Source organism: Cupressus sempervirens, chromosome 7, assembly GCF_028749045.1.
Source record: "Cupressus sempervirens isolate cs-2001-9-10 chromosome 7, ASM2874904v1, whole genome shotgun sequence".
NCBI lineage: Eukaryota > Viridiplantae > Streptophyta > Pinopsida > Cupressales > Cupressaceae > Cupressus > Cupressus sempervirens.
Window position 1 is genome coordinate 832,812,944 of NC_143124.1, and position 288,358 is coordinate 833,101,301.

Sequence of the window (288,358 nt, forward strand, 5' to 3'; positions counted from 1 at the left end):
GGTGGGAAGAGGGTTGCAAACCCTTAATGACTCCTCATTGGACCAAATCCCCCATATATCTCCCCAAAAAATCAGTCATAATAACAAAAGGAATGGGGATAAAGGATCACCTTGTCTCAAACCTTGGGAAGGATTAAAAAAATGAGAAGAGCTACCACTAACCAAAACTGCAATAGAGGGAGTTGAAATCAATTGAAGGATGATACTAACAACCTTTTGGTCAAAGCCAAAAGCATATAAATTTTTTGAGAGGAAAGCCCAATCAACTCTATCATAGGCCTTGGCTATGTCAACTTTCATAATGAAGCCCTGATTATTAGAACACGACAAGGAATCGATATTATCATGAGTAGAGATAACAAGAATTTGTCTACCTGGGATGAAGCCATTTTTCTTATCAGCAATGATCAAAGGAGTCACCAGGAGCAATCTAGAAGTGAGCACTTTAGAGATAATTTTATAGAAAGAGTTACAAAGACTGATTGGTCTGAACTGATCAGGAGGGTCAGCTCTAGTTTTCTTAGGAATCAAGCAAAGGAAGGAGGAATTTATTTCCTTCAGCATCTGTTTTGCTCCATAGAATTCCTTCACAGCATCACAAACATCTTTTCCAACAAGTTTCCAAAGTCTCTAGAAGAAAAACATAGGAAACCCATCTGGACTAGGTGCTTTATCTCCTCCAACAGAGAAAATAGCTTTAAAGATTTCTTTGTCCTTTGGAATTGAGCTTAACAATTTATTTTGTTCCTTTGTAACCAGTGGAGGAATCACTCTTAGGAAATCAGCCTGGTTATCCAAATTAATATTAGGTTCAGAAATCATTAGAGAAGAGAAGAAACTCACCATTTCACTTATAATGTCCTTATCCTCAGTAATTTTTAAGTCTCCCTTTTTAAGATGTGAAATGTGAGTTTTGGCTCTGTGTTTAAGGGTGGAAAGATGAAAAAATGTGGTATTTTGATCCCCTTCACTCGACCATATCAACCTAGACCTCTGTCTCCAATAGATTTCTTCTTTAGTAATGATGTCATAATATTGGGCCAACTTTTCATTTTCTTCTAAAAGAAGGTCAGGAGTATATCCTTCTTTCTGAATTTTGTCTTGAATTTTTTGGATTTCCTCCTTCATAGCATTTTTATTCTAAAAAATATTCCCAAAACAGTTTTTATTCCAAATTTTAACTTCCTTTTTGACATTTTTAAGCTTAGAGGAAACTCTAAAGAGAGTCATACCTTCAATATCAATACTCCACCATTCTTCCATCTTACTTTCAAATAGTGGGTGTTGCATCCACATCTTTTCAAATCTAAAAGGAAAATTCTTCTTCAAATTAATCTTTGCAATAGTGAAAATGAGAGGAAAATGATCCGGACCAATTCTCTGACAAGCTTCGAGCTTGTAATTAAAGTCTTTAGTCCAGTTAGAAGAAATAAGAGCACAGTCTAACCTCGCTTGGATACAATCATTACCCACTCTTTTATTACTCTAGGTAAACTGGATTCCTTGAAGATCCATATCCATCAAACCCTCTTTGTTAATAAACTCCTTAAGGTCCAATCTCCCCTCCAATTGGGTAGCATTATCTCCCATTTTTCCATGATCATAGAGAGGAACATTAAAATCTCCCATAATTATCCATCGTCCAGAATAATCATTACTTTTAATATTGGAGATAGCATCCCAAACCTTTTTCCTTAGGTTCTTGATGCTGGGAGCATATATATTAACAATATACCAACCCTCCTTTTGGTCAACATTGGTAAAATTGGCTATCATAAGATATTTACTGGCAAACATAATTGTTCCAGAGTAACAATTCTTCTTCCATAACACCAAGGTTCCCCTTGAAGCACCCTTTGAACTACTAGCATTTATTGAATAATTTTTAAAAGCTTTAATATGCTCAACTTTCTCTTTATCCATCTTAGTTTCTTGCAAAAGAAAGAAATTTGGCTTCTGTTCTCTAACAAAATCCCTAACTACATCTAGCTTATGGACACTATTCAACCCCCTAATGTTCCAGGAAATAATTTTCATTTCTATCTTTTAGGGGTAAAATCCCGAATAGTTTCTTGCCTACCATTGACAATATTTTGCATACTCTCTAACTCTCTAGTTTTCTTAGAGGTTCTTCTGCCAGGATAGCCTAGGGTCCCAACATCCAGTTTCACCTTGAGTTGTTGATCCGCTCTATTTCTAGATTTTTCTAGGGTAGATGTCTGAGGTTTTGCTTTGGTTTGCTGATATGTTTTACTACTTCTAGTCTCTACCCCCTTCACAACTGTATTGCTCTTTTTTTTAGCCATTTTCATTTGATTTGGTTTAAGCTTTGAGTTTACTCCCTTTTCCTTTGAAACTTCTAAGATCAGAGGATCATCTCTAGAAGTATCAAAATCATCTTGATAGCTTAATGAATCAAACCCCTGAATCTCCCTAGATAAAGAGCAATGTAAATCTCCCTCCTCAGGTTGGATTCCAGATTCAACCAAGATTTCACCCTCCTCAAGCAAGATCTTCTCATCTACATCTTCCCACTAATCTTCCATCTTTTGGTAAATAACAATTTTTTTTGTTAAATCAGCCAAATCATCTATACTTTGTTCAGGCACCATGGATTTAAACCGAGATCCATTCCCTTCTTTTTCAGTATTAACTCCCTCAATATCCAGCTTAGAAACATTTCCTTTCTCATGAATTTTCTCAATAACCTCTTCTGCCTCAACATGTTGAGCTATTAAGTCCACAGTTTTCTTTTGTTCTTTTGGATGAGAAACTTTGGGTTTCCAAACTTTCTTTTGCTGGATTTTAGCCTTTTTCACCTCCTTTTCAATGCTTGGGAAATTTTTACTTTTGGTAGGACAATTTTTAACCAAATGTCCCTATTTTTTATTCGCATAGCAAGAGTTTGGGAGATCTTCAAAAATAATTTCTTGGATATTTTTACCAAGCTTGGAAATTAGTTCCACCTTATCAAGAATATGGTTCAAATCAGCCACTTTAACATAAAGTCTAGCACTTTGAAGTTTAGTTCTATCAGTCGTAGCATGATCTAGAGCCACTAGTTCACCAAAAGAACTGGCAATACCTTTAAAGATGTCCTCATGCCAAAATTCCAAAGGGAGGCTAGGGAGATGAGCCTAGATCGAAGTTGTTAAGAAAAAAGAATCTGAAAGAACCATATTAGGCTCCCATCTTTTAATGGTGAGTGAACATTTTCCAAAAGACCACGATCCTCCACAAAGAACTATAAGGAAACTTAGGTGTGGAAACAACTTCCTACACTAATCTCTTAAGAGAAGTATGGTGCAAATCCTATTAAAATCTTTTACACTTACAGATTCAATATTATGTAAACAACAATATTTCAGCGAAGCAAGCATAAAGAAAATAGACAAAGAAAGAAACACATAACACAAAGATTTTTCGGTGGGGAAAAATCTTTCGGTAAAAAAACCCCACCCCTCCAGAATTTGCACAATGTATTATCTTCAACACAAGGTTACAATACACTTGCAATGCAAGTTCAATAGTGACAACAGTAGACCCTAGTAGCAATTCATAGTACCAACAATACACTTTCTCACATCCTCCTCTTTGCAACCCTAAAAATGCTTATAACATGCACTTCACTTTTTGGGCTACTCCCAAAGGTAGCCGTATTAGGGTTTTACCATTCTCCAAGAAAATAGGAACCCTAAAAAAAATTTTGAGATGATGCCCCGAACCCCACTATTGGGGTAGAGTGTACAGTACTCAAATTTATCAATTGCCACATGTCTTTTCCTATCATTTAAATCTTCCTAACATAGCTCTTACATGTCATAGGAATGCGTCATAATTTTTTTAGCTATGATCTCCTTATACACAATTCAAGATGCCGACACATCAACATTATTTGTAAGAAATACATTTTACAAAACAAATAATAAGAATAGGAATTATTCAAGGTTGAAACACCTTATTCCTAACATTCTCCCACTTGTCGAACACCTTGTAAGAGAAACAACAACATAACAGGAACTAACTGTTATAAGCCAAAAGGCCCATAGACTCCGAACACCATCTGAACTTCTCAGTGCCCACTGGTTTCATTAATGCATCTGCAACATTCTTCACAGTATCTACCTTCTCCAAATTTACCTTTCCATCTTCCACCATATCTCTCACAAAGTGAAACTTCGCATCAATGTGCTTCGTTCTGGCATGGAAAGTTGGATTCTTCGCAAGGCAAATAGCACTCTGACTGTCACACCAAATAGTAATCTATTCTACACAAACACCAACATCAAAACACAATCTCTTAAGCCAAATGGCTTCCTTACAAGCATGAGTAGTAGCCATGTACTCAGCTTCTATAGTGAACAAAGCAACCATAGGTTGTTGCTTTCTCATCCAACTAATGGCACCACCAAACATAGTGAACACATAAGCATTGGTGGATCTCTTGCGGTCAATATCACCTGCCCAATCTGAATCCACAAACCCATGAATACAAACTAAATGTGGAGATCCAAAAGTGTTACCATGATAACATATGGAGTAATTTGATGTACCCCTCAAAAATTTGAATACTCACTTAACTACATCCCAATGTACCATCCAAGATTAGCCATAAACTAACTTAGGACTCCCACTACTTGAGAAATGTCTGGTCTAGTATAGACTATAGCATATATAAGACTGCCAATTGCACTAGTATAAGGTACTCTACTCATGTCCTCCATCTCACTAGGAGATTTTGGACAATCATCTACAAATAACTTTGTTCCCACAGGAATAGGAACACATAGTGGTCTACAATCTGCCATGCTGAACCTGTCCAACACAGACTTCACATACTTACTCTGACTCAACTAAAGTTTTATATTAGGCCTATCTCTACTGATTTCCATACCCAAGATGTACCTAGCTGCCCCAAGATCTTTCATCTCAAACTATGCTGACAACTGAGATTTAAAATCAGAAATCATACACTTACCCTTCCCAAACAGCAACATATCATCAACATATAATGCAACAATAAGAAGGCGATCATTTTCAACTTTGAAATAAACACAATGATCTAATTTTGATCTTACAAATCCAATTGACAACAGAAAGACATCAAACTTAAGGTACCACATCCTAGGAGATTTCTTCAAACCATATAGAGATTTCTTTAATCTGCAAACTAAGGATTATTTACCTTTAACAATGTAGTGCTCAGGTTATGACATATAAATCTCTTCCTCCAAATCACCATGAAGGAAAGCTGTCTTCACATCCATCTATTCTATCTCTAAATCATATGATGCAGCAAGAGATAACATAAATCTAATGGATGTCAACTTTGCAATAGGAGAGAATATTTCACCATAATCTATTCCCTCTACTTGTGAATACCCCTTTGTAACCAATCTAGCTTTGTACCTTTCAACACTGCCATCTGCACAAAATTTCTTCTTGAACACCCATTTATAGCCAACAGATTTTCTCCCTTTAGGCAAAGGTGCAAGGTCCCAAGTTTTGTTTTCCTCTAATGAATCCATCTCATCATCCATAGCCTCAATCTAGGAACCTACATCTTCCATGCCCAAAGCCTCTTTCATAGATCTAGGCTCATTAGTGTTAGTAATCAAAGCAAAAGCACAACTGGAATCTAACATAGAATAAACAAACCTTTTTGGTTGCTTTCTTTCTCTCATGGATCTCCTCAAGGGTTGTGGTTGAGGTTGTTCTTCCTCTTCTTCTGAACTATCAGAGCTACTAGAGCTGTCCTCATCATTAGACCCAACATGGTCTCTTTATTCAGTCTTCTCAAGGGTAGGAGGCAACTGAACAACATATTTTTCCTTTTCTTTTTCATCTGGTTGTAGCACAATAGGAGAAGATGTTAGCTCTCTAAAAATAACATTTCTGCTATACAACACCTTACTAGTCATAGGATCCCAAATCTTTTATCCTTTCACACCAGCATTGTACCCGATGAAAATACATTTAACAACTTTATTTTCCAACTTAGATCTTTTCTCCTTTGGAACATGTGCATAAGCTTCACAACCAAAAAAATGAAGATGTCTAATTGAAGGCTTCTTACCAGACCACACCTCCATGGGTGTCTTACCAACAAGGGCTGATGTAGAAGATCTGTTAACCAGATAGCAAGTAGTGGCCACAGCTTTAGCCCAAAACCTTTTTTCTAAACCAGCTCCACTAAGCATACTCCTAACCTTCTCCATCAGTGTCCTATTCATTCTCTCTGCAACTCCATTTTGCTCTAGGGTATAAGGAGTTGTGTTATGCCTCTCGATACCTTGTTCTTTACAAAATTGTTCAAACTCTACTGAGCAAAACTCACCACCATTGTCAGTTCTCACACACTTAATCTTCTTACTAGTCTGATTCTCTACAAGGGCTTTAAATTCCTTAAATCGACTAAAGACTTGTGTCTTACTTTTAAGGAAATAAATCCATGTCCTTCTACTGTAATCATCTATGAAAGATACAAAAAATATAGACTTGGAAATTGAAAGAACTTTTATAGGACCAAATGCACCAGAATGAATAAGATCCAAAACATCAGAAGATTTATGAGAACTAGAGTAAAAATGAACATGATTTTGTTTAGCATAGACACAGTGTTCACAGAAGTCGAACTCAAGATTGCAATCATTTAACCCCTCAATAAGATTTTTATTTTCAGGGTTTTGAGACCCTTTTCACCAATGTGACCAAATCTCAAATGCCATAACATTGTCTTTTCTGCAGGAAGCTTACCTTCCAAAGTGTTTGCATTGCCATCAGAACCAATAACCATAGTACTCTTCACTGCTCATTCAGATGGTGAGGATGAAGAACTATTACATAGAGGAATACATGCATCTAGCTGAAATAAGGTACCTCTCCTAGTACCCCTTGCAAGCACTATCGATCCTCTCATCATCTTGCATCCTTCTTTTGAAAAAACAACTTGCACACCTACATCATTCAACATACTTACAGATAATAGGTTTCGTGCCAAACCTTGAATGTGCACAACTCCATTGATTCCCTTTACTCATCCATCAAGAAATTTGATAGCGACCCTTCCGTGTCCAACTATCTTTAGGTGAGAATCATCACCCAAGTACACCTTTCGACCATCGAATTCTTCATATTTTGAGAATCAATTTCGATGAGAGGTCATGTGAAAAGATGCACTTGAGTTAACCAACCGCACATCATCAGATGCATGGGCTGCCAAAGCTACGATGAATGCATCGCTATCTTCTTGAGATCTTTCTGAAGCTGAATCTGAACCTTTCTTCTTCTTCTTCGGCTCTTTGCAATCTTTATGGAAGTCCCCAGGTTTATCATAGTTCCAACATTTTTCCTTAGACTTATTGGAAGTCTTTGACTTCTCACAGGATTTGGATCTACCCTTATTGTCAAACTTATTGTCATTTTTCTTTCCTCTTTCCATGGATCTCCCACGAACAGCAAGGGCTTCTTTTTTTGAAACATAAGCCTTTCTCTACATCTCCTCTGATAGCAACAAAGACACCACATCATCCATTTTGAAGGTGACTAACGTGCTTCCGAGAGCCATCACAAGATGGTCCCATGAATTCGATAAAGAACACAAAAGTGTGTAGCAATGATCCTCCTCCTCTAACTTGACACCAACTAATGTCAACTATGCAGCCAGCAGATTAAATGCATTTAAATGATCCATTAAGGATCCACCTTCCTCCATTCACAGAGAGTACAACTTCTTCCTCAAGAACAACTTGTTCAGCAAAGATTTGGCCTGATACACGGCCCCAAGTCTTTTCCACAAACTATATGCGGTTTTCTCATCTAGAACATTCAGAAGGACTGCATCAGTTAAATAGAGTCTGATGAGACCCTTAGCTTTACGATCTTTGATATCCCAATTTTCTTGAGCTACAGTTGCTGGTTTTGTAGCATTTGAAGTTGCTTCCCATAGGTCACGATCTTCCAACATGTCTTCCATCTTGAGTTTCCACAACTCAAAATTAGTGCCATTAAATTTCTCCACCTCCATTCTTCCATATGATGAACTCACCATCTTAATATGCAAATAAGATTTAGGATGCTCTACACAAGACTCCCACTCAACTTGAGATTAGCTCAAAAAACCCTACCCAACAATTAGGATCAAAAGTTGATCAGGCTCTAATACCACTTGTAAGGAAACTCAGGTGCGAAAACAACTTCCTACACTAATCTCTTCAGAGAAGTATGGTGCAAATTCTATTAAAATCTTTTACACTTACAGATTCAATATTATGTAAATAATAATATTTCAGCGAAGCAAGCATAAAGAAAATAGACAAAGAAAGAAACACATAACACAAAGATTTTTCGGTGAGGAAAAACCTTTCAGTAAAACAACCCCACCCCTCCAGAACCTGCACAATGTATTATCTTCAACACAAGGTTACAATACACTTGCAATGCAAGTTCAACAGCGACAACAGAAGACCCCAGTAGTAACTCACAGTACCAACAATACACTTTCTCGCATCCTCCTCATCACAACCCTAAAAATGCTTATAACATGCGCTTCACTTGTTGGGCTACTCCCAAAGGTAACCGTATTAGGGTTTTACCATTCTCCGAGAAAATAGGAACCCTAAAAAATTTTTCAGGTGGATGCCCCAAACCCCACTATTGGGGTAGAGTGTACAGTACTCAAATTTATCAATTGCCTCATGTCTTCACTTGTCATTTAAATCTTCCTAACCTAGCTCTTACGTGTCATAGGAATCCATCATAACTGTTTTAGCTATGATCTCCTTATACACAATTCAAGATGTCAACACATCAACATTATTTGCAAGAAATACATTTTACAAAACAAATAATAAGAATGGGAATTATCCAAGGTTGAGACACCTTATTCCTAACAAGAACCAGATTCAAATCTTCCTTACAATTGAAGATAAATGAGAAGAAACCATTCGACATGGGTGCTATATCTACCTCTCCTCGAATAACCCATTTTTGTTTGACCATTTTCCTTGGTGACTCTAAATATGGTCTTGCCCCTAAAAATTTCCCAACATGACTTATTATGTGGTGTTGGTATTGGTATGAGTGTCATTTTGATTTTGATTATCTCTTTTTCTTGAGTAGTTTATGTTACCCTTGAGGTAGTTTTGGCTATTAGGATTCCTTTCATAGCAATATTTTATGATTGATTATTCATTTGTAGATCATTCATTATCTTCCCTACAAGATGTGAGTGGAAGCTTGACTAAGTGACCATGTGATTAGGAGGTAGTAACTTCTTACCATTTGGTTCCTACTCAGATTTATGGATGTTGGATGCTCATTGGTGTAGTTGTATCCTTTATAATTTTTACTCTTCTCTCAAAGACTTCTATTAAGTTGATGTATCATGTATTCTGATCTATTTGTATCTATTCTCACATAGCCTATGACATGTGCAGTGGATTTTATTCATTGGATGTATTTTCATTATATCAGTTATACTTATGCATTTTATTATGAGATAATGTATATGTTATTTCTCATGATTCATGAACATGTATTGAAGACTTAAATAATTATTTTATAAAGTTCTTAAATGTGAGTCAACTTGAAAGAATCCTCGAAGAATGGAAAACTATATTTGTAATTTCTTTTGTGTAAATGTTGTGTTTGTGTATATTGCTTCTACATTGTTACTTTGATGTTGTTTAAACATTAAAAAAAATAGTTAAGTAAATGTTGTAACATATTAGGTTTATTTCTCTTCAATTCTTAAGCAAGGCATTACATATGGTATTAGAGTTTGAGTTTTAACATTGGAAACTATGGACATATTATGTGCCATCAGTTCACAAGTAGTTGAACTTGGAACATGATTAAAATAACAATACCTATCAATAGAAAATACAAATAAAAAAATTTGAAACAATAGAACTATGAAAATAAAACTTGGATTAATAACACTTGGTGTTTCAAACGTTATTTTGTGATTGTATATTTCATCTTTGTTATCTTAGCAGTGATAGTTGGCTTCTAGGAATGAGCCTATTTTAAAGGGAGGAGGATGTAATACCCCTCCTTTGCTATCATTTTAGACTTAATTGTTAAAGTTCTATATTACTCTTCTATAGATGTGTTAGCCTGCCCTTGATATTTCAAATGCAATACTATGATATGTTGAGAGATTGATTATGTCAAGTTGTAACAATTTTCTACTTGTAATGATGATGTTTTAATTGCTCTTAGTTAGTCAATGAAATTAATTTTACAATGATTTTATATGGTGTGTCTTAGAAAGATGTCTAATATGTCCTCACGAAGATGAGATATTGATGTTAGAATATGATGTTATTTATATTTATGATTTACTATTATACTTACACCATACTTGAATGTGTATGGTGTCTGTGTCTATTTTATATTTATGTTTGGCCTACCTAATATGGTTGAGGGAGGGAGTCATAGTCACCTGTTGGTTGAGATCTATATGATGTACCACTCCCCACCATTTTCTATTTAGCTTAGATATATATGCACATGTACATGCTTGTGTTTTATATAGATGTACATGTACTAAACGTCAACTTCCCTCAATTACCAAGATGAGTGTGCCCTATCACAATAACTCAATGATAAGAATGGGGAGACAATATTTAGGTCAAATCCTAACCATAGTCTAATTACTTGTCCTGAGAAGGAGGACATGTATCTGACTTTTCACCCTTTTTAAATCCATGAGTTTATCTTTGCCTGTGTTGTTTGATTTTGAATTTTGGTAATTTTTGGTAATGTTGCTTTTATGTGGATTTGACTATGTGATTTATTTGGTACATAATTTAACTATATTATTTGGGTTAATCAGAAAATATTGAAAATTATTAAATATTATTTGATTAGGATGAAAATACTAAAATATGAGAATATTCAATTGATTAAATATGTGCTTTAATTTAAAATACTAAATTTGGAAGTCTAAAATAGAAAATTAGTTAAAGAGAAATTAAAATATGATAATATTTAATTAGTTAGAAATTAATTAAATGTGTGCTTTAGTTTAAAAGATTTAATTTAAAAGTCTAATTTAAGAAGTTGCATTAAAAGAGAATTTAAATAATTAAAGATTAAATATTTGATATTATTTTATTATAACTATTTAACTAATAATAGTTAAATAAGAGTTGCATTTAATAATGAGCTTTAATTATTATTAATTTAAATAATAAACTACTTATTAAATAGTGCTTGCACTAATTAATAAAATGGAGAAAAATAAAATAAAATTTTGTGTACATGAAAGGATTAAATAATAAAAGTAATTATTATTTAATAAAATTAGTGGCTTTTGAAATATTGGAGAATAGAAACCCTAGTTAGGGTTATGGTTCTTTATAAGGGGGTTGGTAGTTCATTTGAGGGACACACATCTTTTGGAGAGAAAAAATTGGAATTAGATCAAAAGAATTGTTGAAAGTTTTAGAGGGTTTGGACATGTATGCATTCATAGATTGTCTCAGATTTTAGTTGCGATTTTGAGGTAGGGTTTGAAAACCCATTGTAGAATTTTATTGAAAGATTTGTCTACTTTATGTCTTCCTAGATGCTTGCATAATGCTTATTAATTTATTATACTAATTTTTGGATAAAGAATTATGTCATAGATATTGAAAAGAAAAACTTATTGATGAAATTTAATCATACGACTGAAAACTATGTGTTTTCTTATATTCTATTTATAGTCTTGTGATATTTATTTTTGTGATAGTTTTCTTTGTGGGTTGTTTAGTTGGCCAAGTTAGGATGTGCATTAGAGGCATTTTTAAGATTTATTTTATGATTATTTGATTGGATGTCATGATGTACTTTATGATTCAAATTAAGATTTATTTTATAAGATTTATTTTGATGAGCATTTATGAGAACTTGAGTTTTGAGAACCAAGGTTATTTTGGGTTGGTTGTTAAGGAACCAAATTTGACCAGTATTAATTTTGTGGCATGATATACAATTATGTCTTGTGAGTTTTGGGAAGGTAGTCTATTACATGTCTATGGGAGTGGCTTGTAATGGGGTTGGGACCTAAAGTGGCTGCTAGGGTAACTCATTGTAAGTTGTGTAATAAGTGATAACATAGTAATTAAAATGTTCAGAAAACATTAAAAGGATAAGTTAGAAATTTTTTCTTATTCATGCCTTGAGTGCTTGTATATGCTAAGGATGAGAACGAGATGATACCTAGTGAGAGGTATGACTAGTTTTTTTCATCTTCTTGAGAGGGTATTCGAGTTCTGCATGTGTCATTTCCTTATAAGGGGGTTGGTAGTTCATTTGAGGGACACACAAATTTTGGGGATTGGAATTGGATAAAAATAAATTGTTGAAAGTTTAAGAGGGTTTGGGTTTGTATGCATTCATAAATTGTCTCAAATTTTAGCTATGGTTTTGAAGTAGGGTTTGAAAATCTATTGTAAAATTTTATTGAAAGATCTATCCACTTTGTGTCTTCCTGGGTGCTTGCATAATGCTTATTAATTTATTGTATTAATTTTTAAATAAAGAATTATGTTGTGAATTTTGAAAAGAAAAAAATATTGATGGAATTAAATTATATGACTAAAAACTATGTATTTTCTTATATTCTATTAATAGTCTTGTCATGTTTATTTTTGTGATGGTTTTTTTGTGTGCATTGTTTAGTTGCCCAAGTTAGGATGTGCACTAGTGACATTTTTGAGATTTCTTTTATGATTATTTGACTAAATTTTATGATGTATTTTATGATTCAAATTGAGAATTTTTTTATAAGATTTCTTTTGACGAGAATTTATGAGAATTTGAGTTTTAAGAACCAAGGTTATTTTTGGGTTGCTTGTTAAGGAACTTAATTCGATCAATATTACTTTTGTGGCATGACACAATTGTGGTTTGTGAGTTTTGAGAGGTAGTCTATGTGCATGACTATGGGAGTGGCTTCTAATGGGGGTCAAGACCCAAAGCGACTGCTAGGGTGACTCATTATAAGTTGTGTAATAAGTGATAACATAGTAATTAAAATATTTAGAAAATATTAAAGAGATAAGTTATGGATTTTGCCTTGTCCATGCCTTGAGTGCTTGTATAGGCTAAGGATGGGAATGGGATGATACCTGGTGATAGGTATGACTATTTCTCCCCATCTTCTTGAGAGGATATTCGAGTTCCATACATGTCACGTTGAGGGTTCGGGGTCCAAAGTGACTAGTCCAAGGTAGCTGAAGTAGTTCAACCATGTGATAACACTCCCTAGTATGTATCTTGAGTCGCCTTCACATTTTCTTTATATTTTCTTTTGGTGGTGCATTTATTGATGCTGTACTTGTTGGTTGTTACTTTTTTTGGTGTATTTATTATAATTTATTACTTATTGATTAGATGTTAGTTATTGTTGACAGTTAACTTTTATTGATGAATGCTAGTTATTCATTGGTGGTTTTTTTATTGTTGGAGTTAATGAGCATACTTTGACTTGGTATGTGGTGTTGTTATTGGTATGAGTGTCCTTTTGATTTTGATTATCTCTTCTTCTTGAGTAGTTTGTGTTACCCTTGAGGTAGTTTTGTCTATTAAGATTCCTTTCTTAGGAATGTTTTATGATTGATTAGTCATTTGTAGATTGTTTATTATCTTCCCTACATGATGGGAGTGGAAACTTGACTAGATAACCACATAGTTGGGAAGTAGTATCTTCTTACCATTTGGTTCCCCCTTGTAGTTTTGGATGTTAGATGCTCGCTGGTGTAGTTGTATCCTTTATCATTCTTATTCTTATCTCAGAGACTTCTATTCAATTGATGTATCATGTATTCTGATGTATTTGTATGTATTCTCATATACCCTGCGACATGTGTAGTGGATGTTATTCAGTGGATGTATTTTCATTATATTAGTCAAGTACTTATGCATTTTCTTATGAGATAATGTATCTTCTATTTCTTATGATTCATGAACATGTACTAAAGACTTAAACTAATTATTGTAAACTTCTTGAATGTGACTCAACATGAAGGAATCCTTGAGGAATAGAAAACTATATTTGTAATTGCATTTGTGTAATTATTGTGTTTGTGTATATTGCTTTTGCATTGTTACTTTGATGTTGTTTAAACTTTTTTTTTAAAAATAGTTAAGTAAACTTTGTAACATATTAGGTTTATTTCTCTTGGGTTCTCGAGCGAGGTGTTACATGTAACTTAATTTTTTGTGTGGAACAAATATTGTAAAGAAAAACTTAATATAAGATTAATTAAGTTATATATCTGCTTCCCCCTTACATTCATATATGCCTACCAATTTTTCCCCTTTTAAACCTTTTTCCTATTACTTTCTTATAAAAATACATGCAAACATCTAATATTAAAAAAATATTTATTAGTAAACAAGAGAGGAGTTTACAACAACGAGGTAGAATAACATATATGCCATAAAATTAAGTGTAGCTCAAGGAAAATTTAATTATTCCTTTAGATTTAGATGTATTGATAGCAATCTCTTTCATTTGAGAGTAGTATTCAAGCTCCAAATGCTAGAATCTACAAGATCTACCAGTGTTACTAAGGGAGAAATTGTTACAATTTTTTATAGTAAATGGAAGGAAAATGAGAATCAAAGTAGAATATTGGATTTAATTTTGGTGAGTGGAGTTATAAATCCATACTCCAATCAAGTAAATGAAGGCAATAATATTTTGTTCTAGTTTTAGAAGTCTAAATAATCCTACAAACATTAATACAATATGCAAAAAAATTGTAAATCAAATTTATTTTACAAGATTAAAATGAGATGATGGTAATTATAATTGTTAATGTAATCAAATGATATAAAAGTTATTAAACATTATAGATATTTTTATAATGTAAAATGTTAACTACAAAAATATCTTTTAACAATGTATAAATAAACTAGAATAGATAAAAATTTATCTAAAGAAATGTTGATAGATATCTTTTTAAAAATGATTAAAAATTAATTTACTACATCTAAAAATATTTATATTTCTGTTAATTTATTTTGCACCTAATTTTTTATTTTAATTTTTCAAAAAAAAATTGAAATATACATCATTAATAATAAATATTATGATTTTGAAATATAAATGGTTGTCAAATTTAACCTAAAAAGGATAAATTTTAACATTAACACTCCCATGCCTTTTATTAATTCTATCATTTTCTTAAAATATTTCTTATTAGGAAAAACAACAGAATGGCTAATAACATTCACAAGTTCAAAATATTTGTAAAAAATATTAAAAACTCAAATAAATTATTAATATTATTTCAAGATTATATTAAAACAAATTTTTTTTTTTATGGTAGATCAATACCGGTGTTGGATCTTGAGGATTTGGATTCAAAAGGAAAATCTATTAGCATTGGAAAACCCATGTGCACCAGCATGCAAAAGAAGAAAAATGAAATCCTTGTGCTTAACAAGAACGAGATCAAGAAAGTGACATAGGTAATGAAAGAGATTTAGAAGGAGCTAAAGGAGAAGGCTTTGAACCTTGTTTAAGCTCTAGTTTGGGTTGCCCTATTCTTCTAGTTTTTTTCTTTGTTTCATTTATGTTTTGGTTGTTGGTTGTAAGTTTTTTGTGCTAGATTTGTTTGTAGATGTGATAGGTCTTTCGATCACTATTGATTTTTGGGACTTCAATGTTTAAATTTGATTGTAAAAATTTTGGGGTTTTAGGTTACCTATACATATGTAATGAAAGAGATTCAGAAGGAGCTAAAGGAGAAGGCTTTGAAGCTTGTTTAAGCTCTAGTTTGGGTTGCCCTATTCTTCTAGTTTTTTTATTTGTTTCATTTATGTTTTGGTTATTGGTTGTAAGTTTTTTGTGCTAGATTTTTTTGTAGGTGTGCTAGGTCTTTGGATCATTATTATTTTTTGGGACTTCAATATTTAAATTTGATTGTAAAACTTTTGGGGTTTTGGGTTACCTATTAAAAACCTATTTTAGCCTATAATGAAAAACAAAACAACATATATTTTTTTTAAAAAAAGCTCTACCACAATTATAAAATTCTTTAGGGAAAGTAAATGTGTGCATATTTATGTTTTACAAGTCCCCTCTATAACAAAATCTCATCGTCTTAATATCTACATAACAATACTAAGAATAGAAAACTCTGTGTACAATCATTCAGACACAAACCTACTATACAATCTTTCAACCTTGCTAATTCTAAGTCAAGAAAACAATTACAATTTTTGACCATCAATTACATTCCTCCTTCAATATGAAACTTAGTAGAGGTCCAATAAAAGAAGCATGTAATTCCTACCACAACCTCTATGAGATCTTTGAATGTTCAGTGAAATTAACTTGGACTTGTATTCTTTTCAATTTTCTACTCTATATCCACTTTCATTCTTGTCATGATTATCATGTTTTATACTAGATTTTCTTTTTATGATGATTTGTTGCCCTCCAAACACCATTCATAGATTTCCACTTTGTTCTCCAAGCGTATAAATGATTGACTAGAATATTTGCAAGGAGAGAAATATGCTCAAAGATATGCTAAAATAGTTCATGTAATCAAATGATAGAGGAAGTTAATAAAATGTTATAGATGTTTCCTATAATGTAGTATGTTAACAATAAAAATTTATTTTAACAATGTATAAATAAAAAATATCTATTAATTTTATCATTTTCTTCAAATCTATGTTACTTTAAAAAAGAACAACAAAAGGGTTTGAGATTAAGTGTAATAATGTAATTTTTAATATTCCAACAATATGGATGTCCCTCCATGTTTTGTAAGCTTTATTATAGAAGGGTATCTTCCCCTTGAATCATAAGATGATCACATAATAAGGAATTCATCTCTCATCAACCAATTTGAGAAAGAATTCAATCATTTTAAAGAAAGTGGAGGAGATCTAGCATTGATGATGACATGTATAATTATATTCATTCATTTCTCTCATGAATGAAGACATGCATGATCTCCCTTCCTAACGACATCAATCTTTCATGAATGCTTCAATACAAGGATAATTCACAATAAAGTATAATATTGTTGATTCAACATTCTTTACTTAAGATTCAATGTTTTTTCATACATCAATGTTGTATAAAAGTTTGAATCCTCTTAGGGCTTGACTGAGGCAAGTTGATATACAACCCAACACTATTTTCCATCCTTATTGTATGTTAGTATTGAGATCCTATTTAGTAGTAAAATGGAAGCACTTCAATAGGATGTAAGCATCCACTTTACAGGGCATCAAGTCATTCAATTATGTATATGTGAGGGAAAGAGATGGATTTCCAAGTATGATTCCACTTATGATCCAAATAAGATTAGCTAGGTCCCAAAGGGAGAGGGTGCTAATACTAAATCTAGGTTTTAAAGAGGAATGCAATACAAAGAAATACACTCTTGTGTAGGCCCTTTGGTAGGATAATGTGAATGTGAATGTGAAATTGAATTAATTGCTTAGGAAATATGAATTTAGATGCTATGTGAACACAATAAGCCCAATCTAGGGTAAATATATGAAATGAAATGAAATATAAAAGACTCACCTTGAAATGCATAGAGGAAGATGTATTTATGCTCAATAATGTTTGGCTCTCAAACTTTTCTAAATTTTCATTTGCAAATCTTGAAATGAAATGATGAAAGGAACAAAACTAAGAAATCTCCTTGGAATTTGAGACTGAAGGAATATGCTGACATGAAAAGGCTTCCTACAACCAAGTTGATCTAGTTTATAACTCTAAAACTAATGGATCTAGAAACCTTACAAACTATAGGTTTCTAGATCCACAATTATTTTTTCTTGCAACCTACAAATCAACACAAAAAAGAAAGGTTTGTGGTTGACGTTTGATGAGGAATTGCCTTGGTCAAGCCCTAGGTTAAGGAATTAATCATAAACAAGAAATGTAAATATTAAGGACTATAAGGAACAAGTTAAATATTAGGATTCACCTTGTCCGTGTGTATGTGGTTTTTATATAACGTAGATATTGAATTAGGAATGTAAGATATCTCCACACTTTGCAATGGATATATCATAAATCTGTCATGGTGCCATGGATATGGATATGCATCAATGAAGAGAATGAATGCTTCAATGTAGATCTCCTCCTTTTATGGTCAAAAATATGCTAGATCTTGAAGATGAAATGCTTACAAAGGATTCACCAATGCTTTATAAAATCTCCTTGCTTGAATGCTTGATAATGCTTAAGCTCCTTGAGTGCAAAAGGCTAAAAATATTCACTAGAGAGAAGATATTGGATGAGTGAATGATCTTGAATGTGAATGATATGAAATTGAAGCCTCAAAGTCACTTTATATATGATTTTTCTAGGCAAGAAAATAATATAGGTCGACTGGGTGATGATTAAAAAGTAATTAAACCCCCAAGGACTCTTAGGCCCCAAGATCTAGAAGTATCAAGGACTAGGTCAACTTGGTTCTATTAGCATGAATGCTAATGATATTACTTTGAGAGAGTATCCTAAGAATTTTTAGAATTGTTGAGGAGATTGTTAGCATGATTGATATATTTTATTCATGACTATGTTTGTCATTAATGTCAACATAGTATTGTTTTTGTGAAGATTGACAGAGTAACAGATAGAGAACGAGGTCATACGGGCCATGTGTTGATGATGGGATAAAGTGCATTTGAGGACATGTTATACAAATGTCCTAACAATGTGGAAAAGTGTGCATGTAGTAAGTTGAATACATGTGGAATTTTTTCATGATTTACAAAAGATAGTCTGTAGAAAAAGTATCTGAGAAGTAGTTTCTAGTGCTTGGATTGTATCTCTTAACAAGGACATAATCATGATGAGAGAATTTAGATAGTGATAGTAGATATCTTGATGATGATGTCAGCGGGTGTGTAAGGTCACATGTGTGAAAATTTGCAATTACTGTGAGTCGATAATTCTTTCTAATTATGAAAAGATGTAATGAGTTAATGAGGTCCTATTATAATTAATTAGGAAAGCCTCAAGGTCAACTTAGAATTATTTTGAGGAAATGGTATAAAGGAATATTAGTTTCCTTATGATGAAGTGTGTAATTGTGTATTGATCAAGTGATATGAAAATTTTATAAATTTGAGTAAGCGATCAAAGGGATCAGTGTGATACAAATTTGAAGATATGGTATTGAGATCTAAAAAGGTATTTGGTATGATATTGACAAAATAAAAGGACAAAGAAAGACTCTGAGTTGCAAAGATCAATTTTATTTCTATTATTCTAAAAAGAATAATATAGAGGCCAGTTGGATAGTGAGTTTGGTGGTCATTCCTCTAAAGCTATTTGGACAGTGGGTCCTTCTACCTTTGACAAATCCTAATAGGGTTGTCATAACTCCTAACAGGGTTGGCACAACTCCTAGTAGGGTTGGAATCTCCTAACAAGGATTCAAAGTCTCCTAATAGAGATTAATATGTATTTAATGTAATTTATTAGCTCCTAATAGAGTCCATCCTTTTATAAGGAACTTATATATTAGTACATCATTTTGTGGGTATCATCCCCACTAGGGTTTTCCCTTTGATCAAGGGTTTCCCTAGTTAACATATCTGGTGTTATTGTGTATGTGTATCTTTTTATGGTTGATGATTATATTGTTCACATGTTTAAGGTTTAATAAGGTTGATAAAAGTTGTATTAATCTGATAACTGATTCATAGCCCCCACCCCGCACATACTGCCAATTATCTTTGTGGACTTTTATTTCTAACAATTGGTATGAGAGCATAAAGTCCTTGAAGGAAAAACTTAACAACTTAAGGAGATCAATGGTAGATCATTTGAGAAAAGAAAGTCTTAAGTTTGATGGGGTTAACTATGATAGCTAGGAAGAGAAGATGAAGATACGTCTATTATGCATGGTTTTAGGATATTGGTTGATGAAAAAGAATGGAAAGAAGATTGTGGAAGAAAGAAAAGTTAAAGAATTCAGTGAAGCTAAAAGAGATCTATTTATGTGTAACATTCTTTCCAAACAAGCACTTTTTTTAGCCCTTCCTAAAAATGAATATAGTCAACTAAAATCCTTAGATTTATCTCATGAAATTTTGAAAGCTTTGGAATCTACTTTAGAATGTGATAAGCATGCTAAAAGAATCTACAAAATTAGATATGTTTGTTTCAAGAGGCTAAGATGACACAAGATAAATATGTAAGAATTTATATTGGTAGAATATCAAAAATTGTTGTAGGAATCAAGTCTTGTAATGGATCTAAAGATGAAGATGAGATTATATGGAAAATTTTGAAAACTTTGATACCACCATTCAAGAAGACAACACAAATGATTGAGCAAGTGATACCTTGTACTAAGAAATTTATGAGAGAGACTCTTCTTGGAAGATTGGAAGAAACACGAGTGAGCTTGAAATAGGTTGGAGATTTTCCTAAACTTCTTTTAGTGCATTAAGTAATAAGTGTCCATGCTTCCTTGTCAACAATGCAAGCACCAATGGATATTATTCTAGTAGCAGTAGATCAAGATCTAAGGAATATAGAAGGATTGAAGAAGGAACTTCCTTTCTTGTAAAGAAAATCTTGAAATATTAGACTTGTGATGAATTTGGCCATTATGCTTCTAAATATGCTAAAAGAGTGAAAAGGTACAAAAATAATTTCAAGTCTAAAAGTCCTAGAGATTTTTTGTATACAAATGAAGATGATGAGTCTAATCAAAGAGTTTAGAGTGAAAGTGATGATCAGTTAGGATTTGTAGCTATAAAAGAATAAAATCCTAAAATAGAAGTCAGAGAAGAGAAAAGAGAAAGCTCTATTGTCACATGTCGGAAAGAAATCTGATTGGATCATAGACAATGGTTTATCACATCATATAACTAGAGACATGAATAATTTTTTTAAGTTTAATAGTCATGATGGAGTAATTGTCAGTCTTGGTAAGAATGCAACTTGTCATATAAAGGGAATATGATCTATTACTCTTGATGGGAAAACTAACACAGATGATGTTTACTTTATTGGTGGATTAAAGCATAACCTAATGAGTGTTAGATAGTTGGTTGATAAGGGATATCTATTAGAATTCATAGAAAAGAAATACATCATTAATGACAAAGATGGTAAGTTGATTGGCATTGGTAATATCTAGTGGTAATGTTTTTCAGCTATACCCTACAGATATGACATGTTTGGTTTTACAAGTTGTTAATAGTTGGTTGTGGCATAGATTTATTTGTCATCTAATTTTCTATAATGTTGTGAATGTAAGTGTTGGAATTCTTTAGAAATAACTAAGAGGGGGGAGTGAATCAGTTATCCAAGGTCCAAATGTGCGATTAAAACTTTCCACATCTTAGTGAACCCATATCCATAAAACATTTTCATCATGCATGCATCCATTAGATTGTGCAATCACTTAAACTTGTAGGTTACTATCAAATCAGTTTGTAGAAATATAAATATGAAACATAATAGATTCAATAACACATTTGACACAATGATTTAATTTGGAAACCCAATTTGGGAAAAATCACTAGTAACATGTTACTCATTCTCACTCTTCTGAAGTGATGACTTGTGAAAGGCCAACCCTATTAAAGGTTACAATACACATTGTTAAATGTGACCCAGTTAATGGATTTTAATTGCCTTGTTAGGAGTGAGCCTTGTTAGAGGACTGTAGATCATTCACTTGAAATGTCACCTAGTTAAAGGATTTACAAATGGCTGCTAGGTCAATCTTAATCCAAAGGATTTACCCTAGAATGATGCAATGATTAGAGAGTAATAGTAATTCTTGATTTGATAACAACTTACAACTTCATTTGTAGATTACATATCTCTATTTTAGTCCTCCATTTTGCTTGGCTTTTAAACTCTTTAGCTCTGAGAGCTTGTTCACCCTTTAAGCATCCATAACCTTAAGCCTTGTTGCTTTGCTATCCAATGTAGTCTCTTCTCTTAGGTCATTAAATGAAGCAATACCCTAGACTCCTTGTCTTCCTTAAGTTCTCACACATGACAACCCTTGCTTCTGACTAGTTATCTCTATAAATAGAGAATTAAGATCTTTTTTCATTCATCTTCCATCATTTGTTTTAGGGTTAGGCCATATTAGATAGGAATCAATGAATCTACCCCTCATTTCATTTCAATCCCTTCTAGAAACTTCTCCTTCAATTCTCTTTGAATTCACCCTAAAAATGGTTCACCATGAATTTTGTGCCACTAGCTCATCAACCTTATCTTCTACATAGTTCATATAATCCAAGAAATCAAACTTGTCAACTCAAATTCATCAAATTCAAGATCTTTTTCAGAGTATTGACACTTGACATTAACTAGCTTTTGATGCTCGACACATACTGCATTGCTCAAAATCTGCAGTCAAAATGCTCAACAAGAACTAAGTTTACTAGTGCTTGGTATTAACTAAACTTTACTCAGCATACATTGTTTCACTCGGCTTACACTAAAATTGACTTTGCTTGGTTCCAACTAATTTTCTTCTTAGCTTGCACTAACTTTTCTATGCACCTACTGTCCACTTGATCAAGCTTGGTAGACAAACTTCATTTAAATTTTTCTTCTAAACTTACTTAGTGTAACCAACCTTAAGAATATTATCAATGCAACCTTAAGTATATTATCAATGCACTATAATATCACTGTCTTAATTGATTCTTGTACTCCTTTTCATATCATAACTCAACCTTTTCTCTAGGTGCTATTGTTACCTCATTTGATCAAATCCTCTTGATAAATCAAATAAATAATAGTACTTAAATCATATAAGCAATTGTCTTACCACCAAGTAGCAGGTTTGACGTCAATGACAAAATAATGATTGAAAGACATTTATCATACTTATATCAATCTATTTTCAATAGTAAGTAGTACATTTTTTTTTAGATATTTACCAAAAATTATGAAGTGTACTAATGTTGTGTGCAAGGAATGTGTTATGGCTAAGCATAAGAAAAGCTCCTTTCCTAGCAAGAAGTTCACTACAATTATGAAATTGGAGATTGTTCATATAGATATAAGTAATCCAACTAAGACAAGAGGATTCTATGGTGAAAGATACTTATGATTATTGTTGATGACTTTAATAGGATGATGTGGGTAGCATTCCTTCAAGAAAATTTTGAAGCATTTGAGAAGTTTAAGTTATTTATCAATAGATTTGAGAATGAGTCTAGAGTGAAGATTAAATGTTTAAGACTAGATAGAGGTGGAGGATTTACTGTGAATGAGTTTAACAACTTTGTAAAGTGAATGGCATTAAGAGACAACTATCAACTCTAAAGACTCCTAAGCATAATGAAAATTTTGAGAGAAGAAATAGGTCTATGATAGAAGTAGCAAGAGCTATGATGTCCGAGAATGGTGTTTGAAGACATTTTGGAGAGAACTAGTCAATACATCAGTATATACAATGAACAGAGTACATATTAGAGGAGATACGAACATGACACCTTAGGAATTATGGGTTGGACATGCACCATCAGTGAAATATTTTAGAATTTTTGGAAGTAAATGTTATATCAAGAGAGATGATGACATTGATAAGTTTGATGCAAGAAGTTATGAAGGTATGTTCCTTGCTTATTTATTAAAAAGAAAAGATTATAGATTATAGACTATTGTTAAGAGCACAAATATGAAAGTGGATGAGAAGTTTAGAGTTAAAGAGAGAATGCTTGATTATAATTCTGATGATGAAGAAGCCACTTCTAATCCTATTCAAGAAAATGTTGACACTTTCTTTGAGACTAACAATGATTTGCAGAATGATTGAGAAGAAGTAAGAATTGAGACAGTAACACCTAACAAGAATTTGACAAAGAATCACCCTACGAATTAGATTATTGGAAGAAAAAAAAAAGGAATTATGAAAAGAAACAAACTTCATGAAGAATTATGTTTGATTTCTTAAGTTGAACCAAAGAATGTAGATGAAGTATGCAAGCATGATCATTGGATTCAAGAAATGAAGGAAGAACTAGATCAAATTGTAAAGAATGAGACATGGGAATTTGTCCCTAGACCAAAAGATAAGGATGTTATAGGAACTAAATGGGTTTTTATAAACAAGATGAATGAACAAGGTGAGGTTGTAAACAACAAAGCTATATTGTTATGTAAAGGATATTCATAGAAAGAAGGTATATACTATGAAGAGACATTTGCACCTATTACAAGAATTGAACTAGTAAGGAGATGTTCTTGGCTTATGCAACAAGTAAGTGTTGAAAATAGATTGATAGAAGTATGAATATGTGTTTCAATCATTGTTTTGTCACTGATGTCAAACCTGCTACTTGTTGGTAAGACAATTTCTTAGATGATTTGAGTACTATCATTTATTTGATTGATGAAAAGGATTTGATCAAATGAGGTAACAATAGTACCTAGAAGAAAGGTTGAGTTATGATATGGAAATGAAGTACAAGGATCAATTAAGACAATGATGTTATAATGCATTGAAAATCTACTTAAGGTTGAAAAGGATGGATCCACTAATTAAGTTAAAAAGAACAAGTTAAATGAAGTATGTATGCCAAGATTAACAATATGCATAGTAGGTACCAAGAAAAGTTAGTGTAAGTTGATAAGAAAATTAGTTAGAGCCAAGCAAAGCCAATTTCAGTGTAAACCAAGTGAAATAGTGTAAGCTGAGTAAATTTTAGTTGATGTCAAGCACCAATAAACTTTAGTTCATGCTGAGTGTTTGGATAGTGGATGTTGAGGAACATAGGATGTGTCAAGCATTAGAAGTAAGTTAATGCCAAGTGTTAACATTATGAGAAAGATCCTAAATTTGACGAATCTAAGTCAACAAGTTTGATTTCTTGGATTGTGTGAACCATGTGGAAGATAAGCTTGATGAGCTAGTGGTGCAAAATTCATGGTGAACTATTTTGAGAAAAATTCAAAGAGGATAAAAGAAGAAGTTTCTAGAAAGAAATGAAATGAAATGATGGTTAGATTCATTGAATCCTACCTAATCCAACCTAACCTTGAAATGGACGAAGGAGGATGAATGGAAAAAATCTTAATTCTCTATTTATAGAGATGGTTGGTATGAAGAAAAGGTTTTCATGTGCGAGAACCTAAGGAAGACAAGAAGTCTAGGGTATTACTTCATTTAGTGACCTAAGAGAAGAGACTGCATTGGCAAGAAAAGAAAGAAGGCTTAAGGGTATGGATTCTTGAAGGGTGAACAAGTTGTCAAAGATAAAGTGTGTGAAAGCCAAGCAAAATGGAGGACTGAAAATAGAGATCTATAATCTACAAGTGTGTTGTAAGTTGTTATTAGATCAAACCTTACTGCTACTTTCTAATAATTGTACCAATCTAGGGTAAATCCTTTGGATTAAGGTTGACCTAAAAATCATTTAAAATCCTTTAATCAGGTGACATTCCAAGTGAATGGTCTAAATTTCTCTAATAAGGCTCACTCATAATAGGGTGATTGAAATTCTTTAACTAGGTCACATTTAATAGTGTGCATTGTAACCTTTAACAAGGTTGGCCTTTCACAAGGCATCACTTTAGAAGAGTGAGAATGAGTAGCATGTTATTGGTGGTTTTTCCCAAATTGGGTTTCCACATTAAGTCATTGTGTCAAATGTGTTGTTGAATCTATTATGTTTCATGTTTACTTTTTTGAAATATTGATTTGACAGTAGCCCATAAGTTTAAGTGATTGTATGATCTAATGGATGCATGCATGATGAAAATGTTTTATGGATATGGGTTTTTTAAATTGTGAAAAGTTTTAATTGTACATAAAGAACTTGGATAACTGATTTACCCCCCATCTCAATTACTCTAAAAAATTCCAATAATTGGTATTAGAGCTATCTTCTTAAGAGGACTAGTTTGAAGGTACTAGAAGGAAAAAGATCAAGATGTCAAAAAGAGAGGTACCCAAGCTTAATAGAGATAAATTTCTTGCATGGAAAATTCTGATGAAGCTACACATAGGAGATCTTAGTGATCATGCATAATCTACCATCACCATAGAGCATGTTCATTCTATTAGAGCCCTAATTGCTGAAGATTTGAAAAAGAAGAAAGAACACAACCACACAATGTTAGAGATTGTCTCTGCCCTAAGTTATATCGAGTTTGATGATATAAGGGTTATGATAGTGCAAAGAAAATGTGGGATGCTCTACACACTATCTATGGAGGTGAAAAAAAATGTTCTAAGAACCAAATCTAAAAGTCTTAGAGGTAAGTTTGATGATATGAGAATGCAAAAAGGTGAGAATATTGCTCAATATTGCTCTAGGATAAAAGATTTTGTTAATGCAATAAGAGGAGCTATTGGTAAGATAGGTGATGCAACTGTACTAAGAAAAGTTTTGAGAACACTTTTTCCTATTTATGCTATTAGAGTTTCTACAATACAAGAACCTAGATGTATACTAGGCATTGATTTGACTCTTGAAGGTCTAGTAGGTAGGCTCACTACTTTTGAGCTATCTAATATTGATAATTACAAAATTGAAAATGCTGAATCTTCTTTCAAAGCTAAGTTGTCATTAAAGGAACCTAACACGAAGAAGAAGAGAAAGATAAAATATGTTGCTAGTGATAGTGATATAGACGAGGAAGATATAGATCAACTTGAAGCACTACTAGCAATGAGATTCCATAGAGGTAAAGCTATCATGTGTTTCAATTGCAATGAGGTTGGTCATATTGTTGCTAGATGTCTAGAGAAGAAGAATTATAGAGATGGAGACAAGTACAAAAGTAGAAGAGATGAAGAAATCAAAGATTACAAAGAAGAAGGCAATAAATCTTGCTACATTGTTGAAGAGAAAACAAAAGATGGATTTGACAATCATGATGATGAAATAGAGTATGTTGCAATGAAGGATAAATCTAATGAGGATGAGGCAAGTCCACTGATGTCTTGTGTGAACAAGAATGATAGATATATCATTGACAGTGGGTGTTCACATCACATGACTGGAGATAAAAGTAAGTTCATTACCTTGAATTATTATGGTGGAAATACTGCAAGGTTTGGTAATGATGCACCCTATCTAATAAAAGGAAAAGGTTCTATCAAACTCATAGAAAAGATTTTATGTGATAATGCTTGTTATGTTGAAGGACTTAACTATAATTTTTTGAGTTTGTCACAACTAAACAATTTGGGTTTTAAGGTTGAGTTTGAGAACAAGATTACTAAGATATATGATACTAATGGAAAACTAATTGGAAAAGGTGATCAAACTAAAGGTAATATATTCTACCTTGATATAGAGGATGCCACTTGCTTAATTGTAGAATTTGATGATGTTTGGCTATGGCACAAGAGGTTATGTCATGTTAATTTTGACAACTTGGTTAGTATCAGTAACATGAGAAGAGTCAAAGGTTTGCCTAAGTTGAAGAAACCTGACAATATAATTTGCAAACAATGTCAGTTAGGCAAAATGACAAAGTCAAGTTTTAAAAGTAAGACTCATACCTTTAAAGGAATATTAGAGATTGCTCATAGTGACTTGTGTGGACCAATTGAAGTGTAAAGCTACAAAGGAGATAAGTACATTATGCTACTTGTCAACGATTATTCTAGAATGATGACAATTATGTTTCTGAAATAGAAGTTTGATGCTCTCCAAATGTTTAAATGGTAGTTAGCAAGAGTTGAGAAAGGAAATAGGTAAAAGTATTAAATGTTTGAGATCTGATAAAGGAGGAGAATTTACATCAAATGAGTTTGAGATATTTTGTAATGACAAAGGAATCAAAAGACAAACATCAGCTCCTAGAACCCCTCCAAAAAATGGAATTATTGAAAGGAGGAATAGGTCTATAATGGACTATGCTAGGACACTCATGTTGGAGAAAAATGTTTTTTTGAAATACTGGGGAGAAGCTATAAGTACAAATGGCTATACAATGAACTATATGCAAGTCAAGAAAGGTACTCATTCCACACCTTTTGAGCTATGGTATGAATACTCAACCAATGTAAAATATTTTAAGGTAATTTGAAGCAAGTGTTATATTCTTAAAGATTTCAAGAATGGTAAACTAGATGCAAAAAGTGAAGAATGCATATTCCTTGGTTATTCCACAAGAAGTAAAGCTTATAAGTATTTAAATACTATCACTAATAAAGTTGTGGAAAGTGAAAATGTGAAATTTCATGAATATACCAAAGTACATGTGGCTAACCCTGTGAGGGAACCAAAAGAATACAAATCATTTTTATACTTTTATGAAGGTATACCCACTGATGAAGATGTTGTAAATCAAGTTACAAATCAATAGCAAGTTTCACTGACTGTCGAGTCACATACTATGAATGTTGAGTTGTATTGAGGAACCAACCTACATTTAAGTGTCGAGTTATAGAGTAAAGTTGAAACACATTCTAATTCTAAGATTAGTGTACATGAAAGAGATGTTGAGCTTCCTGACAAAGATGTGCATAGTGATTCAGAAGTTGAGAGAACAAGTGAAGAAAACATAGGAGAACTAAGATTGTCTAAGTATGTCAAGAGACATCAACCTGCTACAAAAATCATTGGAGACAAAGATGCTAGAATAATGACAAGGAAAAAGTTGAGATATGATACTTGTTTGCTAAGCATGCAAGAACCTAAAATAGTGAAAGATGCCTTAGAAGATGTGGACTAGAGTGAAGCCATGAAAGAAGAGATTGAACAAATTGAGAAAAATAAGACATGGATGCACCAAGTGGGTGTATAGAAACAAGGTAGATGAAAATGGTGAAGTCACAAGGAACAAGGAAAGATTAGTTTGTACAAGATATGTAAAAAAAGAAGGGATAGAATATGGAGAAACATCCACCCTTGTTGCAAGACTGGAATGAGTAAGAACTTTGCTTGTTTACTCTACATACAAAGGTTTAAAATTTTACCAAATGGATGTTAAGTTTACATTTCTAAATGTTGTATTGGAGGAAGATGTTTACATAGAACAACCAGAAAGATTTGTTAATAATAAAAACAAAAATATGGTATGTGGACTACACAAAGATTTATATGGTTTGAAGTAAGCACCAAGAGCATGGTATGAAAGGCTTCATAATTATCTTGTGAAGATTGAATTTGAGAGGACTGATGATAACAACAATTTGTACTTGAAGATAGAGAAAGGTAAAGATATTTTACTATCTAAAATTTTTGTTGATGATATCATATTTCGAGGTCAAGATACTTTATGTAAGGCTTTTGCAAATGAAATGAAGAAAGAATTTAGATATCTATGTTTGGAGAGATTGAGTTCTTTGTGGATTTGTAAGTACATCAGATGAAGTATGGTATATACATCACTCAGTCAAATATGTAAAGGAGATACTAAATTTTTTTGGATTGGAAGATTCCAAGATAGTAAGCACACCTATGGTGATAAGGCATAGATTGTCAAAGAATGATGATTCAGTTGAGGTGAATCATATATTATATAGGTCTATGATTGGAAAATTACAATATGTGGTACATATTAGACCTAATATTGCATTATCTATTGGGATAGTTGCAAGATTCTCTACTAATCTTATGGAGAATCATTTGATGGAAATTAAGAGAATAATGAGATATCTGAAAGGAAAAGAAGACTATGGTCTATACTATAAGAAAAATGAGAAAGTTGAATTGAGAGCCTACAATAATGTAGATTGGACTGGAAATATTGATGACAGAAAGAGCACTCATGGAGGAGCATTTTTCTTAGGCAAAAGGCTAGTTAAATGAATAGCAAGAAATGAAACTTCATCTCTCAATCTACTATTGAAGCTAAATATGTTGTTGCTACAGTAAATTGTACAAACATTGTATGGATAAAACAACTACTCAAAGGTATGAAGGAGGAAATCACTGAACATACAATACTTTATTGTGATTATACAAGTGTTATAAATATATCAAAGAATCATGTGATGCATACAAAGACTATGAATATTGCAATCAAGTATCATTACTTGAGAGAGTTAGTTCAAGATAAAGAGGTGAAGATGGAATATGTTAACATAAAAGAGAAAATAGTTAATATCTTTACAAAAGTATTAGCTAAGGATGCTCATGAGTATCTAAGAGGTAAACTAAGGGTGATAACCCTATCAAAAGATATCTAAGAAGCATGAGAAGTGCCCTACATAAAACAAGTTGATTGAGATATGTTACAAATTGATGTAGTGGATCTTACTTTAGGAGCTGCTTGAAGTAATCAAAGAGATGAAGTTACAAATCAATCACAAGCTAGGTGACTGAGGAAGAAACTAAAAATGTTCATACCTTCATATTAAGATGACACGTCTTTGGCATTGTTTTAAAAAGGGAAAATCTTGCTAAGGGAGAAATGAGGGAGAAATCCTGATCTGCTTGATCCTACTGAGGGAGAAATCCTGACTGTTGAGTTTAGATGAATGTAAACACAAAAGAAACATGAATACCTAGTAAGAGGGAGTTAATGTAAAAGGTGATATAAGAAGTGATCCAAAGGGAGTCATAAGGATGAGTTGATTGATTATTTGTTGATCAGAATAAAATTTTGTAACCTATTCAAAAGATGAAAGTTGTTGATAGAGGGAGAGATTTCAATACAAGGAATTATTTTCTTTTTGGTATTTTTTTGGCTCTACTGATTAAGTTTGGTTATTTTGGTTTTCCATCAATCCTAAAGAGGGATATTTTTGAAAAAAAAATTGATACAAGTATGGATATGTGTTTCAATCATTGTTTTGTCACTAATGTCAAACATGTTACTTGCTGCTAAGATAATTGCTTAGATGATTTGAGTACTATCATTTGCTTGATTGATGAAGAGGATTTGATCAAATGAGGTAACAATAGCACCTAGAGAAAAGGTTAAGTTATGATATGGAAATGAAGTACAAGGACCAGTTAAGACAATGATTTTATAGTGCATTGATAATCTACTAAAGGTTGCAAAGGATGGATACATTGATTAAATTTAGAAGAACAAGCTAAATGAAGTATGTCTACCAAGCTTAGCAATCTACATAGTAGGTGTTGAGAAAATTTAGTGTAAGCCAACTGAAATAGTGATATCCAAGTAAAGTTTAGTTAATGCTAAGCACCAATAAACTTTAGTTCGTGCTGAGTGTTTTGATAGTGGATGTCAAGAAATGCAGTATGTGTCAAGCATTAGAAGAAAGTTAATGTCAAGTTTCAACATTATGAGAAAGATCCTGAATTTGATGAATCTAAGTCAACAAGTTTAATTTCTTGGATTGTGTGAATCATGTGGAAGATAAGCTTGATGAGCTAGTGGCACAAAATTTATGGGGAACTATTTTGAGGAAAATTCAAAGAGGATTGAAGGAGAAGTTTCTAGAAGGGAATGAAATGAAATGATGGGTAGATTCATTGAATCCCACCTAATCCAACCTAACCCTAAAATGGATAAAGGAGGATGAAAGAAAAAAGATCTTAATTCTCTATTTATAGAGATGGTTGGTCAAAACAAAAGGTTATCATGTGAGAGAACCTAATCAAGACAAGAAGTCTAGGGTATTGCTTCATTCAGTGACCTAAGAGAAGAGACTACATTGGAAAGAAAAGTAAGAAGGCTTAAGGGTATGGATGCTTGAAGGGTGAACAAGCTATTAGAGATGAAGTGTGTGAAATCCAAGCAAAATGGAGGACTAAAAATAGAGATCTATAATTTGCAAGTGTGTTGTAAGTTATTATCAAATCAAAACTTACTACTACTTTCTAATCATTTTACCAGTCTAGGGTAAATACTTTGGATTAAGGTTGACCTAAAAATCATTTGTAAATCCTTCAATTAGGTGACATTCCAAGTGAATGATCTAAATTTCTCTAAAAAGGCTCACTCCTAATAGGATGATTGAAATCTTTTAAATAGGTCACATTTAATAGTGTGCATTGTAATCGTTAATAGGGTTGGCCTTTCATAGGGCATCACTTTAGAAGAGTGAGAATGAGTAGCATGTTACTAATGGTTTTTCTCAAATTGAGTTTCCACATTAAATCATTGTGTCAAATGTGTTGTTGAATCTGTTATGTTTCATGTTTACATTTCTGCAAAGTTCATTTGATAGTAACCTAAAAGCTTAAGTGATTGTATGATCCAATGGATGCATGCATGACGAAAATGTTTTATGGATATGGGTTCACTAAATTGTGAAAAGTTTAAATTGTACATTTGGACCTTGGATAACTAATTCACCCACCCTTCCTCAGTTATTCTAAAGAATTCCAAGAGTAAGAAGTTCAAGGTGTATCAGATAGATGTGAAATCGATATTTCTAAATGGAGAACTTGAAGAAGAAGTCTACATTGAGCAACCTAAAGGATTTTCCTTGACAAAATATGGAGACATGGTATGAAAGTTTAAGAAAGCATTTTATGGACTAAAGCAATCACCTACAACATAGTATGCGAGGTTGACATTTTTTTTTGGCAAAATTGTGATTTTCTAAAAATACAATAGATAATAACTTATATTTGAAGGAAATTGAGAATGACTTGTTGATTATTGTGATATTTGTGGACACCATAATATTTGGAGGTAATAACAAAACAAATAACAAATTTTTTGATGAAATGAAGAATGAATTTGAGATGAGTATGATTGGTGAGATGATATACTTTTTAGGTTTATAGATTATGCAGGATAGTGGTGGTATTTTCCTATCATAGACTAAGCATTTGAAGGAATAGTTGAAGAGATATGGCTTGGAAAGTTATAAGCCTATTAGTACACCTATGATAACTAGTCTCAAGTTATCTAGCGAAGATTAGACACCTATAGTTGAGCAGAAAAAGTAAAAATCCATGACTAGAGGTTTGCATATATGACTCACACCAGACCAGATATAGAAAATACATTTGGTATAGTAGCAAGATTTCAAGCAAAACCTAAGGAATCACACTATGTATCAATAAAAAGAATATTCAAATATTTGAAGGGTACACCTAATTTTGGTTTATGGTATGAGAAATAAAATGACTTTATTCTATGTACATATATTGATGTAGATTGGGAAGGTAGTATGGATGAAAGAAAGAGTACAATTGGTGGAAATTTTTTCCTTGGAGGAAGATTGGTTTCTTGGATAAGAAAGAAACAAGGTTTCATTTCATAGAGTATAGTAGAAGAAGAGTATGTAGAAAAAACAAACAATTGTAATAAGATCATGTGGATGAAATAGATATTGAATGATATTGGAATGGGGTTTTTAGAACCTGCTATTATACATTGTGATAACACAAGTACAATGAGTATGTATAATAATCTTTTGTTACATTCTAAGACTAAGAATATATCTATTAAGTATCATTTTTGAAGAGAGAAAGTTGTAGAGAAAGGAATCAAATTAGAGTATGTTAATATAAAAGAGCCAATTACATATATTTTTATGAAGTATTTTCCTAAGGATACATTTGAATATTTGTGAGGTATGCTTGGGGTTATGCCCCTACCTACTTCAAAGTAGATGATGCAGATAATGTATCAATTTAGTGGTACATAACACTATTATTTATCTAGATTGAATTTTGATGGTTCCATATGGGGGAGTGTTGAGCTATCATTTTACATGATGTTTAATGACATGAATCCTTTTGAACTCCTTTCTTGAAAAGCTAATCTAGGATCAACTCAAAGGTTCTTTGCAATCTTGTGACCTGCTAGAATCCACGTAATTGAATATAAATGTGTTTGTTCAAAGGAGGCCTTTTTTGGTTCCAACCAATTTTGGATAAGATGTTTGATCTACTTGTTGTCTCAAAAAGTAACTATAAAAGAGATGTTTTTGATATTTTCTATTTTATGATTAATGCAATTTATCAATGCAACTATATGAATTCCTATTTTAACCAAGTGTTTGAAAAGAAAATAACAAGGATAGGGTAATGAAATTTTAAAGAAAATAACTTAAAAGGGGAATTCCTAATGGACATAAACCATGGTAACAACACATCTACGATTTAAATAATCGAAAAGATTGGGCAAGAAACCAATGAAAATAAGAGTAGCACTTCCTCAATTCCACTGATACAATCATTGATGGGAACTTAGTTAACCAAAAGATGTTTCACTTCTCATCAAATTGCAAGGTCACAAAAAGTGAGCACATGCAAGACAAGAAGCTATGTAGGGATAATAGGTGATCTCTTCTCCAACTCGATACATCAGTGGAATTTGTTAACATGTAGCAAACACCAAAAATAAAAGATCGCACAATCATAACAACACAATAAAACCATTGGATCCATTATTATTCATGAACACAAATTCAAAAAATAACACACTCTAGAAAGAATAACTACACTCAGAATGAGAGCACCAAAAACATATATTATTGCATTAAAATAACAACCTGTATTACATATTACATCCTTGTATTTATAAGAAATAATTTCCTTAATCTGTGTTGAGAGTGAGAGACCTCTCCATGAAAACATATGCTAAAAACTAATAGAACTAATATTTTTATATACAAACTGACTCTCTAAATGGTGTTAAGTAGGTTTTCACCCTTGTTTATATCAATTAATGGGTGCATGAGCATTTTTTGGTAATTTTATATTTTTTTTGGAAAATGTTCAAATTAACCTTATAACCAATCAAACGAACTAGTAATCAGTTGGAATGGATGTCAAATGATGAAAATGACCTCTACAAAGTTAGAGGAGGCATAAAGTGTTGGCGATTATTAAGTTCATTTTATATGGAAAAGAATTATTGTTGATGTTAAACTTATATATAGGATCATTAAGTTATTGTTAAATATCATTACTCCCTATTTTAAAATAGTGAACTTGTACTTTGTCAAATGAAACACCACTTTAGCTACATGTTATCACTGAATGAAATTAGTGGAAGATGCTAAGGATCTTATTGGTTGTCTTAATAGCCATTTCATGGGTTTGAAATATAATCACTTCCCTTTGTGAAGAGTTGGCTGAAAATCAACAAATTACATATTGTTGCAAAGAAAGTACAATCATAGGACGTTGGAAGGTTGTTTTCACTCATAGGATGTTGAAGAATCTCTTGGAAGGATGGAATAGATGATAGAATGAAGTTTGTGAGATAGATATTAGGTGTTCCTTGAAGTGTTTAAGGTGTTAGTTTGAAGCAAGAAGTTGATTATGATCCATTTCTCAAATTTGCTAATTTTTCCCTTATTGCTTCCCAAGTCTTGAATAGGGAAAATGATCAAGTAGTTTTGTGAACTTGGGTAGAAGTTTTTTTAGTGTTTTAACCAAGTTCGTAATAATATTTCAAGAGACTTAGGAAGGTGGGAGAGGTAGTTTTCCTTAAAAGTGTTCTTGTTGGGAATCCACTAGCTTTTGGTGTGAGCATTGTGCATCATTTTAGATGTAAAAAATACATGAAATGTACTTAAAAATGTAAACAAGAAAAACAAGATATATATTATGATAACCAATAATGCCATAATTCTATTAATTTCATGCATCAAATATATGTCATACATCAAATTTAAAATGTTATATATACATCAAATGTATCTTGAATATGTTCACTAACATAAAATCCAAGATATATCTCCACTAATTCATATACATGTGTGTCTATCCCTATATCTTATCCTTCCCATGAGGGGAAGGAAAAAAATCTATAGGTCTTTAGTCGTTGCATGGAGGCAGATGATGTGGTCTTCTTCACATGCTCACTCGTCCTCTTGTTTAGGCTCCTCTCTAACTAGAGATGATACAAACAAAGTAGATATGAATCAATAATTATTATACATTAAGATCAAATATATGTACACACAAAATTAATTATTTTCTTTCCAACATCAAATAGTCACTCTGTACATCTACCTCAAATGCTCGCAGATGATCAGGAGTAACAAGGCCCTACAACAATTCAATCAATATAATCACTCAATCATACTTATAAATACCATTTGAAATTTCAATACTAACTATTATAAATAACAACTAAAACTATGAAAAATAATTCATACCTTAGTTAATGGCTCTGAACTAGCCATCATGATAGCAACTCCACGATCGATGGACTAGTAAAGATGAGGAGGAGTTTCAGATGTCACCAACATAAAATCATATAATATAATTTACATGTAACATGAAACATGAAACAAATGTACCTCTACAAAGCTCGTATCATGCCTAGGCTCAGAGTCCCTTGTGAATGTCAATGGTCTAGTAGAGAACTGATGCACATGGATAATTTTTTTTGTCAATCCTCCATATGATTCCTTAACAAATATATGTATTAATTTAAATGATTAAATTGATACATACCTCTTGACTCATCAATAGGATGTAAAATGGGGTCAAGAGATCTATACTAGGGCCATCAACACTCTTACCCTAAATTTTAAACAATGTCAAGACATGCTAATTAATCAATCATTCACATGTGCATATGAAATGTGATCAAATTAGTTTATTATAATTGTAATTTACCTATTTTTCAATGCCAAATGTGTCACTTAGGAACTCATTAGTGACTAGCCCATCATCTACAATGTCTCCAACATGATTTTCAAATGTGCATAAGGATCCACATGATGTGCACATGTGACCACGATGCAAAGAAGGCTCCTCCTCAACTAATGGACTAGCACAATGAATGAGGGTCTATGTCAAAGCATTGATAATCCCTAAACTATTGGTCTCTATATGTTCCTTCATCATTGAAGGAATAATCACATGCTCACCTTGTGCCTTGACAATAGGTGTCCTATTTACATTAGGGACACAACATGTTCCCAGACTCTCAAATGATGACTCCACACCTCTACCCTGAGAATCTAACATATCAAAATAATTGGAGATCTCTCCAAGGACAAGTTCACAATACAATTTCCTTAAGAAATACATTAAAAACTCATGATTATTGTAGGGAGGGGCATTGAAGACCATCCACCATCTATCCCAAAATTTATTTCTAATATCATGTATGCACCAATGGATGGGGAACCTTTTAGTTGCATGCTTAACAATATCTTGTTCTCCAAGTTTTTTAAACAATGCACATATGCTACCTTTTGCTATTTCCTTTTTTCTTACATCTTTATAGGATAATTTTTTTGTATAATATCTTCTTTTTTCTTCTCTCTTAACATGCCAAATATCCAATTGACCACTAATAGAAGATACATGGCTCACAATGGACTCAAGAGAGGATGCCAACTGTTCTCTCATAGGATTAGTATTCCTATGAGATTTCAACCTACCAATGATTGCTTCTAATTCATTTTTCTCTCTTTTTGTTCCATTCATTATATTTTCTTGAGTTCCAAGAGGACATCTTTGAATTGGCAGAGGTTGCAAAAGTTCACTTTGATCTTATGGAGGGTTTTGATTTTTATCTTGTAGAGGGTTTTGATCTTGATCTTGTGGAGGATTTTTATTTTGATTTTGTTGATCAGGATGGGAATTTGGTGGTTGATTATTCACATTTCCTAAAACAAAACCAATTACATTTTAAATAAATAAACAAATTTGAAGCAAAATTTAAAAAACATACAAAATAATAGAAAAACATGCAAAAAATGCAAAAACAAGAGTAGAAAACATACTACATGATCCTAATCTTGATCTTGAATGATGAGGAGGCATTTTGAAGAGGATATTGAGAAAATTCTTCAGCTTTTACAAACTCTATGTCCACTGTTGAGAGGAAAGAAGGCAGGAGAAAAAACAACTAACATGAAATGGGTCGTGGGTTTTCAACCTATATATAAAAACTAATAAGTTTTTAAAGTGTGCACACGCTTCAACTTGGGCTCTACAAGCCTAAGGCTTGTGGAGCCCAAGCCAAAGTGTGTGCATGCTATAGTGAGTATACACTTTTAGAATTGTAAAAATCTAAGTTGGGTGTCATCTTTTGGACACTAGAACTTGGTGCATTCGTCTAGAAGATGCTTTATTTATACAGAATTTGGACATCTTTCCAAGAACCATATGAACATTGCAAGGATTGAAGAAGAAAATAAATCCAAAGTTGAAAATATCAAAAAGTAGAGGGGGCAGCAATAGATTCCAAAATCTTCTAAGAATGCAAGTCTGAGTCATGAATCACATGTCACTCAAGAATAGGGTGACTCAAGCATTTCAACTTGATCTCCCACAAGAATGACTAGAACTAAGAATCTAAAGCAAAAATCTTACATTAGTTCCAACTAGTAAGAAGGAAAGATCATAACAACATTAAAGATGTAAAGGGATCACCGAATGACTACAAAAAAATTAAGACCTTACCAAGCTAGGTCGGGTAGCAAGACCCTACCGAGCAAGGTCGGGATTCATTGAAACATTGTGTGGACACTGAGCTATGAATGAATTGAGTGGAAGATAGTCTGTCACCAAATGAGTGATTTTACTAAGCATTTATAGTGACTAAAAAGTGAAAATTTGTTAAAAGGAAAGAAATTGAATTCATTTATCACCGTGAATTTTTGAAGAGCTATTTGCAAAGGGCAATTTTTGTGCTTCCAAGAAATCTGTGTGCTTGTTGTTGAAGATTTTCATTTTTTCTTAAACCTTACAAAGCATGGTGTCTTTTGACAAAAAAACTAGGAAAGGATCCAAGATGTTGGTTCAAGAAGTCAATTGGAAGGCACCAGACTTCAAGTTGAGTTTGAAAATTGCAAAAATGCTTGACCCAACTGGAGCTCAGTCACAGACTCCACACAAGGTATTACTCATTAATGATATTTATTCACATTTTCAGTATTTGATACATGAAATTGAAACCCTAGAGATGGATGAGACTCTGAAAAAGTTATGTGTGAATGGTGTGTTGAAACCTAAGCATCAACATTTGGAGACCAAGGGTTAAACACACATTCCACATATGCCCTGAGACTTTCAGATAAAATGGATAAGATTTATCCTCAATCATGTACATAATGGATAATTATGGTTAGAGTAGATTATTTAAATCATAAATAAAATGATTCATTGAATCACATGGCTCCCAATGTTGAACAAAGCAAAGACTAGAAAAACCTTAAGTTGGGTAGAACTAGAAAGAAAGACTCTTACTAAATGGGATGGAAGAGAAATAAAGATTAGTAGTATGATTGATATGGAGCTGAAATTTGGAATTCATGTGGTTACAGATGAGATCTAAAGCTCCAGTCATCTCAATAATGTGTCATGTGAGATAGTTGATATGGTTTCAAGGTAGGAAAGAACAACATGTCCTTTGACCTTGCCGAGATAATGCTGAATCAATTTAACAAAACATGGAGAGAATCAAGACTTCAAAGAACAATTTGTGTAAGTTTGGTTCACTCTTGACTTTTTTATTCTTCTTTGTGCAAAATTTTTTCCCTTCTAAAGGTTCAGATGTATGGAGAAAAGATGTATTAGTGTTATATTAGATTAATGAATATATAGCAAAGATGGGTGAGAACTTTGTCAGTATCATGGAAAAATATTTTGATTCATTCAAGGAAAAGATGAATAGCAGATAGAATTCCAAAGAAACTTGTAGAAGATTACAAGGACAATGTTTATTTTTATGGTATACTATGACAACGTGTACATTCAAGCAGTCAAACCTAGAGTGGTGTGGTTTAAGACTATAAGCTATGAGGTTAACATTCATGATACCAAGGATATCATTGAGGCACTATTGAATGAACCTATGAATCCCAAGGCCACATATTTTGGTACTTGTGATGAAGCCAAAGCTAGAATAGAACTTGGAATCAAGCTTCCTTGAGTAGTTAGTAAAGGAAAGAAAAGCATAGTAAAATTGAGGCAAGAAAGTTCTACTCTCTTGTTGATTGAAGGAAAAGGAGATGATATGGAAGGAGATGATGAAGTAGAAGAAACAAAGTTTGAACAAGAAGAGCCTATACGGAAGAAGGGTAAGGTTATCATTACCCAACCCACGAAGCCATCTACTATAGTATTCATAACAAGAGCATCAAGAACAAGAGAGAAATTGAAATTAGGTGAGGAGGATGCTAAGGAACTTATTTTCAAGAAGTCTCCACCTGCATTTCAAGAAAAATAAAAGGAAATTGGAGGAGTTGGAATGGAAAATTTCAAATCTCTTTGGTATGAAACTAGGAATGTAAATGAAAAGAAGTACGTTGGAGAAATGATGATGTCAAAATTAGGTAAATGGAAATATTCTCCTAATCAACTTGTACAACAAGTTCCTAATGAGCTTATGCAAGCAATCAAGCCAAGATGGGAAAATGCTAAGAAAATTGGAAAAGATATATTTGAGCAGACTCTAGGGAAGTTCATGCTGAGTCTTAGTGACAAAGAGGTGAAAGAATCCATGAAGAAAAATAAGGGAAATATTACTCTGAAATTAAATGCATGTATGCTATTGGTGAATGGCATTAAACATGTGGTGAAGAAAGCTAGAACTATGTGGAAGAATGTTTACAAACTTCATCAATGGGTGATTTTGTTGTTCATGTTCATGACATGGGTAATGAAGATGAAAAGGAAGATAATGGAAATAATGATGAAGAAGACATAGAAACAAATGATGTAAATTTAGATGATGAGGAGCAAGAATAGGAAGCTATAGAAGAGAATCTCCCTAAGATTCAGAGTATTGTGGAAACTGATGAGAGAATATTGTAGCAATAGTAATGGCCTCATTTTGTCACTCTCTAAGAAAAGCTTTAATTCCATCAAGCTCAGAGAAAGCTTCTACCAAGTTTTTTGTGGCAACCACTAAAACACCATACACCCAACCAATCTTTGCACCTATTTAGCTAAGTACCATATTGACTGAAGTGTCAACACTTCATCTACCGAGCAACTAGTTCCTCCACCATCATCAAAGTTGGCTACATAACAATAAGGTATTTCTACTATTAGTGCAATATCTACTTTTTTTTCTAGCCCTTATATTTATACTATTGTTACAATTCCAAGTGTGAAAATAACAAGTACAAGGATAGTTGAGGACAAGTCTCAACCAAGTACTAAAGTTTTAAGAAAGGATAAGGGTAAAGAAGAAGATATTGATCTAGATGAGGATATAGTTATCCTAAATTGGGATATCCCTACTTTCAATCTTGATAAAATGAACATCATGGGAGAACAATTGCAAAAGAGAGCTAAGCAATAGAAGCTTAGAAAAGAGAAGAGCAGAGATAACCAAGTGCTTGAAGATGTAAAGAACATCCTTATAGATGCACTATGCATTGAGGTTGATAGTACACAACCTTTTTTGGTTTAGTTAGTAGAAATTGTTTAGAAACTCAATGAAGATCTGAATGGACAAGAAAAGTTGCTACAGAGGGTGGGGAGGAAATTTGAGAACAAAGTATTGGAGAAAGCTGCATAGAAAATTGCAATAAATCAAGTAGAATTTTCTACTATTCTCAACTCATTGGAAACCTCTACAAATAATGTTACTTCATTATTCAAAAAGTTATGTGATACATCTACCTTCACTTAGGAAATCAAAGATAAACTATCTAAGATAGATGAAGCCTTGAAGGCAAGTGCACACTATTTGTCACTTGAACCAAGCTACAGTTCTGCTCACTACTCAAAGATAAGATTTCTGACTAATTTGCAAGCAAAATTATTAAGAGAAGAAGCCAAGATTAGGGCCAAACTTGTAGACATCCAAGGCATGATTCTTCCAAACATGGATACATTGTAAAAACACATTGCACATGCCAAAACTCTCATCCATGACAATAACTTCTCCATAGTTGATCATATGATGGAGTTATTAGCAAAAGTGCAGATTGCATGTCATGCAATCAAGGTGTTACAAGAAAATTGGGACAAGACAATGACATTAATTTTGAAGGTACATTCTGACTTTTTGTCACATTTCAGGATTAACATGTACCATACACCTATGGCATTTATGTCAAAAATGGGGAGAAGATGTGATATATATATATATATATATATATATAAGGGGAGATAGATGTATATATTGAAGAGATGTATAATATGTGATATATGTATGGGGGAGCAACATAATATTATACAAATACATGTACAGATAATCAAAAAATATTTTTTGTTGGAATTACTTTAGAATAACTAAGAGGGCAGGTGAATCAATTATTCAAGGCCTAGATGTATAAATAAAACCATTTCACATTTCATTGAACCCATAAAATATTCATACCCATGCATGCATCCATTGTGTATTTACTAAAACTTTTATGTTACTGTCAAATTAATTTGCAAAAATGTAAAATATGAAACACAACACATTCATCAGCACACTTGACAAAAATATTTATGTCGAAACCCAAATTGAGAAAAACCACTAGTAACATGCTACTCCTTTTTCATTCTTCTAAAGTGATTCCCTATGAATGGCCAACCTTGTTAAAGGTTACAATGCACACTATTAAATGTGACCTAGTTAAGGGATTTCAATCACCCTGTTAAAAGTGAGCCTTGGAATGCCACCCTATTAAAGGATTTTCCAATGACTATTAGGTCAACCTTAATCCAAAGGATTTACCCTAGATTGATACAATTATTAGAGAGTAACAATAGGGCTTTGATCTGATACAACTTACAACTTCACTTGTAGATTACATATCTTTATTTAGTCCTCAATTCTACTTGGTTTTCATACATTGTAGCTCTGAAATCTTGTTAAAACTTCAAGCATTCATCCTCTTAAGCCTTCTTTCTTAATATGACATTATAGACTCTTCTCTTGGGTCACTTGATGAAGCAAAACTCTTAATTCCTTCTCCTCCTTAGGTTTTCACACATGATACCAACCTGTCTAACCTCTTTGCTTCATGACCAGACATTCCTATAAATAGGAAATTAAACTATTTTCCTGCTCATTATCCATCATCTAAATTAGGGGTTTGGATGGATTAGGTAGGATACAATGTATCTACCCCATATCTTGTCTATTCTAGAAACTTCTCCTAGAATCCATTTGAATTCACCTAAAAATAGTTTACATCAAATTTTGTATCACCAGCTCATCAATATTATCTTCCTCTTGGTTCACAAGCTCCAAGAAAAAAAACTTTTTTACTTAGATTCGAGTGAATCTTTGATCTTCATCATAATGCAAAAGCTCAACATTATCAACCTTCTAATGCTTGACACATACTACATTACTCAGCATTAACTAAATTTTAGTGGTGCTCGACATCAACTAAATATTATTGGTGCTTCACATCAACTAAACTTTACTCGGTATCAACTATCTTGCTCAACATCCACTAGAATTTTCTTTTACTTGGCTCAAACTAACTTTTTTCTTGGCTTGAACTAACTTTGCTCAACACTTGCTATCCACTCAGTCAAGCTTGGTAGACAAACTTTGTTTAACTTATTCTTCTAAACTTTCTAAGTGTAGCTAGCCCTTTTTCTAACCTTAAGTAAATCATCAATTTATCATGTCATCACTATCTTATCTAATCCTTGTACTTCATTACATAATCATAAATCAACCTTTCCTCTAGGTACTTTTGTTACATCTTATTTATCAAATCCTCCTCATCAATCAACTAAGTGATAGTACTTGAATCTTATAAGCATTTTCCTTACCAAAAAATAGTAAGTTTTACATTAGTGACAAAACAATGATTGAAACACATAATTTTCTTCAACAATCTCCCTCTTTTCCAATTAGATTTCAACATTTTTTACAAAAGCAATTTTAAAAAATCTCAAAAATAAAGTATGTTACCAAGTTGAAGACACCAGATGGAGACAAAAGAATGGTTTGGACTTGAAATTTTGAGAATTCAATTTTGGATTGATAAGTGTTTTTGTCACTAATGCCAAAGGGGGAGATTGTTGACATTATGGTTAAAGTTTGTTTATTAGTGATTTAAGCTTAGTCAATTGGTTAAGACGCTATTGAGCTTATCTTTCAATTTATAGTATTAAATGAGTGCTACATTTACTACAAAGAAATATAATTGTTTCCGAATTCTACAGTTGCTATCAAATTCCAAAATCAGTATTTAGTTCATGCAGAGTAGTATTTACTAAGTTGATCAGTGACAATGCTAACCAAGCTTCATAGTGTTAACCGTAACTATGGTCTCGAGTGTCTACCAAGCTTATAGTGTCAATGATGTGAATCTAGTGTTGACCAAGCCAAGGAGGGTCAACTGAGTGATTTATTTTATACTAAGTTCATAGTGTTAGTGTTGATTGAGACATACAGTATCAACCAAGTGATTCAATTTATATGTCAAGTTTCATAGTGTTCATCGAGTCACTAGTGTTGGCTGAGTTTAGACTACTTGGAAGTGATTAGTATAAGTCAAGCTTCTACATCTACTAAGTGCATGATGATGCCAAGTGTTGAAAATGGTTGCCAAGTATCAAAACCTCATCGAGTTTCTCTTTAGGACCCAAGTGCTAGTTGTTAAGCCAACTTTTTGATCTTTATTGAAAATATATGTTATATCTCAATTTGATGAATTGTGTTTTGGATTGGTATATATGTAATATATTTTATCACATGCAAATATGATAAAAAGAAAGTATGAAGAGTAGAAGTGTGAATTAAGAAGGCTACAAGTAGTATAAGGAGTAGAAAAGATTTATCTATCACAACAAGGTGATCATTACATTTCAAAGGAATCTCAACCAACAAATCAGAGTTGTAGATCAAAGAGCAGCCACTAAGTCATCCTAATAGGTGTATAAGTTAAATCTTTTAATAGAGTACACTTAACATTCTTTTGAAAATCTCTTTACCGAGTGCATACTTCATTGTATGTTTTGTAAATCCTTTAACAAGGTGGACCTAGTAGTCCTTATTGCCTCTAACAAGGTAGATCATCAAAAGTGATCAATTGTAAGCCTTAACTAGCCAACTTTATACTATAGTACTAAAGCTTGTGGGTATCATCCCCACCCCAGTTTTACTTTCTATTTGGAAGCTTTCTCAGTCACCATATCTCATGTCAATATGTTATCAATGTTTTACTACTTTTAGTCTTTCATGCATGCAATTGGATCATAATATATATGAAGGATTACTTGGTGAAATAAGATTAAGTTTTATTAGTTCTTGATTCACCCCTCCCCTCTTAGTAACCTATCCTATCCTATATTCCCAACACCATTAACCTAAAATCCTGGTTCACTATAGAGACCAATTTATCTGCACTAGACTCAATATGATGTAACAGGTTCAAATTGCCCTATATTATTTGAACACCTTTATCCTCAAAATTGTCATTCCATTTCTGACATGCACCCAAAAATGAATCTACCTATATGGTACCTTTTACTTTCCTCTCTAGTGTTGTAGCAAGAGTAATCTCTAGATGATCCAGGTCTATAGTACCCACTACTCCATGCAGATAGCCTCTCAAAAGATTGTTTTTCTTTCACAACAATATCAACTCAAACTCATCTTGGTCCATATGTTTGAACACCTCCTTTATGCCCCTAGTGATTAACACTTTAGTGGTATCTACCATGGCCCTTCCTAGTAGGACCTCCTTGATTTGATAGTCTTTAGGAGTCAAATCATTAGTGTCAACATGTGGAGGAGGGATGACAATGTGCACAAGCAAGTCTTGATCTTGGTTCCTCATAATGTAGGTCAATGATCACACATTACTTGTAGGTGGCTTAGGATTCTTTATGGATTTTACTAGTTCATCCATTCCCTCATCTACATTTAGGTCTGGCTATCTTTTCTATTGAACCATAACCTCTCTCTTCAGCCAAGTAGGTGTAGAGCCTATGGGAGACATGTACTTGGTTGTAGAGGGAGTTAGTACTATAGGCCCCTTTCCCTTATCACTCCTTTCTGGAGTCTTCTCCTTTTGAGAAAGATCTATATTCGGAGTCTTGGTATATATTGTGACCATGGTCCTAGCCTCTATATCACATGGATTTTGCTAAGATTCCTCCAATTTTTGACCCTCCTTTGATACTTCATAGGCTTGCATTGTTTTGGAATCTTCCTCCTCTATTGCATGTTCTTCTATTTGTGTGGCAGAAGGAAGTGGGGTGACTGAGCCTTTGTCCAAAAATTACAAATCTTGAGATGCTAGTGCTGGTAGGTCAAGGAGTCCTTAAGGTAAAGGTGGCAATTCATTCCAATCCTCTCTTAAGGTTTGTCTCTATCCCATATTTTATCACCCACCATCTTAGTTCCTACTGACATAAAGTCAAAATTAGAAATGTCAAAGACATCCATTTCTTGCCCCTCCTGGTCTGTAATCCACTATTGTTGCTCATCTTTCAAAGTTGTAGCCTAAATAGGTTCTTTGGGAATGGATGGAAAAATCATGGTGGAGCTTCTTCTTCTCTCTTCTTCCATAGTCATAGTTGAGTGAGTCCTCTGACTCAAGGGAACATAATCCATTTATTCATCCTCTTCTTCTTCTACATTAGCTTCTGGGATGGTCTTCAGAACCTGTGGGGGAGGACTATTCTTTTTCTTTATTTTCCTCCTACATGCCCCTCCCATAGTGGACTTAATTATATCCTTCTTAGGAGCAAAAGGGGAGGGTTCTTCCTCTCCTTTTTCCTATTCCTCTCTTGGTGGAGGCACTTGTTCAGTTTCTTGGACTTGAGTTGCCTCTCATCGTGAGGCTCTTCTTGTGGTGGATCTTGTCATGGCTATGGGGGTTGTTGAGCTTGTGCTATTTTATCTTTAGGCTTTCTCTTCCTCTTTATTCTTCTATCCACCTCAAAATACTCAGCTTCTTGTTCCTGTTGATGAACCATTTCTAGCCTTACTAGGGACTGAGCTAGGAAAGTTGGTACTATGACCTTTACACCTTTTCCTTTGATAGGTTGTGATGTGGCTTGTAGAGTAACAACCTATGGATCTAGATCATGTTTGAATGGTTTCTTGATCCATTCCCTCATTAGTTGTACTATATTGTAGGATTTGTTGTTGATGTCCATATTCTCATCCCTATCAATCTCTACATTCATTATTGGCCTATCATATATCTTTTCCTTGTTGTATAGTGGATCTAAGACATTTTTTTGTATCTTTCTTGATAGCCTTGAGTAGGATATTCATTTAAAGAACTTTCTCCACTAAATATATTCATCATTCAATAGTCCCTAATTTGGACATCGTAGTCATCTATGAAATTCATCCAATGATCCTCTAGTGCATCTTCATGCATGAACTACTTCCTTACTAGATATTGGACCCTCCCTATGTTTTCAAAATATGGAGGAGGGAAGTCATAGTCTTCTAAGGGATATTGATCCCATTCTAAATCAAAGGTCATGATATCTTCTTTCTGCTTGACCTCAAATGCACCTATGGTGATTGACCACACTCATGTCTTCTAATGTTGTTACTTTACTCTGTCATATGCAAATGTGAGTTGCCTTGCAATCTACAAAGATGAGTCTATCCGATTAATACCTTGGGAGTTTCTTTAGATTCACTTCAGTGTTAGATACCCTTAGGTAAGTGAATGTCTTGAATTGGATATAGTAGGTGCCAGTCTATATGATCCTTACTACTACCTCTAATAACATCCTTTTAGCATAGCCACCCTCTATGAATTAGATGATTGCAAATATGAAACAATCATTCACTATTTGGTATTGATTTCTCTAATCTGAGAGCTTCTTCTTCAACAACTAAGGATATACCACATAGGGCTAGGAACTTGCATCTTGCATGCTTCCTCTTTTGAAAATCCTTGGATAATTTGTTGTCCTAGCTACCAACAAGTACACCAAATACAATGTCATGTAGAATTTGGGGTCAGTCTTAATAGCTACTAGTTGCTTGTCCAAGTTATCACTCAGCATTATATCCCAATTAATTGGTATCTTAGTCATTCTAATAGTTTAAATGAAATGGACCATCTAGATATGAAGATGTCTAGCTATTGGTAGGCCCATGATTTTGCTTAAAAGTACAATGGTGTATCACATGTCATCCTTTTTGTATTCTTGGGTCATGTTTGCCTTGCTGACTCTACAAACCACTGGTGTTCTATCAATCAAAAATGATGATTGTATTTATCTCTTTGTCTTCCTTTTCATTGTCTCAATACCATTTTTCTACTCCCTCATAGGATATCTACAAATATTGATTAGCTCTGGGGAGATGAAAGAATTTCTCAATGTTTTGAGGTCGGAGGTAAAGGACTATCTCACCTATGACACTCTTAACAACCTTTTTCTTCCATAACATTTTTCTCAGTGAGGGCCATGATGAGTCTTGAAGATTGCACTAATGTAAGATAGGTTGTCACATTAACTAACCCTAATCTGATAAGTTTTGACACCATTACGAATCTCTCTTTGGGTTTGTTGAAAATAGTGAGGAACATGTTCCAGTCAACATAAAAATAAGTTTGATATCTCTAATTTTTGCATGTCCATCCTAAAAGTGAGATTTCTTTGGTGTACCTTGAAATTTGAATCCTACAAGCTTTGGAGCAATATTTTTCATGAGTGAGGATAATGAGGATGTCATTTTATTTGCACAAAAAGAATAGTCATTAGTTTGAAAAGCTAAAAATCTAACCCATAACAAACCCTAATTGTCTAAAAACCTAGCTTAGAACAACAAAATAGTGAAAAATTAGTTCAGTCCTTCCCACAAGCCCTAGAATGCACAAAAGTACACCTTCTGCACCTTGATAGGTACACTAGGTGTGCTAAATAGCCATAATCAGACTATTTTAGTGTAGTTGCACACTTCTGCACCTGCACACCTTAGTGAGGTGTACACATGCACTTAGTGCAAGTGCAAGTGTGAAAGGGTGTGAGGACTTAGTTTTATTCAATGTTTGGAATGCACAAAAGTGTACACACATACACACCTTGGTGGGGTTCACATGTGTACATCCTTATTTATGCCTTAAGGTTGCTTTTGAAGAAAGGTGTACATGTGCACACCTTGGGGAGTTTCCTTAGCTTTTAGTTTAGGAATGAGAGGTGTCAAAAGGAAAAGGTGTGCACATGTGCATCTTTAATAGGTGCACATGTCCGCACCTTTTCTAGTCTTGATGCCTTATTTTTTAAGGTTTTTTTTACGTTTTTTAATGAGTGGACAAAGGTGCACACATGCACACCTTGAATAGGTGTGCATGTGTGCACCTTTGATGGCTTACATTTAAGTATTTTGTTGTCTTGGAGAGTCAGTGCACACCTTTAGAGGTGCAAAGGTGCAAGATTGGAGAAACATTGAGAACAAGTGAGGATAAGGGAGGGGGGTTCCCAAGCTTATATAGGCTTGAGCCTAGTGTGCACACCCTTTGGAGATGTGCACATGTGTAGGTGCACATGTGTGCATCTCTAAAGGGGAAAGAGTGTGCACTTGCACATTTAGTGCATTTGCACACCTAGGATAGGTGTGCATGTGTGCTAAGTGCACTAGTGTGCTTTGCATGCACAAAACATTCTTTCCTCTCAAAATTTCCTAGTTCTGACACTAAGGGGCCTCTTAGTTAGAGACAAGGGCTAGACCTAAACTCCAGGGGGAGTTCCAAAATGACTTAGGCTCTAGACTAGGGGTCTAGGAGACAAAAATTTACTAGAGGGTACCCATTTCCAAGAAAAATGGGGTGTGTGTTGCGAAACCACAATAGGGAGTATCTATGGTTGAGAAGAGTCATGAAGGACTCTTGGTAATTGGTATGAAATGCTATCTTTGGAAACTTGAGTTCATTTAAGACCTTGAGTAGTTTATTGACACAATGATGACTTTTTCATTGATGTCAATGGGGGTGAGAATGTAGGAAAAACATTTCTTGTGAATGAGGGAAAGTGTTCAATGGGGGAAAGACATATTGAAGGAAGATGACCACATAGAGATATTTTGAAGGGGGCGAAGTGTGAACAATTGATGCCATCAATGTAAGAATGAGGAAGCATAGATGAAGAGTTATTCTTGTGAGTTTCAAATTTCATTGATGAAGAGGATTTGTAAATAAGAGAGCAGTAGAGCTGGATTTGGTATTCTTGGAACTTAGAATTCTTTCATCCATGCTTCCATCAATGCCAAAGGGAGGTATTATTAGTGTTGGTCTGATTTTTCATAGTATAGAAAAATTCTGAAAATTTGGGTGAAAAATCATTTAGGAGACCTTTGAATTAAGCAGGTTAGGGTCTTCATTCCTCATTTGTTTTTAAATTTTTAGGTTACCCTAGTCATGTCCTATTTCATGTGCTATAAAACTCTATTAAATTCTCAAGGTTTATCCCTTAACGTAGCCATGAAAATGCCCTAAGTATGAAAAACCCTAGGTTTCCTTTCAATTTTTTGAAAAGGGTTTGTAAAGTGCTTAAATTTCATCCATTATGGTCTTACGGTGTAGGGTTTCATGTAAGAGTAGAGTACCATTTTCCTTTTTTTTCTGTGGTCGCATCTCATAATGTCACATAACAATGTAAAAGATTTCATGTTCTATGGGGATATGCTTTTGTTTTTCATAATAGAAAAATGGTGTGTCAAGAGGCTTCTTGATCATACGAATAGTCTTTAAGCGAAGAAGCATAAAGGTCTGTTGCACTTTGAAAGATCTTATTACGAGGTTACGAGTAAGCAATTTGAGGGAAAGGGCAAGGAGGTTTTGTTTATGATTTATGCATATACATTTCAATGGATAGCATAAGGGCATGATACCCCAACATGCATAAAGCTTGATCTAAAAGGGTGCTTGAATTATTTTTTACAATTCTATGAGTAAAAGGATTCAATAAGAATGAAAGTAAGGTTTAAATGTGTTTACATGCATACATTTTTAAGCTCACGGATAACTGTAAAGCCTTGTTCTAGCAGTAAAAGTATCGAGTGGGACCTGTTAAAGTGTCATATGGGCCCTAGTGCAAGAAAATTAGATGAAGACATGACATCTATGTCAGATGGGCCTAGCCCGCATGGCATACAACTTAAGTTTTGAATTTTGCATGTGCAGAAAATCCACGGTGATGTTATTTTTTCATTTTATTGGATTAGATCTGAGTCATTGATAAGTGGAAAAAGAAGTTTTGTCATTATGCCATTACGCTTGAATGATGAGCATATGAGCGAAAGGCTGTTTTATCCTTTCTCTGTGGTTACGAGTTCAGTCTTAGCGTATAAGCATAAAATGGTAAATAAAGGAAATAAAGGAAAGGGTTCTTTATGCTTCTATGAGAAAGGGCAAACAGAGGAGTGGGCTATCATTTGAGAAGGATCTTCAATCATACGAGGTGAAGGTAACTCGTAAAGGCGTAAAGAATTAATAAAAGAAAGCTAAAAGATATTTTGATGCTACGGGTGAAGTTAACAGTGTATGATCAGAAGATAAATTTTGAAGTCTTACGGTGTCTCGAGTAATGAAGTAAGGGGAGCAACGTAGAAGAATTTTTTAGGGTTTTCGTTGATACATGTATGTGTGAGTGAAAAGGGTAAAGAGAAACTCTTAACAAGGGTTTTTTATGCTCATACGAGGAGTGGTTAAATTGTAATAGTGAAGGTGTTAGTTGAGAAGGTTTGAGATCTTACAGTGTACAGGGTTGCATATAGGTGTAAAAGGTGAAGAAGTCTAAGATAAGGGTTTTACAGTTATACAATGAAAGCTTAAATCATAAAAATGGAAGTATCAAGTGAAAGGGTTTAAGGTCATATGGGTTAAAGGGAATTGTAAGAACATAAAAGGGATTTTCAATATAGTGCCAAGACATCATTACGTTTTTACTATTAGGGTATGCTGAAGCATCTCTGAGTGATCATAGAGATTGATCAAGGGAATTTTTGGTGTCACAAAGATTGAAGGTTTGACTCAGCATAAGAATGGGAGACCAAATTTTGAGAGAAAAGCTACTCATGTGTCATACCAAGTAATCAAAAAGGACAAAATCACCATAGCCAAGTAAAATAAAGCATTGAAAAGTACACCCAGATCAGAATTTGTGATTGATATACCTTGCTGAAAACTTGCATTAACAGTTTTAAAGCTCGTGCATGCTGAATTTAGTAAAAAGGCTGGTAGTTGTATGATTAAAGTATCAAAAATTTGATTGAATGTCAGTGTATTTGCCACTGTGAAGAGCTTGTTTTCTAGTCCATTCTAAAATTTGAAAATTGTAGAGCTTTGTGTGTTCTATGTTACTATGGAAGAAGTCAAAATATAATTTGAAGAGAACATGGCTGACAAAGAAGTTGAAGAGATGCATGAAGAAGAAGTCAAAGTCAAAGAGGAGGGTGATGATGTTGTAGAGGTCACACCTGAAGGAAAAAGGAAGAAATATGCTACTAAGACTGATAAGAAGACAAGAATTAGGAAACCAAATAAGCATGCTGAGGATTGGTTGAAAATTCTCCCAAGATCATCAAACACAATTTCTCCAAATGAACATATTTTTTGAGACCCATATGTTTTTGTTCAAGATGTTGAATGCCTTAGAGTGACTGGCTATGATCTATTTATGTAGTTTTATCAGAATAGAATAGAAAATGTGCCAGTGTGTAACCCATAGAATAGAAACATGGAAAATTTGATATTTCCAAAAGTATTCATTGATGTTGATTTGTTGAAGGCCCTAATGAATTCCTACAATCCAATAACCAGAACCTTCCATAGCAATAATGGGAGTGTATTATGAACATTGGACAAAATTTCTTTTGTTGAAGCCTTTGGATTAATCGGACAAATGGATGTACCTATTGACATTGCAAATTTGCAGGGAAAGTTTGACAGGACTAAAACCTATTTTTTGAACAATTTTATGCTGCCACATATTCCTTAGATGGTAAAAAAGGCAGGGTTACTTCCAAAAAAGTGGGAGATTTTTTGCCTTTGAGTAGGTTTAAGAATTATTTCAAAAACATAGTGTATGGGTTGCATAATGTGTTGGGAAGTGATGGTGCAGAAGATCGTGTGTATGGTTCTCTTTTCCTAACGACATGTGATATATAGGACCCTTTCCACCATAAGGAGTACAATTATGTGGCCTTCATCATTGACAGTATACACATGCATATTTGTGATGCAAAGAAGGGAGAGTTGAAAGACTTTGAGTTCCACCATTATTCACTGGTGATGCACCTTATCCTATATAAAAAAATTGGATACATCAGTGTGGATTTCATTGATCAAACTTCTAATTAATTTTATTGAGTTACCTATGCAACTCTGGACTCGTATTTTGCATAAGGATTTCTATTATTCAAATGCTCTTGTGTTCTTTAATTTGTTTAGTTTGGCTATTATGAGGAAATTAGATCATACTTTCTTTAGGGCACCAAATGTTTTAAATCCTTTTCTTAGGCCCTCATTCTTAGATGAAAAAAACAAATTAGATGATAACTGGGGGAGTATCTTTTTGTTTAAGGAGTGCATTTTAATCAAAGTGTTTGCGTGCCCACAACCTCCTCATCTTTTGCCTAAATATTTACATCCTAGATTGGCTATTATTGAATTCTTTCGGTAATTTTTATTGATGAATAAAGAAATGATCCCTCCCTCTTTGCACAAGCCTACTTTTGTATGTAGAACCTTTAAAGTAGGAGATTTTGAAATAGGAAAAAATGCATTTGAGGAATTAAGTGAGTATTTAGGCCAGTACAAATTTGCTACTGGGCCCTATAGGATGTATGACCCTGATAATTACATTACCAATAAGGTCAAGGCCATTAGGGGATACATTCTACCTCCAAGCAAGCCAATCCTTGCAGAGGACCTAATTTCCAACATCATAGCAATAGGAGAGGCAAATGAGTTATTAAGAAAATATGAAGAGACAAGGAGGGTAGAGGAGGCTTTAAAGAGGACCAACCCTAATTTTAAGGGTTTTTATATAGAGATTCCATATCCTAATAACTTAAGGAGAATGGAGGATAATTTTGACCACATTATATCACAAATGCCACATGAGCCAGAGGGAGAGGAAGCCATTGTAAATAGAGAATCCCCTAAGCCAGATACATAATTGGAGATTGAGTTAGAAGAAGAGTGACCATCAACTTCAACTTGGGTGCCAAAAGGAAATAAGAGACAAAAGATAATGCACATCCCAGAAAAGGTGGTAAGTAGAGCCCTACAAGTAATGCCAGGGAGTAGTGAGTATTTTGTTGATATTAGGAAAAATTATTTACACCAAAGGGCTACAGAAGTAGGGAAGGCCTCTACTAATCTTCAAGTTGCAGCATCAAGATTGGATGATAGGCTCATTCAAACTTAAAAGTTCATGGAGGATGATGATTTCATTAAATCATCAAAGTTTAAATTTTTTCTTTATAAAATCAAACAAAATGAGATCACATTGAGTCTCATGCCAGGAGAGGATCCAGAGAAGAATAAGGAATTGGTTGAAAAACTATTGACTTATGATCCTAAGAGTAAAACAATGATTGCTATAGAAGCCAGAGAGTTGGTACATAGGAGTGGTATGATTCTAATACCACATTGGGATATTGAGAAGGCCTTTATTTTGGATCAAATGAGAAGACAAGACAAGGCCATTAGTTATGAAGCCACTAGCAATGAAGGTTTTAAAAGAGGGTTAGGTTTTAATGTAGACACAAAAACCCTAGCAGTATGGAGTGTAGCCCCTAACACTAAGAAGCCCAAAATGATGGATATAGAGGAGACTGCGTAGGTCAATATGATTGTGTGGACATTGGAGAGGACTACTGGGAAAGATATTTCCAATTTGGTTAAACACTTTGCTCTCACGAATGAGGAAAAGGTTGATGAAATTGAGGATAATCTAGCTGTAATGTGCAATGAATGCCTTGACATTAGAAAGATGTATGAAGAAGAGCTCAAAATGATCCATGTAAAGAAGAAAAGAATAGAAGAGTTGGAGGAGAAAATTAAAAATCTAGAAATAAAAATAATATCCCTCAAAGAACAACTGAATTCAGCAGCAAAGGAAGAACATGCACCAAGGCAAGAGGAAGAAAGAAGGCAGAATGTAGAAGCAAAGGCCCAAATAGAAGAAATACTTTTAGGGGTAATAGTGCCAGTGCCTGTGATTAGTGTGGAAATAGAAGTTTCCCAATCTGATAGTGCCACCAAGAAAAATGCTTTGATGAATGTATTAAATCATAGAATAAGCATTCTGAAAAGAATATATCAAGATGCTTATAATGCATTCATCAATCTATAATTTGTAAAATAGGTACACAAGGATGCAATTAGATGGCTTGAGCCTATTTTTCAACAATGCGGGCCATATATGCAATTCTTTGACAGGTTGATACCCTTGTTAGCCATGAAGCCAGATCTCCCAAATAAAGTTATTACTATGAAGGAAGGTATGGATAAAGTGAAAAACTTATTGAAAATCTTCATAGGGAAGCTGGCAGTAATTCAAAGCAAATTGAAAGTGTTGACAAATGGTTTCTATTCTTTAATTCTTTCTATTTTTAATTTTGATGAGAAAATAAATGATTTTAGTGAGCGGTCTAGTTCTTTTGATCACATTATAGACTTGCCACAAGTGGTATCCATTTTCCAAGATGGTATTGATGAGTGTCTTTTCAATGAATTAATTGATACCCTATTCAAGGTTGAAATTGAAATGAATAGGTTTACCATAGAAGGAAGGATGGTTATAATGCCAGGTGGCAGAAAACTATTGATGAACTAACAACAGTCAAGGAATGTGAATGGCCCACCAAAAGAGAAGTATTTGTTTGGGAAGTGATCGCAGATATCAAAGCTTTACCAATAGGGAGCAGTTAGAGAAGAAGACAAAGTTAAACATTTTATGCTCCAACTATCATCTGTGGTTGTTTCTATTGTTTCTTTTTGAGTTAAGGTGTTTGGATATTTTTGTAAAGGGGTAGTATATTCATTTTTGTAAAAGGACACTTGTCAATCATATTTTCCCTTTGCTTGTTACAACTCATGCCTATATAAGTGAGTTTTCAAGGCAATGTGATGGTCCAAATTTTGTATAATTTTGAGTCTTTTGAGAAAATACAGTCGGTCCAATAGTGTGTAGCTATTTTGAGTTTATTTTCCAATTTTACTTTTTGATGGTATGTTGTAATGATAGAATTAGTAAGCTATTCTGGGCTTTCATTTCTATTGGTCATTGTATTAGTCATCTGAAAGGATAATACAAAAGGGTATTTGCATTATATCTATGTCATCAATTTCTATCTCCATTTTATGTGTTTATCTACTTTGAAGTCATTTAAATAAGGTTTAAATTGACTGAATGCAATTTGGATGGTTTGTATACTAATTTCATTGTTGCTTTTAATTCAAGGAATTATAGAAATGCTTCAGTAAATCAGTAGGGTTTATGAATTTATGAAAAGGATATTTCATAAGAATGGGAATGGGTGATTACAATTGATTAATCCATTTACAAGTTATTTGAATTAGATCTCCCGCCAATAGTCAATTTTATGCCCAATGGATAAAGCACTGGTCTCATAAGTCAGAGGTGAACAAGGATAAATTTTCCTGCTGCATATCAAAACAATTATAAAATCAAAATCATTTTTCATTCAATTTTTTTCAAAGTTAGAAATTCTGGTCAATACTCATTTATATCTATTCTCTGAGTCTTAGATAGTTTCGATTATCAGGAATATTTGTAAATTTAAGGAGAATGATGACTAGATCTGCTGATAAGGGATGCATACAAGTATTAGAACATTAAAAGAAGTGAAGTAAACTACTCATGTGTTAGTAGGTGATAGATGAAAATCATAATGAAATGAAAAAAATATCTACATGGCAGTTTGCATTAGAATCATCCTTAGGTATACCCACCTTGGTTTAGCAAACCCAAAGGAGTAGGAAACCAACCAGTGGTTTTGTTGAAGTTGGGTCCAAATGGTTTACTCATGTAGTTGATAATAGGAATTGGCTGATCCTTAGGTTATATGAGTGTTATCATTTTGGTATTGAATATTTTGTTGTTTGGTAGTTTTCAAACACCAAGAAAATGACAACTCTCATGGGGAATTGCACTTAGTATTGTCATAAAAAGTATATTATTAGAGATCTGTGTCCCCTTGGGTAGAGTTGCAGATTTTTATACTAAAGTTTCCTATGGATTTGGAATTTGTATAAATTTTTCCTGAGATTGTCACTAAAGGGTTTATCATTTGTTTAGTTCTTTTTCCCATTCTGATAGAGTGGGTGGTGACTCAAAAGGTTTTAACTAGTGTCAAGATTAAGAAAGTTGTTGTCCCAAATTATGGAGAATAAAAGAAATACATAGGAAAATGTGAGGAAAACTCGGCCATCAAACTACAAACTAATCTCCCTCCTAGAGGAAGACAAAATTGGGCTATGAAGGGAAACCAGAGGAAAAAGGGGAGCAATTCACAAGAGCAAGTAGTAGGTAAAGATAGTGCTCACCATTCTACTATTGAAATAGTGCCTTTCTCCAAAGGTCTGAGATCTCATCCAATTTTGTTTGATGACGATTTCTATAATACCCCTGAAATGATATGCTAGCAGAAGATTGTGCAACCACATGTATTTACTCTAGAGGCTAGGACTAGTAACAATCCTTTCCAGCATAGTACAAACCCTTTCATGTCAGATTATTCTCCTAAAAAGGTTAGAGCTAGACACTTAGAACCTAAAATTTTTAATGATTAGAAAACATCTGGGTTTGAGTTCACTATCCCTGATCTTGATGAGAATGAAATTTTGAAAGCACAACTTGTTGAACAAGAAGCTATCAAGAGGAGATTTCAAAAGGAAAGGGAAGAAGTAATTACCAGGAACTATGAAGAAAAACAAGAAGTACTAAGGCAAATTGCTGCTCTAAAGAAGAAAAATGAGATAGCAGCTAGTGCATGGTAGCCTGAGATTGTGGGACAAGTTGAACAACTTAGGAGGCAAGAGTAGAAGTTACTGGAAACTCAAAAAATGAATCTAGAGGGACCTGTGATACAAAAAGTCAAGAACTGTACTACTCTAGAAGTTGATAACAATAGAGAAAAGAATGTGGAACCTATTATAGGGGCTAAGGAAAAAGGAAAACAAAAGGAGATTGGTGTTAAGATCAATGAGCCAGTAAAGACAATTCATACCCATGATTCTATGTCATTCTCTGATATTGAATTGGAAAAGAGAAGGAAAGAAAGGGATGCTTTAGCCAAGAGATTGGAGATTGCAGAAAATGAGGCTTCTATAGCTGAAATAAACAATAAGATCAAATTCCTAGAAAATACCAAGAAGCAATCTACAGTTATGACTAAAGATAATGATGGATCTAATGATGCAAATTAGAATACTACTAAAGTCAACTTTCCTTTCTTGTCTTCATCTTCACAGAAAGTAGATCTCAACAAATATGTTGGTGATGCTAGCACTAGTAACACCATGAATAATAATAAGAAACATAGTGCTAATTAGCTTAAGATTGATGTACAAAGGAGACCTGTCCACTTAGAAGGTTATAGGAAAATATGTTTTGATGGGATCCCTAGTTTTCCTAATTCTATACCACAAGAAATGAGGAAAATATTGCCTAAATTTGATGGAAATAATGCTATTTCTTGTGAGGACCATTTGAAGAGTTTTCTTGATATGATGAGTGATTATGAGGTTGAGGCTGAAGATGTCATTATGAAGTTGTTTGTTCAGTCACTAACTGAAGATGCTAGAGAATGGTTCAATAGACTTCATGAATTTTCTATTGTTGATTCGAAAGATATTGAATATTTTTTCAAAGAGCAATATGGTGACAAGAAAAATCAAAGTTATATTTTGAGTGAATTCAATAATATTAAGAGGTTGCCTAATGAATCTATCATTGAATTTAACACCAGATTCCAAAAAAGGATGTACAAACTAATGCAAGCCATGTGAATTGATGACAAGGTATGCCTGATTACTTATCTAAATGCTTTTGATGGTAAAATGGTACACCAGCTTAGGGATAAGGAACCTAGGACTTTAAGAGATGCTTTTAGAATCGCTATTAATATACACCAGCTTAGGGATAAGGAACCTAGGACTTTAAGAGATGCTTTTAGAATTGCTATTAATATAGAAAATAACTTAAGGATTTCAGGGAGGTTAGAAAGAAAAAGAGATGATCCTAGGTTATTTAGGAATAAGGGAAATAAAAGGGAAGAACATAAAGTTATAGGAGGGAAAAAGCAAGAGCCTAGTGAAATGAGTCAAATTCTAAATGCTATAAAAGGTTTGAATCTTCCTTAGGTAAAGAATTATAGGAACCCCACTGAAAATAGGGTCCCTTACAAATCAAATTTTAGTAGACAAAATAGATTTCCAGATTTCCCTTATAGTACTACTTGGAAGGATGGTCAGCCTAATGTTACTCCCTCCAAGAACACCAATAACAAAGTGACCCCTGATCCTTTATCCAAAAACTTTGTAAATTTGGTAGATGATCCTAAATCCACTGCTAAACCTACATGATGTTCTTCTTATCAACTACCTCATGCCCCTAAATATTGTGTAGTAGCTTTGTCATTTTCTAGAAATCAGAATATAGTTGAAAAATGTCAAGAATAGGAAGAAACCAATGATGATGTAGGATGTAACATGTTTGATTCACATTTTTCTGACAATGAAGGTTGTGACAGAGATGTAAATGATCAAAGATTTTTTCATAGTGTTAATCAATAGCAAGTATTTTCTAATGAAAGTGATATTGAGGATAATGTGTGTAACATGGTAGGTTTAAAAGAAGAAGTGACACTGAGAAAACCCTCTAGAGAAGAAATTGACCAAATCACTACTAATATGGTGGCTTAGGTTCAAACTAGAAGTATGGTTTAAGGAAATGAGGGGAATAAGGTAGCTAGTATTTTCATAAAGGGGACAGATTATAAGAAAGGGGAAATTGTAAAATCTAAAGAGTCCCCTGCTATGAAGGGTAAATTTGCAAATAAAAAATGGGAACCAAGGAAAGGGGGCAACCTTGAGAATATAGAGTGCTCAAATAATATCTCCAAGAAAAGAGATGGGAAGATATCACAAAATGTCATTGAGAAAAACAAGAGTCATCATAATCCCTTGAACACTTTGAGTAAGCCTGATGAGAAAGGGAAAGTGAGTAATGATAACCTTTCTAATTCTTCTATAGATATGTTTGTTGGTTTTTCTCAAATTAATATTAAGGTTCATCTTTCTAAGTTACTGAGAATCCTAGAGCACAGAGATAAAGCCATAGCATGGTTGGGGAATAATAATGTAAAGGTAAGTCAAGAATGTAATGAAAATCATGTTCCCAAAAGAGTGAAAAAGGAAAAGATGAAGGAACAAGACACTGAAGTGGTTGTGTCTCAGATTCCTTAGATGTTTTTGGATAACTTTGTCAATGAATGTTTTGGAAATGTTGAGCCATTTTTCTTAAGCATCTTAGTGAATGGTAAGACATTAAAGAATTGTATGATTGATTCTGGTGCTTCTAGTACTGTTATGCCTTTTGACATAATGAAAGAATTAGGTTTACAGGTTAAAACTACTCAAGGAAGATGTTGTGCCATGGATAAGAGGGAAGTTATAGTCATAGGCACTATTAGTGCCCTGCCTTATAGATTGATAGCCTATCCAAATAAGGAACTCACTATGAGTGTATTGGTTGTTGATATACCACCTCAATATGGCATGTTATTATCTAGAAAATGGAGTTCTGCCATAGGAGGAAGTTTACAATGTGACCTATCATTTGCTACTTTTAATATTGATGAAATTTTTTTAAAGATCAATAGAGAACCAAAAAGCATATATATGATAGTAGAGGAAGTTGAGGATGATATGACAAATTTTGTGGATACAGATGTTAATGCATTCAGAGCTGAGGTCCTAACTCTGAAGAAAAGCAAGCAAAAATCTCAGATAGAAATGGAAGTTGATACAAAGTCAGCTAACGGTGACTTATGGGCTATGTTCTTTGATGGTGCTTATTGCAAAGATGGAGCAGGTGCAGGTATTTTATTAATTTCTCCTGCTAGGGTAACTTACAAATTTTCTTTCGCATTGAATTTCCCCTCTACAAATAACATAGTAGAATATGAGGCTCTGTTGTTAGAATTTAGACTAGCTCATAAGCATGGGATAAAATGTATACATGTAATAGGGGATTCTAAGTTAATTATATCCTAGGAGAGAAATGTTTATGTGTCAAAGAATAAAAGATTAAAGTAGTATAGAAATGTAGTATGGGACATGATTGAGTGCTTTGATGCATTTGGGATAATTTGGAAGGACAGTTCTAACAATAAGATGGTGGATTTGCTGGCAAATATAGCAATAAAACATGATGATATTACATTTGCTAGTATATCTAAAATTGAAACTCAGATCAGGCCTTTTGTTCTTGACAATGTCCAAAATTGGCAAGTATTTGAGGATCATAAAGATATTTTAAGGTTTTTGAATTTTGAGTGTATGTTATCAGGGCAAGAAATTGATTGTGGAGCATATGTAGAAAACATAGATGGAAAAGATATTTTTTTTGGACAAGAGGTTGTACAATTGAAAACAAACAAAATACCAAAAGGTTTAGTTGTCCTAGAAAATATTTTTGACAATCATGATAGATCTCAAATGGATACTAGTGAATATAATGCTAAGGTTTTTGGAAGAGATAAATTTGGGAACTAAAGAAACCCTTAAGAAGGTGTATATTGGTAAAAAATTGTCCCCTAAGATAAGACAGGGTTTGATAGATCTGCTAAGGAAATATAGACATGTGTTTGCATGGTCATATGATGATCTAAAGGCCTATAGGGAAGATTTATTTCAACATGAAATCCCTTTGAAACCAGATGCTAAGCCTTTCAGACAAAAACAAAGGCTAATAAATTCAACCTTGGCTCCCAAAATACAAGAAGAGTTGATCAAGTTAAGAGATGTTAGGATTATAAAGCCTATTAGACATTCTTCTTGGGTATCCAATCTAGTACCAGTAAGAAAGAAAAATGGAGGTATAAGGTTATCTGTTGATTTTAGGAATCTCAACATATCTTCATTAAAAGATAATTATGCTTTACTCAATATGGAAGCCATGCTGCAAAGGGTCACTGGTTTAGAATTGATGTCCATGATGGATGGGTTTTCAGGATATAATCGAGTGGTTTTTAAATAATCAGAATAGTTTAAGACTACTTTCACCACTCCATGGGGTACATATGTTTATGTCAGGATGCCTTTTGGGCTTACTAATGCTAGAGCTACTTTCCAAAGGTCCATGGATGTGGCTTTTGCTGATATTATTGACAAATTTTTGGTTGTGTATTAGGATGACCTTACTGCTTACTCCAAGGATGAAAATGATCATTGCATGCACCTAGAAAAGTTATTTATCAGAGCCCTTAAATATGTAATATCTTTAAATCCAAGAAAATGTAACTTTGATGTCACTGAAGGAAAATTGTTAGGACATCTAGTTGGCAAGCATGGAGTGAGGATTGACCCTGAAAGAGTAGAAGCAATAGATAAGATTCAAAAACCCAAGAGTGTCAAAGGCATCCAGTCATTTTTTGGACAGATCAATTTTCTTAGGAGATTTGTGACCAATTTTGCAGAGATTAGTAGGCTGATATAAAAAATGCTAAAGAAAGGATCTAAGATAAAATGAGATGGTGAACCTAGTTTTGCATTTCAAAAAATTAAGCAAGCTATTAAAGATGCCCCTATTCTCAGAGCTCCTGATTATGACAAACCAATGCATATATTTTCTTTTGCTTCATTTCACACTGTTGCTGCAGTATTGTTATAGAAAAATGAAGAAGGTTATGAACAACCAATTGCATTCTTTAGTAAGTTATTGCAAGCAGCTGAGCTAAAGTATGATATTAATGAAAAACATGCATATGCATTGGTCAAAGCATTGAAGGCTTTCAGATGTTATTTGATGGGGGCTACAGTTATTGCTTTTGTCCCTACTATTGTTGTGAAAGACATTTTCTCACAATAAGAGGTATCTGGTAGGAGGTGTAGGTGGATCAATAGAATACAAGAATTCAACATTGCCATCCAAATTACTAAATTAGTCAAAGGTCAAGGTTTGGCCAAGTTGATGACAGGAGAAAATCTAGAGGCAAACCAAATTAATCAATTAGATGATAATTACAGAGAAGACCTCTATGATATGGACAATTCTGATTGGTACAAGGATGTGATTTATTATTTGTAGAATATGAAGTCCCCACCAGAGTTAACAGATAATAAAAAAAGAGCTTTGAAGTTGTAGGCTATAAGGTATATTATAGTGCAAGGACAGTTATGGTGGAGAGACATGGAAGGAGTACTTTTGAAATTTGTAGATGAAACTGAGGCTACAAGAATTTTGAAAGATATGCATGAAGGTGTGTGTGGAGGTCATTACATGGCTAAAACCATAGCCCACAAAGTCCTTAGATCTAGTTTTTGGTGGCCAACACTTTTCAAGAATTCTCATGAATTGGTTAAGACCTGTGATAGTTGTCAAAGATTCAGTGGAAAGTTGAATTTTTTTGGGAATTTACCATTAAGACCTGTAGAAGTACAGGCACCATTTTAGCAGTGGGGAATTGATTTCATAGGTGAAATCTCAAAAAAATCTAATGGTGGACATTCTCGGATTCTGATGGCAACTGATTACTTCACTAAATGGGTTGAAGCCATCCCTACCAAGAATGCAACAAGAAAAGTCGTGATCAATTTCATCTTAAACAATATTGTAACTAGATTTGGTTGCCCATAGAAAATAATAATTGATAATGCTATGTGTTTCAGATCTGATGAATATAAAGAGTTTTGCAAAAAAATGGCATTACAGAATATACATGTTCACCTTATCATCCTCAAGGGAATGGTCAAGAAGAATCCAACAATAAGAGTATACTAAAGATTATCAAGAGGATTTTGGGGGAAAACAAGAAGTCATGGGATTCAAAATTGCCATTAGCCCTATGCGCTGATAGGGTTACTGTAAAAAAGGCCATTGGTTGTGCCCCATTTGACTTGGTTTATGGTATACAATCTAGACTTCCCTAGAATAATCTAATGGAGATGTATAAATTCATTCAGCTATATGAAGATGATATCACTGATGAGATGCAACTCAGAATGGATGACATTAAATAGTTAGAAGAGACAAGAAGAGATTCCTCTGTTCAAAATGCTAAGCTCCAATCACAGATGAAGCACTTATATGATAAAAAGGCCATTGAGAGAAAGTTTGAAATAGGAGACATGGTACTGATGTGGAATGCTAGATTGGAAGATAAAGGAAAGCATGGTAAATTTGACCCAATCTAGCTTGGTTCATATAACATTTATGATAGAAATGGAGAAGATTCATATTTTATAAAGGATTTAACTGGAGGTATTCTTGAATTTCCAATTAATGAACAATTCTTGAAGAGGTATTTTTTTTGAAGTACCTATTTTTCATGAATAGTAGTTTTAGGGTTTCTTGTTGTTTTTGTACATTTTTGCATATTTTGTAAATCCTTGTAAATAGCCCTGTGTAGTCTGGTTTCTTATTTCTGTGAGTTGCTCTGTGCTCTCTGAAGAAGTTGTCATTTTTGCACCAAGTATGTGGTCTACTCTCCCATAGATTCTAAATTCTTGCATAGACTCAAGTAGTCTCTCATCCCCAAACAGAGTTACTGTTGATTTGATTTTTCATAGTGTAGAAAAATTCTGAAAATTTGGGTGAAAAATCATTTAAGTCTTTGAATTAAGCAGGTTAGGGTCTTCATTCCTCATTTGTTTTTAAATTTTTAGGTTGCCCTAGTCGTGCCTTGTTTCATGTGATGTCAAACTCTATTAAATTCTCAAGGTTTGTCCCTTAATGTAGCCATAAAAATGCCCTAAGTATGAAAAACCCTAGGTTTTCTTTTAATTTTTCAAAAAAGGTTTGTAAAGTGCTTAAATTTCATCCTTTACGATCTTACGGTGTAGGGTTTCACGTAAGAGCAGAGTACCATTTTCTTTTTTTTTCTGTGGTCGCGTCTCATAATGTAGTGTAACAGCGTAAAGGATTTCATGTTCTATGGGGATACACTTTTGTTTTTCCTAATAGTGGAATGGTGTGTCAAGAGGCTTCCCGATCATACAAATAGTCTTTAAGCAAAAAAGAGTAAAGGTTTGTTGCACTTTGAAAGATCTTATTACGGGGTTACGAGTAAGCAGTTTGAGCGAAAGAGTAGAGAGGTTTCAAGTTATGATTTATGCATATATGTTTCAATGGATGCCGTAAGGGCGTGATACCCTAGCATGGCATAAAGCTTGATCTAAAAGGGTGCTTGAATATTTTTTTACTATTCTACAGGTAAAAGGATTTTGTAAGAACGAAATTAAGGTTTAAATGTGTTTATGTGCATAGGTTTTTGAGCTCATGGATAACCGTAAAGCCTTGTTCTAGTAGTAAAAGTGCCAAGTGGGACCTATTAAAGTGTTAGATGGGCCCTGGTGCAAGAAAATTAGATGAAGACATGACATCTATGTCAGATGGGCCCAACTCATGTGGCATAGAACTTAAGTTTTGAATTCTACATGTGCAAAAAATTAACAGCGATGTTATTTTTTTCATTTTATTACATCAGATCTGGGTTGTTGATAAGTGGAAAAAGAAGTTTTGTCATTATGCCCTTATGCTTGCAAGATGAACATATGAGCGAAAGGCTATTTTATCCTTTCTTAGTGGTTACGAGTTCAGTATCAATGTATAAGCATAAAATGGTAAATAAACGAAATAAAGGAAAGAGTTATTTACGCTTCTATGAGAAAGGGAAAATGGAGGAGTGGGCTATCATTTGAGAAGGCTCTCTGATCATACGAGGTGAAGCTAACCCGTAAAGGCATAAAGGATTAATAAAAGAAAGCTAAAAGATATTTTGATGCTATGGGTTAAGCTAAGAGTGTATGATCGAAAGATAAATTTTGAAGTCTTTTGGTGTCTATAATAATGAAGTAAGCAGAGCAACATAGAAGAATTTTTCAAGGTTTTTGCTGATACATGTATGTGTGACCATAAAGGGTAAAGAGAAAGTCTTAGCAAGGGTTTTTTATGCTCATACGAGGAGTGGTTAAATTGTAATAGCGAAGGTGTCAGTTGAGAAGGTTTGAGATCTTACGGTGTATAGGTTTGCATATAGGCGTAAACGGTGAAGAAGTCTAAGATAGGGTTTTACGCTTATATGATGAAAGCCTAAATTGTAAAAATGGAAGTATCAAGTGAAAGGGTTTAAGGTCATATGGGGTAAAGGGCATCGTAAGAATGTAAAAGGGATTTTCAATATAGTGCCAAGATATCATTACGTATGATTAGAGTATGTTGAAGCATCTCTAAGTGATCGTAGAGATTCATCAAGGGCATTTTCGGTGTTATGAAGATTGAAGGTTTGACTTAGTGTAAGAACGGGAGACCAAATTTTGAGAGAAAAGCTATTGATGTGTTATACCAAGTAAGCAAAAAGGACAGAATCGCCATAGCCAAGTAAAATAAAGCATTGAAAAGTACACCCAGATCAAAATTTGCAATTGTAATACCTTGCTGACAACTTGCATTAACAGTTTTAAAGATCATGCATGCTGAATTTATTAAAAAAGATGGTAGTTGTATGATTAAATTATCAAACATTTTATTGAATGTCAGCCTATTTGCCACTGTGAAGAGCTTTTTTTCTAGTCTAGTCTGAAATTTGAAAATTGTAGAGCTTTGTGTGTTCTGTGTTACTGTGGAAGAAGTCAAATTATAATTTGAAGAGAACATGGCTGACAAAGAAGTTGAAGAGATGCATGAAGAAGAAGTCAAAGTCAAAGATGAGGGTGACGATGTTGTAGAGGTCACACCTGAAGGAAAAAGAAAGAAATCTGTTGCTAAGACCAAGAAGAAGACAAGAATCAAGAAACCAAATAAGCATGTTGAGGATTGGTTGAAAATTCATCTAGGATTGTCGAATGCAATTTCTATAAATGATCATATTTTCTGAGACCCATATGTTTGTGTTTGAGATTTTGAATGCCCTAGAGTGACTAGTTATGATCTTTTCATGTACTTTGATCATAATAGAACAAAAAATATGCCAGTGTGTAACCCATGGAACAGAAACATGGCAAAATTGATATTTCTAGAAGTATTTATTGATGTTGATTTGTTGAAGGCCCTAATGAATTCCTACAATCCAATAACCAGAACATTCCATAGGCATAATGGGAGTGTATTATGCACATTGGAAAAAACTTCTTTTGTTGAAGCCTTTGGATTAATCGAACAAATGGATGTATTATTGACATCGCAGATTTACAAGGAAAGTTTGATAGGAATAAAACATATTTTGTGAACAATGTTATGCTGCCACATATTCCTTATAGGGTAAAAAAGGCAGAGTTACTTCCAAAAAAGGTGGGAGATTTTCTGCCTTTGAGTAGGTTTAAGAATTATTTCAAAAACATAGTGTATGGGTTGCATAAGCTGTTGGGAAGTGATGGTGCAGAAGATTGTGTGTATGGTTCTCTTTTTCTGATGGCATGTGATATATAGGACCCTTTCCACAATAATGAGTATTATTATGTGGGCTTCATCATTGACAGTATACACATGTAGATTTGTGATGCGAAGAAGGGAGAGATAAAAGACTTCATGTTCCACCATTATTCACTGCTGATGCACCTTATCTTATATAACAACATTGGATACATCAGTGGGGACTTCATTGATCAAACTTCTGATGAATTTTGTGAGTTACCTCTACAACTCTAGACTCATATTTTGCATAAGGATTTCTATTATTCAAATGCCCTTGTGTTCTTTAATTTGTTTAGTTCGGCTATTATGAGGAAATTAGATCATACTTTCTTTAGGGCACCAAATGTTTTAAATCCTTTGCTTAGGCCGTCATTCTTAGATGAAAAAAACAAATTAGATCATGACTAGGGGAGTATCTTTTTGTTTAAGGAGTGCACTTTAATCAAAGTGTTTGCATGCCCACAACCTCTTCATCTTTGGCTAAATATTTACATCCTAGATTTGCTATTATTGAATTCTTTTGGTAATTTTTATTGATGAATAAAGAAATGATCCCTCCCTCTTTGCACAAGCCTACTTTTGTATGTAGAACCTTTAAAGTAGGAGATTTTGAAATAGGAAAAAATGCATTTGAGGAATTAAGTGAGTATTTAGGCCAGTACAAATTTGCTACTAGGCCCTATAGGATGTTAGTGTAGTTTTTTATTTTTCCTATTTTGCTAGGTTTTTTCTACACTTTTAATAATCTTGTTTAGGTTAATAAAGCATGTCTTATTAGGTGAATGGTTGTGAGGTGTCACCTTCCTACATGTGAGCATCCATTAGCTATCTTGGGAAGATAATTTGCTATCTTTAATCTGATAGATGGTTGCTCCTCATTGGTTGGTGTTGTCACCTCCTCCCTCTTCCTAGCCTATATAAGCATGCTACCTGGCTTGTATTTATATCTCTTGTTTTTTCATCCTCTTAATGCTATTTTTGCTTCCAGCATTTGCATTACTCTCTTGGAGACTAACTCTATGATGCTATTTTGATTTTGTATCATTTGCATTCATAGTTTAGATATCTACTCTTTGCACTAGTTTTCTGGGTTATTAATCTTTTTAGATTCTAACATGGAATCAGAGCTGTTTGGCAGTCTTAACTTCCACTACTTGCATTAGCTTAACCAGCAGAGCATGGTCACAGGGTTTCCTTCTACCTTGACATTGGAGTCACTTGGAATACATGATAGATCTTCTAATGGGTCAGATCTAACATGGTATTAGAGCTTTTCTATGTGCAAGAGTAGATTTTAGTTTCCTTATTTGAGAGATTCGGGGGGGGCAAATAAACTTTATTGTAGTTTTTTGAAAAATGAAGTATGCTCTTCTCTTGCATCTTTGGATGATCCTGAGAATCAAAAAAGTTTTGACAAAAACAATTTTTCTCTGGGGTTTCAATCTCAAATCTGACAACCAACTTGCATATTTGGAGTTTTCAATCAGTTTTGCAGGTTCCAGCATGCCATTGATGGACTTAAGAAGCTGATCCAGCATTTGCATGTCATATTTTGGTTGCTAGGGTCATTTTTTGATTTTTGGAGCCGTTTTTTTACTATTAAAGGCGTTTGATTTACACTACAACAACATCTTTTGTACATCAGCAAGAAAAACGCTTTCTGGGTTTTGTTTGCAGCCCCAAAAAACCATCTGGGTATCTTTTAAATTTTGCATGCAAGCTGTATATTTTTTAGAATCAAGCATGCAAAGCTACAGCCATACCCCTCTCCGTTGGCAGTCGCAGATTTGAATGCAGTTTCCAAATGTCTCGTTCTTGCTCATACGGAATCCAATTTTGATGATTCTTATTATGAACTTGGCTATTTTTTTGTGCTCTATCCACTAGTGGAGTTGTTTTTTGATTTTCATGCATGAATTCTTCAAAAATTGCAGATTCTCAGCCGTGACTGTGCACAATTCTCATTTTGGAAACTTCGAAGGATCATAACTTTCTCATACGACCTCGTATCGAGGCAATTCTTTTTTTGAAAGTGCATGATTTTTCGAGTAGATCGTAGTGATGCTATTTGTTTTTTTGATTATTGTGCCCAAGTTTCACTTTTAGCATATGCTCTTCATGAGGGTTTGTAATGCATTGAAATCAAGACCACTAAGTATCTCTTTCTAGTGGTAGTTGTAAATGCACTAAAATAAAGTGCCAAATCATATTTCTTTGGGGGGGGGGTTCTTTGATTGAGTAAAAAAGAGGGGGCATTTTTGTGGCTGGGTTCTCTTTTTTCTAGCATTTCTTCATCATGGATCAAAAAAAATGCCCATCCTAACTCCATACAATTACTTTGAGTGGAAATCACACATGACAATTCACTTAAGGAAAGCTGGATTAAATAGGATAACTATGGGACTTGAAACTGAACCTGCTAAAGATGAAGATAAGCCTAAGTGGTTTAACAAATGTGATGAGGCATTTGGAACATTGTGTTTGTCTGTTTCTCCTGACTTACTATTTCACATTGAGTCTTTGGATACACCAAATGAAGTATGGACAAAGCTAGAAACACTATTTGGCACACAAGATTCAATGAGGGGTCATATGTTGGAAAATGAATTAATTAGTTTGAGTCCAGGCAATTTCAACACAATCCAAGATTTCTTCACCAAATTGAAATCACTAAGGCTGCAGTTAAAACAATGTGGAATTGAAAAGAAAGATGAACAACTGATTATTACTATTCTTTCTAAGCTAAGTTCAGAATATTCTGTGTTTGTCTCTACCTTCTATGCTACTAAGGGTGCACTTGGTACTCAATTCACCATGCCATCTTTAGATAATTTTTCTGTCAATCTCACTCGAGAACAGGACAAGCTAATCCAGATGGGCATTCTTAAGTCTTCTAAGTCACATGCCTTGGCTGCCAACCAAGGCACAAAAGAACAACAAGGAAAAAGTAGTAACAACAATAGTAAGGACAAGAAACAAAAGAATAGCGAGGAGAAGAAGGATCAGATGCTGGTTTCTTCAAAAGAAACTATTGATACACCATCTTCCAAGGGTGATAAGCCTAAGAAAGAAAAGGTCAAATGTGCCTATTGTAAAAGACCTGGTCATGATGAACATAAATGTTTGTAGAAACAACTTGATCACTTGACATACATTCTTGAGAAGAATAATATCAGTGTTCCTAAGTCTATCAAACAAAGTTCTACTGACGGGTCTAACAAAGAAAAAGAAAATAGCATGGGGAAAGGAAAGGGTAAGGCCCTTTTTGTAGTTGCTTCCTCACCATCCACTTGGGTTCTTGATTCGGGTGCTTCACACCACATAGCTTCATCTAAGGAAGAACTTGCATCCTTGGAGCTATGTACTATGCCTTCTATTTTGATGGGTGATAACACTCTTGTTGAGATGTGTGGGAGAGGGTCTGTTGATGTGGGGGATGGCACATTCCATGATGTTCCTTATGTACCCTCATTGTCAACTAATCTCCTATCGATACACCAGATCACTCACACAGGTTTAGGCAAACGGGTTGAGTTCACTCCTGATTCAGTGGAGATACGTGAGTTGCACAATGATTCTACAGTTGCGGTTGGGAGAGCAAATCATCAGTCACGACTCTCTATGTTTTCTCACTTTGTTCCTGATCCTCCTTTGACTGTTTTGCTCACTCACTTTAATGATGTGAGTAGATTATGGCATGAGCGGTTTGGCAGTCTTAACTTCCACTACTTGCATCAGCTTAACCAACAGAGCATGGTCATAGGGTTGCCTTCTACCTTGACATTGGAGTCACTTGGAATACATGATAGATCTTCTAATGGGTCAGATTCACTTGAGCAGTCTTCTACCTCCACTTTTGATGCAGAGAGTGATTCAGAGGACTCACCTCCTTCCTCTCCTAGTCATCATTCACAGGTTGATGATTCTCCTCTAGATTCTCCATCTTTTGGTCCACTTTGGGCTAGACAAACCTTGCAGTTTGCAGGTAATTGGGTTGGGGATCCATCAGACACCAAGCAGACTCGTTCACAATTCTAGGATGCTCTACATATCTTCATTGCTACTGTCTCAAATCCACAGTCCTTTCATGAGGCTTCTGGTATTTCTGAGTGGGATACAACTATGCAGGAAGAGTATAGTTCCTTGATGAGGAACCACACTTGGGATCTTTTCCCTTTTCCTAAGGGAAGAAAACTTGTTCAATGTAAGTGGATCTACCAGACAAAATTTGCAAGCTTTGCTGGAGGTGCGGGATGCTTCATCTTTTGGGGGGGCTCTTCCTCTCACTTGGAGTCCTAATTTTCTTTGGGGAGTCTCTTTTCTCTCTCTTTTGGAGGAATTTTATGTACATGGGTACCTCATCAGGCTTGACTTGCTGGGACCCATTTCTACATCCACCTAAGCTTCGCTTATGGGGGGGTGTTAGTGTAGTTTTTTATTTTTCCTATTTTGCTAGGTTTTTCCTACACTTTTAATAATCTTTCTTAGGTTAATAAAGCATGTCTTATTAGGTGAATGGTTCTGAGGTGTCACCTTCCTACATGTGAGCATCCATTAGCTATCTTGGGATGATACTTTGCTATCTTTAGTCTGATAGATGGTTGCTCCTCATTGGTTGGTGTTGCCACCTCCTCCCTCTTCCTAGCCTATATAAGCATGCTACCTGGCTTGTATTTATATCTCTTGTTTTTTCATCCTCTTAATGCAATTTTTGCTTCCAGCATTTGCATTACTCTCTTGGAGACTGACTCTATGATGCTATTTTGATTTTGTATCATTTGCATTCATAGTTTAGATATCTACTCTTTGCACTAGTTTTTTGGGTTATTAATCTTTTCAGATTCTAACATGTATGACCCTGATAATTACATTACCAATGAGGTCAAGGCCATTAGGGGATACATTCTACCTCCAAGCAAGCCAATCCTTGTAGAGGACCTAATTTCCAACATCGTAGCAATAGGGGAGGCAAATGAGTTATTAAGAAAATATGAAGAGACAAGGAGGGTAGAGGAGTCTTTGAAGAGGACCAACCCTAATTTTAAGGGTTTTTATATAGAGATTCAATATCCTAATAACTTAAGGAGAATGGTGGATAATTTTGACCACATTATGTCACAAATGCCACATGAGCCAGAGGGAGAGGAAGCCATTGTAAATAGAGAATCCACTAAGCCAGATACATAATTGGAGATTGAGTTAGAAGAAGAGAAACCATCAGCTTCAACTTGGGTGCCAAAAGGAAATAAGAGACAAAAGATAATGCACATCCTAGAAAAGGTGGTAAGTAGAGCCCTACAAGTAATGTCATGGAGTAGTGAGTATTTTGTTGATATTAGGAAAAATTATTTACAGCAAAGGGCTATAGAAGTAGGGAAGGCCTCTACTAATCTTCAGGTTGTAGCATCAAGATTGGATGATAGGCTCATTCAATCTGAAAAGTTCATGGAGGATGATGATTTCATTAAATCATCAAAGTTTAAAAATTTTCTTTATAAAATCAAACAAAATGAGCTCACATTGAGTCTCATGCCAGGAGAGGATCCAGAGAAGAATAAGGAATTAGTTGAAAAACTATTGGCTTATGATCCTGAGAGTGAAACAATGATTGCTGTAGAAGCCAGGGAGTTGGTACATAGGAGTGGTATGATTCTAATACCACATTGGGATATTGAGAAGGCCTTTATTTTGGATCAAATGAGAAGACAAGACAAGGCCATTAGTTATGAAGCCACTAGCAATGAAGGTTTTAAAAGAGGGTTAGGTTTTAATGTAGACACAAAAACCCTAGCAGTATGGAGTGTAGCCCCTGACACTAAGAAGCCCAAAATGATGGATATAGAGGAGACTACGTAGGGCAATATGATTGTGTGGACATTGGAGAGCACTACTGGGAAAGATATTTCCAATTTGGTTAAACACTTTGCTCTCACGAATGAGGAAAAGGTTGATGAAATTGAGGATAAGCTAGCCGTAATGTGCAATGAATGCCTTGACATTAGAAAGACATATGAAGAAGAGCTCAAAATGATCCATGTAAAGAAGCAAAGAATAGAAGAGTTGGAGGAGAAAATTAAAAATCTAGAAATAAAAATAATATCCCTCAAAGAACAACTGAATTCAGCAGCAAAGGCAGAACATGCACCAAGGCAAGAGGAAGAAAGAAGGCAGAATGTAGAAGCAAAGGCCCAAATAGAAGAAATACTTTTAGGGGTAATAGTGCTAGTGCCTGTGATTAGTGTGGAAATAGAAGTTTCCCAATCTGATAGTGCCACCAAGAAAAATGCTTTGATGAATGTATTAAATCATAGAATAAGCATTCTGCAAAAGAATATCTCAAGATGCTTATAATGCATTCATCAATCTAAAATTTGTAGAATAGGTATGGAAGGATGCAATTAGATGGCTTGAGCCTATTTTTCAACAATGTGGGCCATATATGCAATTCTTTGACAGGTTGATACCCTTGTTAGCCAAGAAGCCAGATCTCCCAGATAAAGTTATTACTATGAAGGAAGGTATGGATAAAGTGAAAGACTTATTGAAAATCTTCACAGGGAAGCTGGTAGTAATTCAAAGCAAATTGAAAGTGCTGACAAATGGTTTCTATTCTTTAATTCTTTCTATTATTAATTCTAATGACAAAATAAATGATTTTAGTGAGTGGTCTAGTTCTTTTGATCACATTATAGACTTGCCACAAGTGGTATCCATTTTCCAAGATGGTATTGATGAGTGTCTTTTCAATGAACTAATTGATACCCTATTCAAGGTTGAAACTGAAATGAATAGGTTGACCATAGAAGGAAGGGTGGTTACTGATGCCAGGTGGTAGAAAACTATTAATGAACTAACAACAGTTAAGGAATGTGAATGGCCCTCCAAAAGAGAAGTATTCGTTTGGGAAGTGATCACAGAAATCAAAGCTTTACCAATAGGGAGTAGTTAGAGAAGAAGAAAAAGTTAAAGATTTTATGCTCCAACATTCATCTATGGTTGTTTCTATTGTTTCTTTTTGAGTTAAGGTGTCCAGATATTTTTGTAAAGGGGTAGTATATTCATTTTTGTAAAAGGACACTTGTCAATCACATTTGCCATTTGCTTTTTGCAACTCATGCCTATATAAGTGAGTTTTCAAGGCAATCTGACGGTCCAAATTTTGTATAATTTTAAATCTTTTGAGAAAATACAGTCGGTACAATAGTGTGTAGCTATTTTGAGTTTATTTTCTAGTTGTACTTTTTGATGATATGTTGTAATGATAGAATCAGTAAGCTATTCTGGGCTTTCATTTCTATTGGTCATTGTATTAGTCATTTGAAAGGATAATACAAAAGGGTATTTGCATTATATCTATGTCATCAATTTTTTTCTCCATTTTATGTGTTTATCTACTTTGAAGTCATTTAAATAAGGTTTAAATTGACTGAATGCAATCTGGATGGGTTGTATACTAATTTCATTGTTTCTTTTAATTAAAGGAATTATAGAAATGCTTCAATAAATCAATAGGGTTTATGAATTTATGAAAAGGATATTTCATAAGAATGGGAATGGGTGATTACAATTGATTAATCCATTTACAAGTTATCTGAATTAGATCTCCTACCAATAGTCAATTTTATGCCCAATGGATAAGGCACTGGTCTCATAAGTCTGAGATGAACAAGGATAAATTCTTTTACTGCATATCAAAACAATTATAAAATCAAAATCATTTTTCATTCAATTTTTTTCAAAGTTATAAATGCTGGTCAATACTCATTTATATCTATTATCATCCAAAATATTTATAAATTTAAAGAGAATGATGGCCAGATCTGCTAATAAGGGATGCATAAAAGTCTAAGAACATTAAATGAAGTGAAGTAAACTGCTCATGTGTTAGTAGGTGATAGATGAGAATCAGAATGAAACTAAATAAATCTCTACATGAAAGTTTTCATTAGAATCATTGTTAGGTATACCCGCCTTGGTTTAGCAGAGCCAAAAGAGTAGGAAACCAACTAATGATTTTGTTGAAGTTGGGTCCAAATGGTTTACTCATGTAGTTGATAATAGGAATTGGCTGATCCTTAGGTTATATGAGTGATATCATTCTGGTATTGAACATTTTGTTGTTCAGTATTTTTCAAACACCAACAATAGGCATGAATGTTGATGGTATTACTTTGGTGGAGTATCCTAAAAATTTCTACAATAGTTAGGGATCAAATTGTTAGCATGATTGACATGTTGCATTCATGACTGTGTTCGTCATTAATGTCAAAATATTATTGTTTCTGCAAAGATTAGCATAGTAGGAAAAAAATAATGAGGTTTTATAGATTGTATTGATGATGAGGTCAAGCACAATTGAGGTTATATTCTATAGTATGTCTTGATGATGTGGACAAGTGTGTGTGCAGTAAGTCGAATTCATGTGGAATTTATTCATTATTTACCAAAGATAGTGTGTAGATAGAGTACCTAAGAAGTGGCTTATAGTGTTTAGATTGTATCTCTTAACAAGGATATAATCATGATGAGAGAAGTTAGAAATTGATAGTAGAGAAACTAGTGATGATGTCAGCAAGTGTTCAAGGTCCAAGGTCATACATGTGAAACATTTTAGTTACTATGAGTCGATAATGCTTTGTAATTATGAAAGATGTGATGAATTAATGAGGTCCTATTATAATTAATTAAAAAATCCTCAAGGCCGATTCAAAGAAATATTCTGAGGAAATTGTATACAAGAAGGTTATTTTCCTTGTGATGACATGTGTAGTTGTGTATTGACCAAGTGATATACGAAGTTTGTAAATGCAAGTAAGAGATAAAAGGGATTAGTGCGATTGGAATTTTAAGATCTAGTATTAAGATCTAAAAAGGTATTTGGTGTGGTATTGGCATAGTATGAGGAGAGAGAAAGAGCTTGGGTTGCAAACATCAATTCTTTATTTCTATTATTATGAAAGGAACAATATAGATGCCAATTGGATAGTGAGTTTGGTGGTCTTGCCCCTAAATTTGTTTGGACAGTGGGTTCTTCTTCCTTCTACAACTAATAACATAGTTGGCACAACTCCTGATAGGGTTGGAATCTCCTAACAAGGATTCTAAGTCTCCTAATATGGATTAATATGTACTAAATGTAATTTGTTGGCTCCTAAAAAAGTTCATCCTCTTAAAAGGATCTTATATATTAGTACAACATTTTTTGGGTACCATCCCCACATGGGTTTTCCCTCTGATCAAGGGTTTTCCTAGTTAACATATCTAGTGTTATTATGTATCTGTATCTTCTTATGGTTTCTGATATAGTGTTCACATATTTAAGGTTTAATAAGGTTGATACAATTTTTATTGATCTTCTACCTAATTCATTCTCCCCTCTCGATTCTCTTGGTGGAATTTACTTTCTAATAGGGTCAACTTGGTCTAGGAGGATAGATCCTAGGTGCCATAGAGAGCTAAGATAGATATTAGAGAGATAAGGTGGAAATATGGAAGAGAGAAGAGGAAAAGTAGGAAAAGAAGATCAGGCATGAGCATATCAATGGTCTGAAGAGAGAATCATGAAGAGTAGGGAGCTTAGTGGTCTTAAAAGGTAAGTGCATCCATTTTAAGATAGTACAGATCCATCAAAGAAGAATTATACATATAGGAAGAGTAGAAAAAGAAAAAGAGAATTAGATTATAAAGAAGCAAAAGACATGGATGTTGTGTCTTAGTCGCATAGTCTTAACACTTTTTCTTTGATTTTCTAAAAATTGATCAAAATGATATCTGATGATAAAATCCATTCATGATATCTATATCAACCACACTAGGTTTATGTTTCCTAGCCATCCCATCCCACACTTTTAAGATTGAATTTATGTGAGAAGATCCTCTCTAATCTTTTTTCCCTACAATTTTTAATCAAACTCATGCTTGTTATGTACATATCATTTTTAAGTCCACATATTTAGATCTAATTCTTTCTTGATCGCATCCAATCACATCAAAGTACTATAATAAATCATAGTTTAATACATACAATTTAATTTTCCCCAATGCTTACTAACTCATTTGATTTGAAGTTGAAATAATTGAGTTATTCTTTAACTAGAAGAGTTGATAGGAGTGCGTTTGATCCCTAGTTTACATGTTTAGACTAGAAGGATCCTATTTCAATTATTTTTTGCGAGATAGAGAAGAAAATAAATAAATAAACGTAAAGTTCATGAGAGAAGTAAAAAAGGAGAGGGATGGATAGAGCTAGGGAGAGGTATGGAAAGATAGAGGGAAATTAAGGGGAGAGAGAGAGAGAGAGAGAGAGAGAGAGAGAGAGAGAGAGAGAGAGAGAGAGAGAGAGAGAGAGAGAGAGAGAGAGAGAGAGAGAGAGAGAGAGAGAGAGAGATGGTAATGGAGTGTGGTTTTGTTCTTCATCTAAATTGATTTAGTCTATTATTTTTATTTGTAGAAAGATCCTTTAATTCTCAAGAGTTTTCTGCTTTAGATTTGCATATTATCTTTAAATTTGAGTTTTAAAAAATAGCACAATAATGCCAAACTCTCTCTTCACTTTCTATTCCTATATAGTTTTATACATTTTAATTATGGTACTTGGTTTGAGGTTTAATTTATTTTTTTAGTGTCTTTCTTTTTATTAAAAACCTATCTATAGTATTTTTGGTTGCATTTTTATCCATTCATCGAATTTGAAAACAAATTAACTTTTGAAAACCTATACCCTATTCTATAAACTTAGTTTTCAATTATTTCTTGAAAATACTAGTAGTATCATGATCAATTTTTGGTTTTTTGGTATATGTCCACTTTGAAAATTAGTAAAAATTTAGCAAAAAAATTGCATAAAATGCACATTCTTAGGTAATTGAAGTTATTTTTGAAATAGTAAAAAATGAAATTTAAGAGAACAATAGATGATATGGAATATCTTCTTGACAAAGATAGAAGTACTTTTTGTGATCCCCCTACTTGAACCCTTAATTTCCACCATTTTAAAAACTAAATAGTAGGAAAGTAAATTTAGAGCACTTTGATTCTTGTCTTGGTCATACCTTCAAATTTTAAGAATAATTATCTTCAATTTTATATCCAACGTCAATATTTTCTAGTTTAAAAAATGGTGGCCCCTTAAAACAATCTTTTGAACCCACATTTCCATATGCATACCTAATGTTAAAATCATAGTTGTGAATACAAATACAACTATGAAGAACAATCAATAAGACTCTTGGTTTGAATGATCTAGCCATTTTTTCTTACACACATTATTGGATCATATTAGCTAGAGGCTCTATAAGCCTTATTGGCAATCACCATTAGTTGTCCATTACCCATAATAGTTTGACCATCTCTTTTAACTACTAGAGTTAACACTTTTCACTTCTAGCTTCATAGTTGATCTTGTTAATGTTTTGTAGATTTAGTCTAATAAACCTATGAATAATTATATATGAGATATAATTTGTTTATTATATATAAGGTTATCATACATACATACATGTGTATATATGTATGTGTATGTGTATGTGTATGTGTATGTTCATGTGTATGTGTATATATATGTATGTATATATATGAGATATAATTTATTCATTATATATAAGGTTATTATATATATGCTATTATATTAATTATGTAATAAATGAATAGACATGTCCCTTGAAGGGACAAGTCTCTTCATAATCTTATTCCCAATAAATGTGAGAGATATTGCTACATTTGAAAGATACACAAATCATAGGTAGTATTATTTCATTTGCAACAATTATTTGATTTTAATAGATCTCAACATAAGCAAACAACTCATAATCTTATGATTAGTGCTTTGGTTTTAAAAGCACATGCTTGGTTGGTTAGTGACTGCCATTTTTTCTTAAAGGGTGATTTTTTTGTTGAAAGTGATCAATATTGTTATTTTTGCTGAAAAGATGACAGCATTGAAGAATTCATGACATTGTCCATGTTTGTTGTTTTTTTATGGTTTTCATTAATGGAAACATGTTCCTTTAGTTGTTGGTGTTATGCTTAATATTCTTGATATATTGTAGATATAATTTTTTAGGTTTAGTTGGTCCACATGTTGGTGCTTCAGATGATTGGTGCTTTGAAAAATGTGTTTAGACAAGGTCTTCAATGATATTTGTATTTGACAGCAATGATGAAAATCTCCCTATAAATATGATAATGGAGCCAAGGAAAGAAGAATTTATTGAGCTGCTAAAAATGTAATAATTGACATAGTGGATAATGTTTTTTGAAGTGTTATGCACTGGGCCTATTTAGAAGACTTGAAAGTTTCATATTTATAGGGTTTTTGAGGTAGAGTGATCTTTAAGAGCTTAAAACCTAGGGTTTAATGAGATTACTCTAAAATCATCTTTAATATTAATCAATTATTAGACTTCTTAAGAATCATGGGTCACTAAAAGTAAATACACAGTTCCTTTCTAGTTACATTCCTTACGTTAATGAGTTGAATGCCATGAGAATTTTAAGAATTCTTAACACAAACAATGTGTTGAAAATAGATTGACACAAGTATGATAAATGTGTTTCAATCATTGTTTTGTCATTGATATCAAACCTGCTATTTTGTTGGTAAGACAACTACTTATATAATTTAAGTATTATTACCTATTTGATTGATGAAGAGGATTTGATGAAAAGATGTAACAATAGCACCTAGAGGAAAGGTTAAGTTATGATATGAAAAGGGAGTACAAGAATCAACTAAGATAGTGGTATCACAATACATTGATAATCTACTTAAGGTTACAAAGGTTTGTTACACTAAATAAGTTTAGAAGAACAAGTTAAACAAAGTTTGTCTACCAAGCCTGACTAAATGGATAGTAGGTACCAAGAAAAGTTAATGCAAGTAGAGTAGAAAATTAGTTTGAGCTGAGTAAAAGTTAATTTTACTGTATGTTGAGCAAAAAAATGGATGTTAAGTTTAGTTGATGCCAAGCACTAGTGAACTTTAGGTCATGTTGAGTGATTTTACAAAGGATGTTGAGCAATGTAGTATATGGTGAGCATCAGAAGTATGCTAATGCTAAGTACCAACATTATTAGAAAGATCATGAATTTGATGAATCTGGCCCAACAAGTTTATTTTCTTGGATTGTGTGAACTAGGTGGAAGATAAGGTTGATGAGTTGGTGGCATAGAATCCATAGTAAACCATTTTGAGGTAATTCATATAGGATTGAAGGAGAAGTTACTAGAAGTGATATGGAATGAGAGGTAGATTCATTGAATCCTACGTGATTTTTCCTAACCCTAAATTGGATGATACATAATGAAGAAAAAAATATCTTAATTCTCTATTTATAGGGATGGCTAGTCAGAAGCAAGGGTTGTCATGTGTGAGAACCTAAGAAAGAAAAGGAGTCAAGGGTATTGCTTCATCAAGTGACCTAGTTGAGAGTTTGCATTGGCATGTTAAGCAAGAAGGCTTAAGGGTATGAATGCTTGAAGGGTGAACAAGCTATTAGAGTTGAAATATGTGAAGGCCAAGTAGAATGGAGGAATGAAACAAAGATCAGTAATCTACAAATGGAGTCGTAAGTTGTTATCAAATCAAGCCTTACTATTATTCTCTAATAATTGTATCAGTCTAAGGTAAATCCTTTGGATTAAGCTTGACCTAACAATCATTTGTAAATCCTTTAACCGGTTGACATTAAAAGTGAATGGTCTAAAGTCCTCTAACAAGGCTCACTCCTAATAGGGTGATTAAAATCCTTTAATAGGGTTGGCTTTTCATAGAGCATTACTTTAGAAGAGTGAAAAAGAGTAGTATGTTACTAGTGGTTTTTCCCAAATTGGATTTCCACATGAATCATTGTGTCAAATGTGTTATTGAATTTGTTATGTTTCATGTTTACATTTTTGCAAATTGACTTGATAGTAACCTACAAGTTTTGAGTGATTGCATAATCTTATGGATGCATACATGGTGATAAATGTTTTATGGGTTCACTAAGCTATGAAAAGTTTTATTTGTACATCTAGACCTTGGATAATTGATTCATCCCCCCCCCCCCCCCCCCCCCCCCCTCTTAGTTAGTTTAAAGAATTTCAACAATTAGTATTAGAGCTATCTGCTTAAGAGGACTACTGTGAAGGTACTAGAAGCACAAATACCAAGATGTCAAAAAAATTTGTATCTAAACTTAATAGAGATAAATTTCTTGAATGGAAAAGCTTGATGAAGCTACACCTTAGAAAACTTGGAGATCATGTAGAATCTACCATTACTATGAAGCATGTTGATCCTACTAGAGCCCTAACTACTAAGGATATGAAAAAGAAGAAAGAACATAACTAGGAAATGTTGGAGATTGTCTCTGCCCTAAGCTATGCTGAACTTGATGATATCAAAATTCTTGACAATGCAAAAAAAAGTGGGATGCTTTAACCACCATCTATGGAGGAGACACTAATGTTCTAAGAGCCAAAGCTGAAAGTCTTAGAGGTAAGTTTTATGATATGAGAATGCAAGAAGGTGAAAATATTGCTCAATATTGCTCAAGGATAAAAGATGTTGTTAATGCAATAATAGGAGCTACTAGTACAATAGATGATGATATTGTACTAAGAAAAGTTTTAAGAACACTGTTGCCTATATATACTATTAGAGTTTCTACAATACAAGAACTGTGATGTATACTAGGGAATACTCCATCTCTTGAAGGTCTGGTAGATAGGTTCACTACTTTTGAGCTATCTAACTTTGATAATTATAGACCTGAAAATATTGAATCTACTTTCAAAGCTAAGATGTCATTGAAGGAACTTGATGAGAACAAGAAGAAGAAAAAGAAAAAATGTGTCCAGTAATAGTGATACAGATGAGAAAAATGTAGAACAACTTGAAGCACTAGTAGCAAGGAGATTTCACAGAGGTAAAGGAAATTTTAAAGGTAAACTACCTATCATTTGTTTCAATTGCAATGAAGTTGGTCATATTGTTGCTAGATGTTTAGAGAAGGAGAACTACAAAGTTGGTGATGAATACAAAAGTAGAAGAGATGAAGACAACAAGGATTACAAAGACAAAGGAAAGAAGTATTGCTACATTATTGAAGAGGGAAAAAAAGATGAATTTGATTAGCATGATGATGAAATGGTGTATGTTTCAATGAAGGATGAATCTGATGAAGATGAGGCAACTACACTTGTTTCTTGTGTGAACAAGAATGATAGATGGACCATTGATAGTGGGTGTTCACATCACATAGCTAGAGAAAAAGGTAAGTTCATTACCTTGAATTATGATGGATATAGTGTAAGATTTGGTAATGATGCACCATGCTTGATAAAAGGAAAAGTTTCTACCAAACTCACAGAAAAGATTTTATGTGACAATGCGTACTATGTTGAAGGACTTAACTATAATTTGTTTAGTGTGTCACAACTAAATAATTCAGGATGTAAGTTTGAGTTTGAAAACAAAATTTCTAAGATATATGATACTGATGAAAAATTGAGTGGAAAGGGTGATCAAACTAGAAGTAATCTATTCTATCTTGATATAGAGGATACTACTTGTCTAATTGTAAAATTTGATGATGTGTGGCTATGGAAAAAAAGTTTATGTCATGTTAATTCTGATAGCTTGGTTAGTATCAGTAACATGAGAAGAATTAGAGGTTTTCCTAAGTTAAAAAACTTGATAATATAATGTGCAAACAATGTCAGTTAGGTAAAATGACAAAGTCAAGTTTTAAGAGTAAAACTCATACCTCTAAATGAATAATAGAGATTGTTCATACTAACTTGCATGGACCAATTCAAGTGCAAAGCTACAAAGGAGATAAGTACATTATGTTGCTTTTGGGTGATTATTTTAGAATGATGACAATTATGTTTCTGAAATATAAATCATATTCTTTCCAAATGTTTAAGTGGTACTTAGCAAGAGTTGGGAAGGAAACAGGTAAAAGTTTGAAATGTTCAAGATTTGATAGAGGAGGAGAATTTATATCCATTGATTTTGAGATGTTTTTTAATGACAAAGGAATCAAAAGACATACATTTTTTTCTAAAACCCCTCCACGAAATGGAATTGCTAAAAGGAGGAACATGTCTATAATGGACTATGTTAGGACACACATGATGGAGAAAAATATTGCTTTGAAATGCTAGAGAAGCTATAAGTACAACTGTCTATACCTTGAATTGTGTGCAAGTCAAAAAAGGTACTCATTCAATACCTTTTGAACTATGGTATGGACACTCACCCAATGTAAAATATTTTAAGGTATTTGGAAGTAAAGGCTTTATTATTAGAGATTTAAGGAATGGTAAACTAGATTGAAAAAGTGAAGAAGGTATATTCCTATGTTATTCCATAAGAGTAAAGCTTATAAGTGCTTAAATACTAACGTTAACAAAGTTATGGAAAGTGCAAATGTGTAATCTGATGAATATACAAAAGTATATGAGGATGAACCTATGAAAGAACCAAAAGAATAGAAATCATTCGTATACTTTTATAAAGGAATGCTTATTCAAGAAGATGTTACAAATCAAGCTACAAATCAACAACAAGTTTTAGTGATTGCCGAGTCACATACTATCAATTTTGAGTTGTATTTAGGAATTGAGCGAGATTAAGATGTTGAGTTACATAATGAAGTTGAGGTGCATTCTGACTCTAAAATTAGTGTGCATGAGTTAGAGATGCTAAAATACCTGACAAAGATGTACATAGTGACTCTAAAGTAGATAGACCAAATAAAGAGACTACGACTAAACCAAGATTGTCTAAATATGTCAAGAGACATCATCCTGCTAGACAAATCATTGGAGATAAAGACGCTAGACCAATGACAAGGAACAAATTGAGAAATGATACATGCTTTCTAAGCATGAAAGAACCTAAAATAGTGAAAGATGCCTTAGAAGATGTGGACTAGAGTAAAGCCATGGAAGAAGAGATTGAACAAATTGAGAGAAACAAAACATGGACTCTAGTTTCTAGACCAAAAGATAAAAATGTGATTGGCACCAAGTGGGTATTCAAAAATAAGCTAGATGAAAATGGTAAAGTCACAAGGAATAAGACAACATTAGTCTGCAAAGGATATGCACAAGAAGAAGGTATTGACAATGGAGAAATATTTGATCATGTTGCTAGATTGGAAGGAGTAAGAACTTTGCTTGTTTATTTTGCATACAAAGGTTTCAAAATTTATCAAATGGATGTTAAATTTTCATTTTTGAATGGCATATTAGAGAAAGAAATTACATAGAATAGCCAGATGGATTTATTAATATTGACAATAAGAATATGGTATATAGATTACACAAAGCTCTATATGGTTTGAAACAAGCACCAAGAGCATGGTATGAGAGACATCATAACTATCTTGTGAAGATTGGATTTGAAAGGAATAATGATAATAGCAATCTATACATGAAGACAGAGAAAGGAAAAGATATTTTGCTATCTAAATTTTTTGTTGATGATATCATATTTGGAGGTGAAGATGCTTTATGTAAGACTTTTACAAATGAATGAAGCAAGAATTTGAGATGTCTATGTTTGGAGAGATCAAGTTCTTTGTGGTTTTGCAAGTACATTAGATGAAATATGGTATATACATCACTCAGTCAAAGTATGTCAAAGAGATATTGAAAACTTTTGGATTAGAGGATTCTAAACTAGTAAGTACACCTATGGTGTTAGAACATAAATTGTCAAAGAATGATGATTTAGCTGAGATGAATCAAAGATTATATAGGTCTATGCTTGGTAAATTACAATATGTAGTACATAGCATATGTGATATTGCATTATATGTAGAGATAGTTGCAAGATTCTATGCTAATCCTAAGGAGAATCATTTGATGGTTGTAAAGAGAATAATGAGATATCTAAAAAGAATAGAGGAATATGGTCTATACTATAAGAAAAAAGAAAATTTTGAAATAAGAGTTAGCTTATACTGATGTTGATTGGGCTAGAAATATTGATGAAAGAAAGAGCACTAGTGGAGGAGCATTTTTCTTAGGCAAGAGGCTAGTCACATGGACTAGTAAGAAACAAACTGTACTTCACAATCTACTATTGAAGCTAAATGTGTAGCTGCTACTGTAAAGTGCACAAACATTGTATGGATCAAATAACTATTCAAAGGTATGAAAGAAGACATCACTGAACTAGTGATACTTTATTGTGATAATACAAGTGCTATAAATATATTAAAAAATCTTGTGATGCACACAAAGACTAAGCACATTACAATCAAGTATCATCACTTGAGAGAATTAGTTCAAGATAAAGAGGTGAAGATGGAATATGTTAACACAAAAGAGAAAACCATTGATATCTTTACCAAAGCATTACCCAAGGATGCTCATGAGTATCTAAGTGTTGGAATTATAATAGGAAAGGTAAACTTCTAAGGGGTTAGGGGGGTGAATCAATAGTTCAAACTTTTAACCCATAAAATATTCACCACATATTCAATAAGTAAATTGAAATATCATGTTAAAAATTTATATCTAAAGAATGTAAACAAGTAATCATTCACACATATATGACACTGGATATGATTTCCTAGAAACCCTCCAATAAGAAAGTAAAACTGGGGTGGGGATGACACCCACAAATCTTCACTACTATAGTCATAAATTGTATCTAATGAAAGTTACAATGTTTGATCATGAAACATGATCTACCTTGTGAAAGCTTTTTCTTTTTAAAGGCTTACAAAGACTATTAGGTCTTACCCTATTAAAGGATTTAAAAACCCTATTAAAAGTGTGCCTTCTTATAGGACTTTAACTCACAATAAAGGAGGATTTCAATACAGCCTATTAGGACTACTCTGTTAAGAGATTTAACTGATTCACCTATTAGAATGTCTCAGCATTGATCCTATAGTTAGCACTTTGTTTCTTGATGAAAAATTACCTCTAAACTAATGTATTTGTGATCCTTCTTGATTAGATATCTCTTTTCTATTCACTATTCCTTCCTTTGTTCTCCTTTAACTAATTCTGCAATACAATTTCAAATCATAATACTTTGGTCACCATGAATGTCCTGGTTTATGCATGTGAAAATCTCCTTGATCATTCATTCATTCCCTTTCACACTTATAAAAATTTTAGGGTTTTTCATCCTTAAGAAGACCTAGGTGACTTAGGGTTAGGTATGAATCAATGGCCATGATTCACCGATTTCGTAGCTTAAACCTTCTCTTTACCTGATTAGTTGCATGTAATTCATAGGGATTCCAACTTAAGATTCATCTTTATCACCAAAATATTATAATTCAATCTATAAGTTGGCTCAAAAATAGTTTACATAGTAGTTTGTGCAATACAAATAACTATGAAAAAATTGTGTTACTCGGCATCTGAAGTCTCTGATACTCAGCATATACTAATTTCTATACTGTGACTTAGCATCTGAATGACTCGACATGCACTTCTTACTTGAATCCTAAATCACTCAACACATACTATTTGCTCAGCACTTGAATAACTGAGCACATGAGTGACTCGACACTCATTGTTGACTTGACATGCTCTAACTTATACATTTTGTGTTTGATATATAGTTCAACATGAACTGAGTAAATGACTTAAGTGTATAGACACTCACTAGTGAAAACTAGTCTGAGATCAACAATCTCCCCCTATGACATGAGTGTAGAAAATGCTTGGTCATGCATTAATACTTTTATTTTCACAAGCATAGCATAACTCTTATTCAAAATATCAAAATTTTGCAACAACTTATACCTCAAAATCTAATAACTCCACCTAAGTTGTTTGATCTAATTCTATACTCAAAATCTTGCTCTTGCTGATAGATGTGCTTCAACTAATACTCTTTCATTTGTTGTTATTTGCTTGATTTCCCATGCTTTCTCCCCAATGTTCTTACTCCCCCTTAGCTCTTTCTCTATCTCCCCCTTTTTGTCATTGATGTCAATGGGTCATACACTAATAGTGTCTATCCAAAAAGGATTTATGGACCTCAAGAATAATTTTAAGCACACCATTCCAATTGTCATAAGCTACCTCCAAAGACTTAATTTGGATGGCCAACTCGGTAGCAAGGTGAACTAGGCCATCTAGTGTGGAAATATCAGGATCTTTCTTCATAAGAGTTTCTACATAGCCTAAATCCTTGTGAAAAATCTCCATGTGAGGAGTTAATGTAGTTTGGATGCTTATCAATTTAACCCTTATATTGGCTTCTTCTACAAAGAGTGTTGCTAACTAACTCTAGGTTTGCAATAGGTCCTGAAATGCTTCTCACTTTGAGCTAGAGTCATGGACAATTTTGCACCTAATGAATCCATTTGACTTTCCAAGTTTGGGATGTGACTCCTTATCTCTTGTGTGGAGAGTGTAGGATTACACAATTTGGTGTACAAAGAGAAAATGTTCTCAAGTACCTTATCCACACTATCTAACTTAGTTGCCAATGCAACTTGTGTAAGTGCTATATCATTGGATATCTTCTCATTCACTTTACTTTGAAATTTATTTTTAGACCATTCTAATAATTTTGCATTAGTATCAAGGTTTGCATCACTTACCTTTTTCACTATGTTAGTCAATTGTTCAATAAGTGGCTTTGTTTCATCTAGAGTAGGCATACTGAACACATCTAAGAAGATGTCTTTAATATCAAGAAAAGCTTGCTTCTACCTATACTCCCTTCCAAACAGTTCTTTATGTTTCTTTCTAGCCAAGGCTTCTTGAAGTATACCCATATTCTCAATTTTTACTGTTGTAAGATCAAATTTAGGCAATATAATTTCTTCATCTAGGCTTACATCTCCATATGTTATTACCTCTTTTGCCTTTGACGAACTTGGAATCCAAATTTAGAATTGCAAAGGTGTTGCATTTGTGCTCAGCCTTTGAAGAGTGTGACTAGAAGGAGTGCTAGATGCTGGTAAAGTTACTAGTTCTTGAATGGCTGCTTGCTCCTTCAACTTGGGTGTCAACTCAGTCTCTTCAGGCTTTTCCTTCTCTACCTCATTTCTTTGAATTGCACCTTGAACTTGTGTTAGAGGTTCAGATGATTCTATCTAACATGTTTGACTTTGTCGTTCATTAGTGACTTGTGTTTCCACTTTATCCTCTCTAATTTTCTCAACCTTTTCTAGTGCAACTTCTAGTACATTATTTGAAGATTGTACACTAGTGACTTGAGGTGTGGTGGTAGGTGGTTCTTATTTTTTCACCTCCTCCCTTGTAGTTTTAGTCACTAATTTCTAAATTTCATCTACACTCACCAATATAGGGTTATTACATAATTTAGCCTCTAGTGTAGATTGATCAAGTATCTTTTTCAAGTCTTACATTCATTTCAATACCTCTCTCAACTGTGCCTTCATTATTCTCATCATCTTCATCATCTTTAACCTCAATAAGCTCTTGTTCTCTTGCTTTGACTGTAGCTAGCCCATATGTAATTTTCTACATTTATGTAGTCTTCTTTACAAAATCTTCTATGTTATTTTGTAATATGTTGAATGCTCTATATTTAGGAACAAATCTAACATCATATGTCTTTATGGCTTTGGCTATTTTTGCCTTGCTAAGTTTAGGAATAACTTGAGTAAGGGTAGTTTCTCTAATTTTTCTTTTAGTATCTAAACAATAGTGCCACTTTTGATCAACTCTTTCATATAGGCTTTTAGGTATGGAGTTGACAATCTCTAGAGGAGCTTTCTTCAAAGTAGCCATCATGGCATATATTGCCTCCTCTACTTGATTCCTTTCAACTTTTCCAAGATTTCCAAAATCAATGTAAGAAAATCCTGATAAATATGCATTATTTCTAAAATTCTTACATAGGTTTCCTAGATCTGAAGATGGATTATGACTCACCACTTGGAATTGGATATTGTCATCAAATTCAATTCTTTCCTCATCAGTTTTTGTTTGAGAAATATATTTTCTCCTTGGTCTTTTCTATGCTCCACCTTCTTTCTCTGTAGGCTTGGCTTTCTCTTTAGCCTTTTGTGCAATGACATGTGTGCTAGCTCTTGTGGTAGGTGTTGTAGGTTTTGGTTGGCTTGGTTTAGCAACCTTCTGAGGTCTTCTCACTACTTGTTCCTTAGCCTTTCTTTTCTTCTAATTAGTAGGAATAGTTGCTTCCTTAGCTTCTTCTTCCTCAGTACCTTCTACAATCTTTGTTTCTTTTTCTTGTTGATCTTCACCTTTTTCTTGTGTCAATGCAAGTGGTGCTTCTTCCTCTTCATCCTCTTCTTCTTCATCTTCCTGCTTGAAACCTTCACCAAATTTTTCTTTTATTTTCTTTACTAGTTTATCCTTCCTTTTGATGATAGAGGAAATCTTTAACTCCATAGTAATCTTAGACTTAGCCATCTCATAGTTACCAAATGCTTTGGCATCTTCATCTATTTATTCTACAAGTAATGATGTTATTGTTGTAGAGGCCTCATCAACATTAGTTTCATACCCTAATGGCTTCAACCATCTTACTCTTGGAATTACTGCTTGGACAAATGTGTATTCAACATCAACTAGGAAAAAAAATCATCATAATGTTTTTCCACTAATGAAACTAGAATCCTTAATCTCTTTTTCATGGATTTCTTGAAGTCCTAAAAATAACTAGTCATTACTGACTCAAAATTTTCAACTAATTGTTCAATGAACTCTCCTATTTGAACTACAATAGACCTATTTGTCTTCCACACAATAGTATGAAATCTAGGAAATCTGCTCTGAACATAAAAGAAGATACATATCAAAATAGTTTCAAATTTACATTGAGCACTCTTTGTTTTTCTTATTGCTCCTAGGTTTTTAATCAATTGTTGTAACTGCATCTCGGCAAGATCAAATGTATCATCCCTCTTCACAATCTTGTAACCCATATCTACTACAATGTAGGGTACATTGTTCAATCTTCTTGATTGATAAAACTTATGTGCAATTACCTTTACTGAAAAATCTATTAGAAGATCTATGATGGTGTCTATGGTCATTCCTCTCTTGTTCCACATAACTCTCATGTTCTTTTCAGTGACTTCTTTTGACTCACTTCTCAAAGTCTTTGACCAATCTAGGGTTGGATACCCTGTTACCCTATGGATTAAATTCTCTTTGAGATTTTGATTGTCCCATTATCTAACCATACCAAACTAGCATGAATTCTACTTAAAACAATCTTGATCCATTCAATTTTGAAAATGTTAGGGAAATCTAGGGTATGAGTTAACCCTTTCTTTGCCACAATCTTGAATTCTTCTTCTTCCCTTAATACACCATTTTCACATAGTTTTCCATATGCTTCTCTTATTTCCATGTCACCAATACTACCAATCTTACAATTATAACATTTTTTGACATCTTGAATCATTAGGACTTTTGGTGTTATGATAGATAGTGCACCAGAGGGATCTTGTTTGCATGCTATATCTAGAATGGCCTTGAAAATAGGTTTTTTTTGCCTCATTTCTAACCAACTGAACATTTAAAACTTCTTTTCCCTCTACACCTTTTGAATTGGATGTCATTTTAGAAAACTAGGGTTTAAAAAATTTGAAACAGTGTAGCTTGGCACACGATAAATACCTTACAAAATTAGATGAAATGATGTCAAATAGTTGTTCAAATCTCTTGCAAATGCTTTGGATGAAATTTTGAGATCACCTTTAGCTCTCCTTTCTATCTCTCTCAATTTTGAATGATTTTAAATGAGTAGAAATCGATCAAATACCTCTTTGAAATGCTATAATTAATGTTAAGTACTTACATAGTTATAAGGTTGGCATCAACTAATTTTTGGCTCACTCAACATACACTGGTCTTTTCATTCATTTGGAAACCATTATGAACTTAACTACAACTATCCATTCTATTGGCTTAGCATCCTCTAGCATTTCAATCGGCAATCATAGGAAGCTTTTCATGCTCAGTAGTAACATGAAAAACTTAAAGATTTTTCTTTGATTCCTAGTAACACCTTGCATCTTTATCCATGCTTATGTAAAATTTTTAGAACTAAATCCTTTGGAACTGATGTATGATATAAGTTTTGAATATCAGTCCTATATACCTCTAATTTCTTAGTTTGATGAGGTGTGATCACCTGACCTATTAGGTGAAGTGATCCCTTCTCCGCTTGATGTGTTGCACTCCTTTTTCTTCCATGTCTTTTTCATTTTATTTCTGACATTTTCAATATCTTCCTTGTCTTTTCCTTTATTGAACTCACAATTTGGTGCCTTTTACCTTATTGGATAATATCGACTAATGTTACCAATCTTCAAATAGTTGAAATATGTGGTTTGACTCAACCACCTTTTGTAGTCACTTCTGAAGTGGCTTCAAACAAGCATTGCTCTACCTTAGCCCTTGTCTTGTTTGCATATTCGACTGTCCACAATTTTTCCATAAAGCCATATCTTTTTGGAAATTTACTTAGTAATTTAGGTGAAATAAAACATTTTGTTGCTCCAGTATCAATAAGAATAGTTATGGGGTTACCATAAATCTTACTCGGTGTTTCAATGGGGCCTATTTGTTGCTCTACTTGTTGATTATCCAGGGCTGCATGAATTCTTTGTTGAAAAACCTGTTGTTGTTGCGGCAAAGATGGACATTGTTGCTGATGGAGGTTAGGGCATTGTCTTTTAAAATGATTTCCTTTACAAATGAAACAACCACCTGGTGGTCCTCTTTTTTCATTGTTCCTATAATTTTTGTTTATATGAATGTCTCCCGAATTATCTCTGGTTCTACAACTTCTATTATCAAGTTTGTTATTCTTAAAATCCTTAAATTATTTCCTTGGTGGTCCAGATTCAACACCTTCTAAATTCCAATTGGTTTTTCTCTTGTTGTCCCTAATAGAATCATCCTTCTTGACTTTATGCTCTTGACGCACAGCTTTTTCCAATGCCTCTTCCATGGTTCGTGGTGCTAAAACATCTACAGCTCCCCCTATTCTATTATTCAATCCCATGATAAACTTTCTTACTTTTAGATTGGTATCCTGTTGGTAAGGGGGTACATACTCAAGTAGTCTAGTAAATTTCTCCCAATATTTATGAACTGTCATTTCCCCTTGTTTCAGATTTTGAAACTCCATGAGTTTCTAGTCATAGAAGGTTTGAGGTAGCCACCGTGTTCTAAATATATTGACGAACTTTTCCCAAGTTATGTCGGTAGATCTAACGTTCAATTCTACCTTAGTGTTTCCCCACCAAGTTGTTGCTTCCCCAGTGAATTGGTATATACCCCAAACAGCCTTAGAAGTCTCTGAAAAATTCTGAATCTCAAAGTATTGTTCCGTTTCTGTCAGCCATGCCTCGGCTTCTTCCCCAAATTTAGTACCACAAAACTTTGGAGGCTTAATTTTCTTAATATCAGCTGATAAATCAGCTACAATTTCCTTTTTCTTTTGTTTATAAGTTTTCTTAGGGGAGGGAGTTCTATTGTGTTCTGAGACTTCAGTCTCTACTCTGGGTGTCTCTTGCATTTCCTCGCGTTGTTGCCCCATCTGGGCTACCATCTCACTCATTCTTTTATCCATTGCTTCTAGTTTTAATTGTGTTTCTTGAAGAATTTGAAGTAATAATTTGTTAGAGGCTAGTTGATTCTCTCGAACTATTTCTCGATTTTCCACATCCTCATTGTTATTCATGTTGTATTTTCAGGAGTTGTACCTGCTAATTTACAGAATTAAGTTTAAATTTTTAGTTTTTTTGCTCAAAAGTTTAATCCCCATTGTTTGCCAAGATATTTTTTTATTTTATTTTATTGCAAATCTTTAATTACAAATCATATCCGTTGCTTGACAAAGCATAATTGCAAAACATATCTATTGCTCGACAAAGCATATTTGCAAAACATATCTATTTCTCGACAAAGCATATTTGCAAAACATATCTATTGCTCGATAAAGAAAAATTTTCCTTTAACATTGTTCAACAAGGCCAAATAAATAAATAAATTTTTTTAAAAAATCTTATTTAACATTGCTCGTTAAAGCAATCCTTTATTACAAAAATTCCTCTAATGAGGTTACCTACATTCATAGAATAGGTTTATTTTTGTTTTACAACTTCTGGCTTAATTTGGTACATGTCTCGTATCATCCAAGATCTATGAAAATGAAGGAGGGGATTGTTTTGCTGAGCATTCCAATTCTGAATCAATTTGTTTCTGTACGCTACTTTCTTGGCCAGGGTCCATCAAATCCTCTCCTTCTTTATTCATTGTATGGCTTGATACAATGTTTCATCATCTCGAGGCTCAGAGCAGCTAGAATAGTCATACTTAGTCATATTTTTTATAAGATAAGGAAATAAAGGATGTCAGTTTTTCTTGCGGGGTGTTCTACGTACTAGCATCTTGTATTTGTATTCATATTTATTTTATTTTATGGACGTGATGAGCCTCAGGTTCAGTGTTGAACCCAGCGCTTCGATACCATATGTAACATACAGGATTCTAAACATCTACAAAATCAACTAAATTTTAATATTCTAATTATCTGGTGAAAATACATCTAAACTAATACCGAAGTTAATCTATTCAAATTCAAAAATTAAAATTGCAAATTATCATATTAAAAGATTGAATTCTTGATACATCTGTTTATAGAGAAAGAATATTTTAGTTATATATATATATATATATATATATATATATATATATATATATATATATATATTGCATATAAGAAATAAAGAAAAATAAAACAAGATACATACTATTTAACTTGGGAGACTTATCCAATTAATTGGCCAAGCTCTGACTTTGGTGAGAGAAGAAGCATTAGCATAGGCTTAACCTCCCAACTGCGGACCTTTTTACTTATCCCCACAAGTTCTAAATAAATAGAATGGCCCTCCCTACCCTGAGGTCAGGCTCGGGATGTTCATCGATCCAGTCATCGGAGTACTCAGGTGGGTTGAGGTCCCAACAACTATTCAATATGAGTAGCTGAAGTATCAGGACATCAACGCGATCATTTTTTTGTGGCATGTTTTCCCTTTTTATCACCCTGGCCAGGGATTTTAAAGGTGGGTTTTTATAACCCGATCTCCACCGCTTAGCTTGACAATTAATTATCAAAGTGGATTTACATGAGCTTTTCATATCATTTTGTATAATATCAATTACTGATGTCTCTCTCATTTTTCTTTTTCTTTTTGTCAGATTCTTCTACACCTCACACCAACAACAGATCTTTTGATTAGTGCTTCCTCGATGCCTGAATCTGTTACATCTTATACTTTTCATAAGATTATAACTCTGCATGCTCAGAATTGTCTTTAGTATTCAAGTTGATCATTATTAATGATTCTGAATGATTCAGACAGAACATTTCATGACACAGATCAACAGATTTATGACATGGATGACAATGGTAAAGAACAAATAGAAATAAGATGAAAAAAAAGTCTTACTACTTCCTAATTGACACCATCATAAGTATCGACCACTTTTATTATTATTTCTAGGTACAAGTTCTCTATTGGTTTTTTTTATATGATGTGCACAAGACAACAGCAGGACCCTACTCAATGCACCCAACTCTTACATTTAATAGCAATTCGATTCAGAAATGACTGAGAAAAACATGAATGAATGAGTTATGAAGATTTAATATATCTTTACTTGAGTATGGATTGGATGTGCTTTGTTTTTGAAGATTTCTCAATCAACCCGCAACTATCACTACTCAGAAATATGCTAGCAAGATCTCGCTTCTGCTCAGCAATTGCGCTAGGAAGAAATGAAGGTTGCAGGTATTACATTTTCTAGAAAAGACTAAGGTTCTTGACTAGATTAAATGCATATGACATTGAGGAAATTTTGGCTGGATAGAACAAGATTCAAGCAGAAATAAAGAACAACTCGGGTTGCATGAAGAAGAGGAACAACTCAGGTTGCAGGAAGAAGAGGCTTTGAGACTGTGGCAGAAATGATTACAGACGAAAATTGTTGTTCCCCGAAAATGACAAAGACCACATATAAATTGATGTTACATGGATTTACAACTTTTGTCGTTACAAATTACAAGATGATTTGAATTTCCATTGATAAGAATATGAATCGTTGGAACGAAAGGTGGAAGAAAGAAAAAGGTTTTATTAATATAATTTAATGTTATATTATTATTTTGGTTAAATTATAATTAAGTAAATACAAGGGAACATTATTGAATTAAAGATCTAATATAATAGTGCCACTTTGTAAATATTTAATTATGATTTTAATCAAAATAATGATATATTATTAAATGATATTACTATTAAATAAAGGTAAGAAATTTCTTATTTAGTTTTTTTTTTTTTTTTTTTAAATCTTCTATTATTTTTAGCTCATGTAACTTCCTACTTTGATATTTGTTGTCAAGCTTTAACAATCCTGCCATGGTGACTTTTGATCAAACCTGATATTCCTAACAACAAGGTCATATAATCATTCCATTTTCGTATGACCTCATTTCGTAATGCTTCCCCTCCTTCTCAAGTCTTTATCCTGCAACCTTCATTAAACAATCATTCTTGCCAAAACATCAATTTCATAATATATAATTTGTTAAATAATATTGTTAGAAATTTCATCATGAATTATAATTGACTGAACAACGGCTAAAATATTTTCATGATCACAATGGCTATAAACTATATTCACTTCACATGAACACAACGGCTATAAACTATATATTCATTTAGTTCTTTAAATCGATACAACACCTTAAGATAAATGCTAATTTCACATGAACATGAATAAATAAAACAATGGCTATAACTACCATGATGGAACAACAACTAACTTCACTTGAACTTGAAAATTTATTCTGGTTCAACGGCTAATTTTTATCTAAAAGAAATTAGGGTAAAAATTGGGATGTAATAGATTTGCACTCAAAGGCTCTATGTCCATACTTTTGATAGTTGTAACAATGTCCTTCAAATCTTTGCATGTGCATGGTCTTGGTTCTACGTTCATGTGCTTGATGAACTTGTTGGTCGCAATTATGATAGTGACCTATGCTCTTTTGCTTAACATTATGATTCACAGTCTTGCTCTTGCATACATTTGTAGTATGTCCTTTCAAAGTAGGTTAGGAATTCTTACCTTTGTTACTCCTTTCTTCAACACTTTTGGATGACTCTCCTTCTTCAATACTTGTCTATCCTAGACCAGATGTATCATTGTTGGATCTAGGAGATCTCATCAATTACTCAAAGTATTTGATGGCTTCACTAGGTTTATTAAAACTTTCACCAAATTATTTTCCCCTTTTTAGTTCATTATTCAGTTGCTCATTCTAAAACTTCAATGCTTTTATCTCAATGTCCATGGCATTCAATGCATGGTTGGCATTCATCATTTGACCCAAAGTTTCCAATTGCATGTTAGCAATCCTAGTTACCTTTGATGATTTATCTTCTTGTCTATTGGTCAAAACTATTTTTTCATCTTCAATCATGGCTTTGTCTTCCATAGCTTTCTTTTTCTATTCAGTTACCTCACATAGTAGTATGGCTTGTGATTCTTGCTATAACTTGAGATTTCTGATTTCTTCAACTTGGGCTCTATTCTTTTCCATTACATCTGCAATTGTTGCATCAAATTCATTGGAGCCTCCATTTGCAAATAGCTTAGTAGTGTCCATCTCTCTATATTTTGTGGCATTCTCCTCAATGGAAATTTCCTTCCTTCTCTTCAATGATTTCTCTAAATCATCTCTTGCTTCATTCAGTTGATGTAGAATGAGTTATATTTCAATTCCCTGATTCTCAATGATCTTTCCCAACTTGTAGACTTCCATTTCCAAGATCTTTCCTCAAAGTTGCAAAGCTTATATTTTAGAGAACTTATCTCTGATACCAATTGTTGGAATTACAAATAGGAAAGGTAAACTTCTAAGAGTGGGGGGGGGGGGGGGGGGGGGGGTGTGGTGCATCAGTAGTTCAAACTTTTAACCCATAAAATATTCACCACACATCCATCTCACATGTTTAATAAGTAAATTGAAATATCATGTAAAGCATGTAAACAAGAAATCATTCACACATATATGACACCATATATGATTACCCATAAACCCTCCAATGAGAAGGTAAAACTAGGGTGGGGATGACACCCACAATGTTGGAATTAACAAGTGGGAAGATCTACTTATGAGAGAGGGGGGGTGGTGAATCGGAAGTAACTAACTTTAACCTTTAATCCTTTTAACTAAAACCATTTACATGCATCTAATTCATCTAATAAACATGAAAGTAAAGACATGCATGAAAATAGATAACACACAAATTTGATAACCCAAAAACCCTCCAAAATGAGATGGTAAAACTGGGGTGGAGATGACACCTAAAAAATATCACTACAACAATGTGTAACTATTCAAGGTTACAATGTTTGACCACTTCCAATGGTTTTCCCTGTGAAAGGTATGTCCTATTAAAGACTTTACACCCTGTTAAAAGTGACCTGGTTAAAGGATTTCACTACCCTACTAAAAGTAGGCCTAGTTAAAGGACTTTAGTACATTCACTTGGAATGCCACCTTGTTAAAGGACTGGGCCAATATAAGTCCATAGGATTTCCATATCTAATACAATTGCTAGAATTAATTAGAAAGCCTTGACCTAATTACTTGTAATCCTCAATTGTTGATTATAGATCCCTGTTTTGCTCTGATTGATCTGATATGTCACTCTTTAAGGTTCTGATACTCTATTCTTCAACAACTGGATTCTATTATGCTTCTATGTTCTTCACTAAGTCTTTTTACCCTTCTACACTTCTCTATAATTCACATATACATTTCTATCTTGCATATCCCCTCTCTTTCATAATGAGGCTTTGTTCTCCTTTTAAAGATTTAGAAGACTTAGGGTTAGGTATGAATCTACGATCAATATTAAATCTTAATTTCTTGCACTTTTCCTATTGGTTGCATGCCTTTTTCATTTTTCTCATTGGTTGCATGTTGATTACATAGGTAATGCAAAAGATTTGATCTTATCTTCAAGATCCTTCGAGATTCATCCCATGTCGGCTCCAAAAACTGTTTACATCTAAGTTTGTGAAAGAAAAAACTCATATGTTGGTTCTATTTTACATGGCACATACTAATTGTTGATGTTCAACAAATATAGGAAAATTGGCTCACTCGGCTCCTACAGAAATTCTGTTTCACTTGACATCTATAGTGACTGATCATCTATACTTTGCTTGGCACTTGAACTTTTCTTGGCACCTAAAGATTGCTCAACACCTAAAGTTTACTTAGCATCTATTGAATTTTTTGGCTCAACATACATTGTAGCTTAGCTTATGTATTATACTCGACATCAACTGAAGAATTGGTTAAGTGTTTTGACACTCAAATTTCAAAACCAATCTGAGATAAAAAATCTCTTCCTTTGACATGAGTTGCAAAAACACTTAACTAAACATTGTAAATCAGATCTCTATGAGTATACTACACATTTTGTTCAAAACTTCAAAAACTTGTTCAAAATTTTGTATACCTCAAAATCTTGTAACTCCCCCTAAGCTGATGTGCCATTTCCATTCTTGTGTTGAATGTGTCTCATGCTGATGTATCTAATACTTTTTGCCTTGTCTACACTCTATATCTATTTGTACCCTTTTTATGCTCCCTGTACTCTATATATGTTCCTTTTTCACATCTACTTGCAATTATGCATCCTTTTGGATTTATTACTTCCTTAAAATGTGAATTTGAATATCTCCCCCTTTGGATATTCTTTATTACCTCCATCACAGAATGTATTATAAAACCATTCTTATTCACATCTCCCCCAAAACATTATATCTGCCCATTCTTATTAGATGTAATAATGAATTATATCCCCCATGAATATATTTCTCCCCCTTTTTGACACTTATGTCAAAGGGTCCTAAGGATAAATTGGATATTTTGCCAAAAATGTTTTATTTACCTCCATAATCATCTTGAGAGAAGCATCACAATTATCTAAAGCTATCTCCAATGACTTGTGTTGGATGGTTGTCTTTGCTGCAAGATGCACAAGGCCATCTAAAGTAGAAAGATTAGGATCTTTCTTTAGAAAATTTTTTGCATAGGCTTGTTCCTTATGGAGTACTTCCAGATGTGGGGTAATGGAAGATTGAATCTGCATCAATTTGGCCTTAATATTGGCCTCTTCTACTATTAACACAACTAATTATTTTTGTGTGTGAAGTGTAGCTGCAAAATTCTTCTCATTCTGAGCTGGACCTTTGGGTAGCTGAGTGCTAGAAATATTTAGATTTCGTTCCAAGCTCAATATCCTTTGGCTAGTTTCCTATGTGAAATACGAGGAATCACACAACTTCTTGTACAATGAGAATACATTCTCAAGTACTTTCTTCACTTTTTCAATCTTCTTTGCCAATTCAACTTGTGAAAGCACTATTTCACTTGATATTTTCTCATTTAATTTCATCTAAAACTTATTTTCTGAACACTCTAATAATTTGACATTAGTTTCTAGGTCCTCATTCTATACCTAGTCTACAATGTTGGACAGTTGCTCCATTATGGGTTGAGTTTAATTAGGTACTTGCAAGCTAAATGCATCAAGAAATATGTCCTTGATTTCCACTAGTGCTTACTTTTACCTAAACTCATTTATGAGTATTTCTTGTTTCTTCCTCCTCTCTAGTGCCTCTTGTACTTCATTTATCTATTATAGGTTCATGGTTCTTGAGTCATAACTAGAATTACTATTTCTTCATCAAGTGTAGGGTCTCCATAGTGAAGTACCCTTGCAACCTTGGTAGAGCTTGAGCCTAGTGTTGAAATCTGCAATAGTATTGCATCAGTGCTCAACTTCTTATTAGGAGACCTTGAGGTAGGCAAGTTCACCAATGTTTGTATTGCCTCCTACTCCTTAGGGGTTTTCTCTTTTTCTTTCTCCTCTTCTCTACTGCCTTGATCAATAATGATAATTTGAGGAGGTGCACCTTGACTTTGTGCAGTAGGAACATCTTTCCTTGTTTGTTCCTTTGCTTGCTCCTCGACACTTGTTGTCACTTTTATTATAAAATCAACTTTAACAATTTTGTCTTGTTCTTCTTGCTCTTTGGGTTGATCTACTATAGTTGTGGGAGGTTGTGAAGATTTTTCTTGTGTGCTTTATTTCTCCCTAATTATTTCTACTACAGCTTTCTATAACTCATCAACACTCACCAAAATTGGATTTGTACAAAGTTGTGCTTGCAATGTAGATTGGTGAAGGATCTTTTTGAGATCCTCTGCAGTTAAAGGATTGATGTTCTAACTAGAGGTGTTAGGAACATCCTTTGCAATTAATGTTTCTATAGGTGTTGTATGTGGAGGACTTGGTGGGGGTAGTTGGGTGTCTTGGATACTCTATTCAGTCTACTGCACTTCAGCTATTGCCTCTTCACCATGTGTCTTCTCCACTATCTCTTCTTCTATCTCTTTCTCCCCTTCATCTTTTTCTTTCTCTCTTTCTTCCTCTTTCCCATTCTCTTCTTCTTCTTCATCATTTATACCCTCAAATGGGTCTTACTACCCTTCTTTCATAGTTTTCAAACCATATATTAATTTTCACATTTGTGTGGACTTTTGGACAATAGCTTATATTTGGTTCTGCAAAATTTTGAAGGCTCTGTATTTGGGTGCAAATTTACTCCCATGCTTCTTGCTAGCCTTTTTTATTTGACCTTTAGTAAGGTGTAGCATTAAATGACCCAATGTAGACTCTCTTATTTCCTTCTCCATTTTGAGATAGTAATGCCATTTATTCTCAACTAATGAGCTTAGATCCTTAGGCATTGAATTATCTAGTTCAAGTGGGGTGGTCTTGAACTTAGCCATCATAGTGTAGATGGACTCTTCCACTATGTTCTATTGTTCTTTTGACAACTTATTGCAATATATGGTCTTTAGACTAGTTAAATTAGCATTGTCTCTAATATTACTACAAATACTTTCCAATTTAGATGTGGTAGAATGGCTTGCCAATCTGAATTGATCTTCATTAGACTCTATTCTTTCTTCATCTAATTCAGAAGGTGAAACATATCTTCTTCTTTTCTTTTTCTCTATAGGCCCTCCTTATTTTGTTTCCTTTTTCTTCTCTAGTTCCTTTTCCCCTTGTGTTGTAGCCCTAGTGTCAACCCTTGTAGTTGGCTTGGCTAGACTTGGCTTTGTAGCCTTCTTCTTTCCCTTGGGCTGTGTAGCTGGCTATTTTTGAGCCTTTCACTTCTTTGGCTCTACCTTCAGTGCTTCCTACTCTGCATCTTCCTCCTCATCTACATCTTCTCCCATTCCTTGGGTTAAGCCAACTGGCCCTTGATCTTATTCTCCTTCATCACCCTCGGCATCTTCACCTTCTTCTGCTTCTTCTATAGTAGCTTCCCCAAATTTAGCTTTCAGCTTCTTAACAAGCTTGTCCTTCTTTTTTAGAGTGGAGAAAATCTTCAACTCCATATCCACTTTTGATCTCACCACATCATAGGTTCCAAAATTTGGTGCATCCTTGTCAATTTCTTCTGTTAATAATGCAGTTATTGTTACTGATGCTTCATCTATGTTTATTTCATACCCAAGAGATCTTAACCATCTCACTCTTGGTATGGAAGCTTGTATGTATGTATAGTCTATATCTACAAGAAAACATACATCATTTACATGTTTCTCTACTAAGGAAATTGGAATTATGAGCCTTTGCTTCATTGTCTTCTTAAAATCCTCAAAATAACTAGTCATCAATGTCTCAAAATTAGCTCTCATCTGCTCTATGTATTCATTGACTTCAGCTATGATTGACCTATTAGTTTTCCATGCAACTTTTCCAAAAGAAGGAAATTCATTCTGAACATAAAAGAAAATACATATCCAAATAGCACCAAACTTGCATTGGGCTCCCTTGGTTCTCTTGATTACTGCTATATTTTCATTGATCTGTTGTAGTTATAGCTCTGCAAGATCATATGTATGATCCTTCTTCACCAGTTTGTATCCTACATCTACTACAATACAAGGCACATTGTTGAGTCTGCTAGATTGGTGGAATTCGTGTGCAATTACCCTAACAACAAAGTCAACTAGGGGGTCTTAGATAGTGTCAATTTTCATCCCTCTCTTATTCCATTTTACACCTATTCAATTTTCATCCCTCTCTTATTCCATTTTACTCGTAAGGGTCTTCGACCAATCTAGGGTTGGGTACCCTATCACTCTATGTACAATTCTCTTTGTGATTTTTATAGGCTCATCCTCCAACCATAAGCTACCATCATGTATTTTTCTCAGCACGAGCCTAATCCATTCTGTCTTAAATACTATAGGGAATTCTAGGGCACACATTCAACCCTTGTTTTCAACAATTTTGTACTCTTCTTTCAACACTCCATTTTCACACAATTTCTCATATGCCTCCCTCATCTCCATGTCACCTATGGCTCCAATTTTGTAATTATAGTATTTCATTACATCTTGAACCATTACAACCTTAGGAGGTATGATGGAAAGGGCTCTAGTTCGGTTGTTCTTGTATGCAACTTCAGATATTGGATATAAATCGGGTTGTCTGACCTCTTTGGACACTAATTGGACTTTAAATGATTCATTCTCCTAAGTTTTTCTAGAGCTAGAAGCCATTTTACACAATCTAAAGTTTTAACATGAAGAAAACATGAAACTATGTAGCTCGACACAGTCATAAATATCTTGAAATCAATGGAATTGTGCTAGAATGCTATTGAAATCTTCTTATACACTAGACTCTCTACTTTGGATTTGATCTGCTCTCTTTCTTGTCTTTTCTCTTCATTTGTAATGAAGAAAAATGATTGAAAATATGATAATATACACTATTTTTATTTCATTTAATGCTTAGTACATTTACAGTTGTCCACTCAGCTTTTGAAGTATTCTACATTACTCAGCTTCCATTGTCTTTTCACCACTCGGCTTCCACAAGAGTATTACTTACTTGGCTTCAACTGAGATTTCTTCTTTACTTGGCTTCCTCTACCAACTTGGCTCTGACTAATCATTCATCTCCTATAGTCTTGACAATCAACTTGGCTTGTACTAGATTTTTACTCGACAACACTTGTGAAATCTTGAATTTTTAACTCTGCATCTTTGTTCATGCTGATCTTTTTTTTTTTAGTACTTTATTTTCTAGGAATTGATGTATGATAAAACTTTGTAAATCAGTCCCTTATGCCTTCTCTTGTTTAGTTTGATGAAGTGTGACCACTTGACCTATTAGGTGAGTGATCCCTTCATTAGATGTGCTACTCCTAGCTTTCTTCTTCCATGTCTTGTTCATTTCTCCTTTGACATATTCAACATCTACCTTCTCTTTACCTTTGTCATTCTTTGAATTGGGTGCCTTTGACTTTGTTGGGTAATTCCTAATGATATGATCAATCTTCAAGAAACTAAAACATGTGGTTTGGCTCAACCATCTTCTGTAGTTTCCTCTTAAATGTGTCCTTATGAAATTTTTAGGAATGTGTTCAAATTCCTGATAGTAATGATAGCTATACCTAGTGTTGTAGTCCCAATTGTAGTGATGTCCATGGTTACCTTCCCTTGTTATTCGATTTGATCTCCACATAGGCTTTGATCTACACTCAAAAGCTCTATGTCCATACTTCTTGCGATTGTAGCAGTGACCTTCAAATCTTGGTGTTCTAATAATCCTAGTCCTACAGTTGTGTGCTTGATGTCCTTGCTTCTTGCACTTATGACAATAACTTGTATTCTTAGGCTTGTCATGCTGATGGGCATTTTCGCTCCTACATACATTAGAGGTATGCCCCTTTTTACCATAAAAATGACAAGTAGGTTTAGTGTTCTTACCTTTGTTACTCCTTTCTTTTGTAGTCTTGGATGATTCTCCTTGTTCAGTGCTAATATAACCTAGTCCTGAAGTATCATTACTTGCCCTTGGTGATTTTAGTAGGTGCTCAAAGTACTTGATGGCCTCATTAGGTTTGTTCGAGCTCTCTACAATCTCCTTTTCTCTTTTTAAGTCATTTTGCAATTGTTCATTTTGCATCTTTAGTGTAGAGATCTCAATGTCCTTGACATTTAGTTCATGATGTGCATTCATCATCTGACTCAGGGTGTCCAACTGCATGTTTGAGATTCTTGCCAGCTCAATTTACTTTTCTTCCAATTTATTGGCAAGGTTTCTCTTGTCTTCTTCTAGCATAGCCTTGTCTTCAATGGCTCTTTTCTTTTGTTCAGTCACCTCACAAAGCATCATGGCTTGTGATTCTTGTTCAAGCTTGAGTGTTCTGATTTCTTCTGCTTGAGCTCTATTCTTCTCCATTAGGTCTACTATTTCTGCATCAAACTCTTTGGAATCTCCATTTGAAAATAGATTTGAGGTGTCAATCTCCTTGTATTGTGTGTCATTCTCAGCTATGGAAATCTCTCTTCTTCTTTTTAAGGATTTCTTCAGTTCTCCTCTAGCTTCTTCCAAACCATGTAAAGCAAGTTGTATGTCAATTGCCTGATTATCTATGATCTCCCCAAGTGTGTAGACCTCCATTTTCAGATCTTTTCTCCAAGTTGTAAGACTCCTTCTTGTGAGAACTAGGCTCTGATACCAATTTTTGGAATTAACAAGTGGGAAGATTTATTGCTGAGAGGGAGGGTGAATCAGGAGTAACTAACTTTAACCTTTTCAAATCTTTTTAACTAAAACCATTTACATGCATCTAATTAATCTAATAAACATGAAAGTAAAGACATGCATGAACATAGATAACACACAAATTTGGTAAACTAGAAACCCTCCAAAATGAGAAGGTAAAACTGGGGTGGGGAGGACACCCACAAAATATCATTACAGAAATGTGTAACTATTCAAGGTTACAATGTTTGACCACTTCCAATGGTCTACCCTGTGAAAGGCTTGTCCTGTTAAAGACTTTACACCCTGTAAAAAGTGACCTGGTTAAAGAATTTCACTACCCTACTAAAAGTAGGCCTAGTTAAAGGACTTTAGAACATTCACTTGGAATGCCACCTTATTAAAGGATTTACAAATGGTTTCTAGGCCAACCTAAGTCCATAGGATTTCCATATCTAATACAATTGCTAGAATTAATTAGAAAGCCTTGACCTAATTACTTGCAATCCTCAATTGCTGATTACAGATCACTATTCTGCTCTGACTGATTTGATCCTTGCTTGATTTGATATGTCACTCTTCGAGGTTCTAATACTCTGTTCTTCAACAACTAGATTCTACTATGTTGCTTTGTTCTTCACTAAGTCTTTTTACCCTTCTGCACTTTACTATAATTCACCCATACATTTATATCTTGCATATCCTCTCTTTCATAATGAAGCTTTGTTCTCCTTTTAAAGATTTTGAAGACTTAGGGTTAGGTATGAATCTATGATCAATATTAAATCTTCATTTCCCACTCATTTCTTGCACTTTTCCTATTGGTTGCATACCTTCTCCATTTTTCTCATTGGTTGTATGTTGATTACATAGGTAATACAAAAGATTTGATCTTATCTTCAAGATCCTTCGAGATTCATCCCATGTCAGCTCCAAGAATAGTTTACATCTAATTTTGTGAAAGAAAAACTCATATGTTGATTCTATGTTACTCAACACATACTAATTGTTGATGCTCGGCACATATAGAAAAATTGGCTCACTCGACTCCTATAGCAATTCTATTTCACTCGGCATCTATAGTGACTCAACATCTATACTTTTCTTGGCACCTAAAGATTACTCGGCACCTTAATTTCACTCGACACCTATTGAATTTTTTGGCTCGGCATACATTGTAGCTCAACTTCTATATTATACTTAGCATCAACTAAAGAATTGGTTAAGTGTGTTGACACTCAAATATCAAAACCAATCTGAGATCAACACACAAATCTTCACTACTGTAGTAATAAAGTGTATCCAATGAAGGCTACAATGTTTGATCATGAAACATGATCTACCCTATGAAAGGTCTACCCTATTAAAGGCTTACAAAGACTGTTAGGTCTTACCCTATTAAAGGATTTCAACACCTTGTTAAAGGACTTCAACTCACAATAAAGTAAGCATCTTGTTAGAGAATATCAATACAACATGTTAGGACTACTCTATTAAGAGATTTAACTAATTCACTTGTTAGAATGTCTCAACATTGATCCTGCGATTAGCACTTTGTTGCTTGATGACATATCACCCCTAAATTGATATATTCTTGATCCTTCTTGTTCTAATGTCCCTCTATTGTTCACTATTTCCTTCCTTTATTCTCCTTTAACTAATTCTATAATACAATTTCAGATCATAATACCTTGGTCACCATGAATGTCCTAGTTTGTGCATGCAAAACTCTCCTTGATCATTCACTCATTCCCTTTCATGCTTATAGAAAGTTTAGGGTTTTTCCTCCCTAAGAAGACCAAGGTGACTTAGGGTTAGGTATGAGTCAACGACTGTGATTCACCTTTTTTTTTCTTAAACCTTCCCTTTAGCTGATTGGATGCATTTAATTCATTGGGATTCCAACTTAAGATTCCTCCTTATCACCAAAATATCGCAATTGAACTTGTAAGTCAACTAAAAAATGGTTTACATTGCAGTTTGTGCCAATACAAACAACAATGACAAAACTATGTTACTTAGCATTTGAAGTCTCTGATGCTCGACATATACTAATTTCTATACTATGACTCAACATCTAAATGACTTGGCATGTGTTGCTTACTCAACTTCTAAATCACTTGGCATATATTTTCTGCTCAGCACTTGAATAACTCGGCACATGAGTGACTCAACACTCACTATTGACTTGACATGCTCTAACTTATATATGTTGTGCTCGACATATACTACTTGTTCAGCATGAACTGAGTAAATGAATTAAGTGTATAGACACTCACTAGTCAAAACAGATCTGAGATCAGCATCTAAGAGGTAAACTAGGGTTGATACCCCTATCAAAGGCTATCTAAGTAGCAAAAGAGATGTCCTACATCAAACAAGTTGATTTTCATATATTGTTACAAATTGATGCAGTGGATCTTGCTTTAGGATATGCCTAAAGTAATCAAAGAGCTGAAACTTCAAATCAATCACAAGCAAGTGATAGAGGGAGAAACTGAAGAAGTTCATATCTGCATATTAAGATGACAAGTCATTGGCATTATTGTCAAAGAGGAAGATATTATAGAAAGAGGGAGATATATAAAGAATGGGAGATATATAGCTAAGAGGGAGATATATAATACAGGAAAAGAAAAAAATGATGGAGAAATCCTAACACATAGTATGAGGGAGAAATTTTGACTGCTAAGAAAGAAAGTGTATCTACTAATAACATTTTCCTAGTAAGAGGGAGACAACTGTAAAAGGGAGATATAAGAAATAATTTAGAGGGAGTCATAAGGATGAAGATGAATTGATTGTTGATTGTCTGTTAAATCAAAACATAGAACATAAATTTGTAACCTATTTAGAAGATGGAAATTGTTGATAGAGGGAGAGATTTCAATACAAGGAATTATTTTCTTTTTGGTATTCTTTTGGTCTTACTGTTTTAATCTATTTAGTTTGGTTGATCAATTTGGTTTGTCATCAATGCCAAAGAGGGAGATTGTTGAAAACTGATTGATACAATTATGATAAATGTGTTTCAATCATTTTTTTTCATTGATGTCAAACATGTTATTTTTTTGCTAAGACCACTACTTATATGATTTAATTACTATTACCTATATGATTAATGAATATGATTTGATCAAAAGATGTAACAATAGCACCTAGAGGAAAGGTTGAGTTATGATATGAAAAGGGAGTACAAGAATCAGCTGAGACAATGATATCATAGTATATTGATAATCTACTTAAGGTTGCAAAGGTTGGTTACACTAAACAAGTTTAGAAGAACAAGTTAAACAAAGTTTGTCTGCCAAGCTTGACCGAATGGATAGTAGGTACCGAGAAAAGTTAATGCAAGTTGAGTAGAAAATTAGTTGGAGCTGAGTAAAAGCTTATTTTATTTTATTTTGAGAAAAATAGTGGATGTTGAGTAAAGTTTAGTTAATGTTGAGCATCAGTAAACTTTAGTTTGTACCAAGTGATTTTACAGAGGATGTCGAGCAATGAGTATGTGTCACACATCAAAAGCAAGTTAATGCCGAGTGCTAGTATTATTAGAAAGATGGTGAATTTGATGAATCTGAGCCAACAAGTTTGTTTTCTTGGATTGTGTGAACCAGGTGGAATATAAGGTTGATGAGATGGTTGCATAGAATTCATGCTAAACCATTTTGAGGTGAATTCAAAGAGGATTGAAGGAGAGCTTTCTAGAAGTGATATGGAATGAGGGGTAGATTAATTGAATCCTACCTAATCAGTGCTAACTCTAAATTGGATGATGGAGAATGAATGATAAAAGATCTTAATTCTTTATTTATAGGAATGGTTGGTCAGAAGCAAGGGTTTTCACGTGCAAGAACCTAAGAATGAAAAGGATTCAAGGGTACTGCTTCATCAAGTGACCTAGTTGAGAGTTTGCATTAGCATGTTAAGCAAGAAGGCTTAAGGGTATGAATGCTTGAAGGGTGAATAAACTATTAGAGCTGAAATGTGTGAAGGCAAAGAAGAATGGAGGATTAAAACAAAGATCAATCATTTGCAAATGAAGTTATAAGTTGTTATCACATCAAGGCTTATTGTTACTCTCTAATAATTGTATTAGACTATGGTAAATCCTTTGGATTAAGGTTGACCTAACATTCATTTGTAAATCCTTTAACCAAGTGATATTCCAAGTGAATGGTCTAAAGTCTTCTAACAAGGCTCACTCCTAATAGGGTGATTGAAATCCTTTAACAAGGTCACATTTAACAGTGTGTATTGTAACCTTTAACAGGGTTGGCCTTTCATAGGGCATCACTTTAGAAGAGTGAAAAAGACTAGCATGTTACTGGTGGTTTTTTCCAAATTGGGTTTCCACATAAATGATTGTGTCAAATATGTTGTTGAATCTGTTATGTTTCATATTTACATTTCTGTAAATTGATTTGACAGTAACCTACAAGTTTTAAGTGATTGCATAATCTTATGGATGCATACATGATGATAAATGTTTTATGGGTTCACTAAGCTATGAAAAGTTTTATTTATACATTTGGACCTTGGATAACTGATTCAACACCCCCCCACTCCTCTCTTAGTTATTCTAAAGAATTCCAACACAAAGAAGATTTATTCAAAGGGAATATGATCAACACAATATTAAACATGACACTAATATTCATACTAATTGTAAGCACTTTAAACTACATCATGAAATAGAAAGACATTGTGTTATGAGAAATTGCCTTCTTGTAAACCTTTGGAAGAAACTCGTAAATGCAATTAGAAGCCATCCTCAATTCCACTAACAACAAATAGTTATAAAAATGAACAAATATCATATTTAAAACTCAAGATAACTTTCTAAGATGATTCTAAAGGATAAACAAAATAAAGAAAATGCAAGATCTACAAAGTTGGTGTGAAGATATAAGGACCGAGCAATAAACCCCAAACCATAATCCCCCTTAGTTCTCCCTTTATTACTTTAATCATTGTCTTGTACTTTCCATTGAAAGGTCATTTGATTATAACTTCTCATAAAGAAAAAATGCTGAAATTTGTTGCTAGCAAATTGGATTCTATTTTCATTAGAATAATTAAGTATCTGAATTGACCTATTAGACGACCAATTTTTGGTCTTGCCTATTCTATAGGTGGGAACTAATGCTTTTAATTAAACTACTTTGCATTAGTCTACAGTTTATAATTTTTTCTCAAATGATTACTAATGTTTATGTGATAATTTATTTTTATTTTGAATTCTTTGAGAAATTTTCTATTTTTTGATTGGATCTAAGTTACAATTTTGCTAGGCTTTTTATTATTTCCTCTCTTCAAAAATTAAATTAAATTGTAAAAAATCAAAGAAACTTCTAGAACTGTTCCAATCTTATCCACCCATACAAGCCTTGGTATAAACATTTGAACTTTACACCATTGCACCAACCACATATCGAAACACAATTCACTGACAGAATTGTCTGCGCATTAAACTGATGTAGACTACAAGCACAACTTTAGCAAAACCAATAGCAAATGTTGCAGCCAACATTGCAATAGAGGGTATTTGATCCAAATAAATAGAAGCTCTTTGTGTTGAACATTTAGGGCAAGTTGACTGCCAAAATTAGGGCAAGGAAAAAATAATGATCTAATAAAAAAATCCATAGAACACATGTGACCTAAATAAAGATTAATATTAGCTTGAAGAACTGCCAGTTAAGCTTTTCTTATACTCTACATATCCTCCTATAAATCTCCACCTAACTTTACATTTCTTAATTTGTTAAAAATTGCAACCCTTAAAAAAGAAAAAAGAAGTGGGATAAAACAATAAACTCAAGTTTAAAGCTTTTGGAAAGTGGGTTTAGATTGTTCTAATTGAAGGAGATGATAAAATAAGTAAAATAATATTAAATATATTTTAATTAAAAATATTTTAGGTTTTAATTCCATGGCTTTCTTGGTAAGCATTATGATGATATATAATATCTTTATGAATAAAAGATTTTTAGATAAGATGTTAAAATATTTTCTAAATTTCTTTATTAAAAGAAAATAAATTAATTTAATGAATGAAAGAATAATGTAGGGATATATGAATTAGTCTTGAAATATCCTTTGTTAAATCAATAATGATTTTTGGATAAATTTAAATTGTAGAAATGTTAATTAAATTTAGAAAAGATTACAATGACAATAAAAAGCTTAGTATCATATGATGTTTTGAACTATTATTGATGTAGTACAAGGTAGGTGTACCTCTAAAGTAGATGATCAAGTCCCCAAAAAATATAGCACAATGGAATATAACAAGATACAATTGTAAATAACATACTTATAAATAAGAGATCTTCATATACAACACTGAATACTAATTGATAAAACAACTCACATTACAAGATGATAAGCAACATGTTAGGCTGTAAGGCCTTTCCAATTAGGGCCAATTACATTCAAAATTATAGACCAAACTCACTATTTCAAGATTCCTCAAGTATCTCCTTGATCACTAATAAATGATGATATCTCAAACACTTAAGAACACTACATTTATGGGTAAAAGTACAAAGTTGTGTCACCTTTCAAGCTGACTTATTAGAATGACAGAATTTGAGTATTTCTATCTTTTTTTTCCTTTTTTAAAAATCTATGACCTAGATAAATTTATTCTAGCTAAGTTATATATGGTCTCACACTTTTCCAATTGGAAATATCTACTAAATGCATGTTTTATACTAGTTTGTATCCAATTAGTAAATAAATGAAATTATTTCAGAAAAGTGGTGTTTTAATAACTCTTACTATTTTTTATGATATATTTTTTTAATAACATATAAATATCATTTTATAGAGCTTAGAGTCAAGAATATTCTCATGTAGAGTTTATAGTGTTTTAATTAGATATAGTATATTATAATTTAAAAACTCCACAACCACATATTTTAACACCCAAAAAGATGTCAATTTTGAGAAAGAAAAATATATTAAATCATATCAAAAAAATCTAAAAATTATATAATGTTCTAGAGGAGAGAGTCCTCTTCTAGAATGTATAATTCTTTTCTTGGTTAGAATAATTTCTTTTTGAAAAATGTGGTGGGAGATGAAAACTATCGATTTCAGGTGAGTTAAAATTTCAATCCATATAAAAGAGAAAATATTGGTCTAAAGCCAATTTTTATTTTTGATTGTTCTATATATATATGGTATCTATAACATCGTCTAAGATCAAATGGAAATAAGCTTTTGTCCATATAGATTTGTGGTGGGAACTAGACCCCTAATTTTTAGCAACTAAAATATTATGTATAAAAATTAGGAAAATATATCAATTCTTATTCCAAATAATTATTAAAAATTATAATCCTAAAATTCATTGATTTCTATGTGCATTTCATTAGTTTACTTCATTTCCAATTTCAAAATAATAATACCAATTTTATGTCATTGAAGGTGAAAAATATACTTTTGTTAGCGTTTTCCTTTACAAAAGGGTGACATAGGTTTGTGATTTTACCCATATAACCATTACAACACATAGGCTAGCTTTGAGTTCATAATCTTCAATAATAGGAAATGTGCATTACAATAGAGGATTGACAATCAAATAATTAATGACTAAATACATAATACATGAGATAAAATTATGAAGCCTCAAGTATAGGTCCACACATCAACCATTTTCCTAGATCCAAGTGTGTGTAAGCTAACTCTTAAATATAGAAACTCACAAAATTGAATATCAGTCATCATATAAAGAAAAACATAGGAAATCAACACTTAAGAAGATGAATCACAACTTACACCACTTGTCACATTGAATTTTGTGCACTTAGGGCAATGATCCATGATATTCCACATTATGGAGCCAATCTCACAGAATCTAGAAAAGACAAACAAGAGTTAGCCAAATCAAATTGTCAAGCAGGTAATTGAAAACTAGAAACAATAAATATCTTTTTTTGGTGATGAAATATTTCAAACAATCCAAGGATGTTCTTGCACCAAACACCCAAGGTGAAAAAAATGTGTTCCATAAGGAATTATGAACATTTGAAGGAACTCAACACATAAATCCCATGCTCGTTCTTAATCCTCAAATCATCTTCATCAATCAACATACAAGCTTGTCAGAACTTGCTATTGCAACCAATTGTATCATTAGAAACCTCAGATATACTACTTCTGCTATAACTATTAGGATCAAATGAATCTTACCTCCTTCATGCCTTAATCTGATTAGAATATCCCTTTCTTTCACCTTTGTATTGATCACAAGATCAAATAACTTCAAGTTAGACTATCCTTCGTCAACAAGAACCTTAACCAAAGGTTCTATTGGCTTAGCTTCAAAATTAAAGTCTTGAAAACAATTAGGTTCTTGGCTTTGAAAACTTCTTCATCCTTCAAATGAATCAAAAAAAATTTTTACCATCCTTTTGAACTAAAGATAATTCCTTCTGTAATCATATGTAGCTCCTCTATCAAATTTCCAAGGTCTTCCAAGTAAACCATGACAAGAACTCATGTCTACTACATCACATAAGACTTCTCTAACCTATAGCAAATGATCATCTTGGAACCAACTAATACTATAAGGAGTGGGATATTTCAATCTTTTTAAACAAATTTTCCTAATTATCTCTTAAGAAACAAGATTATTAGTACCACCTTCATCCATAATAACTTTACAATATTCATCTCTAGACTTACAAATAGTTCGGAATAAGTTCCTTCTTTGCACTAGTTCTACCTCATGCTTAGCTAACATGATTCTCCAACTTTTTGTGAAGCCAAATAAACATCAAAAGATTTCACTTTTTGCTCTTCCTGTACTACCAAGTTCTATTTGTCAACTTTCACATTAGGACATTCAAAATCTTAGTGTCCATCCTTACCATATTTAAAACAAGCACCTCTAAAAATAAATTTCTTATCGGAAACAACTTGTTTACTTTTATCAACCTTAGTCATAGGTTGACCTCACTTTCTTCCCAACCTTTATTCAGTCTTCAATGCATATTGATAAGCATCTTCAACTAAACTAAGTTTCAACATACTCAATTCAACCTAAGCATTTAATTTCAAACTACTAACAAACCTTGCAACCTTTTCCTTAGAAGATTCATGATGTCCAAATCTAATTTGTATTTTGTAAAGTTCTTTAGTATAAGCCTTCACATACACATCTTTCCACTTCAAGTTTTGCAATTTCTTAAATAATTCATGTTCATAGCCTTTAGGGATGAATTTAGCCTTCAATTTAGAAATCATCAACATCCATCTACTAATCTTAGGTTCATCTTTATCATCTCTATCCTTCTACAATTCTTTCCACAACAAGGTAGCATGACCTTTGAACTTAGATTGTGCTAACCTAACTCTCTATGGATCTACAATATTTTTAATCTCAAAGTAATCCTCAAGTTCATTAATCCAATCTGCCAATTCTTTAGGATCTAAAGAGCTAGGATAATTTTAAACTTTCATTTTACGACTCTTACCATCTTGCACTAGAGTCTTCAATGATATTTTTTCTTGTGCAAGGATCTCTACTTTAGATACTTCAAGATCTCCAACAACTTCAAAATATTCTTCTTTAGTTTTAGGATTCTTTCTCAAGCCATTCAAGACATTTTGGATCTCATTCCTCATCTCAACCTTGAATTATTCAAACATATTCTCCAACCTCCTAGGATTCATTCTTCTAGGTGTCACACTGACTTACAACAAGGTGTAACTACCTCAAAATTTGGAAATTTTCCCACAACAAGGAACAATTGGTTTGTAATAGGATTCTAAAAAAAACTTACACAACTCCTCCACAATTGCAAGCTAGAACTCCAATTTTCCACCTCGCAACTAAGGATTTAATTCTTCACAAACTCTCCAAGCTTAACTAAGATCAAATCAACAATAATCATATCCAACCACCTCTAATAAGTTACCAACAAGATCAATTATAGTAAACAACCATCAACTCAACAACCAAATGAGCAACTAACTCTAATAAGTCCAATAAGATCAAACCACACTTTGATACCATCTAATGCAATACAATACATGTGTACCTTCAAAAGAGATGAGCAAGCCCTTAATAAATACAACACAGTGGAATATAACAAGATACATTATAAATAACACAATTATAAACAAGAGATCTTCATATACAACATTGATTATTGATTGATAAGAAAACTCACATTACAAGATGATAAAAAACATGTCGAGTTGTATGGCCTTCTGGGTAAGGGCCAATCACATTTCAGATTATAGATCAAACTCACTATTCCAAGCTTCCTCAAGTATCTCCTTGATCCCTATTGAATGATGATACCTCAAAGACTCAAGAACACTACATATATAGCCATTAGGATGCACATGTCGACTTTGAGTTCACAATCTCCAATAATAGGAAACATGCATTACAATATAGGATTAATCGTCAAATAATTAATGACTAAATATATAATACATGAGATAACATTACGTGGCCTCAGGTATAGGTCCACATGTTAACCAACTACCTAGATCCAAGAGCACATAAGCTAAATCTTAAATATTGAACCTCATCAAATTAAATACCATACATTGAATGAAGAACAACATAAGAAATCAACACCCGAGAAGATGAAGCTTAACTACCACCAGTTGTCACATTGAATGATGTTCACTTAGGACAACGAGTCATGATATGTCCACCTTATTAAGCCAAACTCGCAGAATTCGGAAAAGACAAACAAGTATTCACTAAATTAAATTGTTAGACAAGTAACTGATAAACAAAAACAAACCAAAAAATCTTTTCTGGGTGATGCAAGATTGCCAAAAACCCAAGGATGCTCTTGTATCAATTATTGTGTGATTTTAGAAAGAAAACAAAAATGTTGAGAAGTTTGGTGAATGGTAATATCCTATTTTCAATGTACACACGTGTCAATGTATTATGCATTTGCATATAAGTACAATATATGCATAGGCATAACACCCACTCTTGAATGCCAAACTTAGGTTAGTGCATTTTGCAATTTTATTAGGTGTCTTGACATGTTCAATTATTACACTATTTTTTAGGTGTAGTGTGACAAACATTGTTCTTTAGGTGCACTGCACTTTTCTTTTAAAAAAAAGATTGTGTTCCATTAGGTTGTATTGAGTATCATTACTGATTGTTAGGTTGCCTCCAACAAATGCGAAATGTACCAACGAAACCAATATAGCAGATCTATTGTTAAGATTAATGATATTTGATTTTTGGTAAACACTCAATAACATTATCAACTTAACTCTTCTCTAAGTGGGAGAAATTCTTAATGTATCAGTCACTAAATAATATTTGAACTCCTTGAACATAAAGGATACGACAGAACTCCATTCCATTGTCTACTGTCAATATATTAAATTTAAAATAAATTTCACCTTAAAATCTATGAATTCTATCCCTTCCTGCATAAGACAGAACTAAAGCTCTAGAGCTCTCATTGATTTAGGTGTTTTGATCCCACATTTTGAAAAGTCTATCTAGCTTAAAAATCTTAAATAATGCTACAATTTATTAAAACTTATTACTCTACATTGAAATGAATTTCATCCATGAGGATTTGCAATGTCATCTTTCCGGCCATATGCAATTGCCAAACACCAAGTTTAACTATGGAGAACATGATCAATTCGAGAGCTTTTGCGCAAAAACTAAGAGAGATATTTAGCCTTGGCACAGAATACCCTAAATTAGTGGTTTATAGTTTCAATGTCCGCATAAGATTTTAGCATTAGATGGCATCAAATTACTGATTCAAATGAATTATGCAGAAATTTAGTACTCCCAGAAGCTGCCAGCTATATCTCTGGCTTGACAAATATGCGTCTTTTTCCACATCTAAGTGAGTGAATTGAGAAAAATGAGTATTTGAAATTGCAGCTAGAAATCAATATTGGTGCGCCAGATAATCAATCACATGAGCATTTCTAGAAAGAAACAAGATTTCTTTTGTCCGGTCCTTAGAAGTTTGCCTTTAAATGAATCCCAAAGGGTAATGCTATGACAAGTGTGCCTTCCAGAGCTTAGAATTTGCCATGGACAGAGATGATGACAGCGAATACAGAATTCATGTCAACATGAGTGAAGATTTGGATGGGTGCTCCTACTTTCTCAAAGTCATGCTTGGAGATTTTTCTCAAAGACTGGTAACACCCATGATCCTGCCAATTTCATTTTTCTTTGTGAGATATGCATATTGTACTCTTATTCTGTTTTCTTTTCTGCAGAGAATTCCAGCTGCATTTTCTCATAAACTCAGAAAGGAGACCGGCAAAGATATGGTTTTGCAAGGACCAAGTGCTCAGCAATGGGTTGTGAAATTATGGGAAGCTAATTCACAACTGGAGTTTAGGCAGGGTTGGGGTAACTTTGTGGGTGACCATGCCATCGAGTCAGGGGATTTTGTGATTTTCAAGTATGTTTGTAGGTCTTATTTCAAGGTCAGAGTATTTGGGAAAAATGGGTGTGAGAAAAAAACTATTATCAGCTCTGAGAGTGAGGATTCCGACAAGAGATGCAGTGATAGTGATACTGCCACAGCCACTGCTACCCAATTACCCACTTCTTCAGATTTTGATGACGAACTGAGTGACCAAAGAGAGGCAAAAGTTCTTCGTACGAGAAAAAAATTCAGACTCTCTTCTCATGGTGAGTAAAATCCCGACCTTCATGAAAAAGGTGATGTATCCATAGAGATCATAGATTGAATTCTAGTTATCCACAGTCCATGATAATATGTTTGAAGACTTAATGAATTTAACCTAAGTTTATCATTGATTTTGGGTTTTAACAGAGTTTATCTTATTAGTCAGCGTTTCCGTAGAGTTCATGATCTATTATGAGGATAGGATAGTGATCTCGGATCCCTGCTCACATTTACTATTCTTAGAGTGTATTATGAAGTACAAATCCAAAAAAATGTTTAAAAAAAGACAAAAACAGTCAAAAATCATAAGTACTCAAGAATCGGAATACATGTTTTACTAAAATGTGTGACACCCCATATATGAATGCAGGCTTGGGCGCAGCTCGTGAACGCCATAAACCATCTCTTGCTGAACGGAAGAAGGAGACAATAAAATCTGAGGAGACTGAAAGAAAGAGCTGTCAAGAATTAAAATCTAGTCATCTTCCTCGCAGGCGTCATAATGTAGGAGAAAGAAACAAGGCCGTCCAGGCTGCTTATTCCTTCACATCGACCAAACCCTTCTGTTTGATAAATATGGCGGCATCTCACGTCTGCAAAAGATTTTGGCTTGTAAGACCTCTTTCTCTTGAAAAGACTGTGATTTATTAATGGTGATATTTAGATATTGAAGAATCTTACTGTGCATTGTCTTAACTATTTTGTTAGCAATACGAGGGTTTGTGGGGGGCAAGCTTAAATTGGGGTTTAACAAGACAAAATGTTAAGAGGGTTTTAACAATCTAGTGCAATGCAGCTTATTCAACAAAATGGGTTTATATTATTGTATCTCTATGTGCTCAGCATTGTTTGCAATTCAGAAACGATGTATGTTGTCTACATTGTACAATGCATTGGGTTGCTATATCTTTCTTAGTGGGGTTTAAGAGGGTTTCAAGAAAATTGAATGTAATTTGCATAATGGTTTCCGTGTGCAGAATTTTCCCAATTTTACTGAAGAACGTCTGCAACTACCAAAAGAAATGAGGGTGGTGTTCCTTGTGAATTCCGACTGTGATGAATGGCCTGTGCGGTACAATTGGAGTGACATTAAAAACGTAGGTGCTTTTGGTGCGGGATGGAAGCAATTTTCTGTTGAAAACAACATCCAGAAAGGGGACATTTGCATCTTTGAGAGGGTAGACAACGGCAATACCATTATTAAGCTGAGAGTACATATTTTCAGGGCTGCAGAGGAGAATAACAATTCGGAAGGTGGAACGAGCAATGATGGACTTGGAAAACCCACATCTCATTCCAACAAGAAGATGAAATTCTCAAGGGAAGATCTGAGCAACAATTTGCCTGCAAAACGTGGCCGTCCTAAAAAGGGGAAACAAGGAGCAAAATGTGGGCGCCCCAAACAGGGGAAACAAGGAGCAAAACATGGAGCCAAGCAAATGGAAGAGAAGAAAAAGAAGATTTACAGTACATGCACTCATTTGAAACAGAGAGGATCAAAATACATCCCTTCCATTTCAGATGGCAAAGCTGGCTATAGGCGTAGTCTAAGGTTTACAGAAGGATGCAATTTGATAAACCCTAGAAAGAAAGGAGTTCTTGGTCTACCATCACCATTTGCAAGGAGCACAGTGGTGCTGTCAGATGAGACCACTCCTCTAGATGATGATGATTTGAATGGAGAAGAAGAAAGCACTTCTGTAGATGATATGAATGTGGAAGAAGAAGATAATATAATGATTGTTTTGGACAACAATGGTGAGCCACATGAAATGGCTTAAATCCATCTCAAGAACTTTTCATGAGAATTCCCTCATCTTCCAAAATGAAGTCAAAAGGGGAGGCATCAGATTTGGTGGTGGAGCCTTTCTTATTGGTTTAACTTTCAAGATTCTAAAATTTGAATCAACTTCTTCGAAGTAGACATTTGAATTAGGGATCTTGTGCCGGGTGACACTGTCAGCAGAACCTCTACTTCTCGACTGTTTACCCTACACAAGCGTCTAGAATAGTTGAATGTATTTCTGCAATTCTGCAACGCATGATACATGTTATGTTCTCCTTATAAGGTAGCGTGTTTCTTATGATACAAATCACAAGTTTGGTTGTGAAGGACATTTAGTAATCGCTTGGTAGAAATTGTACTTCTCAGATGTATTGCTGGTTCTAGATTGATAAGGGTTAAGGTCGCCATTTGAGAAATATGTTTTTTTTGAAAAAGATTTGTAAATTTATTTCTAAGGACTATGTTTATTTAAATTTTATGTAAACATTTATATAAATGTTTAATATTGCGAAAAGAATGGAAGGTGGTAGAAAGGTATATCTAAAAAGATTAGATGGGTTTAAGTTTTTATCTAAGATAACAATTTAATGCATTAATATTATTTTTTGTGGAAACACCACCAAATGTACGATTATCATCCATTTACTCTTCATCCATTTGCTCTTACTTAATGAGTTGGTCTTCTTCCTTTCAAGAGAATCTTTCAAAGGTTATTAGGTATGTACTAGAGTAATACTCTACCCCAATCAAGGGATCTTGCCACTATCATGGCAATCAAGAGCACCACGCTTGTACGAAGATGTAGGAGGAGATTGTTAGGGTTGGGACCAACCACAAATAGCATTACCTCAAGCTCTTGGGGTTTGAGATTTACCAAACAATGAATTTGGATTACAATATTAGACAAAAATCATAGCTTTAATATATATAGAGAAGCGAACATCAAATATCATCTAAAAACAATATCAACATTTGTATATTTTTGAATGTTAAAGAGAATCTTCACTCTAAGAGCATGTCAAATCTATAAGTAGAAGATTAAGTTTGACTCGAAAACTACACATTTAAACTCTGATAGCAATATCACAAAATCAAATCTAGTTATACTTGAAGCGAGATAAGGCAATCTCCTTAACAAAATCGTATTCCATGTAAAAAGGCCTAAAAAAATCCAATCCCAAGCATACTAAGCTCTAATATGGAATAACAAGTTTGCATGTCTCCAATCATCCATGAAATAGATAATGACGATTATAAATTCCTTACTGCATTAATTGAGAATCAAACAAAAGGCCTTGATGAAGGCTATCTAAGGCAAAATGAGTTGATTTGAGCTGAAGAATAGGAGATTAGATAGCCTAGACTTTGTGATGCCAAGTTCCTAATGAAGACATGAAGTTGTCATAAATGGTTTAGCTGACCAATAATAGGACATTAAAGACTAACGTACCAATATCCTTTGCAAGGCATATGATTATGTACTAATGCACCAAATTACCATTTCTAATCCTTCTACCAAGGCTAGAATGAGTTGACCTCAATATTGTGAATCATTTTGGGGAAAATGACACCAATAACAATTTGAAATGTCTTTTTATCTCAATGAGAGTAGAAGATAAAGATTCCTTTAGTCTATGGAAAAGAAAAGAAAAGAAAATTCTTGGTGGCTATGTAAATGAGACTATGTAGAATTTTAATATCCCACTTGAAAATTTTTGAAGCACACATGTTACTTTGGCCAATGGATGGTCTTAACAAGAAATAATAGGGGGTGATGGAATAAATTATCCTTGATTAATAGGCCATTTCAAAAATCATTTCTAACCTAGAGAAGCTAAGTTTTAAAGGCATCTTATTCTTTCCAAATGCCTCTAGTGACGACTTCGTTGGAAATGAATTAGCTCACTCGCAAGATATATTTCTTTTGACACTAGTTGCACAAAATCTATACTTTAAGCAAAATAACGTGTAATAACAATTTTCTAGGAATCATTTCTCTCAAGAGCCCTAAGAACTCATTTGACACATTACCAATACCTTATATAGATTCAAAGAAAACCCAAACTAACAATATTATGAGCATGCTAATAACATTGCCAATACATATAATGAAATCCTTGGTGGGCATTAGTGAAGGTCCTCGGAGCCTCAAACATCATAAGACTTTAAGTAGCTTAGATGGTTCATAGGATGAGTTTTAGAGGTAATAATTTCTTTTTTATGATTTGTTGTTGGTTATTTTTAGATGTTTTTGATATTTAGAGTTTGTCGCTAATGTGTTGTTATAATCTATCATGCTTTCTTTATGCCTTCTAGTCTATTGTGTAAAGGGACAATTCCTTATTTTTGTTGCTTTAAATATAAGAAATGTGAAGCTTACTAGGAAGATACAAAATTACTATTGTAATGCACCTTAGATTAATACTATCTAATTCAACACTTTCCATACATAACATATCTTAGGACCTATAATTAAGAAAGCTTAGTTGTCAATACAAACTCCCATACCTATGCATAGTTCATTCAAAGTTTCATTTGGTAATGAACAACTTAATATTAGTGCAATGAAGCTTCTTGCAACAAAAAATACACTAATTAAGATGATACAATATTTGAATGAAATGTACAAGATTTTATGGAACCTATTTATCAAATAACAACTCATAATTTTCAACATTCATTATTACATACTTGTTGAATGTTAGCTTATAAAACTTTATACTAACAAACATGAATACCGTAAGACACAACATTAGAAATTTTAATACTATTTTAAAATATCTGAAACTGTAAAGATTGCAAATTGCAGGGCTGAAGGAAATATTCTTAATTGATACAAGATTAACACCTTAAATATTGTTAGATCAAATTGTTTTTGTGTTTATTAAAAAAAAGCGTAAAACCTTAAATGTCTTACATCAATGGATGCGATTGTTACTTTTTGGGACAGATGATAAGCGTGCTGACGGTTTACATCTGGGCTTGATTTCTTGTGAGAGTTTAAAAAAAAACATAAATTGATTATACTCAGTACAGAAGAAATCCATCAGAGTGTACTTATTGCAAACATATCAGGGAGTCTGTAGAGAAATCTTGTAGAAGAAAATTTTCAAGATTTGCAGGTATTTTTTCAAAATCATTCCATATATAATATACTTCCGAAGAATGCCCAAATAAGAAAAACGCAGCAGCTGTTTCTCATTACTAATTCATGGTTGAATACAAGATTTTTGCTGGTTCTCTTTAAGTTATATCTGATTCGAAACATCACTGTTAGGTTGAATTGTAAGCTAGATAAAATTGCTCGTTTCAGGTGGATAAGTTTGCTATCTCATTGGTAATACATCTCTTACATTTGTAGAAATAAAACCCGTCTAGCTTAAGAAATGAAACCCATTTACATCACTTAATGTTTTTTTTGCTTTCTAACTTTAAAGTGCTGTTTTAGATATCTCTGTCAACAGGGTTAGGTTCTATAATAATCATGAGAAATTGGTTTTAAATAATGGGCAAGGCTAAAATGAGGCTAGCATGAGTTCAGATGCACAAACTACCCAAGTTTATATATATATTTTTTGATTTTTTACAGCTTTTTGAATCTTGGTTTTCCATGGAGGATGAAGAAACAGGGGAGCTTTTTATACCATGCAAAGAATGCAGTCTCAAGTGTTTTCAGAAACATGGCAAATTCCATGAAAACCAGTGCTTTGATGGGTCCGCCTCTTTCTTCAAAGTTATGCTCGGAGATTTTGGAGAAAAACTGGTAACATTTAAATACATCTTTTTCATTATTTTATGCCTTGTACTTTGTTCAAAATTTGTAAAAATAAATAGTCTATTGTGTTTGCTGCAGTGCATTCCACCAGCATTTGTGTCACATTTTTTAAAGGACCCAGATGAACATATGCTGTTGCAAGGCCCAGGTGGGCAAGAGTGTGATGTACAGATATTGTGCTCCATGAATAAACTGGTGTTTCAGCAGGGATGGGAAAAGTTTGTCACCATTAATGGGGTGGAGATGGGAGATTTTCTAGTGTTTAAGTACATATCAAGGTCACGTTTCAAGGTTAAGATATTTAAAAGAACAGGGTGTGTGAAAAATCTTACTGCTTGTGAATATATAAATACAAATGTTGATACAAGATGCCCTTCTAACAAATTAGGCAGTAAATTGCTGATTGATTTTGTTTCTGATGAGAAAAATAGCAATGCCATGGATGCAATGGAAAACAATCAAAATCGTAAGTATAATTGTATTTACTTCGATTTTCAGACCATACATTTCATTTGTATACGTACAAGGAGGAATGGCAAATTTCAAAATAGACAAATAATTTTTAATGTTTGTTGCAGGCCACTCTGGCAAGAACCATGAAGATTATGTATCCTCTGTTCTAGTGAATCCGGCCATTACTTTCGAATCAGATAAACCATTTTGGTCAGTGGAAATGCGGTCACGGAATGTAGGGTTGCCGAATATGCTAGTAAGATCATATTCTCTGCTTTCTCATGTTCTAATCAAGTTAACATGACCAAAAAAAAGTACTTCAATTACATTTTGCTGAAGGATATATGATAATGGTCTAGCATAGTTTGCTGTCTTCTGTTAAAAAAATTTGCATTTTGTACAAGTGATAAGTTTCAACAGGAGTGTATGGATTAAAGATACCAAATTTCTATAATTCATAGATAATATTTGACAATTTTTTTCATAGATTGTGTAAAAGTTTATCATCAGTGTTTCCTTCACACTCCACAATCTATCATATGATAAAGAGAGCATAGAAAAGGCATAGAATCAATGGTAAACATAAATGCATTTGTTTCGAATGTTAACTGTTAGATTAGATCATATAGAATTTTTAGAATTTTGTTGTTCATTACTGAAACCAAATTGTATGATTTATATCACCACAGATAACAGATCATATAATTTGATCTAAAATATTGACGACAAATCTATCTGATTGATCCATAGTCACCATTTTGATGGTTCTAAATTGTAAAATTTTCAGACATATCAATAATCTATCTGATTTATCCATAGTTACCATTTTGATGGTTCTAAATTGTAAAAATTTCATACATATTTATGGCTAATATGTTTGGTTATAATAACTTAGTTTTGTCTAATATGTTTGGTTATAATAACTTAGTTTTGTGTAATGTGGTTTGAAATTGCAGGAGTTCCCAAAAGAATGTCCTCTCCACTTGCCGAAAGAAAGAGGCATGGTAGTTCTTGTGGATAAAGAGAGTAAGGAATGGGAAGTGCAATGCATTCGTAGGTACGGTGCAGCTATCTTCGCTGGCGGGTGGGTATATTTTAAACGCCATCATAATATCAAGAAAGGAGACGTATGCATGTTTGAACAAATGGATAACAAAGACCGTAGATTTATGTTGAGAGTTCATATGCATTCTAACATGCATCAAAATGTGGAGGAGAAGACAGGCCAGAGATTAAGGATAAAATAATAGAAGAAAAGGTCTTCAATATACATAATACCATACTTTTTTGTGTTAAAAAATCGTGTAATTACTGTCTAAGAAGTACTGTGTTATGGGAGTATTACTTGTTTTTTGGTTAAAAATTCGTGTAAATACTTTGTCTAAGAAGTACTACGGTATGGGAGTATTGTTATGGGAGTATTGTTTTTAAGTTTAGAAATTAATTGCAATTATATAGTGCAGATTTAACGAATGTCAATATTATTTCATTTGATGTAAGGAATGTATCATAAATATAATTTTTTCATTTTTTAAAATTAAATGTCTTTGATGTAAAATTGTACTAAGGAATAGAGAATGTGTTTTACTAGGGTTTGTATGACTTCTACATGAATCCTCATTGGTTTGCTGCCTGTCATACCACATTTATTGCGGGACTTGATTTCATTTATAATGGTCTCAGCCTTCTCCGACCCACAAGTTGGTGCTAGTTTTGGTGTTAGGGTTGCAACTATTGGGAAGAATGGCTCTGTCAAGCAAACGCCCATGCAAGTTTGTCCCCAAGGTGTTTCACGAGGTAATTCCTCTCTTAATATTGTTTTGAACGTCAAGGAATTTGATAGTGCATGCACTTGGCTAGAACAACAAACCCCGATTGGGTATTTTGTGGGCCGCACTCCTTCTGATAGCATGTTGCGGGAACGGTTTTCCAAGGTTTGGATAGCCTTGAAGGCATTCAAAACCTTACCAAAGACTTTTTCCTTTTTCATTTGGGCACTCCTGGCCCTGGATTGTTAGGTCCTCTCTTCTAGTTTTTCGTTGTTTTTGATGACCACAAGCTTAAGGTACTAGTATGGGTGGAGTTTCGAAGGCTTCCTATCCCATGATGGTCTTGTTGGTGTTTTGAAACACTATAGGTTTCAAATTACCCCAATGAGAACAAGATACATCTAGGGGCAGCTACTTCCCATCCTTAACATATCATTTCAAACACCAGGCCAACTATAAGGCTAGACCCTTCTTCTACTTTAGGCTCTGCAAAACCTAGACAGGTGGACCTCAGATTCAATTTATATGGTACTAGTCCTAAACATATTCTTGAATCTATTAACAACAGATTTAACCCTTATTTCTCGTAATGACTCATGCAATAACATAGCTCTACAATAGCTAAATGTAAGACAATGCAATTCATAAGCTGAGTGAGGGTTAGACTTTGAATAACTTTCAACATAAAAGGAAAAAATGATTTAATATGTTGATAATAGCAAGACCTAGGCAACAATCCTACAGTTGATTAGTGTGTTATCTATTGGGTAATTACATGAATTACAACCATACATCTTTTAAAAATTTCACATAACTCCTACATCAAGATCTCTAATCTATCTTTCACCTTGTGAATAGACATATGCATCAAAATGAATCTCATGCTCGACCTATCCCACCATGAAGTCTGTAAACCCTGTGATAAATATCAAGCAATTACATGGCTCTTTGTTTCACAAGAAAAATACTTCAATTGCATGTATTTTTTAAGCAAAATGCAACCTAATTTATGCTCTTTGTTCACAAATAAGAAGAAATTACAAACCCATGAATAGGAGACAAGATTCAAAATGAATGTAAACCCTTTGCTGTGTTTTATTTATTTTCCTTGAAAACAAATACATGAAAGATGTATTGAAATGACTCACAAATCACCTAACAAATGTGAATTATCTATATAAAACTTAATATTGCTCATTACAAAAGAAATTGCTGAAGAAAATGGTATCACGACAGTGAGTAGTTTTTCTCAAAAACAGGAACCCCCACTGAAAGAGAGAAAGATACATATATAAGATGAAAGAATTCAATCCTAACCAAGAAATATTTTCATTTCCTCTTTCATTTCACAAAAAGATCTAATTCTTCAATCATGACTTCAACTTCAATCTTGAAATTCAGCGCAACTGGAAAAACAAATATACATCATAACTGAAAATTGGAGCCAAATTATACCAGAATGGCATAATATTCTCAAAATTAACCCAACATATCTTTTACCTTACTTGTAACTATATTTTCAATTTTCACCAATTTCACTAAGAAGGCCCAAAATTTACATTTCTGCCTATAACTTGAACCAATGACTTCCTGTGCAAACACAAACTCCAAAATCAGAAAGTTCATCTTCTCCCAGTTTCAATGATATAATACTCCTATATTCACTTATCGGGAACTACCAAAATCTTGGTTTAAAGAATCAGCTCCTACTATGGCTCTGAAATTGCACCTTCACAAATATTTAACCTTTTCAAAAGTTAAAACTATAGCTTTAAATAAAATTTATTTAAAAATCTGACCATGCACATGATTTCTAGAGAAAAACATAAAAAATTAATTATATGACTTTTGATTTTTCCTCTTTTTTTTCATTTGGGTCAAACTAGTTTGACTGCCTTGCCACATGTTGAGTCCTGATTGGCCGAATTCTACATAGCTATTTGACATTCACCACATGGCCACCACATGTCTACCACATCACTGGTCGTATGTCGCATGATGAGTCAACATCATGCCATGTCATCGCAACATAGTGATCACATGACATGTGTCACCTTCTGCCACCTCAACCTCTAGTCATCGGTCCACCTTAGCATGACACATTAGCTCCAACTCATTGCCACATGTCACTTGCTGGTTGGATCTTAGGTCCACTTCATCATTGAGTCAACTTGCTAAGTAGGTCCCACAATCTTGTTGATTTTTGAAGTTTCCAAGAGGTCACCATGTCGCTTGCTGGAAAACCTCCCATTTTCCAATAGTGACATGGTGAGCACTGGATTCTTCAACTTTTTCGACGACTTTTCTCCTCAGGGTACTTGGTCAAAATTTTATCGATCTTTACACCAGCTGGCTGTCCATAGGTTCCACAATGTAGGCCATGGCTTCCAAAAGCTGTGTGTCTTTAAGATAATTAGTGATGTGTGTGTTGGCATATTTAAACACCTAAGAAAAACCCCACCCACTCAATGTGGGACTAAACTTTTTTATGGTTTTCCTCTTCTTTTACGTGGACTTCCCTTCTCTTATAGATGCAACTTCCTCTTTTGCGTTGGGATTCCTCCTGTTTAATGCTACCTTGGACTCTCACTTGTCGTAAATTTATCTCTATGGAGGCCTCCCCTAGTGCCACTTTTGTCCTTACTTATCTAGTAGTTCAACACATTCTTTCCTGCCTTATATACCATGCAAGCCTTGGACATTATACTCTTAAATGGAAATGTTCTTCTCACTGTGAATGGCACAATTTCCTACAATGGAAATTTCGTCTACCTTCACATATCTACGATTTTTCCTCAGTGTGGAGATCTTCCTGCTTCCACTGCTAGACATTCATTTGGAGACTTTTTCTTTTCACTGGCTACTTCTTTGTCATAGCCGCCCCTGCCGAGGGCTTCCTTGCCCCTTTCATGCTACTACGGTGGACTTCCCTAGTCGCTAGTTTCTTGTAGATTTCCTTTGGCACTAACATCTTCCTCTACATGCCTCCAATTGGCCCCCTCTTCAGAATTGTTGCCCTCCTCTTGACTACCTCTCTTTACATGCTCTTGGTGGCTTGCCCCCATCTTAGGTTCATGTTTAGGTTAATAAGGTGAGGACATAATTAAACCTCGATTCAAAATATTGCAGTTCATAGGCTTTCCTTAGATTCAATCAATGCCCCATCTGGTTGAGTCTCTCAAACTTATATGTCCATACAATTGCCAAGCCAACTAGATTCCAATCAACCAATGCCAAAATAAGAAGACGGGGAAAACTATTGCTCAATTGATGGAGGAGAATCATATATTACTATTTTCCCAACTACTGCTCCTTAGTTGGAAACCATAATACGAAGGCTATGGCAACTACACTGTACCAATGTAACTACATCTTGTATTGCACAATTAACTCGAACTTGGCTACTAAAGTATTCTGGAGAGTCAAAAAGCAACCTATACTAAACTTCCCATTGAGTTGCTTGTTTTCCCATAACCAAAAGTTGGAAGCATAGTTCCAAAAATTTTCAAACTCTAACAAATGCCATTTGAACATTTTTTTATGAATGACCTCCTATACATAGAATAAGAAAGGAAGATTGAATCCATATCACCAAAGCAACCTTAACGTAGCTTTGTATTATTTGTTGTTCTGCAAACCAAAGGAAGATTACTAATTGATGGATTTGGTGATGACAAATATTTCAAGAATCTTAAGACTATGACTTTGATTCTTGCTTGAACCTCTTCAGATGTTGCCATATACTGCCGTTTCCAAAATTTACTTCCTTTTTTAGATCCAAAGTCTTTGATGCTCCTACTACATGATCAACTCTTTGCAAATTTAGGGTTTCTTGTGTCTTATCCTAGTGACATACAATTTCATAATTTCCTTCCTTAGGAAATTCTAAAACTCGATTATGGCCTCCTTCTCATTTTAGTTTTCCATATTTGAGATGAGAATCAAAACAATATCTCTCCCTAGGTGCTTAATTTATTTCATGTTAATCTGCCACTTGTGTAACCTTCAGTAATCAGGTAACATTAGTTGGACCCCATAGCAGGCCCGAGTAATTTTTTTTCATTTTCATACAACTGAACTACCAAATTGATCAAACAATCATCTGGAACAATTTTAATTCAAAATCGAACACTGAATCAAACTTTAAAACTTGTTTAGCCTGTTCTTTGCAAACTATGACTTTTTGCTAATAGGGCCTTCGGCTGGCTTTAAAAACTGACCTAAACAAATAATCAGGTTCTGAAATTGAAGGTACTAATTTTATGCTTTGCATACTCTTATCTTGTATAATCTTGTCTCATGATGAATTCTCAATCAAAAGATATTGACTGTCAAAGTTGCCCTCTCAAATTGTCAGCAAGAAATCATGTCAGAAAACTATAAATCACGTTTAGAATTGGCTTTGAAAACAAGGAAGACTAACACTTGGGGGAACAAAAATTGGGGAATTAGTTCACTGTCATGAGGACAACATAAATCTAGGATTGGGGCTCATGAAAAATAATTGGGTGCAAATGGAAAGCGGTCAATGTAGGCCACTCAAAATTTGTAGATTGGAAATAATGTCAGAAAAGCAGTTTTCACAAATGAAATGGAGCTTGGAAGGTGTGCAAATAGATTCGTCAAGATTTGAAAATTCGCACACTTAGAAGTATTTTTAGAGTACAAAATAGTGATACAATCCATTCAATCTCATCTACCACAAATTCAAAGTTATGACATCACGAACATGGGTACTAATAAATTTGCATGTGCTAATACTAGTAAAACATCACAAATTGCATTTGGAATCACATTTGGAAATTGATCAGATGGATTCTTCATAAGCTCAAACTTGAAACATAGAAAGTCCCTAACCTCTACAATGCAATGCAAAAGGAAATTTCTCATTTTGGTCAACTGGGTCAAAGTTATGACAAGTCAAATAGGGCCTCCTAGAATTCTGAACAATTCACATCAGCATGACAATAGCAAATGACCAGCTTTGAGGGATTCAAAACCTAGTCAAATGGATTTGAAATGACTCAAAATATGAAACATAGGTTCTCTATTATGACACTAAATACTCCCAAAGCAACGAGTCATGAAATGTTACCGGGTGCGAGATGTTCAGATGCAAACAAGGCCTCCTATTGCTATTTGACACTTAGGCAAAAATAGATTTGAACATTGCTCAAAATGGGACTTCATGAAATAGCTCGGTATGAAAATTTATCTCCATGAAACACATAGGTATACTGAATACAAGGTGTTAGAAACATTAAACACCTCTTAGGCCTCAAATAGACAGCCAAGTACACATGCATCAAAAAGTACTTATAGGGCTTAATTTTTCAATGGTACTCAAAATCGGGGCTTCAATTTTGAGTCCCAATAGTGGCTCTATCTGGGGATGCATGTCCCTTGTGGGCATGGCAAGGATTCAAATCTCTGGAAGAAGCAGACCACACACCTAACAACAAAAACTTCTCTCAAACAACTTGAAACAACTACCTCTACTATGTACAAACGATGGCCCCAAGCCACCGAACTTCAACAAAAACTTTTCCCTCTATCATAAATCTGATTTTTATTTGAACTTTCACAAGGTAATTTTCTATTAGTTTTACCAATCAAATTAGCATCATGAATCAACTTACTTGGCAAAACTGAATCTATATCTTCACTTTCATAATGCGTATAAAAACCATGATTACTTTCTACAAAAACTTTCTCATTATGAAAGTTCTAATCAGTATGCTAAAAAATATTAGACTCAAACTAAAACTCTTCTTCATTTAATGAATCATGCATACTATCAGTCTTGAATGTGAAAGCTTCATACTCAACTTGGGGAAAGAGGTCAGACATACCTTAAAATTATGTATCCTTATGTATAGCCGGATGGTATTTAAATGAGAAATCATATTTGTACACACAAATGTCATCAATGTTAGCATCTGAAACTAATCTAGAATCTTCAAATGGTCCTTTGAAATTAGCAAATGGATTAGTCATCATGTTAGAGTTTTCATCATAAAACTCATCTCATGAGCTGCAACATTATTATCATTTTCATTGTCATACTTGGAAGAAGAATAATTTGATCTCCTATAGTAGTAGGAAAATGTGTCATAATTAAAATCATCCTCAACTAAATCTGAACATTCTATGTAATCTTCAAAAAATGGGTTGATAACTCCATGGAAAGCTCCTTTGTAGACATTATAACAAGTGATGTGTTGATCAACATTAAACTCTTCACCATACAACGGATTAGTGGAAACCTTGAAACCATTTCTAACATCATTATCATGGACACTTTTATCATGTGAAGAAGAAAAAATAGAATCATCACCCGAAGACACACCGTTAACTCCATCAACGAAGCATGTAGAATGTGAGTCAATATTACTTGCATTGTCTTCATTAAGGTGATTCAAATGTCTTGCAAACCAATCATCTTTAGATGCTCATGCATTGACCTTAGAATCATTTGTATACTACTGGTTACTACTGCACATATCTTCAATACATTCATTTACACAATTAGGTACTCCATCCTTATAGATAACTTCTTTGTCTTCATATTGTATAGACAAATCTTCTTCACAAATTTCAACATCAAGCTGACTTGTATGACTCTGGAATGGAGCTTCACTTTCAAATTTAGGAAAAGAACTCATACCTCTACTAGCATAAGAGTGCTTACCTCTATCATTGCTTTCTTATTCCCAATTTGCATCAAATTCACATGAAGATGAACATATACTACCATTGTCCTCTTCTTGACTTGACCAACAACTCTCATCATTGTCTTCACATAATGCTTCTTCATTATACATTAGATCAACAACTTTAATTTCATCACTTGAAAGATCACTTCTAGCTAAGATGAATACCTTTCCTCTTCATGATTCGTTATGTTTTCAACATAAAGAAAATCATCAATAGGAGAAGAAACCACTATATTTATATCTTGCATATCTAACTGATTAAGTGAACTAACTCTATCATCTGTAGTTATGATATCACAAATATGTGCATTCAATTCAGCAAGAACAGATTCAACTCCTTTTTGCAACAAAGAGACTTCATGTTCACATGTTTTTACTTCTAAAATTTCAACAAAATGACTTACAATGATTTGAAATCAAACGCTCTTTATGACATTGATTCTTCCTTTGAACCTCATCTTATTGGCAAACACTTCTAGAGAAATGACTCCTAGTTATTTCATACTTTATGTTGTTTTCAATCTCTATTGCTATTATGAATGCCTAATGCAAAGTCTTAGGTTCTTTATTCTCAATAGGAAACTCATCTTTTTATCAAATACATCAAGATAAACTACTAAACACACTTGATCATCCAGCTTATAACTTTTAGGAATATCATTTAAAACCTTTACAAACTAATTCATCATTCTTGATTTGAACCTTCAAGAGCTTATCAAAATAATCAGAGATGCTTACTCTTTCCCCAAACTACTTCATGAAGGCTGAAAGTAATTCATCCCAAGATGAAATAGAATATGTTGATAGGAAGGAAAACCAATCTTTAGCATCACCTTGTAAAGTTTGAATAAACAACTTCATATGAACATCTTCATGAGCTATTTCATAGTCACCCATTAAGTCACTAAAAACTTGAACATGATGACTAGTTGAATTTTCATGGTTCCCACTAAACTTGGGCAAATAATTTCTGAGATTATACAGTACAGAGTTTGGGAAACCATGAATTTCATCAAAATTTAATGAAATGTATCTCTTGGTAGAAACATATCTATAATTCTTATACACGGGTTGCATCCTAGGTGAGAACAAATTTTTCATTTCTTACAAACTTAGAAGTCATTCACCATTATTAATTCCAAATATTTTTACTTGCAGTAGATCTAAAATTCTTTTTGCCACTTTAAACTTTGAACATACTTCAAAATATAAAATATTTTTAGTGAATCTATTTCTCACAAAGTATGTTGAGATGTACCAAACCAATCTCCTACATAGTGCTAAAATTACCACTTGACAGAGAATCTTTTGTAAAGCTTACTTTCATGGAAATGAAATTGCATGAAAGTGGAAAATACCTTTAGTATTGCTGCATGAAACTTTAATCTACTGATTGGCATAGGTGCAAACTTCAATTCTTCACACCACCAATCAAATCCTTGTAGAGCCACCATCTCCTTAAGGAGAAACATATGAAAACACTACTGCGATTCATTTTAACATTCAAATTTCTTCTGACAGTAGATCACATACAACACTTTAAAACTTCATCAGTCAAGAACTCCTATATTCTCCCTTCATGCCTAAAACTTATCATAACTTTCAAATCTACACAATTTAGTTGAAAGGTCCTAAAAACATTTATATATAACCAATCTACACAGGTACAAAGATCTTTTAGAGAGTCACCACTCACAATTGTGAGAAAGATTTAAAACATGATTCATAATGTGACAAATCTAAATTGAACTTTCAACTTAGAACTTTGCAAATCGTCAAACACTTAGAAATTGACAAACCATTTTAAAACAATTCTGACTTTGAATTTACAACAACACTTTGAAAACCAAACCAACTGTATTGATTGCAAATAAAACTTAGTAGCAACACAATCTGCATTCAATCCTTCAAAGCTACTGTTGTCCTGAACAAAGCATCATTGCGGTGCATGATTTTTTGAGTAAGAAAATTGGAAAACACTTTAGAGAACTTACTACTATAACTTTTTCCATGCAATTCTCCTACTATATTGAATCTCCTTTTTCAAATTCTCAAGGTTTGTCTACCATTTAGATTCAATATAGTCCCCAACAGAGTCACCACTTTGTTGAAATTTTGAAATGCTATAGGTTTCAAATTATCCTGATGAGAACACGATACATCTAGGGGTAGCTACTTCCCATCCTTAACATGCCATTTTAGACATCGGGAAAACTATAAGGCTAGACCCTTCTTCTACTCCAGGCTCTACAAAACCTAGGTGGGTGGACCTCAAATTCAATTTATATGGTGCTGGTGCTAAACATATTCTTGAATCTATTAACAACAGATGTAACCCTTATTTCTCCTAATGACTCATTCAATAACATAGCTCTGCAAAAGCTAAATGCAAGACAATGCAATTCATAAGCTGAGTGAGGGTTGGACTTTGAGTAACTTTCAACATAAAGGGAAAAGATGATTTACTATGTTGATAAATGCAAGACCTAGATATGAGCAAAAAAACTGAATGATCCTGTAGCTGATCAATGCCTTATATATTGGGTAATTACATGAATTACAACCATACATATTTTAAAAATCTTTGATATAACTCCTACATCAAGATCCCTGATCTATCTTTCACCTTGTGAATAGACATTTGCATCAAAATGAATCTCATACTCGACCTATCCTACCATGAAGTCTGCAAACCCTATGATAAATATCAAACAATTACATGGCTCTTTCTTTCTTAAGCAAAATACTTCAACCACATGCATTTTTTAAACAAAATGCAACTTAATTTATGTTGTCTGTTCACAAATAGAAGAAATTACAAACCCACGAATAGGAGACAAGATTCAAAATGAATATAAACCCTTTGCTATGTTTTATTTATTTTCCTTGAAAACAAATACATAAAAGATATACAGAAATGACTCACAAATCACCTAAAAAAAGAGAATTATCTCTATAAAACTTAATGCTGCTCATTACAAGAGAAATTGTTGAAAAAAATTGGTATCATAGTAGTGAGCAGTTTTTCTCAAAAATTGGAACCCCTACTCTGAGAGAGAGAGAGAGAGAGAGAGAGAGAGAGAGAGAGAGAGAGAGAGAGAGAGAGAGAGATACATATATAGGATGAAAGAATTCAATCCTAACCTAGAAATGTTTTCATTTCCTCTTTTATTTCACAAAAGATCTGATTCTTCAATCATGATTTCAACTTCAATCCCAAAATTCAGCCCAAATGGAAAAGCAAATATCCATCATCACTAAAAATTGGAGCCAAATTATATCAGAATGACATAACATTCTCAAAATTAACCCAAAAGATATTTTACCATGCCTGTAACTATATTTTCAATTTTCACCAACTTCACTGAGAAGGCACAAAATTTACATTCTGCCTATAACTTAAACCAGTGACTTCCTGTGCAAAAAAAAAAAAACTCCAAAATGAGAAAGTCTGTCTTCTCCTAGTTTTGATGATTATAATACTCCTATATTCGCTTATCACGAACTTGCAAAATCTTGGTTTGAAGGATCAACTCCTACTATGGCTTTGAAATTGCACTTGTACAAATATTTAACTTTTTCAAAAGTTAGAACTATAGCTTTAAATGAAATTTATTTAAAAAATTGATCATGTACATGATTTCCAAAGAAAAACGTAAAAAAATAATTTTATGACTTTTCATTTTTCCTCTATTTTTTCATCTGGGTCAAACTTGGTTTGCCCACCTTGCTACTTGTTGAGTCCTGATTGGTTGAATCCTACACAACTGTCTGACATTCGCCACATGGCTGCCACATGTCTTCCATGTCATTGGTTACCATGTCACATGATGAGTCAGAGTCATGCCACATCATCATGATGTAATGACCACGTGACATGTGTCACCTTTTTCCACCTCAGCCTCTAGTCAATGTCCACCCTAGCTCAACACATTAGTGCCAACTCATTACCACGTGTCACTTGTTGGTTGGGTCTCAGGTCCACATCATCATTGAGTCATCCTACTAAGAAGGCCCCACAATCTTGAGGGTTTTCAAGTTTTTTGGGAGGTTGCCATGTTGCTTGCCAAAAAACCTCCCATTTTTTAGTGGAACCATGGCGAGCACCAGATTCTTCTACTTTTTTGGTGACTTTTCTCCTCAGGGCACTTGGTCAAAATTTTATCAATCTTCTTGCTAGGTGATTGTCCACAAGCTCCACAATGTAGGCCACGGCTTCCAAAAGTCATGTGTCTTTAAGACAATTAGTGATGTGTGTGTTGGCATATTTAAACACCTAAGGAAATCCCTACCCACTCAATGTGGGACTAAACTTTTTTTTATGGTTTTCCTCTTCTTTTACATGGATTGCCCTTCTATTATAGCTATGACTTCCTCTTTTGTGTGGGGATTCCTCTTGTTTAATGCTGCCTTGGACTCTCACTTGCCGTGGATATACCTCTATGGAGGCTCCCCTGGTGCTACTTTTGTTCTTACTTGTTTGATAGGTCAACACACTCTTTCCTACCTTGTATATCCTACAAGCCTTGGACATGATACTTTTAAAGGGAAATGTTCTTCTCATCACAAATGACACAATTTCCTACAATGGAAATCTACTCTACCTTGACATATTTGCAATTTTTGCTTAGTGTGGAGATCTTCCTGCTTCCATTGCCAAACATTCATTTGGAGACTTTTTCTTTTCACTGGCTGCTTCTTTTTCATAGCCGCCCCTGCCAGGGGCTTCCTTGCCCCTTTCATGCTACTATGGTGGTCTTCCCCAGTTGTTGGTTGCTTGTAGATTTCCTTTGGCACTAACATCTTCCTTTACATGCCTCTAATTGGATCCCTCTCTAGTATTGATGTCCCTCCTCTTGATTGCCTCTCTTTACATGCTCTTGGTATCTTGCCCCCATCTCAGGTTCACATTCAATTTAATAAGGTGAGGACGTAATTAAGCCTCAATTCAAAATATTGTAGTCCACAATCTTTTCTCAGATTCAATCCATGCCCCATCTGGCTGACTTTCAAACTTATATGTGCATACAATTGCCAAACCAGTTGGATTCCAATCAACTAGTGTCAAAATAAGAAGATGAGGAAAACTTCTGCTCAATCAATGGAAGAGAATCATATATTACTATTTTCCCAACTATTGCTCCTCAGTTGGAAACCATAACTCCAAGGCGGTGGTGACTACATTGTACCAATGAAACTACATCTTGTATTGCACAATTAACTTGAACTTGGCTATTGAAGTATTTTGGAGAGTCAAAAAGTAACCTATCGAAAACTTCTCATTGAGTTGCTTGTTTTCCCATAACCAAAAGTTGGAAGCATAGTTCCAAAACTTTCCAAACTCTAACAAATGCCATTTGAACATTGTTTTTATGAATAACCTCCTAGACATAGAATAAGAAAGGAAGATTGAATCCACATTGCCAAAGTAGCCTTGACATAGTTTTGTATTATATGTTGTTCTAAAAACCAAAGGAAGATTACTAATTGATGGATATGGTGATGATAAACATTTGAAGAATCTTAAGACTATGACTTTGATTCTTGTTTGTACCTCTTCAGACACTGCCATATACTTTCGTTTCCAAAATTTACTTCCTTTTTTAGATCCAGTCTTTGATGCTCCTACTACATGATCAACTCTTTGAAAATTTAGGGTTTTTGGTGTCTTATCTCAGTGACATACAATTTCATAATTTCCTTAGGAAATTCTAAAACTCAATTATGGCCTCCTCCCTATTTTAGTTTTCCATCTTTGAGACGAGAATCAAAATAATATCTCTCCCTGGGTGCTTAATTTATTTTATGTTAATCTACCACTTGTGTAACCTTCAATAGTCAAGTAACATTAGTTGGACACCATAGTGGGCCTAGCTATTTTTTTTTCATTTTCATATAATTGAAATACCAAATTGTTCCAACAATCATCTTGAACAATCTAAATTCAGAATTGGACATTGAATCAAAATTTAAAACTTGTTTAGCGTATTCTTTACAAACTATAATTTTCTACTAATAGGGCCTATTAGCTGGCTTTAAAAACTAACCCAAACAAATAACTGGGCTCTAAAATTGAACATACTGATTCTATGCTACACATACTCCTACCCTGTCAAATCCTGTCTCATGAAGAATTCTTAGTCAAAAGATATTGATTGTCGAAGTTACCCTCTCAGAATTGCCTACAAGAAATCATTTCAAAAACTATAAATCGTGCTTCGAATCAGCTTTGAAAATAGGGAAGACTACATCTTGGGGGAACAAAAATTGGGAAATTGGTTCACTGTCATGAGGAAAAAATAAATCTAAGATTGGAGCTCTTGATGAATAATTGGCCAAAAATGGAAAGCAGTCAAACTAGGCTACTCAAAATTTGCAAATTGAAAACAATGTCAAAAAAGTGGTTTTTGCAAATGGAGTGGACCTAGGAAGGTGTGCAAACAGATTCATCAAGATTTGAAAATTGGCACACTTGAAGTAGTTTTAGAGTACAACATAGTGGTACAATCCATTCAGTCTCACCTACCATATATTCATAGTTATGACATCACGAATAGGGGTACTGATAAATTTGCATGTGCTAACACTAGTAAAACATCACAAATTGCATTTGAAATCATGTTTGGAAATTGATCAAATGGATTCATCATAATCTCAAACTTGAAACATAGAAAGTCTCTAACCTCTATAATGCAACACAAAAGTAAATTTCTCATTTAGGTCAACTGGGTCAAATTTATGACAAGTCAAACAGGGCCTCCTAGAATTTTGAACAATTCACATCAGCATGACAACAACAAATGACCAACTTTGAGGGATTCAAAACCTAGTCAAATGGATTTGAAATGACTTGAAATTTGAAACATAGGTTCTCTAGTATAGAAACTAAATACTCCCAAAGTAGCGAGTTGTGAAACATTACTCAGTCTGAGATTTTTAGATGCAAGCAAGGCCTTTTGTCATTGTTTGAAACTTAGGCAAAAATGCAAATTTGGACATTGCTCAAAATGGGACTTCACGAAATAGCTCAAAATGGCTATTTATCTTCATGGAATGCATAGGTGTATTGAATGCAAGGTGTTAGAAACATTAAACACCTCTTAGGCCTCAAATGGGTAGTTAGGTACACATGCATGAACAAGCACTTATAGGGCTTAATTTTTCAATGGTACTCAAAATTGGGACTTCAATTTTGAGTCCCAACAGCTATTTTTTGCTGGCCATTGCACAAACTATTAGCAAGGTTGTTTTCCTTGAGCTAGACAAGTTTTTCAATGCTTGACCCTAATATAGGGTATGTGTTGAGGTCGACCTCTCCATGGATGTCAAAGAATCAATGGAAATTCAGATAGATGGTACCACCTTCACTTAGAAGGTGCTTTACCTAAACCTCCCAAATACTTGCTACCAATGTTAGCCTGTGGAATACAAGATTAAGGATTGTCCTTTGCTGGAACAAAATTGTCCACCAAATCCAGAAGCCAAGTCAACTTTGGCCACTAAAAAGGATGAATGGACTACTATTGTGAAAAAGGGCAAGGGCTCCACTATGACTAAGGCATGCTCTTTGCCCTTGGATAATGGTTGACCTAGCTCAAGTCTGGTGCTATTAGAGCCCTCAGTCCCCTTCCTTCCACTACAACCTATTTCAAACCCTAGTGTTCAGTGGACATCGAGCGTTTATACCCCTGACCATTGCCCATTATGGGTTCAAGCATCACAAGTGGTGTCAATGATTTGTCACAAACCCTCTCTCATTCTCACAACCTTGAAGGTCACAATGAGGTTCATGATAATGGGGAGAAGATATGGCAAGTCATCTCTCTTGGAGAACCTTCATTTGTGTTGGAATACTTTAGAATAACTGAGAGGGGGGTGAATCAGTTATCCAAGGTCTAGATGTATAAATAAAACTTTTCATAGCTTAGTGAACCCATAAAACATTTATATTCATGCATGCATCCATAAGATTATGCAATCACTTAAAACTTGTAGAGTACTATCAAATCAACTTGTAGAAATGTAAACATGAAACATAATAGATTCATTGACACACTTGACATAATGATTTACATGGAAACCCAATTTGGGAAAAACCACTAGTAACATGCTACTCTTTTCACTCTTCTAAAGTGATGCCCTGTGAAAGGCCAACTCTATTAAAGGTTACAATACACACTATGAAATGTGACCCTACTAAAGGATTTCAATCACCTTGTTAGGAGTGAGCCTTGTTAGAGGACTTTAGACCATTCACTTGGAATGTCACTCGATTAAAGGATTTACAAATGACTGTTAGGTCAACCTTAATCGAAAGGATTTACCCTAGACTGCTACAATTGTTAAAGAGTAACAGTAAGGCTTTGATCTGATACAACTTATAACTTCATTTGCATATTACAGATCACTTTTTCATCCTCAATTCTACTAGGCCTTCATACTTTGCAGCTCTGATAGTTTGTTCACACTTCAAGCCTTCATCTCCTTAAGCCTTTTTGCTTAACATGTCATTGTAGACTCTTCTCTTAGGTCACATGATGAAGCAAAACCCTTGATTCCTCGTCTCCCTTAGGTTCTTGCACATGAAAACCTTACTTCATAACCAACCATTCCTATAAATAGGAAATTAGGATCTTTTTGCCACTCATTCTTCATCGTCCAACTTAGGGTTTGGATGGATTAGGTAGGGTACAATGTATTTACCCCATATCTCATATCTCTTCTAGAAAATTCTCTTAGAATCTACTTTGAATTTTCCTAAAAACGATTTACCTTGAATTTTGTGCCACCAAATCATCAACCATATCTTCCACTTGGTTCACATAATCCAAGAAAACAAACTTATTAGCTCAAATTCATCAAATTTATAATATTTTAAATAATGTAGTAGCTCGACATTATCAAGCTTCTAATGCTCAGTACATACTTTATTTCTTAGCATCCACTATGAAATTACTCAAAACGAACTAAACTTTACTAGTCCTTGGAATTAACTAAACTTTACTTGGCATCCACTGTTCTACTCGGCATACACTAGAATGAACTTTTACTTGACTCCAACTAATTTTCTCCTCAACTTGCTTTTTCTTTTCTCGGCACCTACTATCCACTCGATCAAGCTTGGCAGACAAACTTTGTGTAACTTTTTCTTCTAAACTTTCTTGTATTGTAACCAACCTTTGTATCCTTAAGTAGATTATCAATATATCATGTCATCACTATCTTAATTTATTCTTATACTTCATTTCATAATCATAACTTAACCTTTCCTTTAGGTACTATTGTTACATCTTTTGATCAAATCCTCTTCACCAATCAAATAAGTGATAGTACTTAAATCTTATAAGCAGTTGTCTTACCAACAAATAGCAGGTTTGACATTGGTGAAAAACAATGATTGAAACATATAGTCTTCTTTAACAATTTCCCTCTTTCAATTTAGTTTCAAAAATCTCCCTCAATAATAATATTTTAAATCTAATCTCAACAATTTGATGCTCCCACATTTTTGCACAACTTCTCCTCTCTTGGGGATGTGGAAGACATGCAAGATGGATTACTATGAATTATCTTTCATGGAATGTGCGGGGGTTGACATACCTCCCTAGAAAATATTTTGTTCATGATACCAAGCATAGACTTGGTCATCTTGATGTTCTTTGTCTTCAAGAAGTTAAAGTTGTTGGGTTTCTTCTCACCTCTGCTTGCCAATTTGGTTGGCCGGACAATGCCTTATTTACTTCCCAACATGAGATTGGATGAGGTGGCATTGTTATTCTTCTCTCTCCTTGTTTACTTTCTTTTGTGGCTCTAACCCTATGCAAATGATTTTTTGAATTTTGTCATCTTTTCAAAATCATTCTTTTGACATTGTTAACATTTATGCCCCCAATGATGTTGTCAAGTGTTCACACCTATGGCATTGGTTGGTGGATCACTTGTCACCTACAACCTAAGTTCTTTCTAGAGATTTCAATATGGTTGAGCTGGCTACTGACAAGGAAGGGCTTCTTCCTCTTTGATGGGAAATTGGAGAGAGGGAGGTTTGGTGGTGTAGGAGCACACTGTAAAACATCTCCACCCAAGGAATAGGACATCTCAAACTCTCCTTTTGATTTATGCAATAAGCCCAATTTGTGAGACCAAGGGACACAAGGTGTAAATATAAACCTTTCCATCTACCTTGGTTTAAAAGGGAATTTTATTGCATTTTCATCCTAGGAATAGGAGAATAGGTGTTAGGAGACCTTAATAAGGTCTTAAACATGTTTTATTATTCTAGAATCAATTCTTGATTGACATTTTCCTCTTGATAGATTTTGGAAAAAATTGTCAAAAATTTGTCAAGTTGCAAATTTGCAAGTCTTTGTGAGAAACCAATCCAAACCACTTTGTGGTTGTAGGAACTACTAGGATCTATCTTATGGTGATAGAAATGAAGTCCCAAGACAAAGGGGAGAAGAGATTGTATGAAGAAAACATAGTTGCAATAAAAAAAATTGAATTTTTGAAGCAATTTGACTAGTTTTTGGCATTGTACAGATCTGTGCCATCTAGAAATTATAAAAGTCTAACATGGATGGATAGAGGGTTGAATATCCTCTCTAATGCTTTTGGTTTGAAGGCCTCATCAATCATATCAAGCAAGTTATTATCATTTTTGTGCTAGTTGCTGCATTATAGGCTGCACCTAGGGTTTTAATGGAAAATTGGTCATATCTTGCAAATTCACTATGGGGAAAATATAAGCCTTGGTAATTTTCAAGGTACGTGGATGTATTTTAAGATTCTTTTGGTTTCATGCTATAGCAATGCAGGCCGTGGGAGAAATCCACAAAATTGTAGGACATGCATCTCTATGTGACTGTCCTAACATGTGCATTTGAGTGCATGAAATGAGTTTGGGGTGGAGTCTAGTGTTGAAAACAAAGACTTAAGGCTTTTTCATGATCCTTGACACATTCCAAGTGTTGATGGTGTCTGTAGTGCCTCTCGTGTTTATAGTCTGTACCTTGTTCATTTCGATTCGAGAGATACTTGATACTCTTATTATTTGTACTTTGAGATGACCTCAGGTTTGGATGTTATTCTTTGATTTTAGTATCATAGATGTTATAATGCTATGATGTTCAATTTATCATATTTTTACATTGATGCTATTTTGAGATGACAATATGTCTATGATGATATCTAGTTATCTGGTATTTTGGACATATCTCTGATTCTGTTATGTGATGGATTTTATGCAATGGTGATTTACTTTATTATGGGTTCATTATGTTCTATGTGAATATGAGTGATGTAAATGGATTATTTAGTAATAAATTGAAAAAATGGTTAAATTAGTCATTTAATGCATTTATTTCTTTGACTATGATATTATATGCAATTGCACTTGCTCTTGCATTTTAGTGTGTAGGATTTATATTCGTGGTAGTGGCACATGAAGTTAGTGATTCAACTATTCATATTTCACCAATTTTGTCCTTGTATGGTCAACATATCCTTATTTTAATTGTTTAAATTAAACCTTTTTGTGATTATTAAATTTGAATTTATTTGCATTATGTGACTAGACCAGTGAGTGTGTTTATGCATTTAGAGGTTCGCATTGTCACAAAAGTTGATAAGGAAACTTTTGTGATTTTGGGTTTTTTGGCTTCAAATTTTATTGAAATTAATTTTTGGTAGCTTTTCCACAGATGAATTTGTATTTCTAGGAATAGTCTATTTTTGTTTGGGTCAATTCGGAGCCTAGCTAGTTTAACTGGCTATTTTCCCTAATCAATTATTCACTTGAAAAGTGAATAAGTATCGAAAGGGGAATTTAATGCTTCACTTCCCACTTTTGAAAAATAAAAAGTTGAGAGCTTTTTCTAATCATTCTCTAAAGGATTGCGTTTCTGTTCATTGTGAGAGCCTTAGGCATTGGGTTTTTGAGAGGTTAGTCTTGTTGGATTCGACTCGAGGAGAGCTTGCTTTTCCATAGTTCTCGATAGCTTTCATGGGATTATTATTTTATTAGGTTGATTCCCATTTCAACCCCTTTTTCTATTAGGTAGGGTTCTCTCATTTTTTTTTTGTTTCAACTCAGTTTTTGTATTTGTTTTTGGTAGTTGTTTGTCTAGAGGCTAAGAACTAGTGTTTCCCTCCATTTTTGTTTGCTAGTTTTGCCCATTGGTCGAGTATGAATATTCTCCCTATTTTTGGGATGAGGGTTTGGGATTTTATGCCATTATGCTGATCATTTTTGCATACGATGTCCAATTCCAAATTTTATTAGATTTTCGAGGCTTTTGTGCCCAAAGACAAAATTGGTTTTAATTTTTTAATTTTTCAGTTTTGAGGTTTTCACCTCATTTTGCATGCCACCCTATTTTCTCATATTTTCTTGGCATGATGTTGGTCATGGAGCTAGAGCATCCATTTGGATGTCAGTCAAACCATTGTTGCACTTTTATATTGCATTGGCATGTGTGTCATATCCATTCTCTCAAGTTGTTTCAATTGAGTGTTATTTTTCCCATGTTCTCATCCAATCATTGTGTGTGATCTTCGTGATGATGGTGCGCCACATACAATTATGTGTACATACATTTTTTAGGGACTTGTGAGGCCTAATATTCCATGGTACTTCTAGGAGTTATGATCATTAGGGTTAGATTGGGAATATGCATGCCCACAGGCACTCATTGTTGGATGAGCATGGGTAGGGTACAGTAGCATATGAAGGGGGGGGCTTCTATCTTGTAGCCTAGTGATCATGGCATCATAGGTTGATAGAGGGAGCTTTAATCAAGTGATAAAAAAATAAAACACTAGGTGGTAATGAAACTTGAGATAATTAAAAAAGTGGTATGTTAGAGCTTTTCATCAAAGAGTTGAATCTGCACGATCTGAGCTCAAGCTTTTGGATGCCAAGTGACTACCCATGATGTTAGCCCCTACTTAGTAGCCCATTGAGTGTCTGACTAGGACCTGTAGCTTATGTATTGTCTCTGATATTGGTTTTAGTCAATGTACTATCTAGTGTGAGTGTTAGCCATGGATTTTTTCTTTATGTGTGTTTATGGTTAGTTCATTATCTCTATCAACACAACGAGAGTGGAACTACGAGTTTCATGTGGTTGGGAGGCATAGCTACCTTCATCATTTCTGGGCACCAATGTACAGAGATGATCTATTATTCCAGTGTGACCATTGCTAGATGTTTTCACTTAATACTTCAAGTTTTGGAGTATGCTTCCTTGTAATTTATGCTTTCATTGGAATGCTTGTATATCGTGTTCAGATGATTATAGTATTGACACATTTACTTATTATAATTTTTAGCATATGATGTTATGATATTATCTACTTGGTTGGAGTATCTATTGCTTTTGGTTTAGCATGTTAGATTTCTTATTCTTATGATGTTATTACACTTTAGTAGTGACATCCTTATACGAAATCTTCAACTATCTAGTTGACAATTTAGGATGTTACATGTGGGGGATGGCTAGGACCTTCAAGGTTTCATGATGTTATTATGGTTGGAAGGAATTGTGCACTTAGATTTGACATTTCAGTTAATTGTGACATTGCTTTCAATTATTTCCCTTTGCTGCTATGTTAGATGGTTAGTCACAACATCCATCTTGTAGTTATTGTTTGAGTGTCTATGCCTCAACTATGGATCTAGTATTCCATGGTGTAGAGGTTCTAACTTCTTGTTTTATCCCTTGATTTGTCCTTGGAGCATTTCTTGTTCTTGGGAAATCATGCATCGACATTTGTTGATACATTATAGTATTGCATGCCCAAAGGAAAAATATTGTGTGATCCGTAAAAGTATTTCACACCTTTAGGAGAAATGTCATGCAATACTCGAAAGTATCGCATGCCCATTGAAGAGAGATCATAAGATACTATGAAGTATTGCATGCCTTCTTGAGAAGTGTCGCTTAAACCCTAGAGATATCACAATCCTTCATTAAAAAGGTCGTATGATACTGGAAAGTATCACATAGTACTCAATTAAAATATCATTTGGGTTTTGAAATAAACTTGTTTGGATGGGGCATTACATTTGGTACTAGAGCCCATGTTGCAAAATTGGGATCTCTGTGTTATGCTCCTACTACAGTTTTATTTTTTGTATGTGTATTGTTAGTTACTGGTTATTATTTTGATACCTTGTTGTGACTCTTATGCTAGTGACTTGCTTATTCTAACCTTATCTTGTTGCTTCAATAGTGATGCCTCTTGTATATAGACCTGGTGGTCGGAGTGGTGTTTGTAGCAATAACCATGGAGAAGAACACTAGGAAGAAGACTGTTAGGATGGAGGGCTCAACAAGGTAAGCTTTAAGCAACCCCCCTCAAAAAAGAGATATAAAAATATTGGCAAATCTTACATTATTTTGAAAAATAAAAATAATTTCTATTATTAATTGATGAATCTTTAACTATTTAAATTGTTTTATAACTACATTTAATGAAAATGTGGCAATTTTAAGTATTTTTAAGAGCTAAATTATTAGCTAAAATTTCCTAAAATTAGCCAATTAGCGAATATTAGCCACTAAAAAAAAACCCTAAGAAGGAGAATATGGTAATAATGAGCAAAATGACATTGGGGTATTGATGCCAGTACTTTAGGAGATTCTTTCTTGTTTGGGCCCTTGTGTAGAGGAATGTTGTCAAGATCATGATCAAGAAGAGGGATCCCATCATGAAGATTCCCATCAGTCAAAGCATAGAGAGGAGAAGCATAAACATGAATTTTCCCATACCCCACTGGTGGCAAAGGGCACCATCAGGGTGGTAGGGACCTCAACAATGAAGATTCCATCCATTTGGACATTATTAAATCTCTTCAACAATCTAAACTGCCATTGTATGATGGTAAGGGAGGTAACCTCAAGGCATAAACTTAGTTATTGGACATGGGGCATTGTTTCACCATGTACCATATGCAACCAATGTGAAGGCCTGTTGTGCAATTATTCCGTTGAGGGACCATGCATTTATATGGTGAAATATTAAGGGGTAGAAGCTCTAGATCAGTGTTGCAGATCTCACCTGGGAGATCTTTGAGGAGAGGTTCCAAGAGAGATTCTTATCTCCTCAATTTAGAGAGGCTTGTGTTGATGAGTTCCATGAGATTAGAAAAGGGAACATGATAGTGGACCAGTATGAGATCCGATTCTTTGAGCTTAGATAGTATTTATGCTACAATCATGATGATTTACTCCTGACTCATTATAAGGAAACTTGCAAGAAAATATATAATTTTTTCCACATAACCCATAATATATTTGAAATAAATATGCAATTAAAATCCACATGCAAGAGAATAGACAACATACCCACAAATATTGTGACACAAGATATACCCTGGGAAACCCTCATTGAGGGAAAAACCAAGCCTCCAAAAGCATCCATTATAATGTATTATTCAACAAAAATATTATTGCAATAGAACCATGGAAGCCTTCAAAGCCATAACTACAACCAAGAAATCTATAGAAACAAACATGAATCCACACATCCCATGCCATGCTTCTAACCTTCACAAATGCTCCCTTGACTAACTTCTCAAGCGTTGTCCCACTCGACTCTTTCCTTTTTCCCTTTTATCTTCTCACTGTCTTATCTCTACAACTACCTTTATGACTACTTATATAGTAGCAAGTCCCACAAAACCACTAAGTGATATTACATAAACCATGTGTTACCTAACCCATTGACCCTACATTTAATATTAGAAATTTAATTCTTTTCTTCAATATTAAATAATTACATGAAATAATATCACAATGTTACAATACAACTCATCAAGTATATCCCATAGGAATCTTTGCATGTTGCACATCCATTGAAGTGCAAAATTACATAATAAAATAAAATAATAAAATATAACAATATTATGCAATGTGTGAAACACGCATTATCTCAACAATCTCCCACTTATTGTATACATTGCATAGGGTCAACATGTAGCCACATAAATAAATAAGGAAACAATCCCTCCTAGCATATCCACCATCATGGATCAAAGTACATGAAGTGCTCCATCTTGGTACCCTCAACAAAATCAAAGTATCCAACATCTCAAACATGAATGATCTCACCTCCTATTATGCCACTACCACTACACATACATAGAAGCCATCCAAAGAGAAAGCCAACCAACTTATCACATTAGAAGATCATAAAATCCTATACCAACTAAAATTTCAAGCACAAAAACTTGATCCAAAGGTAATCACATGTATCTATAGTTGTCAAAATAATATCCATAGCTAAAATAACACCAGAAACAAGTGTCAAACCCATCCAACTATCTGTATCTCCAAAGGTATACCAAGTGAATCTCACAATCATCAACATATCCAATTTAACCTGCAATCACAAGCCTCAAGAGCAATACCTACCACATATATACTTAGAAGCTCCCACTGCAAAAGATAATGTTAAATCTATAACCAATCCGCTCACAACATCTCAAAGAAGTGAATCTATATAGTCTCAAGGGCATCCACAACACATAAATCAATAACTTGCAAGAACAACTCTCATAACAAATCTCCCAAGCTCACCACAACCAACAAAGAAAAGAGATAAAGGAATAACCATGCTATCTCCCACATGACATACATGAGCACAAACTAGTGATTATAATCTCTAACCAATCTCAAATCAAATGTAAGTGAAATCAAACATCCAAAAAGATAACCAAAACCAAAGAGAAATCATGCAAATCAAAACCTATATCATGTCCTACACACACCTCTAGATGTAAATTGTGCAAGTATGATCTCCTCCATGAAAACCCAACCAAGAAGCCTCAACAACACCCAAACCATACCATATAACTAATCATAGATGTAAGCCTCTCACAAGAAGATCAAACTCATAAGCCATTCCTAAACCAAGAAATAACCATTCCTAACCCAAGGAATATGCCCAATATAAAATCATCTCCTAAACTCAACCAACATAACAACATATAAAAATGGAGATAACCAATGCTAAACCATCTCTCAAATGAATGCTCCATAGCTAATTCATGTACCATAGTTCAAGATCTATATCCATGAAAGACAAGTATAAACATAATGCACCTAAGAGAAACAATGGACTATACCTCTCAAGTAGCAAACTGCCAAGTAGACCAAGAGTGAGGAATGAGAATACTCATCAAGATATCCAAGTCTCCAATCAAGACTCATCTAAGAAAAATCTCCTCTCAAGTCCATATTAGGTAATGCCCCTCGAACTTTCTATTGAAACCATAAACCATCCCAGCAAATACTTCTCTAATCCAAAAGAAATCAACATCATGATCATCTCTAAATATCCGTGAGCACCTGTAACCAATCAATCCATGCCAACTCCAAATGCAACATAGTAATATCATGAATTAATTAGCTTATGATCAATGTACTCAATACCATGAAACTAAACTAAGATCAATGTCAATGTTCCAACCATGGCTCAAGGAACATAAACATGATAACATGATCTTACTATCTCAACCAAAGAGATAACATATCAAAATTATAAACGTGTGTCAAGAATATACCATGACATAAAAATGAAACCATCCTCACACCAAGGATAAAATGCCAAATGAAAGCATAAACCACACCTTTACCAAGAACCCCATTAGTCCTCAAGATGCAACCATCTCTAGACACCATGAAGAAAACTATCTCCACATACCATGAAGAACCATGCCAAATGAAAGTATAAACCACACCTTTACCAAGAACCCCATGAGTCCTCAAGATCTAAACATCTTCACATGCCATGAAGATAACCAAGTGCACCATGCAAATGTCAAAGGCACTTCTACCACAACAAGATCTAAGACAAACATTCAACATATGCAAATACTCAATCATTATATCAATGCCAACAACTCCCACTCAACCATGGTACCAAGTCACCTATGACATCATAAAATCTATCTTCTACATAAAGATCTTCCATGTCTACACTCAGACAACCAAAGTGTTAGTACCAAGTGAAACCAAAATCTCCAAACCAAGAAGATACAACCTAACTAAGAACTAATCCTATACTATCACCTCATCACAGTCATTAACTCCCACTAAACCATGCATCCAAGATACCCATGAAAAAATGATGAAAAACCATCCTCTAACCATGTGAATCCACCAAGGTATCAAGCCATCAAATAAATCAAAGTGCACAAAATGAGCTCCTCAAAAGAAATCAAATAATCATGATCCTCAACCAAGAAGATATACCACCATAACCAAATCAAAAATCCAAACAAATGAACATCAAGGATGTACCTATATATCCAATCATGTCATGCTGAAATTCATGAAACTATTATCACATCCATGAATCAAGCATTTGACTCTCAATATGTTCAACTTGTCAACATAAAATAGTTAACCACAATCCTCCACCATGACTATACCTAGTAACAACATCTCATCCCTTTTACAAGAAGAAACAATCAACAAATCATGTGACTTAAGGCATAGACAACCCAAATCGAATCCACCAATCTGAATATGCACCAATAATGAAAGATCAATGGGCAAAGACGATCCATAGTCAAGCTATAGATGCAACCTATAAGTATAAACCATTTAGAACACTGCACAACTTGTGGACCCAACAAGTCATCATACATATCCAAACCAAACACTAATAACCATATCATTATGAAACCAATCTAAAATATGAACTGAGTATACAATGACATCAAATCTTAAATCTCCAAAATATACAATGTCATAAATTCACATTGTTACCATAATCAATATTTATCATAAATTGTTCAGATTAATGTATCACCAAATAAATCATGCCAAACCTGCACCAAATTAGAACCAATGTGTAGAGCTCTCAAAGTGCTTTCTGTTGACTATTCAAAGTCTAAAATTTGACTCCATATGCCCAAGTTATGCCCTAATATGTGCTCAAAATAAACAACATTTGATTTAGAGCTCTCAAAACCTAATAAAATATCAAAATCATAGAAAAAAACCTACACCAAGTTGTAGTGCAATGAATTAGCTTTCCAACGCCTTTAAGAAGTTTGAAATTCGATATTCTAAGAGAAAGTTATATCCATTTTACTAAGATAGTCTTTTTACCATTTTTACCGCAATTTTTTTTATGACAAAAATTTTGATGGGATTAAATTTGACAACCATCATGGGCTGAAATTAAAAATATTTTTTCTTTCCTCTGAATATGGCCAAACTAGGGCATATTATATATCAAAATTTATGAAAACATCAACTCAGATCTAATGGTGAGGTTTATTTTTGCCTAAGAGGTCATTTTTGCAAGCTCCCCCCTAAAACTCTGATTTAAATGAAGCATTCAAAAAAAAAATTATCCAAAAATTTCACATGGCCAAAATATTTCAACATCCTATCATAATAACAAACTCAAAAGCCTCAAATCTACAATAATACCTACAAAATCCATATATCTTGTCCTTTCTTTTATCCTCTCATGCATTCCCATGGATTCAATCTAGGGTTACAATAATAAAACCATAGCTTTGATACCACTTGTAAGAAATAATATAACCATTTTCACATAATCTATAATAGATCTAAAATAAATATGCAATTGAAATCCACATGTAAGACAATAGACAACATACCCACAAATATTGTGACATAAAATATACTTTGGGAAATCCTCATTGAGGAAAAAATCTAGCCTCCAAAAGAATCCATCACCATGTGTTATTCAACAAAAATATTATTGCAATACAACTATAGAAGCCTTCAAAGCCATAGCCACAACCAAGAAATCCATATGAACAAGCATGAATTCACACATCCCATTCCATGCTTCCAACCTTCACAAATGCTCCCTTGACTATCTTGTCAAGCCTTGTCCCACTCGACTCTTGCCTTTTTCCCTTTTGTCTTCTCACTATCTTGTCTCTACAACTACCCTTGTGGCTGCTTATATAGTAGCAAGTCCAATAAAACCACTATGTGGTATTACATAAACCATGTGCTACTCAACTCATTGACCCCACATTTAATATTGGAAATTTGATTCTTTTTTTCAATATTAAAAAATTACATGAAATATTATCACAATTTTACAATACAACTCATCAAGTATATCCCATGTGAATCTGTACATGTTGCATATCCATCTAGATGTAACATTACATAATAATATAAAATAATACAATATAACAATATTATGCAATGTGTGCAACACCCATTATTTCATCCAAGGCCTTAAGGATACCCTTATTGGAGAAGTTTGTATGCATCAACTTAGGACTCTTGTTTTTGCTGTTGAGAAGATACATATTGCAGAGTAATTTGGCTAGAGGCTATAGTGGTAAATCAGGTTCTTAGAACCAGAGTGTTCATAATTTAGGATAGGATACATAGTTTAGCTAGGCCTCAGGTGATGCAGGAGCATCCAGAGGTATAAGGGCAATCCTGTGTCACCCAAAAAAATGTACTTAGACTTAGTTTCTGTTTCATGTCTTTACATTTTTGGATACCCATTTGGCTCAAATAAAGGTTCCAACTCTCATAGTTCAACTATCGGTGCGTTTGAAAATCTTGAAAAAATAGGAGCATGTATTTGGGCCATCATTTTGGTGACCTAGAAGGTGTGAATTGGCCAGATGAATGTAATCATGATTTAGAGCATTTTTGAAAAAGAATTAGGTTAATAGGCCCCATGGTTTGAAAGTTATTGTAGTTTTTCGAGTTTTGGAGACCTCCTAAGAATGCTTCAAAGTCAAGTTTTGGGCATTAAATGACCTTGAAAAGGGTCAAAAAATGTGGGACGAGCAAAGCTTGTCCATAGGGCTATAGAGCGCTTCAAGAGCTTTCCGAAAATGTAAACGGTTTGTCAATCGGAGCTACGGTTCAAAAGTTATGCCTCCCGAAAGTTCGGTTATCATTTCTGGATTCTTCTAGATTTGCACCGACTTCTAATGCAGCTTTTGGAACCTTCTATTTCATCGGTGGATGCCTACTAGCACTTTCTAGAATGTACTCCTAGTCCTTAACCCTCCGGGGTCTATTTAAGGAGATTTCTGGCATTGTAAAAGACAGTTCAGATTGGAGTTTGAGAGGAGGTACCATAAGGAGAAATTATCTCCAGATTTATGCTATTGTAAGCCCTTAGGGCATGTTTTGAAGTTTATTTTCCTGTACTGGTTGTACTAACTTATTTTCTCAGTTAATATAATTTTCCTTTTGTGTTGTTTCCATTCTGTTCTTGGCTTGTGTTCCCATCATCAGGGAAGGGCAAGGCCTAGTCAACACCCTCTCAGGGTGGTTATCACCATAAGAGTAAGAAGAGATTTTGGGGCAAGGGTGGACAGTCTTCAAGTACCACCAAAAGGAAAGAGGATAACCAAAACCATGGGTAGAAATCTTTGTAGAATCATCCTCCTTAGAAAACTCAGTAAGACTCTAGTAGGGGTAGTGCATCATATCCTAATGCTACTCATAGTGGTTGCAAAATAGGTTCCAACTTCAGGGAAAATTGTTATTCTTGGGGTCAATCCAGCTATAGATCTTTTGAGTTTTCTATTAAACCACCTTCTTTAGGACCTAGTAAGGGTGCAACCAGATTGGAGCCTATAGTGGGAGATGCAAGAAGGAGTCATTAAGTCTTTGCGATGGTTGATAACCATCAAACTAAGCATCAAGGTATGGTAGTTGAGGCTATAGGTAAATTTCATGACATTTTTTCTTCAATTTTGTTTGACTTTGGTGCTTTAGATTCTTTCATTTCACCATCTCTTGTTTAGTGATGTGGGCTAGTGATAGTAAGTTAGGTTAATAGCTGTCAAGTTGAGTTAGCCATGGGTTCTAAAGTGGTTGTGGATGCATTGGTCAGAGGTTGTATTTTGGATTTGGGAACCTTCACCACCACAGTAGATCTTTGTATCCTACCTCTAGGATCATTGGCATTGTGTTTGGCATGGATTCATTAGCCATCCATAAGGTGAATATAGATTTTTGTCATAAGTTGGTACAGTGTGTTGATGACACTGGTGGGTAGGTGGAACTTTTGGGAGTCTAGAGACCAGTCTCACTTCAAATGGTTTTAGCTAATCAGTTGAAGTGGAGTGTACAAAAGGGTTGTTAGATGTTTCTTATTTCTATTAGTGATCTTGAGGAAATCAAGAGTTGTATGATGATACTTGATGATCACCCACTCCTTCATGAGTACGTAGATGTGTTTCTTGATGAGATAACTAGTATGCCATCGTAGCATGACATTGATTTTTGAATTGATCTTCTACCAGGAGTAGAGATGATATCACAAGCTCCTTACTGTATAACTACTTAGGAGTTGAGTGATCTTAGGTTATAGTTGGAGGAATTGTTGGTCAAGGGCCATATTCATCCTATTGTATCCCCATGGGGTGCATCAGTCATCTTTGTGAAGAAGAAGGATGGATCTTTGCATTTGTGTATTGACTACCAACAATTGAATAAGGTGACGATAAAGAACTAGTATCCTTTGCTAATGATAGATGACTTATTTGATCAAGTGAGGAAGCATGAGTGTTCTCAAAGATTGATCTGAAGTCAAGATACCATCAACTTTGTATCCAAGAGGCTGACATTCATTAAACAACTTTTTGTACACATTATAGACATTATGAGTTTATGATTGTAGCCTTTGGTTTAACCAATACACCATCAGTGTTTATGAGTTTGATGAATGAAGTATTTCAAATGTACCTTGATCAATGTGTCATTGTATTCTTGGATGACATATTAATCTATTTGAAGACTGTTGAGGAGTATGAGGTCCATTTATGTTAGGTGTTGTAATGTCTGAGAGACCATTAGTTATATGGAAACTTGAGTAAATATGGATTCTTCTAGCTAGAGGTAAAGTATTTGTGACACATTATCACTAGTGATGGTATTGCAGTGGATCTAGAGAAAATTTATGCTATCATGGATTGGCCAATAGCCACTAATGTTTCAGAAGTTCATAGTTTCATAGGATTGGTGGATTATTACCGTCGCTTCGTGAAAAATTTCTCACAAGTAGCTCATCCCATCACTTCTCTTTAGTGGAAAGGGAAGAAGTTTGTTTGTCTAGATCAGTGTGAGGAAAAATTTAATGCTCTCAAGGAATGTTTGACCAATGCACCAATCCTTGTAATGCCTAATTCTATAGGTAATTTCATGGTTTGCATAGATGCTTCATTTAAAGGCATGGGTGTAGTGTTGATGCAGGATGGTCGTGTGATTGTATATGAGTCTATAAAACTCAAGGACCATGAGCTTAACTAACCCACTTATAATTTTGAACTCATGGTCATAGTGTATGCTCTTGTTCATTGGAGACATTTCCTTTTCTGACACAGGTTTGAGTTGCATGGCAATCGTAGGAGCTTGCAGTGTATCTTTACTCAACCAAACCTGAATGCACGACAACATCGCTGGATGAAGTTCTTGTGGGAGTATGAATTTGATGTTCATTACATTAAAGGGAATTATAATTTTGTTGCGAATTCCTTGAGGAGGAAACATGAGATATCAATGTTGTAATTGGGAGTGGATTTGTGAGGTTGTATCTTAGAGGATTTTCCTAGTGACACTTGGTATCAGGAGGTGAGGGCAGAGATCAATTCTGGATGTACCCTAGAGGAGAGAATTTTTGGATACTTTCTTGAGTCTAATGGACTACTATGACACTTAGGGTGTACCTATGTACCCATGTTAGGTGATCTTCATGCCTTGGTTTTGTTAGAAGTGAATTATGTACCATATTCCACACATCTCGATGTCAAGAAGATGCATGTTGATCTTAAATAGTTATACTATTGGGTAGGGATGGGGTGCAATGTTGCTAATTTTGTTACTCAATGTCTCGAGTGCCAATCAGTGAAGGTAGAGCATCAAAGAGTGAAGGTAGAGCATCAACATCTGGTGGGTCTTTTGTAGCCACATGCCATTCCAAAGTGGAAATGGGATATGATATCTATTGATTTTATTATGGGATTGCCTATATCATCATAGAGACATGATTATATCATGGTGACAATGGACAAGCTATCCAAGGTAACACATTTTTCACCCATGAGATCATCCTACACAACTTTATTTGTAGCACATATTTTCTTGGAGGATATTGTTCATTTGCATGGGATCCCTCATCAAATTATTTTGGATAGAGATCTAGTATTTACTTCTACATTGTGGATGTCTCTTCAACATGCTTTGGGCACATAGCTCAATGTTAGTTCAGCTTATCACCCAAAAAGTGATGGTCAGACTGATAGAGTGAATCATGTTATGGAAGATATGCTTTGCATGTATGTGATGGACATATAGGTGAAGTGGGATGATTACTTATACCTTGTTGAGTTTTCCTACAACAATGAGTATCATAGTTCTCTTGGCATGTCACCTTTTTAGCCCTTGTATGATGACCATGTCACGCCCCTTTGAGTTGGAATTGTTTAGAGGACCATATTCTTTTTGGTCAAGAGATACTTTAGGATATGGGGTAGTAGGTTGTTCGTATTAGGGAGGATTTGGTTACTGCTTAGAATAGGCAGAAGAAGTATGCAAATCCTTATAGGTTGGACCGTCACTTTTCTATTGGCAATGGTGTTTTTGCAAGTGCATCTGAGGAAGAGCTCCATCTATTATGGGAGAGACTCTAACTTGGCACCACATTTTTTCGGACCATTTGAGATCCTTGAGAGGATCGCACATCCACAATGCCTTTTATGTTTATGTTTTGAGGTAGCATATTCCTAATGTGACCCATGTTCTTGATTAGGATGCTTTATAGGTAGTGAATGAGTAGCTTACTTTGAAGCCCATATATATCCTTCACCATTGGTGGTTGATTTTGAGAGGTCAGGACATCAAGCAGGTAAGGGTACAATGGGACCTGAGCAATTAGACCTCTACAACTTGGGAAGATGCTATACAATTGAGGGGATTGTACCCTATTTGTTTACTCATTTGTAGGAGTAAGCCTATGCTAGTGGGGGAGGATGTAATGCCTCTCATGTTTGTAGTCTATACCTTGTTCATTTTCATTTGAGAGATACCTGATACTCTTATTATTTCTACTTTGATATGACTTGAGGGTCGGATGTTATTCTTTGATTTTAGTATGATAGATGTTATACTACTATATTGTTTAGTTTATCATATTTGCATGTTGATGTTGTTTTGAGATTATAGTAGGTCTATGATGATATTTGGTTATCTGGTATTTTGGACATATCTTTGATTCTATTATGTAATAGATTTTATGCTATGATGATTTACATCATTCTGGGTTCATTATGTTTTATGCGAATGTGAGTGATGTAAATGGATTATTTAGGTATAAATTGAATAAATGGTTAAATTAGTCATTTAATGCATTTGTTGCTTTAGCTATGATATTATATGCAATTGTACTTGATCATACATTTTAGTGTGTAGGATTTATATCCCTGGCAGTGGTGCATGGAGTTAGTGATTCAACTATTCATATTTCACCAATGTTGTCCCTGTATGGTTGATGTATCTTTATTTTGATTATTTAAATTAAATCTTTTAGTGGTTATCAGATCCAAACTCATTTGCATTATGTGACTAGAATAGTGTATGTGTCTATGCATTTAGAGGTTTGCATTGCTGCGAAAGTTGCTAAGGAAATTTCTATGATTTTGGGTTTTAGGCTTCAAATTTTATTCAATTAAATTTTTGGCAAGTTTTCCATAGATGAATTCCTATTTCTAAGAATAGCCTATTTTCATTTGGGTCAATTTAGAGTCTAGCTAGTCTAATTGGCTATTTTCCCTAATCAATTATTCACTCAAAAAGTGAATAAGTATTGAAAGAGAAATTTAATTTTTCACTCCTCGTTTTTGCAAAATACAAAATGGAAATATTTTTCTAAATTTTTTCTCTAAAGGATTTCTTTTTTGTTTGTTGTAAGAACTTTAGGTGTTGGATTTTCGTGAGCTCAGTCTCATTGGATCTGACTCGAGGAGACCTTGCTTTGCTATCATTTTCGATAGCTTTTGTGGGATTATTATTTTATCAAGCTAATTCCTGTTTCAACCCCTTTTGTTGTCAAGTAGGGCTCTCTTGTTTTCTTGTTTCAATTCAATTTTTCTATCTATTTTTGGTAGTCATTTTTCTAGAGGCTGAGAACTAGTGTCCCCCTCTGTTTCTATTTGCTGGTTCTACTCGATTAGTTGGGTATGAACATTTTCCCTATTTTTGGGATGAGGATTTGGGGTTTTGCACCATTATGTCGGCCATTTTTGTATATGGTGTCCAAACCCAAATTTTATTAGATTTTCAAGGCTTTTGTGCCCAAAGACAAAATGGGTTTTATTTTTCAAAGTTTTCTAGTTTTGTTGTTTTTACCTCATTTCACTTGCCACCCTATTTTCTCAATGGCATGATGTTGGTCATGGACTTGGATCATTTATTTGGATGTTAGTCAGACCATTGTTGCACTTTTATGTTGCATTGGGATGTGTGCCACATCCATTCTCTCAAGCTATTTTGGTTGAGTATTATTTTTCTTGTGTTCTCATCTAGTCCTTGTGTTATGATCTTTGTGATGGTGGTGTGTGACACATGAGTAAATGCACATAAATTTTTCAGGGATTTGTGAGGCCCAATATTCTATGGTGCTTCTAAGAGTTATGATCATTGGGGTTGGTTTGGGAATATGCATGCCTATAGTCACTCATCATTAGATGAGCATAGATAGGGTAGGGTAGCACATGGAGGGGGCTTTTATCTCATAGCTTGGCGATCATGGTGCCATAGGTAGGAAGAGAGAGTTTTAGTCAAGTGATAAATAAATAAAACACTAGGTGCTAATGAAACTTAAGATAATAATAAAATGTGGTGTGCTAGAGCTTTTCATCGAGGAGTTGAATCTACATAGTCTGAGCTTGGGCTTTTGGATGCCAAAAAACTCTCCATGATGTTAGCCCCTACTTAGTATCCCATTGAGTGCCTTACTAGGACCTGTAGTTTATGCATTGTCTCTGATCATGGTTTTAGTCATCATACTATCTCGTGCGAGTGTTAGCCATGTATGTTTTCTATATGTGTGTTTGTGGTTAGATCATTATCTCCATCAACATGGTGGGAGTGAACCTATAGGTTTCATGTGGTTGGGAGGCATAGCTACCTTCACCACTACTGGGGACTGGTGTATAGATATGGTCTATTCCCTTAGTGGAACCATTTTTGGATGTTTTCACTTGGTACTTCAGGTTTCAGAGTATGCTTCCTTGTGATTTAAGTTTTTTTTGGAATGCTTGTATATAATGTTTAGATGATGTTAGTATTGACACATTTCCTTATTATGATGTTTAGAATATGATATTATGAAGTTATCTGCTTGGTTGGAGTATCAATTTCTTTTGGTTTAGCATGTTAGATTTCCTATTCGTATGATGTTATTACACTTTTGTAGTAATGTCCTTATTAGATAAGTCTAACTATCTTGTTGTCAGTTTGAGATGTTATTCACAAGGGATGGCTAGGACTAATAGAACACAAATCTAGATGTACCCCAAAATGAGATGATCTAGAAACCAAGAAATAAACACACAACAAAAAATGAACAAGAGGAATGCAATTCAGATCTAGAGAGACAATATCTCATATATTTGAATCAAGAAATTTACATCCAACATGCCTGGCTGTATGACCTTCTAGGTTACAACTATTAGAAAGAAGAATATATCTTTCAAAGAAGAATAGATCTCCCAACTCATATGTGAACTTTTATCTCTAAGATACTCCATGCTAAGACTCCACAACTAAAATGACTTCTTCATCACTCCCCAAATTATGATTAAGACTCTACCCAAGATCCCCTTAAATAATTTCATGGCCACAAGTTGGCCTATTAAAAATTACCAATGAAATAAACCTTTAAATTAAATACATAATGAAGCCACAAGTTGGCTCTCAAAAAATATTAAATACCCATCACAAAAATAAATATGTGCCAAGTCAGCCCAAACTAGAACTAGATACAAAAAACAAATACTGACACTCGACACATACATGATCACTTGGAACAAACAAGAACACTCAACACATGAAGAAACACTTGACCAATACTGGATGAATTGACATACATTGCAACTCAGCAAACACTACAACTCAACAAACATTGCATGCTCGACTAACACTACAACTAACCAACTTGGTACTTGAAGGATCACTCAGTCAATACTGGTAGAATAAATGGGATAACACACTAACCAACATGTTAACATGATAGTGGGAAACTTCAACTTGGTAATGACTAAAAATTTATTGGCACTTGGCAATTGCTGTAACTACAGATTTTAGATAAATCAAGTAGAGATCAATCCAAGGTAACTCAAGTAGTTTGACCATGTGATGGCACTCCCTAGAATTTAGCTAGAGTCTCCTCTATAATTTTTTTTGTATTTGTCTCTAGTGGTGTTGTTAGTGGTGATTTACTTATTGTTGGATGTATTTAATGTGGTTATTTACTTTCATTGATGGTGATTAGTGATTTATGGTTGACGTACTTTTGGCATATGGCTTTTGTCTTGAGCTGGATATCTTTCATTGACTTTATCCTATGATTTTGGTGGTTTGATCTATTCTTGGTATATGTATGATGTTGGTATTGGTTTGAGTGTTCTTCCTTTTGGAGTATCTTATCTTCTTGATTAGTAAGTGTTACCTTTGAGGTAGTTTTGGCTATTAGGATTCCTTGCCTAGAATTGTTTTATAATTTGAGTATCTATATGTGGATCATACATTATCTCTCCTACATGGTGGGAGTGGGATCTTGATTAGGTGACTATGTGGTCGGGAGGTAGTGTATTCTTACCATTTGGGTCCCCCTCAGATTGACAGATGTTGAATGGTCCTTAATACAGTGGTACCATTATCATTCTTCCTCTTGTCTTGAAGATTTCTATTCATTTGATGTATCTATGTATTATGTGTTTTGAGATCCTATGAGATATTGTATTGTATATTGATGTATTTGTATCCATTTCACATACACTATGACATGTGCAGTGGATGCTATTCATTAAGTATACTTTCATGTTATTAGTTGTACTTATGCATTTTCTTATATGACTATGTATGTGTTTATTTATTTTATGATTATGGACAATATAATTGAGACTTAAACTTATTAATAAACTTTGTTAAATGTGACTCAATGTAAAGGAATCCTTGAGGAATTGAAATTGCATTTGTAATTGATTATGTATTCTTGAAGGGTATGTATATATTTCTTCTTCATTATTGTTACTTTGATGTTGTTCAAACTTTAAAAAAAATTGTTCAATAAACTTTGTAACATATTAGGTTTATTTCTTTTGGGTTTTTGACCAGGGCATTACATTCATAATCTCTTTAACAGGCCAACAAACCTTCTTTTTGATCCTCATAGGCCAACTCAAATAAGACTCTTTCAAATCATCAATTCTTTCATGTAAATCATCCCAAAAAGAATCATACTCATTTCTCTCAACATCATCAAGATGTTTTCCACAATCTTGCGCTAACTCAATAGTTTCTACACCGGCTACAAGTTTCCTCAACATGTCAAATAATTCTAGATCACCATATCTCCTTCCATGAACTATATTTTCATAAACAATGATCAAACAATGAGTCCTTTGAAAGTGTAAGCCAAATATGTAGATTTGAAAACACCAACTCACATCACCAACTAGCTAGGACTTCCAAAATCAAAACCCTTCTCTGATAAACTTTCATCCAACCAAGGTCCTAGTACAAACTACCTCACACTTTGGTGATCTGCTTGCACACTTAGGAACAACTAAGCTCTAATACCAATTGATGTAGTGCAAATCCAGATGTACCCCAAAATGATGTGATCCAGAAACCAACAAAAAAAAACAACAAAAAATGAACAAGAATGATATTTAGATCTAGAAAGAAATTATTTCATATATTTGAATCAAGAAGTTTACATCCAACATGCTCAAATGTACGACCTTCTAGGTTACAACCATTACAAAGAAGAATACATCTTTCAAAGAAGAAAAAATCTCTAGACTCAAATGCAAACTTCTATCTCCAAGCTAGTCCATGCTAAGAATCTACAACTAAAATGACTTCTTCATCACTCCTCAAATTATGATTAAGACCCTACCCAAGACCCCCTTAAATACTTGCATCACCACAAGTTTTCCTATTAAAAATTACCAACTAAATAAACCCTTACATTAAATGCATAATTAACCCACAAGTCAGCTCTTAATAAATATTAAATACCCATCAAAAAATTTAATACATGCCAGGTCGACCAAAACTAGAACTAGACATAGAAAAAAATACTAGCACTGGACACATACATGATCACTCGGCACCAAAAAGAACACTCAACACATGAAGGAACACTCGATCAATATTGGATGACTCGAAACACATTGCAACTTGGTAAACACTACAACTTAGCAAATATTGCATGCTCAACTAACATTGCAACTAACCAACTCGACACTTGAAGGATCACTCAATCAGTACAAGTAGAATAAATGGGATGACACACTAACCAGTATGTTAACATGACAATAGAAAACTTCAACTTGACAATGACTGAAAATTTACTAGCACTTGACAATTGTTGTAACTCGATAGAAACCAATAGAATCAATAGGATAGCATGATGGCTAGGATGTTTCTACATCAAGGACCTTTGAGGTTTCATGATGCTATTAAGATTGGGAGGAACCATGCACTTAGATTCAATGTTTTAGTTCACTATGATGTTGCTTCTATATATTGTGATGTTGCTTCTATATATTGTGATGTTGCTTCTATATACTATGGTGTTGCTTTTGATTATTTCCCTTCACTACTATGTTAAATTGTTAGTTACAATATCTATCTTGTAGTTATTGTTTGAGTGTCTATGGCTCGACTATGGATTTGGTACTCCTCGGTGTAGTGGTTCTAACTTCTTGTTTTATCCCCTGATTTGTCCTTGGAGAATTTACTCTTGTTCCTTGGTGACCATGCATTAGCATTGGGTGATACTTTAAAGAATCACACACTCAAAGGAGAAATATCATGCAATTCTTAAAAGTATTGCATACGTTAAGGAGAAATGTTGTGCAATGCTGGAAAGTATCGCACGCCCATTGGATAAAGATTGTATGATACTTATGAAGTATCACATGCCTTCTTGAGAAGTGTCACTCAAACCCTAGAAGTATCACACTTCTTTATTAGAAAGGTCATACGAAACTGGAAAGTATTGCATAGTGCTAAATTAAAGTATTGCCTGGGTTTTTAAAAAAACCTATTTGGGTGGGGCATTACAATTTCTAGGAGGCTATAGTTGGGGTACGTCCTTTGCTAATCAGCCCTAATTAGGCCTAGTTCTTAATTGACAAACTCTAGGAAAAGTGGAGTTGGAAGATTGGTCTAGAGTTCTCCCTTTAGGGATACTTGAGGGTAGTTGTCAAGGTCCCTTTGAACTTGGAGTTGGGTTTGGTCAAGCCCTTGGAAGCCCTAGAGATCAACTTGCTGAATTTTTTTCCTTGTAGCCCTCTTAGTAAGACAAAACAGTCAATTGTGCCATAAACTTGAAAAAAGGATTGTGAAGTTGCAAAATTTGATTGTTTGAGTTGTTTTTGGTAAGTGGGGATTGGACTTAACTATAGAGGAAGAGGTACAATCAATGAGAGAGGACATATTGGAAAAAAATCTAGTGATAGTAACCAAGAGGGTAATCATGCTGAAGGAAGTTCTAGAGGATCTTCAAAAGGGAGAAGAGGAGAATCTAGAGAAAGATTTGGAGGGAGAAGTTTAGGACCTCCAAGATTTTATAAGTGTAATCAAGTGAGGAATATAGCCTCAAAGTGCCCTGACAAGCCAAGCAATCAGGTAGAAAGAAGGGTCTCTCTAACAAGAGAGGATGGCAGTCAAGAAGAATTATACATAAACTCCTATGTAGCACCTAAGGAAGGGGAGAATTTGATGATGAGGAGGACCTTACTAAGGACACCTACACCTCAAGAACCACCATAGAGAAAGTCACTATTCAAGACAACTTACAAAGTTAGAGGCAAGATGTGTAAAATGATAATTGAAAGTGGATCTACTGACACATGGTGTCAGCAAAGGTAGTGGAGAAACTAAAATTGAGGAGGGTACCTCACCCTTTTACCTACAAGGTGTCATGGCTCACAAAGTGTCAAAATGTTGTTATTGAAGAACAAGCTTGGGTGGAGCTGGAGCTTGGAAAATACAGAGGTAAGGTACTATGTGACATAGTTCCAATGAATGCTTTCCACTTGTTTCTTGGGAGAATATGGAAATATGATGTGGAAGTACACCATGATGGAATATTGAACACCTACACCATCAACTAAAATGGAGAAAAGGTAATCTTATCGCCCATGTCTAATAATGTAGATAAAAAAAAGGAATCAAAATTTTTGTTTGTAGTTGAGAAAGAGTTCCTAAGGATAGGCAAGAAGGACAAATATCCATGTTTTTCTTTTGTGATAAAGCTATAGGAAAAGAGGAAGAAGGTGGAAGCCCATAAGATGGAGAACCAAGGTGGGGAGTGGGTCCTAAGGAGGTTGCAGACCTACTAGATATGTATGTTGATATCCCATCAGCAGACATTCCAAGCACACTTCCACTAGTTAGAGAAGTGAACCACAATAGTGACTTGATTCTTGGAGCAACCTTGCCAAACAAGGATTCTTGTAAACTCACACCTTAGTAGAATTAGGAGATGGCATTTAGATTCAAGAACTCTTAGACAAAGAATTGCTAGAGAAAATTTTGAGCTCTTGTGTAGTTCTAGCCCTCTTATCTCCAAAAAGGGATGGGACATGGAGGTTATGTATGAACTCTAGAGAAATAAATAAGATTACCATAAGGTATAGGTTCCTTATGCCTAGAATTGAAGATTTACTTGATCAATTGAGTGGAGCAAGATACTTTTCTAAGGTTGATCTAAAAAGTGGTTATCATCAGATAAGGATAAGGGCAAGGGATGAATGGAAGACTTCCTTTAAAACAAATGAAGGCTTTTATGAGTGGAGAGTGATACCATTTGGGCTATCAAATGCCCCAAGTACATTCATGAGACTCATGAATGGGGTCTTAAGACAATTCCTTGGTAAATGTGTTATAGTGTATCTAGATGATATACTAGTCTTTAGTAACACAAAAGGGGATCATTTTCAACATCTTAACTTGGTATTAAAGAGGATACAAGAAGAAAGACTATTCATCAATTTGGAGAAGAGTGTCTTTTTGCAAGAAGAACTTGTGTATCTTGGGTTCACCATCTGAAAAGGGAATGTAAAGATGAATCCTAATAAGGTAGCTGTCATACTTAGTTGGCCTTCTCCAAGGAATATATTTGATATAGGAAGCTTTCATGGGTTTGTTTCCTTTTATAGGATATTTATAAGAAAATTTATCTCTATTGTGCTCCTATTTTGGACATAATAAAAGGTGGTCAAAAGTGCAAGTTTGTGTGGACCAAGGAAGTTGAACAAGAATTCCAAATTCTATAGAAGAAGGTGGCAAAGAAGCCAACACTTGTAGTCTCTAATTTTCAAAAGTTATTTACCTTGGAATATGATGCATCCAATGTGGTAGTGGAAGCAGTACTAAGCAAAGAGGGAAGACCTATTGCATTTTTTAGTGAGAAGCTAAATGATTTCAAGAAAAGGTATTCATCCTATGATTTGGAATTTTTTACATTAGTTAAATCTTTGAAGAAATGGAGGCATAACTTACTACCTAGAGAGTTTGTGGTTTTTACTGATAATAAGGCACTTAGCTTTCTAAATAGCCAAGAGAAGTTATGTCATAAACACATGAAATGGGTTGAGTCTATTCAAGAATTCACCTATACAATATAACAAACAAAGGGAGTTTCCAATAAAGTGGTAGATGCTTTGAGTAGGAAGAACTTGGCAATACAAGAGGTCAGATTGAAAAGTGTAGGAATTTATTCCTTGGGAGGAATGTATGAGAAGGATGAAGATTTCCAACAGATATATCAGGTATGTTTTGATTTTTTAGAGGACTACCATATCAAATATGCAAATTTATTGATTGAAGATGGTCTATTATTCAAAGGAAACCAATTTTGCATTCCTAAATTCTCAATAAGGGAAAATATCATCAAACAAAAACATGTAGGCAACATGAGTGTAACTTTGGAGCAGGTAAGAAGGTACTACTTTTGGCCTAAGGTTCAAACTAATGCAAGAAGGTATGTGGAGGCATGCAATATATGTGAAAAGGCCAATGTAACTTTAACAAATGCTAGTTTGTACTAACCTCTTCCCATCCCAACTAGACCTTGGATCAGTTGTAGCATGGACTTTGTTATGGGTTTACCTAAGACACAAAAAGGCTTTGATAGCATATATGTGGTAGTTGATAGGTTTAGTAAAATGTCTCTTTTCATTCCTTGTAGAATCACTAGTGATGCTACCTATATTGCTACCTTATTTTTCAAAGGAATTGTAAGGTTACATGGATTACCACAATCCATTATTTTAGACACGGAGGTGAAGTTTCTTGAACATTTTTGGAGGACATTGTGGAGTTGATTGGGCACAAATCCCAGTTTTAGCTCTGCCTACCATCCATAAATGGATGGGTAGACTGAAGTGGTCAATAGATCACTTGGAAACTTGCTAAGATGCCTTACTAAGAAATATGCTAAGAAGTGGGACCAAATACTACCCTCGGCTAAGTTTTTCTTTAATGATTTAGTGAATAGGAGTATGGGCAAAAGTCCCTTTCAAATTGTATATGGCTACAACCCAAAGGGAATATTGGAACTCAGAGATATTCCATCAGATATACCAATCAATGCTCATGATGAATAATTTGTAGATCACATGAAGGATGTTCATGATTAGGTAAAGAAGGCATTGGAAAAGAGTGCTTTGATGTACAAAGAAGCCAAAGATAAAGGCATGAGAGATGTACAACTTTAGACCTGGATGATTTGGTGTGGGTCTACTTGAAGAAAGAAAGGTTGCCTAAGGGAAAAAACACCAAGTTACTCATGAGGAAGGTTGGTCCATGCAAGGTATTAATAAAGTTGGGAACAAATGCATATGATTTTGAGCTCCCAAATCACCTTGGCATCTCAACAATCTTTAACATAGCAGATCTCACACCTTATAAAGGTGGTGAAGAGGAAGACATGGAAACACACATGGAAGAGTTTGAAGAGGATGTTGTGGCCCTACCTACACATGAAAGGAAAGAAATAGAAGTGATCTTGGACACTAAGATCATCAAGAAGATTAGGAATAATGTATACAAGAAGTACTTGGTGAAATGGGTAGGTTACCCTGATGAAGAGTTTGTTTGGATGGATGAGGTGGACATGAAGCATGTCACAAGCTTACAATAATTCATCTCAAAGGAACTTGAGATCAATAAACTTTGGGAGTATGGTATACAAGCACACTCTAGAACATCTCCATCTAAGGATTATGACATCTCAAACTCTCCTTTTCATTTATGCAATAAGCCCAATTTGTGAGACCAAGGGACACAAGGTGAAAATATAAACCTTGTCATCCATCTTGGTTAAAAAGGACATTTTCATGCATTTTCATACTTGGAATAGGAGAATAGGTGTTAGGATACCTTAATAAGGTTTTTAACATGTTTTGGAATCCTATAATGAATTCTTGATTGACATTTTTCTCTTGATAGATTTTTGGAGAAATCCACAAAACCCTAAGACTGACATCTTTATGTGAATGTCCTAACATGTGCATTTGAGTGCATGGAATGAGTTAGGTGTGGAGTTTAGTTTTGAAAATAGAGACTCAAGGAATTTTCATGATTTTTTACATGCTCCAAGTGTTGATGGTGTCTAAGAGGTTATAGTTGAGGTTCTTCCTTTATTAATCAACCCTAATTAGGCCTAGTTCCTAATTGGCAAACTTGAGGAAAAGAGGAGCTGGAAGATAGGTATGGTGTTCTCCCTTTAGCAATACTTGAGTGTAATTTTTAGGGTCCCTCTAAGCCTAGAGTTGGGTTATCTCAAGCCCTTGGAAGGCCTAGATATCAACTTGCTGAAAATTTTTCCTTGTAGCCCTCCTAGGAGGACAAAATTGTCAATTGTGCCATAAGCTTGGAAAAGGGATTGTGAAGTTGCAGAATTTGATTGTTTGAGTTGTTTGTAGTGATTTGGGATTCAATTCTACCCCATTTAAGCCTTAAAGACCTATGTTCCTAATTTTTTCCTTGTAACCAAATACAAAGGGAATTTGTGGGAATGGTCTACCTTGTAGAGCCTCATCTTGTCTAAGATAACATTGTGATTGTTTTAACCATTCTAAGTCTAAGAATGGTGTTTTGAACTAGATAGCTTGGGGCTCTACACCACCTAGTTTTACATGTGAAATATGCTAGGTCTTTATTTATCCCAATGCTAACCACCACCGGTCTAATGGGGTTTTCCATACTTGGTCCAACTTTCAAACTAGGTCAGACAAAGTATTAAAGAGATTTGATAGGGCTATGCATTTAGCTCAGTCCTTTTATTCCTTTTTGCATGAGAATGCCCTACCTGTCACCCATCTTCCAGTTGTGACCTTGTCATATCATTAGCCCATCCTCTATTCTATCACTTGGTACACAACTCAGCCTCATCCTTACAAAACCAAATTTTATTTCAATGCCTCTTTTTTGTCCTATCCACTAACTATTTCCCACATTCTTTGAGTCTGGAATCTCAAGCCTTGGCCCCACACCAAGGTTGGGTGGATTCAATTGTTTACGACATAGACTAATTAAGAAATGTACATAGATAATGAATAGCAGGACTCTTTAGATTATTTGCATATGCCAGAACATTACATTATGCTTCATAAGATGATCATTACAATGATCCCGAAGGGAGATATAAATACTATTTGAGGAACCTTCTTGAAGGTATCCGTCGGCCACATAAAACATGTCAACTATAATAATAGAACCTTCTGGATACATCCCGATGTAGATACATGTCGGCCTTATGGCATACCTCCTGATACCTTACAATTACATCCTATTACCTGACAAGTACATCCTATTACCTTGACAGGTACATCTTGTTACCTTGACACATACATCTTGTTACCTTGATAGGTACATCCCGTTACCCTGATGGGTACATCTTGTTACCTTGGCACCTACATCCCGTTACCTCGACAGGTACATCTTCTTACCTTGACACATACATCTTGTTACCCCAACAGGTACATCCCATTACCTTGATAGGTACATCCTATTATCTTAACACCTATATCCTGTTACCTCGATGGGTACATCCTATTACCTTGATAGGTACATCTTGTTACCTTGACACATACATCTTGTTACCTTGATAGGTACATCCCGTTACCCCGATGGGTACATCTTGTTACCTTGGCACCTACATCCCGTTACCTCGACAGGTACATCTTCTTACCTTGACACATACATATTGTTACCCCAACAGGTACATCCCATTACCTTGATAGGTACATCCTATTATCTTAACACCTATATCCTGTTACCTCGATGGGTACATCCTATTACCTTGACACATACATCATGTTACCCCGATGGGTACATCCTATTACCTCGATGGGTTCGACATCATCCCCCCAAAAGAAAAAGTTGTCTCTAGATGATAATTACAAAATATCTAAGACAAAATATATTAATAGACTGATTACAACAAGATAAATATGCTTCTCACAAATCACTTTCACCTTCATCTCATGCCTGTAGCCTCTACTAATACAATGAAGCTAACCTTGATAGCCACCTGTCCTACTTTTTCTATTTTTAACTCCTCAGTCCACTAAGCTAAGTGTCGATGTATTTCCTTTTGGATGACCCACTCCTCTTGAGCTCTCTATGCATCCACCAAGACAACCTCTCAACCAAAACCTACTTGCAGTGCCTCTGGTACACAAAAAGTCCATGCCTGCAGCAACTTCAACTCTTCTCAACTAGTCAAACTCCCATGACTGATATCCACAATTACTAGGGGTCTAGGGGGCAATGCTCCTGATGGGTCAAGGGGTAGTGCCCCTACAAAACTGCATGGAACACACTATTTCTATCATTTTCTTCTGATCTGATACTCTTTTTGGTAACCACTGATGCTTCCCCTTCCCTTTGACATCATTTTCTTACTCATTCCAATTTTATTTATTTATTTTTTAAATTAAAAAATTGTAGCACCTTAATTTTGCCTTGAGGCTTTGCTGTTTTGCAATGACAATGATGAGGGAATCATCTGATCATTCTGCAATGGTGATGGCAACAACATCTTCCTAGCACGGTAGGATCATTTGAATACATGATGTATCTCTTGCCCATCCAACGTCCCCAACTTTATCACTCGATTGTCGTTGACCTCCAAGATTTGATATGGTCCAACCCATCTTTCCTTAAACCTTTCCTATTTGATTTCATTCTAACCGTCGTACTTGAGTACCAACTGCCCCGATTGAAACCTAATTAGTTTGTCATGCCACGCCTTATGTTTGTTCTGTGTCACCTTCGTTGCCCACTATGCCTGCAGTCATTGTACATCTAGCTTATTTTCTTGTTGTCGGCATCCTTCAGGTAATTTTATGGTGTGATGCATTCTTTTCTTCCTATGCGGTCCGTTCACCGTGTACTGGACGGTGGAATTTTTTTTTTTTGGGTTTGTATTGTATGTCTTTTCCTTCTTTAGCTGTAACCTCCTTTGCATCATCTGCTTCTCTGTATTCCTTCGGACACTCATTTTCCTCTTTTTTCTCACCTTCATTGACCCTTAGCATATTACAACTTAGAAAGAGTTCATAGTCTTCTATTTGCCAGTGGTCAAGGCCATTCATTGACTCTAAGTCATCATCATTTGACCCTCCTGGTGTCAATACTCCTTCTTTGTCTGGTTCCATTTTCCTCTTTCCTTCATCATTACTTTCACCTTCACCTTTTGAATCTGACGATGCTACCTCCTCACCTACCATTTGTGTGTGTAGGTCAATTATGAATCTTTTGCCTCTACACTCCATTGATAGGGTATTTTGTTTCCAATCATGTTTTACTTTTGCTTGCACCAACCAAGTCCATCCTAGAATAACATCATATCCTTTTCTTCTCAATGGAATGACCATGAAGTCTAATAAAAATGGTTGTGTTTCAATAGTTATCAGTTGCGCCCTTAAGGTTGCCAATGGTTTGATCCCATGCTAGTCTATCATGAGCAATTGAAATGTAGGTGGCCACAACATCAGCTTTCCCAACTTCTTCCACGTATCCTCTGGTAACATATTCACACCAGATCCTCTGTCGATAATTGTGTCTATTAGAACATGTCCCAAAATCCCCATCTCGACAATCGTCAGATGCCTTCTAGTTGTGAGTGCTAGCAGCATTGGGTCTGTTGTCGTCACTTCCCTATTGTCCCTTCCTGTGTCCTCCCTTACTTTCAAAAATGATGTATGATTCAAAATGGCCATCCATAACTAGGGCATTATGAGAAGAAGGTCACTTATCTTGACTGGTACCTCCATTTGTAAGATCTATCATATGATGTTTTGTTCCACGTAGTTCCTTGCCAAGGTGTCGGTGATGTCTTTTAACTGAGATGTCTCCACAGATGATGCCTTTTCAATTTTTGCTTGCGTTTCCCACAATTTTCTCTTTTCTTTTGTTGGGTCTGAGTACACCTTCACTTGCCTCTGTGTAATTATCAAAACCTCCTCTTCATCTGTGTCGACAGTGATCAAATTTACTCCAGACTTTGGGCACTTGGCATCTTCATGGTTGTCAGGTCCACACCATCTGCATAATAATTTTGGTGTGTTCACTATTGTACAGTCTCATGCAAAATGACCCCACAAATTACATGCTCGACATTGAACAATTGACCATCTATTTGCATCATACTAGATTCAACTTCGGTTGCCATTATTATTGTTATTGTTCACATTGCTGTTGTTATTTTGCCCTCTATTATTATTCCTATACCCACCTGGAGTGACACCATCAATGTTTGCATCTCCATTTCCTCCTGACATGGAAGCGGCCTGTGTAAGAAGCACTTGTGGAGATCCTCTAGTTTTCATGTTAATGGGGCATTCCTTTATCGAATGGCCCATGATCTAACAAATATCATAGAATTGGTTGTTTGGACAGGATTTTTTAGTATGACTATCTATTTTACACTCTGTGCACCACAACTCACTGCTCTTTATCTCTTGCATATTTTAAAACTCCTTCATCATGCAGATCATGTCCTTCTGTACGGCACAAACCTTCTTACTACTTCCTTCATCATCGCTACTATCTTCTCTGGAGGGCTCATCATTATCAGAATCAAAGGAGCTCATCTTCTTCTTCTTTGTCTTCTACTCACTTTCCAAGTTCAGTGCTCTGTTGTATGCTTCTATGTATGATGACAGTGACATAATTTTCATTTTCTTCTGCAACTTCAGGCATAGACCTTCCATGAACCATCTTTTTTGAAGTCTGTCCACTGGCTTATTTTCCATTTTATTTATCAAATCTTTAATTTCTTGGCATAGACACAGACAGTTTCATTCTTCCCCTAATTGGTATTGAAGATCTTGCCAACAATTTCATTATCATTGCGCAATAGTTGAAATTCTACCAAATTTTTTTTTTAAATGTTATTCCAATTGTCTAGCTTTTGTGGATCTGTACTAGTAAACTAGTCAATTGCCACACCCCGTAGGGTTGCTGAAAATTGTCTCATCTAGTCATCTTCATCAGTTATGCCATTTGCCCTCCAGATTGTTTCACATGTCTTACAGTGTCGAATGGGATCAACCATACCATCACCATTAAATTTAGGTAACTTCTCCTTTGTTCCTACCATTTTGACGGTCACGCTTGGTATTCTGACGCTCACACTTGGTATCCTGATGCTCATACTTGGTATCCTGATAGTTGTGTTTGGTGAAGAAGGGTCTCCGTTAAGTGAATTTGTTCCTTTCGGAAGTGGATCCTAGACAAAGAGTTCACTCCACACTCTTGCTCCGTTGGCACTCTAAGCCATGCGAGTTGATTCTCTTCCATCTAGATTGTCTTCCCTTAGTGAACACCAATTCAAAAACTCATCATGGGCTTCTTCCACTAACTCCACCCACTGTCGCATCTCCTCCAACAATGCTTTTATGCTTCTACATCCATCAGCAACAATCTTTTAGAATCTCTTTCTACATTCAGCTTGCTTCGCCAAAATTAGATCGCTATGTGCTGTGCATATTTCATCCTTGTCCTTTAGTTTGTTCTTATTCTTGTTCAACTGATTTTGAATCACTCTTCATTCTCCTGCCTTTCTAGGTCCATTGGGCAATGCTGCCAAATGTTTACTGCATAGACTAATTAAGAAATGCACATAGACAGTGAACAACAATACTCTTTAGATTATTCGCATATGCCAGAACATTACATTATGCTTCATAAGATGATCATTACAATGATCCTAAAGGGAAATATAAATACCGTCGAAGGAACCTTCTCGAAGGTATCCGTCGGCCACATACAACATGTCAACTATAATAATAGAACCTTCTAGATACATCCTGATGTAAATACATGTCAGCCTTATGGCATACCTTCCGATACCCTATGATTACATCTCGTTACCTGATAGGTACATCCTGTTACCTCGATGAGTACATCTTGTTACCTTGACACATACATCTTGTTACCTTGATAGGTACATCTCGTTACCTCGATAGGTACATCTTGTTACCTTGGCACTTACATCCTATTACCCTGACAGGTACATCCTATTACCTTGACACATACATCCTATTACCCTGACAAGTACATCCCATTACCCCGATGGGTACATCCTGTTACCCTGACACCTACATCCCATTACCTTGATGGGTACATCCTATTACCTTGACACATACATCCTATTACCCTGACAGGTACATCCTATTACCTCGACGGGTTTGACATTAGTGGTGGAGTGAAACCATTCTCCATACTACGAGATTTCTTTGCATTTATGGTAGACTATTGGCCAAGTATGATAGAAGATCTTATGAAGCCTCTTCTAAAGATCTGTGTATGGCCTCAGAAGCCCTCACCTTGAATCTACTTGATATGGATCTTTAGGTTTGGCTTTCCAATATTTGTCACCAAAAGTAAGTTGTAGACAATTTTGTTGCTAGGTGAGCTCATATCAAAGCTCATCTCCATTGGTTAGAGGTTTGTGATTAGGCTTCCAAAGAATTTTTTAATGTCGTGCGAGCTCACCATTTTGTGGTAGGCATCAAATGCATCAAGGAGGACAAACATGTTCTTTATGACTTTCCTAGAATCCTTTAGGCTTTTGTGTGTCATTATGAGAAGGTCTTCACCACTTAGGGGCCCTCTGCAACATGTGATTAGGCATTACAAGCTTGCCTTGCTATTACTCCCAATAGGCTTGCTCTAGAGAAATATGTCTTTTGTGAGAAAAAGCTCACACTTTCTGACCTCCATGAAGTTATCATCTCCATGGGTAATGATAAGGACCCTAGTTGTGATGGTTTTCCATGTGAATTTTACAAAACCTTGTGGGATAATATTGGCCCTAATTTTGCATCAAGTGTATCTAGAAGCCTATAATTCTCATTCCCTAGGAAACATTATTAATAAGGGAAATATCAAATTCATACCTAAAGTCAATGATCTCGAGGAAATTTGCAATTTGAGGCCCATTACTTTATTGAATGCCTCTTACAAGATTATTTCCAAGGCTCTCTCCCTTAAAATTCAGCATTTTCTGCCTTAGATTGTTCATCCTAAATAATCTAGTTTCATTAAATCTAGATACATCTTGGATAATTTATTATTGTTGTTTGGGAAGGTATGGAGTGGGTTTGATAGTCTAAAAAACATGCCTTATTTCTTAAGATTGATTTTTCCAAAGCTTATGAATGGATTGAATGGCCTTTCATTTTGGCCATGCTCTAAGTGTTGAGGTTTGGCCCAATCATTTTGCAATCAGTTTAGATGCTCTTTGGTGATGCCTTTGCTTGCATTACCATTAATGGTCAACAATGTGAAGTCTTTGGGCTCTATAGATTTATTTTTCAAGACTACCCTTTATTGCATTCTCTTTCTATGTTGCTGGCTAAAGGATTTGGCTATCTTCTTGCCAACAGCATCTCTCAAGGCCTGCTGTGTGGCATTTCTCTTTTGGATTCCACTATGTAGCTTCTGAATGACTATTTTGCTGATGACTTCTTTCTTACCCTTCTGGAGGATGAAGACAATATTGCCAATGCCTTTCAATGCTTGGATACTTTTTTCTTTGCCTTTAGGTCTACTACTTAGTGGCACAAGATCCTTTGTTATAGACAATCCTTCTTGCCATTCCCTTACTAGCCATAACATATAGGTGGAAATGGGTTCAACATGGAAAAATATTTAAGTTTTTGAGTATTTCATTTACTTTTCAAGCATCTCCTGTGGAGTTGTGGAATTTTGTCCTGACATGAATTGAGAAGAAATTGGACTATTGGATCACCAAGCTTGTCTCCCTTGTAAGAAAATTTCAGATTTTTTCTAAAGTGCTAGCTACTATGCATGTCTACTACTCCTCATATTGGGCCCCTTCCAAAGCTTCATACCTTAAGCTTGCATGCCTCCTAAGGGATTTCCTCTAGGCCTTTGATGTTGTGCATCATGAATTTCATAGAGTTGCCTAGGGCTTTTTCTATTTTCCCAAAGACTCTGGTAGTCTTGGACTACTTTCCAATCATAAACATGAGATTTCCGTCCATGATAAGTGGGTCATTTAGGCTCTCACTAGTGATGAGGTCTAGAAAATCTTTTTGTGGCATTGCATATCTTTAGGCTTTCTAGTTAATCGACTTGCATGGAAGGGGATTGGCTTTCAGACCCTTCTTGTGACCACTAATCCTATGCATATTCAGGGAATTTTTGTTGCTAAAAGCATTTGCAAATTTTGGGAAGCCATCAAGCCATAGCTTCACTTAGTTTGGGAATGGGTTTAGAGATGAGATCTCTATGAACCAACAAAACTTGTGGTGGTCTCCCTTATTTTTTATTCAAGGTATTCCACTTGCTAAAATTCAAGGAACTAGTATGCTAAACTTATTTTGAAGGGGAATCAAGACACCCAAAGATTTATTTTTCAAGGTTACTATGAGCCTTCACTTATGGGGGGACCTACAGGTGTAGTTCAAGCTTATCCATCTAGATCAACTAATAGTTGATCTTCTAGTTTCTATGGTGCCTCCCCATCTGTTACGTAAGCTTTGTATTCACTCATCCTAACCATGGTGGGAAGATTGAAAGTGGTTTCCTACCACTCCTATGACTAGTTACAAACCCAAGTTTGGCTATCAATGGTTGGTTCCCCATCTTCTAATGGTGGATACACTCAATCCGTGTTGGCATTTGCAATCCTCTCATAAGACTTGGACTCTTAGATTTACCATAGTTTGGAAAACCATCATGGAACCAAAAATTTCTCACTTTTCTTGGTGTCTCCTTTTCTTAGGGCTACCTTTGGGTCCTAAGCTCCAACATCTAGGAGTCTCGGACCCTAGATGTCATTTTTATGGCTAGCTAGAAACTTTCCTACATATTTTTTGGTTCTATAGGAGAGCCTAGAACTATTGGTTTTGGATCCATAAATTTTTAATGCCTTTTCACCTAGAGGCTTTTACATGGCATATGGTTGTGCTGGGAGATTCACCCAGACTTCCTTTTAAGTACTCCTAGATATGGCATGCTTTTAGACTAGAGAGTTTATTTACTATTTGGAAGGACTACAATGTTGTTTTATTCTCTCACAACTTCTTGAAATACATGTTGCTATGTACTATAAAGCACATATTTGTAATAATGTAATGATGCAGATTCAAGTACAAATAGATAAGGTCATGTTGGAGGTTGCTCACCTATAGGAGCTTATAGAACATTGGGGAAATGCTTCTTGTATGGTTGCTTGAGTGTCACCAGATGCTTTATCCATTGATTACACTCCTTGCAGTTGTCAAAGAGGCTAAAGTAGTTTTGCATGCCACTTGCATACTCCTAGCTCATAGCCTTATCATTGCTCTCCTAGTGGTGGTTTTGGTGGTCACCACTACTTGGCCTTGCCTCTATGGAGGTTGGGTTTAGGTTGGTCCTATGGATCTTCCTACTATCCTTGATCTGGGTTAGCCTTCTACTCATAGAGACCCCAAGTGGGCTTTCCCTTGGCTAGAGTTAGCTCTCTCCACCCATGCTAGAGGCAAAAAAAGAACCTGATGATGCTACTACCACCCCTGTTGATGGTTGGGCTCTCGCCAAGCCAACTATCGACCCTGAGGACTTTTGGGGTTTTTATGATAAAAAACCTCCTTCAGTTGGCACTGCTCTTGTAGCTTGAGGGATTTTTATTTTTGATTAATATTTTTTTGAAAAATAGTTATCTTATCTAGCTTTGTGCTAAGTGGACTTGTGGGATGATCTTGTATCCCCCAACCCCTTTTTTGTGAATATGTATCTTTAATATTTAATTAATAGGAAAGGTCTATTCATCAAAAAATTAAATGTCTTTAAAGTCATTTATTTTATACTAATGGTGATGATTAATTTTTTTATGGAGAGTATAAAACACTACTATATTAATAATCAAGTTAATATATAAGTTCTTTTGGAATTTTTTAAGAACCCTTCAATCTCACTAATATACTTTGGACTATTTAATATAAATATATGTTGCTAAATATATTTATGTAATAATGTTTGTAGGACAAAATTGAAAAACAACATGATATCACCAAGAATAATATTTTCAAATGTTAATATGTCTGAAAATTTGAATATGCACTATGTAGGAAGCAATTTGTGCCTCCAAAAGGGTGCAAATAATTTTCTTATTGTGAAAAATATAAAACTAGCTTATATATATATATGTATGTATGTATGTATGTATGTATGTATATATATATATATATGTATATATAAATAAATAAATAAATATATGTATATATATACATACACATATATACACACATACATATATATATATATATATACATATACATATATATACATATGTATGTATGTATGTATGTATGTACACACAACACACACACACACACACACACACACACATAATGCTGAGAATAATCATTCTCAAGGCACCAATTTTTCATTAAATCCTAAAGTTTTTTTTATTAGATTTATGAAAAATATGATAATGATTAATCACAGGGCAACATGAAGCATTTTAATTAATTTTTTGATTTTGATTATGTTAGTATCAAATTATTTAATTAATTTTTTATTATAGGTGTATAAAGTTAGTATCAAATCATTTAGTTAATTTTTAATTATAGATATACATATTACTATTAAAATTTTCTTTTGTATTTTTTTTTCCTATATATGGTATTTAATTTGCACAATTTTAATCTATAAGGAAGTTTAGCATAAATTTTACAATTAGATTTTAAGGTTGAGTTCAGGGGTAGGGTTAAGGTTAGAGTTAAGACTTAGGTTAAGGTTTAAAGTATGGTAAGAATTATGGATAGTTTTAGAATTCTCTCTTTCTCCTCTCAACTCTCTATCTTCTCTATCTCCATGCTCCCTCCCCTCTCTCTCTAGCTATGACCCTCTAATCACTTCCTCTCCCCCTTCCTTATATCTCTAGATATGTCCCCTAGTAACCTTCTATCTCTCTCTCCCCTCTCATGTCTCACCATCATACCCCTCTACCTACCCTTACCTCTAAGATATCTCTATTGAAAGCATATCTCTCTTAGACACATACACACACACACACATGCAAACACATGCACACATGCATGCATAGGCATGCACACACAGACACACACACATACACACACACACACACATATGTACACGCATGCACACACATACATAGACACACATCCACACACATGAAACCATGCATGCATGCACATAGACACATGGATGCATGCACACACATACACGCACATGTATGCACATGCACACACATACACCCACACACACACGTGCACACACACACACACACACACATCCCTTTCTACTCTCTCTCTCTCTCTCTACCTCTCCCCCCTACCCTCAATTTTTATCTATTAAAAATTGTCTCTATATATGTCCCCTGATCTCTCTCTACCCCTTGCCCCTATCACTTTTACTTCTTCTACCATCTCTCTTTTAGGCTCTCCCTCCCTTCTCTATCCCTACCCTCTCTCTGTACATATCCCCTAATCAGCCTCTCTCTCACTCTCTTCCCTCCCTTATCTCATCATCGTATCCCTTTCTCTTCCCATACTTTTAAGCTCTCTTTCTATAAAAAACATAATGAGATACCTTACATCTCTCTTTAGATATGCCCCCTAATCTCTCTCTCTCACACTCTCTCTAAATATTCTTCCCTCTCTTCCATATATCTTCTCGTTATCTCTAGATATGCCCCCCCTCTTTCTCTCACACACATATAGATAGAAACACACATCACTTTCCACTCTCTCTAGATATGCTCCATAATACCCTTCTCTCCCTTTCAACCCAACATCTTCTCACCATTATATCCATCTCTCTCTCTCTCTCTCTCTCTAAATTACCCTTGATTTATCTCTATTAAAAAATCTCACTATATATATAGCCCCTAATCTCTCCCTACCTCTTTGTCCCTCTCAATTTTATCTCTTCTACCATCTCTCTCTCTCTCAAACTCTCCCTCTCTCCTCTATCCCCCCCCTCTCTCTATATAGACCCACTAATTAGCCTTTCTCACTCGAGCTCCCTTATTTGACCATCATATCGCTCTCTCTTCCCTTATTTATAAGCTCTCTTCCTCTAGAAAAACATAATAAGATATATTGTCTCTCTCTTAAGATATACCCTGTAATCTCTCTCTCTCTAGATATGCCCCATGCCCCATCATCTTCTCTCTCTCTCTCCCCCCCCGACACACACAGACACACACACACAAACTCATATTGCTATTATATACCTTCTATTTCACTCTCTTAATGTTATTTGAATATGAAATATAATATCTAATATGGGTAAGTACACCAAATTGTGGTGCTAAAAGGGAGGTATAAGTGGACATCTTTTTTTTTTTTTTTTTTTTTTTTTCTAAAATCAATAATTTTTGAACTTCAACAAGAATTTGAAGATAGTTAAGCTCAAAATTTTAAGATATGACAAAAACACAAGTAGTAATCTTTTGAATCTAGTTTCTAAATTAATATTTTTTTTTCAAAATGGTTTATTTTTAGGTCCTCAAAAAAGGGACCACAGAAAGTGGTACTATTTTTTTAGGAAAAACATAACATAGTAGAAAGTGTGGCTCCCCTAAAATTTAACTTTTTTTTTTAAAAATTCTTTAATCACTCTAGTCAAAATTTACCTAACACTATGTAGTTTATTCCAAATTTTTTAGGTAATTTTATAATGTGTATTTTTTTAATGAATTTTTAAATTAGACACATCTCAAAAATGTGAAATATCTATGTGCTCCCCCTAGAAATGATTGAAAACTAATCTAAAATCAAAACTTATTTTTTTCAAAGTGTGTAGAATGGAGTCTAGTTTCTAAAAAACTAAGTTATTGCAAAATTTGATGAAGAAGCTAAAACCTATAGCCCAATTAGTACATGTTGGTTTTTGACAAAAAATGGACATACATTCGAAAGAAATTATAGTTGAAAGGCTTGAAATAGTTCAAATAAAAAATAAATTATATGGTTATATAGCTAACATAGAGACCTATAATGTCATGTAACTTGATTTTATTGATGCTAAACCATGAGGAAACTTGAAGGAGAGCACATAGGAAAAATAAATTATTTTTTGTATGGTTGCAGCAAAACACATCTTAGACTAGTTTAGAGATCCTAAACCTTTGGGTTGGATCCCCAAGGCAAAACCAAGCCTTAGGCTTGGTAGAATGCAAATCTTTAAATAGCACATGCATGCTATAGTGCATGTGGACTATAACATGCACATGCTATTTAAAGATTTATTATATTTGAGTCTTAATAATGCATGTGCACTTTAGTGCATACATGATTTAGTGTGCACACACTATTAAGACCTAAATACTATGTAGAGAGGGAAGGAGAGAGGCAAAGAGAGAGTGAGAGAGAGAGAGAGGAGAGGGGGTATAGGAGTGTGTGTGAGAGAGAGAGAGTAGGAGATGGTAGAGGAGAGAGAGAGAGAGATTAGGGGATGGGAGAGAGGAAGTAAGAGAGAGTAGGGGGTGGCAAAGAGAGAGTAGGGGATGGAAGAGAGAAAGAGAGTAGGGGATGGGATAGAGAGTGAGAGTACGTAATGAGAGAGAGAGTAGAGAGGGAGAGAGAGAGTGATATAGAGTAGGTTGTGGGAGGAGTGGGAGAGAGAGAGGGGGATGAGAGTTTGTGAGAGAGTAGGGGATAGGAGAGGAGAGAGAGAGGAGGGGATGAGATTGTGTGTGTGTGTGTGTGTGTGTGTGTGTGTGTGTGAAAGAGAGAGAGTAGGGGATGGGATAAGGGAGAGAGAGTAGCTTGAGAGAGAGAGTAGGGGATGGGAGAGAGAGTGTGAGAGAGAGAGTAGGTAGTGGGAGAGGGAGTGGGAGAGGTGGATGGGAGTGTGTGTAATAGAGAGAGTGTGAGTGTGTGAGAGAGAGTAGGGGGTGGCAGAGAGAGAGTATGGGACAGGAGAGAGAGATTGAGAGTAGGGGATGAGAGAGAGAGTAGGTGGTGGGAGAGGGAGTGAGAGAGGGAGAGATAGAGGAGGATGGGTGTGTGTGTGTGAGAGAGTAGGGGATGGGAGAGGAAAGAGAGAAAGAAAAGGGGGATGGGAGTGTGTGTGAAAGAGAGAGAGAGTAAGAGATGGGAGAGGGGAGAGAGAGTAGGCAATGGGAGAGGGAGTAGGAGAGGGAGAGTGAGAGAGAGAGAGTAGGGGATGGGAGAGGAGAGAGAGAATAAGAGAGTATAGGGTATGGGAGAGGAGAGAGAGAGAGAGAGAGAGTAGGGGATGGGAGAGAGTGAGAGAGAGAGTAGATGGTGGGAGAGGGAGTAGGAGAGGGAGAGAAAGAGAGAATATGGAGAGAGAAAGTAGGGGATGGAGGATGGTGGAATAGGGAGAGATTATTTTTCACATAGTGTGTACACATTATAGTGCATATGCACTTTATAGTGCATATGCACTATATGAAAATACCAAAAAATGGTCATAATGCAACTTTGGGTGATCCATATTCTACTTTTTGTCTATTGTGTATTTTGTTGTTCTGAAAAAAAAAAGAAGGTTTCAAGCTATTGAGAGCTAGCAAACACTATTTGAAGGCTTTTTAAATATTCGTTCATTCTATTTGAAGCTAGAAAACACCAAATTCGATCATTGGATATGCTATTTGAAGGCTTTTTGAATATTCTTTTTATAGAAAAGGTTAGTGTAGTCCTTTTTAAATATTCTTTGTTGTTATATAGAGACAAATTTGATTATAATTTGACTTTTTTAATATATAGTGAATTCATTAAAATTTGTATGTTTGAATGAATTGTTATTTGGAAATGGTTAGAAATTTGACAAGTTTTTTAATAAATATTGTGGATTCATTAAAATAATTGTAATTTGTAGATGTATTTGAATGATTTGTAATTTACAAATTGTAAGTAATTTAGATGTTTGAATAATTTGACATATAGAAATCATCATCATGCCAAGGAAGAAACCAAAATCTCAAACAATGGAAGAGAGGGAGAGAGATTTGGAAATTAAAAGAGATAAAATGTAACTACTACATAAACAAAGAAAAATGCAAAGAAATAATGAAGAATTGACATTCAAAGAGGAACAAGAACCACCAATGCAAAGAAACAAAGATGAAAAATTGGAAAGATAAAGAGAGCGAATGAGACTATTGCGCTCAAGAAGACAATTGAATTGTGAAGCTACACCATCTTCCAATGTTGGTGTCTATTGGTGTAAATACATATTTTCTATTTACACTTACTTAAGTTTACTTAGGTTAATGCATTATTTTATTATTTTATTTTGTGAGACACTTAGAAGTTTGCACACCTTTTTGAGTTGCCATGTTGACAACACAAAAGTATGCAACTCTATTTTAGCACATGGTGTGTACAACACTGATTTGTGTTTCACACCCTTGTAGGCTTATCCTCTTATCATCAGACATATTTTCGTGCTTAATGGAGGATAACCCATATTTGGTGGACACGTGCCTAGTTGTATGACATATCATGATGTTGATTATGAGACATTCTATATGTATCTCAAATGCTTTTATATACATGCACTCCTAGTGTACTTTTAGAAGGCATATTGAATGAATATATTGTTATTCTGATCATGCTCTCTCCTTTTGGTATATAGTTGTGCTTGTGTTTGAGTTCTTAGTTCTTGGGTGATTTTTTCCCTTAGAAAAATTCTTACATGGTATCAAATTTTAGATATTTTTTCATCACATAGTCATTCAAGACTATTGTTGCTTCAACACTTCAGCCTGAATCTAGAGTACTATAAAAATTGGGAGCATCTAGAGCTACAATTGACCTTACCATTGTGTCCAAAATGTTGATTCGGTGAAGATCAACTATAAACTTGAATACCTTGGCCCAAAGTTGACCATGAGGGAATTTTTTTTTACAAATTGAAACCCAGAGGCCTCGATTTGTAGTTCAAACATTTTTTGGCAAACTTATTTTTAATAGTAGCAGGCACTATACAATTTTTTGTCCACCAAATCTGGGTGGCATCACTTCACCACCGACCCAAAATATTCTCGTAGTGGCATCAACATATTCTACTAGTAGTGACCACTTCCACCACCGACGGCTTGCCTTTGTCTTAGCATCTACAACATTTTCTATATATATTGTGCAGAGTCCAAACCCACAATGCATGTGGGATATATATCCCACACCACTAGTGGCTTGAACAATTTTCTGGCAACATTTTCTCTATTTTTGACCATGCATTAAAAACCATTGGCAGTATATACACTTCAAAACCCATTTCCTCTATTTCTAGTCTGTCCAGTGGATATTCCAATGTCCAACAAGCACATAACATATCTAACATTGCTATTTGATTTTTTGGCTTGATGACTAGTCGTGGATAACACTCTGGTAGCACTTAACAGAGCCACGTTAGCCACAATGGTTGACTCAACTCCATGAAAAAATCAATTTTTTCCATGTAGATCAAACTACCTACATGTGTGGAATCCAATCCAATGCAAACATGTGTTCATTGATTGACACACCAGTCCCTGTGACAGTTACATGTCAATAGCTGACCAAGTGCCATATAGGGAACATGTTAATTTTTCTTGCCATGTCAGCACATTCAATGTGCTTGACACATCATCTACCACATCAGAACCATCTATCACTTTCCACATCAATGATCATACAGTATGTACTTTGTGTCATGTCATCACTCGTACTGTACAGATGACACGTTAGTAAGGGGCCTTTTTTGCTAATGTCAATAGAGCCATCATTCTTAGGCCTTCTTCATCTGCTATGATGGCCATTTGATTGTCAAATTATAGTACTTAGTTTTCTTGCTAGACCCCTCTCTAAATTAATTTTTGATTCAGTAGCCTAACTTTGTGAGCCCATAACATGGACATCTAGACTCCGATTTAGGTGTAATTTTTTTTGAAATTGGGTAGAATTTCTTGAATTTTCTAATGGTGGTGTTTTTTTCTAGTTTTGGTGCAAGGATTTTAAGAAAATTACATTTTTTAGTGACTGTACCTATATAATCCTACATTCTGCAACTTGAAATGCTCTGTACGGGCACATCTGGTCACTTTTTTAGGTTCTATTTTTTTTTAAAGTGCACTATTTTTGTCTACTTTCTAGATTTGAAGTAAGATTCAAGGATTGCATGGACAAAATTCTCACTTTTAAAACTATAGATTTTTCTGCATTGTAAAGCTTTGATCACTTTTCAAAATTGTTGTATATCTAAGCTACATTGCTTAGTGATAGATTTCGGCCTCAAAAGGCAGTTATAAAAAGTATAATTAGAAAGTCCACTTTGTTCATTTTGACAAGTGGCCCAGTATACCTGCACTACTTATAAAGTGCCAAAAGCATCTTTTTTGGGAGGGGTCTTTTGATTGAGTGAAAAGGGGGGTTGTGTACTGTGTTCTTGTGTCTCTCTTTTGTGCTCTTTTCATTTCTACATCATGGGTTCATTTAAATGTCCACCTCTAACTTCACACAATTATTCTACATGGAAAGATATTGCATGGAGAAGATTAATGGAAAAAGGATATAGTCTCTATGTTAATGGTAAAATTACGAAACCTACTAATGCTAAAGAACTCATTGAATGGAAAAGACAAGACTAACAAGCTTTAGGTGTTATCAGGAGTTGTGTACATAGAGATCTCTTGTTTCACATTGCCAATTGTATAGAATCAAAACCAACTTGGGATAAACTTGCAGCATTATATGGTAAGGTTTGTGAAGAAAGGGATTTTAGATTGAGGATGATCTATTTCTCTTAGATTTGAAGAATTTTGACACAATTTAGGATTACATCACCAAAGCTAATGAGTATAGGGAACTTCTTAAAGATTGTGGAAATCCCATGAAGGATGAAAAGTTGGTTTATCACATCCTGAAGAGGCTACCTTCAGAATATGCTTCCTTTGTTTCGAGTTTTAATACACATAGGTTGACCATGGGAACTACTTACCAGAAGGCTTCATTTGATGCATTTACAGAGATGTTGATTGTTTAACAATCTCACTTGATGGATTTAGGACTTCTCAAGTCATTAAAGACCAAAGCCTTGGTGGCTAGTGATGAGCACCAATCAAGTCAAAGGAGGGAAAAGAAACAAGAAGAAGAAGTAGTGGAAGTAGAAATCACAATCTGAGACACAATAGTCCTCCTCATAGCAAGGTGTTAGTAAACAATTTTTCTCAAATGATTTTATATACAAAGTAGAGAAAAATATATACCAACAAATGAATTCCTATATAGGACTAAGGAATTCTCTACTTAATGTTTCTTCAAAAAAATAGGCACAACTACCTTTATTTCAAATAAAGATTTTTGATCTTTTAACTCAACAAAAAGATCTTTCAAAATACAATCTGCTGATAATGTTGAATCAACTTATTCTGTCTCATCAATATAAAATAAATTTTTATTCTAAAGAACCACTCAATTTTAACTATCAATGTTATCCACATAATTAAAAATTAAGAAATCAAGTAGGCAAATTCAATAAAACTCACTTCTCACAGCTTCCCAAATTTTGAATTGACAACTTCAAAATAGATAACAAAAATAGCAAGATCTTTTATATAAATAACATCTTTAGAAATATTGATTCAAACAAGTAGATAGTAGTATCTACTTCCAAATCTCTTAACGAAATCAAACTATAGAGTTTTCTTTGTATTTGCAAAATTCTGAAATGTTACTTCTAAAACTTAAGATTAAACCATAAACCAAAAAATTTTGTCTATTGGTTTGCTAGAGATTAACCCTATGCCATACTAATTATTACATATCTATAAGGTATGGGGCTAGACAGTTGCCAAAATTACCCTGCTAGGAGTAAAATAAACCAAAATTCAAGAAAAGTAAAATAACAAAAAAAGAACAACTAAGAAACTATGTGTAACTGTTTCTTTTAATTTGGTAGCACCATCCCCACTGGCCATGTTTCTCACTACTTTCCATGCTTCATAAGTAGTTGAGAATGTTGAAATAATAGATTGATGTGGTAGACCAGTGTAGGCAAGCCTCTGCTTCCAGATTTCTTTTTCTTTCTTCAATTTCGTTATCTTTTCTTTGTGCATTTCCAAGTGTTCCAGATTAATTATTAGTATGGCTTCAATATGTGCTACATTTGAAAAATCTTGCTTTGTTGGTGCTTTCTTGTCTTGAAGTTCCTAGAACTTCTTTTGAACCTCCTTGATCACTTCCTTAGATTGGGCAACAAAGTCCTCCTCTTTACCTGTGAACTGCTTGACAAACCACTTAAGGTCTCCTTGAATTATCTAGTGTATGATCTTAAGTTCTTGCAGTGTTTACTTGATTCAGTCACACCCTATATTAATACTTTTTTCCTCCATTCAATACAATCTTTGATCACATACAAAGCTTTTTCATCTAAACCTGCCATAGGACATTTAGCCTAGAACTTCTATAATCCAAACTATTGGATATCTTCCAGCCATATCATTACATTCACCCAATTGTTTCTCTCCTTCTCATATCCTTCATTACTTGTTTCCATCTTGTTAGTAATGGTTGATATTTATTTCTAAGCCTTATCCAGGAGACTTATATGCTTCATAGTGTCATCTAGGATTCCTTGCACCCATTTCCCTACTATTTTTGCAACTACTTTGCATTTGTGTAGGTTCTCAAGAGATTGTTGGTTTGTTGCAAAGGACACATCAATGATCTCTAACATCTCACTAATCGGTTTTGCCTTAGGATGAAGGATGGCATTGATATATTGTGCCATACTTTTTATTGTCTCTTTCATCTCTTGTTTTTCCTATCCATTCTTCCAAACCCTATGTGCAATCTTCTTATTAGAGGCTTCAAATAATTCCATATCCACCTCATGGTTTCCTTTTCCCATATCAACTTTTGTTATCTGGTAGTCCTAAGGAGCCAAGGATTTGCGTGAACTTCCATCTAGTGGCATGGCTATTTTAGTTGACCAATGCTCTAAATTCTTATCAAACTTGATCCTTGATTCATACTTTCTTCACCTTACACGTTTTTCCCAAGCATTTACTGACTAAATCATCAATTGGCATGGAAAGAGGAACCATGCTTTTCTTCTTCTCAATATAAGTCTCCAACCATTTAGGTGTGGCTAGTTCTTTGTAAGTGGTAGGGGAGAATTTGGCCAAGGTGAGATTACTCTCTTGTCCTTCAGTATTTATTGGTGAATTTTAAGGTTTAGGTACATTGTTTTCCATAGGTATTTATTTTGCAACATCAAGATGAACTATTACTATACCTTTGCTTTTGGTTGCTGATGCATTCTTTGTCTTTGAACGGGTCACCCTTTTAGTTTTAGGAGTCCCTTCCTAAACTTGAAGTTGAAGTGGTTTTGGAACTGCTTCAGCTTCAACTTCAACTAGACCTATAATAGGATCATGAATATCTTGATTAGTGATCACTTTTTTCTTTTTGGCAGCCCTTTTACTTTTTCTTTTTGAAAACTTCCTAGCCAGTTTAGGGGTGACAACAATTTTTGATTTTAACCAACTCACAGTCCTTGCCAGCACGTCCTTAGTGCGAGAGAATACATTATGCTCTTCTCTTCTTCCTAAATTAGTTTTGGGAATAGGCATGCAATCAATCTAGTAGATGTAAAATGGGTCAAGCACCTCTTCAGAATCCTCCTCTTTCAACCCACATGTATCAAGATCCACATTAAACATATTGATTTGTTTAACAATTAGCTATGACCACAATCTTTTCCTTACTTCAAATTCATTAGGGCAATTTACCTAGTAGTCTTCTAACTATGGGGTGAAAGCACAAACCTGTGTCACCATTTGTGATATTTGGAGGGGTTATGGCCAAAATAGTTCTGGCTATAATGGTTACCTGTACATACATGGCAGGTTTCCCCATTGATGTGGCATGCAAGGATGTAACTGAAACACTTCCGGCCAAAACGGTTTCAGCTATAACCCCCTTGTATCAAATGACTCAAAATAACATAAAAAATAGCCAAAAAGTGATTAACAAAATTTTTATAAGCTTGGGGGTTTCGGCCGTAACCCTTCCAGCTAGAATAGTTACAACCAAAACTATTTTGGCCAGAACTACCTATGTGGCATCCTAGGTGGCAACCACATAAGCAAAAATAAGAACTTCTTCAAACTTCTCATTTTGAAGGCCAATTCAACTCACTAAATTGAAGTTTTTTTAAAAACTAAAAATATATTTTCGTAGGTCTTAGAATCAAGATTATGATCATATAATTTTTTTACTATTTTGATTATGAATAATATGTTATAATTTGAAAATAGTACAAGTAGGTATTTTAAGATTCAAGAAGATGTCTATTCAAAAATAAGAAAAAAATAGTAAATCATGTTCAAAAATAATTATTTTTAAATGTTGCACTAGAGGAAGAGTCTTCTTGAAGAATATGTAATTTTTTTAAAAAAATATGAAGATTTGATGGAAAAAGTTTGGCAGGAGATAAAAACTATCAATTTCTAATAACTTTGGCTTTGACCAATTATAACTTGAAAAATATTAGCCCAATTTCAAATTTTTTTTTTGGTGCACTAGGTATACACGTTTACTCTAACATATTCCAAGATTACACTAGAATATGAACATTTGCATACATTTTTTTGACGGGAAAAAAACTCTATATTTTTATCATTTAAAAAAAATTAAAAATAAGACTTTAAAAATTAAAAAATAGATAAAATTTTCAATCAATTAAAAAAAAACAATTATAGACATAAACTTCATCTAATTTACACATTTCATTAGTTTACATCATCTTCAAGTTCTAAGCACAAATGCCACTTTTATCTTGTTAAAATTGAAGACTTTAAATTCTAATATCACTTTTCCTTTATAAAAGGTGACACAGGTTTGTGCTTTTACCTTGTGGAATATGAACAAGAGAGATTGTATTCTTAACATTATTCCTGACAAAACCTATATAATCAAAATCTTCCCGAGGGGAGAAGTGTTTAAACCATAGACGGGTCAATGATACTTTTGTTAACATATCTTGCTTGAGGCTAGGACATATATAGTGGCCGATTTTAATAGGAAAGAACACAAAAGATGACCTCTTAGAAATCTCAAAAGACTCTACCACAAAGAAAAATTGTCTACACATTTTAGATAAAACTATAGAGTCTAAGTAGTAATGAGGTAACTTCAATGGTTCACTAGAAAAAGTACCCATCCTAAGATATGTGAACCTAGGGAACTTGATGTAAAAGTAGCCATAGACTTGTATAGCTTGCATAGCCTCTTTTGAAAAACTATTGTTTTCATGACCTTAAAGTTTAAAGACCAGCCTTCCTAGAAAGACATCATTTACCCTTTTTAACTCCTTACACAAAGTAGCTTCTTGGAGATCACTACAATACCGGTAAATGGGCATTTCATTAGTCCAAGGTGAATGTGGGAAGTTTTCCCATTCTTTAGACATTGCTAGGATATAAATAAAATAGGAGGACAATAAAAATAAACCAAAGTTGTTGACAACCACTAAACCCTTGTGAAAATTCTCAACAATCAAGTTGGCCCAATCAATGAACTTATTTCCTTCAACAATCTTTTGGATGAAGAAATACATCCAAGACTCCCAATGAAATGTATGTTCATTTCCCTTAATTTTGTTCAATAGAAGTACAATGTCTATAATTTCTTTTATGAAATGTTTAATGGTTAAAGGTTTTGGCAACCTTGAACCACCTTGTACTAGTTTTAGAAGCCAAGATTGGGCTACCTTACTATCATAACTGCTTTTCCTTTCAGCATATAGGTGTTCTACTTCCTCAAATGTCCATGGTTCATAGGGTTCTTTGTGAGGAATTCTAAGGGCCAAATAAACACTAGTTTTGTTAATCTTAAGTATGACTTCTCCTAAAATTTTCTTGATACACCTTATGCTAGGGTCATAATGACTTGCACACTCAATAACTAGCTCTAGGCATGTGATTGCTATTGGAAAGGCGGTAGCTTCAAGCAACCCACTATTAGCTAATATTTGATAAATGGGACATGATTGGGTGTTTCTCACTCTTTCAATGAAATCAATTAAATTTTTATTAACCAAAAATGTGTCATGAATTTTAGGGAAAGAGCTAAGCAGACATGGCTTTCCAAATTTGGACATCTTGGGATATTGAAATAACATCATGGATTGCTATGGAATAATAGGTTCTAAAAGACACAAATGAAAATATTTCAAAACAAAGCAAGCACAAAAAAAAATTATAGAGGATAATGGTAGTGCACTTATAGTTTGACAGAGCTATATAATGCGACTCGTTCTCCCTACCAGATGACACTGGGATTTCCTTTGCAAATGGTGGAATGAGTGGTGAGATGGCAAAATAAATGCATTTAAGGGATAAATTATAAGGGAAATCACAATACAAATATGGAAAGTAAATATAATAATTACTATTTGTGTGCCACACATTAGAAAAGACCCTCTGAGTGATTTGTTATAAATGCCTATCAAATCCACACACTTATTAACACTCCATGTCATCATGAAATTACAAATTTTCCTTTTCACCAAATCTTGCTATATTAGAACACGTGCCACCTTAATGTTCTTATTTATTATCTCGCATGCCTTGGGAAGTGTCTTTATTAGGACCCACCTCGCTTTTTGATTCAAAAATTAAATGCATGCATGAAGACATAACATTAGTATACGAAATCAATTTTGAAGTTGAAGTTGAAGTTTGGGATGGTCAGGTTTCAACTTCAACTTTGATCTCACCAAGATTGACTTGGGTGGAACAAGTGAACTTTAACATACGGAACACAGAAGAGAGCTTGAACTTGAACTTGAAGTTAATTGAAACTTCAAGTTCAACTTCATGATTAAGACATGACTCATGATTGAAACACCCTAGGATGCGAGAAAAATATAAGTGGTAACACAAGGCAATACTTCTTCCAACAAGAAGGGAAGTAATGAAAAGAAGGACAAAATTTTTTGTTCATATTTCAAAAAGCCAAATCATGATGAGCATCATTGCAAGACTAAAAGAATCGACAAGTTAGAAAATATACTCAAGAAGAACAAGATTCAAGTGCCAGGTACTTCCAAGGATTCAACTCCAACCTCTTCAAAAGATAAAGGGCAAGTACTTATGGAAAATACAAGTTCTTCTTTAGAATATACTTGACTTAGGTGCCTCCTATCATATGGGTTCTTCAAAGCAAGACTTTTCTTTATTGAAGTAGTCAAAGGTACCACACATCTTTGTGGGAGATGATACTAAAATGGAGTTGAAGGGAAAGGACATGTGGAAATGGAAAATGGGGAATTCAAAGATGTTCTCTAAATTCCAAACTTTATCTCCAATCTCCTCTCAGTTTATTGAATCACTCAACTTGGAGATGGTCATAAAGTTGAGTCCCTTCCAAATTTAGTGATGGCATGCAATCTTAAAGATGATTCATTGGTTACAGTGGTGAAAGTCAATCATGACAAGAGGCTTTATTACTTCTCCCACTTTGTACATAAGTCTCCTTCTCAAGCCTTGTTAACTCACTCTCCTTCACAAATCAACTTATGGCATGAGCGGTTTGGTCATCTTGCCTTCGACCATCTTCAACAATTTTGCTTCAAACATAAGGTCAAAGGTCTACCCAACATCAGGGTGAGCATTCATCATGCTCAATGGATATGCATCTCGAAGAGAAGTATGATAAAAGAAAGTCTTCTAGAGCTCCAGTTGTTCTCCAGTTAGTTCACATGGTTTTAGCAAGACCTTTTGCAGTCACTTCAGTCAGCCAAGGTCATTATGTTCTCACATTTGTTGATGACTTTTCAAGATTCACTTGGGTCTACTTACTTCATCACAAGAATGAAGTGGTTTATAAGCTTCAAGCCTTCAAGACTCATGTTGAAGACAAATCAAGGAACACCATCAAGGTGTTATAAGTGGACAATGAGAACCGATAAGTAAAGAGAAGACTTAGGGACTTTTATAGATTTGAGGGAATTGAAATTTAGAATCCACCAGTATTCAGTCCACACAAGATAGATGTTGCAACAATGAGGATTAGGACTCTCAAGACCATGGCAAGCTGCATGATAAAAGCTAAGTCTTGTGATCCAACACTTGAAGTTGAAGCCATTAATAGTGCTACTAACATACTTAATAGGTCTCTTCATAATGCCTTAGATGGGAAGACTCCTTTTGAGGCATGGTGTGGCAAAAAACTAGTTGTGAGTCACCTTCAAGTCTTTGATTGTCTAGCATGGGAAAACCTATGTTCTAGGGGATGCAAGGCACCAGCACCTAGGCCTTGTACTTTCATAGGATATGAAGATAGAATGAAGGCATATAGACTTATGGATCTAGAGACTCATGAAATCTTTATGGAGAAGGATGTTCACTTTGAGGAAAGTTCACCTAGCTTATCCTCTAATCGACTCCACACATCATACACAATGAAAATTGATAGTGACACCAATGATAATGCTTCAACAGATTCAGACATGTGGAGCTCTATCAAGTTGTAGTGAGCAGTCACACCATTAGTATGGTCCACATGCTTACATTGCCACAGTGAAAGGTCCAACACAACATGGTTCATCTTGTCTTCTAGCTCTAGCTTTATTTGACTTGGGAGATAGCCTTGAGGACTTACATCTTCTCTTTGATGAAGGTGATCCTTTTATAGTTATTGTAAGGGCTCACTTTGACCCTCAAGTCCATTCTCTACATGATTGATCTTTACAGGTTGGCATGATTGTAGATCCTTATGAACAGTAGTTGTTAGAGGTCTTTTTGTTAGTTGAGGAGATAGATGGTTCATTGGAATAGATTCAATAGAAATCCTTGCTAGATCTACATTCATTCTTTTCAGTATAGTTGGAAGGAGTGAACATCAACATCAACATAGGGATACTTAAGTAGGTTTTAAGGCCACCATACATCTTCAAGATTGTATCTTTTCCTTTTTTTCTTCCAAAGGGGAGGAATGTCATTCTACACTCTTAGACCAACTTCTTCCTTGTAGCAGCTTTCACTGATAGGAATTCTTCATTTGGGGGGGGGGGGGGACTACCTTATCTCTCTTCCTCTTCTTTCTTATGGGGTGGACTTTTTCCTCTTATGAGGTTTAGTTCTTCTCATTCTTCACTTATGTATATGCTGGATGTATGTTGTAATGGGGGGTCTTGATTACTCCATCCATCCATGCATCCCTATTCATCTCTCTTTTTGGGAGAGGGTTTTTCCCATGAAGTTTTCCTTCTTTCTCTACTTTATGAGAGATTTCATTTTTATTATGTACATGGGTGCCTAACATGGCTTAGTAGCTGGGACCCATCTTGCATTTTATCTTAGTTTTCGTAAGCTTAAGGGCATTCCCCTAAGTTGAACTTAAGGGGGGTGTTGGTGTAAATAAGTATTTACTATTTACACTTACTTAAGTTTACTTATGTTAATGCATTATTTTATTTTGTGAGACACTTAGGAGTTTGTACACCTTTTTGAGTTGTCATGTTGACAACACAGAAGTACACAACTCTATTTTAGCACATGGTGTCTACAAAATTGATTTTCATGTCACACCCTTGTAGGCATATCCTCTCATCATCACACATACTTTTTTTATTAATGGAAGATAATCCATATCTAGTAGACATGTGCCTAGTTGTATGATATATCATGATGTTGATTACAAGGAATTCTAGATGTATCTTAGAGGCCTTTATATATAGGCACTCCTAGTGTACTTTTAGAATGCATATTGAATAAATATATCATCATTTTGATCATACTCTCTCCTTCTATCTATAGTTGTTCTTGTGTTTGAGTTCTTAGTTCCTGGGTGAATTTCACCCTTAGGCAAATTCTTACAAAGTCATATCATCATCTCATGTTGAAGAGATGCTAATTTGTAGATCTAATGATGTACACACTCCATCATGTCATGTTGAAGGCACAACATCAACATATCAAGTAGGTGATATTCCATCTTTTGCATCTTATTGCTAAGGGACATCATCTTTAGTTCAAGGTATGCAAAGCACTCAACTTTATGTTGATGTTCAAAATGTTGAGGGAATGGAAGAGATTATAAAACCTACTAGAATTCATTTTAGAAGATCAAAATATTTGATGGATAGTGATACTAAAATTTTGAAATCAATACCTAACAAGATTAGCAAGCGTACTTGTCAAAGAAAAGCTAATCATATGTGGAGATTATTCTTTGAAGAATTAAATATTATAGATCAATGTTAATTATTTATTGAAATGATGAGGAATTTGAAATTTAGGCCTATCATGAAGATTCTTAAGCTAAAAATGGTGGATGATTCAAATGAAAAAAATATTGTAAAGAATCTAATGAGTGCTTATGAAAAAGTGGGTTCTAAATCATGCACCAAAGATAGTAATATCACAATACAAGTACTTACATAAAAAATAGTAAGTACCTAAATGAAGAAAGCTCAACTCATGAGAAAGACAAAAAAAAATTGAAAATCAGTAGAGGTACTCTAAGGAGAGCCATGCATAGGTGTGAGAGATTGGAAGATCTAACAAAAAATGAGTTATGGTCATTTAGCAGTAGACTACAATAAAAGGATAAAGAAATTAGTGAAGCTTTGAAATCATTGATCAAAGATTTTTTGAAAAATAACACATGTGTTTCCCCTAATCAAAGAGATGTTGTAAGGAGGATTGGTAGCCAAAATTGCACCCAGATGTGAAACATTTTTTGGACTCAATTCAGACACAATTTTTTGCAAAATTTATTGGTATGTATCCTCAAATTCGAATAAGTCAATTTTTTTTTGAGATAGGTAAACCTTTTTATGTGTAGATAAATCACACACACAACTTGTTTTTGAGGGATACATATTGAATTTTCTAACCATTTTGATGTTTTTAGGCATATGTGTGTGTTTTGCATTCTAAGTTTGTTTTGTAAGGCTGTGACATGAATGAGCCACCTAGATCTTCAAGGGAATTCATATCCAACATTTTATGTGAAATAGGGGATGACCAACAATTTTAAAAGACATCATGCTTGGATGGTATATGCTTATTTTGTGGCTCTTTGCAACTTTTATCAACTTGTGAACATATGGATAGTACACATGCAATTAGAAATAAAATAGTAGATTACATAAAATATAAGATAGTGACATATGCTCTAAAAGATGGAAAACAAGGTAAAAGATGTAATTTAGTCATTGAAAAGATTCTAGTGTATGAGTTCATGAAGATTTTTCATGAAAATATTATTTATGAATATGAAAGACATACACATAGAGCTCGATGGTTGGATTTTCAATTCAAGTTGTGCAAGGATACATTTTCATTGGATACCATTGTTTTGGTTGTAGAATTCATAGAGAACTACACACTAAAACCACAAAATGAGGTGCAAGAAAAGTATTATACTTCTCAATAGGTTTTTATATTTTTTCACATAACATTCATGCATTCACCTACAAGTACAAAGGATGACAAGAAGATTTTGAGGGAGTAATATTTTTACATCACCGATGATCGATCACATTCTATAGAGTTTGTATATAGTTATTTTCAACTATTTTTTTGAGATTTGGCTAATAGGGGCATACCATATAATCATCATAATATTTTGTTAGATGATTGCACATCTCAACTCAAGAATATATGGATGTTCTATTGGTTGAGCAGGATGCATAGGTTGTCTAGAATTCAATATATGTAGAATTTCATAGAGGCTGGTCATGAAAAGGGAGAGCACAATGGTGTAGGCGCATGCATCAAAAGAGCCTTAGCTCATGAAAAAATAAAGTACAAAGATAGAAAAATATTGATAGATGCAAAATCTACCATCTAGTGGTGTAACATCACAATGGGTCTAGGTAAGGAAGGTGAGTCTACGGTTCATAGATTGTTTTGGTTGATTGATAATACTAATATTGCACCATGTGGGGATTGTTGCACACTAATAGGATCAAGTGAGTTGCACTATTTTAGAAGCTTTGATGTAGGTTCATGGAGTATCCACACACAAACAATGGCATGCTATTGTCCATCATGTGCATAGAAAAATTGGGATGACTGTGAGTCAACTGAATGGGTTGACAAATTGGATATATGGGTTTTGGACCCAATTGATGCCTATCATCCCCCACAAGCACTAGAAATAGCAGAGATGAATTTTTCCATTAAATTTGACCACTTGTCTGATCTAGTGCAACTTGGTAATATATATATTTATATATCTTTTTAATCTCAATATGTAACTTTATAACTTTTACCTAAGTATTTTTTAATTAATGACCATATTTTGTACATTTATCACTACAAACCATGCTTTTTATATTATTGCACCTAAAGACAATGAAGAAGGGATATATTATTATTTGTGTTGTTGTGTCTAAGACAAATAAAAATTTGATCACTCAGTTATAGATGGCAAAGGTTTAGAGTACCATATCGATGCAGTGGTTGTAACCGACACATGGCTTAGATGATATTCTATGAACCCTAACTTGCAGTTATTCAAGGATTGGCAAACAAAGAGGAAGATTCTTCATTATTTGAACCTTTTTGTCACATAAAATGTCCACTTGATAAAATATGGTGGTTAAACCATATAATAAGACTCTTTAGAAAGTTTGTGAGTTAGACCATGAGACAATACTTGAGACATTAAAATGTAAAGTAGATCTAATTGGTTCATTAGATTGAATAGGAAGAGAGAAGAGAGAGAGAGAGAGAGAGAGAGAGAGAGAGAGAGAGAGAGAGAGAGAGGTGCAGAGGCACCTTGAATCATAGGGTCCTTACCTTTTTGTTTTTGTTGTGTTATGCTCCAATTGAGCTTTGTAAGTAGAATAAGGGTCATTGACCTAGGTATGGTAGTTAGGGTATTGGATGTAATTTAATGTCCTCAGAAGAGTCACTATTTTGGCCTTAAAATGAGGACATACATTGCCATAGGGAAATTAGTAACCTAACAGATGAATTATTATCTTAGGGAAGGGTTCCTAGCATGGTATTCCAAAAGGATATCCTAAATAACAAGTTAGAAGTGTTAAGAAGAGCAAACAAGAAAAATCCAAAAGTTGCTATATTGCAATTTTGCAAGAAATTGTGTATTTTCCTTTTAAAACCTGAAGGAGGCTAATGAAAACCATAAGGATGAAGGGGAAAGACCTAGGAGGAGATATAAAGACTTTCCAATCCCTAAAATGAGAGAAGTTAATATCATTGTGTAGGGTCAGCATGCTATAGCATGATATTTGAAGGTAAAATTACTAAGTTTTTGAGTTTTAAAACATTTTTGACATTTTTTTTGTAGAATTTACTAGTTTCCATGGTATATTGGGTTGTTTAGAACAATTTTGTTTTAGGAAGTTTGTTTAATTGTCTTTCTTTTCATAGTTGCTCAAAAAGTTGCTTGACAACTTTTGAGCAACTTCTTAAAAGGTTGTTAAACTTTCAAAAACTCTTCCCCAAAGGCCTACTTAGATCAAAAAAATCTTATAACTATTGGGAACAACCTATATTAGCCCTTACAGGTAGGTAATAGGTATGATGTACTTATTTTCACAAGAAATCAATAAAATAACCTATTTTTCCTACAAATTTTTGTGTTTTAGAGCATAGTATAGACTAGTAAAGATGTTGGGACATGTGCTAGTGACCCCAAGAGTTAGAGGGTGAGTTACCTTTCATCTACATGTGGTGTTATGTTTCGATCCTTTGTAGTTTGTAAGTTATTCAAGTTTTGTTCAAGGTGCCTAGAAATTAGCATTAAACCAAAGGTTTCACCTAGGGCCTTATTATTTTGGCACTTTCCACCATGGGAATTTGATGCTCCTTAGTGGAATATAAGCCCTATCAGTGTACTTCATGATTATGTAGGTTTTATAGATGGCCATGCAAGGAATGAATTTTTCCACCATACCCTGGTTGTATGGCTCCTTACATGCACCACTCAACATTTCACCACAGTTAGTATAACTTTTGCTCCATAGCGATCCAAGTTCTTTAACTTTGGATTTAGACTTGTTTCACATGCTCCTAGATGTTGCAATAATTTTTTGTAGTTTTACACATGTGAAAGGGTACCTATAGTGTAATTGCAGCCTTATAAGGCTTATCAACACTTTCCAAATGTTGTTACAATAGTCGCTTCTAGTCTCTTCCAGTTTGTGAGGTTTACATATGTTTTATATGTCCTAAAAGGGTGTTTGAATCTCACTTTAAATTGTGTCTTTATGTGGGGTTTTTCCATATTATGTTCAATTTATTTTTTGAAGGGCTACTGGCCTTTTCAATGACAAACTATTGTAACTATATATTAGTGTTGTTTGGACACAACATAATCACTTTATCTATTGTATACAGACCTTAATAGGTCTAAAGTGTGTTTGTATTCCATTCCATGGTCATTGTTCTCTTTTCATTCATGTTTGGGGGTATGTTCCCTTATTAGGATTTTGGAGAATCCTTATGTTTTGGTGCTTTTGAACTTAGGCAAACCTATTGATTAGGTTTCTTGCCTTGTTTGGGTTGTGATAACCTATGATAAGTTCATTATTGATGCTTGTGATAAGTGTCCCAACACTAAACCCTCTTTTTTAGAAATTTGAAGGATTCCTACCTTGTCTAATTGCCTAGTGGCTTTCCTTTTATAAGCTTCCACTATGCACTGCTGCATCACAACCTATCCTAAGTAAACTATCTAGGATCCTTTGGTGCCTTCTTTGATGAGCCTAAATGGGTACTCTTGCACTAGTCATCTACTTGAATTGGACATATTTGGGAACTGACAATATCCATTTAAACTCAAGTCTCCATTTAAAGGTGGCAATGAGTTTTTTGTTGTTCTATCAAGATCATTTATATATTTCGATGAGAACTTTGAGGGATCATGTCTAGCTTGAGTATCATGGCTTCCCAAGTCCTGTAAATACAAGGCTATTGATGAATATGCATTTCTAATTGAAACATCTGTGGTGTTGGAGTGAAGTGCATGACCAGATTCTTTTCCTACTAATGAGCCAATTTAAGGCTTCACTTCACATTGTTCCATGGACTATTCTATAGCACTTGTTACTTCTCTATCTAAAATTTTTGTGTTTGTGTACATGTACACTCTTTTCCAGTAGCTGTAGGTTTTTTCTCTTCATCCTAAGTAATTGGCATACCCTGGATGGCACTAAGATAACCATTTTCTTCTAAAATGTCCTTTTCTTTTAGATTAATCTCTCTATTGAGCAAGTTTTCTATATCTTACTTTGTTTATTTAATAGATGTAGCTACAATTCCTCTATATATTAAGCTTTCCTTTGTAGGAATCTTAACTAGGGTCCTAGAATAGTTCTAGATGGTCCCATTTGACCTAAATATGTAAAGAGAAAAAATTGCTCAAAAGTTGAAATGTAGCTCAAAAAGTTGCTTGAGTAACTTTTGCATTTTTTTGCAAAAAAGTTGTAAATGGAAGTTTAGGAAGTTGTAATTATCCATGCTTAGGAATATGAGTATGGGAAACATTTTTTCAAAGTTAAGAAGGTTTCCAGATAGATTTGCATTTTTAATCAACTTTTTCAATTTTGTAGAAAAAGTGAAACTTTTGTAAAGTTCACTAGATTTCACTTCTAGGACTTGAAAAAGGTTCCAAACTATTAAGAAACAACTAAGAACACCTAATCCTAGGCTATCTTGACCAAAAACTTAAAAAGACACAATTTTTCTTAATTAGCAACTTTTCTTCATATCTTGCACAAAGTGGCGTAGGTATACATATCTTGCTCATATCTCTCTCACTATTTGTCATGGGATCAAACTATTTATTTTGTTAGCTCTAGGTGGCTAGGTAAACCCTAGCCCCAAGCTTGTTCCATCTTGTTGAGCACTCAAACATTCTTAGGTATGTCAAACTGAAACATCCCTAAGAGTTACTAAATGTCATAGGGAAGTGATCTTTGACAGGTCATATCTTGGAGCTTGTGTGATGTATGGATCCAATTCTAGGTGCCATATGAGCATGTTGTAGAGACCTACAATAACCTTTCTCACTTTTTGGAGATATTATTCTATTTTGATTTTGTGATGCCAACTTAGGTGATGTTGAAAGTTGTGATGTTGACTAGTACAAATTTTCCAACTACCAAATCTCCCTCACCATTTGTCATGGGATCAAACTATCTATTCTATTAGCTCTAAGTGGCTGAGTAAACCCTAGCCCCAAGCTCATCCCATCCCTTTGAGCACTTCTCAGGCACACTAAACCAAAAAATCCCTAACAGTTACTAAATGCCATAGGGCAACAATCTTTGATGAGGCATATCTCAGAGCTCATATGAGGTATGGATATGATTTTAGGTGATTTATGACTCTTGTAAAGACTTACAATAAAATTTCTCTTTTTGGATATCTTACTCCATTTTAATTTTGCAATAACATCTTGCGTGATGTTGAAACTTGTAGTGATGGCTAGTACAAAGTTGCCAACGGCCAAATCTCCCCCACCATTTTTCATTGGATCAAACTATCTATTTTGTTAGCTCCAGGTGGATGAGTAAACCCTAGCCCAAATCTCATCCCATCCCTTTTTGTGCTTGAATGTCCTCAGGCATGCCAAATTGAAATGTCCCTAAGAATCACTAAATGCCATAGGGCAGCAATCATCGATGGGGCATATCTTGGAGCTCATGTGAGATATGGATGTGATTCTAAGTGCTATAGGACCATGTTGTGGAGACCTATAATAATCTCTCACTTTTGGGAGATCTTACTCCATATTAATTTTGTGATGCCATCTCGATTGATGCTAAAACTTGTAGTGTTGGCTTGTAAAAATTTGTCAACTACCAAATCTCCCTCATCGTTCATTGTGGGATCAGACTATCTATTCCATTAGCTTTGAGTGGTCAAGTAAACCCTTTTCCCAAGCTCATCCCATCCCTTTGAGAAATCAAACATTCTTGGGCATGCTAAACTGAAACATCCCTAAGAGTCACTAAATGCTAGAGGGCAGCAATCTTCGATGGGGCATATCTTAGATCTCGTGCAAGGTATGGATTCCATTCTAGGTGCTATAGAAATGTGTTGTGGAGACTTAAAATAAAATCTCACTTTTTGTAGATCTTAGTCTATTTTGATTTTGTGATGCCATCTCAGGTGATGCTGAAACTTGTAATATTGGCCAGTACAAAGTTGCAAACTACCAAATCTCCCTCACTGTTTGTCATGGGATTGAACTGTCTATTCCATTAGCTTCGAGTGACCAAGTAAACCTTAGCTCCAAGCTCATTTTTTACCTTTGAGTGATCAAACATTCTTGGGCATGCCAAACTGAAACATCCCTAAGAGTCACTAAATGTCATAGGGCAGCGATCTTTGATAAGGCATATCTCAGAGCTCATTCAAGGTATGAATATGATTCTAGGTGTTATGGGACCATATTTTAGAGGCCTTCAATAAATTTTCTCACTTTTTGGAGATCTTACTTAATTTTTATTTTGAAATACCATCTCTGGTGATGCTAAAACTTGTAGTGTTGGCTAGTACAAAGTTGTCAACTACCAAATCTCCCTCACCATTCATCATGGGATCAAACTATTTGTTTCATTAGCTCTAGGTAGCTAGGTAAACCCTAGACCCAAGCTTGTCCCATCCCTTTGAGTGCTTGAACATTCTCAGGCATGCCAAACTAAAATGTCCCTAAGAGTCACTAAATGCCATTTGACAACATTCTTTGATGAGGGATATTTCAAAGCTTGTGCAAGTTATGGATGCAATTCTGAGTACTATAGGACATGTTGTAGAGACCTACAATAAAATCTCTCACTTTTTGGAGATTTTACTCTATTTTAATTTTGCAATGCCATCTTGAGTGATCCTAAAACTTGTAGTGTTGGCCAGTACAAAGTTTCCAATTTTCAAATCCCCCTCACTTTTCATCGTGAGATCAAATTATCTATTCTATTAGTTACGGGTTGCCAGGTAAACCCTAGCCCCAAGCTCATCTTGTCCTATTGAGCACTTGAATGTTCTTAGGCACATTGAACCAAAACATCCCTAAGAGTCACTAAATGCTATAGGGTAGTGATCATTGTCAAGGAATATCTTGGAGCTCATAAGAGGTATGGATGTGATTCTGGGTGCTATATGACCATGTTGTGGAGACCTACAATAACCTTTCTTGCTTTTTGGAGATCTTAGTCTATTTTGATTTTGTGATGCCATCTTGGGTGATGCTAAAACTTGTAGTGTTGGCCAGTACAAAGTTTCTAACTATTAGATCTTCCTCACCATTCATCATGAGATCAAACTATCTATTCTATTAGCTCCAAGTGGCTAGGTAAGCCATAGCTCTAAGCTCATCTTATCCCTTTGAGTGCTCAAATTTTTTCGAGCATGTTGAATGAAAATGTCCCTAAGAGTCACTAAATGCCATAGGGCAGCGATCTTTGATGGGGCATATCTTAGAGATCGTGTGAGGTATGGATGTGATTTTGGGTGCTATAGGACCATGTTGTGGAGAGATATAATAACCTCCCTCACTTTTTTGAGATCTTACTCCATTTTAATTTTGTAATGCCATCTTGAGTGATGCTAAAACTTGTAGTGTTCGCTAGTACAAAGTTACCAACTATCAAATCTCCTTCACTATTCATTGTGGGATAAAAATATCTATTTTGTTAGCTCCAAGTGGCTGGGTAAACCCTAGCCCCAAGCTCATCCTATCCCATTGAGTGTTCAAACGTTCTTTGGCATGCTAAACTGAAATGTCCCCAAGAGTCACTAAATGCCATAAGGAAGTGATCTTTGATAGGGCATATCTTGGAGCTTGTGCAAGGTATGGATGCAATTCTAAGTGCTATGGGATCATGTTGTAGAGACCTATAATAGGATTTCTCACATTTTGGAGATCCTACTCTATTTTGATTTTGCAATGCCATCTTGGGTGATGCTAAAACTTGTAGTGTTGGCTAGTACAAATTTTCCAAATACCTACTCTATTTTGATTTTGCAATGCCATCTTAAGTGATGCTAAAACTTGTAGTGTTGGCTAGTACAAATTTTCCAAATACCAAATTTCTCTCACCATTCACCATGGGATCAAACTATCTCTTATGTTGGCTTTAGGTGACCAAGTAAACACTAGCCTCAAGCTCGTCCTATCTTGTTGAGAACTCGCATGTTTTTAAGTACGCTCAACTAAAATATTCCTAAGAGTCACTAAATGCCATAGGGTAGAGATATTTGATAGGGCATATCTTAGAGCTCATTTGAGGCATGAATGTAATTCTAGGTGCTATGGGACCATGTTGTGGAGACCTACAATAACCTCTCTCACTTTTTGGAGATCTTACTTCATTTTGATTTTGTGATGCCATCTCAGGTGATGTTGAAGCTTGTAGTGTTGGCTAGTACAAAGTTTCCAACTATCAAATCTTCCTCACTGTTCATCATGGGATTGAACTATCTATTTCATTAGCTATGGTTGGCTAGGTAAACCTTAGCCCCAAGCTTATCCTATCCCATTGAGTGCTCAAACATTCTCAAGTATATTAAACTGAAATGTCTCTAAGAGTCACTAAATGCCATAGGGCAACAATCTTTGATGGGGCATATCTCAGAGCTCATATGAGGTATGGATATTATTTTGGGCACTATAGGACCATGTTGTAGAGACCTATAATAAAATCTCTCACTTTTTGGAGATCTTATTCTATTTTGATTTTGTGACACCATTTTGGGTGATGCTAAAAATTGTAGTGTTGGCTAGTATAAAGTTGCCAACTTCCAAATCTCCTTCACTATTTATTGTGGCATCAAAATATCTATTCTATTAGCTCTAGATGGATGGGTAAACCCTAGCTCCAAGGTCAAAATTTTTTAGGTATGCTAAATCAAAACATCCCTAAGAGTCACTGAATTCCATAGGGCAACAATCCTTGATGGGGCATATCTCGAAGCTCATACGAGGTATGAATGTGATTCCAAGTGCTATAGGACTATGTTGTAGATACCTACAATAACCTCTTTTTTTTTTTGGAGATCTTATTTTGTTTAGATTTTGTGATGCCATCTTGGGTGATGTTGAAACTTGTAGTGTAGGCTAGTACAAAGTTGTCAACTACCAAATCTCCCTCACCATTTGTTATAGGATCAAACTATCTATTTCATTAGCTCTATGTGGTTGGGTAAACCCTAGCCCCAAGCTCCTCCCATCCTATTGAGTGCTCAAATATTCTCAAGCACATCAAACTGAAATATTCCCAAGAGTCACTAAATGTCATAGGGTAATGATCTTTGACGAGGCATATCTCAAAGCTCGCGTAAGGAATGGATGTGATTTTGGGTGCTATAGGACCATGTTGTAAAGAACTATAATAAAATATCTCACTTTTTGGAGATCTTACTCCATTTTGATTTTGCGGCACCATCTCAGGTGATGTTGAAACTTGTAGTGTTGGCTAGTACAAAGTTTCCAACTGCCAAACCTCCCTCACCATTCATTGTGGGATCAAACTATCTCCTCTGTTAGCTTTAGGTGGCTAGGTAAACACTAGCCCCAAGCTTTTCATATCTCATTGAGCACTCAAACATTCTTAGACACGCTAAACTAAAATATCCCTAAGAGTCATTAAATGCCATAAGGAAGTGATATTTGATGGGGGCATATCTCAAAGCTCATGCGAGGTATGGATGTGATTCTAGGTGCTATAGGACCATATTATGGAGACCTACAATAACCTCTCTCTCTTTTTGGAGATCTTATTCCATCTTGATTTTGTGAAGCCATCTTGGGCAATGCTAAAACTTGTAGTGTTGGCTAGTACAAAGTTGCTAACTACCAAATCTCTCTCACCTTTGTCATGGGATTGAACTGTCTACTCTGTTAGCTTCAAGTGGCTGGGTAAACACTATTCCCAAGCTCCTCCCAACTAATTGAGTGCTTAAACATTCTCAAGCACACCAAATCAAAAGGTCCCTTATAGTCACTAAATGCCATAGGGGAGTGATCTTTGATTATGGCAACTAGATATTTCATCTCATCCAATGATGGAGACTTGTGATAGAAGGTAAAGGGGTGATCATACAACTCATTTTCCACATCTTATTTTTTTTTATGGTAATAAGGTAATCCTTGTTTTTAAGGTCAAGGAACTTGAGGTTACCTATAAACCCAAGTTGCCTTAGTCCTAATGATTTTTTCCTTTTAGCTATTTTTGTCAATAAGTTGACTCAATAAGTGTTTTGAGATTCATTACACCTTATATAGGTCCTATTTTTTTTACCAAAAATCACTTGGTTAAGTTCTAGGAAGAGTTAGTATAAAAATTGCATTTTGAAATAAAAGTTGCTAACAAATTTTTGGCAATTTTAGCAATTTTTTGGAAAACCTTGAAATTAACCTTGAAACCTATCAAACTAATTCATAATTAGTTGGAATGGATGTCAAACAATGAAATTACCCTCTATGAATTTAGAGGAGACATAAGGTGTTGGTGATTATTAAGTTTTTTTTATATGGCAAGGAATCACTGCTGATGTTAAACTTGTATATAAGATCATTGAGTTATTGTCAAATATCATTACTTCCTATTTGGAACAACAAACTCATACTTTTTAAGAATGAAACACCACTTTAGTTGCATGTTATCACTAAATGGAGTTAGTGAAAGATGTTAAGGATCTTCTTGAATTTCTTAATAGCCATTTCATGGGTTTGAAACATAATCACTTCCCTTTGTGAAGAGTTGTCTAAAAATCAGCAAATTACATGTAGTTGCAAAGAATATACAGTCATAGGATGTTGGAAGATTATTTTCACTCATAGGATGTTGAAGAATCTCTTGGAAGGATGGAATATATGATAGGCTAAAGTTTGTGAGATAGTTATTAGGTGTTCCTTGAACTGTCTAAGATATTAGTTTGAAGCAAGAAGTTGATTATGATCCATTTCTCAAATTTGCTCATTTTTTTCTTATTGCTTCCCAAGTCTTGAATAGGGAAAGTGATCAAGTAGTTTTGTGAAGTTGGGTAGAAGTTTTTTCATGTTGTAATTAAGTTGGAAAGAGTCTTTGAAAACACTTATGAATGTGAGAAAGGTAGTTTTCCTTAAAAGTGTTCTTGCTAGGAATTTTCTAGCTTTTGGTGTGAGCATTTTGCATCATTTTGGATGCAATTTATATTAGAATGAATTAAATAATTTCACTCAACCCTCGTAGAATGGTAAGGGAAACTTTGGAGAAATTGATGAAAGCTTAGTGCAAATGTATCGTGGAAATGGAAATTTGGAAGAAGGTACTTATGGTGGGGGTGTCATGAAATACATGAAATGTACTTAAAATATAAACAAGAAAAATAAGATATATATTAGGATGCATCCTACTATGAATGATTGTGGAAATTTTTTCAAGTTAAGATATATATTATGATGACTAATAATGTCATACATGAACAAACATATAATATATTATGATAACCAATAATGTCTTGCATGAAGAAACATAAAATATATTATGATAAACAATAATGTCATACATGAACAAACATATATTATATTATGATAACCAATAATGTCATACATGAGAAAAAATACCATATATTAACCAATAATTTCATAAGTCTAATAATGTCATGCATCAAATATATGTCATACATTAAATATAAAATATCATCTACACATCAAATGTATATCGAATATGTCCACTGACATAAATCCAACATATATGTCCACTAATGCCTATACATATGTGTTTATCAACTATATCTTCTCCTTCCCTTGAGATGAAGGAAACAAATTCCTAGAGGTCTTCAATCATTGTGTGGAGGTAGATGATGGGGTCTTCCTCACACACTCGCTCATCCTCTTTTTTAGGCTCATCTCTAACTCGAGCTAATACAAACAAAGTAGATATGGATCAATAATTATTATACATTTAAATAAAATATATGTACACACAAAATTAATTATTTTCTTACCACCATCAAATAGTCACTCTATATGTCCACCTCAAAGGCTCGCAAATGATCAGGTGTAATGAGGCCCTACAACAATTCAATCAATATAATCACTTATAAATAATATTAGAAATTTTGATACTAACTATTATAAAAAACAACTAAAACAAAGAAAATTCTTTCATACATTGGTCAATGGCTCTGAATTAGCCATCGTTGTAGTAACTCCATGATCGATGGACTAGTGAAGATGGGTGTAGTGCCTACCCTCATTCACATCTTTTCTAGACATATTGTTGCTATTCTTATCAAACTATGATGGACTAGTTTTATGTTGATGGATTAGTGGTATTGTTTTGAGACTATCAGACATTATGTTATGGATTCAGAGGTTATGTGATGAGATCATTTAGAATTTGCATTTCATGCATACATGATGATCATTATATATTTTTCAGCTATTGTTGATGATTAGTTGATGGTTATTATCTCATGTGTTTTATTATGGATACTTACCCCATACTTGCATGTGTATGGTGTGCGTGTTTTCTTATTTTATGGCATTTCTGATGTGGTTAAGGAAGGGAGTCATAGTCACCTGCTTAGTCAGGATCTACATGATGCACCACTTCCTGCCATTGTCTATTTAGCTTAGAATTATATATTGTATGTACATGCATGGTTTTCTCTAGGTTGTAGGTACCAGGTATTGACTTCCTTGAATTGCCAGGATGAGCGTACCCTATTATACTATCTCAATGATAAGAGAAGGGAGATAAATTTTCAAGTCCAAATCCCAAACCTTTAAGCCAATTGTCCTAGTGAGGTAGGACAAGTATCTGGATATTTTACCCACCGAATGTGTCGGATGACATAATTCATGATTTTTAACCCTTTAGACTGAGTTTGTGTGATTTTCTCTATGATGGGTTTTCATATTTTATTTTGGAGGTCTGTGGTGTATTTTCTATTAATTAAGTCTTAATAAATAGATTTAATTAATAAATTAATTATTTGAGAAAATTAATATAAAATATCATGTTATTTGATATTTTGATTATAATTAATTAAATGGGAATTAATTGAAGAAAAAGAATTAAATAAAAGAAACTTAGAAATTAAAATTAATAATAATAAAATAATAATAATAAGTAATAAATAAATAATAATAATAAAATTTATAAAAATTAAAATGAAAGTTATAAAGATTTAAATGGAAATTATATAAAAAGTGAATTGGAGTTATAAGCTTGCATGAGAGTTAACGCACTTTTTTATTTCTCATGTGTCAACAACACGAAGGTTTGTGCATCAATTAAGCACATGGTGTCTACAACCCTATGGCTCATCCAAAAGGTTGGAAAAGACCCATGCTTAGTTGGTGACACCTTCTAGCTATTTCTAGAGGCATTCTAGATGTTTCCTGAGAGCTCTTTATATTTAAGCATTCTTAGAAGCTTAGACACAGCGTGGAGAGCTTTTGGAGCATTGGAGGACTTGGGAACTCTGAAGAAGGGAGGAGCTTGCTTCGCGGGTTTTTCTGATGAAGAGCGAATTAGCATCAGAATCCGGGTAGGTTCTTGTGATTTTAATTATGCTATTTCCGCATCTTGCATTCCCTGTCTTTTTTTTGTCTTCCATATGTTTTCTGAGGATTTTTTTTTCTATTTAATTGTATGCATTCTCAATATGGGTAGTTACATTTTATTTCAAAATCTTTATATGCATAGATTTGAAGAGAACATGGGGCTAGGGTTTAAATTGTAGCCAAACCCATTGGATGAATTAATGAGTAAATTTAGAGAGTAAATATTAATAAGAAACTCATGAAATCATATATATATTCCTTGTGAAAAAAAAAATATAATTTCAGATCTACATAAATAAACATTTTCATATATATATTTAAATATATATATATATATATATATATATATATATATATATATATATATTTAAATATATATATATATATATATATATATATATATATATATATATATATATTTATGAAATTCTATGTATATTTATATATATATATACACACACACATATATATACATATATATATTTGTAAATATATATATATACATACATATGTATATATATATATATATATATATATATACATACATATGTATATATATATATATATATACATATTTATGTATATATATATATATATACATATATATACATATACACACACACACACACACACACACACACACATATATATATATAAATATATATATATATGCATATATATATATATATATATATATACATATATATATATATATATATATACATATATATATATATATATATATATATATATATATATATATATATATATATATATATAAAATTGGAAAAGTCAAATATAGAATCCCAGTTGATAATCTTTATTAAAAATCCAAATTTCGTATGCATCTATGAAATGCGATTTTGAACATGTTATAAAAAAAAAAAAATTATATTATTTTGGGTGGGGGTGGATCGCACCCCTCCTACCCGCACCTTTATATTGTCACTAGGTACCTGCTTATGCAGCGTACCTACGACAGTGCCATTAAGCCAACAGTCGCAGGGTACCCGCGATAGACGTCACATTGGTGACAGTCATGAATATGATGGCGGTTTTTTTTTTTAAAAGTTTGGTTAAGTTATATAAAATTCAATTTTATATTTTGTTTTAACAAAAAAATGAATATTAATAATTATATATATATATATATTTATATATGTATATATATATATTTATATATAAATATGTATATATATATGTATATATGTAAGTATGTATATATGTAAATTTAAGTTATCGTAAAAGATTTAAAAATATGAATAATAACTTATCAATTATTATTAAAATAAAGAGATATTAATAATTAACTTAATTAAACTTAGTTTAATTAAGGTTGATTATTAGAACGTGTCACAAATTGAAGTTTTGAAATATGTAGATTTTGTTGATAATATTGGAATCATTGGGAATGTTATTTTCAAACAATGTTTATATAAACAAAATATTATTAGATCAATTTGAAAATTGAGTCTAATGGTTTTGGGGAGAAACTTTTATCTATTAAACAAATACATGGGTTAGGCAAAACATGAAATTTCTCCACTTGATATCTAACTTGGAAAACGTAAACTGAAAACCTCCACATTTAATTCAAGTATGTAATTTTAGCAAAACTAAGACATGTGTTTGCATTGTGTATTCTTTATGCTATTGTTTTGGGTTTTGGGTTGACTAGTGTTGACCAGTTATAGGACGTCTACCAGAGGCTTGGGGGGTTATGTGATTGTGATGATGATGTTTTAATCTCGATCTTTATAAACCCAACCATGGTTATGTGATGGAATGCTGTATGTATTGGATGTGATTACTGATTGTTATAGTTGAGATTCTTATGTATGAGACACTTGACTTAACCATTATTTTTGGTCATCGATCAGTTATCCTTGGTTATTTTCTAGTTGCGATGATGGGATTGTGATGTGGATTTATTCTTGATGATGTCATGTTGTGACATGTTTGACTCAACCATTTTTGGAGTCTTCGATCAGTATGATTGAGATATATTTTGTTTATTGAGAACCATTGGATACTTTGATTATCAGTGATACTTCAGTTGCCAATAGAGAGCTGTTGTGATCATAAATTTTTATGGATGTTTGCTCATGGGGATTTGATGATTTCATGCCTATTTGATTATATTATTATGGATTATCTTTTGTGATTTTGAGATTTATGATTCCATGAGCATTAGGGTAGGATATCTGCATATAGTGATGGGAAGTGGCTTGCAATGGGGGTCGGGGCCCTAAGAGGCTGCCAGGGTAACTCATTGTAAATTGGATTAATAAGTGATAACATTCACACCTAATACTAATTGAATGAACCTAAAAAGATAAGTTTTTTGTTCTCACCCATGCCTTGAGTGCTTGTACAGGCTAGGATGGGAGTAGTGAGAACCATGGTTGTGACCTTGCATTTCGTAGTATGCCTTGTCAGTATGAGAGGATACTAGTGGCCACATGAGATCAGTATGGACCCGTGGAGTTTAGCTAACTGCCAGGGTAAATTGTACGTGATAAATGCGATGACACTTTCCCTCTTGCATAGTAGGTTCCTACATGTCATTGTGTGCCTATGAGGATTAGATGTCAGATTTTTTGTTTGGAGGCTTTGAGTTAGTATACTTTTAGGATTCCTGGACTTATAGAAATTTGTGCTATGTGATTTTGTTAGCCTATTTGGGACTTGAGATTATCTCCTTAGCACGGTGGGAGTGGACCACTTAGGTACCATGCGGTCGAGTGGTGGTGTATTTTCCACTGTTATCATTTGAGATTTATTGAGACATTGTGGCTAATGCATCCTTTCATTGATGATTAGCATATGTTAGATGATGTTATCTTATGCTTATATTTTCATTTTAGATTACTTTCTACATATGATGTTGTATATGTTAGGTGTGACATTCCTTCTATGTTAGTACTGATGAGATCTTTGGTGATTTGGAATGTTACGCACAGAGGGATGGCTAGGATCCACGATGGTCTAATGATGCTATTAACAGTTGGGAGGAAACATGGACTTAGTTATTATGTTTGATCTTTATGATGGATGTATATGTCTTCTATGATGATGTATCATGTGATTATCTTTACTTTGATGAATCATGGATTAGAATAGGATGATGTACCTTATTCTATGTATGTATATTCTTTTGAGCTTGTCATACCCTGTGACATGTACAGTGGATGATTGAGAATTTTGAAATGTAATGTATAAACATTGGACTTATCATTATTATTTCATGTGGATGTTGTACTAGATGGATTTATATATGTTAAATGTTTGTAGATGTAATTCAACATTAAGGGATATTAAATAATGTAATCTATTATGTATGTTATGTTTACTATCAGATGGACATTGCTATTGCTTCCATTATTGTGCATAAGTTATATGTGGTATTTACTTTCATGAAAAGAAAATGCTACCAAACTTAGTAAAATTCTAGGTTAATTCTTTGGATCCCTTGGTGGGGCGTTACATTTGGTATCAGAGCCCGAGTTTCTACATTGGGAGCTCTGGGCATTTTGGAACAACTAGAACTTTGAACTATTAAGTGTATCTGTTCAACTTGAAACTAAGTGAACTGAAACAGAACCTGAATTGTTACTTGAATATTTTTCATACTTCAACACTTAGTTTTCAAAACTAGAAATTTTACTTAAACCTAAACATAGAATTGAACTTAGTCTATTGCAACGTGTGATTGTAATAGTACTTTGTATTGTTGTAGGATGGTATCTAGGACTAAGTTTTTTGTTAGAGGCCATGGTAGAGGTTGTGGTCATGGTAGAGCTATTAGTGTCCATGAGTCTGCCCATGAGGGATCGACTCATGTAGAGAGCAGAGAAGAGCACTCTAGTAGGCAGCAGGAAGAGAGCCGTAGAGAGGACCAAGCTGAGTCTGAAGAGGTTGGTTTGAGATAGATGATGCAGACTATTCTAGAATGTCTACCTCCTATTCAAGAATAGCCCAAAGTGCACCAGACAGAACAAGAGCATAGACCCAGATCTAGAAGTCCTCGGAAGGATCATTAGAGGTTCATTGTGTCCACTCAGATGAAGGATCTTTCAAGATCCAAGGTCAAGCCTTTCAATGGGCAAGGTTCTGGTTATGTGTCCGAGCAATGGCTTATTTCCCTCGACAGGATTTTTTCCATGCAGGAGTTCGAAAGCAATGTTAAGGCAAGGTTTGTGATCACTAATTTAGAGAATTTTGGGGCCACTTGGTGGACGATTGAGGAGAAGAAGTTGGGAATCAATATGAGCAGTGTTACATGGGAGTTATTCCTAGAGAGTTTTCATGAATGATTCCTACCAGAGGAATGGAAACAACAAAGGGCTGATGAATTTCATAATCTTAGACAGTATACCTTGTCAGTGACTAAGTATGAGCATAATCTTTATGAGCTCATGTCTTTTTTAGGGTTCAGTGAAAATTTAGCTCAGTTGACACATTACTTTATTAGGGGGTTGAATAATCATATTATTGGGGGAGTTAAGGTATTTGAGCCAAAAACCCTCAAGGATGCGGTACATCGAGCTATCCTTGTTGAGAAAAGTGTCAACCTTAGTCAAGGTGGTTTTGTAGGAGCACCAGTAGCATCAGGATCTAAGAGCAACTACAATTTAGTTGGTAACAAGAAGTTTTCTTTCTCTAAGGGGAAACAGTATCAACAACAGTCTCAGTAGACACAACAACAGAAGAGATCGAATTCTCAGGCTCAAGGTGGTGGCAAAGGTTCTAACACCAAGAAAAACTATAATGCTCAACGCAATAAATAGAATTAGTCCAATCAGCTAGCTCAGAGTAGCCAGTCTTTTGTTAGCAGGAACAGTCGTTAGCAATCAAATGTACCACCTATGGGTAGAGGATCTGGTAGAAATATGGAATTTTTTTCATGTGGTCAAATTGGAAATTATGTAGCTCAGTGTCCTCAGCGAGCACCTCAATTTTTAGGACCTAGACCTATAGTTTCAGAGCCTACAGTTGGTGATGTAGGTAGAGCTCATAGAGTTTTTGCAGCAGTTGATCAGCATCAGGAAGATCATCAAGGAATAGTGGTTGAGACCACAGGTGCTATTAGAGTTATATCTCTTTCAGTATTGTTTGATTTAGGAGCTATAGATTCATTTATTTCACCATCTATAGTTTGTAAGTGTAAGCTGGATGCAGAAAAGTAAGGTTATGGTTGGCAAGTGGAACTAGCCTCAGGCATTAAGGTCTCCACAGACTCTGTAGTTCATAAGTTTGGGCTTAGCTTAGGAAGCTTTGATACTGCAGTGGATCTTCGAGTTATACCCCTTGGTTCCTATGATGTGGTGTTAGGCATGGACTAGCTTGGATCTCATAGAGCCAGTATAGATTGCAGGAAGAAGATTATTTTGTGCCAAGATGACCAAGGGAATGATGTGCAGATAGTTGGGATACCAAGGCCTATATCTCTGCGGATGATTTCTGCTATGAAATTGAAGCAAAATTTTCATAAGGGATGTCAAATATTTGCTGTTATGGTAAATGATCTTGATGAGGATGATCCCATGAGGAAGACTTTAGATCACCCGATTTTGCAGGAGTACGCAGATGTTTTTCCAAGTGAGATTCTAGGCATGCCTCTGAAGAGGGACATTGACTTTAGTATTGATCTGATTCCTAGAGTGAAACCTATCTCTAAAGCTCCTTATCGCATGACTGCACAGGAATTGGGTGAGCTACGTCTTCAGCTAGAGGAACTTTTGGCCAAAGGGAGCATTCAACCTAGTGTATCACCATGGGGAGCTCCAGTGCTCTTTGTGAAGAAGAAAGACGGTTCTTTACGCCTTTGTATCGACTACAGACAATTGAATAAGGTGACTATTAAGAATAAGTATCCTCTGCCTAGGATTGATGACTTATTTGATCAGATCAAGGGAGCTACAATAATCTCCAAGATTGACCTTCAGTCAGGATACCACCAGCTTTGCATTAAGGAAGCAGATATTCACAAGATCACTTTTTGAACTTGCTATGGGCATTATGAGTTCACAGTGGTACCATTTGGATTGACTAATGCTCCATCGATTTTCATGAGTTTGATGAATGGTGTGTTTCGATCTTATCTGGACAAGTTTGTACTCATGTTTTTTGATGACATATTGATATATTCTAAGACTCAAAAGGAGCATGAGGAACACCTGCGGTTGGTATTGCAGTGTTTGAGAGACAATCAACTTTATGCCAATGTAGCTAAGTGTGAATTCTTCAAATTGGAGATTAAGTATTTAGGGCATGTTATTTCAGGTGATGGTATTTCAGTGGATCCTACAAAGATTCAGGCAATAATAGATTGGACTACACCGACTAATGTGTCAGAGATTCGTAGTTTCATGGGTTTAGCCAGTTATTATCATAGATTTGTCTAGAACTTCTCTAAGATAGTACATCTAATCACTTCTCTTCAGAGGAAAGGAAAGAAGTTCATGTGGATGGAGAAATGTGAGGAAGCTTTTCAGAAGCTCAAGGAGCTTTTGACCAGTGCATCGATTCTAGCCATACCTGATCCAAAAGGTGATTTTATGGTGTGTACAGATGCTTCTCTTGAAGGGATTGGGACAGTGTTGATGCAGAATAGATGAGTGATTGCGTATGAATCACGCAAGCTCAAGGATCATGAGTTAAATTATCCTACACATGATCTTGAGTTAGCAGCAGTAGTTCATGCTTTGACTAGATGGAGACATTTCTTGTTGGGGCACAGATTTGAGCTACACAGCAATCGTCGTAGTCTTCAGTACATTTTTACTCAACGTAATTTGAATGCTCGCCAGAGGCGATGGATGGAGTTTCTATGCGAATATGATTTTGAGGTTAAGTACATTCAGGGTAAGGAGAATGTGGTGGTGGATGCTTGAGTCACATGAGACATGTGGTATCATCGATGACCCTTAGTGTGAACTTGTCTTCAGGCACTTCCTACGGATTCCTGGTATCAAGAAGTGCGCAAAGAGATAGATTCAGGAAGATCTTTGGAAGGTAGGTTTGCAAGTTATGTTTGAGAATCAGATGGTCTTTTAAGACATCTGGGGAGGATATATGTGCCATTTTTGGATGAGCTTCACACCTTGATACTGGCAGAAGCCCATCGTACACCTTACTCAGCACATCCAAGTGTCAAGAAGATGCATGCTGTTCTGAGATGTTTGTTCTTTTGGTCTGGGATGAAGCAAGATATTGCTGATTTTGTGGCTAGGTGCCTTGAGTGTCAGAGAGTTAAGGCAGAACATTAGCACTCGGCTGGACTTTTGCAACCAAATCTCATTCCCTCTTGGAAATGAGATATCATCTCCATCAATTTCATAGTAGGATTACCTATGACTGTCCGTTGTCATGATGCTATCATGGTCACCGTTGATCAGTTGACTAAGGTGGTGCATTTTTCATTGATTAGGTCTTCCTACATAGCAGCTTCTATAGCTAATGTCTTTATGCGTGACATTGTGAGATTACATGGTATTCCTAGAAAGATCATTTTTGATAGGGATCCTATATTCACATCTGCATTTTGGACATCGCTGCAGCATCAGTTTGGAGTGTAGTTAAACTTCAGTTTGGCATATCATCTAGAGACTAATGGTCAAACAGAGAGGGTGAATCAGTTTTTGGAGGATATGTTACAGATGTATGTGATGGATAGGCAGACACATTGGGAGGATTATCTCTACCTGGTGGAGTTTGCTTATAACAACGGGTATCATAGTTCTATTGGCATGGCACCATTTCAGGCATTATATGGACATCCTTGTCGTACACCATTGAGTTGGGATATTCTTGAGGATCGCATCCTGTTGGGTCCTAAGATGCTTCGTGATATGGAGCAACAGGAAGTGTGTATCCATGAGCACTTGACTATGGCACAGGATAGGCAGAAGAAGTATGTTGATGCTCATAGGACTGATAAGCAGTTTGCTGTGGGAGATAAGGTTTTCTTGAGAGTGCAATTGCGAAAGTGTTCAATCCGATATGGAAAGGGTTGTAAGCTAGCACCTCATTTTGTGGGACCATTCGAGATTCTAGAGAGGATTGGTTTGGTTGCTTACTGCCTTGCTCTACTACCCAGCCTAGCTCGCATTCATAATGTTTTCCATGTTTCAGTGCTTCAGTAGTATATTCCTAATATTGTACATGTTCTTGATTGGAATGCATTGCAGGTAGAGGACGGGCAGCTGGCTCTAGAGCTGGTTCGTATTCTGGAGCAGCGGGAGTTAACCCTCAGGGATCGAACCATCAAGCAGGTAAGGGTTCAATGGGACCCTACTGATGATTCTTCAGTTACTTGAGAGGATGCAGCTAGATTGAGGGAGTTATATCCCTACTTGTTTGTAGGCTTCCAGGAGTAAGCCTAACCCAAGGGGGGGTGGATGTAGTGCCTACCCTCATTCACATCTTTTCTGGACATATTGTTGCTATTATTATCAGACTATGATGGACTAGTTTTATGTTGATGGATTAGTGGTATTGTTTTGAGACTATCAGACATTATGTTATGGATTCAGAGGTTATCTGATGAGATCATTTAGACTTTACATTTCATGCATACATGATGATCATTATATTGTTTTCAACTATTGTTGATGATTAGTTGATGGTTATTATCTCATGTATTTTATTATGGATACTTACCCCATACTTGCATGTGTATGGTGTGCATGTTTTCTTATTTTATGGCTTTTTTGATGTCGTTAAGGAAGGGAGTCGTAGTCACCTACTTATTTGGAATCTACATGATGCACCACTTCCTGCCATTGTCTGTTTAGCTTAGCATTATATATTGTATGTACATGCATGGTTTTTTTGTAGGTTGCAGGTACCGAGTATCGACTTCCCTAAATTGCCAGGATGAGCGTACCCTATTATACTATCTCAATGATAAGAGAAGGGAGATAAATTCTCAAGTCCAAATCCCAAACCTTTAAGCCAATTGTCCTAGTGAGGTAGGACAAGTATCTGGATATTTTACCCACCGAATGTGTCGGATGACATAATTCATGATTTTTAACCCTTTAGACTGAGTTTGTGTGATTTTCTCTATGATGAGTTTTCATATTTTATTTTGGAGGTCTATGGTGTATTTTCTATTAATAAAGTCTTAATAAATAGATTTAATTAATAAATTAATTATTTGAGAAAATTAATATAAAATATCATGTTATTTGGTATTATTATAATTAATTAAATGGGAATTAATTGAAGAAAAAGAATTAAATAAAAGAAAATTAGAAATTAAAATTAATAATAATAATAAAATAATAATAATAAGTAATAAATAAATAATAATAATAAAAGTTATAAAAATTAAAATGAAAGTTATAAAGATTTAAATGGAAATTATATAAAAAGTGAATTGAAGTTATAAGCTTGCATGAGAGTTAACACATTTTTCTATTTCTCATGTGTCAACAACACGGAGGTTTGTGCATCAATTAAGCACATGGTGTCTACAACCCTATGGCTCATCTAGAAGGTTAGAAACGACCCATGCTTAGTTGGTGACACCTTCTAGCTGTTTCTAGAGGCATTCTAGATGTTTTCTGAGAGCTCTTTATATTCAGGCATTCCTAGAAGCTTAGACATAGCGTGGAGAGCTTTTGGAGCATTGGAGGACTCGGGAACTCTGAAGAAGGGAGGAGCTTGCTTTGCGGGTTTTTTTGAGGAAGAGAAAATTAACATCAGAATTCGGGTAGATTCTTGTGATTTTACTTATGCTATTTCTGCATATTGCATTCCCTATCTTCTTCATGTCTTCCATATGTTTTCTGAGGATTTATTTTCTATTTAATTGTATGCATTCTCAATATGGGTAGTTACATTTTATTTCAGAATCTTTATATGCATAGATCTAAAGAGAACACGGGGCTAGGGTTTAAATTGTAGCCAAACCCATTGGATGAATTATTGAGTAAATTTAGAGAGTAAATATTTTATAAGAAACTCATGAAATCATATATATATTCCTTGTGAAAAAAAAAAAAAAAAATTTCAGATCTGCATAAATAAACATTTTCATATATATATTTAAATATATATATGTTTATAAAATTCTATGTATACTTATATATATATATACACACACATATATATATATATATATATATACATATATACATTTGTACATATATATATATATATACATACATATGTATACATATATATATTTAATTGGAAAAGTCAAATATAGAATCGCAGTCAATAATCTTAATTAAAAATTTGAATTTTGTATGCATTTGTGAAATGCGATTTTGAACATGTTATAAAAAAATAAAAAAATAATATTATATTGGGTGGGGGCAGATCGCATCCTGCATACCCATGCCTTTATATGGTCACTGGGTACCTGCTTATGCAGCATACCTACGACAATGCCATTCAGGGAATAGTCGCAGGGTACCCGCGACAGACGTCACATTGGTGACAGTCATGAATACGAACGACGGGTTTTTTTTTTAAAGTTTGGTTAAGTTATATGAAATTCGATTTTATATTTTGCTTTAATAAAAAAGTGAATATTAATAATTATATATATATATATATATTTATATATGTATATATATATATTTATATATGTATATATATATATTTATATATAAATATGTATATATATGTATATATGTAAGTATGTATATATGTAAATTTAAGTTATTGTAAAAGATTTAAAAATATGAATAATAGCTTATTAATTATTATTAAAATAAAGAGATATTAATAATTAACTTAATTAAACTTAGTTTAATTAAGGTTGATTATTAGAACGTGTCATAAATCGAAGTTTTGAAATATGTAGATTTTGTTGATAATATTGGAATCATTGGGAATGTTATTTTCAAACAATGTTTATATAAAAAAAATATTATTAGATCAATTTGAAAATTGAGTCTAATGGTTTTGGGGAGAAACTTTTATCTATTAAACAAATACATGGGTTAGGTAAAACATGAAATTTCTCCACTTGATATCTAAATTGGAAAACGTAAACTGAAAACCTCCACATTTAATTCAAGTATGTAATTTTAGTAAAACCAAAACATGTGTTTCCATTGTGTATTCTTTATGCTATTGTTTTGGGTTTTGGGTTGACTAGTGTTGACCAGTTATAGGATGTCTACCAGAGGCTTGGGGGGTTATGTGATTGTGATGATGATGTTTTAATCTCGATCTTTATAAACCCAACCATGGTTATGTGATGGAATGCTGTATGTATTGGATGTGATTACTGATTGTTATAGCTGAGATTCTTATGTATGAGGCACCTGACTTAACCATTATTTTTGGTCATCGATTAGTTATCCTTGGTTATTTTCTAGTTGCCATGATGGGACTATGATGTGGATTTATTCTTGATGATGTCATGTTGTGACATGTTTGACTCAACCATTTTTGGAGTCTTCGATCAGTATGATTGAGATATATTTTGGTTATTGAGAACCATTGGATACTTTGATTATCAGTGATACTCTAGTTGCCAATATAGAGCTGTTGTGATCATGATTTTCCATGGATGTTTGCTCATGGAGATTTGATGCTTTTATGCATGTTTGATGATATTATTATGGATTATCTTTTGTGATTTTGAGATTTATGATTCCATGAGCATTAGGGTAGGATATCTGCATGTAGTGATGGGAAGTGGCTTGCAATGGGGGCCGAGGCCCTAATAGGTTGCCAGGGTAACTCATTGTAAGTTGGATTAATAAGTGATAACATTCACACCTAATACTAATTGAATGAACCTAAAAAGATAAGTATTTTTTTCTTGCCCATGCCTTGAGTGCTTGTACAGGCTAGGATGGGAGTAGTGAGAACACATGGTTGCGACCTTGCATTTTGTAGTATGCCTCGTCAGTATGAGAGGATACTAGTGGCCACATGAGATTAGTATGGACCCGTGGAGTTTAGCTAACTGCCAGGGTAACTTGTACATGATAAATGCGATGACACTTTCCCGCTTGCATAGTAGGTTCCTACATGTCATTGTGTGCCTCTAGGGATTATATGTCAGATTTTGTGTTTGGAGCCTTTGAGTTAGTATACTTTTAGGATTCCTGGACTTATAGAAATTTGTGCTATGTGATTTTGTTAGCCTGTTTGGGACTTGATATTATCTCCTCAGCACGGTGGGAGTGGACCACTTAGGTACCACACATTTGGGTGGTAGTGTATTTTCCACTCTTATGATTTGAGATTTATTGAGGCATCGTGGCTGATGCGTCCTTCGTGATGGTGGATATGTATCCTTTCATTGATGATTAACATATGTTAGATGATGTTATCTTATGCTTATATTTGCATGTTAGATTACTTTCTACATATGATGTTGTATTTGTTAGAAGTGACATTCCTTCTATGTTAGTACCGATGATCTCTTCGGTGATTTGGAATGTTACGCACAGAGGGATGGCTAGGATGTATAAACATTGGACTTATCATTATTATTTCACGTGGATGTTGTACTAGATGGATTCATATATGTTAAATGTTTGTAGATGTAATTCAGCATTAAGGGATATTAAAGAATGTAATCTGTTATGTATGTTATGTTTACTATCAGATGGACATTGCTATTGCTTCCATTATTGTGCATAAGTTATATGTGGTATTTACTTTCATGAAAAAAAAAATGCTACCAAACTTAGTAAAATTCTAGGTTAATTCTTTGGATCCCTTGGCGGGGCATTACAATGAGGAGTCTTAGATATCAATAGCTACATGTCATATAATATAATTTATATCTAACATGAAACATGCAACAAATATAATCAAATGAATTAAATTAACATGAAACAAATGTACCTCTATGAAGCTTGTATCATGCCTAGGCTTAGAGTCCCTTGTGAATGTCAATGGTCTAAGAGAGAACTAATGCACATGCATAAATTTTTTTTGTTAGGCCTTCATATGATTAATTAATAAATATATGTATTAATTTAAATGATTAAATTGATAAATAGCTCTCATCTCATCTATAGGACAAAAAATGGGGCTGGGAATCTATACTAGGGTTGCAACACTCTTACACTAAATTTTGTACAATGTCAATACATGCTAATTGATTAGTCATTCACTATACATACGAAATGTGATCAAATTAGTTTATTATAATTATAATTTACCCATGTGTTGATGACAAATGTGTCACTCAGGAAATCATTAGTGACTAGCCCATCATCTATACTATCTCTTGCATGACTACCAAATGTACATAAGGATCCACATAATATGCACATGTGACCACGATGCACAGAAGGCTCCTCCTCAATTAATGGACTTGTGCAATGAATGAAGGTTTGCATCAAAACATTAATAGTCCCTAGAGTGTTGGTCTCTACATGTTACTTCACAATTGAAGAAATAATCACATGCTCACACTGTGGCTTGAAAATAGGTGCCTTAACTACATTAGGGTCATGACATGCCCCCAGCATCTCAAATGATAACCCCTCACCTCTACCCTGAGATTCTAATAATTGAAGATCTTCCCAAGGAAAAATTCACAATACAATTTCTTTAAGAAATACATTGGAACCTCGTGATTATTATAGGGAGGGCCATCAAAGACCATCCACCATCTATCCCAAAAGTTATTTCTAATAACATCATGTATGCACCAATGGATGGGGAACCTTTTAGTTGTATTTTTAATAGTATCTTATTCTCCAAGCTTTTTAAACAATGCACAAATGCTAATATTTTATTTTTTTTAACATCTTGATATGATAATTTATTTGCATAATATCTTCTTTGTTCACCCCTCTTAACACACCAAATATCCAACTGACCACTAATAGAAGCCACATGGGTCATAATGGACTCAAGGGAGGGTGCCAATTATGCTCTCATCGAATTGGTTTGTCCATAATCTTTCAACCTACCAATGAGTGCTTCTAATTCATTTTTCTCTCTTTCTATTTCATTCATTATGTTGTCTTGGGTTCTAGGAGGAGGTCTTCCTATTAGTGCAGGTTGCATAATTTCTTGCTCTTGTTGTGGAGGGTTTTGATTTTCATCTTGTGAAGGGTTTTGATTTTGATCTTGTGGAGGGTTTTTGTTTTGATTTTGTTGATCTAGTTGGAGATTTGGTAGTTCATTATTCACATTTCCTAATAAGAAACCAATTGCAATTTAAATAAATAAATGAATTTAAAGAAAAATTGAAAAAAACCTACAAAATAATGTAAAAACTTACAAAACAATGCAAAAACATATAAAACAATGCAAGAACAAGAGTAGAAAACATATGATGTGATCTTGATCTTGAACTTTGGTGACAAGGAGGCATTTTGAGGAGGCAGGTGACAAAATTCTTCAATTTCTTCAATTTGCACAAGCACTATGGGGAGAAATGCAAGAAGTATAAAATGGGCTGCGAATTTGTAGATCAGTTATAAAAAAAATTACTTTAAAAAAGTGTGTACAGACTTTTGAAAATTTAAAAAAAAAATCTTTGTGTCATGTTTTTGGCACCACAACTTGGTGCACATACCCATATATTAGATAAATAATGATTAATATTTAATTAATATTAGAGTTAGGGTTATAATTAAAATTAGATTTCAATTAATTTAGTATTAGAGTTAAGTCTCAATTTTGTTGGGTAAGTTTTAATATATTTGAAAATTTGAATAATAATTACCTATGCATCTATATTTATATGCACAAAAAATTAAAGAGGTGAAATGATGAAGTTATTTAATGTCAAAATATATTAGTTATTATAGCAATTATAGTATTCAATTATTCATATAATATTTGGAGGTATGTATGGCTTATTTTATTTAATTTTATAATATTTCTATTGAATAGAAGTAATTTATTAATAATGTATTTTAATATTTATTTAGAAGAAATTTACTAAATTTTGTTTTAGTTTTAGATGTGAATTTTATCAATATACATTCTAAATAAATAATTTAAAAGAGAAAGAGAGCATTTCTATATTTTTCTACATATATATATATATTAAAATAATTTTATAATCTATAGTTTTGTATGTTTATATTGAAATATTTTTTTCTAAATTAGTTAATATCTTGGTATATATATGTGTGTTCTAAATAATAAATTTAGAACAAAAATCTAAATAGAAATAGAACATATGTAACATAAATAAAAATCAAAAAATATGTAACAATAAGATTCATGATAGATTTATAACCTTTAACATGCAGAAAATATAGGGTGATTAGCAAACCCTCAAGAATACTATTAAATTGATTTAAATAAGGAGATATAAATGCATAAACAATTGTAAAAATTCTAGCTATTAGAAATTTGTACCTAATAGAAATTAAATGTATGTTACTTGAGATATGATTGAATTATTTTGTAAAATATTTCACCCTCATATAAGTAGTTTGTGATATCTTTAAACACGGAATGGAAAAGCTACATGAGAATTTGTTATGATTCAATAAGTTGAAGATCAATGATCAACAATAAAAGGATAAAAGAGATAGATATCTCTTAAATGGGAAAAGTGATGTAGGAGTATCCTTAGACTGTTGGAAATCTTACATTGCCAAAAAATATTTCCTTTAAGTTTATCTATTTATTGTTCATATGGATAGTTTTCTTGTTATTTTTGGTTGTGATCTATCAAGTTGGCTATTTTATTTTATGTGATCCTTATGACATGGTGTGGGCATTTCAAAGGTCCTATATCTAGCTTAGTATCTTTTTTAGATGTTTCCATATGATATTATCTTAAGATTGAGTTGATCCTATGCTAGTATTCATGTTCTAATGTTTAGGGTAGTAAGTTGTGACTTGTGATGAAGATTCAAGATAAGTGATGGTTACTGGCCCATTGTTCCATGTTGTAATATCTTTGATCATCCATGTTGTATGTTTCCCACAACACATTGCATCTATTTAGGGTTATTCTTTTGGATTTGGGTTATATTTTGTCTATTATACATTTCCATTATCTTGGAAATTAATGAGAAAATAAGATGACTTGTGGTTGTTGATGTTATATATAAGTAGGTTAGTAGTTCTTGTTTAAGTAGTACAAGGAGTGCTAGGTGATTAATAGATAGAAAGATAAGAAGTAAAAGCAATTGGAATAACTTGGTTTTGTTGAAGTATCATAATTTAGAGAGATAATCAACTGTAAATGTATCTATCTGGTTGTAGTTGTATATTGATAATGGTGATGTAATATCTACATTTTTAGGCCAAATTGATGATAATATAGTTATATTTCTTCCTTTGATGCTTATTTCTTGTTAGTTTATTTAGGAATTTCTATTATAGTTTAATCTAGTTACAAAGTCAAACATATCCTTTTGGAGTTCTCTCTCTTTGTCCATGTCAAGTGGTATGAGAGATTAGTTCACTTGAAAGAATAATAAGCACTTGGAATCTAGTGTCTTTGACTTGCATGCTTTGATGTTGTGGAGTGGACGAAGTTGGAAATTTTATCTACATCAACTAAAGGTGAGTGCAAGGTGACTAGAGAAGGATTGGTTGCTTGGAAGATTAAATATTGCACTTGTGAAGCTCAATATGGGATGTTAGAAAATTAGATCTTACCTATGATAATGGAGGGTTTCACAAGGAGGATTGGTTGGTTGACAAGTTGATAGTTTCTTAGTTACCAAACATACCTAGCTGGTTGAAAAAAATGTTATTTTTGGTATATTTAGAGATCAGATTAGGGAAATCAACACTTGTAATTAGATCATCGAACATGAGGACTTGAAGGTTGACATCTTTGCAAACATGCCACCTAGAAGGATGGATCCTAGAATCTTGGAGAAAATGATGGAGGATTTCATAAATAAGATAAGGACTAATATATGAAATGCTTTGGCTAGGGCTAGGAAAAGCCTAGGGGTTAAAGATGAATTTGAGGAAGTCATTGAAGTTCTTGAGATAGATGAAGTTGAGATACCTATCAAGGAGTTAAGATTGCTGAGAGATATGACACACAAGGGTAAAAGTCATAGAATTGATGTTTCATATTTTTCAAATTCTTTATATTTGAAGGAATTGATTGATTACATTAATTAACTTGAGGATTACTTTGGGGTTGAAGATATTAGGGATCCAAATAGAGTTAGGTTATGATAAATTAAGTCAAAGGGTTATGTTTCCTTATGTTGGAAAGAATTACAAAAAGATAAGGAAGATAATAGTAAACCTAAGATCACTAGGTGGAGAGTTCTAATTTCTAGATTAAAGGCCAAGTTCATATTAGAGGACTATAAACAAGAATTCTGTAAGAGATTGTCAAACTTGAAGAAAAAAAATTTGATGGTTAAGTTGTATGTACAGAGGAGTTCTATAATATGATAATTAGATCTGAATATTTAGATTGATATAAGGGAAAGATGGCTAGGTATATTAATGGTTTGAGACTTAACATTCAAGATGAGTTAAGAATGATGAATATTAATATAATTGAAAAGGCTTAATAGTATGCCTTGCAAGAACAAGATAAGTTGAAGAGGAGACAAGTTATTGAATGATGCCATTATAGGTGGAGTCTAACACCAAAAGTTGAAGTAGGTATTAGTCAAAGATTAAAGAAGTGAAAGATATTGAAACACTTGTTATGGTAATAAGAATTAGAATAGAGGTTGTTAAAGAAATCATGGTAAGACACCTAGTAATAGAGTGTGTACTTCAAGATTTGTGGTACAACCATTTTCTTTATGGTTAAGAATATATGTGGATCAAGAATGAGCATGAGATTTATGTTGTAAATCTTTTTAGATGTTCATAAACTACTCTTATATAACATATTAGATATTAAACTATGGTATCTAATGTAGGAGCATCCTTATGTTGTTGGAAATCTTGAATCACTCAAAAATGTTTCCTTTCAGTTTAAATCTTTCTATTTTTCATTTGGATAATTTTCCTATTTTCAAAGGTTTCAATCAATATATTTGGATCATTTCCTTATGTGATCCTTATGGTTTGGTCTAGGCATCTTAGAGATCTAATGTTTATCTATATATTTTTCTCTGATGTTTCAAGATGAATTCATTTTAAGATTTTTCTGGTCTTGTATTTCTTTTCCTATTCTAATGGTTAGGGTGATGAGTTGTAGCTTGTGATTAAGATTCATGTCATGTGATGCTTCATGATAAATTTTTCATATGTTTGATCTCATTTATTGAATGTTTTTATGAAATGATGTATGTATTTGGGGTTGATCTTATAGATTTGGGTCTTGACTTATCTAATAGTAACATGTTTCCTTTGTCACAGAAATTAATTATTAGATAAGCCAACTTGTGGTTGGCGATCTTCTATTTAAGTAGGTTAGTAGTTATTGTTTTAGTAGTACATGGTGTACTAGGTGATTAGAAAATAGAATGATAAGAAGAGATTCAATAGAAGTAACTCATATAACTTGGGTATGTTAAAGTATCATAAATTTGAGGGATGACTAGCTAAGAATATATGTATCTAGTTACAGCTGTATATATCTGACTTGTCTATTAGTTTGGTAGAATGAATAAGTGAAAGGTGTTGATAAAATACTTAGCATAAAAAATATTTAGGTTTTTTCATTGATTAGAAAGTGGTAAAGGATAAGGGTTCAAGAAATAACCACCAATAGTAGGACATCACATTGGTTAGGATAAGGGATATGACTATGATAATTTATGATAGGTAAAAGAGGCTTATCAAATAGCTAGTCAAGGATTGAGCCTAAAGGGTCAGAAATGATGTGATATGATGAAAGGACCATCATAAATAGTGATGCAATAGGGATTGTAATCAAAGTGGCTCAAGGACAAAGGCCACGTATAGACTCACATGAAGACATGAATTTCTATAAAGCTAGGCACCTACTCATAGGTAGTCATAAGTGTTATGTGACAAGTACATATGCTATTTAAGTTTAAATATGAGAGCTATTTTTTAAGTTGATTTTTTTGTTTCCCAAGATTTGAGAAGTGTAAAAAGACTTTTGACATGCCGTTAGAAGAAAAAGGAGTTGTTGATGTTGTTTGGATTGAAGAGAAGAGAAGAAGACATTATAGTAGTAGACTAGAGAGTCAATAAATAGATTAGCTTCAAAGCACAATGAATAAGAGTTGAAGTAGTACAATTTAAAGGGAAAGATAAGGGATAGAGAAGATAAGAGAATCTTGAAGCATTTATCAAGGAGATTTATACTTGGAAATTATGAATTTGGGATAATAATTAGTATCAGAGTGTAGACCTTGATAAAAATAAGCTTAACAACTTAAGCAAAGATCTAATGGAAGCTTTTAGACTCAAGGAGAAACTTGAAGAAGCTCTTGCAACCATTGGTTATTTGAAGGACAAATTAAATGTAGCGCTGGCAAAGATAAAGAGGTTGGTAAAGAAATCAATGTGAGTTAAGAACTCATTGAATAACTAGAAGATCAAAGTGGGGTAGAATTTTCCAAGGAACCCATTACTAACCTAATTATGGCTGATAATTAGAAGTCAGACATAACCATTGTGCTGATAAAGAAAGAATAAGAGAAGATATAGATAATGCAATTTTGGCCAAAGATAAATTTGAGGAAGTGCTAAGAGTATCTAGAGAGAGGCCAAGAAAAGAACCCTAGAATAAATAAGAAAAAAAGATACACGAAGAGTGCAAGTGGGAGAGAAGCAAAACCACCCTCACATGGAGGAGTTCACACAACTAATTGAAAAAGTACTCAAGCTAACTAAGTAGTTGAAGAGTAAAAATTCAAGGAATGAGAAACTAAGAAATTTTTATGAGAGCTCAAGGAAGATAGATGAATAAATAAAAGCTTAGAGGTGAAAAAAAGCACCATTGGTCTTGGATATGAAGGTGATAGAAAGACTAAAGTAGGCAAGTCTTTTGGAGAAAAATACTTGAACTTCAAGAAGCAAGTAAGGATATCACCAAAATGTAAGAAACCTATAAAATGCACTTGTTATTTTATGGTAAAATAATCCATTTCATAAGTGTATGCTAGTTTAAACAGGTATTACATGGTATTTAATGTATCTTTGATGATTATTATTATAATTTTCATCATTATGGTCACATAATACAAGAGTAAAAATATAATTTTAGTAAGAAAATGATTGATGAATAATATTACTATTATAACAAGTATGGGCATAATGATAATAACATTAGATCTAAAGAAAGATCAAACCAATCATCTCCAAAGTTGATGAGCTCTATTAAAAGGGATAATTTCTCCACAAAAATGCACTCAACTTCAATAAATTAAGGCCACCTTACATCTTATTACAAGATTAAGTTAGGTTAGAGAAACAACACTTGACATTGGAGAGGTATTAAGATAACATGTTTCAAGTGTCACAAAGTTGGACATCTCGCAAGAGATTGTAGGAGTAGAGGTAGTCCATAAAACTAATTCCCTAATAAGAAAGGAAAGAGAAAGCTTGCGAACAAAGAGGAAGCGAAAAAGGACTTCTACAAGACTTTGACCAAGAAAAGTGATAAGAAAGAAGAGGTAAAACCTATTGATGTTGTGAGCTAACCTGGTAGTGGTGAGACTTCTAAGTCAAACTAAATTATCACAACTTAAAAATTTATGCAAACAAGGAAAATATTACACCAACAAACATATAGCACCTATAGGAGGTAAGATAATTAGTGAAAAACATGACCGTTACTCAATATATTACAATAATTTGATAGCATGGGATAGGTGATAGGTAAGCCTTTTATTTTCTATTATAACCATAACATTACTTATTCAATCTATAAATAGAAACACTATGAGCAATTCACTACTTTGCTTTGAAGTTAAAGTCTCTTGAGCTTTCAAATTTGTAAAACCCTATCTTTTAGTGTAAGTAGTGGAAAAGATTACAATATTGAGCTAAGAAAGACAAATAAGGTGTGAATAGTAAATCATTGAGAAATTCATTGAAACAAGATCTTGTATCAGCTATTGATTGAAATATCTAAATGGCTAAAGAAATCAATAAAGCAATGTTGGTAAACTAGAGGGTCACCAAACATCCTTAGTATGAGGGAAATATATTGAAGAAAAATGTAATAGATTTGGGAGGAGAATTTATCCTGCTCAAGTTTAGACTAGTTGTGCTTTGCTACTTTCATGAACTTTCAATGGATTTTCTCTATCTTATTTCATTGAGTTGGATTGACTTCACTAAGTTTTTGTGTTCACCAATGTATTCCTTTGCTTCATTCATTGAGCATATTCAGTGACCTATCTAAAATTGTTTGGTGATGCTTTGATTCTTTGATCACTGAATTGTCTATTTGGTTCTTTGAGAGATCACTTGTGTATTAAATTTGTGATCTAAATTTAATGTATGGGATTGATCATTGGGAAGTGTGTGGACCTATTTTGGGTTATTGCTTTATCTAATACAGATCTAAAATATTTTATAAATCATTTTGGCAAGTATAAATAGGGCATCAATTCCTAGGTTTAGAAGGAGTTTTTAGAAGTCTAAAGTTTGGAATATCACATATCGTACATGATGTATGAGGAATATGTTATGTAATTGAATCTTTATCCTTTCCCACAACTAGGAAGGCCTTACATCCTTAAATGAATGAAGAAATAGCCGATTAATAAAAATATGTTGATTTCTCTCTTTCTAGTGTTTTCTCTTGGTTATTTTGTTCTTTTTTTGTGTTATCTAGACGTAAGGTATAATGATGGCTAGGCCCAAAGGCACCCAAGGTTGAAAGAGCATCCTAGGTTGTTTTATTATCCTGAATTTGTTCAAAGATTTAAGTAAAGGCCTTTGATATAAGAGCATGTGCATTTGTAAGAGTACCCTTGGTTGTTTTTTTTTGTCAAATACATGAAGAAGTATAATTTTTTATTTTCTATATTTCCTAATCAACTAAGTGTGAAGATAGAAGATCATGTATGATGTATGAGGAATCTGTTCTATAATTATATTTTGTTCCTGGTCTATTGAGGACAAAAAGAGGGAATGATTCTATATTTATTGTTGTGGATAGAATTTATAAGATGAAACATTTCATACCATGTAAGAAAACATTAGATACTATGCATATTACATATACTTTCTTTAAAGAAGTTGTTAGATTGCATGGATTATCAAGGACTGTCATCTCTGGTTGAGACAAAAAGTTTTTTGGTTATTTTTGAAAGAATTTGTGGAAGAAGTTTGATACTGAGTTGAAGTTTAGTTCTACATTTCATCTATAGACTGATGGGAAGACATATGTTGTAAAAAAAAGTTTGGGTGATTTTTTGTGATGTTTAGTTGGAGATAAACTAAGTAATTAGTATTTAGTATGGGTACAAGTGAAGTATTCATACAATAATTTTGTGAATGGGAGTACTAGAAAGACACCTTCTAAGATTGTTATTGGAGTACAACCAAGAGGTAAATCAGATTTGATGGATATTATTGGAGAAGAGGAGTGCTAAAGGAGAAGAATTTGCTAAAATTATGAAGTCTTTGCATAAGGAAGTGAAACATAAGTTGCAACAAAGAAATCAGAAATAAAAGGATAATACAAATAGATCAAGGAGACAAAATATATTTGAAGTTGGTGATGATGATGGTTCATTTGAAAATAGGTAGATTTCTTGTTGGCATATACTGAAAGTTGAAGATGAAGAAGTTTTGTACTTGTAACATCTTGAGGATATTTGATAGTGGTAATGCTTATGAAGTTGAGTTACCTAACGACATGGATATATCACCTATATTCCATGTTACTAATTTTTATGAATATCATGAGTTTGATTACAAATTTTTTATACTAAGTAATTATCCTCAGAAGAATTTGGAAAACATTGAATATATTTTAAAATAGAGTGTTGGCAAGGAAACAAGAGGGAAAGATTACATGGAGTATTCAAGGTCAAGTGACAAAATAGACCTATTGAAGATGTTGTGTGGATTTCTAAGTTTGACTTGGATTTAGCTCAAGCTATGATTTTTTCATGATTCAAAAAATCATTTCTTTTAACCCTAGGTGTTTGAAATCCTAGGATGTTTTATTATCCTCCTCAAGTGTAATATGATTGTGCTTTGTTACTTCCTTGAACCTTCTTAGTAGCTTTTATTTCTATTGTCTTGGTGGATTCACTCTGTCTTCTTTTTTTGAGTTGGATTGACTCAACTCACTATTTTTTAACTGAGTTGTTCCTTTACTTTGTTCACTAAACATGTTTGGTGGCCTATCTAGATCTATTCAATGGTGCTTTGATTCCTTATTCATTGAGTTATCTGTTTGGCTCTTCTTTGAGAGATACATGTGTATTTTCTTAGCCCCAACTAATGATGGAACTAAGCATACTATGAATGCATATAAAAGAGTCTTGAATTAATTATTATATTGTCTTTTATATTATGTCTTAGTGAATTAGAAATTATGCTAATTCACTAGAGTGCCATATCAATAATCTATCTCTTTGTTCCTCATCTTTTGTCTTTATCTTTCTCTCTATCAACACCTTTGTCTTTCTTTCCTCTACTCTTGTAATCTCTCTCCTACTCTCTCCTACTCTCTCTCCTAGGTACTCTCTTCCTCACTGCTACTCTCTCTATCTCTCTCCTGGGAACTCTTTTCCTTCCCCCCCTCTCTCTCTCACCTCTTACTCTCTCTCTCTCTCACACACACACACACACACACTCTCTCTCTCTCTCTCTATCCTAGACCTTCCCTCTCTCTCCCCTGGGTATTACTATTCTAATATCAATAATAATTTACATTACATTAATTTATTAATATAATATAAAACTAATATTATACTATTATACAATAATAATAATAATTAAAATAATAAAATTAAAAATTATATAATATAATGTACTAATATATAATAAAATATAATATAGATAATAATAATACATTAATATTAATATTCTAAAATATTATCCTAATATTATACTATCATACAATAGTAATATAACAATAATAATTTATAAATAAAATGTTTGATTGCTCCAAATAACTGATTAGAAGAATATAAAGAACTATTCAAACATAATAATTTTGAAAAGTTGTTACTAAGTGATTAACTTCCGTCTGAATTCTTAGGTATAGCTCCCTTTTATGTTTGGAATTTACAACGAATTATGTTTTATCACTAAATCTAAAATGGGGTATGTTCTTAACCCATGAATATGAAAGGTGAATCAAGTTAGGCCTAAATAGGAACTAACTTAGGCAAGAGTTTGAATTTTAGGATTAGTCAAGCTTATGGATTAACACATCTTATGAACGTAAAAAGTTTAAACAATTTAGCAATGTATACTATCTACAACTAAACTAATATTTGAAAGATCTTAGTTCTAAGAATGGAAAAGACTTAATTTGAAAGAAAGCATGGAAAGGGATTTCACTTGGACATCCAATAACAATACTATTATCTTCAATTCACAGTTTTGAAATAGGGGAAAAAAATTTTGTTCATTCCTTGATTCAAATTAGATGGAAAGAGAAAACATAAAACTAATATAGAAACAAAAGGAACTAAAAATTGATTGACACAAAATACCCTCAAATTGTCTCTTCAACATCAAGTATTTCAGACCAAAAATTAGCCGACCTTTTATTAATATTTCAATTAAGTACATATAGGATTCTGAGATGACCATTACAAAATGGGACTCAAAATTAGTTCATCTCCTCAAATTTTATAAATGACAAGGATGCAATTTGTCAGTTATAATCATTACATCAAAATGCGAGAGGGTAGGATATGAATCACTTTGCCTTCTTTACTTTTTCTAACTTTTCCTTATAGGCCTTAGTGGCAATGATGGTTGGAATCAAGTCCTCATGCCTATGAACATGGATGCTGGTGTATCTCAAGAGCTACTTGGAATGCCTTCTTGCTAAATCCTTGATGATGTTCAACCACTTTTTTATTTCCTCCATAGCCACAAGTATAAATCCACCAAGTTTCTGGAGCTCAGACACTCTGTTCTACTGATCAGAAGATATCTTTGTTAAGCCACCTAGATAAAAGAAGAAATTATTTTGCATGATGGCCACTTTGATCATCCCCTTTCCTTGTCCACTAGCCTAGGAATATATATGCAGACCTCTTAATAGTTCATAGTCTCTGTCTTGATCTTTTTCCACTTTAGCTTATGTTTCCTTTAGTCCTTCCTTTGCCACCATGAACATTTTAGATTTGTATTGCATGCCCTATAGCCATTCAAATAGAGGCTCATCTCCCCTAGGAAGGATCTTTACTTCCATAACTTCCTTATCTTTCACATGGATGATCATCTTTAGTAAAGAAATGCATTCTTCACTCTTGACTTCCTCTGCTACTAGGGTAGCTTAATCAACTGAGATATTATCCTTCTCTGTTTCAAGCCTCAGTATTGCATTGCCTTTTTTTTTCCTATAATTGCAAGTCCTTCTGAATTTAGTTTCCTACTCCATTCTCTACCAATCTTCCTGAAGTTCTTTTCTTCTTGTTACTAGGAGATGAGAGCTTGAATGTTAGTAGTAGTAGGATCACTAGTGATTAACATTCCTAAGATGCTCACAAGTGGGGTGACTAACTGCCTGATAAAGCTATTAAACTCATGAATCTCCACCTTCAATTTGATATTTGCTACCTTACAAATTTTGAGTTGTCCCTCTATCACATCATTTGTTGATTTCCATAGATCCACCTTGTATCATGTCTTACTTCTGTGAGATCCACATAATGCTACATGAAAACTGACATGCCTTTAATTCTCCCTTCTTTAGAGGCCTTGGAAATATCCATAGTCAGATGCCCTATGTTAGGATCTTGTCCAAAAATTGATAGGGTGTTTTGCTTCTTAACTTTACTGAATGTTGATCTATACTAAACAACTAGGGACAAAGTCTCCTTATTAGGAACTCCCTCTTCTTTTCTCTTCCTTTTTCTATCCAAGGTGTCCTCAAGCCACAATTTTCTACCAATCACCTTGGATGCAGTCTTGAGTGTGTCTATACAAAACATATTTCTTTTGACCAAGGTCAATGTATTTGTTGCTAAAGAGAAGAGATTCTTTAGGACCTATGAAATGAGCTTTGAAGATTTAGGGCCTTTCTCTACTTTTGCAGTCTTCTTCATTGCTTCATCACTACTACATTTGACCTCATTTTTCTACCAACAATTTTGACCATCAAATAAAAAAGTTTAGGTTGGTCAGAATGTAGAAGGAAAAAATTTCTTTTTTTTCAAATTTTAGCCCCGTGTTATCAAAATTTCGACCAACAAGGGGCTAAAATGTGAAAAACAAAAACATTTCCTATTTGTTTTTTTATGTGCACACATGATCATTTGCATTTTTTTGGAGTTGGAAACTTGATGCACTTTCCTAGTGCGAAAAACTTCAATCCATGGAGGGTCAGAGTAGGGGCATTAGCTTGGATCAGAGTGGATCTGAAACCCAGATAATTAGCTTTGGGGGCATTGATTAAATCCCTCTACATTTTGTTTATTTCCTCTTTAAATGTTCCTTGTTCAGTATCTCCTCCTACTACAATTCACTTTATAAATTAATGAGGGGATTACATCCAATATCCTAAATTAATCTTAAATCAAGTCTCCTATAATTGCTAGAAGATGTATAATTTTAGTTCTCTAGGAGGAATCACCAACACTGTAACCTATTCACAATGGGTATTTGGGATACTTTTTTGAATTAGCTTTGCAAGTAAGTTCTTCTAATGGTACTATTAATTTTAGGGTTGCATTCTATTATTTTCCAAATTACGTTTCATAGAATTTAATAAATAGTCAAGTACCCAACTTTTAGATGTTGTGATTGAAAATATAGTAGATGTAGATTGATTTCTTAGTAGATGGACTACCATGATCTTAGGTTTTGATTCATTTTATTACTATACGATTATACTTTCTATCCAATGCTTTTAATTTTTAATTTTTAATTATTTTACATTTCTAATATTAGAGGTTGTGTTACATTGGAGGGAAGATTACACAAGTTTCTCCTCATGTATTTTGGATATTTTGTGACTGAATTTTCAATGCTAAAACAACATTTATTTCAAATAAAATTCTGGCTACTTTCTAGAGTAAATGTAGCATGGACAATTTCAACGACCAATTATTTTATTTCCTAGATTGTGGTTTTCCCTCATTTGGATAATTGTTTAAACTAGGGGGTCTTTTCAAATTTCTTACTATTTCTTTCTTTGAAATAAAACTTAGGGGTTGAATATGTTTTGTCAGTATGAAATAGCTAGCTATATTTTCATTTCATAGTTTAAGAACTAAAAGCTATTATACGGTCGCTCCTATTTAATAACATATTGTTTGCAAGCACTACATGTTGTTTTGGCAAACTGAAGAAATTTGGGCAACTTTGGACAATATATTTTGGAATGTACTACAACTTGAAAGATGTTTGAGGAATAATAAAGGGGTTGGAATCATCTTATTGGCAAAGTCACAGAAATATTAATGTTTTCCTTACTTGTGTATTGTAAACTTTGTTTTCTCTTGAACTTTCATTTAAGTTCCACTTGTGGAAGTTACTACAGCTGGAATATTTTTTGATCCTATTTTTCTTTGTACAAATATTAGGTGAGAGATTGACAACTCTTGTAAACCAATGCAAGAAATTTAATGAAATGCCTAAAATAAAAATTTATTAGATGACATGTTTTTGTGGGAAGTAGATCCTATTGAAATGTGAGGTTTTGAGTAGGGGAATTAGCTTGGAGTTCCAACATATTATCTTTAGGAAGCAAGGATTGAAACATCCTTCAATGTGATATTCGTGCTCAAGATGACTTTGTTAGCAAGCTTGTAGGCCACATGTCAGAGGTAAACCTATAATATTGACAAAGTGACTAGAGATTTTCTTGTATATATAAATCTCCATTTATTGTGGCATTTAAGTTCCAATCACATTGTTTACAAATGAAAATTGAGTCATGGCCTACTTTTATATTGGTTCATAGGTATGTGGGCTAAAATGGTCATATGATAATCGAGAGCTTGCATCAAGTGGAAATGATAATTAGGTTATATGTTGTTTCCTTGCAACAAAATATTATTGATATGGTTGACACATTGTTTAGGTTGACAAAATATTAATGATAACAATTGTGAAGACATCTTGTTTCTAAAATCCAAACTTTTAACTCATACCATATCAGCAACTATTACCCATTAAATGAAATATGCCAAAGACATTATCAAATATTATGGAAGTTGAAAGTCATTTTTTGGCTATGTAGTTTGAAATAGCATGATAAAATTAGTTTAAGAAATGAAAACTCAAATTCTTATACAAGGAAAAAGATGAAAAATATGGAGGATTGTATTTTTCTCGGGCTTGTGAATGACTACATCAAAAAATAGAATATAAAATTGCAAGCTATTATCTAAATTATGCAAAAATGGGATGAATATTATGGCTGATAAAAGAGGGCAAAGTTTGCTGGAAAATATTAAGTTGTAGATGTTATTTTCATAGTCAAAGAACATTCTAGATTTTGGGATAGTAATTAAACATCTGGATGTTTTTATCTACCCTCTATATTGAAAAGGTACCTTTATGATGATCTAATGGGATGATTCTATGTTTTAGAAGTATGCCAAGAGCTGAGCAACATTCTCTCTACTTTCGAGGATAGTCTACTTGTAATGTATATCCTTTGTTTCATTAAAAGAATTAAAAAATTGGGTTATCAGGTTTTGTTTCTTTGTGTCATACCCAAAATACGAGGGCAAAAAAATAATTTTTTTAATAAAAAAATTAATAATAATAAATTCACTAAGGTTTAAGAGTTGTTTCACAAGTGCAAGAATAGGTTTACTACATACATCTTAAGTTTATAATCATAAGAAGAAATGCATCGATAAAGTTAAATTCTTGTTATTAAATTGGTATCAACATTTGGTTCGTTATTACATTAAGATTTCAACGATATATTAAAATTATGTGAGCAACAATATGAATTGATCTTAAATTTAACTACGCAAACAAGATTCATTATCTTGTTAGTCTAACATAAACTTGTTTAAAAGCATAACAACTTATTGGTTAAAAAATTTATTTAATTTAAATCTAAATTTAACAATTTCAATCAAACTACTTGGTCAGTGCTATTTTAATAAACAAGATAATAACTAACACAAAATATACTTGAAACTTTGAAAATACTAATTAACTTGTTACTTAATTAAAATCTAATTTTCTAGATTAATTTCAAATCTAAACATTTCTAATTTAAACTACACTATCTCTAAAACTAAGATAACTCTAATTCGAAACTAACATTTACAAACTAAACCAATACTATACTAAAAAGAAACAATAATTAAAACACTAACTAAAACAACTTAACAATAAAACTAAACTTAACATTAAAATTTACTAACATTCTAACTTGAGTGAATTTTGAAACTAATCCTAAAATAAACTTTTAAATAATATAACAAATTAAATTAAAATTACTAACTAAAAAAATGAACTAACTTTAAAAAAAATGAAAATCTAAAAAAAAAAAAACTTAATTTAAATTATCACTAAACTAACCTAAATTACCCCATTCCCCACATCACCTTTCCCCATGCCAACCTAACTGTACAAAAGTGCACAGCTCAAAGTTGCCCCTTCACATGTTGACCAAGGGATATGGTGGAGAAGAAAGTGGAAGGTTTTTTATAACAAAGTTTGTTTAATGAAACTTTTAAAAATGGCAACCCAAGTACAAGAAAGGTTGATATTCATTCAATGCAGTCTCCAAAAAAAAAACATAGCAAACTCTAGCGCATCCTTCCAAGACTTTTCCTACTACAAAATGATAAGGGGAAGTATAGGGTGATGTCACCCAATGAAAGTGATTTTGACTTTATTTTAAAACCTTTTTTTTTAATGCCCTTCCTAAGAGTTGGTGCCAAGGGAAGAAGGAGTTAATGCAAAAGTTAATTTGGTAGAAAATAGATATTTGTTCTATGCTTTCATATTGATTTATTTATTTATTTTGTCTATTTAGATATTCAAAATAAGTTTATTTATTTACTTTAAGGATAAATAAAGATTCCTCTAAGACTCTTTGTCACAAGGGAGGAGAATTAATTTGTTTCCCATAAAAAAATCAGAGAGAGTTTTTACTTTTGGGGGGGTGGGGCGGAGGGGGGGCCGAATTTTCTTTTTTAAGTTCTTATTTTTCTAAGTATAGATTTCCAAATTGATTAGTTTCCCAAGGGGATTATTTTTTTTTTTTAAAGTTAGATTAATCATAGAGTGTAATGGTTTGCTATCCTAATAAAATAAGAGAAAATTTTTCTTCTAATAAGCACGAAGCCAAAACAAGTTCCCAACATAACAACATTTTTGTCTTAACATTTTTGAAAAGAGAATTTTTGTATAATTTGAACACCATCATTTATCTCATTTTGATATTCATTCCTATAACTGAAAATAAAATATGAAAATCTCATGGGAAGCGATATTACTCAATCACTATTTTATTGACAACCTGATTCAAAGGCTCAGCTGGGAAAGAACCAGGAAGAAAACCTGATGTCGTTGCCATTACAACAAATTTTTTTAAATACAATTTACATAGGATTCCAATCTCAAAATTACAAGAATAAAATTAAATTTCCTTCATGGCCCTTAACAAGAGACCCATTTCATTTTCTATAATACATTGTTGAGGTCGTGGAGGGAATGAAAATTGACCAGGTGACAAAATAACATAACAAGAAACTAAATCAGACATTCATATCCATACTAGGTTTTCACAACAGTATTCAACATTGATTCAAAAATAGGAAAAGGTGAATTCTTCCAATAGGAGATGTCAGACACAACACCAAAATAGGTGCCCAATCGGGGCTATAACTCAAGAACTTCCATTCTTCCATTCTTACATGCCAAAACTCATACATGGTTTGTGCTGATAGGTAGGGGCCCATAACACCCTACCCTTGTAATACCCCAAAAATTGGCTCATTGCCATGATACCAATTCTGGTCTATTTCTGATAATTTCAAAGTATAATACTCCAAAAATTGGCTCATTGCCATGATACCAATTCTGGTCTATTTCTAATAATTTCAAAGTCCTATTCTAATAGGCAATTCTCATTCTGTTATTCATTACTTGATTTAATTGTCAGATGCAGATAACCTAAATCTACATTCATCATGCTTATTATTTAATTTCTATAGTATTTACTCATATTAGTCACATTGAACCTATTGATTAATATTTAATTTAATTATTAAGTATTTATACTTTAATTAAATTAAATTATAATGGCTAATGTACTATGGAATTAAATTTATTTAATTTAATAAATACGCCTATCTTAATTAATTAAAATAAATTATTTAATTAAATGGGAAAGGTATTTCTAATTAATTAAAAGAAATTATTTAATTAAATTGAGTACTTACTTCTAAATAATTAAACAAAGTTATTTAATTAAATGGGAAGCCATTCCTAATTAATTAAATGAAGTTATTTAATTAAACAAAAGTGTCTCTAATTAATTAAAGATTATTTAATTAAATAGAAAAAGTAATTATGAGAGCATATCTCATTTTATTAAATTAAATATTTCTACAAAATCTCTTTTCAGTTCAAAAAGGGAAATTTCCAGTTCACTATTGATCAAAAATGAGTGAAATCAGTTAACTCCTTTTTCTACTCAAATTAAAACAGTTAACTCCTTATTTTACTCAAATTAAGTTTGTTAACTTCCTTTAATTTAGGAATCTCCCTTTATGATTGAACCTCATCTTCAATCCTAATCGTTGATCTGAATCGATCTCAACTGTTGATGGATTCCAGGAGAGTCTATTTAAAAGACCCTCATCTCTTCATTTAGGATGATGAATTTGGAGAATTTGCATCAAATCGCTGCTGAAATTCATGCTCATATTTACTTACATTTCTTGCATACATTCTCATTCTTAGTTTAATCTCATTTTAGTTTAATCATGCATATGCTTAATCTAGTTTGCTTTATTTGTTCTTAGATTACATTGCATCTTTCATTTTAGATTAATTTGCATACTCATTCTTAGCTTTTCATTATCAAATCCTTCGTTCTTAGGGGGTCTGGTTGCCTACACCTTGATTCTGAGGATATTAATAGGCAAAATCCCTTTAGATAGAAGGAAATAGGTCACTTTGCAAGGCAAATTTTGGATGAACAATCCAATATTTATTCTGAGATGAATCCACATGCAATGACCGTGTTGAAGTGTGTGTGTTAGCATAGGCCGCATTTTCACATATACATTTCTGGCGCCCACCGTGGGGCTTGAAAATCAATTTTTCTGGCCTCTTTCTGTATTTTTTTAAATCTTTTTTTTGTTCTCTGTCCGTACTGTTCCGTATAGGTTCAAAATCTTTGTGTGAAACTATTCATTTTTGCGTGAGGATCTAGAATCTTCGTGCAAAGATTACTTTTGCATTGCGCGAGAAAATTCTTTGGCACGCAAAACTTCGCGCGAGACCTGTTTCTTCGCGCGAGTGGAATTCTATTTCGCGCGGGCCGTAAAATTTCTTCATGCAAGATGAATTTAATTTCGTGCGAAGCTCTACTGACAAAGGCATTTTTTTGCATTAATTTGCATGTTTTCTAATTTTTTTGCTGACTGTTCGCAGTTTCTAGTGTTTCTGTGTTTTCTAATTTTTTTTGAACAACATAGCAGTGGTTTGTGGAACAATGGGAAAAGCATGCTAAAGTTGCCAGAAATAGGTAAAAATCTACTAAGCGCATTACGAGGATCACCAGGTAATCTTCCTCAGCTGATAACACTTCATTTGGATCTAAAACAAACATCTTTCGTATTGAGCTTGTGTGTTTCCTTCTGTATTTTCATTTTACAACACATGCATAAATTGATACTAGGGTGTGATCTCTGTTAGTATTCATTTAGTAGGCTCAGTCTTTAGTGATAGATCTGATTAGCTATCTTGGGTTATTGGACTCGCTAATCTGCCGACCCCTCATTCCACCTATGGTTGCAAGCTCAGCAACACGTTAAATAGGGGAGGGGTCTACAGGACATAAGCATTAAAGGCTCCACAAGGCAACCCTTTTGTGCTTTCTAGAACTCACTAATTTCTGAGTTGTGGACTCGTTTTGGCTTGTGTGAGGGGTTAAATGTTCCACATCTTTGGACTCACCTCACATTAGTTAAAGCGTTAAGTGTACCACCTTGTGCTTTTTGATTACTTTTAGATAGATTTATTTTCAAGAATTAACGTCTGTACACACATAGTAATTAAGCCCCCATTAACACTATTCGTGGATCTTGAGGGAGTGGGTTCCTAGTGAAACTCCTCTCTAAGACAGATTCCTTATGGGTGGGGAAGATACTTTGAGCATCTCGTAGATAGATGAATCTTTGACTTGTTGATTAAGGCATCCTTTCTCCGGAGAGGTTGTAGATCACAGGAAGATGATATCATATATCTTTAAGAGATAATCTTAGTTTAGCATGTTGGATTAATCTGTTTGTTTTGATTGGGCTAAAGGTGACAAGGTGTCAAAACCTTGAATTCGGAAACTAAGTCCCCTCGTGGTACACTATTGTGAGTCAGTCACCTTTAGAGAGGGTTAACCGTAGCAGACAATCCCTCTATAGGGAAAACTGTGATGATGAAACCTTAAGCGGTAATAGCCATTTTTGCCATGGTAGTGATAACCGCTATATAAATTTCCTTGTGGAAGAAATCTCCATGGGTGTGGTTCATTGTGGGTTGTCAGATCTCCCTAGCAGCTCTTGAAGATTAAGTTCTCAAACTGTGTCAAAACCTTGATGTACTGAGATTGGAGGTCACCCCTGTGAGTCATAAAAGTTGTAGAGTCAAACCATTACTAAATACCTTAGAGAAGCCAACTTTTATTTTCTAAGAATGTGTGCAATGATTGCAAAACTCTTTGAAAACGTACACAAATAGCTCTCTTAGGGATTAGCACAAACTAAGTCACCTGATTGTTCATGCGCAAGGTTGCTTTTGCCCTTTCTCATTATTTTCAGACGTGCTTGATATCACTTGCTTGTTGTTCTACGTGCCTGTTTATCTGCCTGGTTATTGGAATGATCAAAATTTTTGTCAAAATCAGTTGCTGTTGTGAAATTATTCTATCCTTTTGCGCGAAATCATTTTGGTTTCGTGCAAAATTATTTGCCTCTTGCACGAAGATATTTTGTCCTCGCACAAAATTAAAGTTCTATTGCGCATCTTTGCGCGATCTAGAAACATTCTCGCGCGAAATTAAAAACTGCTACTAACCTTCGCGCGAGACAGAAACACCTTTGCGCGGACCGTAAAACTTCTTCGCGCGGCCTGTAAAGGTTTTTCGCGCGAGACTTTGTATCAGCATTTACAATCTGGGTCTGTTCTAGCTATCTGCGGCCTGCACACTATCCTTTTTTGTGTCCGTTTATCGCTCTCTATTTGCAAATATTCCTGGAACAGTGACACTTCGTTTAACTGAAACTTGTGCCTTATACCTTGACTAGTCTCATCTCATATGTAATCTTGGTCCTCGTCTTAATGCTTGTCATACTTTGTGCCGTAGTGGTCATAATCTCTAGCTGTTCTAGCCTTTAAATCAGACCATTTGTGCCTTAGTGAACATCATTCTTACTACTCTCTTGTCCTTTTTGAGACTCAGTCTTAGTATAGTCCTTTTCTAGGTTCTAGCTTTTTGTCCTTGCCTATGACTGTCACAACCAGAAGTGGCAACGTGTTTTATCCTGATAACACTAGACGTGGTCATGCTAGGGGTCGTAATCGCGGTAGAGGTAGCTTACCTTTCGCTACGCAATCTATATCCAGTTTGGCTAGTGACGCATCTTCACGGTCTTCCTCACCTGCAAGGTCATCTCAAGTTCAACAAACGTTTTCCAATTTGCAAAAAATTAGGAATCCTTTTTACCAAAAGGATACCGAGATAGGTAGGAGTCCTACATCCTCAAACACAATGTATGATCTTTTCTCCATGGACCCTTTTGAAACGCAACATACGGAAATCGAACAAGTTCCTATAATGACTAATTGTGAACCTGAACGGGGTAGTCATAGTTGATATCAAGAACAACCTAGGGATGACAAGGAGAAAGAGAAAGAAAATGACACTGATGAAGAACAAGAAGAGGTGGAAATCTTTCCTGAACACGTAGCAAGATGTTGAAGGACAAAAACTTTCAGAAGGTCATGGGAATCCTACTCAATGAAGAGAAAGAAAAGTACTTTCTCAAACTTTCCCAAGAGGGAGCTAAACTGCCCACACATTTCGATGTGGAGACCATTATCAAACGTGAAGAAGAAACTAAGACCACTAAACTCCAAAAACAACTGAAAATTATGCAAGACCAATTGGCTCAGATGATGCATGAGAAAGAGAAACCCAAAAAGACATACACATTAGATGCTCTTTATTCATTTCCATTTGACAAAAGTATAAACATACCACCTTTCCCAAGAGGCGTAGAACTACCCAAATATGACAAGTACTTTGGTACTACTGATCCCCAAGATCAATTGCAAGAATTTGGTGCTTTGTCTATGGAGTTTATACACAATCAAACATACCTCATGCGTTTATTCCCTAGAAGCCTAGGTGGTCAAGCTTTGGAGTGGTTCTCACATTTACCTCCTGGTATCAAGATGTTTGACGAAATTGCTAATTCATTTGTTCAGCAATATTCTCATAACAATCAACATCCTGTAAATATTCGAGATCTATGCAACCTTATGTAATGCCCCGCCAAGGGATCCAATTTTTTTTACTAAGTTTGCCAAACAAATTTTTTTTTAAAAACATGAAAGATAAAACCATTCATAACATTTGTGGAAGCAATAGCAACAATTCAAATAAAAATAAACATAACACACATATATATATATATAACAAGCTACATTCTTTAAAGATCCCTTAACATTGTATCACATCTAAATTAACTATTCATCTAACATCCCATCCTTATGAAATAACAATGATACATCCAATGTACTTAAACAATATAGAAGTGTCCTTTTGGAATTATATTTTAGTTTAGCTCAATCATCCACTGTACATATCATAGGGTATGAAAAGCTTAAAAGAATAAACATCTAAGTAAATAAAGTACATCATCATCATCTAATATTAATTCATGATGCAATAACATAAATGAAACCACATATCACACATGATACATCATCACAAAAGATATAAACATCCATCACAAAAGATAACCATATATCACAAACATAAATAACTAAGTGCACGGTTCCTCCCATCCGTTAATAGCATCATTAGACCATCGTGGATCTTAGCCATCCCTTCGTACGTAACATTCCAAAGCACCGAAGAGATCATCAATATTAACATAGTAGGAATGTCACTCCTAAAACATCCTACTAACATGCAAAGTAAAGCATAATAAATCATCAACTAACATATGCAAAGTAAAGCAAATCATCAATATCAAAAACATACAAGTAAATACATCCATCATAAGGTATATTATCTATCATAATACTTCAAGAACATAATGAAGAATAAATACCAACCAAGGATAATCCAGCCACGGTGTCTCGGACGGAAGTCAAATGATAACAGTGAAAATACACTACCACCCGACCACGTGGAACTTAAGTGGTCCACTCTCACTGTGCTGAGGAGATAATCTCAAGTCCCAAACAAGATATCAATACACATAACATAAAAAGTTGAGGAATATTAAAAGTATACTAACTCAAAGGTTCCAACACACACAAAATTGACATCTAATTCCCAGAGGCACACAAAGACATGTAGGAAACCTACTCTGCAAGAAGAAAAGTGTCATCGCAATTATCACGTACAAGTTACCCTGGCAGTTAGCTAAACTCCATGGGTCCATACTGATCTCATGCAGCCACTAGTATCCTCTCATACTAACAAGGCATACTACGGAATGCACGGTCGCAACCATCCATTCTCACTACTCCCATCCTAGTCTGTACAAGCACTCAAGGCATGGGCAAGAACATCAAAACAACTATCTTTTTAAGTTCATTTAATCTCCATTTAGTGTGTAAATGTTATCACTTATTAACCAAACTTACAATGAGTTACACTGGCAGCCACTTAGGGCCCCGACCCCCATTGCAAGCCACTTCCTGACACTACAAGTAGATTACCTACCCTAAGCTCATGGAATCATAAATCACCACAGTCCTGTACAAGCGACTGGAAAGAAAATCCAAAAAATAATCCATAAAAAGAATCATCAAATATCCATGATAAAAACATCAAATATCCATAATAAGAATCATCAAATCTCCAAGATAAGAATCATCAAATCTCCATGAGCATCTGAAAAACATCCATAGAAAATCATGACCACAACAGTTCTCTATTAGCAATTGAAGGCATCACTGGTAATCATAAGTATCCATTGGTTCTCAAGAAGCAACCAAGAATATCTCAAAATCATTCTGATCGAATACTCCAAAATGGTTGAGTCAAACATGTCACAACATGACATCATCAAGAAATAAATCAACATTTCAGTCCCATCGTGGTGACTAGAAAGTAATCCAAGGATAACTGATCGATGACTCAAAAATGATTAGCTCAAGCATCTCAGATATATATACATCTCAGCTTCACACATGAAGGCTAAAGAACAAATACAAATATTTCATAGAGCATACGATCACATAACCATGGTTGGGCTTATAAAGATCAAGACCAAATAAGATCAACATGCCATCACATCTCATAACCCCCGAGCCTCTGGTAACAACCTAGGACTGGTCAACACTAGTAAACCCAAAACCCAAAACAAGAAGCATATAGAATACACAATGCAAACACATGTTTTGGTTTACTAAATTCACATAGTTGAATAATGTATAGGGGTTTCCAATTTTTTGTTTGCAAGTATACTTTCAAGTGTCTTAAGTTTCATCATTTGACCTACAAGTCAACCCAATTGTTCTCCGATAGCATTATCCTTCCATTATTAAGAATTACATTCTAAAAATAACTTAAGGATAAGTATTTACTTATTGGCCTTTAATTAAATCATTCACTTTATTTGCTAAGATCAAAGTTACTAATTGAATAACTCTTCCTTATCATTAATTCAACTTTTCAACATAATCACAAGATCATTATTCATTTATAAAAGAACCAATTATCAATCTTCGAATAGAAAGATTATAACTTTATTAAAATGATCAATTAAATCCATCAATTAACTTAGGTACATAATTCCATGACCTAATATTTAATTATATGTTACTAAGTCTTCACCATTAAAATATCTAAAATCATAATTCAAGTCATAAGACTTACCAACTTTTGATACCAATATTTTAACAATCTTGTTTAAGAATTATATCAATTAAATCTCTATTACATAATTTAATTATTAATTAAATCTAATTAACTCTAGATAATTGATTTAATTAATAGTTGCATAACCATAGCATTGTTCCAATTAATATCAGTTGACTAATAACTAACTAGAATTTTGTAAGATTAAGGTCAATTATAATCTAGTACATAAATATTCATATTCATAGCTCAATAATAATAACTTGTTAATATTTAATAACAAGCTATGTTGGAAATCTTATCCATAATGACCACATTTGTCATTCTTTTCAAATAACTCTCTATCACACAACTTAATTATAATATCATGGTTATGATATCAGTTCAATGAATATCAATTGATCAATTATACTTCAAATCCCAAAAATTAATATCTTTTTACAAACCTTTAATCATTAAATAATCTCCACTAGATTATCTCTAATCAAATTTGTTGATAACTATTTAAATCATTATTTATTAATAGTTTGTTATATCCAACAAACATTAATAATTAATAAATTCATCAAACTATATTTTCATAAGCCCCATTAGTTAATATTCAACTAACCTTTAAGGCATATCAATAATTTATAATCAATATAATAATTCAAATTGTAGCTATGTTATAACAATTTTATAATGTAACTATGACTCTTTGTCAATATAATAATTCTTATTTAAATGTAAATCCAATATCATTAAAATTTGAGTCTCTTAATAATCATCATTAAACACATTTTATAAATTACCACCTCTTAACTATATATTAAATATTATTTAATATACATTAAATAATTAATATTAAAATTCATCCATTCTCTATTGAAATCAATATCTCTATCCATTAGCTCTATTTACAAATTTTTCATTAAAAATTTTCATTAGTTCATTTAGAATATTCTTATTAGTCTTTAGACTAATTAAATAATTATTAAATTCTAATTATATTACTTTGATATATTATTTTTGTGAAGTTTAAGCATAAAGAACTTTTGGTTATGGAAAATGAAGAAATATCCGTCCTTAAATAAAACAGTCTCAGTACGATGGCCATATCTCCCTAATGAACAGTTGGATCGGGCTAAAATTTAAATATGTTGGAGAGGGTCAAGTTGCGCCAATTCTAACTAGAGCGATTGAATAAATTTGATTTCGATAAAAAGTTATGAATGACTGAGTTCAGGTCTATCCAAGGGGCAGCGACAGGACAGTTTGTGATGAATTAAAAATTTCTTGTTAAAATAATTGTTCTCTAAATTTAACCATAAAAGGGTTTGTTCATATGCATCTAAAAATATAATTGATAGAAAGATTACATCTAATCATTCGAATTTTCAACTTAGAATTTCTATTTTAATTCCAAATCTAGTCTTTCTAATTTAATATAAATTCGAACCCAAACCCAATTAAAATCTAATTTCTTTCTCATTTGGAACTAGGGTTTTTCTATTATTTTCTTCTCATCCAAATAAAATATCTAGATTTTAATTTCAAATACAAAGACTATTCAGACACATAAAACAGATATGATGAAGACAAGAAAAGAAAAAGTGCAAAGGAAATATGAGAATATCACGAGTGCACCTGGATATTGATGCTAATTTGCCATGCCTCAGAAGTCCATAGAAAATCTCTTCCTTCTCCATCATTCGCAATTCTTCCAAGAATCCAAGCTGATCAAATCCTCCAAGTGATTAGAAGTACTAGAAGGAGCATAGAAGCAAGTAGAAAATATATGAGCATATGAATCTTCTCCCATGCATGTAAGCTTTTATTTTAGCTTGTAGCTCGTGGCTTCCATTAAGCTTGTAGCTTCCATTAAGCTTTTTATTTAAGCTTCTATGAATGCCTGAATATCAAGAACTCTCAAGAAACTTTTGGATTGCTTCTTGAAACCGCTGAAAGGTGTCACTAACTAAGCATGAGTCTTTTCCAACTTTTTTGATAAGTCATAGAGTTGTAGACACCTTGTGCTTAATTGATGCACTAACCCCCAAGTTGTTGACACATGCCAATTCTCATGCAAGCTTATAACTCCAATTTACTTTGCTCTTTCCAATTTAATTTATTTATTTATTAAATCTCATGCACTAACTTTAATAATTTCACTTTTCAATCTTAATATATTTATATTTTAAGCACATGAAATCTAGAATCTTTTAATAATTTAAAACACATTTCCACTTTTAAATTTCATTTTTCAAAACTTTATTGTTAAAATATTTATTAGCTTTAATAATAATATTATTTAGTCATTTATTTAAAAATGAGCTCCAAATATATTATAAACATTGTCACATTCCAAATTTAATATTATAACTTTTATCTTTCAATTTAATTATTTTATTTTCAAATTTAATTATTTTATTTAATTAATTTTTTAATTAACTAAATAAAATAAATATTAAAATTTTATATTAATTTTTTATTTAATTAAACCATTAATTAAATCTTTTAATTAGGTTTAATTAATAGAAAATACACCAAAGACTCACAAGGTAAAAATATGAAAACTCATCATAGCCAAAATATATACAAAATCAAACCAAGAGTTTAAATTACGAATTACGTCATCCGATGCATTCAGAGGGTACTCAACTTAGATACTTGTTCTAATTTTTCAATTAGAACAAATGGTTTGAAGAGTTGAGATTTGGACTTGAGAATTTATCTCCCTTCTTTTATCATTGAGATAATGTGATAGGGTACGCTCATCTTGGCAATTCAGAAAAGTCGATACCCAATACCTGCAACTTACATAAAAATCATGCATGTACAAGCACAATATATACTAAACTAAACAGGCAATGGCAGGAAGTGGTGCATTGTGTAGATCCCAACTAGCAGGTGACTACGACTCCCTTCTTTAACCACATTAGACACACCATACAAAAGTAAACACACAAAGCAAACACGCACACCATACACATGCAAGTATGATGTAAGTATCCATAAGAAAACACATATGATAATAAATCATCTTACTAATCATCATTAATAATTGAAAGAAATGTAATAATCATCATCAATAATTGTGAACACTAAAAATAATTATCATACATACATGAAATGTAGAGTCTAAGTAATCTCATCACATAATAAACTGAATCCATAGCACAATATTTGATAATTTCAAAAGAATGCTACTAACCAACAACATAAAACTAGTTCTAAAAGAGTTCAGCAATGATAACAAAATGTGAACTAGGGGCAGTCACTACATCCACCCCTCCTGAGATTAGGCTTACTCCTGGAAGCCTACAGGAATGAAAAACTAAGATACTCACTATGTGGGTCCCATTGAACCTTTTTTCTCCCTACAGGGGGGTATGATTCCACTGAAAATATTACAACACACTTAGAGCAATATGATTTTGGTTTAATGGTAAATCGAAAACCACATTGATCCCACATTCATTCTAAACAAGAGCAACTTAATGATTGCAAAGATAAACAGAGGTTTACTACCTTACAACATAGATAAAAGATACATGTTTTGCAGTTAGAATGAGTTTCAATTTTTTAGTTTTTCCTTCATTAAGGTTCAAGTAGAATTTTTAGTTTTGAAAGCTAAGTGTTGGAGTATGATAAATATGCAAGTAACAGTTTTAAGTTCTATTTCAGTTCACCTAGTTTCAAGTTTTCAGTTTGAAAAAGATACACATGATAGTTTTAAGTTTTTGTTTTATTCAACTAGTTAATAACTAGTAGCATTTCAATATATCTAGAGCTTCCAATGTTAAAAGTCAGGCTCTGATACCAAATGTAATGCCCCGCCAAGGGATCCAAAGAATTTCACTAAGTTTGCCAATTTTTTTTTTTTAAAAAACATGAAAGATAAAACCATTCATAACATTTGTAGAAGCAATAGCAACAATTCAAATAAAAATAAACATAACATATATACATAACAGGCTACATTATTTAAAGATCCCTTAACGTTGTATCACATCTAAATTAACTATTCATCTAACATCCCATCTTTATGAAATAATAATGATACATCCAATGTACTTAAACAATATATAAGTGTCCTTTTGTAATTATATTTTAGTTTAGCTCAATCATCCACTGTACATATCACAGGGTATGAAAAGCTTAAAAGAATAAATATCCAAGTAAATAAAGTACATCATCATCATCTAATATTAATCCATGATACAATAACATAAATGAAACCACATATCATACATGATACATCATCACAAAAGATATAAACATCCATCATAAAAGATAACTATATATTAAAAACATAAATAACTAAGTGCACGGTTCCTCTCAACCGTTAATAGCATTATTAGACCATCGTGGATTCTAGCCATCCCTCTGTGCGTAACATTCCAGAGCACCGAAGAGATCATCAGTATTAACATAGTAGGAATGCCACTCCTAAAACATCCTACTAACATGCAAAGTAAAGCATAATAAATCATCAACTAACATATGCAAAGTAAAGCAAATCATCAATATAAGAAACATACAAGTAAATACATCCATCATAAGGTATATTATCTATCATAATGCTCCAAAAACATAATGAAGAATAAATACTAACCAAGGATACTCCAGCCAAGGTGTCTCGGACAGGTCTCAAATGATAAGAGTGAAAATACACTACCACCCGACCGCATGGAACCTAAGTGGTCCACTCCCACCATGCTGAAGAGATAATCTCAAGTCCCAAACAAGATATGAATACACATAGCATAAAAAGTTTAGGAATCCTAAAAGTATACTAACTCAAAGGTTCCAACACACACAAAATCGACATCTAAATCCCAGAGGCACAAAAAGATACGTAGAAAACCTACTCTGCAAGCGAGAAAGTGTCATCGCAATTATCACGTACAAGTTACCCTGGTAGTTAGCTAAACTCCATGGGTCTATACTGATCTCATGCGGCCACTAGTATCCTCTCATACTGACAAGGCATACTAGGGAATGCACAGTCGCGACCATGCGTTCTCACTACTCCCATCCTAGCCTGTACAAACACTCAAGGCATGAGCGAGAATATCAAAACAATTATATTTTTAGGTTCATTTAATCTCCATTTAGTGTATAAATGTTATCACTTATTAACCAAACTTACAATGAGTTTGCCTGGCAGCCACTTACGGCCCCGGCCCCCATTGCAAGCCACTTCCCGACACTACAAGTAGATTACCTACCCTAAGCTCATGGAATCATAAATCACCACAGTCCTGTACAAGCGACTGTAAAAAAAATCCAAAAGATAATTCATAAAAAAATCATCAAATATCTATGATAAAAACATTAAATATCCATAATAAGAATCATCAAATCTCTAAGATAAGAATCATCAAATCTCCATGAGCATCTGAAAAAATTCATAGAAAATCATGACCACAACAGTTCTCTATTGGCAGCTGAAGGCATCACTGATAATCATAAGTATCCATTGGTTCTCAAGAAGCAACCAAGAATATCTCAAAATCATAGTGATCAAAGACTCCAAAATGGTTGAGTCAAACATGTCACAACATGACATCATCAAAAAATAAATCAACATTTCAGTCCCATCGTGGCGACTAGAAAGTAATCCAAGGATAACTAATCGATGACTAAAAAATGATTACCTTAAGCATCTCAGATATATATACATCTCAGCTTCACACATGAAGGCTGAAGAACAAATACAAATATTTCATAGAGCATACGATCACATAACCATGGTTGGGCTTATAAAGATCAAGACCAAATAAGATCAACACGTCATCACATCTCATAACCCCCGAGCCTTTGGTAACAACTTAGGACTGGTCAACACTAGTCAACCCAAAACCCAAAATAAGAAGCATATAGAATACACGATGCAAACACATGTTTTGGTTTACTAAATTCACATAGTTGAATAATATGTAGGGGTTTCCAGTTTTCTGTTTGCAAGTATACTTTCAAGTGTCTTAAGTTTCATCATTTGACCTACAAGTCAACCCAATTGTTCTCCGATAGCATTATCCTTACATTATTAAGAATTACATTCTAAGAATAACTTAAGGATAAGTATTTACTTATTGGTCTTTAATTAAATCATTTGCTTTATTTGCTAAGATCAAAGTTACTAATTGAATAACTCTTCCTTATCATTAATTCAACTTTTCAACATAATCAAAAGATCATTATTCATTTATAAAAGAACCAATTATCAATCTTCGAATAGAAAGATTATAACTTTATTAAAATGATCAATTAAATCCATCAATTAACTTAGGTACATAATTCCATGACCTAATATTTAATTATATGTTACTAAGTCTTCACCATTTAAATATCTAAAATCATAATTCAAGTCATAAGACTTACCAACTTTTGATACCAATATTTTAACAATCTTGTTTAAGAATTATATCAATTAAATCTCTATTACATAATTTAATTATTAATTAAATCTAATTAACTCTAGTTAATTGATTTAATTAATAGTTGCATAACCATAGCATTGTTCCAATTAATATCAGTTGACTAATAACTAACTAGAATTCTGTAAGATTAAGATCAATTATAATCTAGTACACAAATATTCATATTCATAGTTCAATAATAATAACTTGTTAATATTTAATAACAAGCTATGTTGGAAATCTTATCTATAATGACCACATTCGTCATTCTTTTAAAATAACTCTCTATCACACAACTTAATTATTAATATCATAGTTATGATATCAACTCAATGAATATCAATTGATCAATTATACTTCAAATCTCAAAAACTAATATCTTTTTACAAACCTTTAATCATTAAATAATCTCCACTAGATTATCTCTAATCAAATTTTTTGATAACTATTTAAACCATTATTTATTAATAGTTTGTTAGACCCAACAAACATTAATAAATAATAAACTCATCAAACTATATTTCCATAAGCCTTATTAGTTAATATTTAACTAACTTTTAAGGCATATCAATAATTTATAATCAATATAATAATTCAAATCGTAGCTATGTTATAACAATGTTATAATGTAACTATGACCCCTTGTCAATATAATAATTCTTATTTAAATCTAAATCCAATATCATTAAAATTTGAGTCTCTTAATAATCATCATTAAATACATTTTATAAATTACTACCTCTTAACTATATATTAAATAGTATTTAATATACATTAAATAATTGATATTAAAAGTTATCCATTCTCTATTGAATTCAATATTTCTATCCATCAGCTCTATTCACAAACTTTTCATTAAAATTTTTTATTAATTCATTTAGAACATTCTTATTAGTCTTTAGACTAATTAAATAGTTATTAAATTCTAATTATATTACTTTGATATATTATTTTTGTGAAGTTTAAGCATAAAGAACTCTTGGTTATGGAAAGTGAAGAAATATCCGTCCTTAAATAAAACAGTCCCAGTACGACGACCATATCTCCCTAATGAACCATTGGATCGGGCTGAAATTTAAATATGTTGGAGAGGGCCAAGTTGCGCCAATTCTGACCAGAGCGATCAAATAAATTCGATCTCAATTAAAATTTATGAATGACTGAGTTCAGGTCTATCCAAGGGGCAGCGACAGGACAGTTTGTGATGAATTAAAAATTTTCTGTTAAAATAATTGTTCTCTAAATTTAACCATAAAAGGGTTTGTTCATATGCATCTAAAAATATAATTGATAGAAAGATTACATCCAATCATTCGAATTTTCAACTTAAAATTTTTATTTTAATTCCAAATCTTGTCTTTCTAATTTAATATAAATTCGAACCCTAATCCGATTAAAATATAATTTCTTTCTCATTTGGAACTAGGATTTTTCTATTGTTTTCTTCTCATCCAAATAAAATATCTAGATTCTAATTTCAAATACAGAGAGTATTCAGACACATAAAATAGATATGATGAAGATTGGAATAGAAAGAGTGCAAAGAAAATATGAGAATATCACGAGTGCACCTGGACACTAATGCTAATTTGCCATGCCTCAGAAGTCTATAGAAAATCCCTTCCTTCTCCATCATTCACAATTCTTCCAAGAATCCAAGCCGATCAAATCCTCCAAGTGATTAGAAGTGCTAGAAGGAGCATAGAAGCAAGTAGAAAATATATGAGCATATGAATCTTCTCCCATGCATGTAAGCTTTGAAGCTTTTATTTTAGCTTGTAGCTCGTGGCTTCCATTAAGCTTGTAGCTTCCATTAAGCTTTTCATTTAAGCTTCTATGAATGCCTGAATATCAAGAGCTCTCAAGAAACTTTTGGATTGCTTCTGGAAACCGCTGAAAGGTGTCACCAACTAAGCATAGGTCTTTTCCAACCTTTTTGATGAGTCATAGAGTTGTAGACACCTTGTGCTTAATTGATGCACTAACCCCCAAGTTGTTGACACATGTTAATTCCCATGCAAGCTTATAACTCTAATTTACTTTACTCTTTCCAATTTAATTTATTTATTTATTAAATCTCATGCACTAACTTTAATAATTCCACTTTTCAATCTTAATATATTTATATTTTAAGCACATGAAATCTAGAATCTTTTAATAATTTAAAATATATTTTCACTTTTAAATTTCATTTTTCAAAATTTTATTGCTAAAATATTTATTAGCTTTAACAATAATATTATTTAGTCATTTATTTAAAAATGACCTCCAAATATATTATAAATATTGTCACATTCCAAATTTAATATTATAACTTTTATCTTCCAATTTAATTGTTTTATTTTCAAATTTAATTATTTTATTTAATTAATTTTTCAATTAATTAAGTAAAATAAATATTAAAATATCATATTAATTTTTCATTTAATCAAACCATTAATTAAATTTTTTAATTAGGCTTAATTAATAGAAAATACACCAAAGACTCACAAGGTAAAAATATGAAAACTCATCATAGCCAAAATACATACAAAATCAAACCAAGGGTTTAAATTATGAATTACGTCATCTGACGCATTCGGAGGGTACTCAACTTAGATACTTGTCCTAATTTTTCAATTACAACAAATGGCTTAAAGGGTTGGGATTTGGACTTGAGAATTAATCTCCCTTCTCTTATCATTGAGATAATGTGATAGGGTACGCTCATTCTGGCAATCTAAGGAAGTCGATACCCGGTACCTGCAATCTGCATAAAAACTATGCATGTACAAGCACAATATATACTAAACTAAACAGACAATGGCAAAAAATGGTGCATCGTGTAGATCCTGACTAGTAGGTGACTACGACTCCCTTCCTTAACCACATTAGACACACCATACAAAAGCAAACACACAAAGCAAACATGCACACCATACACATGCAAGTATGGGGTAAGTATCCATAAGAAAACACATATGATAATAAATCATCTTATCAATTATCATTAATAATTGAAAGAAATGTAATAATCATCATCAATAATTGTGAACACTAAAAATAATCATCATACATACATGAAATGTAGAGTCTAAGTAATCTCATCACATAATAAATTGAATCCATAGCACAATATTTGATAATCTCAAAAGAATGCTACTAACCAACAACATAAAACTAGTTCCAAAAGAGTTCAACAACGATAACAAAATGTGAACTAGGGGCAGGCACTACACCTTAAATAGAAGGTTGGTGAGTCTTTTCTCACTTTCCTCCAACGGTGGAGACAACTTTATACTAAGTACTCCTGTAAAATCCTAGAAACAGAAAAGCTTGACATTTTCACTGATAACCTCTTACCTGATTTTGGGTATCGAGTTCAACTACAAGGTCCACGTACCTTCGAAGAAATGATTACACAGGCTATCCGTATCAAAGAATTTATGGTCAAGAAAGGTGAGCTCACTCTTCAGAGAGACAAAACAAGGTTCCACTTCCAACAGGGATAAAACCAAACATGTCAACAAAAATTGAGAAATTGTACATGATGGGGTTGTTGATAATGTCACACAAAAACCTGCTAAAGCAGCATTTAATCTCACAGACTACTTCAAAGCGACCAAAAGTGTTGAGAAGCCTCTTCCTAACAATAAGGCATCTGGGAACAAATTGAGAAACTCATGGGCAGCACGACCCAAGCGAGAGTATACGCCTTTAGGAGAACCTTTGGATGTGGTTTACAAAACATTGCTACAACACAAGCTTATCTCACCAATGGATAACCTTCATCCCTATTTTCCACAACCACGTCCACCATGGTGGAATGAAACCTCATTCTGTGAGTATCACCAAAACAAGGGACACAAAACTAGCAACTGTATAAACTTACGTCATAAAGTCCAAGACATGATTGATGCTGGTGAACTTGTGGTAGATGGACGTAACAAAAACTCAGACCACAAGGCATTCAAAGAGCCTTTCTTAGCTTATGAAAAAGGAGAGACTTCAAAACCAAAACCCTACAATAAGGTCAACTATGCGTATTCCAATGATGACAATGTCATTCACATGGTTGAACCTATAGATTCTGAATACTGCGACGTTATTACCATAAAGGGCAAGCAAGATAATGATAAACCCAAGACACCATTTGTCTTGAGAGTCCCTACTTCCAATAACATGGATAATGTGTCTTCACAACATTGTGCTAATTATGTTACTCGCTCTCATGCGAAATTGGTGCTCAAAGGCCCTACACCTCCTACTTCAAATCTTGAACAACATAAGGACAAAGCCCTTGCTGGTCCATCTAGTAAAGGTGCAAAATACATGACGAACTTGAATACAACTAGTTATAGTGTTTTAGATCAATTGAAACGAACCAATGCTCACATTTCCATATTTGAGCTGCTTAAAATCTCGCCTACTCATAGGCAAATTTTGGACAAAGCCCTCATTGAGGCAAGCGTTCCTCAAGATCTTGATCTTGAGTGATTTCAATCCATGGTAGGTCACTTGACCTAACCTCATCTTATGACCTTCTTCGAGGAGGATGACAACTCACTGAATCACCCACACAATCAGCCTCTACACATTGAGGTTATGATCCACTAGATAGGTGTTCGTCGAGTACTCATTGACAATGGCGCTAGCCTAAATATTGGTTCTGCTGCTCTTCTTAGACAATTGGATTATTCTGAGGACTCTGTTGATCCTCGATGAAAGATCACTATTAAAGCGTATGATGAAGTAGAACGAAAGTCACTAGGACTTGTGACTTTACCAATTCGCGTCAGTCCTATCGAAAGGGATGTCACCTGTCAGGTGCTTGACATTCCCTTAGCCTACAATATTTTGTTGGGATGGCCATGGATACATGAGATGTGTGCTGTGCCATCCACATACCACCAATGCATTAAATTCCCATTTCATGGCTTCGAAGTTACCATTCCTGCTACTACTAGCTATACTTGCAATATGCTCAAAGCTGCTAATTCTTTCATCCTTGCTAACCGTGAGTCCACTGATTGTCACAACAATAAGCTGAAACAAATTGAGCAGTCATTTAAATTGAAAGAAACTAGTATGGGAGAGTACCACATGGAACTAGTACTGTCATTAACATCTATTCCAGAGTCCCCTCGACATTTTGGGAGACCCTCAATAGAAAAGAAGCCATTCGTGTTGACACCTCAGACCAAGTTTAATGGCTCTTTTGTCAAAAGTACAGTTCCCTTAGAAGATGAAAGTGAAAATAAAGCCATTGCTGCATGGCTTTACAAAGAAGAGTCTTCAGTAGACCTAACAGAACAAGCTCGAGAAATCACTCCTAAGAAGTATGGACCTGGTCTTAAGCTTATGAAGTATTTTGGCTACAAGGGAACCGGCCCTATTGGGTACAATAACAATGGTTTAATAGATCCTATCAAAGCAACAGCTCAAAGCAACAGTGACACAACTAGCCTAGGGTTCAAGAAGGTCCCTTTCCATTTGGGATCCAATAAATTCATACCCGTACCTAAGAATTCATCTGAAAATGAGTCACAATCTGAGTTAGGAACTTGAGAGGAAGAATCTGATGATGAGGATTCTTACCCTCATCCTATTCCTTATGATCTTGCTAAATTCTTTGCTGAGCCAAATGACTTTGTGCCACGTGTTAGCATTGTGGATGATACTAGTGATTCTTCTGAGGATAATGCTGAGCAACTAAAATATCATTTAGAAAAGGGAGAATCTAGTCAGTCATGCCATATTGAGTATTTGTGTAAGAATCTAGAGGCTGAAGGAGAGTATGTCCCTATTACTGTTGGAGAGTTCTATAGTCTCTCACCATGTAGCACCGATTCTCATGAATATGAATTTGACAATCTTTTAGAAGCGACTACTGATAAAGACATTGACCAAGTGCATGTCTATGAAAACCAAATCGAAGTGAGTGAAACATCTAGGGATAGGTCATAGGGATCTGATCCAATTAGTGTCCTAGAGTCGTCAATTACTAATGTTCATACTCTAAGGCGTTTGAATACACCTGTGGGTGAGGTCACCGTAGGTCTCAAATTGTTGGTCTACGCATTTAATGACTATATTGTGAATGCAATTGAACCAGCCACTACTCTCTCACTCGCACATCCCAAGCTTATAGACTACAACCCCAATGCATCTAACGAAGTCCCCACATTCCAGAATGACTATGCTCTTGCCTGTTACCTAAACGCTCTCGAACCTGTAACATCTTCGACATCAAATATCTCAGTCACAAGATTAAAAAGAAAAAATGCAAGAGGTTCGATGGTGAAAATCACATTGTGGCAGTGTCGGATCCAAAAAAAGTAAAAACAAAAGACATATCCAAGGGTGAAAACCTCTCTGAGGCGCCCGCGGATGAGATATTTGATGTCCTTCGAAGTCACTTTCAGGAGAGATCATCAGTGCTAATAGAGCCGACACAACCAATTAACTTGGACATAGAAGAACATCCTCATGTGATACATCTGGCACAGTCATTGTCGCCTAAAGAGAAAGAACAATTCATTGCCTTTTTCAAGGGAAAGAAAATAAATTTTGCCTGGACATATTTTGACATGCTAGGATTGGATCCTGATATTATTATGCATTACTTGTCCATAACACCAGGCATAAAACCAGTTAAACAGAAGCTTCAAAAAATGCATCCACATGTTGCATTACTAGTCAAAGCCGAATTGGAGAAACTTCTGAAGGCTAGTTTCATTCGTGCAATTGATTATGCTGAATGGATATCCAATATTGTCCCTGTGTCCAAGCACGATAAGTCTATTAGAGTTTGTACAAATTTCTGTGATCTTAACTTGGCATGTCCTAAAGACGACTTTCCACTCCCTAATATTGATATGATTGTGCACATGACGACTGGCTATGAGATGTACTCACTTATGGATACAATCATATAAAAATTGCACCAGAAGATCAAGAGAAAACAACCTTCACATGTGCATGGGGAACCTTTTGTTGGAATGTGATGCCATTTTGTTTACAGAATGCTGGAGCTACATATCAGCGGGTTGTTACTACAATTTTCCATGAAATGATGCATAGAACTATGGAGGACTATGTTGATGATACTTTGGTCAAAAGCACTAAACACAATACCCATTTGCACAATTTGGGACCAATCCTAGATCGTATGGAAAAGTTTAGTCTTTGGCTCAATCCTAAGAAGTGTGCATTTGGTGTCACATCAGGAAAACTGTTAGGATATATTGTTTCTGCAAAGGGAATTGAAGTAGATCCAGAAAAGGTACAAGCAATAATGGACATGCCACCACCTTGAAACATCAGTCAGATGAGAGGACTACAGGGAAGGCTTCAATCTATTCGAAGGTTTATTTCACAATTGGCGGATAAATCACAACCCTTCACAAAGACCTTACATAAGGGTGTGAAATTCAATTGGAGCCAAGATTGTGAGCAAAGCTTAACACAGATTAAACAATATCTTGTCAATCCACCAATCATGATGCCTCCTATGCATGGGAAGCCTTTGCTTTTATACATTTTAGCCACTAAAACATCTTTGGGGATCTTGTTGGCTCAGGAAGATAATGATAACAAAGAAAGAGATATTTATTACTTGAGCCGAACATTGGTCTCTTATGAAAAAAATTATAGCATTATTGAGAAAGCTTGCTTGGTAGTTGTCTTTGGTTCCCAAAAGTTGAGACACTACATGCTTGCCCACACTACATGACTTGTGGCTAAAATAGATCCATTAAAGTATTTGCTCAGTAAGGCAGCTCTCATAGGAAGATTGGCTAAATGGGTCATGATACTAAGTGAGTTTGACATCCAATATGTTGAACACAAAGCTATAAAGGGGCAGGCAATTGTAGACCAGTTGGTCGAGGTATCCATACAGAGTCTTCTACCAATAAACATTGATTTTCCAGATGAGTCAATTCTAACACTCACTCACCATATATGGGTTATGTTCTTTGATGGATCCTTCACACAACAAGGATAAGGTGCTGGATTACTTTTCATCACACCACAGAAATACTCATTGCCCAAAGCGTACAAGATTATGTTTCCTTGTACAAATAACATTGCTAAATATGAAGCTTTGATCAATGGTATGAAAATTGCTGCTGAATGGAGAATAGATTAGTTGGATATCTGTGACTCTTAGCTTGTCATCAACCAAGTAAATGATGTGTATCAAACAAAGGATGAAAAAATAATTCCTTACAAATGCATGGTTGATGACTTGACAAAATATTTTGCACACATCACCTTCCAACAAGTTCCACGCATAGATAATAAAGCGGTTGAAGCCATAGCCACTCTGGCCTCCCTTCTACAAATGCCAAAAAATGATCTACGACACGAGTTCTTGGTGGAAGCATTACACTACCTAGCCTATGACACACCTGATTCCAAGATGATCAGTTCTATTATAGGACAAGAATCATCCCGCTACCATCACATCTATTCCTACCTTTGTAATCAAACCATTCGGAAAGGTCTGATCCAGAATGAGAAACATTACCTAATCTGTAACGCTTCACATTATGTCATTATTGCTGACAATTTGTATAGGAGAGGTCTTGACAAAACACTCCTTAGGTGTTTAGAACCCGACGAGTCCAAACATGCACTAATTGACGTTCACGAAGGCATTTGCAGATCTCATTCAAATGGCCTAACACTAGCTCGCAAACTCCTTTGTGCTGGTTACTACTGGCCTAAAATGGAGCAAGAAGCTATTAAATATGCTAGGTCCTATAAACAGTGTCAGCTACATGGGAATCTCATTCACGCTCCAGCTAGAGAGTTGATTCCCTCTACTACAACATGGCCATTTCAACAATGGGCCTTTAACTTGGTGGGGCAGATTCACCCAACCTCTTCTAATGGACATAAGTTCATTATCACCACTACAGATTATTTCACGAAATGGGTAGAGGCAGTCCCTCTCACAATTGCTGATGGCAAAGCTGTAGCACTTTTTATCACAAACTAAATCATCTGTAGATATGGTATACCATCCTCAATCATTACTGACAATGGAGGATAGTTCAAAAATAAAGACCTTAAAGAACTATGCAAGAAATTCAAAATTACACAACATTGGTCTTCCATTTATTACCCCCAGGGTAATGGCCAAGCTAAGGCATCCAATAAGGTGATCCTCAAAATTCTTCATCGCACAATCAGTAAGTCAGGGAGAGACTGGCATCTCCAGATCAATTCAGCCCTATAGGCATATAGAACAAGCATTAGAACTCCAATAGGCACGACTCCTTTTGCATTGGTATATGGGGCAGATGTTGTGCTTCTGATAGAGGTCGAGATTCCTACCTTGAGAATCTCTATGAAAGGTCTTATCACAGATGATGACTATAGGATAGCCCGACTTCAAGAGCTTGTGTTGCTGGATGAATGATGACAAGTGGCCTGTGACCATCTATGAGCATATCAAAAAAGAATGGCACGAAGCTACAATAGGAGAATTAGGCCACGTGACTTCCAGCTGGGTGATCTCGTCTTGAGAGAGAATCCTAAGAATCAACAACAACGAATGCAAAAGGGAAAATTTGAACCAAACTGGCTAGGTCCTTACATCATTACTGCAGTATATGGATTTGGCACCTATCAACTTTTCACAACCGAAGGAGAAGTGCTTAAAGAGCCTATAAACACTCTCCACCTGAAGCGGTTTTACAGTTGATACAATCTCAGCAAGCTCTCTGTACATATCTAAATGTCCTGAAAAAAATCTTTAAAATTAGAAAAAGTCCTGAAAAAATTATTACCCTAGTAAAAAACTAGCAATAGGTGCCTTGGTAACATCAAAAAAAATTGAAAAAATCAAAAATACAAAAAAATCAAAAAAGAGAAAAATACAAAAAAATTAAAAAACAAGAAAAGTGCCATTGATGAAAACCTAGAAATAGGCATCATGGTAGCAAAAAAAAAAGAAAATCCTACCAAGAAGGTGAAAACCTAGTAAACAAGCGCCTCTTGTTCCCAATGCTCCATCTTGCAGCACATCTTCTAGCTATTCTATATAGTCACTTTCATGCTTTTGCTTTTCCTGCTTTCAGCTCATGTATCCATGGATTGAGTCTTGTTTCAGCTTGGGGGCATTCCCCTCTAGTGTCACTCTTTTCGAGATTATCCTCATAGAATCTCCTTCATGACAGTTAGAAGTTGTTCTGACTACGTCTGGCTACTGTCACCAGTGTCACTCTTTTCGAGATTCTCCTCATAGAATCTCCTTCGTGACAGTCACCAGTCGTTCTGACTGCATCTGCCTACTGTCGCCAGTGTTACTCTTTTTGAGATTCTCCTCATACAATCTCCTTCACGACAGTCACCAATCATTCTGACTGTGTCTACCTACTGTCGCCATTGTCACTCTTTTCGAGATTCTCCTCATAGAATCTCCTTCGTGACAGTCACCAGTCATTCTGACTGCGTCTACCTACTATCGCCAGTGTCACTCTTTTCGAGATTCTCCTCATAAAATCTCCTTCATGATAGTCACTAGTCATTCTGATTGTATCTACCTATTGTCACTAGTGTCACTCTTTTCGAGATTCTCCTCATAGAATCTCTTTTACAACGGTCACCAGTTGTTACAATTGTGTCTACCTACTGTTGCTCGGGTCATGTCTCAAGATTCCTTTATGGAAGATCTCTTTTGCATCAGTCACCAGTCATCCTGGCTGTGTCTGTCTACTGTCGCTTAGTTCTTCTTAGGTTCTTCATCGTGAAGATTCTTCTTTGACCTTAGTCACTAGTCATTCTGACTGCGTCTGCCTACTGTTGTCACCCTATTGAAGAGATTTCTTTCTTACATGTTTTGGACATTGACACTTGACATCAATCTCGAAAACATTGAACTCAAAAAAATAATGATATACTTGTTTGGATATGCTGAGCATTTTCTTTGTTTGATTTGTTTTGCTTTATCATATCTTCTCAAGCAACTTGATGATGTCATCTTTGACTAGAGAAGTAATGACTGGGGGCATGATCTTTTTCTTTGCTTTCTATTTGTCGTTTAGTTCTAATAAGTTGATCTATTCTTATAAGAGGGGTGTCCACTATAAGAACCTCCATCTCGTATTGGATGGCCATGTGTACCTTGACTCCTTTTATACAGATACACCAATGACATTGGTTCTTCTCCTTGTTTGTTGGAGTGAACTCTTCATGCTACAGTAAACATTGATACTCATCCTACTAAGTGAACATATTGGTCACTGCGAGTATATCTAGCACACTTCTGTCTCAGGTTACGAATGCAAGGGTTGTTGCAGACATAATGAATACTGCATACTTAGCATAAGAGGGATCTCTTGTGTATTTGGTGTGCTTTTTATGCAAGCAACATTCAGGTCATCCTAGCATTTATGCTTTGATGCCTATGTTAACTTGCTACATTAAAAGGGATAAATATTCTGGTCATTCTGGCTTCTTGTGCCTCGAATGCTTACATTTAATCCCGACATCCCAATAACGTATGTTATATTTATATTTTCATGATTGCAATGTCAGTGGAAATTGTATAACATATGAGCTTTATTTTATATCCAATGATGATAAATCATCGAGGCTTGGTAACCAGACCTAGGGTTGCATTTAACATAGTCTTGCATACTTCATTTGCATTAGCACGCGATTTGATGGTAATCCTGCTCATACTCCACATGCATCAGATTCCTCCACGGTTGCACAAGCGTTTGGTTCATCGATTCTCACTCCTCAATGGAATACCTGTGATTGTCAAACAAAAAAAGCACACAACACTATGTTAGATGTCAGTTCATACATATGCATTCTATCTAAATACAACATACATCTCATATACATCAAAGCAAAACAAAAATAGACAATGAAATGTACACAGGAATACTCGGCTCAAAATCTCGTATATATATATTAAAGAATGGGTCAGTACAAAAATGGGTGCTACTTGAGTGCAATTGATAAAAAATGATACATCTAGTGCTAGCACACCAATCGATACATAGCTAGGGATCAAAATTGAAAATCAAGCACAGAGTGTCTAACTCTGTCCTAAACTCTAACATCCTAAAACATGCTAAAAATGTGCATAAATGAACTCGAAATGTGTGAAAATGAAAGTACAAAGATGAAAAATTGATGACTCACCGATGGTCCATAGTCTGCTGGCCAGTTGTGTCGTCTAGAGTGCTCAAAATGATGATATCTCATGTTCACTGCCATGTCTCTATCAGAGCTCAAAATCACTACAAGACAAAAAGCAAAAATGAATTCAAAATGACCCTTCGAGTCCTTATATAGGTGTTGACCAAATTTTTCAAAGTTCTTGGATTTGCGTGAAAATTGCACCCCTAGCTAATTGGACCGTTTTGGATCCATTTTTGAGATCAAATTCAAAATCTGATACACCTAAGAGCCTTAAAATGCGTTTTAAAATTTTGGGGATTGACGTGATCGAATGCTTGTGCAGCCCAAATCTTTCTGATACTTTATGATTCTTGGAATCCTTTCAACTTTACATTCTCCATATTTTCAAAATTCATTTTGAAAATAGTCAAACTTAAGTCAACTATGGCTGAATCTGGTCAACTTTTGGCCAAACTTGGTTTTTGCGACTTCACAATCATTTCAAACCAAGCCTGAATTTTCTTTAGATCGTTCTGATCTCTTCTACCTTCTGCTGAATCTCAAATTTCTTCTATATCTCCTGATGTACTGCTTCAATCATATTTCTGGTGTGTAATCTTTCGATTTTGCTTTCGAGGGGGCAGGACGATTACATCATTAAATACTTATTGCTCGAGGCATCTAGTTCCCATCTTATGTCCTAGTCACTTGGGGCATCTCATCACTTGGGGGTTTTTGTTCCCTTCTATCTGGCATCTTTGCCATCTATCTTATCTTTTCATTAATTGATCAACCTTATAACAACTCTTCTCAGAGTTTGATAGACAAGTATTGGGACAATCTAAACCCCTTCTCCTGAGGATCAAGCCTCGTTCTGAGGATGATTCTATGACTCATGATTGAACCTTGTTATCTTTATTTTATCAATTTTGAGTATCTAGGTGTTCTATCTAGATCCTTGAAGATTACACTCTGTTCTGGAGATAGTCTTCTAAATGCTTTCAATATCAGGTATCTAGCTGTTCTATCTGGATCCTTGAAGATTAAACTCTATTCTGGAGATAATCTTCTAAATGCTATTATTCTCGGGTATCTAGGTGTTCTATCTGGATCCTTGAAGATTATGCTCTATTCTGGAGATAATCTTCTAAATGCTATCGATTTCAGGTATCTAGATGTTCTGTCTAGATCCTTAAAGATTACGCTTCATTCTGGAGGTAGTCTTTTAAATGCTATCACTATTAGGTATCTAAGTGTTCTACTCGGATCGCTTAGGATTAAGCTCTGTTCTAGAGATGGTCCTTAAAAAGCTTATCAATTGGTCTTCGTATCATCACCTTCGAAACCAATCTCATCTTTACATCATGCTTTTTGATTTTCTTTGAATTGAACGTGCTACTCATACATTCATTCAAAGAGGGGCAAAATGTAATACCCCAAAAATTGGCTCATTGCCATGATACCAATTCTGGTCTATTTCTGATAATTTCAAAGTATAATACCCCAAAAATTGGCTCATTGCCATGATACCAATTCTGGTCTATTTCTGATAATTTCAAAGTCCTATTCTAATAGGCAATTCTCATTCTGCTATTCGTTACTTGACTTAATTGTCAGATGCAGATAACCTAAATCTACATTCATCATGCTTATTATTTAATTCCTATAGTATTTACTCATATTAGTCACATTGAACCTATTGATTAATAATTAATTTAATTATTAAGTATTTATACTTTAATTAAATTAAATTATAATGGCTAATGTACTATGGAATTAAATTTATTTAATTTAATAAATACGCCTATCTTAATTAATTAAAAGAAATTATTTAATTAAATGGGAAAGGTATTTCTAATTAATTAAAAAAATTATTTAATTAAATTGAGTACTTACTTCTAAATAATTAAACAAAGTTATTTAATTAAATGGGAAGCCATTCCTAATTAATTAAATGAAGTTATTTAATTAAACAAAAGTGTCTCTAATTAATTAAAGATTATTTAATTAAATAGAAAAAGTAATTATGAGAGCATATCTCATTTTATTAAATTAAATATCTCAACAAAATCTCTCTTTAGTTCAAAAAGGGAAATTTCCAGTTCACTATTGATAAAAAATGAGTTAAATTAGTTAACTCCTTTTTCTACTCAAATTAAAACAGTTAACTCCTTATTTTACTCAAATTAAGTCTGTTAACTTCCTTTAATTTAGGAATCTCCCTTTATGACTGAGCCTCATCTTCAATCCTAATCGTTGATCTGAATCAATCTCAACTGTTGATGGATTCTAGGAGAGTCTATTTAAGAGACCCTCATCTCTTCATTTAGGAGGATGAATTTGGAGAATTTGCATCGAATTGCTGCTGAAGTTCATGCTCATATTTACTTACATTTCTTGCATACATTCTCATTCTTAGTTTAATCTCATTTTAGTTTAATCATGCATATGCTTAATCTAGTTTGCTTTATTTGTTCTTAGATTACATTGCATCTTTCATTTTATATTAATTTGCATACTCGTTCTTAGCTTAATTTCATTGTCAAATCCTTCATTCTTAGAGGGTTTGGTTGCCTACACCTTGATTCTGAGGATATTAACAGGAAAAATTCCTTTAGATAGAAGGCAACAGGTTGCTTTGCAGGGCAAATTTTGAATGAACAATCCAATGTTTATTCCAAGATGAATCCGCATGCAATGACCGTGTTGAAGTGTGTGTGTTAGCATAGGCCGCATTTTCACATATACAACCCTCTCTCCCTCTTCTCGTCTTGTGAAGAGACTCTACATTATTGGAGTCCAACTAAATACTTTTCCTAAAATTGGCCACTTCTACCCTATCCAAGGGTGAGTAATGACAGAACACTCATACAAGAAAACTTCAAAATTCAAGCAAAACATGAAAGAAAAGCATTCAAGAAAACATGGTTTCAATCCTTCCCAAGAAAACCCAACAAACATATAAGCATAGCAATAAACAACACAATAACATAAGCATAAACCAAGCATGAAACATAATGAGCAACATAAACAACATGAACAACATGAAAAAAGGAGATGAAGAAGTCTTACCTTCACAAAGAGGTTATGGTAAAATGAACAAATTGAGAAGAGCTTTTCCTTCCTTACCTTCAATCTTCCAAGACTTTTCTCTAAAAGTAAAGATTGGGTAACAACCAAAACTACTCCAAAAAGGGCCTCTAAATAAAGTCCAAACTCAACCACCAAAAAGGGCAATAACTTCCCCCACTCACCTAAAAATCTAGAGGTTTCTAACTCAACCAAACCTAAGGTTAACCTCTAAGTGGAGTTGAAGTTATTCAACTCATGGTAACAACTTTCAATTTTCGCACTAAGGCAAAAATAGACTTTTTGAGTGACCATAAAACTCAACAAAAGGGGCTAAGGGGGTGGAAAATGCCCCCAACCCATACCCATACCCCTTGGGTATAATATTTCATGATTTTTAAGCCTTAGGGATTGATTTTGGGACCAAAAAAATGCTAGGAATATTTAGGACCATTTAAAAATTCTAAAATGCAGATTAAGCACTAATCCAGATTAGGGTTGACTAAACTCGATTAAAAAAAATTAGCAAAAATGACACTAACTTAGTTTGACTTAGGTCAAAAGGTTACACAAATAACCCTAACTAGCATGTTGGAATGCATATGCAATTCATGAGTGTCAAGTGACACTATAAGAAAATAGTTACGAAACATTAACATTTACTGATCATAGAAAGATACATTCATACATCTCACAATACAATTAAGTTATGTAAACAACAAGGTTTCCACAAATGGCACATAGGGATCAATTCTGTTCCTCCATTGGGTTTCTCAGCTAAAATATCCTGCACACTCATTGCACACATTAGTAGTCCCATAAAATCGCATGCACGTATGTATATATGTATCAGAGAATCACATAAATTAAAACATACATCTTTCAATCAATCAGGGTTTCTCTCATCCTACCCATATTTTTAATCATTACAATTTCATAATCAAAGTGTTAATCCTGTATTTACTTACTTCACAAACATACATGTTCATAAAGCATTAGATGATGAACTCAAATATTTGAAAGTAAGCATCACACGACATGAAATAATATAATATATTCAAGTATCTGATAATGTATTAACATCTCAAGTCAAGAGTATCAAAATAATAATATTGTATCACTATGCTACGATAGGTCAGGGTGAGGCCTCACATCCTCCCCCACTAGGCATGAACTTCGTCCTAGAATTCATCAAAAAGATAAGAGTACTGAGATCGCATCTATGCTACATCCTCCCATGAAGGTGTGACCTCATCGTAACAATCCCACTAGACCCTAACCTAGTCCAGCTCTCGGCCTCAAAGTGCTAGGGTCCATCGAGCAATAATATGGATAGGCTCCAGTGCTAGCTATCCATCTGACTCTACCTACAAAGCATCCCAATCTATAATATGAGACACTGAAATATATCCTCTAAGTACTAAAATGTGAAACACATCATGGATGCATGATAGGCTAGGTGGAAAAGCTAAATGGTATGCAACAAGTCCTATCCTCTCTAGGATCTTGAATAGTCCAAAAAATTGGGGTGCCAACTTAGAGCCCTTTCTAAATCAAATCAGACTCTTGTGCGGTTGTACCCTCAAGAATACTCTATCACTGACTTGATACTCTCAATCTATCCTCTTCGCATCAACATACTTCTTCAAAGCACTATCTAATCAGAGTCACTTCCTATTCCATCTCCTTGACTAACTATTCCCAACTTAAGGGTGTTCTGCACAGTCTTCCATACAAGGCCTCATAAGGTAACATACCTATTGAGGAATGGTGCCCATTGTTATAGGAAAACTTGACAAGATGAAGGTATTCCTCCCATTTGACCTAATGGTCCATCATGTACATACGTAGCATGTCCTCCAAAACTTGATTCACTCACTCAGTCTGACCATCGGTTTGAGGATGGTACACTGTACTAAAATTGAGCCTAGTGCCCAAAGTTACTTACAACTCTCTCTAGAATGATGAAGTGAACAATGAGTCTCTATCAGAGATGATCTTATGAAGAACACCATGAAGTCTAACAATGTCCTGCAAGAACACCTAAGCTATGACTCGTGCTGTGTATGTAGTACACACGAGTGATAAATGGGCAACCTTAGTCAACGTGTCAACTATCACCAAAATGGCATCATGGTGGTGAGATGACATGGGAAGACCAACAATGAAATCCATAGATATAACATCCCACTTCCACTCTGTAATCTCATGTGGCTGAAGAAGACCACTAGGATGATGGTGCTCTACCTTCACCCTCTAACACTCAAGACATCTCACAACTATGCTAGCAATCTGCATTCTCATGCCTGGCCAATGATACAACTACCTCAAATCTGCATGTAACTTCTTAACACTAGGGTGCGCTACATATGGTGCTCTATGAGCCTCAAGTACAATGAGCTCACGCAAACTCCCAATGAAAGGTATATACATACAGCCTCTATTATGAAAAATTCTATCAGACTCCAAAGAATACTCTAAATACTTCAATTCCAAGGGTTGATGAGAATTCACTATCTAACTCACTTCTACATAAAGCTCATCTACAGGTAAGTTCTATAAGATCTGCTCTCTCAAGTCAGTGCAAGTAGTCACAAATGAAATCTCATGGCACCTTCTACTTAAGGCATCTGCAACCACATTCTCCTTTCCCTTGATGTAATGAACATCAAAATCATACTCACAAAGGAACTCCATCCACCTTCTTTTCCTAGCATTAAGGTTTGGCTGAGAGAATATGTAGTGCAAGCTATAGTGGTTGAAATGAAGCTCGAATCTATGGCCTAGAAGGAAGTGTCACCATCTCACTAAAGCATGGACCACTGCCTCAAGCTCTAGGTTGTGAGTAGGATAGTTGAGTTCATGAGTCTTTAACTTCCTAGACTCGAAGGAAATAGGCCATCCCTCCTACATAAGAACTACCCCTATACCATCTAAAGATACACCACAAATTTTGCAGAAGGATCGGGTACTGTAAGAATCAATGCACTCGTGAGGGCTCTCTTGAGCTCTTGAAAAGATCTATCACACTTCTCTATCCACTCGTACTTCTTCCCCTTTTTTTGAATAGATGTGATTGGGTGTGCCAATCTAGAGAATCCCGAACTGAAGCATTGGTAATATCATGCTAGACCCATAAAGCTCCTCACTTCAGTGACACAGGTCAGTGCTGGCCAATCCATGATGGCCCTAATATTTAATGGGTCTACTAAGACACCATCACCTAATATGACATGATCAAAATAATGTATCTTAGGTTTGTAGAATGCACACTTTGACAAGCTGCCAAACAACTAATTCTCTCTCAACTTCTGCAATACCTACCTTAGGTGCTTTGCATGCTCTCTCATCATGAGAATAGATCAGAATGTCATCAAGAAAAACAACCACAAAATTATCCAAAAAGGTATGAAATACTTCATTCATGAGGCTCATGAATATAGCTAGAGCATTCATGAGACCAAATGGTACCATGGTGAGCTTGTAGTGACCATACCTAGTACAAAAAGAAGTCTTGGGGATATCACTATCAACAATCCTCAATAGATGATAACCTGACTTCAGATCAATCTTTGAAAATAATCGAGCACCCTGCAACTGGTCAAAGAGATCATAGATTCTAGGAAGAGGATATCGGTTCTTGATGGTCACTTTCTTCAATTGCCGATAATCAATACAAAACCTAAGTGACCCATCCTTCTTCTTGATGAAGATCACTAGTGCACCCCAAGGTGACACACTAGGTCGAATGTGCCCCTTCTCTAAGAGTTCCTCCAACTAAGCCTTTAGTTCACTAAGCTCATGAGTAGTCATCTTGTATGGTGCTCTTGAAACTGGCTTGGATCCTAGCACAAGGTCTATATGAAAATCCACTACTCTGGGTGGAGGCATACCAGAGAGCTCTGAAGGAAACACATATGTAGAGTCCTACAGGATTGGGAAATCATTGAGGGATGACTCCCCCTTTGAATCTTCCTCCCTATCACTAATGGTGATAGCAAACAACTGAAAACCCTTTCACATGCACCATCTAAGCTGCATAGCAGAAATCATATGAAGGGATATAGGTCTCTTCACTCCGAAGATCTCCCTAGAGATACCATCTTCATCCACATATTCCACCCTCTTCTGTTGACAATCCATCTTGGTGCTGTGGGCATAAAGCCAATCCATTCCAAGAAAAATATCATAAGAACCAAGAGGGGTAATGTGTAGATTAAACATCATGGACATGTCTACAATCTGCATTTGGAAATTCTGCACCAAGGAACTTGTTGGTCTGATTTTTCACAGTGCAAAAATTATAGAAATAATTAGTGAAAAATCATTTGAGTCTTGAAATTTTGAAAATTAGGGTTTTGTTCCTTGTATTTTTCAAATCTTTAGATTACCCTAGTTTTAAAACCCTCAAGAAATATTCTCAGAAAAATATTTTTTGGTATATCTTTTTACCTAAGGAAGGGCTTGTGCAAGCAAGAATTCATTATAATTGTGTTTAACCTTATGTGGCCATGCTTAGTCTACAATTGCTTAATCATTTTATAAGCAAATACCTTTGATGATACAATTTCTTTATAATCGTTGATCTTGTTCAGATCAACGGGTATCACATGCCCACAATTTCAAGATGCAAGGTATTTAAGTAATGCAGGCATGCAACTTGGTGACATGTAGTCCTCACCTTTCAAAGTTTCTACTAAACCGTAAAAGGAGTCATAAATCGTCAAAAACTTTTGCAGGTTTATTAATTCTTTTTTGTGCACGTTCTAGATTTCTTGGGATGTCATTGGTTGAATTACCAATAGAGAATATGACTTTATCACCAGGAAGCATCAACCATTGATTTCTTCTAAATCAAGGGCTAATGCTTTCTCACAAGAAGGAGATGCTTTTCAGATAAATAATGTGGGGAAGCAAAAATTAGACAAGTGGCACAATCTGACAAGATGGGCCCACCATTCTCAAAATGATGATGAGATGTCCTTTATGGTGTGTGTTAGATGAGTTGGAATGGATGGAGGTACTTCATTCGTTACTACAACCAACATGGTATTCAAACTACCCAATTTTATAACCATTGATCTATCAGAGATTAACGGCCAGTGCATGCTCGCATTTTGAAGATGCATAAGAGATAAATAGTATAGGCAAGCAGTTTATTGACATGTGGAAAAGTGGGCTCAAGAAATTTTAGCTATATTCTACGGTGTGCCACATTGTAAAGATGATCGCTGACATGTACTGCCAGACATGCCACTAAGGAAGTTTTCCTGCTAGATGGAAGTAAAGCCTTGTTAGTCGTAGATCTTTCGAGGATCAAGTGATAGTGCAATCCTACAATATGGGCTTGCTTGACATTTAAACAAAGTGGGAATGCACCTTGCGGACACGTGTCCAAGCTGACATTTAAGTTTTTAATTCAGAAGCTCTGCAGGATATAATCACTGTCACTATTGATCTTTTGAAAATCAACGACTGACGCAATCACATAATAAAGAAATACTCGATCAATAAGTAAAGTGGGAATGTGCCAACTTGACACGTGGAAAAGATAATATTAACTACCTACTCGCTAAGAAGAAGATATGGGATATGCTAGTGTGGAATGTTGTCAGAAGGTGCAAACTCATATGGAGATTTCCTATTAGTCAGTACAACTAACTAGATTCTGTTCAAATGTGAATAGATCTAATTGTTGATCTCACCTTGATCAATGAGTAGTGCTTCCTTGCAATTCTAAGGTGCAAGAAATTTTAGAAATGTGAGCAAGTAGTATTGTGATGTGTGGCATAGTATGACATCATGGGCCCGCCTTGCTCAGAAGTCATAGAGAATTTGTTATCATCGTCGATCTGAATAAGATCTAGGGTTAGTGCTTCCCTGCAATATGGACTTGCATGAAATTTAAATAATGTTGGCAAGTGGGCACAGTGAGACCAAGAATTAAAGGGAATGCTGAGTCATGCTAGGCTGGAAAGGTCAGATGAAGTAAGTGCGCTCATTGGTCAAATGTGACAGGTATGCCAAGTTGAAAGTTGTGATGTCATGGGCACTGAAGGTTTAAATGCCACAATCAAATCTATCAAAACACATTGTAAAATGATGATTTTTGATTGGTTAAGTTAGTTGAGTGGGCCGTCAGAGAAAAGGATTTTTTCTCACCATTGATCTGGGAAAGATCAAGAGATAACGCATACCCACAATAATAAGTTGCAAAAATTTTAAGTAATGTGGGCATGTGCCCTTTTGACATGTGGCTTGGGGCTTGAGATTTTTAAAAGGCATTTTATTTTGAAATAAAGTCATTTGATCTTGGAGAGATTGATGGGTTAGATTCAAATTTGAAATAAAACACAAAACTAATGGTTACAGGAATTAATATGACTCAAAGTTTCCTTCGTGCGACCTCAATGCTCTGGTATGATATGAAAAATTGTCATTATTGAAGCACATAGTTGTAGATTCTCTCAGAGCATAAAAGATTTCCAGAGAATGGGAAAAAAATTTCTCAAGGGTTTCAGTGAATTTGCAAAGAAAGAAGGGCTAATTTATCAGGTAAGTAATCTGTAACCTATACAAATCAAGAATCTGTTGTCATAAGAGTGTGAAGTTTTTAAAATGCCTCTGTGAAAAGAATTTTCTAGGCAAGTTGATTATTTAAAGAGGGTTGTGCATGATGATTTCCTAGAGCAATTTCCCTTGTCAGTATATGAAATAACTAAAGGGAGGGAACTAATTCCTAAGAACCCCTAGGGTAGTTGTGGCCGAGGGTTTCTATGATAGGCCAAACTGGGTAAGAGATGCCCAAGTGTTTATGGGAGGTTTGCAATTGTTTAAAAAATGGTTTTTAGAATGGAATTTAGATACCCCCATGAGCAATGTCTGGGAATTTGATATTGGAAAATTAACAGTTCCTCCAACCTTCTTTGATAGTGATCTATTGAATGACCTAGCAAAGAAATATGATCCTATTATAGGATGGGTGAAAAATCATTCTGGAGTCAATCTTTTTAGGGTTTTCCCTGAGCTGTTCAGTGAAGTTTTCAACCTTAACCCTAATCATGTTGTACATGAAATAATCGACATGGATGATTTACAAGCGAGATATGATGCACAAAGAATGTACTTGAGGATGGGGCCATTGTAGGAGCATGCTGCTAGAGTTGGAACTTTGCCTGTGATTACTGCTAGCACACCTGAGCCATTATTGAAAAGAAATTTTAACACTAGGGATCAAACATTATATACTTCTCTTTGTAAAATTCTTGGAATGGATGAAGTTGAGTAGATCTTAGGCTCGATTATTCTCATAATGGCTCAAACTCTTCAATTTGGAATGAGTACCATTCTAGATTTTGCCACTTTTCTAGCAAAAGAGATTCACAATGGTTTGGTGGAAATAGCAAGGGGAAAAGTGAACAAACCATTCTATTGGTATTCATTGCTCATGCATGTATGCTTGTACAAGGGATATACCTTCTTCTCTAAGGGTATAGAGCTGGAAAAAACCAAGGATGGACAGAGGAATTCAGTGTAGTTATGGAGTGTGAATATGACTTCAGAAGCCACAGGTGCCAGTTATGTGAGATTTGACAGATGTTTTGCATCTAGGCTTAGATTTCTTTTGAGAGGAGACAGCCCTAGAATTCCACAAACACTGATAGAATTGGTCAGACCCAAGGAGCATGAAAAAGGGTTACCGGTAAGTCATAATTGGGGGGACATTATTCCCTATAATGTTTCAATAGTGATAAGAGTATATGGCTTCCTAGGAAAGTCTCATGTGCTGCCATTTCATGTGCCTTTGAAGATAGGAATAACTAAGTTGTTATGGAAAATAGGCACTATAGATGAGAGGGAGTTGCCTAAGAAAGGCACATTTTTTCCAATTGTTACTATAGCACATGATTTTGTTTTTGTAAGAAAAGGGTGGAAGCATTTGAATATTTTCCTAGATAAATATAATATGGTAGAGTCTCATGCCAGGTTTATTGACCCCTGAAGGATTCTATGATCTCTTAAGAGAGAGAATAAAAGCCTCCTGCATGGTGCAACAAGTATACTATCTGGAGGACGTGATCAGAAATGTTTTTACTTTGCAAGAACATGAATTGAGAAAGGAGAAATGGATAGTATATAGTAAGACCCTAGAATTCATTAATGATTTTGACCTCCACTATGATCCATTGAAAGCAAAGAAATATTGGGGAGCCAAGATGCAGACATTAATGAATAATTTTTTTGTAATAATACAAGCCATGAATGAGAAGAAGGATGCATATGTCAAGGCTTACCCAGACAAGGCTGCAGAGGTATAGAAGAGAATAAATAGTAGAAATGTAATGTCTCCTAGTCAGTATACATTGCAAAAAAGGGCAGGTTATGTCATTTTTTAGAATGTGCAACAAGCTCCCCCTCAGTAGAGACCAAGGCCAGAAAGCCCACCTGCAGCCAGTACTCCAAAAAGATAGAAGTTAGAGCAAGGGTCTTCTTCCCAAGTGAAGCAATATTCCCCAAGCCAGTCTCTAATCAGAATTGATGATGAAACATCTCTAAGAGAATAGCTTAGAAAAATTGGTGGAGAGGGAGATGTGATTGTTACCTCCATAGATTTGGGGATTGGAGAGCCTCAGGAACCACCTACACCTTCCTTGGATTTAACTGTTGCTAATTACCAAGGTAAGGAGATTGATCCTATAGTTGTCCAAGCCTCTGAGAGGTTTATTAATGATGAAAAATTTGTGAAGTCTAGAGCATTTGCACAATTTTTGTGGAGGCTAAATATAGGAAATTTTGAGAAGTCTTGTGAAAATATAAAGGAAGAACAACCTAATAAATCAGATTTTGCTATTAAGGATGAGGTAAAGTCTAAATTTTTGAATGATTTTGTTCAATTTATCCCTGAGGCTAGAAGGCAAATAATTAAACAGTCAAGAGGCCTTATTTTCTAGAATGGGATATAGTAAACGCCATGGTTTGTGATTCAATCAACAAGCAAAAGGAAGTCTAGTTTTAAACTAAAGAAGAGATATTACAAGCTTATAGAGGAGTCAAATTTAGTAATGAACACCAAGCCCTGGTTATTTGGTCAATTGAAAAAAGAGATAAGACTAGAATGCAGGAACTTTCCACTGTAGAGCATACTGGTGCATTGACAGTTTTTAGGGCTGGTGAGGTAGGCAGTAAGTAGATAATGGGAATGGCCTCATAAATGCTAAAATTTGGTAGTATTGTATCTGGCCAGGAAGAAGATAGGTTTTCCCAACTCAATGCTAGGTTTGAAGAAGTTTTGAAAGCATATGAGGAAAGGGGTATGCAGATACAATCATTGGAAAATAAAGTATCCCAAATGGAGAAGGTACTGGGGAAAAGAAAAATAGGAGAGACTAGTAGACATAGGATTGTATACCCTCCTAGGCCACCTATTGAGCCTTTCAAGTCCACTCCAATTATTGAGGTACGAGATACCCCTGAAAGGCCACAGTTCTACATTGTAGAGGATTTTGAAGAAGAAAAGAATAAGTTGTATGCAATGCATGTAGAACTAAATAATCAGTTTGAGGAGAAAATAAGGTAGGGTATAATGTATTTAGTAGATGGAATTGAGTGGTCTCATTTTTTGATTTATTGGCAAGGATAACATCGATCAGGGATGAATTGAAGAGAGATGAAGTTGTATTCAGACCTCTTGTGTAGAAGTGGATAGAAATAAATGAAGATATCACTACTATGTGTATATCTATCATCCAGCTACCCTATCATCAAACAGAAAAAATATTTGATTTGTTAAATAAATTGCAAGGATTTGATGATAAGAAAAATTATTTTGAAAAAAGACTAACTATTTGTTTTTCCAAGTATATTGCAGAAAAGTTTGATTTATTCCCTTGTGCATTAAAAACTATTGATAAAGTGAAGGAAAAGGAGGAATGGAAAAGGGAATTAGATGAGATTTTTTGTGAAAGGATAAATAAAGTTATAAATGAAAGTGGACACTTATTATGGGCTATAACAAATAAGAAGTTGGTTAAAGTGCAGATATTTTATAACTCCATCCGAAAAGAATTGGTTGATATGGAGGCAATTGCAAATTCCCTGATAACTGTACAAAGAGAAGTCCTAAATTTTGATTGGCTAGATGACACTATTTATAATAAGTGGAAAGATAAATTCATGTCTACAAAGCAGATGTTAGAAGATGATGAGGTAGAAGATCATGCAAGTGTAACTGTTACTTTAACAGTCGATGATAAAGATAGAGAAAATCCCCAAGTTAAAGTAAACTTGCAAGTCACTGAAGAAGACACGTCATTTTCAAGCCTCATGCTCATTTATTTAGAGGAATTAGATGGATAAAAGAATCAAATTATTGTGTTCTGCCAATTCTAGAGGATGTAACAAAAAGGGCCCACAAAAGGAATGTTTGATGTAAAATTCTATTTGTTAATCACGTTTTGTCATTTTGTGAATAGGTGTGTGTAAATATTTCTTGTAAAAGACACCTGTCATTTTCTCTTAGCCTGAAGCTTGTTGCATCTCACACTATATAAGTGAGATTCTAGGGCTAGAGAAATGATCCAAATTCTATTTTTTCTAAGTGATATACTTAGTCTATTTTTGGTCCATTGTTTGGAGCAAGTTTGTGATGTATTTTCTCTATTAGTTCTTTAAAATACATGAATAATAGAATGATCCCTATGTTTCTTCCAAAGGTCATTCTGAGTTTACTGTAAATGTATACAATTTTCAAAGAAAATGAATAAAAATTATGAACTGTCCCCATATCAGTTCTTTCTGAATCTTGTCTTCTTTCGATTACTTGGTTATCTTGATATTGTATAAGTAAAGGCTTGTGCAATTAAATGCAATCCAGTTAGGTTGTACATCTATTTATCACTATTGTCAATTCAATAGATTAAGTAAAAGCTTTGATGAATTTGATAAGATTGCTATAGTAGGGGAAAGGATTTTTGAATGATGAATTCTGATAAGAATTGTTGATAAAATTTGTTGTAAGGAAATAGATTAGATCTAAGAATTTTTTGTAGACTCTGAACCCTAATGGATTAGGCACTGGTCAAATTGATTCAATTAAAAGAGAGATTTATCATAAATGGTTTTCAAATACAAAATTATAATCAATTTTACTTTTATTTCTTGAAGATTTTCAAAGTTGGCCTGTACTTGTTTGCATGGAATGTTTTAGCTTTAGTTAGCCATTATTGCTAAGAACACTTGCTGACCTATAGAAGAATTTTGGCCAGATCTGTTATATGGGATGTGTTTAGCAAATTGTCATGAATTATGCATGTATTTGAGGATTTGAGATGAGAATAAGAATGAAAATAAAATAATCCTCATACAATGTTTCCCAGTCTTGAATCATCCATGGGTATACCCACCTTGGTTTTGCAAAGCCTAGAGAGCAGAAAACCATCCTTGGTTTTGTTGAAGTTGGGCCCAAATGGTTTGCACATACAATTGTTAATAAGAATTGGATAGTCTTTAGATTGTGTGAGTAATGTCATCTTGGTATTGAGCATTTTTTTCTTAGTAGTTTTCAAACACCAATAGAACTAACTGACACTCTAGCCCCTGAGGCTAACTCTACTTCCCAATTGACATCGTGTCTAATTGCCACTAGCCTACAACACTCTACTACATATGGAGATATAAAAGAGTTAGTAGCTCCAAAATCAAATAAACCTGCAACCATACGGCTCTATATAATACCTTTAGCCTTGATAACTGTGGGCTGATGCTCAGTCTGGCGATTGTCAACTGCTGCAAAAACTCTATGGGATCTGCCCATGTCACCAATTGTCAGCTCTGAAAAAGCTCCTCTTTGTCCACCAGATGCCTATCCCTATGGACAATCCCTAGCAATATGACCCATGCCACCACAAGTGTAGCATGGTCCTCAGGTATAAGATCATGCACCCTATGATCCAAACTGCTATGGGCCTCCTGACCTACTAGATCCATTGTATCCACCCCTAAAAGACTATTGAGTCTTCACTGACTGTGACTATCGGGCTTGTACTTTTTGATCTTGCTTGGGACCCTATGACTACCACTGCTTGGGCTTGGAGCCTTGATGACCTTGGGAAGGCTTCTGCTACTACTGCTACTATGGTTTTTGCTACTGATTCTTTTGGCCCTTAGAGGACCCTGCTATATAGTTCTGATTCCCTTTCCAAGGGGGTTTCTACAGGGTGGAGTTTCGATTCTGAGACGGATCTTGCGACTCCTGTCTACCTCAAGTATCCTTAGAAACTAGTGCTATCTCCACTACATCTCTAAAAGTGGTAGGGAAGGCCATACAAATTGGACCCTAAAGTGAGAAATTTAGACCCATAATAAAGCGATGTACTCGTAGTTTCTCATCCTTCATGTATTCAACATAAGGAAGGAGCTTGAGAAACTTGCTCTCGTATTGAGCTACTGTAAGACCCCTCTGATATAGAGAATACAAATCCTCTATCTGCTTCTGTCTAAAATGCTTTGATAGGTACCTCTCTCAAAATATCTCTAAGAATTACTGTCATGTGAGGGTGTCCATCATCACTCCTCCTATAGTCTCCTCCTCATGCCACCAATTGGAGGCATCTCCTCTTAGTTGATGGACTACTAGACATGCCTTTAGATTAATCCCATAAGGATGTAATCCAAAGCATCATTGTAGGTTCTGTAACCATGCCTCTGCTACTATCCCCTTAGTGGAACCAATAAATAATGGTGGCTCGACTCAAATAAATTCCCTGATATCATCTCCTATATGCCTAGCAGGTTTGTCAAGTGGGGGTCCTCTCTGGTGTATTGACTCACCCTCATGCTCACCCTGTCCCTCTAATTGTCTCAGTGGGGGACTCCTAGTCCTCTCTCTACCTCCGAGCCCTCTTCCTCCTGGTCCCTCTACTACCACTATGGGAATTTTCTATCTAGGCTAAACTATAGGTACTACCCTCTACTAAAATACACTGATCAAAGTCTGAAGTGCATCTATAATGTCCTAGTTTAGGTTCGGTGGTGGTGGAGGTGGTGGTGGTCCATCCTCCTGTCCCCCTCTACCACCCCTTGCCCTATGACCTCTGCCTTGCCAATTGCTTCGAGTAACATGAGGCATCTGCACAATTAAATGTTTGAGTTATGTTTTAGAAACACAATGGTTTAATGTTCCTAGTGTTGAAACTAGGCTTTGATACTTTGTCATTCCTTATTCTTATCTATGATGTTAAATACTGGGCCATTGAGGCACCATCTGAACAACTTGATATGGGAGCTCCTATTTGTTTTGAGATTGAACTTAAAATCTTTTTAAGTAATGAAAGTTAACCATATTTTATTTCTTACCATTTTCTTTACCAATGTTCTAAGGCCTAATGCTTACATGAATTGATTGTGGTTGAATAATTGGCGTGGTAATAGTTTTTTTTATTATGGTTGTAAGATGATAATTATTACTACAATTGTACATTTAATTCTATCTAGAGACTAAAAGTCATCTACGGTGGAAGGCTACATAATTAGGAAAGACTTCACTAAACCATTATGTAGATAAAATTCATAATATATTCCATGTATTAAAATACATTGTTCATTAAAGACTTTACTTCTATTTTTTTTCATCTTGATTGGTCACTTCATCACACCCAAGTTGATCTTCATGGAGGTGTTTTGTCAAATGGTTAGCATGATTGGCTCATATCTTGTTTGATATCTTACATTATAAATAATTCCATTCCAAACAAAAAGGCATGGATGAGTACTGGTCAACAATAAACATGATTTTTTTATCTTTCAATTTGGGTAGACGCTCAAGAGTAATGGATAGTAACATTGGGTTTGAGAAGTATGAAATATAAAAATCTTGAGAATTTCAACATATTCTCATTTTGAAACATAATATTTATGATCAATTGTGTGTTGTTTGTTGTTTACATAACAAATATTGTGAATTTGAGTTATAATTGAAGAAGTCTAGCTCGGGGTGATGGGTTTTTTCATTGTTATTTTGAGTCTTACTAGATTTGAATTTGGCATTCCTATTGGGTTGTTTATTGGATAGTTAATGTTCATATATTTTTAGGCAAATGATGTGAAGGTGAGTACCCAATTGATTGTTTTTTGAATATATTCATTTTAGATATTTGTACAAATTTCTATGGATGTCGTGTTGATTTGGATATTCACAAGCATTGCTTATTATCCATTTATAGTTGAAGATGCATGTAGTGTTGATTTGGGTATATGTAATTATTGTTTCTTATTCACTAATATCTAGAGTTCTGGCATAGTCAATTGCCCTATTTATTTTGGTTGTTGGATCCTCAGTTTGTGTGTACACACATATATGTCAATTGCTCTGTTCATTTCATGTGTTTGAATTTTTAGTTAAGTGTAATTGTAAGGCAATGAGATTATTGTGTATATGCATGGGTACATGTATATGTGCATCAATTTTGATTTTTAAAAGGATTACTCCTCATATATACAAGTCATCTGCACTATTAATTTGAGTGTTTGAATTTTCAGCATGTATGTTTATGTTTTGATTTTTGGTTTTTATGTATGTGCAAACGAGTCCAATTATTGTGTGTATATGTATATGGATGTATCCATAGACTTGGGGTTTTTTTAAGGATTTTTACTTGTATCATTTGATGTTTTGGCAATCGGCTACCTTGTTTCTTTAGGTATTTAAATTCTTCGACTTCATGAAATTATTTTTGCTCTACTAATTTGATTAATTGATTGGTTATTTATATATGCATGTGTGTGGGAACTATTGTGTGTGGGAAATATAGGTATTTGACATTCTAGTTTTGATGTATATATATTCCTATTGTATTTATTTTATTGGAAATTGTAACATACCAGTTGCTGATATATGTATCAATGAGATGATTATTATCTAAATAGGTTGCTTATAGGTTGATTACATTGATTTGGATTCCATTAGGATTGTATTTATCCCTTGATATTTGGCATTGTGGTAGACCATGCAATCTATTGTTTGATAAGTATGAGATATTTTCCACAATAAGTCAAATTTGTGATTTTGCTATCAGGATTTAACTATGTAGTTTTTGAGTCAAACTCATCGACCCATGTTTCATGAGTAGTGATTCACATGATTTCATCTCTCATGAGAATAAATGGAATACTTAGCACTCATTGGATCTAGGTGATGCCCATAGAGGTGAAGCACTGAGACTTTTGGGAGTTCACCCATCCCAGTACTACTCTAGCTCAAATGTGCTTAACTATAGAGGTTCCTTAATGAGTTTGATTCAAAAATTATACAGTTAAATCCTCATAGCAATATCAGAATCTATTTTTTTTAAACTTTGGTCTTTAAAATCTTAATGTGCACATAAATCTGTATAAAGATGTGTGTAATATGCATGCATCAATAAGGATTGTGTCTCTTCTCTTGATATCAAAATTATAGCCAAGTGAATGTATAATTTGGTACTTGTATTCTAGTCTTGGTGTACTTATCTTATTGGACATTTTAGTTTTTCTATTGCTGATATATAGATGTGTGATGGTTATTTTATTTGAAGGTTGATGATTGGGAGCATGTTTTAATTTTGGGTTTCCGTTGGGATTGTCCTCATCCCTTGATTTTTGATGTTCTGCCAAAACTGATAGGCTTGTCAATTTGGGAAATGTTATCCTTGATGTGCTTCTATCTACATAGAAATATGTGTGCATGCATCAATACATAGATATATCATGAATTTAGGTTTCTGTACAAATCTTTCCTCATTCCAAAACATTTGAATTCTTGGCAACATCAAGTGGCTCTCAGTTTGGCTAATAGCATTCTTAGTTGTGGTTTACTTATTACAGCTATGTTGGTTGTTATCAGTATGTGTATGTACATAATGATTTTTTTTGAGTCAATACATGGACATGCACATAATTTTGGGTTCCTTTAAGAATTGTACCTCATCCCCTGATATTTTTTCTAGCAAAGACAACTGGCTTGTTGATTTGACAATTTTCTCTCTTAGTCCCAACAAACCTTGCTATTGTAAAAATTTGATTGAGTTGACTATTAGATTGACATGTTTTTTTATTAATCTCTGTATATATACAATAATGAGTTATATGTGGTGTGGCTATTTCACACATATATGAGTTCTTTGACATGTATTGATTTCCCATCCATAAAGATAGTTTCTCATACAGTGAGAAGTAGAACAAAAATTCTGCCATAATCAACTAAATTAAAAATTTTGACGCTATGCTGCAAATGTCAATAGTTTGTCTCCTATCTACTAGATACCTAGATGAAGGTTACTTGGGAAAGACTCTCACCAATGTCAAAGTTGTAAGTACTTGGGCTTTGGTGCATGTTCAATACAAAATCCTATGTTTTGAAGAAAAAGGAAAACTATTTGGATGGGAAAGTTTGTTAAGCACCACAGGGGAAGTGAGACTCATTACCTTCAAAACAATAAGTTGAATAAAATATAAAAGCTATATTTCATAGATCATAAGTTAGGTATAATGTTTTGAACATTGATCACCTCTAGAGCCCTGATTTGTAAATTTTAAAGAGTGAATGAAATGAAATGACATTTGCAAAACTGTATCCCAAATTAGCGAGGTTGCTTATATATTTGCAGTGATGTTTTCCTAGTGGGATTCATGATGGGCACATAGTATTGGGTATTACTTGCTGAAATAACATTGTGGATTGTATTTCTAAATAAAAGTTGGTTAACAAAGGCCGTAGTAGGGGAGTAGTGCCCTGCACATTATGGTATGGCTAGTGTGATGAATTGTCTATTTGCATTTCAAAACTCTTGTTATTTTCCTTAGAGATTATGAGCAGAGGAGAATTTAATTCCTACATATCATGAACAATATTCATGTCATAACCAATTGTTGGAGACTTCTATTTATTCTAGAATAGTGCAATGATCCCAATGTTGTGTATGAACCTCACACAAAAAGGAATAATCATTGAGCTATGAGGAATAAGCTAGCAAGTGATTTTGTTTGGTGAAAGAGGTGTGTTCTTTATATCATTAAGAAATAGTGGATAGGGTAGGCTGCATATTGTTGATGTTAGTTTTATTCCAAACAATTATCTCTTAAATAAGGTCACTTCTTATGCTATTCTTGCAAAATAAGATCAATAAATGTCTTCAAGGTTCCTTCAATTGTGAATTTTCACTCAGTTTGATTATCTCATATGTTGGTTAGTTGGTATCCTTTCTATTTCTCCTTGTAGTGTTGATAGTTTAATGTGGAGTGACATTAGTTCCCAAGGCTGTTATTCTATCAGGGCTAGCACTCATTCCCTGTAGGTTGGAGAATCTTTTGATTGCTACTTATATAGCATATGGAATTTGAGTATTAATCCCAATTTTAAAATATTTTCTAGAACTATCCTAATTCATGCCATTTAGTCTGCTAGTGTGATGTCCTTCCAAGTCCTTGTTCTTCCATGTGATGTCCCTTTCCAAAACTATCCTAATTCATGGATTTTAATTTTCTAGTGTGATATAGATAGATCTAATTTGATACTGTTTCATTCTTCAATGCTATTACCACTCCTTTGAATGAATGCTTATTGCTAAATGTTTCAATCTACCAATTGGTTTATATATGTATGCGCGTGCGCGCGCGCGCACACACACACACACACACACATATATGATTTTTGTGTTTATAATTATATTGAAGAAAATGCAATTGGTAGATGTGAAGCTTACTTCCCCAATCTCTGCCAACAATATCAGCACTACAAGCTTGTATATGATCTACACTACTTGGGTAAGGATGTGTATTGCTTCAAGTTTATGTGATTTGAAAATGTAATTGCTTGAAACCTAGTTTATGCACAACATTCCCATGGCATTCATATATTCATTTAGTCTATCTACTGACACTAATTATGGTTTTTTTTTTCCTGGTTTGTGAGGTTTTGATGTATAAAGCTAGGTGGGATTTGATGAGAAATAGATGAGATTTTTCCAAGCTGGGTAAGAATATAAAGTCATGAATGACCAGGCACTAAATAGTGCAATTCATTGCTATACATGGATTTGATGTGCTATTCTGACCGCATGCTCTTCTATCTCTCCTTTTTGCATACACACAAATCAATGATAAAGAGAAACTAGGGGGCTACACAATGAAAGATTTTTTTGAGTTGGTGGAATGGAACAAGAATTAAAATTCATTAAATTTTGATTGATTGTGTTATAACTTATGCCGCCACCTAGTTTTTCTCTTCATTCATTCATTTATGATTCAAGAGTGGATATATATTTTGTCTTTTGTTGTGCCCTTGTGATCTATATTTTTGTAGTGATCTTTTTTAGTGGAGAAGGAAGAAAGGGAAAAGGAAAAGGAAGGTTCATGTATACACTATGTAGTAGAAGTGGTTTACATTCAATACTTTAGTTTCTAGTAGGAGCAGTAGGAGGCTAGGTCAATTAGTAGTAGTGGTAGTAGTAGTAACAATACTAACTATACCATGCTATACTATGTAGAGGCAAACTATGATTCCACATTTTGTATGCATGTCTACCAAGCTAATGGTAACAACATCCAACAATAGTTCTCTATCATTTATGCTTTGAGAGATGTCTATAACCCATTTCAAAGGTTCCATTTTGGCACAGATGAGAGATATTGGTAAAGCACATATATTTTACTCATTTTCTCTGATATAAATATACACACACATATGTGCATACATGTGTGTGTGTGTGTGTAGATATGTTCAAAAAATCAATATGCATATCCTACACTATTGGCTTGCCATTAGATGAAATTTCATGGAGGTAGTCAATAAAATAGTTAAAATGCCTTACCTATGATTCCACATTTTGCATGCATGTCTTCCAGGGCAGTTGCAACTTCAACAAATATATTCTCTCAATATATTTATTTTGTGCATAACCAGCAACCATGGCTTTTGATGGCCACATTATGTTCAGGAATCCTGTCAAATAGTTCACATGACTTATCTATGCTTCCATTTTGTAAGCATATACACTCACATATACACTCAACAAAGACACATAATCAGATTAAGGCAA